Source organism: Pipistrellus kuhlii, unplaced genomic scaffold, assembly GCF_014108245.1.
Source record: "Pipistrellus kuhlii isolate mPipKuh1 unplaced genomic scaffold, mPipKuh1.p scaffold_m20_p_3, whole genome shotgun sequence".
Taxonomy (NCBI): Eukaryota; Metazoa; Chordata; class Mammalia; order Chiroptera; family Vespertilionidae; genus Pipistrellus; species Pipistrellus kuhlii.
Window position 1 is genome coordinate 23,972,449 of NW_023425529.1, and position 242,841 is coordinate 24,215,289.

Sequence of the window (242,841 nt, forward strand, 5' to 3'; positions counted from 1 at the left end):
ATTAATGGCAAAGCCAGATATAAAATTTAGTCAGACTCCTGACAGAATGCCAACCCCCACGCCCCTGCATCCAGTCGCCTACCCCTACATTATAACATATTTCTTTTCTTAATTCTCTATAGTTTGAATTTGGGTCTTTTACAGCAAAGACAGGGATGCAGATGCCTGGAGCCTTGCTGACTGGGGTAAGAGAAGAGGTGTTTAATTTGAACATCTCCGAGGGTTCAGATGTAAGTTCCTGGAAGACATTTGTGAACTATCTCCTCCCTTCTTATTTTCAAGACTTGAGAGAGGTGCCAACTCAGTCTAGACCCCCCAGCATAGCAGAGGGATCAGCCAGCGGCAGAATAACTAGGGCTGCTACATATTCCTTTCAATGACCCCATCCATAATTGAAGAGCTCTCCAAAAATCAATATTAAAAGACTAGATTGAGACAGGCCTTGAGTGGTTCAAAGAACAAGCTTGAAAACGAGTGGTATGGAAGATTTATTTCTATGACAAGGAAAGAGATGCCACTTCCCCTTAAATATCTACATCTCCATTTTCTAAGCTACCCGAAGCAGGGCAAATCTTTTCATCCTTATACCCAGAAGAATGTATGGCATGCAGTAGGGGTCCTATATATGATGGTTGAAAGAATGAATGAAATTATTCATAACTCTCTGATAAGTTTATTCTTTTTAAAAATATATTTTTTAAAATTGATTTTAGAGAAGAAGTGAGAGAAGGAGGGGGGAGGAGAGATGAGAGAGAGAGAGAGAAATTGATATGAGAGAGAAACATTGATCCTTGACTCGAGGTTTCAAACCTGAAAGCTAGGTATGTGTCCTGACTGAATGGAACCTGAAACCTTTCAGTGCATGTGACATACTCCACCAACTGAGTCACACTGAACCAGGGCTAGTCAGTTTATTCTTTAACAGGAAAAAGAGAGAGAGAGAGAGAGAGAGAGAGAGAGAGAGAGAGAGAGAGAGAGAGAGAGAGAGAGAGAGGGAAATCCCTAATAAATTGATTTCCACACATTATTGTTTTCCCTGTCATAGACTCTCAAGCTCCATCCCTTCTGTCTAGATTTCCACTAAGGTAATTGGATCCTCTACTTTGCCCATCCTGATATCTTTTCATGATATATAATACTCTACAATTGACTAAAGAAAGTGTGTATGATATTCTTTATTTTGTGAACAGATAACGAACAAAATATATAACGTAACACAACCTAATCAAAGTCACAACACTTTGTTGATAGATCTTAATAAACATTTATGTTTATGAATTAAGATGTTTCTTTATATATGCTTTTTTCTCTTATAAGTCTCTTTTTGTGGAAACTGGTTTGGCTCAGTCGTGGAGCATTGGTCTGTGGACTGAAGGGTCCCAGGTTCGATTCCGGTCAAGGGCATTTGCGTTGGTTGTGGGCACATCCCCGGTGGGGGGTGTGCAGGAGGCAGCTGGTCGATGTTTCTCTCTCATCGACGTTTCTAGCTCTCTATCTCTCTCCTTTCCTCTCTGTAAAAAGTCAATAAAATATATATATTTTTAAAGTCTCTTTTTCCACTATATAGAGTTCATGCTTTTTTCGTTCCTTTTAAAAGGGGGGGTGGGGGGAGCATTGATTTGCTATTTCCTTAGATGTCACCCAATTCTGTTTTCTTTTTCATATTTTAAGAAACTTTCTTTTGAGTTTTTCTTGTCCCCGTGTGTATTTATCTGTAATATTTGAACTGGAAGCTTTTTAGAACAAGGATTGCCCTCTATAGATGAATAGAGTGATGTTTATTTTTATGTCTATTTTTAGTACTTTTTAAGCCTCTTCTTTTTTTTTTCAAAGGAGCTGCAATTGTCATAATACACCTCAAAAAGGCAGATCAGGATACCAGAAACTGAAGAGTCTTGTAGGATGGACATATGAACAAAATGCAATAAAAAGCAGAGGTTAGATATGGTTTAGGTCTGAGTCAGTTATTGAAAAGGTGTGGGGCGATAAAAATGGGATGTGTTATTTGGAAAAAACTCTGTTGGGAGGCTGAGGCATGGGAAGAAAATGAAATTCAATAATTGCTCAAGTACTGACCCAAGGTTGAGAAGGATTCAGGGATGAGGAAGACATGTTCTCTAGCCGCCTACAGTGATGGAGACACACATATACACTTAACTGGAGGGTAAAGCAAACCAGGATAAGGTACTATGTTTATAGAAAAAGGAAATTTAGAAAAAAAATTTAAGAAAAATGCAATTTTACTCATTAAGGGTGAAAATTATCCAGAATGCCTGACATTCTCATCCATGAAGCTACTTTTATTAGTTCCTGGAAGCCACAAGGACTATCATTTCCCCAACCCAAAAGCATGCCTCATTGTGTATATAAAGTCCCTATGTATTTTGTTTACTGCTTTTCCTAAATTTTGGAAATATATCTAGAATTGTACTTAAGATTTTAGATTACCATATAAGCACTGCAAGTGCAGTTTCCTAAGTTACATGTTTTATTAAGTGAATCTCTATCACTTTTTGAAATATTCCTTGCACTAATGAGTCTTAAAAATTCAAAGATTCACAGCTAAAAGGAATTCCCATACAACATATGGTCGACTTAAAGACTTCTCAGCAACACACAGTCAAAAAGTTAAATATTGCTGAAACTGGTTTGGCTCAGTGGAGATATATATATATATATATATTTTTTTTTTTTTAAGTCAAATATTATAGCTGAACTAAGAGATAAAACATTTCTAAAGCCCTAACCAGTTTGGCTCAGTGGATAGAGCAGTCAGCCTATTGACTGAAGGGTTCCAGGTTTGATTCTGGTCAAGGATATATGCTCAATTTGTGGACTTGACCCCCAGTTGGAGACACGCAGGAGGCAGCCGATCAATGATTCCCTCTCATCATTGATGTTTCTATCTCCCTCTCCCTTTTTCTCTGAAATCAATAAAGATATATTTTTTTAAAAAAAGATTTGCTTTAGATTTTTTAAATTTGTAATTATAGCACAATATCAAGTCAATAGCTCTTGATTTTCTTGCTATGCTCTAGCTAGTGAACCCTGATGGTAATATGGGACATTTCCTGCTAGTTATTCATTGATTTAAGAAGAAGAAAAAAAAGAGTCTTTTTCTTTTCCACAAAGTGGGCAGGAGATAAGATGTCAAGAAGTAATCAGTAGTGAAATGAAAGAGGGGAATGCAAAGAAACCCAAAGAGAAAATATTAAAGTGACCTTATTTTTTTTCCCCCTCCCGGTATATGCAGATAGACAGGAAAATTGTAGCAGTAATTGCAGACTTCTTTTCACCAAAGACAGATGACCTTGGGGAATTAGAGTAGGAGAGAAAACGTCCTTAAAACTGCATTCTCATCCAGGCCCCGCCTGACTTGCTGGCTATAGCTTTGGCCAAGGTTATTTACCCTTTCTGGGCCTTAGTTTCCTTACATACTGAAAAAGATTATTGGCCTCTTTGAACTACGGGGAAGCTGCATGAGATAACGCTTTGGGGGCACCCAAAACTGGTGAGAAAAAAGGTGCTGTAAGAATACCAAGTTCAGGAGTACTATTATTATTGAATGGTGGATCGTGCTGGAATGAGTCATCTTGCTGCAAAGATGCATAACAATTCCAAGGGTGGCGGTGGACCAGACACAATAAGAAGAGGCAAGTATTCCTAAGTTAAGGGAGAAGATCTGATTTGCAGTGAAATCTGTCCTTCTCTGTTCAAAGAACATATAAGGGGTGGGGGTGGGGGAGCAGAGGGGGTAAACAAGATTTTAAAAATAAGTACTATAGCAGTGTGGTTGTACAAATAAGACTTTTGAAATACTGGAGCCTAAATACCAAATTCAGGCTTTGCCACTCACTACTACGACCTTGGGCAAGTTGCTGTTTCTATCCACCTCATTTTCCCCCCATTCAGAAAATGGGCATTATGATAGCATCTGTAGGGCTGATATGGGGATTTAAAACTTACACCCTTTCAAGGACTCTGCAGAATGAGCTTTTATTGTAATTTATGGGAGATAAGAAAAAGTGGAAATCCAGATTGACAAACAGTGAATCTTTTTTTTTTTTTTTTAATGTAAGAGAAAAAGCAAGTTTTTATTTTATAAGACATTCCATGATGGAAGGGGCCTGGGAAGGGGCACATCTGTTTTTTTTTCTCCAAGTCTGAATCCACTTACAGTTCACCGATCTGATCACTCATCCAACCTTGGATATAATCTGGCGCACAAAACACACACAACAGGAAAAGCCTCCCGAGTGCTTTCATGAAAACAGCTTTTCTATTTTCCAGACACACACACATACACGATAGGGGGGAAAAAATCTCTCTGGGAGCCAACGGGTCTTCTAAAACAAAGCCCCAGCGCCGGGCTTTTGTTGCTGGAACTGAGTGCCCTCCGGAGCGCGGGGACCGCGGGGCTCGCGCTCCCCTCCCCGCGCGCGCCGGGCCGGGCAGCCTGGGGCGCAGCCCCGGGGGCAGAGCGCGGTCCCGGCTGCTTCTCCCCATCGATCCCGGAACCTGCGCCCGGCGCGGGGGGCGGGGGCGCCCGGGGCGCGGGAGGGAGGGGGCTGGGCGCGCGCGCGGCGCCGCCCTCCGGCTCTGCCCCCGAGCGCGCGCGGCGGGGCGGCCGGGGCCGCGGGGATGCGGAGGGGCCGGACCCAGCGGCGGCGGCGGCGGCGGGGCGGGCGCCGCCCGAGGGGGTAGCGCGGGGGCGCGCCGGGCTGGGGCGCGCGCTCCGGCCGCGCTCGCTCCGCGCTCCCTCGCTCTCTCGCTCGCTCCCTCCTCCCGGAGAAGGCGGCGGCGGCGGCGGCGGCGGCGGCGGCTGGGGATCAGACATGGCGGCGGATCTGAACCTGGAGTGGGTCTGCTCCCTGCCCCGCTCCTGGACCTACGGGATCACCAGGGGCGGCCGCGTCTTCTTCATCAAGTAAAGAGCCGGGGGGCGGCGCGGGGGCCCGGCGGGCTGGCGGGGACGGGTGCGGGGTGTGGGGCGGAGGGCGAGCGGGGTCTGCGCCGCCCCGGTCCCCCCGGGGCTCCGCGCCCCCCGCTCACGCCCGGGCTCTGCCCCTCTCTCTGTCCCCCCGCAGCGAGGAGGCCAAGAGCACCACCTGGCTGCACCCCGTCACCGGCGAGGCCGTGGTCACCGGCCACCGGCGCCAGAGCACAGGTAACCCCGGCCGCCGGGCCCGAGCGGAGTTGGGCTCCGCCGGGAGGAGGAGGCGGCAGAGCCCGGCCGCCCGCCCGCCCGCCCCCCGGCAACCTGCCCCGCGCCGCGGCCCCGCATCCTCCCCGGTGTCCGGGCGCCCCTCTGCCCCGCAGCCTCTCCTCGCCACTTGGAGACGGCGCCCTCTCCCCATCCCAACCTGGACACCCCCAATCCACCAGCCCCCTCTCCCCGGAACCCGGAGGGGTTCCTCCTGCAGCCCCTCCTGAACCCCTCTACTCCCTTCCCAAACCCCAATAAACCTTTAGGAAGTCCTTTCCCGCGCCCCTCCCTGCAGCCCGGGACCCTGCCCTGGTCCGCGGGATCCTGTCTTCACACCCCCTCCTGCCTCCTGGAGAGCTGCCTCCTGCGGGCGGCCTTCTCTCCTCCTCCTCTTCTTCCTCCTCCTCCTCCTCTCCTCGGTGGGCTCTGTGGGTAGGTAGCTGGTGGAGAAGGCAGAGAGAGGAGTTTGGGGGTGCTGCGAGCTCCCTGGAAACGCCGGGCGCTTGGCTCGCCCTCCTGCCCCAGGAGGAGGCGTGTGCAGCCGCCGTCGCCGGCCGGCCCGATTCAAAGTCCCCGGCGGCCGCGCAGAAGCTGCCCCGGCCGCCAGGAGGCGGGCAAGGGGGTGCCCCCTGGGTGGGCGTTTGTGCCCCGGTTGGAGGGGGTCGGCGGGGAAGCAGATCTCTCTCCCCGATGCCTTTGGCGGCAGCTTGTTTGCACGCTCACTTGTGCGTGGAGCTGGAGCAGGGCTGGCTGCGGCTCCAGTGCCGGTCTGGCTTTCTTTTGTCATTCTTTGTTTACATTCGTGAAACTTGTTTGCCTTTGAAATGGAACATGTGTTCTCGTCACTGGCCTGCCTCTCAGGCTGGTGGTTTGGAGAGAGGCTGGAGAGCAGTTTGGGTCGGAGGGGAGGCCGGCTCCAGCAGTGTTTTAGGGAGCTGTCTTCTCTCTCTCTCTCTCTCTCTCTCTCTCTCTCTCTCTCTCTCTCTCTCTCTCAACTCTGGGGTTCTGTGACTCCCCAAGTGGCCAGGGTGTTATTGGACAAACCTGCCTTTTCTCTATTAAATCCGGAGTGCACCAAAAGTGACTAATGTCTTCTAAATTTGCAAAAAGGTGGAGGAGGAAAAGGGAAGGTTAGCGTCGCAAACATGAGATTACATTTTTAAAAAGGCATTTCTGACTAATCACACCGTCATGTTTAACTCCCCGGAGCAGTCTCCGACTTAAATATAACCTTTCGATGGTTTGCATAGATATTTCAACTTTGCTGCTGGCCCCTTTGCCCTATGGATAGTAACACATTTATTTCAGAAGACGATATAGTATTTGAAGTTATTTAACTTAATTGTCTTGTGGAATTGTTTTTCTTGCTTATTTTGGTTATGGGCATCCCATATTTACCCGCTTAGATTTGATAACTTTGACACCACGGGAAAATTTTATTCTCAGATAATTTCACATTCTTTTTTTTTTTTTTAATGATCTTTTTTGTTTCTGGCTTGGTTTTACTTTGCTTTGATTCTGGTTTTGTACACATGTCAGTGCTTTTTGTTTCCGAGAGAGACTGATTAAACCCAAGCTACTAGTCATTTATAAATAATATGCAATAAAGTCACCATGGTTCATCTGAATTACTTGGGACTTTAATTCTCTTAAAGTGAAGTCTATAGAAACACACATGTATAAGTATGTGAAGTCCCGATTTCTTTCCTCTAATTTTATGTTTAGGAAGTACTTTCTCATCAGTGACACTTCCTGGATGGGTTTATTAATATAGCCGAAAGGAATGGCCTTAAATAGACACAGAATACCTAAGAAGAAGCAGGTGTTACCTTTTATGGACAGGGCTTTTTTTTGGTTTGTGTTTTTTTGCCAGCTGCTCAGGGTTATTTCACCTAAGATTAGAAGATTTGGTTTTTGGGTGTCAACATAAGTCCCTTTCATTCTGATCTTTAAACTATATGATCGTATCAGGTAATCTCTAATAGAGTGAGAGATTATTAATATTGAGTTGCTTTTCTGATGGCTTTCGATTTGAATTGCCATTTCCCTAAAAATGATATTATATCTACTCTGTTTTATTACCAGCCTAACACATTTTTTTTTTGTTAGAAACCTACTTAAGAAATGCAAATAACTGTCCATGAAAACGAATGATTAAAATGGATTAAGACTTATTTTGCTATTCCATTGAAGTAATACTAATTGTGAAATGTATGTTTTTTTAGATTTGCCCACTGGCTGGGAAGAAGCATATACTTTTGAAGGTGCAAGATACTATATAAAGTGAGTTTTTCTTTCTATTATGGGGTTTTTTTCCCTTGGTAATTCGAATGTTGTGATTAATCTTCAGTTGAAGAGTTAGTGTATGTGTAGATAGGCTTATGATTCTTAAAAATTTTTTTGTATAATAGGGCCTTTCCCCCTTCATATGGTGGTGTAATTTTGAGAGAAAAGATGACACTCTTTGTTGCATGTTATTTGCCTGGGCATACATGGATTTGGCAATGACATCACGTATGCCCACAATTACGTTTCTGGTCTTTCTGATTACTGGGTGATAATAGTATTATAATATTTTGGTCTTTAGCATGTCATCTTCCCCCCCCCCCCCCCCCCTTTGAATGTGAATTTTGTTCCTGTGTTTTTTGTTCCATGCTGTTAAGAAGTAGCAGAAGTGATGGAAAGCTAGGTTACAGTTGGATGAGCAACATCAGGGCTGAAAGTGAAAACAAATAAACTGGTACTGAATATTTCACAAATGCCTGCCGAGCATTGTTTGTAACCTGCCTCGGTATTTAAATATATCTAAGTTTTTGTAAAATAGATCTAACTGTGTTACCGATGTCTGTGATTGAGTAAAAGGCTTTCGGTGGAGCATGCAGAGGAGGGATGACCAGCCAGTCTTGACCTTTGAACTAATTCTATGAACTATCGAACTAATTTCTATGCACCATTAACTTGGTAGTACTTAGACACAAATGCAATGCTTGAGGGCAAATACCGGTATGTAGGAAAAATTTTTATCTCCCAAGGGAAAATAAAGGTGGTTTCATATTTACTTCAAACTAGAAGCTCGAAGAGCATGCTTTTTTGTCATTTAAAATTTTTTGCTTAAAGCTAAGGAACTGAAGCTTGAAGGATAATATAAGATTTGCCTGAGATGTCAGTAGTTTACTCATAATAATAGATACCCAGCTAGAGTTACCTTTATTTCCTCGGTTCCTGTAAGGTATTTTTAATTTTTACCAAGTGACATTTTTTAAGAGGATGCCATACTAACATTAAATTACCATTGCTTGTATGGCTTTAACATTTTTTAGAATGATATTCATATAAAATGTCAAGGGATATTTATAGGTATTAGGAATGCTTGCTTTTGGACATAGAATAGAGAAAGCACAAATGTGGTACTACTGGATATTTTTCAATTACATTTTTTATTTGGAGATTGTGTGATACACTATTAGATGGCCTAAAAGCTAAAGTAAAAGGCTTTCGGTGGAGCATGCAGAGGAGGGATGACCAGCCAGTCATGTGCAGAGTCATGAAAGTATTTTTTTTCTAGTGCTTATTGTCTTAATTTAAGGTGAGTGTTTATTGGCATGAAAAGGGATGCTTCTTTTATTTATTTTTTTATGTAGTCTTAATGCTTCTGAAGATGTTCATTTATTTCTGTCCAATATCATTTTAACTAAGCTTCACTGACTTATAAAAATAGGAGTGACACAACAATCCTCAATGTTTTAATTTCTGAGATTGTGTACATTCTTAGATGAATGTTTATTTGAGAGTACACAATGTTATTCTGTATGTTTTACTTTAGAACTAAGCTGCTTAAGAGACTGAGTTTTCTCTTGTTTTACTAGCCATTGTGATTAGACCTACTTTGATGTTGACTTAAATAAGAATTTTCTTTTGAGTGTCATGCCTAAGTAAGTTTCTCAGGAAAATGAGGGACAGTTAAGTAAGCTGTAATTTTACTTTAATTCCGAGGACCTTTTAAGACTAGTCCTTTTTAATCATTTAGTATTAAGAGACATCTGATAATTGTGTCTAAAAGTAACAATAAATAATTTAGGTTATAAAAGCAATTTTTTCCAAAATTGAGCATTTATAGAAGCACATCACTCATTGAACTTATTTTATATACAATTTATGATTTGTTGAGTGGTACATAGGTTTTTCCTTCCTGGGTTATATCAGAAGACTAATTTCTTTTAAGTTTAGTTGTATTCCCAATGTAGACTGTAATTTCCTGGAAACTTTTTACTTGTGTTGTTTTGAGCAATTAGGGATGCGTTGCCATTTTAATATGATGGCACTACTTTTATCTTAAAAGCTTACAGTTTACAAAGCGCTTGCCACATATATTACCACGTCCGAATCGCATTTTAATCATGAAAGAAGGAGGAAGAATTACTATGTTCATGGTCACACCATGCAATAAAATAACAGAAACATGCCTTTGGAACTTAACAGCCTGCAAAGATAGCAAGATGAGAAACAGCAGGAACAGGAACTATATTTAGAATGTTCTGAGTAGAAGAAAGGATAGGAATCTGAAGTAGGGAAGTGATTAATGTCGGCGAATGTGATTTCTCTTTGTTGGTTCTTAGATGAAGAAAAGACATTGATCAGATTATAAGAAAAAGAGGTGATGCAGTAAGCAGAGTGGATTTTTGTTCACATGCGAAGAGGGAAGATGGGCCAAAAACAGGTCCATCAACCTCTTGCTTATTGCTAATCATGTGTTCCTGGGAGGCTCCCTTAGCGAGAAGGGAGATCTAGAGAACTTGAGGAACATTTAACTCTCAAATTCTTTCTCTCTGGAACATACCTTGGCTATTGCTCAAAAGGGCAGATTGCCAAAAAGCATTATCTTCGGATAATGGTTTGATATTGACCGTGGGATCAATGTGTGTGGTAAGGCACCCGAGCTGGGAAGAGTCAGAAGAGCTGGACAGTAGTCTTAAACCTCTCAATCACTTTGGAGTTGTCTTCACAACTGTCTTGTTTTTATTTTTAATTCCCCATTCACCCTCTCTTACCTCCCCCTACCCATCTGTCTTCACATCTTTATATAAGGCTGGCTGAAAAAGGCAACTTATGAATCCTATTCCACTTTGCCCGACTAGCATGGCTCAGTGGTTGAGCGTTGACCTATGAACCAGGAGGTCACGGTTTGATTCCCAGTCAGGGCGCATGCCATGGTTGCAGGCTCCATCCTCAGTGGGGGGGTGACTGGGGAGAGTGTCCAGGAGGCAGCCAATGGATGATTCTCATCATTGATGTTTCTCTCTTTCTCTCTCTCTTCCCCTCCCTTCCTCTCTGAAATCAATAAAAACATATTTTAAAAAGGAAAGAAAATAGTTTTTAAAAATAAATAAATTCTATCCCATTTTTAAAATTTTTTGGATTTTACACTATTTTGGGAATTTACAATAATCTACAAAATAATGGACTCCCAGTTACCAAGAAGAGGCGTTGTGGGAAACTGGGAAAGCTACTTAGCTTCCCTATCTTGCTTAACTATGTTAGCCTCTCTCTCTCACCTTTTACAGACAGCCACAGATAAGCACGAAGCCACAGTGGCAGGGCTGTGCGGGCTTGCTTTCGGTTGCTGCAGTTTGTACTTTGTACGCATCTTCCCTGCAGAGCTGCAGGAAGCAAGTTAATCATGTTCATGTCAACAAAGGGCCTGGTTAGAGTAGGGGTTGTACAGATATGCGTTGGATAAATTAGTTTATGTTTATATACACTTTTTGAATTGGTTTTTAATAAAAGTTTATAGTTGGGTAGCAGAATATGTTCTATAGAGAATGTATTTTACTCTAAATCCCTAAGGCCAAAAAATGTTGGTATTTGAAAATTAACTTATCACAAATGTAGGTATTTAATACTTTTCATTTTTTTCTGGGAAACCTTTTCCTGTGTACCTGAAGCCGGCCAACCTGTAGATTATCATATTACGTGTGTGTGTGTGTGTGTGTGTAAATACATGTACACGGAGTTTGATTTTGATTACTGAGTTTCTTTATTGCTTTTAAAACTTAATTCATGCTCTTTGTCTTTAGAAATAATTGTTAGTGAGCTTCATAATTTATAAAGTGTAGCTTAAAATAGTCAATGCCTTAGCCCATAAAGTACAGAAAATAATTTTACATGTTTAGAAATTATAAAGCTTTCTGCTTACTCCTTGAAAATAACACTTAATGATGCCGTAACGACAGGTCACGGTAACTTAAATGGATGTGTCATTGACTGTTCCTTTGTTGTTTCATAAGCTTTGAGATGGTTAACTTAAAGTGCCGGTGAGTCTTAAAACAATGTCCTCTGAATAGTGAGAAACTTTGTTCTGATTATTTAAAGGTCATTGTTTTATGTGGCAGGATGGGAGATGAAAAAAAAGTCATTGTAGGATAATAAAATAGTATGTAAATTTTGAGGTTATATTTTCTCATACTGCTTTTTCCTTGGCTTAGATTTTTTTTTTTTTTTCAGTTCTGAAAATTGAACTTCTTAGATATGCAAATAGAGCAGTGTTTGATTTTGACTAATGGAGTTTTATTTCAATATCTGCTATAGCTGCATCTAATGTGTACTGAGAACTTCAAACTAACCTTCAGTGAGGGGAATTTCTTACACGAAGTAGCCGTATAAGGTTGCAGGTGATTTAAAAAAATGTTATGGTTTTTTGTTTTGTTTTGTTTTTTTAGTGTTTCTTCATAGATTACTACAATCCAAAATGTGAATGAAGATGGGAACATAAAATAACTGCTGCAAGAATATTAGGATATATTACTGTGTATTTCATATTTAAAATGTTTGATATATCTTAGTACTGTAATATAATAATTGGATTTTGATTACTAAAGTAATAACTGTATGCCGCTCAGAACAATTAATTGACATTGCATTTCTTTTTTATGTTCATAACAGAGTTCAGACTATAATAAGTAATTCTTATGAGTGTAAAGCGCTTTATACTAATTCAGTAGGCACAACACAACTATGAACAACCTTCCAGGAGTTTGTAGTATAAAGACATGTATTAAAAAAGGGCGATGGTGTGGGAATGACAAATTTATATAATGCTGGGCATTTCAGCATAGCATTAAATTAATTTAAATCTTCACAGTAGCCTTTTGGGTTTTTTTTGTGTGTGTTTTTTTCAGATGATGAAACTGAAACTTAAAGAGGTTAAGGACCAATTGTAGGTCATACACCTTCACTGCTAGACACTAGCATTCGAATTAAGGGCTCTGGGCTAAAACTCTTCTGCACCTAAAAAAATCTGCTGGGGCTGGGCAGCATGAGCAGGTTCTTTTATCCCTCCATAAGGAGATTGCTTGGAACTAGAAGCATTCTTTCATAGAAACAAATGCAGTGGTAGGTAATTGGCTGAGCCTACAAATAAAAGCTTATTTAACCTTCCAGAAACCTGTTGACTAGTCTTATATATTGGCAGGGTCTTAGAATTTGGTCATATCTTTTCATGCACTCAGGAGTGCCTAGTAAATATCACGCGCTATTCTAGGAACTTAGAAATTAAAAGGGGAACACACTCTAAGGACCCTGCCTTCCTGAAGCCTGCATTCTAGTAAGAGGAAAACATTAAAACAAAAAATAGTGGGGGGGAATGTGATTTTTAAAATGGCAGCTTCATAAAGGGAAAGAAGAGTGTTCTGTGACAAATTAGGAAAGTTTATCATTAACAGTGGTGTTTCAATGATAAAATGCACTTAAGAGTTTCAAGGTTGGGACACCAGGACTCGCAACCACAGTGAATTTTATTGCGGAATCCCTTTGTCCATCTTTTTAGTCCCAGGACCACTGCTCAAGACCAGGCCTGCTGGTGTCCTCTCCTTGGAATAAAAAGCTTAATGCCCAGAATCTTCAGTCTTCCTCTGAGCAGGCCATGCCCATGGTGACGTGAGGATGCTGGCTCCTACTCTGCGAAGGAGTTAATGGGAAACGAACAAGAGGAGTCGCCACAACTTGAGTGGTGGCATTTTGAGAACCCTCTCTGAATTTCTCCAATGGTTTCCCCCGTGATCTGGATGTTTTTTTCTTATTTGCAAAGCTGGCGTATGTTTAATGAAGGGGGAGACATGAAGAGTAGAAAAAGATAGAATTGGTTAGAAGAGTCAGAGTTGGAAGCCCTGGATGTAAACATCCTTGTCTACCCACCTCTGCCTTGTGAAAGTCATAGAGTTCTTTAGCATTTGTTGACAAATGCCCTTCTTTCATTTTTTTTCCTTTCTCTGACAGATATGCATAAGTTGGGGTTGATGGTGAAAAGGTGTGTGTGTGTGTGTGTGTGTGTGTGTGTGTGGTGTGTGTGGAAATTGGAGTAATAGTGTGAAAAAATGATACTAGTTGTCTGTCAGATGGGCTGGGCTGTCCTAGAAAGGCATGGAGGAAGGAGGCAGGGGTTGCTAGGCCTGGGAATTCACACGGGTTGATCTAAAGGAATGGTAGGATAAACTCATAGGGGTGGGATATATATACAATGTATGTGATGAGTAGTGATAACTACCCTGCTGGTAAATGATGGAGCTGTATTGTGTCTGGTCTTCAAATGTCAGGCTGAACTATTTATTTCCTAGGCAAGCCATGGCAGATGTCTTTTGGTGTAGTATTCATAATGTAGAGTGGAGGTTTTAAGAGAGATTTTTTTTGTAAAAATATATTTTATTCATTTTTTACAGAGAGGAAGGGGAAGGGATAGAGAGTTAGAAACATCGATGAGAGAGAAACATCGATCAGCTGCCTCCTGCACACCCCTTACTGGGGATGTGCCCGCAACCAAGGTACATGCCCTTGACTGGAATCAAACCTGGGACCTTTCAGTCTGCAGGCTGGCGCTCTAACCACTGAGCCAAACCGGTTAGGGCTTAAGAGAGATTTTAATGTAGGCAGTGTGGATTAGAAAGGGACAAGCCTGGAATCAAGGAGACCAATTCTGGCTTCGTTGCTGTAATCCAGGAGACAGATGCTTAAACCAAGTAGCAGTGGGAACAGAAAGGAAGGAGACCATTGATCAAAGATATTAAAAGGGAGTTGACAGGCCTTAGAAATCTTGCTGAGCTAGGAGGCTGACAGAGAAAGGAGAGGTCAAAAGCCACTGTGAGCCTTTGTGTCTGAGTGGCTACAGAAATGATTTGTGTAGGGAGGTGGTGGGGGGCGGGGACACTCTAGGTGGAGGTGTTAATGATGCTTTGATTTTTGAGCTGTTGGGCATAGCACTTTAGGTGGCTAAAATCTGGCCTTTCCAAAGGACTCCCAACATTATTTCCCATCCCTCTCTTATGAACAAGAAACACAACCTCCAGCCCACACAAAAAATCCTCTCTCAGCTACCCAATTGACTGTGTATATACAGAACCAAGTTGGAAATACCATATTCATCCAATCCATTATTTATTTAACAAATACTGAGTATTTACTATGCACGCAGTGGTTTAGGCTTGGTCAGTGAAACAAACATAGACCATACTCTTAAGGAGTTAAATTAGTGGGAGAGTCAATAATAAAATAACCACAAGTATATCATTGTAGACTGTGATAAGCACTATGAAATACACATCATGGTTTGACCAGATAATATGAGAGGACTTGACTCGAGGGGGTTATTGGAAGAGGCCTTTCTCACAAACAGAGAGATGAGCCTGCCTCTGAGAGTTCCGCTGGAGTGGATGAGAGCAGCGAAGTCCCCATGGAGTGGGTCAGGACAGAGCAGTAAGAAAGTCACCTGAAAGATGAGATTGGACCATAACCTGAGTGACAGTATCACCATATCTAAAGAAAGACTTGGGATGGGATTGGCGTGATGTGGGCATTTAGGATAAGGAGTAAAACTGCAGCAGAAGTCGTTGACGTTCCTGTCTACTACGGAAGAGAGAGCAAAGCCAACTGACTTTGGTTATTCAGTCCCAGTGGCAAGATTTTCCAGTCAGTCATTCACTGGTGCTTTCTTCCTTTCATTACTCTTCACCACGTTTTGAACTCAGAATTATATGCCTTGGCAATTAGGATCCATCACTAACCAAAACAGAGCAAAAAGCTCCCCCATGATGAACAAGAGCAGACCCGGAGACAAGGAAGCATAGGCCAGACTGTCGGACCTCAGAGGGAAGGGAGGGGAGAGGAGGAATAAGGGGGAGAGATCAACCAAAGGACTTGTGTGCATGCATATGAGCCTAACCAGAGGTCACGGACAACAGAGAGGCGGGCATGCGTGGGGAGGGGTTTGGGATGGGAATGGGGGGATGAGGACAAATATGTGATACCATAATCAATAAAGAAAAAAAAAATTAAAAAAGAAAAAGAAAAAGCTCTCCCCTTTTGGGGAGTGGGGTGGTAAGGGAGCAAATGTCAGCGTAAACAGATAAGTAAATTGTATAGTATGTAAGAATATACAAATGATATAAGGGGGGAAAAAACTGGGGTAAGAGCAGGAGAGGAGTGATGCGCAAGGAGTATGGGAGAAAAGGGAGGTGAAACGGGAGAACTAGTGCGTGGACTGGAGGGGGGGGGTGGCCCTCATTGGTTGATGTGGTCGGCTGTTGCTCAGGGAGATGAGCCTTTGCAGGTGTGAGCAGAGGAGATCCACCTTCACCCTTTGAAAGGGTCGTTGACGAGATTTTGGGGAGACTAATGCAGCCCCTCCAGAACCAGTTCTGTGCCCCCTCAGATTCTCTCCCTACGCTTCCTAGTTCTTAACAGGATTACGGCTAAATATTTAATATGTAATTGCTATGTTTTGTTTAAGGTGCCATGATGATCAGTTAGCATTGCGTTGATAACAGCTTTCCAGGAGAAAAGGGAGACATGGCCATATTATATAAAATAACCCCTCCATCCTTATTTCAGAAACAGTATATTTTAGAATCAAGTCAACACTTAGCTTAATACCTGTTTGCACACACACTCCGTGTGCTGGGTAAGCTTCATGAAAAGCAATCTTTTTTTTTTTTTTTTTTTTTTAAAAGCAATCTTGTTCGTTGCCATATTTTTAGTCCCTTAGCCCAAGCCCTTCTCCTAGTAGTTCCTCAATAAATATTTCTTGATTGAATGAATTTTGATGGTGACAGTCAACTTAATTTCATGCTATTCAGAAACTTTACAGTTTGGCTCTTTGTGAAATTTAAGTATTTTCCACGTGGCATTTATCCAATCCAATAGGGAGTGAGTACACCAGCTGCTGATCAAGTTTGGTTTGTGGGATTCTCCTCCGAGAGGCAGAGGATCTGCCCAGCGGCCTGATCGTAGGACCAGAGGCCTGACAGAGCCGGGTCGTGCAGAGACCCCTGAGGCCTGCGTGCAGACAGCCGAGAGCCACACCTTGCCTTTGATCATGCCCTTCCCAGGTAGAAACTTTCACAGTTTAGGCCGCTGTGGATTCCAGAGAACAGGGCAGATGCTGAAGTCTATACCGTCATGGATAGCATTGGTAAAGCGAATGCGGACCAAATCTGAAAATACTAGTTTGTGGGTCCTTACAGAAACCTGGGAGAAACAGAAAACAGTCCTCATGGTGTACAGACGTAGAAGTTTAATGAACCACGCGGGAACTCCTTGGCTGCCTGGGAGTGAGCTCTGTGCCTTAGGGAATTATCCTCTGAGGTGGCCAGTCACCATGGAAGCACCTGAGAGAAGCCCTCCGGGTCTCACACTGCTCTCTAAGGAAGCGTTTGCCTCCTCACCTATAAGGGGGAGTCGTTGAAAATGTGCGGGATGTACGTTGCCGTGCTTTCAGTCCAGGTTTAGGCCTGGACCTGTGAGAAGGAAGAGGAAGTGTTGAACTCTGAGCAAGAAAACAAGAGAAACCAGTCCTAGACTGGCTGTCATGGGCAAGGAAGACTGAGGAAGCCAGGGGGCGGGGCTTCACTGTGCTCAACACTCCACCCTGCTGTGGTGGGTGAGGGATTCCCTCTGGTTCTTCGAAAATCCCTGGCCACTTCAGGGAATAACTCCCAAACCGTGTCAGTGCTGCAGCCATCTGCTACCAAAACATGCCCACTGCCTATCTCCCATTGACGTTCTGCATGGATTTCGTTTTCCCCTCCTTTTCCAAATGACTTAGATTCATTACACATGTTATTTTGGATAGGCATGGATTTAAAAATAAAAAAAGGGGAGAATTTACCTCTGAGATGAAAATTAGTTTTAGTCTTTTGAATAAATACTGAATCAATTCCAACAGGGTTTGCTGAACTTGGTTGAAGGTGCATATAATACCCACTTGGTTGAATATGATAAAGCTGTTCAACCTAAAATTTAAAGCTCAGTAAAATAGGACAGTAATGGCAGAATCCTGAAAAGAAATATGGCACTCCTTGCCCAGTTCTTACAGGACAAAGCAGCGCTCGGGGGAAAGTAGCATGTTATATACTTAGTGTCAGTTGTTTCTTCTGTTGAAAATCCACCCGTTGCACTACATTTACTTTTAAAAGTTGTTCCATCACAGAATAGCTCTGGCATTTAGAAAATTTAGTAAAGAAGCATCAGAGGATTCCATTTTAAACAATAAATCTATCAGGCAAATAATATGTCTCTTTAGTGGGTGTGCTTTTTCCCCAACCTGTTTTATAATGTGTGGTTTTTTTTTCTGATTATAGAAGTAATACATTTTTTATTATAGAACATTTGGAAAATACTGAAGAGTATAAAGAAGAAGAAAAAACAAAACAAAAACCACCCACTTTTGTTATGCACAGAAAATTTATATTAATTTTTCTGTATATATGCATAATCATGTTTTAAAAGATTTGGGTCTTATCACTAATCCTGCATGAAATGCTATTTTAATAAAATTTACATTATTGGTCTGGCCATTGGGGCTCAGTTGGTGTTGGAGCATTGTCCAGTGCACTGGAAGGTCGCCAGTTTGATTCTCGATCAGGGCACATGCCCGGATTGCCAGTTCAGTCCCCCGTTGGGGTGCATACAAGGAGGCAACCAGTTGATGTTTCTCTCTCACATCCACGTTTCTCTCTCTGTATCTCCCTTTCTCTCCTTTTCCCTTCCTCTCTCTAAAATAAAAAATATAGTTAAATGTACTTTATGTGTTCCCATGTCATTATATATTTATTCGATAGATTTCACATGTGTTTTTTTTTCTTTTTATTGAATTTCAGAGAGAGAAGATGGGAGAGGGAGAGAGAAATAGAAATGTCAACGAGAGAGAAACATCAACATCGATCTGCTGCCTACTGCACAGCCCCTGCTGGGGGCCTGGGGACTGAGCCCAAAAACTGGGCATGTGTCCTGACCAGGAATCCGGCCAGTGCCCTCCTACTGCATGCGTTCGCACTCAGCCACTGAAACACACTGGTTGGGCTATTCAGTAGATTTTTTAAAAAACTGTGATGCTCTGTTTTACGAATACATAATACTTTAATCATTCCTCTATTTTTAGATGGCTGTGTTTCCAATTTTTTGCTTGTGAGGAAAATTCTTATATAACATTCTTATGTGCATGTCTGTTTCCTGGACTTGGAATTATTGGAAAAAGATATGAGCTTTTTAAAAGGTTCATCACTTAACATTTTGCCAAATTGCTCTCTAGAAGATTGGTACAGATTTATATTCTCTCCTACAGTATGTGAGCGTTTATGAAAGTGCCACCATTTCTTCATACCTGCAATAAATTCCCTTGATTGGACTGATGAAATTGAAAGGTAACTGATGGAGAATCCGTGTGGATTGTTATTAGTGATTCAGTTGGTTTGGAACAGCGATTAGTCTGCCCCCAAAACTTAGTGGCTTAGCCGAAACGGGTTTGGCTCAGTGGATAGAGCATCGGCCTGCGGACTGAAAGGTCCCACGTTTGATTCCGGTCAACGGCATGTACCTTGGTTGTGGGCACATCCCCAGTAGGGGGTGTGCAAGAGGCAGCTGATCGATGATTCTCTCTCATCGATGTTTCTAACTCTCTATCCCTCTCTCTTCCTCTCTAAAAAATCAATAAAATATATTAAAAACAAACAAACAAAAAATTTAAATTGCGTACCTTTCTGTAGGTGAGTGGGCACAGCTATGCTGTTCTGTTATGTGTGGTATCACTGAGCTTATTCATTTAGAAGTCTTTAACTGGAACTGGGCTGTGGCTAGAATATCCATGGTCTCTCCTTGTGGCCTCTAAGCGCCTAGTGGTCTGTTTAGAGTTTTTTATAACATGGCAGCTGGCTTCTATGGGAACATCACTGCTAGGGCTTATAAAATCTCTGCCTGCATCTGGCTTGCTTATGTCCTATAAGCCAAAGCAGGTCTCATGACCAAGGCCAAAATGAAAGGTGGGAGAGGACACAAGGCTATAGGAGTGGTTTGTTGCAGACCATTGATGTCATGGGCTACCAGAGATGGTAACTGAGTTTCAGTTAGCATCACAACTCTAATCGATCCGCAGTAGCAGTATGGACCACTGATTTCAGGAGATTTGGAGACCCACTTCTGCATCAGTGAGAAAGCATATTGTGAAAAGCTAGTGATGTTTGCAAGGGCTTAGGTGGGGATGTGGATGGTTTTATCATCCTTAATTTAATATCCATGAGTTTATATCATAAAGCCTTTCACTAAAAAATAAAAGCAATTCATGAGCTTGCATGTAAGCCCAAATAGTTTAGAAACATTTGAATACGGGTCTTAAGCTTTTGTTCATCCTGGTACCACCTTGGCAGCTAATATAATTGGTAGTATAAGGTATCAGCAATCAGTATCCTCTCCTGGGTTGGTTTGCAAAATACCATTATATTATTACCAGAACTGCTGCTTCCCATTTCTGAGTGAAAAAGATATAGCGGGATTCACAGATTAGGTTAAGTGCCTTTAGCAGTGACCATGAGAGTACAGCCCAGGATCGTGTGTGTGGATGGAAAGTTGGGTGAATGGATAGATGGCTAGAGTCACATATGTATTGATATGCATACGTGAATGTGTGATTTGTAACTCCTTGACTGAGTTGTCGCTTGACATTTGGGTTGATTCGTGTGATTTAACTAGTAATTATCCATGACAATTTAAGGTCAGACACTATAGTCCTCTGTATTCTAAGGAAGATGTATTGGGAAATGTTTTTATTGCTCCTGGAACAGCTATGCTCCCCACCCCTCATACTCTGTACCCCAGGAGGTTATACATATCAAGTTTGGTTCATCTTCTAATCCTCCATTTTGCATTTGCATACACACACACACACTGCAGTTCTCAGCACAGCTGCTAAAGAAACTCTTAAGTTGAAAACAAGCAGTATTATTGGTAGGAGAAATGAAACCCTGGGATGGGGTTATAAATCCTTTCTGCAAGTAATACTTCCTGCCTGGCGTGCTATTAAAGCCTCATTCCAGAAGACACCTAAATTAAAACGTTTCACAATTTTTGGCTTCAATTCCTGAAAATCATTAAAGGAGCAGTGTAATTGATTATCCAGGGTGAATAGGTATGATTGATTAATCTTGCTCTATAACCCAACCATCCAAAAAAATGCAGTGGCTTAAGCAAGAACTGTATTAGTGTGTACACTTCCCTGGGGTGGCTGGGCAGCTCCTCTAGTTTCTGTTGGGTTGACTGTTGGCGTGGGATCAGTTGTGGGTCAGGCGGGAGTCTTTGCTCATCTTGGCTGGTCTGGAATGGCCTTCTCTGAACATGGCTCTCTTTACATGATCTTGCGTCCTCCAGTAGGCTCGCTCCTGTGGTGAAAGCAGGTGTCATTTATACTGGAAAAGTGAGGGAGCAGAAGTGCTCTGTGTCCCTTGAGGCATGGGCAGTGGAGCTTATTTACTAGACAGACATAGAACTCATTTATTATGAGTAAAAATAATAGACATAGAACTCATTTATTATGAGTTCTATGTCTATTATTTTTACTGTTTGCTTTTTTTTTCCAGATTACTTTATCCTTTTTCAATTAAAAAATGACATTTTCCTAATGTAAACTATTAAAATATCAAACATTAATGATATATATATATAAATGCTAAAGAACAATGATTTAATTACTTTATGTAGTGTTATATATCAAATACTAAATCTAGTCTAAAACCCAAGGATCAGGATTTTCAAATTACCATTTTCCAGTTTTTGTTTCTAAGGTCTTTTTAACTCGGTATAAACAAAATAGATATTGTAAATGTAAATATTTAATTACTTCCTTTTGCTCGTAGTCACTTTGAAAGTTTAAACTATGTGGTGAACCAGAGCAAAATTTCATAATCTTTAAACCACAAAGTTGCCTGGTAGGCAACAAAATAGGAATGACAACAGTGGAAGATTTACAAATTCCCGGAACCACCTGGAAATAATTTTACTCTATGCTCATAAGAAGGAACACTGTAACATGAAGAATAATTAATAATAATTACTTTCTTGCCTCTAACTCTGTAGTGGTCATACTTGTTCCATTGAAAGGTGCAAGGCAGGTTAAGATAATCTGTGCGCTTTAACCTGTACAATACAGGTGAGTTTATTTTATGCAATTAGCAATTTTCTAATCTCTGTGGGTGAAATATTTTACTACCACGTTTATCTGATTTAAGACAGTTTAAAACCTTTTTTTGAGTTTTGTTTCATTGTGGATTCTTTAGGGGAGGGTCAACTTAATACATGCCGAATGAATATAATACAGCAGAGATAAAGGAACACAAGACGAAGAACCACTACACATGAAACTCAATGTTAGCTCTCCAGTGTGCTCAGACTTTTGAAGGTCCCTTTTGCCCCTCCTTCCCATCCCTCTGCCTCCCCTAAAAGGAAACATTTGACAACCACCAGATGTGATCGCTGGCTAGGGTCTAGGGATCCCAGGCGTGCACGAATGTCGTGCACCGGGCCTTTAGTGTTCACGTAATATAAAACGGGAAGCAATGTCCACCAATGGGAAATGGTTATACAATAGTATAAACATACAAAAAAAATTTAAAATAAACTACATCAATTGAGGGTGAATCTCACAAATTACACACTCAACACAATAAGCAAATCAACTAATTTCCCTTTTGTAGTGTAAAAAAAAGGCAGGGGAAATTAAACCAGGGATTGTATATGGATTCAGGCACATGTAAAATTTTAAAAAGACCATAGGGATGTTAGAAACACAAAATAAAGGATGGTGTTTTCTTTTCTTTTTTTTTTCTTTTTTTTTTAAAATATATTTTATTGATTTTTTACAGAGAAGAAGGGAGAGGGAGAGAGAGTTAGAAACGTCGATGAGAGAGAAACATCGACCAGCTGCCTCTTGCACACCCCCTACCAGGGATGTGCTTGCAACCAATGTACATGCCCTTGACTGAATCGAACCTGGGACCTTTCAGTCCGAAGACCGACGCTCTACCACTGAGCCAAACCAGTTTCGGCTGATGGTGTTTTCTTACTGTGGCTTTTACTTTGAATTTCCCAGACTAATGAAATTAAGCATCTTTTATTAAGTCCATTGTGTGTTCATGTTCTTCCTCTGTGAAATGCCTGTTTATATCTTTGGTTCACTTCTCTTGGTGTCTTTTTTTTTCTTGTGATTTTTGTTTGTTTAGTATAGATAATAATCTTTTGTAAATTCACGTTTGTAGTTTGCCTTCTCTTCCTCTCAGTGATCCTTTGATGAATATAACTCTTAATGTTAACATAATTCCTTATCTTCTGTAAGTTATGACAAAGTGTTTTTCCCCCTTTCCGGTCCATTTATTTATTTATTTATTTATTTATTTTCATTATATTTGTTTATGTTGTACGTATTTCTTTTCTTTTCTTTTTTTTTTAATATACTTTATTGATTTTTTTTTTTTTTTACAGAGAGGAAGGGAGAGGGATAGATATAGTTAGAAACATCGTTGAGCCGAAACCAGTTTGGCTCAGCGGTAGAGTGTCGGTCTGCGGACTGAAAGGTCCCGGGTTTGATTACTGTCAAGGGCATGTACATTGGTTGCAGGCACATCCCCGGTGGGGGGGGTGCAAGAGGCAGCTGGTCGATGTTTCTCTCTCATCGACATTTCTAGCTATCTCTCTCCCTTCCTCTCTGTAAAAAATCAATAAAATATATTTTAAAAAAGAAACATTGATGACAGAGAATCATCGACCAGCTGCCTCCTGCACATCCCCTACTGGGGATGTGCCCACAACCAAGGTACATGCCCTTGACTGGAATCAAACCTGGGACCTTTCAGTCCACAGACCGACGCTCTGTCCACTGAGCCAAACCGGTTTCGGCCAGCTAGGTACTTCTTTAAGTTGCTTATCAGAAAGCTCATTGTCACCTATTTGGAAGACAAGCTCTATGTAAAACAGCTTAGGTGTGTTTTTATAATACCAGCTGTTTTCCCTGGCAAGAAGGAAATCCAGACAATTCTGAACCTGTTTCGATCATGAGATTAAGTAAAATGCTTTTATTAGGTGCTCATGAATAATGAACGCAACTCTATCTAGTAAGAGGACTCTGCCAGGAATGAAAGAAAACAAGACTCTTTCCTACGACGTCCCTCAACCTGATTTTTCTTCAGATCTCCCGTTTCCGTGTTTCTCTGATAGTCTTTAGTCAGACAATCCACCTGATCTGGTGTGGTTTGGGGGCCTGTTGATTTTTTTTTTTTCTCACCCAAGATTATGTTTTATTGATTTGGGTGGGGAGGGACATTGATCATTTGCCTTGCACGTGCCCCCTGACCAGGGATCGAACCCGCAACCTAGGTATGTGCCCTGACTGAGAATTGAACACGCATCCTTTGGTGTATGGGAAGGTGCTGCAACCAACCCAGCTACCCGGCCTATGGAGGGACTGTTGATTTTAAAATTATCCTCGGAATCACCATTATCAGGACTGTAAATGTGATCTACCTAGACTCAAACTGGAATAGAATATGTAAAAGACAATAACAATTTAATCGTGTGAATTGTAGTCTCAGGCATAAAGTACTATTAATCTTTATCTAAAGTGTGTTACTGCTCTGCACTCGTCATTGCAAAGGCCTTCACTTAGGTGGTAAGATTCTATTATAGATAGAATATAGAATTTCTCATAATCAAACACATGGAGAAGAATAGTGATGTTTTCTGGCTTCTGTGGGACTAAGCATAACACTTTACTGACCCAAATACAGATGCTTCTGGACTTATGATGGGGTAACACCCCAATGAACCCATCCTAAACTGAAAATGCATTTAATAAACCTAACCTGTCAAATGTCACAGCTTAGCCTGGCCTTCCTTAAATGTGCTCAGAACACATACATAGGTGTACAGTTGGGCCAACTCATCTAACACAAAGCCTAGTTTATAATAAAATATTGAATGTCTCATGTAATTATTATGTGTATCATTTTTGCACCATCATAAGTTAAAAAAATCGTAATTCAAACCATTTTAAGTTGGGGACCATTGATGTACTAATGCCCTCTGAAATAATTCACATAGCTCTCTGGAAAAAACTCACCTCAATGAAAATGTTTATATTCAGAGACATTCCTGATAAGTGGAATGAACGGTCCTTTTCTCAGTAATAGTTTTTATAGGTAGATCCACATATACAGAGAAGGTAATTTTTTAAAATATATTTTATTGAATTTTTACAGAGAGGAAGAGAGAGGGATAGAGAGTTAGAAACATCGATGAGAGAGAATCACTGATCAGCTGCCTCTTGCACACCCCCTACTGGGGATGTGCCCGCAACCAAGGTACATGCCCTTGACCGGAATCGAACCTGGGACCTTTCACTCCCCAGGCTGATGCTCTATCCACTGAGCCAAACCGATTTCGGCCAGAGAAGCTAATTTTTATGATTTGCTACATAATATTTCTGTTAGGTTTTTTAAAAGAATTATTTGTATTAGAAAATAATTTCCATTTTATAGTCTTGCTTTTTGAGGTTTCCTATGTCAGTTATTATCTTTCAAAGTTGGTATTGCAGGGACCTCCCTTGGAGTATGCTCTTTAATTGGCAGAGGGGTCAAAAAGACTGAGTAGGAGCATTTCCTTGCTTTGTTTAGGGCACAGAACCTCACCAGTTACTATTACAACTTCTGGGAAACAGAAGAGGAAATAATTAGAGATTTTTATAGAGTCCTGTGGAAAGTTTGCTTTTTACTCTAGAAAGTTGGTTGAATGAAGCTTCTCAGTTAATAAAGCATGTATTATTGTTAAAATGACACACGGCCCCGAATTGTTATGGTTTAGTTTTGTTAAGAAAGCACACAGAAACTCAGTGTGCTACTTAGAGTAAATGTTTATGGGATCCATAATAATAACACTGCTGTTCGGCCTTTACTGTGATCGGCTTATTCTGCTTGTCACTTCCAAGTCTGTTTTCTTTTGCTCTAGCTTTATTGAAATACACTGGACACCAGCCAAGACTTTTTCTTAAAACATCTTCCCAGTTTCATTATAGCTGTCCCATTATGTGTTTGGTACGAACTCTGGTTAGGAGCTATTCCTATTTCTGCAGAACATGAAAAAGTATTAAAAAGCATGCATTTATTTACATATTTTGGTCCCTAATATGTGTTAAATATTGACTGCCTGCTAGGAAGCTTAGTAATGGATTAGACAGACCTGGCTCTTACCCTTGTATATGTCATAATCCAAACACAAAAGCCCCATGTATTGATTTTTAACTTTAAAATTTTCAAATAAATTTATATTTTAATTGAATGGGGAAAAAATGAAATTAGATGAATACTGGGTTACATAATCTTCCAGGCACTGGGCTGCAAAGATGAAATAGAGAAGGTCTACACACTTAGTACTCCTCAGCTTCATAACTGATTTTGATAGTCATTGTTTAGTAATGTAGAAATGTTTATCCTATACCTACTACCTACTATTTGCTAGGAACCTATGGTGCTAGACGTTAGGGATAAAAAATTGCATGCTAGGAATGTGTGGGTTTTTTTGTTTGTTTATGTTCTGGTTTTTTTTTTTTTTTTTTTTACATTTTAAGATTTTGATAAAACAATTGAGTTAGAGACTATATTGATTTTATTTGCTGATCTAAGTTCTTGTCTTCTTTTTATGTAATACCTGCCATTTATGGAACGCTTAACTATGCTCCAGGCACTCTGCTGAGCGTTTTATATGCATTAAAGTCATGTGCTGCATATGCCATGCAGACCTACCCACTAGTTATTGAGCACTCAATGTACCTATCACTATGTAAGCATTTCATCTCCTTAAAATTGAGGAGCCTAAGCCTCAGAGAACTGGCAGAGCTGGGAATCAGACTTGGAGTGGGTTGGCAGTCAGGGGTCTGTACCCTGCTGCAAAACATCTTTTAGCAATTGCGCTTTATGGTAATATTTTCATCAGCAATATAAATAACAGGTGATCTGATTATTTAAAATTCCCCCCCCCCTTTTTTTAAGCAACGAGTTTTGAATAATACTCACATATGGAGTTTATTAATCATTTTATGTAACCTGTGTTATCTCTATTATGATCAGCTTTAAAAAAAAAAAATTTCCAGCCCTAGCCGGTTTGATTCCGGTCAAGGGCACATACCTGTGTTATGGGATTGATCCCCAGTAAGGGGGCATGTGCGAGGCAGCCTGTCAGTGATTCTCTCTCATCTTTGATGATTCTATCTCTCCCTCTCCCTTCCTCTCTGAAACCAGTAAAGGTATATTTAAAGAAAAGTGTAAAAAAAAAAAAAAAATTCCGCACATTTCAATGGATACAGCTATTGCCATAAATCTAGGATCAAGTTTATAATGAAATTAGAAAAAATTAATTCTATAAAATTAGGTTGAAAATCAGTGTATTTTCTTATAATCTCAAGTGGCCTGTGTAAAGGTAGTCATCTTAGGCTGATGGCATTAAAAATTGACAGCTTTGAGAAATCTCTATTTTATAGTAAATTTTTTAATGTTTCCTTCTTGATGTCTTTTGGGTCCGGGCTTCCATTGACATCACAGTTCACATTTTAAAGGAAGAAAAAAAAATACCTTGGTCAGATGGCTCTGTTGATTGGAGCATCATCTTGAACACCAAAAGGTTGTGGTGTTCATTTCCATCCATGGCGCATTCCTAGGTTGCAGGTTTGGTCCCCAGTCTGCACATGCGGGAGGCAACCAATCAACGTGTGTCTCTCTCCCTACCTTACTAGAATTAATAAAATAAATGGAGAAATGGGGTGGGAGGAGGCAGCGGGGACTAATGTCTAAAGTAGCTATAAAGAACACATTCACCTTCTAAGGTATTGCTTCACCTCCATTTGAACATATCTCTGCCTCCCTAATCTCTTTGGCTACAGTAAAAATCTTGCTGTAGTTTTTGAAATGTAAAGAACAGGGCTTTTTGCAATTATGACTGACCTCAGCCTATATCAGCTTGCTTTATTATTGACTTAATTGTCTTACAGCTGGGGGGAAAAAAAAAAAAAAGCCTGATTTTAATATGCCTGGCCTTATATTTATACTATAGGCCCGATGCACTAAGATTCATGCAAGATTAGGCCTTCCTTCCCCTGGCTGCCGGCACCACCTTCGCCCCGGCCGGAGCCACCTTCAGCCTCGAGCCTTGCTGCGCCAATTTGCATATTTCCTTTTTATTGGCTGTGGGCACCACCATATTTGTTGCAGTTATGGGTCAATTTGCATATTCCATCTTTATTAGATAGGACTAGAGACCCAGTGCACAACATTCGTGCACGGGGGGGGGGGGGGGGGAGGAGAGTCCTTCAGCTTGGCCCTGGCGATCATTGCATGTCATAATGACCAGCCATTTCGCTGTTCGGTCAATTTGCATATTAGGGTGTTAGGGAGCGGCTATCGAGTTAAGCCTCAGACTGACCTGTTGGCAAAGCCACAAACAAGTCCCAGTTTTAGAGGGCACAGCCCTCTTAGCATAAGTAAGCTTGACCTTATGAAGTTCCCTAGATCCTTCCTTGGGTAGCTAATGGCTGTGGGAAGCACAGCAAGGCTGGCAAAACAAGCGAAACTCACAAGAACAGTGTAACTATGTTGACTACTACCCTGTTTTTCTCCAACCAACTATAAAATAAACCCTCAGCCGAAACCAGTTTGGCTCAGTGGTAGAGCGTCCGTCTGCGGACTGAGAGGTCCCAGGTTCGATTCCGGTCAGGGGCATGTACGTTGGTTGCTGGCACATCTCTCTCATCGACGTTTCTAGCTCTCTATCTCTCTCCCTTCCTCTCTGTAAAAAAATCAATAAAATATATTTTAAAATAAATAAATAATAAATAAACCCTCAGCTTGCTGGCTGGATCTCTCTCTCTGAGGCCTCACAGGGGATTCAACTTACTCTCTTTCTTTTCTTCAATCTTTCACTGCCCTTTCCCCAGGCTCACCGAACCCTTGGCTGTGCTGGCCCAGCACATTAGGGTGTTATTGTGTAGGCTTTTCAGTCATTTATAAGTGATCAAGCATTTCTTTCCTCCTCTCTGCTTCTACATGGCATTCAATTAGAATTAACTCCTGAATAATTCAACTGATGCTGTACAATCTAGAATATAGACCAGACAGCAAATTCACTGGGTCTAACATTCCCAGTGTGTTCTAGGGTGCCTCTGTCTGTCCCTGGGCACCAACGGAGCTTCTCAGCCTCCGTCATGAAAAGTGTGTGTTTCTGTTTAGCAATACAAATTAAAATACAGCTGGGAATGACGTGGTTAGCCCCATCTCACAGACATTCGCCTCCCTCTGTTCATTTCCTCCTGTTTGTATTCCTAGAAGCAAACAGCTGCACATTCAACTTTATTCTTGATCCTTTACTTAAAATCTGGATCTCAGAATAAGCAAACTGAGCCTTTAGGCTTGGGGGGGGGGGAGCCTTATTTATTTTTAATTTTTTATGTTGTCAGTTGCGACAATAATATATCCATAATAATAAGTTGTTTTTTTGAAATAGTTGCACACAATGTCACCATCGTCCATTTTCATATAGTTGCAGCCATAATCCACATTCCTTTTTTAGCAATCTGCTTTTCTCACTGAACTGTGGCCGGAACACTTTCTTACACATCTACATAGTCGTAATTTTAACCTCTGCGTACTAGGTGGGGCAAAAACAGGCTTACAGTTGTGCGTACAGGAAACATGGAGTTTATTCTTGTATTGTTATTGTTAAGCATTGTATTATTTTCCAAACAACTGTAAACTTACTTTTGCCCCACCCCTCAGTATTCTACTATTAAGCATTTCATTTAAAACTCCGTACAGTTTACTTTGTGCCAAAATAGCATCACTTACAGTACTAAATAGCATTACTTTTACACAGGTGTTTTTCTCCCTGCACGTTGTACTGATTAAATTTTCTTTTAAAGCCATTTATGCCGTGCATATCAGAATATGTCAACATTTTTTAGTTAAAAGGAAGTCAGGTAAAAGTAAACTTTTAATTTGAACCACGCGGAGCAGTTATGCCTTCATCATAAAGATAGGCCAGGAGTGTGTCAGTGGCCTTAGTGAGTTTATCTTTTATGTATACCCAGGATTGCATGTCCGTACTTAGCAATTTGCGTATAATTGGCAATTGTAGGCTGTTTATTACAGCGTGATGATGTGGCTCCCTCAGGTGACAGTCTGTCTGATGGAATTAAGGATATCTTATGGTAGAGCCCAGTCAGCTTCTGTGGTTTGTTAGTGATAGTCCTAACTCTCATTTTACTTAACATCCTGGTATGTGTCTATCATCATGGACTTACTTTATTTTCATTCTGTTAAACCTTTTTTTTTTTTTTTTTTTTTTAGTATATGTTACGTAAGTAACTTTTTTATAATGTCATGTTTTCTTTCTCCTAAATGTATGTATTGTAACTCATAGACATAAAATTCTAGTATTTAGTTTTTTTTAAAGTAAAGTGTGTGTTTTTGGACACTGATCATCACCTCCTCCCCATACCTGTATCATCATCATCATTACATACCTTATAGCCTGATTGGATAGGCCTGGATCATAAATTACTCCTTCCTTTTAAACCAAAGGGTTTTTTTTTGTTTTGTTTTGTTTTTTTAAGTTTTTTTTTTAAATATATTTTATTTTATTTTATACAGAGAGGAAGAGAGAGGGATAGAGAGTTAGAAACATCGATGAGAGAGAATCATCGATCAACTGCCTCTTGCACAACCCCTACTGGGGATGTGCCCGCAACCAAGGTACATGCCCTTGACCGGAATCGAACCCGGGACCCTTCAGTCCCCAAGCCAACGCTCTATCCACTGAGCCAAACCGGTCTCGGCTAAACCAAATGGTTTTTAACTACGGCATTTATATAGCAGCCAAACTGGTCATAACAATTTTTAAGTGAAAAACTTTCTTTTTACTGTAAATGAAATGTGTACTCCTATTGGAAAGTCTAGAAAATTACTAAAAAAAAATTACTTATATTCCCATCACCCATTTATATAAACTGTTGGCAGATAGTCTTTGTTTCCTTCCTATATATTTACACATATAAGAAGATTGAGATCATAGTATACACATTCATAATTTGATTCACTTAATGATTTGGAACATTTTTCTATTAGACTTTGACATCTTTCTAGTAATTACTAGGAAATCAGTGCACGCTGATGATAAACTCAGGCAATCTAAAGGGCTATGAGAAGACTGAGAGTCCTAATCCACTGCTCCAGACCATTTCTTTCCCGACCACTGGCGACAGTTTCTTATTCTATAACTAAATGCCCGGTGCATGGATTCGTGCACTGGTGGGGTCCCTCGACCTCGCCTGCGCCCTCTCGTAATCTGGGACCCCTCAGGGGATGTGGGAGAGCCGGTTTTGGCCCGATCTCCGCAGACCAAGCCAAGGGACCCCACCCGTGCACGAATATGTGCACTGGGCCTCTAGTATATGTATAAAATCTTTGCTTAATCTCTTCCTGTTCTCCCCCTCCTCCATTTCCTCCGAGATTCATCAGTCTGTTCCATGTTTCCATACCTATCCATTGAGCGTCTGCCCCCTAATGGTCAGTGTGCGTCATAGCTACTGGTTAATGGTCAAACTGTCACTTAGGCATACACACACACACACACACACACACACACACACACACACACATAGACACACACATAGACTAGAGGCCCATTGCACGAATTCGTGTACAGGTGGGGTCCCTCGGGGTGGCCTGCGGGAATTGGGCTGAAACCTGCAGTCCAATGCCACCTGCCGCTTCTGCTGCTCTTGCTCATCCCAGCCCCACCAATTCCCAGGAGCCAGGAGGGAACCGTACTGTCCGCCACCACCCACAGGAGCTGGGAGGGAGGCTGGAGGGAACTTCTGCTGCTGCCTGTGCGGCGGGGGGTGGGGTGTGTGTGTGTGAATGGGGTGGCCTAGAGGTACTCCATGCGCACACAGACTCAGTCATTACTGTGACACCGTAACAGACAATTTGCATATTACCTCTTTATACACACACACACACACACACACACACACACACACACATATATATTAACGTTTAGTATATTATAATACCTAAGAAAGAGTGTGGAAAAACAAGTATTTTGATGGAATTTTTTCCTTTTAGTCTTTCACTTACCCCCATTTTTTTAAAGGAAGAAAAAAATTTCCGCACTCTTGCGCCTCTCTCTCACTCACATGCTCTCTCACTGTTTGAGTGAATCATTGTTTGCACTGGAGAAATTTCAGTAAATGTCATGGAACTTTCATTTGGATTGACTTTGGTCTTGTCTTTCCTAAGCCCGAAATGTTGTTACCTCATTTGTAAGAGAATCCTTTATGTCTGAAGAGGTGACAGGTTTAATAGCTGTGTATTCAAACACACAATGAAAACCCCTCCCTCACTCCCTGATGCCGATGTGCACCCAAGATTGAGAACTATTTTTAAACTCTCGGATTTAATACATAGGATCTTGTTCAAAGAAAAAGTCAACCCCTTTTATAGATTTAAAAATGGAACCTTTACTTTTCTAAAGTGTGTTGGCCATCCTTGTTTTTCCAGGATTAGCAGGTATCGAAATACTATGTTGAGAATGTGCCAGTGAAACAATTTCTGAGAGCAAAAACTTCTGGCATTGAAAGGAGAGGATTTACTATAACATATGTGCTTTTGGAAATTAACCAAGATTGAGTATGTGGGTGCCAGCTACAAAACTGAAAATGTTCTTTCCTTCAGGGCAAAGGAAAGAAATATAATCCTGATATTCAAATTAGATACCCCTTTCAAAAAACAAAGTGAGTAGGTTTTCCTGGGCTCATAAGGTAGTCTTTTGTTCCCATAATTTAGATTTGCACAAACTCATTTGAGTAAATGAGGAGGGGGGTGGGACAACTACCCAAGAAAACATTATTCATCCAATGTAAATCAGCTATTTTAACTTCTGAAAAGCAATTTTTACTTCTGAAAAGCAATTTTATTTGATGCAATCATTTGGGGGAAATGCAAGAAGTTTACGTCAGGTTTATTGTTTTAGCAATTGCCTTATATTTACATCAAAATACAAGCTTATTTTAATATATAATGGAATTAGTGTAATTTGCCTTCGTTTAAGTTTTTCCTTAATACATACAACTTATATTTAAAGTAATTTGAATGAGAGGAACAAATTGCTAGTCCAACTTTCATTCTGTTCCCCCTGGAAGTTTTTCAGCACTAATTGCCTTGATTCAGCAATTACTTATTGAGCTACTGTTATGTGCCAGGTGACTTTTTCTTCTTCTTCTTCTGCCAGCAGCTTGGTAGATTATTTTAAAAAGATGACCACTGATTCATTCCATTACTCTTTCATAAGAAATGGATTTCTTAATTTTGACTCCTCTTCCATATAAGAATATTATATTGAAACTTCTGGAGGAAATATTTTCTGTTGAGGCAAGTAGGCAAAGAAAATTGGTTATTTATAAAATGTAAAGAAACCAAAAATTATAAAGAAGCTTCTCTATGTGTGCTATCCAGTGCAGCCATTCAGATTTAGAATCTTATTACATTTCTTGTCAGATTGCTTTGTGAATTTAAAGTACAAAGCACTTAAATATTTCCTCTTGTAAGGACCTTACAAAAAATTTTTGATAGAAATTTTATTCCAAATTTTATATTCGCAAGGATGTGATGAAATAGTACATGAAATTATAGAGGGGGTGAAAATAAGATGGTATAATCAGGCAAGTAATAATTTAGGAAGTATAGAAGGGTCAACCTTCACAATTACTTTGGAAAAATATAGTAGACCTTTTAATTTTAGTGTTTACAGTCTTGATGTGCCATTTCATCCTAGTATTTTGAAGTAGCAGTAGCTGTTACATTTTTATTTGAACATTAACTATAAGAATAACAAAATGCTTTTAGAGCTATTTTTTTATGTATCTTTTAAAAGAATGACATTTTAAAAATAAATAAATAAAAGAATAACATTTTATTATATCATGAAAATACTATTTCTTGTTTTGATTTTTCTGGTGGAGAATGTGTTTTATGTATGAAAAAAGAAAAGAAGGAAAAGGAAAACTTTTTATTGAAAAAAGTTTTTTTTTTTAGAGAAATAGCATAGAAAAATACCCCATATTTGTGTGTTTCAAATTTTACCTTAAAGCATTGAATTTATATACCAAATTTAAGCTTGACTATGCTTTTTTGTATCCTAGTGTTTAATAACCTCAAGAGTAATCGACTAAAGTTTGTGTAAAATATCAAAGTAATTCCTGTTAATTTATTTTAAAATAGATTTACCATTATCTTAATGTTTTTGTCATTTCTTAAACTTTTACTGTTTTGTTTTTTGTTGCTGCATTTGTCATTTGTTTGGTACTTTGAGAATAATAAAAGCAGTTCTTGGGCCTTGGCCCGGGTTGCTCAGTCGGTTGGGTGTCATCCTGGGTACTGAAAGGCTGTTGCTGGTTCAGTTCCCGTCAGGGCACATGCCCAGGTTACAGGTTCTATCCCCCTCTCCCTTTCTCTTTCTACAAATCAATGAAAAAAAAATTTTTTTAAGTAGTTTTCAGCCATGAGTCATGTTAAGACTTTATGGAAACCATTTGTATAGAACTTGCAGTGCATTTTCCCTTAGAAACAATATTGTGTAGGTAAATCTGTCCTCAAACCAGCCAGCTTATGATCCATAGCACTGACAGTACTGGAAAACTTAAGTCCATTTGTGTAGGTATTTCTCTCTTCCCATGTCCAGTGCAGCTAGAGAGTTGGTCCAGTTCCTGAGTAGGGGCGGCTGGGGATTGAGAAAGAAAAGAAAGAGAGGAGACACGGAGATAGAAGGGAAAAGCTGGGACTAGGTGGGACCACAGTCCTCTTCTGGCGAAGAGATAGGGACATTGACCGAGACAGCTAATCCCGTGAGTTTATTTTATATCCAAAAGGCCAGGAAGTTTCACCAAAAGGACAAAACAAAAGGAGATTATTTGTGTTCTTGAGTAGGCCCTGAGCATTCCTGGTGCTAGGCTGGATTTAGATATTAAACCTCTTCCCCACACCCTGGGCTGAAATGAAGGTCAAGCTGACAACACCCTCACCCTTTTGGCAAGGCATGTTCCCAGGGCCTAGCCATTGGGTTCAGCTGACAATAATTAAGGAACGCCCATGTGCCTTCCCAGGGGACCCTGGTCACATTTGCAGTAATTTCTTTGGACAGATACCTCACTCTACTGTAATCTTACCTTCCCCCTCTCTTCTTAAGCAAGTGTGATGAAGTGCCTCTACTCTAGCTCTGAGCCTCTGAAGATCGCTCCTATGGCTTAGGGCAGGGCCTCCAGTGGAAGCTGGGGAGAAGAGCTATATGAGTATGAGGAACCCTGGGCTTCCTATTTGGACTCTTGAACTAGGTGCTTGGCTGTCTTCTGCTATCAGAAACCAACCAGCCCGTCTTCTTTTTTCACTGTTTTCTCCATTCTGTGCGTCTCTTCTTTCATTGGGAACACACGCTCACTTATTTCTTCTGCCTTCCAAAGTCGTGTCATAACCCACGTGGTGGTTTTCATGGGTGTGAATGTGAATCTCCCTCCCTCCCTTCCTCCCTCCCTTCTTTCCTCCCTCCCTTCCTCCCTTCCTCCCTTCCTCCCTTCCTTCCCTCCCTCCCTCCCTCCCTCCCTCCCTCCTTCCTTCCTTCCTTCCATCCATCTTCCATCTTCCTTCCAGTTGCTAGGAAGATGAGAAATAAAGCTCTTTCCAATGGTCTACCTTCCTTCCACAGCTCATTTTCTCCATCCCCTACCCCTCTCCCTATCCTGGATGTTTTCTCTTATTTTGGTAGACCATGTTCTAGCCATTGTATGGCCACACAGATTATGGGTCTTTGGGTATTAAAAAGCTGTAGTTTGTCTGCCATAGACATTTTAATCACTGATAGTGGTGTTGGGGTTTAGGAAACAAAGAGGACATTTCAAAGTTTAGGAGGGGAAATGGATTTAGAGGCAGTGGGTATAAATAATAATCATTGTGTCCATATTTGAGGAGAGGGGAAAAAAGGAATAGAGAATATAGAATTGGCCATACATTTCACTCTTCACATTTTCTGTTTTTGTGTTCATTGCATTTTGAAGCCAGGCAGGGTGGATGAGATGGATGAGGAGGAGGAAATCTCTTGAATTAGAGCACAAAGAGGGAAATTCTGCAGGATCTTAGCAGAAGTTTTTAACCTTTTAAGATTTATGTTACACGCACACATGTTTACAAAGCAGGTCAATTGTATTGAAATACAGATATGACAATTCTTAAGCAAATGATTGATATAGCAATATCTGCTTCTTTGTTAAGTAAAGTCTAGAAGTGAGTTTAATAACTATGCTAATTTTGAAGTGGTGATGAGTGTAAATAATATTTCAAGGTATCTGCAATGACTATAATACGATATAAAATATCTGAATTCTGTTGGTGATAAAAATCAAAGGTACTGCTAATATAACTGTGGCTTCTTATTTGAATTCATTCATAATTGAAGGAAATGCTAAATTTCAGTTGGAGAAAGTGAAGATGAAGGTCATTTTCTTTCCTACCTTAATAGATTTTTCTGAATTTCATTCCCTGATCTCTGTATAATCCCCCTGATTTCTTGGGGTACTATTTGTATGAAGAGAAGAAAGCAAATTAGAGGCTATTTTCATGTAAAAATTGTAGCTCCATCTCAGTGAAATAAACTATAACCGTAAATGTAGAGTGCAGGAAAGATTCTCATGTATTAAATTATTGAGAAATATTTAGGACTCCATCAGAAGGTGTTTCGCATATCAACAAACATCCCGTCAATCTGCTTTTCCGTATTTTATCTGATTTTAGATTTTTTATCTGATTCATGGGTAATGTTTAACTTGTGCCTTTTAGAAAAGATGTGGCAAATTAAAGCAAGATTCTCATGTATTAAATTATTGAGGAATATTTAAGACTCCATCAGAAGGTGTTTCGCATATCAACAAACATCCCACCAATCTGCTTATTATCTTACAAAATAAGATACAAGTAAAATCAGCTTTTAAGAAAACAAGCAAAGGGAGCCTGTATTCTATGCAGGACAGGCCATCTTTCCTTTTAATGAACTTCAGCGACTTTACAGAACAAAGATAACCAAATGAACAAACGAACACTAAATTGGTCTAGGACAAGTCATTTAATTCCCTGCCTCTCCGTCTCCTCATACACAAATTGATGGCACTTAGCTGTTCAGTCTACCTCAGATGCTTGTTGTCAGGACTAATGAGTGAGATAAATGAAAGCAAGTGCTTTGTAAACTACAAAGCACCTTACAAGTCCAATATAAGATGGCATCATCATTAGGCCTGGTGGTGGTGGAAAGGAACTCGCAGAAAGTCAGAGGGGCCAGCGCCACTAAACCCAGGACAGATTTCACAGTGGATGGGGTTCTAGCCTGGTTGAATGTCCTCATTTTATGCAGAAAAAAAATATATAACCCTCAAATTTACTTAGTACCTACTAAGTATCAAACAGTACTGGGCCTTTTCATGTGTTGTCTTCATTAATACTCCAGGTAATTGGGTAAAGGTATTACAAGCTCCTATCCCCTTTTTCATGACTGACAAAAAAATAAAAATAAAATAAAAATAGTAGCTTGACCAACATCTTAGCTAGTTGACCAGGAACCAACATTTGAAACCACTTTTATTTGATGTTTCTGTCACACTGTCTCAGAGGAAGTTGTATGCCTCCAGGTTCTCTCTGATGTTTATTGCTAATGAGTTTGTGTTTTCTGGAAAACTGTGGTTGACTTTTTGTTCATGTTTTCTATTCTAGTTTTGTGTGTGTGTGTGTGTGTGTGTGTGTGTGTGTGTGTCCATCTGTTCTTTTCTGTTTTCTTGGGGGAGGGGAGGATCTATTTTTTTAGATTGGTGCTGGTATAAGTAGCTACTTTTCTCTCTTAGGTGTGTATTTCACATTTTGTGGTGTTTTTTTTTTGTTTTTTTTTAAATTAATGCCAAAAAGAAAAAGCATTATAATTTGTAAACTTAATTGTATGTCTTGTATTTTATTAGCTGAGTAATTGGACCCACTTAGTCTTTAGGTGCAAAACTGTTGCTATAGTACCAAGAAGAAAATGTTGTATGTGTTATGAAATTGTACATTTTTTAAATAGCAATATGCAATAAAGAGATAATTTTTTTTTAAATTAACTCTGTTGTTTGGGGCCATTATGAATATCTAATTTACAACTCTCACCTGGGTCCTCAGTAATACTCAGTGACCCTATAGGGACCATTTAGTTCCCTGCTCACCTCTGCAGAGGTTATCCAACCCCTGTCCTTCTCTCTCTAGTGAAAAGGGAGGCCACCTTATAACTTTCTTTTTTTGCCATCCAAATTGAGATAATTTTATCCCATCTTTACTTCCATCCTCATTTTTAAAGGAGTGATCCATGTCTCCCTCCCCCCCTCAAAAAACAAAAGAAACTCTTCTTCCACTTCTGCTGTTGGTCCTGCAATCACCCCAGAGTCTTTTTAGGGTGTTGCTTAAATGGTTGCCCTTTTTACCTTGTTTCATGTCTTCAAATCAGAAAACTTCATCATGTTTCCCTCGTATCTGAAAAGACTTCTCTTTTTTTTTTTTTTAATATATTTTATTGATTTTTTACAGAGAGGAGGAGAGAGGGATAGAGAGCTAGAAACATCGATGAGAGAGAAACATCGACCAGCTGCCTCTTGCACATCCCCTACCAGGGATGTGCCAGCAACCAAGGTACATGCCCTTGACCGGAATCAAACCTGGGACCTTTCAGTCCGCAGACCGACGCTCTGCCACTGAGCCAAACCGGTTTCGGCTGAAAAGACTTCTCTTAACTTGCTCTCATTCTTGATGCCTCTTCCCCCTTTCTCTGCAAATTATTTTCCAATAGATTCATGAGTTTCTTTTTAACGTGGCTGTTACCCTTCTTCCTTGATATCATTTTCCACTCTGTAAAATCCCCTAGTGTGCCAGGCTCAGCATCGCTCTCACTGGAATTTTTTTGTGCGTCTTTGAGTAGGTCTCGGGCTGCTGAAAATGCTTATCTTCCACCTTAAATACCACTCATTTCCTTCACATGTCTTCTTGTGTCAGCCTCTCTCCCGGAGTGACCTCGTCCTCTCACTATAATATTGTTAGCCACAGTTGATACTTCCTAAATTTTTATCTCTAAAATCTTCTCTCCTCAGCTACAAACCCATTTTTTCTGTTTCTACCTGCAGGTATCACAGACACTATAAACTAAAGGTTTCCAAAGTAAACACGTTCTCCCCTTTCCCCCTCTCACCCCATTTTTCCTCTACTTTTCTCTTCAAAAGCAAGAAACCAATTGCCCCCCAAACAAAACAAAAAGAGCCTGGTTCTGTCCTCTGGACGAGAAGACCCACTCAGGTTGTGCAGAATACCTTGAAGGAACTAGTTTTCCACTTGCTGAGATCTCTTCTCTTGAATGGGGTGAAGATGATGGATGTGTTGCGGGTAGCCTTCTGGAAAGTACCATGTGAGGTTTGGGTTTCTTGCTTAGTATTCTGTCAGCAGCTTTGTAAGGAACATGCACTATATCACGCTCTTCAGGGCAAGCTTCCACACATACACCTTCATGCCTGCTTCGTGCTGATGTCCAGCCAACATTTTTGTTTCCATTATAAACCTAAGATATAAATGCCTTCCTTCTTGATAGTTTCATCCAAGTTTCCTTTCGGTTCATACAGTAAATCTGGGATTAAAAAAAAATATATATTTATCTTGGGATAGGAACTTTTTATGTCAGCATCCTAGACATCGTTTTTACAGATCTTTGGACAACGTTTCGTTCACCCACATTCTTAATCAGTTTTAAATTGGCAGAGATAAAAATCTTTGACACTCAGAAACGAAGGTCTGAAGTGTGAGTAGAGAAAACGAGTTCAAACTGGAAACCAGTAATACCTGCTCGGCCTGTGCTTTTAACTGCGACTGGGCAGATTCTCCACAGGATCCACCTTGGGGAACCTCCTACTCCATGCGGTTTGTAATGTCTTTTATCTCCTAAAACTTCTGTATATTTTGGTCAGACGATTCAAACACAGAAACCACTTAAGGGGGTGTGGTGACTTCCTAGTTGTGCCGTGAGCAGGTTGAAGAGGGCTCACAAAAAGGGAAAATCATTGGTACCGTCCCAAGTACCATTATTTAATAACTTTTGGTTTTCATTTGCGCTGTATACAGAAATGTGGAAGATGTAATAGCTTTTCACTTCAGTGGCCAAGATTTATGGAAGGCCAACTCCAGAGGCACTGGGATAGGCTCCTTAGAGAATGCAGATGGAATAAAAGGCCCGTTCCCGCATGCATGTGCTGGACAAGTTTCCAGATTAGGAAACTGGATTTAATTGAGAAACGATTTTATCCTGAGCGAGTGGTTAACCAGGATGATCTGGTTTAAATCCAAACCTGTCTGTCCATTGCTCACCAAAGTACCAGCAGTGATGGGCCCTGGGTCCCCAAGGCTTACTTCCTGGCTTTTGCATTGTCCCTCCTACCACTTCAGTACTTCCTGTCAAAGAGGAATAGAATATTAGCAGTTGTGGATAATGTCCCTATTGTAATTACTTTCACATTGTACACGAATGGCCTATTGGAACATAAAAATATGATCCAGAAATTATGCATCTTGATTCCAACATTTTGCTTTATATTGAAACCAACTAGATTAATATTGAGCCTGAACAAAAGGACTCCTCTTCAAGTATTGAGAGGAAGCCAATTAGTGGGCCCTGTGTATCTAAGTCAGAATTAAGAATTCCCTTCCACGCTTTCCAGAAATAATATTCTGAAGTGGTGGTTTCCAGCATTTTTAACTACTAAATAGTTAATGCAAGGATTTTTCAATTGGTCGATTTGATTTTGGAAGCTGTTGTAAGATGTGGAACTAACGCTCTGTAAGACCTGTTTACTATTTAAAACATAGTTTTTATTAAGATAATCTAATCTTTTTTGAAAGTCTACCCATGATTAAGATAAATATTTAAAAACTATTGTACTCAGATAACAAAGCTACTTTTAGGACAAGATACTCTGGGATTATGAAGACAGACTTTGGAATCAGAAATACCCTGGGTCTGTATTCCAGTTTTATCCTTATTGAATACTAGAGGCCTGGTGCAGGGATTTCTGCACCAGTGGGGTCTCTCAGCCTGGCCTGCACCCTCAGGGGATGTCGGCCTGCTGGTTTCGGAGGGACCCCACCCGTGCAGGAATCCATGCCGCTAGTATGCATATAAGATCTTTGGTTAATCTCTTCCCCCTTAGATTCAATCCTTCTGTTCCGTGTTCCCAACCCTGTGCTTTGAGCATCTGCCCCCTAGTGGTCAGTGTGTGTCATATAGGTAGATGTCATTCAGCAAATCATTTAACCTCTCTGAATTTCAGTTTTCTCATCTGAAAAATGGGGACACATCTGATTTATAGAATGGTTAGTTGTAAGGGCTACATAACAACTTGTGTTGTACAAATTAAGTACTCAATAAGCAATAGTTTTTGGGAGGGGGCGTTCCTTTCTATTGAATTAAAGTAAAATGTGTACACTTTTTTATAGACGTTATCATGAAGGTATGAAAAAATTGGTCTCTTAAATACTTAAGCTCTTTCATGTGTTTTATGACATGGTGGAGTTTTAGAATTCTAATTAAAGGGAGCAAGAAATGCAAACGGTACTTACTCGATAGAAACATATAAGGCATTCTGTCTTCCAGGTCTTTGTACTTTCACAAACATTAGTTCCAACATTTTGCTTTATATTGAAACCAACTAAATTAATATATATTTTTTAAAATATATTTTTATTGATTTTTTACAGAGAGAAAGAGAGAGGGATAGAGAGTTAGAAACATGGATGAGAGAGAGTTATCGATCAGCTGCCTCTTGCACACTCCCTACTGGGGATGTGCCCTCAACCACTGTACATGCCCTTGCCTGGAATCGAACCCGGGACCTTTCAGTCCGCAGGCCAACGCTCTATCCACTGAGCCAAACCGGTCCCGGCCTAAATTAATATTGAGCCTGGACAAAAGGACTCCTCTTCAAGTATTGTGCCAGTGAAATTGGTATTATTATTCAGGATGTTTTACAGAAGGAAACTGAGGCAAAAAGAGACCAGCGATTGCCCAAGGTCACCCAGGTAGCAAGTGGTGGGATTGGGATCTGGCTCTAAAGTTCTTATTCTTTTCTTTTTTCCCCCCTATATATTTTTACTGATTTCAGAGAGAGGAAAGGAGATAGAGAAGCATCCATGATAAGAGAGAATTGTTTCTCAGCTGCCTCCTGCTTGCCCAAAATGGGGGTCAAGCCCACAACCAGGGCCAGAGCACATGCCCTGACCAGGACTCGAACCATGACCTCCTCCTGGTCGAAGCTCACCCTGAACCACACTGGCTGGGCTAAAATCCTTATTCTTAATGCTACTGTGCAGCCTCTTCCTGTGTGCTCTTTCCTCTCCCCCCCCTCCCCCGCCCGCCCCCTATAAATTGTGGGTGGGCTTAAAAAAACAAAAATAGTAGCAGTTCTTTTCTGATGTCAAAACATAAAAGGAAAAAAATACTGAATTAGAGCAGGGTTGAAGAATTGTATAACCTAAATTTAACACTTGGCTTAATTTTATCTAGCCTATTCCAGGTATTATTGATCTCATTGAAGCAATGCAGTTACGCAAACACATCAAGGTACTAAATGTCTTGTACCTAATGTTTTATACCTAAATGGCGAAAGATAACAGTGCTGCCTCATTACCTCTTCTGCTTTTGCCTCTCTTTCATAGGAGTGTCTGGCCACCTTTTCCTGGTAGGAGCTTTGTGTCTGTCTCAGCGTGCACACATTGGTATTGATTGTTACCCCTGAATCGTCTGCCGCTGACTTACCTTAGCTGCCTTACCTTAGCTGCCTATGGCTGTGGTCCAGGGACTCCCCTCCCTGGCACCTATGCAGAGGTTGTCCGCAGTCCGGGGCAAGTTCCAGGTTATGACTTGCTGGCCTTCTCATTTGACTAAATACCAAGTTTTCATGTTTGTAGCTATTTTGTTTAGGTAATGATAAACTGAACTTAAAAAAAAAAAAACACAAAAAAAACCCACCCATATGTTTCACCTTTTTTTTTTTCTTTTGAAGGGAGCGGTGACCATGGAAACATACATGTAGTTTTTTTTAATTATTTGGACCGTTTGACCTTTGATGTGTCACTTTTTGTGACTCCTCTGTTACGCGGTCAACATAACATTTTGTTTAACAAGTTCATTATATAAGTTGTTGGCTTTTAAACTTCTTTTTCTATAATCTTTTCACCACCAGAAAATAAGAAGTGACTAGAGAGAAGTTGTTAGCCTATATTTATTGAGACAAATACTCCCTGCTGCCTGTGAATTCAGCAGACTGATACTATTCACTCACCAAAGCCCCACCTCTCCCACCTCATCGCTTACCCAATTGTTATATCTGTTTACGAGATCTTTTCCCTTTTACAACCTATACTTTGCGTACAGATCAGTGATGAAAGCCATCTCCAGGGTAACCTTGAAGCAGTCATCTGATTTCAGATTCTTCTGGAAACCAACAGGCGCTGAAAAGAGTGTTTGTCTATCTGAAGGGGTGAACTGAATGTAGCTACTTACTCGTAACATGGACAACGTGGGGGCAGATGCACTCATTTATTTGATTTAAGAAGCTAGGCAAAGAGTAGTCTTGATTTTGGCGTTGACTACTCTTTGCATAGCTTAGGACTCTGCAAGTCTTTTGAGAGTTGTTGCCATGCCCTCCCCCCACCCCATCCCACACTCCACACACACACACACACACAATTTTTTTTTTTTTTTTAACATGGCTATGGGCAGATTCAGTCTTGATGCTGAGATAAATTTTTTTTGCAATTCTTACCTATGCTGATAGCTTTTAGGTTTTGAAATCCTATCTGTTCCCTACTACTGGTTTGGCCTGTTACTTACTTCACCTCATTTCTTCCATTCATAATATGCATTCGATCAACCAAAAGATGTTTATTCAGCCTCTGCATTGCACGAGATGGGTTCGTCACTGGGGTGATGGTGCTGAGCAGACACAGATGTCCTGGTGGAGTCTTCGTGTCAGTGAGGGAGACAGTCACTAACCCAGGTTATGATTGTGAAAAGCCTCGTGAAGGAGCGGCTCACAGTGTCCTAAGTCCCATTCTGACTGAATTGAGATCCAGGTCCACAGGATATATGGGAAGTACTTGGGCAAAGAAGGAAAGGCAGTTTATTGTCAGCACAGGAAATAGTTGGCCAACAGGCCTATGGGAGGAGGCATGATGGGTTGCAGAACTCAAGGGAGAGTGTGTCTGGAGAGAGTAGACAGAGAAGTCTGGGGCAGGCTGAGGCGGAGAATTAGGCTGGTGTCATACCAAGCAGGACCATGCAGGCCACAGTAAAGAATTTTGCGTTTATCCTCGAAGCAAAAGGGGGGCAAGATCACACTTTTCTAATGTACATTATGATTGTTTTCATGTCAGTGAATATGGACCTCATTCAATTTTTTTTAATGGCAATAGATTATTTCATTGAACAGATGGAATATAATTTAATGTACTGATGTTGGTGGGTTTTCGGTTTTTGCTATTACAATACTGAAGTGAATATCCTCGATAAGAAAATTGTTTTTGTAGGGTAAGTTATTAGGAGTGAAATTTTATGGTAAAAAGGGTGTTAGCCCATTTTTAAGGTTTTTATACACATTCCTATATTGGTCTCCATATTAGTTGCTCTCAACATCCGTTTTTATTCATTATGTTTAGTTTGTTTCTTATCACTATCAAGTATGTTTTTAATTTGTATTTTGACTATCATGTATTTATTCCCAGAGAAGTTTTTTGTTGTTGTAGTAAAATCTCGGTCTTTTCCCTTTTTTGATCTCTGCTTTTGGTGTCATACCTGGATTTACCCTTAGATTATAAATATAACTATAGCTATATTTCCTTCCATATGATTATGTCTTTGTTCTTCATATTTACATTTCTACTTCATCTGGAAATTATTTTGCATACAGAATCTTACTTTTCGCCAAGTTGTTGGTTAGTTGTCCCAGCAGCATTCGTTGTTGCTGCTTTTAATACATGGCAATATGTGAACATGTCTAAAACTATTACAAAGTATTTTAAAATATCTTTATAATTCAGTGATTAGGATGGTGTAAGGTTAAAAGTATCCATCCTCTGGGCCACTTGAAGCAGAGAGCCGCATGGCGATAAACAAAAGGTTTACCATGTCATAGAGAAGGTGAGGTCCTTTTTATTGGCTCTGAGGGCATGGTATGCTTTGAGATTTGGACAATCCTCTCTACTTCTAGCTGGTCCCCAATTATATAGGCTTACATCTAATTTATCTGAGCTTCTATTTGGCTGCTAGTCCCTGTACCCTGTGCCATCTCACACTGAGTCAGGGGGGAGGTGAGTATACCTGCCAGGCCGAGTGCTGATTGAAGCTCAAATAGGTTCTTTTTTTTTTTTTTTTTTTTTTAACTTCTGGGGTTTTTTTTTGTTTTGTTTTTTGTTTTGTTTTGTTTTTTGTTTTGTTTTTTTTTAATATATTTTATTGATTTTGTACAGAGAGGAAGGGAGAGAGATAGAGAGTTAGAAACATCGATGAGAGAGAGTCATCGATCAGCTGCCTCTTGCACACCCCCTACTGGGGATCTGCCCGCAACCAAGGTACATGCCCTTGACCGGAATCGAACACGGGACCTTTCAGTCCCCAAGCCGACGCTCTATCCATTGAGCCAAACCGGTCTCGGCTCAAATAGGTTCTTTTTAGTGGAAATCAAGATCATGATAACTCTAGGGACTTTTTAAAAAAAATAGCACTTTATTTCATTTTAATTTCTTTAAGTTACCATGAAAAATAACCAAAGTCCTTGAGTGTCACTATGCATGTTATTAACACCATTTTCTCCATCAATTTACTCAACGTGCCTCGAGCAGGTCTGTCTAGGTGCAACAGTTCTAAGGTCTCCAAAAGAAGAAAGCGGGAACCTTTCTTGCTTGCTTGCTGTGCTGTCCATTGGAACCACCCATCTAGCTTCCTAGGCTCACAGTCATAATAACATTCTATATATAATAAAAGCCTAACATGCAAATTGCACCCTCGACCACTCATTGTGATGTGCGCTGACCACCGGGGGGGGGGCGGCATGGAACATGCCAGGCAATGGCAATGTGGCACTGGCAGCGGGTGGCAGTGGAAGTGCTGCCGGCCCAAATGGGCCCCCTACGGGCCTCGACAAGAGTGGGACCACGGCAAGATGGTGGAGCAGGTGAGCTGGTTGCACCAGGCCAAGGCAAGTGCAAGTGGAACCTGATCGCCCCTCCAACAGTGACCAGCAGTGGCAGTGGGGGGTGGGGCCCCGCCCGGCTCCCAGGCGCTGAGGGAGCCGGGTTGGGCCCGATCACCCTACAGACATTGACTGGCAGCAGCAAGGGGCAGGGCCAACTCCCTGCACTCGATCACCCCACAGACTCAGGAGCCCAATGACTCAGGCAGAGGAGAGTGCGCGGGGCCCAGAGGCCACCTGGGACCTGCCCTTCCATGCCAGACTCTGGGCCTAGGAACCACACCCAGGCACAAATTTTGTGCACCGGGCCTCTAGTAATAAATACTTGTTTAGGTTTCTTGGGCTGCAACGTCAAGTTATTTGTTATAACTGGTTATTGAAAGGGTTCTTGGAAAGCCTGCAGTGTTAAAGGAATTGCTGCACCGCTGAACTTTAGGTAGGGCAGGAATCTGGGGTGCTGAACCTCCTCTGGAGTGCTTTCATTAAGGTGACACAGCTCTGACCATCTCAGATCCCCAAGAGAGAATCTCATTGCTGGATGGATGGGAGGATAGAGCCATGCGCAGGAGATTGAGTCCTATTCATTTGCGGGTATTGGACTGTTTTTGCCACACTGCAAAAGCAATTTCAGGTTTCGTCCTTGACAGTACAGACACATAGCTTTTGGGGCTCCCCTGAGTGTCGGGAGAATGGTGAGTTGGTGAGCATCCCCAACTAATGTCTACTACATGTTGCTTGGATCTCCTCAATTCCATGAACCTTGCTTTCCTCATACTCTTTTCCCATTTTGCTACACCCCCTACCCCAAAAAACCCCGACCCCGGACCAGCTTTCTGTGCAAAAAAATGAAATCCTGCTGGGGACAGTGACACACCTGTTGAGATGGCCCTTTTCTGCCTGCCATTGGAGAGCTGGAGATTTCCCCAGTCATCGTCCCACTGTACGCAGCCGTGGTTGTGTGCCTTCTTTCTGCCCGTTGGTAATTCTGTACGTACTTCACTGCCAGGCAGTGTAACCATTCCGGTCGAACAGTATGGAATACAGTTAATTAGTGGAGAGACTACTGCTTCATAAAAGCTCACCCTCGTTGAAAGCTTCTATTTGTTTTTCCCTGCCTCCAGCCAGCCCTGAAGGAGTTCTTGATTAGTTTGAATCATAGAGTTCAGTCCATTAAAGCCATATCTTTGGACCAGAGATACTGCTTTGGATTGTCTCCGGGGTATAAACTTTCTCAGATAAATGGAAGGAACCATCTTTTGGCTGCTGGTTGGCTTCATTTCTTTTGAAGTATTGTCCTTGGCTGACATAATGGTTTTTGAGATTTACTTTTCACTTGAAATTCTGTATTTGGATTCTATTGTTGGGACAAACTATATATATTATGTATTTTCTGTTTTGTGTGCAAATTGGCTGTTCTAATACAAAATAGACTTCAGAGTTTCTGCAGCCAAAGTGAGTTATGCCACGTTTATGCCGTGGATGAAACAAATCAGTTGTGGCAAGTGCATTTGTGGAAACCACAAGACTCTGAATTGAAGGCAGTTTATTGCCGTGATTCACAAAGAAGTAGCCTATCTAGCAATTTCTTTTGGGAGGGAGAAATAAGAAGTTGATAGCAATATCTTGGCCTTTGTTTGATTACATTGTAAATTTACCTAAAATTCCACATCTTCCCTTGCATGCCCCCCTTCCCCATCCACACACTTGCACGCACACATGCACACATTCTCATTTTCATAACGCTTTATTAGAAGCAACCACATCAATAAGAAAGCACTTCGCGCGACGGGCAGAGTGTGATAGCAGTGGGTAAATACCGAATTTTGAGACTGTGTTCTATTCAGGAACGCAGCTAAAGGTGAATGGATGAGGGAGATCCAGTGAGTCAGGATCTGCTGGAGGCAACTTGATGACGTGGAAAGAGTTAGCTTTGCAATCAGCCAGACTTGGCTTCGAATCCCAGGCCTGATTCTAGCCAAGCAGCCTCTTCGAGTCTCTTGTTTCTTTCTCCGTAAAGTGAGATTAACAGCTGCCACATAAGATTAAAGTATCACTTTCAAGTTCCTGGCCCATCCTAGTAAGTAGATAGATAAATAACAAAATATAATAGTTAACTATTTTGAAAAGCTTTATCAAAAGTAAGACAAATCGCTTGATTTAATTGCTTTATCTGATTGCTTGATCGTAGTCCTAGAAAGCTTGTGAAATCTCTCCCTCCTCCCATCCCCCCCCCCCTTTTTTTTTAACCCTTAAAGAAAAACTGAGTTATCAGTAACGGGTTTAATAGCTTTGCTAATGTTGTATAGCATTTTGGACCCGGGTGACTGACTTGGTTGTATCGTTGGGCCTTAGTAAAGGTTTCTTCGTTGCTATTTCTTTTCTTCTTCTTTTTTTTTTTTTAATATATTTTATTGATTTTTTACAGAGAGGGAGAGAGAGGGACAGAGAGTTAGAAACATCGATGAATCACCGATCAGCTGCCTCTTGCACACCCCCTACTGGGGATGTGTCCGCAACCAAGGTACATGCCCTTGACCGGAATCTAGCCCGGGACCTTTCAGTCCGTAGGCCGACGCTCTATCCACTGAGCCAAACCGGTTTCGGCCGTTGCTATTTCTTAAAAAAGAAAGAAAGTGATGGCTGTAAACCAAAGCCGCCTCAGATGAATGAAGTCAGTGTCGCTTGCCTAGTTGCCTTCCAGTGATACTACCTGGAAGGGAATCAGAGCCTCTCTCTGTCCAGTGCTGGCCTCACTCAGCCGCTCACAGGGATTTAGATGGCCGTGCTAATTGGCTGCCTCTGTCTACAGTGGTGGATTTCAGTTTCCCTTTGCCTTCCGAAGGCACTTGGATTGAAAGATGTGTCTGTAGTTTAGGGTTAAGATAAACAACTGCATGAAATGCACACATTGAATCTAAGATGAATCCAATCTTGTAAACATTAAAAGGTGAAAAAAATATATAAACCCAGGAAATGCGTGATCTGAAGAACACATTAGTAGATCTTCTGTGGCCTTGGATGTGTTGGTACAATGGAGGTCGTCTGCATCCTACTGAACCATCATGGCTCCCTGTCAGGAGTCCCGGTGAAACCAGGTCAAGGTTTAATTGGGCCTCAGTCTGGTAGACAGAGCTTGGACTGAACATCTTTCTGGGCCATTACTGATAACTCGCAGCTCTTTTTCTTCTACTTAGTGTAACTTTTTCTGCTCTTTTTAAAAATTTAAAAAAATATATATTTTTTTAGAGCAGCTTTGGGCTCACAGCCAAACCAAGAGGAAGGTGCAGAGATTTTTCCACACACTGGTATCTCTCACCTGTACACATCCACAGCCTCCCCTGCCATCATCTTCCCCCATCACAGTCCACCTTTTTGTAATCTTTCATTCCTCCCTCAGTAAGAAATGAATGTTAAGCTCTATATGTAGGGGAAAAGCAACATGTAAAAGAAATTAACAGTTTATCGGTATTTACGATGCATTGTGAACAATGTGTGTCCTGTCTGATCTAGAGCTGCCTCAGCAACCTCTAGCCCTGAGTGAACCATTTCAGGAAGAAGTCTGCGTATAAAGAAACCCTGCATTAAAATACCAAGCAAGATCAGGTGCAGACCTGCTCCCGGTGTGGCGAATTCCCTCTCTTGTCTGTTTCCATTTATTGGTGAAATTCAAGTGTATGGCCATAACCATAGATCAAAAAAATCTATGGTTGGCTTATCTGGAGTGTTTCTCCCCCGCCCCCCCCCCCAAAAAAAAAAAATAAATAAATAAATAAAAGATAAGCCCTGTACTAAACCTACACTTGGGTACTGAAGTTTCTGCGAGTATTTTGTTTCTAAATTGGAATTGAAAACATAGGCATGAGGTAAAAACTTTTAATTGTATGTGGGAGACTTGTGAGGCAGCAATTCAGAAAACTCAGTGACGACAGCATTTTTATGTTTGTCATTGGCTTTAGCTTAATTAAATAGTAGGAATCTCAGTTCAGAAATGGCATAGTTGCACTCTGTTCTGTGAAGGTTTGTTCTTAGCCTCTGAGGTGGAAAATAGGAGGCTGGATAGCCTGTCTGACTTATTGTAGGTGGCATGGTATGTATTTACAGAGGTTAATTTTATTTTTTTTTCAATTTGCATATTACTCTTTTATTATCTAGGATATCCTTAACACATGGACACAGACAATAGTGGGGTGAAGGCTGGGGGACAGGAGTGGGGAAGAGGGCATGACAAGGGAGGGGTGAATACTTTAAACAATAAAGTTTTATAATACTTTAAACTAGGGGTGTCGAACTCAATCAGAGAAGGGGCCAAAATCTAAAATCCAGCCTAAATCGCGGGCCGAATGGTTTACTGAACAGTCATAAACTGTCATTGTGATGGAAACGCAGCGGAGTGCAGTGATGACAGCGCGGTGTGGGCCACATTGCAAGGCTTGGCGGGACGGATTTGGCCCGCGGGCCTTGTGTTTGACACATGTGCTTTAAACAATAAAGATAGATTTTTTTTTTTTGATTTTTTTTTTTTTTTTTTTTTTTTTTTAATTCAGGTAGGGTTGTTTCTGAGGCTGGCTTGGAGGTTAGTTCTGACCCAGGAGGACTCCTTAGAGGTTAATTTTAAACCTGGCTTAAACATACCAAATAGATAATTTAATGGCTTTCTGTGTGTTTCAAGTTTTGATTTTTCAGTTGTATATATGTATTTACAGAGCATCCTCCATCTCCCCCACACCCCTGCCCCATAAACAGACGTAAAGAGGAAAATGGCATCTATGGCTGTCATAAGGTTTTGTTTTAGGGCATTTAAACCTATGTATCAGTAACTTCCTGTACAAAATGAGATTGAGCCGGGACCGGTTTGGCTCAATGGATAGAGCGTCGGCTTGGGGACTGAAAGGTCCTGGGTTCGATTCCGGTCAAGGGCATGTACCTTGGTTGCGGGCAGATCCCCAGTAGGGGGTGTGCAAGAGGCAGCTGATCGATGACTCTCTCTCATCCATGTTTCTAACTCTCTATCTCTCTCCCTTCCTCTCTGTACAAAATCAATAAAATATATAAAAAGAAAAAAAAGACAAAATGAGATTGAAAATCTGACTGCAATGATTTTATAAATAATTTATCATCCTTCATTTCTGGAGTTTACATGTTATTTTTATACTGGCTGTCTTTTCTTATATACTGGGAAGGTAGCTGAATTACTTGGGAGGATGACTGTGTCACAGCCCATATGCTTTGTAAAACCACAGTTGGAAAATCCTCATTTATAATTACAGTCTGACACTATTGCTGATTTCTGATGTCTTGTGGTATTTGGCTAATAAGATAATTGCAAGAAGTTCATAAAATCTTAATCAGCTGAACATGCTTCTGCAGCTGGAGATGTAAAATGAGAACAGTAGCTAGAATAGAGATAGATTTCCTAACCTTTTCCTTTTCCTCTACTCCAGAGAGAAACCCCCAACAGCCTGGCTTGGCTGAGGGCGGGCGGGGGGGGTTCGGAGAGACAGCTTTATTTATAGCTTGAGGACTGTGGCATCAAGTTATGCTTAAAAAGACTGAGATTATTAAGAAGAAATCGATGGAAGGGATGAGCACTTAAAGCCTGTCACAAGACTTTGATAAATGGTTTTGGAAACATGGAGGTCAGCTCCTTCACCAGCCTCTGGAAAGAGTTTAGTGCTTCCTTTCCTCTAAGGATTTAGAGACACCGAGTATTACCCCTGAGCTCCAACAGCATTCGTAAGAATAGCTGCTGTAAGTACGGATTCACCCTGCTAAGAAAGCTTGGTAAGCTGTTCCAAAATTTATGTGGATTTATTTATATTTACATTCTTATTTATATATAGCCAGGACTATTTTTAAAGAGAAGAACAAAGGAGGAAGACTCATACTATCTGACACTAAGACTCGAGATTAAGCCACAGTAATCAAGGCAGTGTGGCATCAAAGGCACACACACACACACACACACACACACACACACACGGCAACAATGGATTGAAATAATTGATTTTTTTCTATTTTCTTTTTTTTTTACAAAGGAGCAAAGGTACTGCATTGGAGAAAGGTTAGTCTTTTTAACAAGTGGTGCTGGGACAATTGTATGTTCACTTGTGAGAGAGAGAGAGAGAGAGAGAGAGAGAGAGAGAGAGAGAGAGAGAGAGAGAGAGAGAACTTTGACCCACTTTATACTTTATATTTCCATGTGAGAAATTTACGGAGAATTTTTGTGAGTTTTATGAGCCAAATACAACATATGCCGAAGAGCACGATCTCAAATGCTCCCGAGAATAACAGTTTTGCAACTCCTTTTATACATTGGAAATTAAGGAGACATGGCACATGGAGGTGGAGAAAGCAAGGTGGTGCTGGATTCCAGAACAGTGAACCAGGGTGTGTGCCCTCTTGAGGGTTAATTACCCCTTCCAGGGGCATTGCTTCTGGACTTTCAAAGTGTGTTAACCTAAATGCACAAAACAGTGGGCGGGGCTAGCTTAAGGCAAATACTGTAAACCTTTTACTAAAAAGTCATGTGCCTGGGTTGTGACTACCCACCGTAACCTGCCCAGTTAGGAATTTGTCTTCGGATCACCTTCTGAGGGTATACTTTCACTAGAACCCCTCCCCTGCTTTGTCCACAACATAAAAATCAAAATAGATCATAGACCTAAGTTTTTAAAATATGTTCTTATTTATTTTTAGATAGAGAGGGAGAGGGAGAGGGAGGAGAAGGAGAGGGAGAGGGAGAGAGAGTAAGGGAGACAGAGAGAGTAAGGGAGACAGAGAGAAATATCAGTGAGAGAGAATCATCAATTAACTGCCTCCTGCAAACTCCCTACTAGGGATCAAGCCAGCAACCCTGCCATGTGCCCTGACTGGGAATTGAACCAGTGACCAGTGATCTCTTTGTGCATGGGACAGCGCTCAGTCCACTGAGCCACACCAGCTGGGCAATAGACCTAAATTTAAAAGCATAAGGAAACATAGTTGACAGTGTTTGTGATCTTGGGTTAGGTGAAGAATTTTTTTTTTTAAATATATATTTTATTGATTTTTTACAGAGAGGAAGAGAGAGGGATAGAGAGTTAGAAACATCGATCAGCTGCCTCTTGCACACCCCCTACTGGGGATGTGCCTGCAACAGAGATGATATCAAAAGCATAATCCACAAAAAGGAAAAAATTGAACTTTAACAAATTTAAAACCTTTTGCTCTATACAAGACTGTTAACGGAAAGAAAAGACACGTAGCTGACTGGAAGAAAATATTTGCAGATCATATGCCTGACAAAGGAATTGTATCCAAATAACATAAAGAACTCTTCAGACTCAACAATAGGATGACAGACTATCCAGTGGTCAAAGAGTTGAAAACACTTTTCAAGTAAAAATACATTATACAGATTACAAATAGAGACATGGAGAGAGGCTCAGCGGCATCAGCAGTCTTTCAGGAAAACGGAAATTACAACCACAGTTAGGTGCCACCTCATACCTATTGGAAGGACTCAGAGCAGTGAACGTAATCATTCCCTTTATTAAGTGCTTACTGTGTGCCAGGGGCAGTTCTCGGCGCTTGACATACATGAACTCATTTGATCTTAGTAGCACAGCTGTAAAGAATACCACCACCGTCATCCAGGTCTTCAGATGACGGATCTGAGGCATAAATAAGTTGGCCGCGGTCAAACAACTAGCAAACGGCAGAGCCAGGAAAATAATACAGAATTACACAAGCGCTGTATTACCTCACCATGGTCAGGGGGCCAGGTACTACTGGGATAAATTAGTGGTGGTGATCGTGCCCCTTGTGGACAGGGGTACGTGTTGCACCTGGACATTAGAATGGGGTGGGGGGGTGGGGGTGTTAAGAAAACAGCTCCTGCTTTTCCTTTCTTGTATACAGTCCTACGCATTGTGGCCATCTGTTTGTAGAAAAATACGGTTTTAATTTCTTTCAGTTGCCAGTTTTTAACCTCTGCCCATCAGAGTAGCGAGGAAAGGAGTGCTCAGGGAAGAGGAGGATGGAGATGCCAGTTCTGGCTGTTTGTGGCCCCCCCCCCCACACACACACACACACACTCTAGGTCACATGTGTCAAACACAAGGCCCACGGGCCAAATCCGTCCCGCCAGGCCTTGCAATGTGGCCCGCACCGCGCTGTCATCACTGCACTCCGCTGCGTTTCCATCACAATGACAGTTTATGACTGTTCAGTAAACCATTTGGCCCGCGATTTAGGCTGGATTTTAGATTTTGGCCCCTTCTCTGATTGAGTTCGACACCCCTACTCTAGGTGATGGCACGGTGCTAGTGCTTTCTTTCCTAACAATTCCTCAAAGACGCACAAATCACTCATCATTCGAGGCCGTCCCTGTCCCACTAACTCCTTTGGTTCCCTGGAAACGGGAGATAGAGAACAGCCTGGGAGATGGCCTCCAGTGTTGTGACTGATTTATAGTTTCATCTCTGATCATTAAAGAAGGCACTGAATATGTTTCATTTTTGTTGTTGTTGTTGTTGTTGTTTCTAATACCCGAGAATAGGATATTTTCATTTATTTATTTATTTATTTATTTATTTATTTATTTATTTATTTTACAGAGAGGAAGGGAGAGGGGTAGAGAATTAGAAACATTGATGAGAGAGAAACTTCAATCAGTTGCCTCCTGCACACCTCCCACCGGGGGATGTGCCCGCAGCCGAGGTACACGCCCTTGGCCGGAATTGAACCCGGGACCTTTGAGTCTGCAGGACAACGCTCTGTCCGCCGAGCCAAACTGGTTAGTGCCAGTTTATATTTTTTATTGATTTCAGAGAGGGAGAGAGAAAGAGAGATAGAAACATCAATGATGAGAGAGAATCATTGACCAGCTGCCTCCTGCACACCCCATACTGAGCAAGCAACCTGGGCATGTGCCTTGACCTCCTGGTTCATAGATGGGCGCTTGACCATGCCAGCCGGGCTTCCATTCATTTTTAGATACAGGGGGAACGGGGGGAGAGAGAAAGAGCCATATGAGAGAGACACATGGATTGCTTGTCTCTGAGGTACATTTCCTTGGCCAGAATTGAACCCCAGACCCTCAGTCTGTGGGCTGATGCTCTGTCCACTGAGCCAAACTGGCCAGGTCTCACTGGGATCCAGTTCATGATAATCATACTGAAAGGTGAGGAGGTACCTACCACTCTGTACCCACAGCCTTCAAAAATCAAGTAATTAGGTGGAGTGTTGGAAATGTGCATTTTTCACCTTTCAGTTCTCATAAACTGAAAGCTACTGTTGCTAAGCAATGATTTTTCCACCTACATGAAATTTGTGTTTGAGGCATTTTTTTTTTTCTTTTTCTTAAATGCAGTTTTTAAAAACTGTAAAACGAATAAGCGTAGGCATCGTGGCCTTGGAATACTTCAAATGAGAGAACATTTTTAATGTTTCCATGAGTGGAAGCATGAAAATTCAATCACAGATCTCGGTTGATTTCAAGGGTGGGAGCATGCAAACCCAAATACAAGTCTAATTTGATTTGTGTATGCAGCCCTTTTAAACCACGAGATGAAAAATTAAAATAACGCGAACGTCGCTGTCATTCCAGCAGCAAGCAGCTTTTAATAGCAGTGGGCTCTTAAGCAGGTTTATTTTTCATTTCTGCTGAACCACTCCGACAGTGATTACCAGAAAATCACGTGGAATGCTTTGAATATATTCAGTATGTGTGTGTGCTTTCCTAAGTCCTAACAGCAAGTGTCTGAGAACTTAAAAGGATGAGTTAGTTTTATTTTTTACATCAATCATTCTTATTTTTTTTTTATACCTTATTCTTTTTTTCTTTTTCTTTTTTACTTTAAAATGATTGAGTTCTATCCTACTATAGGTGTTTCATGATCCTAAGAAAAATGTTGGAACCTCTTAGACTCGTGGGATTTATGCTTGGGAACAGCGAGCGGTAGGGACCATTCTGCCCAGCTTTTTCATTTTATTGATTGAGGAGCTAAGGTAGCACCTCTGGTTATTCAGCTTCCTGTGGCAGAGCTGAGACCGGAACTGCTGGGCCCTGGCCTCTGGGCCTTTCCCTTGCTGAGTGATGCTGTGTCCTTGCCGGTTTCTTCCACACCAGAGCGCCCGGTGGATGCATTTATATACATCCTCACAGTAGATTCCTGCATGTAAAAGCACATCTACACGCGGTCATCTCTGCTGGACTTGGACAGGAGTATAACTAGAGGCATTTCAAACAACGCAAGGAAACTACAGTCCGTTTTCAGAATTACTTTTGTCATGAGGGAAATTTTATCACGACTTTGAATATGTAGCATTTTAAAAACATTTGATTTCCAATAAGAAAAGAAGGAGCACGCTGGTAGAAAATGAGGATAAAAGATGGGAATGGTGAGAGTCAGCCCACACTAAGAGAAAGTAGCCACTTTTAAAAATGCTGGCTGGAACATGACACCTTCTTTACTAATCAGATTGGCAAGGATTTAAGTGTGGTAATACCTCGAATTAGTGAAGACAGAGGGAGGTAGTCACTCTTTCACTACTGGCAGGACTAGACACTGGTGAAGACGGTCAGATACAAAATGGTCAGACGTTTCTTTTGACTCGTCAATTTTCTAAAACTACGACTTTGTCCTACAAATATAATAGTACTAGTAGTCCTGTGCACGAATCCCTGCACCAGTAGCTTGCTGCTACCCTCCTGTAGTTCTCCGCCCGCTGCCCGCTGCTCTGCCCTCCTGTAGCTCCCTCTGCCCCCCCCCATAGCCTGCTGCCCTGCCCCCTTCTGTAGCTCTCCACCTGTAGCTCGCTGCCCCACCCTCCTGCTGATCCGTGATCCGGTTGTTAGGTGGTTGGTTGTTACTCTTCATGCCTTAATGACCATTTGCATATTACATCTTTATTATATAGGATTAATAGAAAGTTGAACTTTCACGTAGTTTATAATAATGTAACAGGGTGGTTATTGAAGTTTTGTTTTTTATACACATACAAAAAAAATAGCAATAACTGATCATTGCTCAAGTATCTTAGTAATGAGCTAGTTATGTAAATTATAGAATAGTGAAAAATAGTAGAATTGCGTATGTTGAAGTCCAAGGCTCGTTAGAGGGGGGAAGAAAACCAATTAGTTTATATACTAATAGAGGCATACATGTTTATCCTTTGTATATTTAAAATTTTGGTAGGATATAAATTATAAATGTTAATAATGACTTTGGGTTTCATTGGGTTTTAATGAGGATTATTGAGGATGGAGCAGTAGAGACTTTAAATCTAAAACAGTAAGGTGTATTCATTGCTGAAGTGGTTTTAATTTCATTTCTCTTGAAAAAGCATATTTAGTTCCAAAATTCAATTAATGGGGATGCAGCCAGCAGTTTAAAAACCAGTAGGATTCTACCTCACTCCTACCCTACATCCCAGTTTTAATTTAGGGAGGTAGCCATCTAAGGAGTACATATATCAAAAGCTATAGAGGTAATTATATTCTTTATTTCTGGGTCTAGATGCTAAAGAAATAAAATTTAAAATCTTCAAAATGGTAGAAAATGAATATAATATAAATATCTAGCAATTGATTCCTATCGACTGAACCGTGAGGTAACAGAGTAGAATATTATGGAGCCTTGAAAGATATCTGACACCGATGCAAAAAAGATACAGGAATTTGCCCAGCCCGTGTGGCTTGTTGGTTGAGCATCAACATATACACCAAAGAAGTCACTGGTTCGATCCCTGTGTTGCTGGTTCGATCCCCAGTAGGGGGTGTGCAGGAGGCAGCTGATTGAAGTATTATCAATGTTTCTATCTCTCCCTTCTTCCTTCTCTAAAATCAATTTAAGTTTGTTTTTGTTTTTAAAAGATATAGGGATTGATGTTAAGTAAACAGAAATGCATACATGCAAAAAAAAAATAGGATCTGTGGTTGCAATAATGATTTTTTTTAAAATGTGTTTGAATATCAGACATGCATGGTAGAAAACAGTTTTCTTCTATGTTACCTTTAGTCCTCACAAAAACCTGATAAGGAAGATAATGCTGCCTCTATTCAACAAAGAAGGAGAGGAGGGGCGGAGGCAGTTAACGGTTGTCCTGCAGAAGAGCTTGGTTTTGAAACCCCAGTGCTAGCCCTCAGGGGAACTGCAGTGCACCCCATCAGGAAGAAGTTGTGCATCCTTTTGGCAGTGATGCTCACATAACCGGGGCACCGGGAGTGGACCTGGAGCCCAGTTAACTCTGGGATGCCAAGCGGTGGCTCCCTCCTCATCCCATTCCAGCTTACAGTTGAGAATAATCAAACCTGTGCTGATGGATCTCCATTTATATACTCTTTTTTTTTTTTTTTTTTAAATGTGGGTAAAGTGAAAGACACTTCACTTTTTTTTATTATTATATTTTATTGATATTTTACAGAGATGAAGAGAGAGGGATAGAGAGCCAGAAACATTGATGAGAGAGAATCATCGATCAGCTGCCTCTTGCACACTCCCCACTGGGGACGTGCCCGCAACCACGGTACATGCCCTTGACCGGAATCGAACCCGGGACCTTTCAGTCCGCGCGGGCCGACGCTCCATCCACTGAGCCAAATCGGTTTCGGCCATTTATATACTCTTAACCACTTTCACTCACACACCCACTTGCAATTCTAAGGATAATTAAATAATAAATTACTGAAAAACACTTGATGTGTTGTTGCAGCCGCTTTAATTTTCTGTGAGTTAGCCGAAGCTAACGATCGATCGGTGGCTATCTGACAGATTGGGGGGTGCTGTGAGACAACGCCAGAGGGGTAGGCCCTTTCCTTGAGAGTGAGCGGATCCCTCAATCTGGCAGCTGCGCCTGGGTTAGTGCCGTCATCGCTTCCACAGCCCTGTGTGCCCGCCCGGCCAGGTGTCAGGAGCCTCTGAGCAACCCCGCCCCACCCTGCCCGATCTCGGGCCTGAAAACTGCCCCCCACCCCCCACCCCCACCCCAAGCAGGCTCCTTGGCCCATGAGCCCCGTGTGCTGCCGAGTGTCAGCATCTCCTCTGTGTAGCATGACATGCAGAAAGGGGAGGAAGCACTGCTCTCAAACTGTGCGTTTACAGACGTGTCACAGAGATTGGTTCGCTTCCCGCCCAGGCATTGCATTTTGTTCAGAACTCATTCTTCCCCGGGCGGGTGCCAGGGAGAGCCTAACCGGCAGGCTGGTTAGTTGAAGCCGTGAGCGTACACTCAGGGATCGTTCTGGGCCAGCACACCCAGTTTGTAGAGAAGCAAACAGGGCCCGGGGAGGCAGGCTGTGACAGGGGGCTTACCTGAGGCGGGCGGGACGTGCCAGGAAGTGCGTGGCCACGTTTTCCGGGTGGGTAGTTCATTTCACTCTTAATTTTCACGATTGAGGTTATGGAGTCCCCGTGAGGACATCCGTTGTAACGGGGTCGCACAGAGGCAGCGCTGTTGGCGACTAGTAGCTTTTGGAGCCTCCTCCCCTGGGTTGGGAGGGGTTTCTGGTGGGTGCAGGTTTATCCTGGGCAGGAAGTGGTAGAACTCGGCCTCCGCCCTTCCCTCTGCATCATCACCTTCATGGTTTCCCCATCTCCACGGAGGAGGTGTGGGCCAAAATGTGGTGATGTCTGTTATTTGCTTTCTCTTAAAAAGGCAAAAGAACGTTTAAAAAGATGCAGAATTTAACTTACAGTGAGAAGTGATCTATGCTAGTCTGATTAGTTGAAATGTAGAAATCCATGTGTATCTTACCTGGGTTCTTCTTCTCGGGAATAGAAACCAGAGACTTAGAAGAAAGAAGGTAAAATCTTGTTTAGGTGTCATTTTAATTGCAGACACACACACACACACACACACACACACGATTCTTGAGACTCTGGTGATTACATTTTAAAGAAAGACCTTTAATTTCTTGGCACGGAAATCAGTTTTTTGGGGTACAGGTTGGTGTGTGTTGTGGGGTTTTTTTATTTTTAATGTGAGATTAACTGTTGTATGCAACTATTGAATGATTTCTATTTCTTCCCTCCCCCTTACCCCCCCATTCATTACTTCTAAAGGCCTCCTGCATTTTTGCTAAGGCTTGTGTTTTACATTATTATTAATATTAAAATAGCAAAAACAATTGTGATACAATGTGATTGTAATTTGGTAAATTTATATGTAAGGCTGAAGACTGGAGGGGAACCTGAAAAATAATTGGAATTGCAAAAGAATGACATGTTAATTAAATATAGAATTTAGGACATAATATAGGTTTCCCCCTGGTGTAGAATAGAGAAATGGGCTTGTTGCAGTGGAAATAGTAATACTGTATTCTTTTGTTTATAACACATAGCGGTGTAATTTTTTTATGAAAGAGAAACGGGAAAAAATGAATAGAATAAATAAATAGAGATAGAATGTCACTTGATAGATTTATATGAAAATATTGCATTTACTGAAGCAAAACTCTTTCAGAGCCTTCCTCTTACATAATTAATACTGGATTTTACATTTTGCATCAGAGTGCAGTGTGCTAGTGACTTTTTTTATTTTTTAAGAGTATGGAGCCAAAATCAGTTTGGCTCAGTGGATAAGAGTGTTGGTCTGCGGGCTGAAGGGTCCCAGGTTTGATCCCAGTCAAGGGCATGTACCTTGGTTGCAGGCACATCCCCAGTTGGGGTTGTGCAGGAGGCAGCTGGTCGATGTTTCTCTCTCATCGATGTTTCTAGCTCTTTATCCCTCTTCCTCTCTGTAAAAAAAATCAATAAAAATATATATATATATATATATATATATATATATGTGTGTGTGTGTGTGTGTGTGTGTGTGTGTATATATATATATATATATATATTTTTTTTTTTTTTTTTTTTTTTTTTAAGAGTATGGAAGTGCCAGCTGGTAGTTAGCAAATCTCCCAACTGTGAGCTTTGAGATTTATTATGTGTGTCTGCTGTTTAAAGGGCTGACCAGCTGGATATAGACTTTAAATCACCGGTGGGATTTACATTTTTACTCTGAAGGACTTGGTCACTGGACTGTCATCGGGGGGGGGGGGGGGGGGGCGTTTTCATTCTCAGCGACGTGTCGCAGGTGCCGCCGAAAGCTGCTTCCTCAGTCCGAGGGGAGCCTTTCCTGTGGAGGAGGCACACGGACCCCGAACCCCACACCGAAAACAATAACCTACAGGGGGCCCTGTTGTGTGGGCTAATCCAGAAAGCGAATGTTAAATTGGCAACAAGCAGGTAGGGAGCGATTTGGACAGACAGCGGGGACTCGGCACCCAGAGGTCATCAGTGTCCTGTTTGGAGGTGGAGGGCGGTGGCTAGGGCGGTGGTCATCACCCTTGCACCATGCAGAGGTCAGATAGGCAAAGCCACGTCTGAATGTTACGTAGCTCGTGACCTCAGGTCAACTCGCTATCTCTGTTTAAGTCTCAGCCCCCTCCGGCTGAAGTAGGGTTAATAATACGTACCTCCGTGGTATGTGGAGTGACTGAATGTTTAGCACAGTGTATTAGTTTCTGGTTGCTACCGTAAATTTTACCATACATTTTGTGCCTTAAAATAACACACACTTTGCCTGGCTGGCGTGGCTCAGTGGTTGAGCTTTGAGCTATGAACCAGGAGGTCACGGTTCGATTTTCGGTCAGGGCACATGCACAGGTTGCAAGCTCAATCCCCAGTGTGGGGCCTGCAGGAGGCAGCCAATCGATGATTCTTTCTCATCATTGATGTTTCTATCTCTCTCTCCCTCTCCTTTCCTCTTTGAAATCAATAATATATATATATATATATATATATATATATATATATATATATATATATATTTATTATTTTTTTTTTTTTTTATTTTTTTTAAACACAGCAACACAGATTTCCTACCTTCCAGTCCTGTAGGTCAGAAGTCTGACCCAGGGCTCCCTGGCTAAAGTCAAGTGTTGGCTGGGCCATGTTCCTTTCCTGAGTCTAGGGGACAATCTTTTTTTTTTTTGCCCTTCTCCATCTTCAAGGTCAGCAGTTTTGCATCTCTCAACCCCCTTCTTCCATAGCCACACCTTGACCTAGCTCTTCTGCTTCCCTCTTCTGCCCCAAAACCTCGTACAGTCTCTCCATCTTATCTCCCCACCTTAGTCCCTTTTGCCTGTAAGGTAGAAAGATAACCACAGATTCCAGAATTAGGATATGGACTTATTATTGGGTAGGTGGGTAGGTATGCTGCCTATTTCCCATAGTGCCATATTACCTGTCGAATAGCTCACATTTGAGTGGTTTCTAATATGATTAGAATCATTTTCATTATTACTGTTAATGGTGGATTGCTCATCCCTAACATTTCAATGGAAACATTAATGCCACAATGCTACTGAAAATCGTACTTCCATTCTACTGGGCCTGTTTTGGCAGAGCTGTCAGTCTGTTAATAATGTAAGCCATTTACCAGCATTTAATTTTAAGCAGCATGTATTTTTTTTTTTTTTTTAGAAATACTCAGGAAGACAAATATGAACTGTTAGATTATATCTGGTTGGGGAGATTGTGTATTATATAAATTGCTTTATACCTTATGGTTTCAGTAGTTATTTTTAAACAGCAAATTATAAAAAGGCAACAAAAATTTCCTACTGTTGGAGTGCTACTTTTTTTTTTTTTTTTAATCTTCGTATTTATTTATATGCCATCTAAAGTCCTGAAAATTTGTCTTGAACAGGATTCAGTGTGTGCGCCTAAAATGTTAAGTTTTTGTTTGGCCAGAGGAGGGCACTTTTTCTTCACATTTCTGGAGTTTGGGCTGTGGAGCAGATTTGTTTTTCCCCACCCAAGCTGTTCCTTACTTTCTGTTATTATTGCCAGTGAGAGAAATAGTTCTGACATTTTTAATATTTTGGTTGTGTTGTATTCTTATAGGTTGATCTTTCCCCAGAAGGGAAAAGCTTCAGTTTCTTACAAAAATATACAAAACTTTAAAACGAATGATAAAATTCCTGTGCAACGAGGTACTTTTAAGAAAACAAATGTGGCCCTAGCTGGTTTGGCTCAGTGGATAGAACGACAGCCTGCGGACTCAAGGGTCCCAGGTTCGAGTCCAGTCAAGGGAACATGCCTGGGTTGCGGGCTTGATCCCCATTAGGGGATGTGCAGGAGGCAGCCAATCAATGACTCTCTCTCATCATTGATGTTTCTCTTTCCCTTCCCCTTCCTCTCTGAAACCAGTAAAGATATATTTTTAAAAAAAGAAGGAAACAAATGGATATAATTCCTTCTTTTGCTTACAATTAATAATAGAAGCCGAAACCGGTTTGGCTCAGTGGTAGAGCGTCGGTCTGTGGACTGAAAGGTCCCGGGTTCGATTCCGGTCAAGGGCATGTCTCTTGGTTGCGGGCACATCTCCGGTGGGGGGTGTGCAAGAGGCGGTCTATGTTTCTCTCTCATCAACGTTTCTAGCTCTCTATCCCCCTCTCTTCCTCTCTGTAAAAAATCAATAAAATATATTTTAAAAAAATAGAAGTTGAAATTTAGTTTTAACCTAATGTAAGTTTTCCCAGTTTGTGGCATGATGAAGGGGCATTGACTACATTCTTCTTCCCTCCTCATTAGATTTCTCATCCCTTAAACCCAATCACTATCACTTTGTGGCGCTTTCAAAATCATTCAGAAGCAATGGAGAAGAAATCAAATATTAGACATATTTTTTTCTTCTAACAGACATACACACACACACACACACAAAACAAAAAAAATAAGGACCATAATCCAACACCTTTAAGTGAAATAGCAGAAGTGTGGCATGTTTATTTTTAGTGATGATGGCTGTCAAGGACTAGATTGAATAGGATGAGGTTTCTAAGATGATGGGTAATGATATCAGAAACGATACAGACTGTGAATATTTGGTGTTATGTGAACAATGTAATGAGAAAAGCAAAGAGAATAACGTTGAGGTTTATTGTAATGGGTCTACTTAATAAATTTTAACAACCTAGAATCTAATTCTAAATTGTTTTGTTGGGTGTTTCTTAAAGAAGAGTTTAATTTTAGATTTTCTTTACATGATTAAAAAAAAAAAAAAAAAAAAAACTGGATTGAGCCCTGCCGGGTTTGGCTCATGGGTTAGAGTATTGGCCTGCGGACAGGAGGGCCCGTACCTTGGTTGCAGGCTCTGTCCCTAGCCCCAGTCGGGCCCGCATACTGGAGGCAACCCATAGATGTGTTTCTCTCCACCCACTCCCTCTCCATCCCTTCCACTCTCTCTTTGAAGAATAAAATTAAAAAGGTGGAAAATGAGCAAGGATGTATTCAGAGAGCAAGTTGGCTTAAAATGGAACCACGTTATAGGAATGGTAAGAAGGAATGAAGTATTTTAAAAATATATTTTATTGATTTTTGTACAGAGAGGAAGGGAGAGAGATAGAGTTAGAAACATCGATTAGAAAGTCATCAATCAGCTGCCTCTTGCACACCCTCTACTGGGGATATGCCCGCAACCAGGTACATGCCCTTGACCGGAATCAAACCCGGGACCTTTCAGTCCCCAAGCCAACGCTCTATCCATTGAGCCAAACCGGTTTCGGCAGGAATGAAGTATTTTAAACAGGTGTAAAACAAACAAGATGAGTACGAATCATAATACTTGCCTGGAGTAGGTTAGAGAGAGCTGCTCTTTGGCGGCTCTGGAAGAGGTGTCAGCTGAGCACAGCCAGCGAACCTTGTGTCCTTTATCCGTGCCAGAGAGCAGTGCCGTCACTGCCCTCATAGCCCCTCTGTGAGCACCAGCTATGCACCAGGCGCCTGTCAGCAGCCTTGTGAGACAGGTGCGGCCGTCCCCATTTTAAAGAGGAGGAGATTTAGGCGCAGAGACATGAGTTCCTGTGTTCAGCAAGCACGGGCTTTGGGCGAAAAGGGTTAGGTTCCCAGTCCACTCTGTCTGTCTGCAGGGGCCATCTGCTGGCATGTCAAGGAATAGCAGCTTTGTTAAGGCCCCAACAGCAAGCAAGCACTAGTTAGTTCTATTGAGGGACTGTTGTTATTGAGAAAGTAGTGATTTTTATTTTTTACTTTCTGTTCCCTGAGTTTGTATTGCATGGATTTCGGTGGCAGTCTTGTTGCCTAGACCTTACCAAGACTCGAGTCTGTCTGAGGAGTAAACCCAGCAGATGTTTTTTTGTTTGTTGTCTTTTTGCTGGCAGTCCTTTTTTTTTTTTTTTTTTTTTTTTAAGCAAATAGTAAATATTTTAAACTCGGAAAATTGCAGAACTCTAATAGGAATTAAATGTTTGTCTCTCGTTCATTAAGTCTTCACTGGGAGCCTTCTGTGTGTCAGCCACTCCGCGTGGCATCTTGGATACAGATGTAAAGCACAGCTGTGCCCTCGCTGTTGCATTTCAAGTCCAGTGTGAGGGCTCGGGAAGGAAACTGGTCATGGCACTGAAATGGGATCAAGGCTTGGACCTTGGCAGAGTGCTGGGAGGGCGCGCACGCACACACACACACACACACACACACACACACCCCGGCCTGGGGAGGCGGGGAGAGAAGGTTTCACGGAAGAGACGTCACCTCTGAGCTGATTCCAGAAGCACGGTAATCAATGATGGTTTCCCAGATGGAGGACTGGGCGCAAGGAGGAGGCAGTTGTTAAAGAAAAGATGTTTATTTGTAACATTCTGGGCGTGGCTCCTAAGTTTTGGGGTATATATTTTTGGCTTTTACAAATGGAGCAGGGTGGAATTTTTTAAGGATTTTTTTTTGGGGGGGAAAGGGGATTTGCCTGGAGATAAATATTTAAGAATCATTTGGGTACAAGTGCTAGTTTAAGATAGAAAATGAGGGGAGGGGACTAGGGAATGCCTAACCAAGTTAGAGAGGTAGACCCTGACTAGTGCATTTCTTGGAAGCCAACGTCAGAAAACAGTGTTTCAAAAAGAGATGATTGCCGAAACCGGTTTGGCTCAGTGGATAGAGTGTCGGCCTGCAGACTGAAAGGTTCCAGGTTCAATTCCGGTCAAGGGCATGTACCTTGGTTGCGGGCACATCCCCAGTGGGGGGTGTGCAAGAGGCAGCTGATCAATGATTCTCTCTCATCAATGTTTTTAACCCTCTATCTCTCTTTCTTCCTCTCTGTAAAAAAAAATCAACAAAATATATTTTTTAAAAAGAAGAGATGATTATGTGGAGATGCAGTGCTTATGAGTTGAGGAGTCAGGCACTGGATTTGATTAGGATGTATCATTACTTACATAGGAGCAACGTTAGATTTCAGGTAGCGTTTTAGAATTGTACCTGTTCTCTAAACCTGTTTACACTTACCTCTGGAGGGGGCATTCAGGGACCTCGGAAATGATGGGCACGCTTAGATGTCATCCACTTATTCCCTGCCCGTCATCCTCTCTAAAGTCCGGGCTGTGTTTTCCTTGTAAAGTAACTCCTTCCTCACTCTCAGGCCCGTCACCAGGGAGCTTGTTGCAGACCTGACCCTGGTAATTGTTCAGGAGAGTGTGCGTGTACATGATGTAAGCGGGGCCAGTGGGACCTCACGCTGGGACTTCGTAGGCCTCACAGGAAGGGAATCTCTCTTCGTTGAATGGGGAGCTGGAAAGGTAGAAGTACTAGAGCTGTTTATCTCTGAGACTGAAAAGGAGGAGAAAGAAGGGACGGAGGGATGCAAGGGAGGGGCTGGGACTGGCAGATACACATTTTTACCACATGAATTGGAGTCTCAGAATCTAGCCCTTCCTGAATTTACTCCTGGACTTTTCAGTTATTTGAGCCAATAAATTCTCATCTTTTGCTTATGCCATTTTGAAATGGATTTTAGTCGTTTGAGGCTATAAGAGTCTCATTTCCCTGGATAATGCCCTATGCACTTATATATTTAAAGGTATGCAAATGACCCAGGGGTTCACAGATCTGTAGGGACCCACTGAACTGAATTATAAATGCCTCTGCTTTATTTCTTCATTATCATTAACAGGATACAAATCTAGATCCAGTGTTGTTATCATTAACAATTAATTGTCATCCTTGAACAATTTGATCTTTGGTACAGACATAGGCATAACATCTTGTTATTTATTGTAGTTAAAGAAATGAGATGTTTTTGTTGGTGCCTTTTAGATTAATCGAGAGTTAACCCTTTAGACTACGGCCATACCACCCTGAACACGCCCGATCTCGTCTGATCTCGGAAGCTAAGCAGGGTCTAAGCAGGGTCGGGCCTGGTTAGTACTTGGATGGGAGAGTTAACCCTTTATCTCCAGTTTCTTTCAGCAAGTATATCCTCTTTGAAATCCATTTTATTTATTATCTATCACTATTGGCTTATAAGCATTCTTGCTAACCACAAATCTTAGGTCTAGGAATAGGACCATAAACTATGAAAGCAATATAATTTGCCAAAGGCCCCATAAAATGTGACGTTGTCCCTGACTTGAGCCGAAGTTAAGTAATTTGAAGAAGAAGGAAAATGCTTTTGATAAATTTGTCATTAGGAGTAAGCTTCCATAATCCTGGATATTTTAAAATATAATTTAGTAGGGGCTGTTTGCCAGAAGGTATCATTAAAATTAGTAGGGCCATCGGGAAGTGTGATAGTAGATTTCAGAGGGCATTGTGACCTGCCGTCAATTAACAGGTTTGAGTCAGTGAGATTGGTCACTGCAACCGATGTAATTCCAGCAGGTGCACAATAAAGCTTCCTTTTGGGTTAATATAGAGCAAAAATGGTGAATTATAATCACATATTGATAAAAGAATAATGTCATTTCATTTCTAAAGAGGTCGAAAAAAAGGATTGAGTAAAAAAAAAAAATAGATTGAAGTCCAGTCCCAGTCCACTCTCCCTATGGTCTGTCATATGTTGCCTGAAATTGTCCCCATTTGCTAATTAATAACGAAGTCTCTGTGCTTTTCTGCTTTATTCTCTTCTGGAATACCATTTATGTATTAGTATCCATTCCTTGAAGTGTTGTATTATAACTGAACTAACACCCAAGAAACTTGTTTTTTAACGAACATTCTTCCTTTCTCCCTGCTTCCATTTGTACAGAATTTTTATTTTATTCCTACTCCGTACACGTTTTAGGCTCTAGGTGCTAGAGGTCAAAGAATAATATGCCTTGCTTGCCCTCTGGTGGTTGAAAGAGACATTGCAAGAAAACAATTCTGAAGATGTGTGCTAAGACTCTTACCAGCCTTGGCATCATCTTTCTTTTATTCCTGCCGCATTAATAGGTCCTTAGCTTAAGCCTCAGCCTCAGCCTCAGCCTTCTAACTGGAATTTTTTTTAACTTTTTATTAAATTATTATCTCTGTACATATACCATTGCCCCCCTCCCACATGCCCTCCCTCCCCAGAGTTTTGTGTCCATTGGTTGTACTTATATGCAAGTATACAAGTCCTTCAGTTGATCTCTTATCTCCCCCAGATCTCCCTACCCTCCCCGCTGTAATTTGACAGTCTTCTTGTTGCTTTACTGCCTCTATACCTATCTTTTTGGTTAATCAGTTTATAATGTTATTTATCATCCATAAATGAGTGAGGTCATGTGGTGATTCTCTTTCATTGACTGGCTTATTTCAAAAGCTTGCTTCTAGTAGGCCTGGATATTAAACATTTACTGTTCTCAGCGTCTCTGTGAGTCAGGAATGGTGATAGTGACTCAGCCGGGTGGTTCCGGCTCTGTCTCTTAGGAGATTGCAGTCCAGATCTTGTCAGGGCTGCAGTCACCCGAGGACGAGAAGATCTGCTGCCGGTTCTTGAGGTCCCGGTACTTGTCCTCACTCAGTGTGAGTGGATCAAGAGAAAACAAGACGGGTGCCACAGTGTTTTCAGTGACTTAGCCTTAGAAGTCAAGCTTCTGTCCTTCGTACAGTATCCTGTTGGGTATAAAAATTGGATCTATCTGAAACCGGTTCGGCTCAGTGGATAGAGCGTCAGCCTGCGGACTAAAAGGTGTCCAGGTTCGATTCCGGTCAAGAGCACATATCTTGGTTGCGGGCACATCCCCAGTGGGGCGTGTGCAAGAGGCAGCTGATCGATGACTTTCTCTCATCGTTGTTTCTAACTCTCTGTCCCTCTCTCTTCCTCTCTGTAAAGAAATCAATAAAAAATATATTTTAAAAAAATTGGATCTATTTAGTGTGCAAGGGGGCGGCCTAACCAGCTTCGGGGTACCAAGAGGTGAGAATCATTGGGGGCCACTTTGTATGTCGCCTACCACACATTGTCACCCTCAGTTTGTAAGCACCTGTCAATGAATTTGGGCCCATTTGAAGACACAAGTAATATTTCCAATGGAAGTATTTTAGAGTGAAATAGGGGATTGAAGCATTAGACCAGCTCATCTTCACGTTAATTTCCATTCTTCATTCCCCTGGGAGAATGTCAATAAGTTCTCACTGTTCCCCAAGCGGACATTTTTTAATGCAGCACTTAGGGAAGTAGGGAAAGAACGGTAATAGAAGTAAGTTTTATGAGAACATTCTTTTATGAAAGTGAGAATGGAACATATTAATTTTTTTAAATGTGACCCATTACGGCCTATGTTCCTGTGCCACTCAGTGGTGAGAAGTACATCTGCTCAGTAGATGATGGCTGACCAAGCTTCACAGAGATGGCTGCTTGTTTTTCAGAGATTTTTTGTCAGATTACTTACATATTTTTCCTGGAGCAATGAGCACCATTTTTGGTCTGCATCCTCTCAGAATGCTGCTAGTCTCATCAAGGTCACGATGAAAAATGGAAATAATACAGTTGTTTTGGTGGTGGCCCGGGGAGTGTGCCACATCATGCATGTTCAGGGTTAAACATTGCTATGTTTTTAAGAACATACGAGAGGCCTGTTCAGAGAGGTGCACAGATTCGTGGATCGGTGGGGCCCCTCAGCCTGGCCTGCACCCTCTAGCAATCCAGGACCCCACGGGGGATGTCGGATAGGCAGTTTTGGCCCTATGCAGAGGAGAGAGCCCGATCCTACGTGTTGAGCATCTTTCCCCGAGCAGTCAGTGTACGTCATAGCGACTGGTCGTTTGGTCAGTCAGTAGCTTAGGCTTCTTTTTATTTTTTTTATTTTTTTACAGAGAGGAAGAGAGAGGGATAGAGAGTTAGAAACATCAATGAGAAAGAACCATCGATCAGCTGATCAACTGCCTCTTGCACACCCTCTACTGGGGATGTGCTTGCAACCAAGGTATTGTACATGCCCTGACCGGAATCGAACCCAGTCAGTCCGCAGGCCGACGCTCTATCCACTGAGGCAAACCGGTTTCGGCAGTCGCTTAGGCTTTTAGAATAGAGCTGAGAGGGAAATGTCTAGACCAGACTTTGAAGTAAATTTACAAAGGAGACTTAAAGTTGTCACTCCTGTCTCCTCCTCTTCTCCCCCCCCACCCCCCCCCCTCCCGCCAAGTATTTTCCTCCTCTATTTTCCATTCTATTTTCTACACATTTTTCCTAAAATAAGGTCTGTTTTCAGGTTGGTATATTCACTTTGAAAATATAACAGTGATGCTTTCAGTATTTTGAATGTATGAGGAAGGAAAAATATTAGAGGATATAAGCAATTTAAAAGATTAAAATTATATCGACCTGTTTTTCATACGATGGTTTCAATACCATTTTAGAAACAGATTGTATTAGAAATGATTTTCCTGGCTCTGCATTTTTATTGATGCTTCTGGTAATGGCCAACCTAGAGCAAACGTTCCCATGGAGTAGCTATAATATAACAGCTTGTTTATCTAAAGTCCTGTTTTTGCAAATTTGACTTACAAAATTAATATATTAATGAGTTTGTAATCCCCAACGGCAACAGGATAGATTTGTAATACATTATACAGTACGCTGAGGTTATTTCCTTTGGGACATACTTTGTTCAGAGTGTATTCTTTTTTTTTATTTTTTTTTATGAGTTTAATGTAATTTTGTATTTTAACTTGTGATTTTTTTTTTTTAAATTTTACTTTTCCATTACAGTTTGCATTCAGTATTATTTCAGGTGTACTTCATCATGGCCAGAGAATCATTTGTACTTTACAAATAGCGGTGATTTACATGTATAAGTTATGTATATACCTAGTGAGAATTTAAGTGAAATAAATGTAAGAGAAAGTGCTTTCTCGGAGCGAATACTTACTGGGCTTCTATTTTATACCAGGGCCTCTCTGGTGGCTTCTGGGCTCACAGGGATGAACCACACAGGCACTGTCCCTGGATTTTTAAGCTGCAAAAGTGGGCACGAGAGCCATCACTGTACAGTTAAGTAGGTGGAGACCAGAACGATGAGTAAGGGGTGTGAGTTTGCGAGGGAAGAGCCTTCTAGGCTGCAGAGGTGGAATGGTCTGGAAGCAGCCCGGGTGCCTGGAATGAGTGACAGGGGGTGGGGAGTCTCCGCAGCTGACTGTAGCTGGAGACAGGGCAGGGGCCACAGGCTGCAGGGCCCTGTAGCCCAGTGAAGGTCTTGGCCTTTTATCTCAGGTGCCGTGGGAGAGACTGGTGAAGGTTTTAAACGGAGGAATTGCATTTTCTGTATTCCTCTGGCTGCCGGGTGAAGAATTAAATTTAGAGCAGGAGAATAGTGAGGACGCTCTTGCATTTCTCCCGGTGCGCACAGGCGGTGGGTGAATGGAGGGCAGGTCAGCAGAGGTGGAGGAAAGTCGACTCGTCGGAGAGCGGTTTGGGGGTCGAGTGTGCAGGGTCTGTTGGGTCTCCCGGGAGGAACAGTCTCCAGCTCTGTGATGTGTGATGTGTGTTGCTGGGCGGAAGTCCCGTGTTCGAAACGAGGAAAACGGTTGGTTCTTTGGGGAAGTGGGGTGTGGTGGGGCCTGGGAAAGGAGTTGTGGGCTGCAGGGTGGAGACCAGGAGGTTGGTTTTGGGGAAGTTGTGGGAAGACAACCAGAAATTTCAGGTGGGCAGGTGCGTATACTAGTCTGGAACTTAGGAGTGGGCCAGAGAGAGGAATTAGGCAATGTTCACATATTTGTACGACTTGGGCCAATAAACAGGCTGTAGTGCATATTTTTAATTCTTGTTTGGACCAGTGATAGGATGAGGAATGACCTAACTGTGCTAAAATTGTATTGACAGGAAAAATAACCGCTTTTTAAATAATTAACAAAAGTCCGGATTGTTGCTTAGATAAAAGGCTTTTGGGAAGAGCCAAAATTTTCCTTTCATGGGAGCGTTTTTGTGATTTAATGTCCCCTCCCTCCCCACACTCCCTTGATCTCACTCTGAGGGAATTTGGTTCCTGGCCTTTCTGTGCGATTCCGAAGACATCAGTCCAGTTTCCTATTAAGTGTTGAGATCTGGTCACAACAAGTTGATCCCCCCATTTCCGCCTTGTGGCATGTTTTTTAGAATTTACTCTTGTTCCTAGTCTCGTTTTTTCCTCAGCCTTTCGTGAGCTTCGCCGTGCCCTTTTGATAGAAAACCATCAGGGCACACGAGAACCATCATCACCCTGACCTTTCCTTCATTCTCTCACTTCAGAGGAACCTTGAAATCCTCCCTCCTCTCCTGACACAGTTTTAGGAGACGTTTCACTGTATTTTCAGGGGTTGACATTCTGGCTTCAAGCTAGGAAAGCTTCCTTAGGAAAGATGCCTTTCCCTTGAAGCATTACAAGTTAAGTAAATGGATTCTAGTTGACTAGATGAATATTCCTCTCTTTTTAAATTCCCACCCAGAATACTTTTTTCCTTAATATTCATTCATTCATTTATTGACTGAACGCAAAGGCTGTGCCAGACACTACAGAAGAGAGAGCTGGGAAATACTGCCTGCACTCCAGATCCTTCCATCGGTGCCCCTTGTCATAAAAGCAGGGAGCGTTATTACTGCTTGTAAGTAATAAGAATATGAAAGTCTAGGTGGAGGATATCATTGTTGCTGGGGCATGATGGAGTCAAAATTCACAACCTTATGAGCCCTCGCTGGATTGGCTCAGTGGATAGAGCATGGGCCTGTGGATCGAAGGGTCCCAGGTTCAGTTCCAATCAGGGGCACATGCCCAGGTTGCAGGTTCGATCCCCAGTAAGGGCAGAGGCAGCTGTGCAAGAGGCAGCGATTATTGGTTCTCTTTCATCATTGATGTTTCTACCACTCTTTCCCTCTCCATTCCTCTCTGAAATCAATAGGAATAAAATAAAAGTTTTAAAAAAGCAACCTTATGATATATAACCACCAGCTGCCAACGTAATGTCTTAATTATTTCTAGCATGTTGGAGAAACGAAGGCGATTCATGTAGTCAGACATGTCCATTGAGCTGACATTTCAGGCTCCCTGTATGGTCTTCCTCTTCTCGCTTGCCCTGCTCTTGGGAGACTACCACTAAGCGTGTTTTAAGAGGGGTGTCCCCAAGGAGAAGGGACTTCCCTGTCCTCAACCCTTGAGATGGACAGGACTGAGATGAGGGGAAAAAGCAGCGGGGCCAGAGCCAGCTTCCTCAGAGGTTTAAAAACATCGGTGTGAAAACAAAAGGAGCAGTGGAGGCAGAGAGACGTCGGACACGGAGAACGAGGTGTGTGAGAATTGGGAGATGACGGCAACGCCTTGGTTTTCCAGGTTATTCATGCATTTGGTATTCAGTGTCACTGGTTTTAAACTTCTTGACCATGATCCATGATAAGAAATGCATATTGGTAGGAGCCCTTGTTCACAAACAAATACATTGCTTTATATAAAAAATATATAAATAAGTGAAAAGTACTTTCCCTTTCCTATAGAATAATGTACCTTCTCTTCTGTTTATGTGAAAGTGCAGGTAGAAAGCTTCCCATGGACGGGTTTAAAAATACTGCCCTGTGCAGCTGTGAGGGCTGATGGGCAAAAACGGAAGCCAAGTGAGGACTGCTCTTTCCCATGTAACTGTGCTTGTGGATAACGTGCCCGTGTGTAGACATCGGACTGTCTTGATAGCCTGGCGCGGACCTTTCCTCGGAGCGCATACCGAGTTCATGTTGAGTGCCGTTGAACAAATAGCAAAGCAGTCGTCGCTGCCGCGCAGCCGAATTAGTTGTTGCCGATGTCAGCCTAGTCCCTGAAGCCTTCTTGCTGCAGGTCAAGAGGTGCTTGTTTACCCACGCCAGCTGCCACTGACCAAAATATTTACTTATACAGCATGAGCTAATGTGAAACCTCATCAGGTGAGGGGCATGCACTGTGGCCTCAAATCACCCCGAAATCCCATACAATAAAAGCGTCATATGCAAATCAACTGAACAGCTGAACAGCAAGAGGGACCCCTACCATCTGGGACCACACTGTGGCACCCACTGGTACCAGCCAAGGCGGGTGTGATGCAATTGGTTGGGGCTGGCCATCGCACCATGATCACCGAGCAGAGGGAGGCTCAGGGTGCCTGTGGCTAGAGGGAAGCAGGTGCTGACAGCCAGGATGGGGAAAGCCTACTCTTGCACGAATTTCATGCATCGGGCCTCTCGTTTAGTATATAATTCCTCAGCATTCCCAGTTCCCGTGGGGCAGGATTTCTCGAGCTGTGTGGTTGGACATTTCTGGCTGAGGGTGCCTAAGAGGCTGTAGTTGGGCAGTGGCTGGGGCCTCAGTGTCTGAAAGCTTAAAAGCTGGAGCATCCCATGGCTGGCAAGATGGGGCTGGCCAGCCGGTTTCTCTCCACCTGGGGCTCGCCACGGGGTTACCGGTATGTGACCCTCTTGACATGGCAGCCGGCTTTGTCCAGAGTGAGCCGTCCAAGAGACCAAGACAAGCTGCAATGGAGGGGATTCTACCAGAGGGTGCATGCCAGGAGGAGAGGATCCTTGGGGGCTGGCGCACAGGCCGGCTGCCATACCTTAAAGGGATATGTATCTTTATTAATCATCTTTATGAATAATTGCCTTGAATTTTTAATAAAGGAAAAGTAAGCATCTAAGTACTTGATTTATTTTTCAATTTTATAAAGCACTTCATTGCAGCATTCTGATAGTCCTACTTTCCACAGGAAATTTGGGGAGAATTCAAATGCATACAAATAATTTTAGGAAATGGGGTTCATGAGGAAGTGCTCAGTGACTAAGCAAGTTCTGTTTGGTTAGTTAAGTGCAGAATTATGAAAAATGACTTGAAGACCCTAAATAAATTTAATAACAAAGTGATCAGAGACACGTGTTACCAAATCTTTAAAGGATCTATATAGAGATAATGGATTAGGACTTGGCAATGGTGGCCTGCAGAACTACATAATTCAAACTGCTGCCTGTTTTTGTAAATAAAGTTTGATTGAAACATAGCCAAGCTCATTGACTTAAGTATTGTCTACGACTGCTCTCTCATTACAAAACGAGGCAATAGTTGTGACCAAGACTAATCCACAAAGCCAAAATATTTACTGTCCTTTGTAGAATAAGTTTGTTGAATCCTACTTTAGATTTTAGACTTTTGAATAAAAGAAACATTTTTGAAGTGATGAGATGCATAAATCCAAGCACAGTAGCAAATAAGTGAACTTTTAAAAATAAAAGAAGGTGCAGTGTTAATAGGGTTGTTTTTTGTTTGTGTTTTTTTTTTCAGAAGGCTTAATAATTAGAAGAGGAATAAGATTCACAATAATAATGCTTCATTAGGCAAGACTTTGTTTATTAAGATATTTCATGAGCTTTGAATAGGGCCCAGTGGGAACACGTGAAGCCAGCATTTGAATAGCAAATGTGAACATTATGTTGACTGAATTGGGTTATTTTGGAAAAGCAATATAAAACTTTTAATCAGTTTCTTAACTCTAAATTGGAAAGTAGGAATTTTATTATTTACTACTTTGAAATCTGTTCTGGTCTATGGTTAGCGTTTATTTTATTATATATATATTTTCTTACTTGAAAATGTAGTCTTGAGGTTATGCCCCTAAGTTAATAACCTTTATTTACCCACTTTGTGCAGAATGCTTTGAAGTGATACAGGTTATCTACCAGCCCTTTGACATGCTGCAGACAAATTGAAATGTGAAATTTCTGAATAAGAAGCATAAGGTTTAGTGCTCAGTGTCGAATGAGTAAGGACAAAGATGAAATATATTTCTAATAGTGCCATCAGCTTATATTCTCCTACTAGATTGGTTTGGTGATTGTTAAAATCTACTTTGTAAGCTAATAAAAGAGAATAAAGAATGCTTTAAGATTGTGGTATAAAGAGGAAATGATTTAGCAGTGACATTATTTCAGCATTTCAATTCAAGAAAATAACACTAGCTACCCTTTATTGGGCAGTTACACTGTTCTAGGCACTGTGCTAGGCACGTTTCAAAAGCATCTCATTTAGTGTTCACAGTAACTGCAATGGGTAAGAAATAGGGTTACCCTCACTCAGCACGTGAATAAACTGAACCTTAGCGAGTTTAAACTTGCCCGAAGGTGGTAGCAGGGATAGGACTTGGATCTGGGGAAATCTCACGCCGTCTCTCTCCAAAAGCCTGTTTTGTTCTGGCTCCCGTCTTCCTTTCCATGTTCTTTAACCTTCTTCTCACCCTTCTTCCTCTCCCCCCCCCCCCTTTTTTTTATTGTTAGTTATTTAACTAACACGCTTTTCACCAAAAAAAAAGTATAAAGTTAAAAAAAAAATAAAAGTAGCTTTCATCCATACTGTTACTATTTACTGTTTTCCTCCCTACTCCTTCACTCAAGATAATACACGTACACCGAAAATCTCTTCCACGACACACGGTTCTGCCTTATTATTTTTACAGCCGCGTTCCAGGATTCATAGGACAGATACACTTTAATTTGTGCAGTCATTCCTATCGATTATTCTCCTGATTTTTGGCATCTTGTTTTCTTTCCTCAGTGCTGTTTGTATAACTTTGCCTAATGAGCATCTGGCGTTTGCCTTGCCTACACTAATGGAAATGACCGAAGTATATCTATCAATCTAGATAATTTTTAAAAGCAATAGTTAACATTCTTTCCATGACCTGGAGTGGTATTTTATTGAGTCTGACTTTTTTGAATAGGGTTTTGTTTCTGTATCACGTGGTCTTGTGAACCTTTCTTAAATTCCTTGTCTCCTTTGCTCAGTTATCGGTACTAGAGGCTCAGTGCACTCGGGGGGGGGGGGGGGGGGGTCCCCTCAGCCTGGCCTGCGCCCTCTCGCAGTCTGGGACCCCTCACTCCTTACCACTTACCTGTAGCCATGGCCCCGGCTTCTGGCTGAGCGGTGCTCCTCCTGGTGGTCAGACTGTCATAGCGACCGGTTGTTCTCCCCTTTGGTCCATTTGCATATTAGGGTTTTATTATATAGGATTTTATCTGTAGCAGAGTAGAAAACACAGACTCCTAATCCATTCCCTTCTTTTCGTAGTAGTGAAATCCTGGTCGCCTTTCCTCAGTAAAACCCCCTGTCAGCGTTCTCGTGCAAATGAAAGAGCAGTCATCTATCCACTGGACCTGGAATGACTCTCAACAACTGATAGTTGGTACTGTTTTGCTGCTAAAACACTGGTTTATGAGTTTTTCGCTTTCTCTCTCTCTCTCTCTCTCTCTCTCTCTCTCTCTCTCTGCATTGTTCTTTTTCTTTCTTTTTTTATGTTTTTTTGAGAAATGGCTTAGAGTTGTGATTTTGGGGTGTGTTTAATCGTTGAGTGAGAAAATAAGCAAAATGGACTATTTTGGATTCCAGAGTTGATTGACGATGTTGGCACGATTAAAACATTCAAACCCTTGCCTGTTGGGTGCGATAGAGCAAGAATTTAGCTCAGTCCTGAGAGCCAAGCTGTGCTGCCAGCTGGACCGCCTTCCTCGCCCTTCGGTGGAGAGGGCTGTCCTCTCTGCCGAGGCCACCCTGCATGTCCAGCCTTAGAGGAACCTCTGTGTTCCCGTCTGACTCCGCCTTCCGCCTGGTCTTCATCTGCTTCTGGGTTCCCCACTGCTTTTCTGGCCACGCCTTTGCCTCCCTCTTTTCTTCTGCTTCAGCCATATTGGTCTTGCTGTTCCTCAGATATGCCGGCCATGCCTACTTCGGAAGATCTCACTTATTCCTGCCTCAGTCCTTTGCACTGACCTTCCCCTCAGCCGGCTCTTCACACACATCTCACTTTCTGAGTGAGGCTGACCATGACCCTCGTTTAGCTCCATCATTCCTTTTTTCCCTGGCATGTACCCTTTTATCATCCTGTCCAGTTTACTTATTTATTATGTTTACTTTTGTTTTCTCTGATGGGGTGTAAGCACAGGATCTGCCCTTCACACCAAGCCCATAGCAAAGGGCCTGGTGCATCGTAGGCATTGCTGGTTAATGAAGCCTGCGTCGTGTATTCTCTTTTAGCCAAACACATGAGGGCACAGGATCTGCCCTTCACACCAAGCCCATAGCAAAGGGCCTGGTGCATCGTAGGCATTGCTGGTTAATGAAGCCTGCGTCGTGTATTCTCTTTTAGGTCACCTCATATACTACCAAGGTTCTTTGCACAGCCTATGTCAGTCACCCACAAATCTGTATCCCCAGCCCAGACCCTTTTCCACTTCTCTCCTCACTGATCTCATCAGTGTCTACTGGACACAATCAGACAGGAAACCTTGTAGCCATCCTTCATTTTTTCTCTCTCCTTTACTCATCCTCCATACCCAACTTCCAGGCTGTTGGGGCCCTGTTGACGTTCCCTCCTCCTTCCAAATATAGCCCAGATCTATCCACTTCTCTCTCTTTGCCTCCCATTTTTACCATTATCTCAGCCAAACAATTGCAGTCCCTTTCTCTCCCTGTTTCCCTGCTCCTTGACCCTCTGCACCTCCGTTCTCCACACTTTGGACAGAGGCATCTTCTTAAAAATGTGGACATAGAAATCACACCCCATCACTCAGAATAAAATCCAAAGTCCCTCTCTGGCTTATAAAAACCCGAGCACTAGTGGAACTGCCACTTCTCAGGCCTCATCTCTCAACTGTTTCCTCCTCAGCCCATCATGCTCTGGTCGCCCCCCGTCTTCCCTTCAGGGATGCCAGCCCTAGAGCCTTCACTCTTCCCGCCCACTCTCTCTGGACTCCCTTTCCCCCTTTCCTTCATTGTTTGAGCCAGTGCTTACATGTTGTCTCCTCAGCAGTTTTCTTGACCATCCCTTCTCGCAGGCACTTAGCCTGTCTTAGTTCTTGGCATAACCTTTCCCCTCTAACTTATATAGTCTTATTAATTGCTTTTCTCTCCCCCCATGAAGATGTAAGCTCCTCAGGCACATAGACCTTTCCAACACTCTCACTAGCGCTAGTGAGTAGAAAAGTGTCTGTCACAGAGGTGATGCTCAGTAACTATTTGTGGAATGAATGAGTTGAAAGAACAAAGGGTACACGTTGTGGTTTTGTGGTTTGTTTGTTTTTTTAAGTTATAGATTTCTGTAATACTTAATATGAAATTTTTTTTTAAAAATGTATTTTATTGATATTTTACAGAGAGGAAGGGAGAGAGAGAGCTAGAAACATCGACCAGCTGCCTCTTGCACACCCCCTACTGGGGATGTGCCCGCAACCAAGGTACATGCCCTTGACCGGAATCGAACCCGGGACCCTTCAGTCCGCAGACTGACGCTCTACCACTGAGCCAAACCGGTTTTGGCCTTACTATGAAATTTTAAGTAACCCATTAAGAATATCCTTAGGCAGGCTCGGCCAGTATGGTTCAGTCATTGAGCATTGACCATGAACCAGGAGATCACAATTCAATTCCCAGTCAGGGCATATGCATGGGTTACAGGCTTGATCCCCAGTAGGGGGCATTCAGGAGGCTGATCAATGTTTCCCTCTCATCCTTAATGTTTCTCTCTCTCTCTCTCTCTCCCTCTCCCTTCCTCTCTCTGAAATCAAGAGATATATATCTATATATTTTTCTAACATTATCTCCTTAGGCAGAATGGAAAGAAATTGACTATTCTGGTTTTGGGGACGAGGCATTAAGAAATTCTTATTGTTCCCCCTTAATAGAAAGCAGAAAATAGTCCTGCCTCGCTTTTATTTCTACTTTTCATTTGCACTGTACAGAATACAATGCTTTCAAAAATATTTTCCTCATAATATCTTTATTTAGAAGCAAAACTGTTGTGTGTGTGCCTTTGTTTTTCTAGTAAAGTGCAAGAGATAATCTTATATTCTAAGCATTGACAGTTTGAATGGCAAAATAATATATAATTAGGACTATTCATTATCTTGCCACGTGCTAAGTAGATACTAAGGGGTTTATCACTGCAGTAAAAATCACTGGGATATTTAAGTTTATTCTATAAAAATCTGTTGTAAAATTAAAATTTTTTTCCCTGTCAGATAGTAACAAATTATTATGCAGAATTTGTTTATTCCTTTGCCCAAGATTTTTGCAAATAATATGCCCACATTTTGTCTTCCGGCTATTTCCTTTTCATTGTATATTTCCCAGGGCTTACTTTCTTGCAATATATTTGGGGGGGGATCCTAATTTTGTTAGTGATTAAATCGAATGGTTTTTTTTTTTAAATCAAAGTGCTTCTAATTTTTTCCTTTTTAAAAAAATGCCTTCTAAAGGTCTCTGAGTGGGAAAGCAGTAAACAAGTAGGGACCCTTTACCAATGAGACTCAGTGTTTCATGGCCGATGGTTGCTGTGTTGTACTGAGGTTTGTCATTGGTTTGTCCCAAAAAAGGAAATGGGGACAGTGGTGGTCGTGGCTGTTTCCCTTTATTTTTCATCTTCGAGATCCTCTTGGTTGGGGGCCTGAGTGGAAGTTGGAATTGATTATAAGTGGGCACGGCTGAATTTTTCAAGGTGTTGGAAATGGTCTAAAATGGGATGTGGTAATAGCTGCACAACCTGTATATTTGTTGAAAAGCATTGAATTGTGCACTTATCGTGTGTGGGTCCTATGACTGTTAATTTAACGTCAATATAGTAAACAAAAAACTGGATTTACACCCTTCGCCTTGGGTCCCTTACCAGTTCTTCCTTTCACGATTATTCTCCGCCTCCTTTCTCAGTGAGTTTTGCCTCCTTCCCAAGCTTACTGCCCTTTAGATCATAGATTTTGGAATCCAAAATCTAGAGCCAGTTCCAACACTGATTATCTCTGTGACACTTGGTGAGCCTCTACGCTTCCGTCTCCAAATGGTCTCCAAATGTGTCAAATAGGCAGAATAGTAACAGGATCTGCTGCCCAGGGATGTTATGACTGTTCAATGAAGCCCCATATCTGAAACCTTCCATCAATGTTAGCTATTTTCATTGCCGTTTGAGGCTGTATGCGAGTTGGGTGTGAGCAATGAGCACAGACACCAGACCTCGCAGTGTGGAAGCCTTGCACACCTCCGCCGCTTCCCAGCTGTGGGACCGTGGGTAAGACTTCCAACAGAGCTCTTTGGCTGTATGGGAAATTTTAAATAAAGTTACCACACAAGGTTGTTGCAGGGGTAAATGCTATCGTTCATAGAAAGTTTTTAGCACAGTGCCTAACAGTGAGCGCCACCGTTAGTGATTATTGTCAGGACCTTCTTTAGGACTCAGTCCCGCCGAGGCCTTTTGTAAGCGGGTTTTTGACCCCCGGATACTGTTAGAACCGTTTTCACCAGGGTTGTGGCAGCCAGGAGGTAAATGCCTTTTTCATTCTGCCCTTGACCGTGGGGCCACGTCCTTGAAGTTTCTTCCCTGAGTTTCCTTCCTTAATATTACTCCTGGTGGTGATGCCCACACTCTCATCTCCCTTCTCAGGTCGTCTGGGTCTGTTCTCTCCCACAGGAGCGGGCATCCTCCATCGCTTCCTCTGCTGCTCCTCTTCTTGTTGGCCCTGATTTATTTTTTTATTTTTTTATTATTCCCAATGTGTATTTTCTTTGACCTGCCGTGGATATTACCAGGCGACTGTCAGCTGCCTCGAGTCCACCTGTCTGACGCTGAGCAGTCTCCTTTCCCGTCCCCGCTCCTTGTGCTGAACTCAACGCTCCCCCTGCCTTTCACACCTGTGTTTTCTGGCCTGGTCAGTGACCTCACTGCACCCAGGTCATAGAAATAGGTTATATCTTAGTTCATTGATGTGTTTTCACATGTCCATTCATTCTTATCCGAGCAGCATTTGGGAACTGTTTTATCAGGTTTTGTCGGTAGAAAAGGGGGTAAGTAAGCAAGTAAATTAAAGAATGAGCGATGCGAGATAAAGGTATTTTTAAAGCAGGACCTCTAATTAAGATCAAAAGGATACAGGTAATTAATGAGACAACCTCAATTTTAAATGAGAATGCTCTATTTGAGTGTGTGAGAGGGGGGATTCCGGTTAGAGAGCATTCAGTGATACGGGATTGGAAAAGGGACTTCTGGTGCCAGTGTGCTGGCACGAATGCCTCTTTTGTATCTGCCTTTCCAAAGTGGATGCCTTCGTCCTGCTGTCTGGCCATGACCCTCTTCACCATATGACCCGCTTACTACCCCGGGTGTAACATGCCTCCTGCCATCTGCTTCCAAATGCCATCCCAGATTACTCAGCTTCCCTTCCCAGGCGCGACAGCCTCCACTTCCCAGCACTCACACCGCCCGGGCCCCAAGTTCTCCGGTGCCCACACCAGCTCCCAGGTCCCCTGCTGCCCTCCCCCTCAGCCTCCCGCCGGCTGCTTCCTCTTCCTTCCCTCCCCTTTCTGGTCCAGAATCCTCAGCCTGTAGGCATTTCAGAGAGCCCACCCCCTCACACACTGTCCTGGATTCCCCCTTCTCTCCTCCCCCCCCCCCCCCCCCCCCCCCCCCGTCAGAATGTGCTCTCGCCAAAACCGGTTTGGCTCAGCGGTAGAGCGGACTGAAAGGTCCTGGGTTCGATTCCGGTCAAGGGCATGTACCTTGGTTGCGGGCACATCCCCAGTAGGGGGTGTGCAAGAGGCAGCTGGTCGATGACTCTCATCGATGTTTCTAGCTCTCTTATCTCTCTCCCTTCTTCTCTGTACGAAATCAATAAAATATATATATTTAAAAAGTCAATAAAAATAAAAAATGTGCTCTCACTTCCCTCTGTACTCGGCAGCATAGAGGCACCATCTTTTGCCATGATATTCTTGTGTTAGTTACATGGGCACTTACCTCTGAGCTCTTTTAAGAGATAATCCTCCTTGATTTTCTTTCTTTATTTTTAGTTTTACTTGTTTTTTTTATTGTCTGAAGTTTTGCATGTATCCCTTTTCTCTGATTGACACAATCCCCCCACACACACACTTCCCATCTCCAAGGACAAGCCCCCAGCGCCCCGGTGTCCGTGTCCATTGGTTTTGCTAATCTGCACACACACGTCTTTTGGCTGATCTCTAATCGCCTCTCCTCCTCTGCCATTTGTTTCTGGATCTAAATCCTCCTTGTTTTTCTTCCTCCTCTTGCACCATCTCATCTATAACAAGTTCTCCATACATGTTTATAGGTCAGAAAGTAGACTCGTTTGTTTTCCAGTGAAAAACCTTTCTCATTCAGAGATTTAGAGCTTTTCTCGAGTACCCTGGTAACAGACTCTTTCTACAGAATCCTCGCCCTCACACATACAGTACACAAAACATGGTGCCTATTTGCACTTCATGGGACATTTATAGCTTTTGGTACTTGGTTTTTATTGTGTGCTCCCTCTTTCCTGGGCTTTTTTCTTTTCTTTTCTTTTTTCTTTTCTTTTCTTTAGAGTAGGGGTGTTGAACTCAATCAGAGAAGGGGCCAAAATCTAAAATCCAGCCTAAATCGCGGGCCGAATGGTTTACTGAACAGTCATAAACTGTCATTGTGATGGAAACGCAGCGGAGTGCAGTGATGACAGCGCGGTGCGGGCCACATTGCAAGGCCTGGCGGGACGGATTTGGCCCGTTGGCCTTGTGTTTGACACATGTGCTTTAGAGCTAGAATGCTTATACCACATACAGAATCCACAGAACTTGCAGTTAGGCCTACCTAATACTCATCAATAAGAATGAGTTACATGGGTAGAATGTTAAAGAAAACAAACGTGTTGATAATTTTCTTTGAACTTAACTTTCTTTTTTCCTAGAAAGGTGTTGGAATTAAATATGGTTCTATAAATGGTTCTCTGTGGTTTTTGAAAAAAAATTCTTTAACATTTTCTTTTTTACAACCTGTAAACTTTTTAATGATCTTGTTTCATCATCTACGAGGGGCTTGACTTAGCTGCTGCTATGGGATTTGTCTCTTCTATGCCTTCTTGCTTTCCCAGGCCTTCCACGTTAGTTTGAGGCTGGGGAGGAAGGGGTAGACAAGGCTACTGTTCATAAAATGAGACATTTGTGTGGGGCGTGGACAGGCAGTTTACAGCGGGGAAGTGATAGAAGTAGCCAGGAAGGGCTGTTAGAGAGAAAAACCTTGCCTTAGTAGAATGTGGGCCGGTTTAAAGACACGTCAGCCCCACTCCTGCAGTGGTTTGCTGTCTCAGGCTTGGTGTGTTGAGTGTATGAACACTTCCTGCTTTTGATTGTCTGCTCCAGGTGAAAATGGGAAGTGGATTTGTAAGAGTTGTCTGGTGGTTTTGGTGGGGCTCTGTCTGCTGTGTTAGATTTTTAAATCGGAAACATTGAAATGCTCACAGAGCGGAGAATAAGCTTGTTGACCATATCTCCAGTGTTGGCAGCAACTTACCAGAAAAATTAGTTATTTGATCACTTAAACATACACATGTAAACTGTTTGGTTGAGACACACACACACACACACACACACACACACACACACGGGGGTGGGGGGGAGAGAGAGGGAGAGAGGTGTATATGTGGTGTTGTAAAAATTGTTTTGCAAAATGCAAAAAAAAAAACACAACTTTTTATTTATTCCTGTTAATAGCTTTAGCCACATTTGGGTGAGGTTGGTTGTTATATAAGCATCTAATTTCCTATTGCTATAGTTTAAAGATAGCAAATGTTTACTGATATTTACTAACATTTTTTACTAACCATTTCTACTAAATGTTTACTGATATTTACTAGTATTTCCCAAGGAGAAATTAAAGTACTGCTATTGAAATAGATAGTTTACAGAATGTTTTATTTGCTGAATAGGCAGGAGGACAGGACAAGGGGTTACAAATGAAATACGAGTGGCTTATAGTCTGCTTTATCTCTCAGTGGTCAGGTTTACTTTTGGGGATCACATCTTGGCTATCCTGAAGTTTCCTGTTCGTGCCAGCACTTTTTTGGAATACTTGTGTTGACACAGTGAGATATTGGAACCTAAGGATCTATTTTAATAAAAGTGTAGGACCAATCGTTTCCAGTCACATCAAGTTAAAAGAACCACAGAAGTCAGGAAGTTAAAAAACAAATCTGTTATCCCTTGGGGGCTCTGTGTGGTTACGGACCTTCTATTGCATTTGCAGCTCCCTGGGTGTGTCTGGGAAGTAGGCCATCTCGTGCCGAGACGCAGTACCAGGTCCTTTAAATTAGGTACTGAGCATGCTCATACTTCGGGAGTACTTGTGGAGACTGCAGTGTGGTTCCGTTTTATTTTGGGGAGAGAGCAGAAGAGAGGCAGCAGCGTGCCCTCTTGTCATCATTCTGTGAGAGGGCGTGTAATCTGTCTCGGAAACCAGAAGCCGAAGGTGAAAAGAAGAAAGCAGGTCTTAGCAGAAGGCTGTTGGGTGAGTTGATGAGCTGTTTTGTTCTACTTTTACCATCCTTAGCAAGGCTGTGTGTGTCTTTCCTTGGATCTGCCGCTTGTTTTATGCTGAGTTGAAGCTTTATGTAGCCAGTAAGTTGGCTGAGACGAGGAGAAAATTGTCTCTGCAGCCCAGCTCTTTCTTTTGAAATATTTTCAGTGCATTTGTACATTTCTGAAGTGACAAGTTCATAAATTGCTATGCCTGCCGCCTCCTTCGTGTTCCTCACAAATTTCATTTACTCACAGCTGCTGAATAATGCTGGCAGAATTGCGTGCTGAGGGAGCTCAGGATTTGTCGGTTTGGACAGTTTAACATTTTTGTTCTTGTGTTTTAATGAAATTATAATGTTTGCTTTTGCATTTCTTTACTCAATCTAAAAAGTGGCAGTGGTTTTAAGTCCCACTCAGTTATAGGAGCAAGAATTCTTTAAAGAAAGTGAGAAGGGTATACTTGTAGTAATAGCTATATATTATTCAAACGGTAGCTCAAAAATACATTGGTTTTGTAATATAATTGGTCATTTAAAATACTCTAAAATAAAATGAGATTGACAGCGTATTTGTAAAATGTTACAATTATTCAGCATTCGTATTTATACTTTGTTCTATCTTTAGAGATTGAATTAGCTTCAGAAGTGTTTAGAGCTCAATAATAGTTTTGCTGTTTTGGGCTTTTACTCCCCTTGAGCTCATATTGTGGTGATTACTGGGGAGATAATTTTATTTAAATGTCTTGTGATTATTTTCATTATCCAAAATGTTCCTGTTCTTCCATGAAGTTGAAGTGAGGGGAGATCTTGTGTATTTTCCTCCATGTTGTATTCCCATAGTATCAAGTGATACTTAAAATCTACATATCACCGTAATGGACATGATTTTTTAAATATATTTCTAATACACAAACTTGGCAACCGAACCTTCGGGGTATTCTTTTGGAAATTAAAATTGCATACTCTGCTTGAGGTAAATCCTTGTGTTTTTGGAGATTTGAAGGAAGCAAAAATTATCATATTTATTTCCTTGGGGGGCAATAGTATTTGAAACAGGAAGTCGGGTAGGGAATTTGAGGTATAGGCGGTGCTTTAAAGAGTTCTAGAAAAATCATGTAAAGGAGTGGGAGGAATAGGAAGAGAATACTAAAAGCTTGGTGCCTTCAAATGCCAGGCAATTATGTGGTGCTTTCCTGAAATATCTTCATTTTGTGAACTTCCCCCTCTGTGCCATTTCCTAGGATTGGCACATGAGAAGGAAGTGGGTGCACACTCAGCTTGTATATCCATGAAAAGTGAGGGTTAACAGTTAGAGATGAGAACTAGGTGATAATACTCAAGAAATCTGTTCCCACTTCTAAATACTGACTCAACTCGTGTGACCTTGGGCAGCATGCACACTCAGTATACTGCCATTTTTTAATGTATTATTTTTCCATGGCAATAGGTTTATTTAAGGTTTCTAAAGTAATAAGATTATTTCTTAGACTGTTGCAAAGATTTATGAGGTGCCATAAGTTATTCACAGATAGCTGCTGGGTGGGGAGGGGGAGAGATATAAATATTGCTTTTACAGAATCTTATCAACTGATTTCTTATTTTTAATTAAAAATTTTAAATGTGTAAATCCTCTGTGGTCTTTAAAACTAATTTAGCAGAAATACATATTTCATGTATAGTATGTAATTAAAGTATGACAGATTTTTTTTTAATTACCCCAATCTCCCCCCCCCCCATATTTATTGTAAACTGTGGGTAATAATGACATTTTCATGGAATAGGAAGCTGTATAGCTTAAAGTCTCCCTGATATCTTAACAATTGGAGCTTTTAAGGGCAAAAATCATGAGTAAGGGATCAGGGTCATGAGCTCTGTTGATTGGTCAATTCCTATGCAAGCTTTAGCAATCTTATTTATTCAGCTTCTGGCGGCATTCTTTTCGGGTCTATGTGACTATGGCGAGGTGGTCTCTTGTTAAAAGGCTGCATTCTTCTGTTATCTTAAGCAGAGTATACCTTCTGAAACTTGCTTTACAGGCATGCCCTCATGTAAACCCTTATTACATAACATTCCAGTTGGACCTATGACTTTATTATTTTTTAATATAATAAATCTTTATTCATATTATTAACGGTGTTCCTCTTTCCCCCCCTCCCATAGCTCCCCTCCACCTGATTCCCCACCCCACCCTATGTCCTTACCCCCTGCCACTGTCTTCATCCATAGGTGTAAGATTTTTGTCCAATCTCTTCCCGCACCCCTCAGACTACCTTCCTCCTGAGAATTGTCAGTCCACTCCCTTTCTATGTCCCTGATTCTATTATATTCACCAGTCCATTCTGTTCTTCAGATTTTTTATTCACTTGATTTTTAGATTCACTTGTTGGTAGGTATGTATTTGATGTCTTTTTGTTGTTCATAGTTTTTACCTTTACCTTTTTCTTCTTCTTCCTCTTCTTAAAGAATACCCTTCAGCATTTCATATAATCCTGGTTTGGTGGTGATGAACTCTTTTAGCTTTTTCTTTTCTGTGAAGCTCTTTATCTGACCTTCAATTCTGAATGATAGCTTTGCTGGGTAGAGTAATCTTGGTTGTAGGTTCTTGCTGTTCATCACTTTGAATATTTCTTGCCACTCCCTTCTGGCCTGCATAGTTTCTGTTGAGAAATCAGCTGACAGTCATATGGGTACTCCCTTGTAGGTAACTAACTGTTTTTCAAATTCGTTCCAGTACACTTCCTGTGAAACTAGCTTTTTTTTTTTTTTTTTTACAAATTCAAGGTCAGTTAGCTAACTCTAAAAACAAACAAACAAAAAACTACTTAATTTTAATATGAGACCTTAGGGGTATAAATGGTTTAACATAGATATCTCAAAAGTATATGCAAGGTTTCCCCCTTATTCATGGGGAATATGTTCCATGGATGCTGGAAACCATGGATAGTACGAAATCTCATTTTAACTATCTTACCCATACACACCTATGATTAACTTATAAATTTGGCAACAATAACTAGTAATAAAATAGAACAGTTTCTACAACATACTTTAATAACAGTTACGTGAATGTAGTCTTTTCTCTCAAAATATCTTATTTACTATTCTCACACCTTTTCACTGAGAGGAGGCACTTCGCTGCCTCTTTCTGACATATGCCAGCCTCGGTGCTCTTGTGCTTTGGGTCATTGTTAGGTAACAATAAGGGTTACTTGAACACAAGCACTGTGATACCTGGGCGGGCAATTCTGATAGCTTGTCTGTTATCCAGCACACATCTTTGGGTTATTTTCCCCCAGTTCAGATGAACGATGATGGAATTCCACTCCCCACCCGTCTGACAGAAAGTATATTTTGAATATAAGCAAAATGTTTTCTTAAGGCTATACTTTTTCCCCCCTTAAGATTAAATCTCTGAAATTACACTTTAAATCAATGAGAAACTATGATTTGTCTACTAGAAGTGATTTGATAAGTATTTCAGAAACACATCTTTCCTTTGAGGACAAGTTGCTTATGGCAAGAAAGGGAGAGAATTGTAGCAGAGCCAGGATTTAAACCCAGATCTGTGTAATTCCTAAATTCTTATTCTCAAATCCGAAGAACTCTGCGTGTTGTTAATATTTTATTCGCTGTGCTAGATTCTGGTTAGCCTTAGACAGCTTTTAATCCAGCCAGTAAGAGGGGAACATGGCCTAAAAAGAGGTGATTTCTGTTAAGTAATTAAATATACAGGGGAACATGTACCTAATGCATACCCAGTGCCTAAACCTCCAAAGAAGGGTGGCGTGCCTCTGGGGCATGCTGAGGACAAGGAGAGAAGTGTGCAGAGTGAGGGGGCACCGAAGGGAAGCAGTAGGAGCCAAGCGTGTGGGCGGCTGCCCGGAGCAGATGATGTCTGCGTTGTGTTTGGGAGGATGACTAAGAATTCGCTAAGCAGGGGTGGGTGAACAGTGAGACCTAAGGCTTAAAGATCTCTTCAAGGAACAGTTGCTGAAGTGCTGCTCGAGTATCAGGTGTGAGGTGCTTGGGGACAGGGGGCTTAGGCAGATAATGAAGGCAGATCAGAGTAGCAATGGGTGCTGACTCCTCACCCCATTTGGATTATATTTGAGATGAGGAATTTGGGGTATAAACAGGTTTAACTGGGAGTAAATAGGTTTGGGTGTTTTGAATCTTAAATATGGATAGGATATTCCTTTTGTTGAGACAGCAGAAATTAGATCTTTAGGTTCCTGCAGAGCAAGAAAAAAATATTAGGGCCAGATGCAGGTTAGAATGTATAGGTGTGATTAAAACACCAGTATCATTGTTGAATAATAACAGGAGTTGCTGAATGAGGAGTGAATTAAATTAAAGATAGTGGGTGTAAAGATCATCGAAGATAGAACCTAAAAGGAAACCCAGTGTCTAGGTGATGGGCAGAGGAAACCTACAAGAAATGGTTAGCATCAGAACACCAGAGTGAGATTAGGAAAACCCAGAGAGAGGAGCATAACTGTCCATACACATCAGTCCTGTGAGATGAGGACTGAGACGCATCCTTTGACTTCTGTCCATTGGGAAGACATCAGTGACCCTGACTGGGGAGTGTGGAGAATAGAATTTCACAGTGAGTGTAGGAGTGATTGGGGGTGTGAGGGAATGGAGTACCACCAACCAGTGGGTGCTAGTCTTTGGACAAAGAAATGAATTGACAAGATGCATCCAAGAAGGGGAAGAACTGAAAAATTTTTTCAACTGGTAAGTAGAAGCTCAGTACAGCGGAGATTGCAAGAAAGGAAGAACCAATTGTTAGAACAAGATCCCAGGGAAACTGGGAAGACAGATCAGAGAATGGAGGGCAGGCATCTTAACTTCTAAAGACTTGAAGGAAGAAATAAGAATGGGCTTAACTTCTGTTAAGATTTGAGCTGTAGGGCAACAAAAGTTTCCTTTGGGGCACTGAAGAATTGGGTAGGTTAAAACGTTTTAGAATAGCTGCCAAAGGGAGAATGAAAGCAAATTTTTTTAAAAATATATTTTATTGATTTTGTACAGAGAGGAAGGGAGAGAGATAGCGAGTTAGAAACATCAATGAAAGAGAGTCATCGATCAGCTGCCTCTTGCACACCCCCTACTGGGGATATGCCCGCAACGAAGGTACATGCCCTTGACCGGAATCGTACCCGGGACCCTTCAGTCCCCAAGCCAACGCTCTATCCACTGAGCCAAACCGGTTTCGGCTGAAAGCAAATTTAAAAGTTGCCTGGCAAGTGGTATGAAGAACTCATCTGAAACTGAAAACCAGGAATTGTTTATGACATCAATCTCCGGGGGTAGATGCTGGCTTTCATACTACTTCTTCTTCTTTTCTCTTTTGTCTTCCAGAATTTATTTGCTTTCTAGAAACTATTTCTTCTCTTGCAATACTTGGAATCCTTGTCAGTTTAAGCTTGTTTAGGTTAGTCAGAAATTTTTTGTGTGAAATATAAAACTATGTTATGAATCATAGATAATACAGAAGCTATAACAGAATCCAGATATTGAGTAACTTTATTGTTTATTGCTCTCTCACATGCAGAGTTGGCTGGGGTAATAGGGACTCTGATATCTCAACAACTGAAATTTTAGCCACATGTGTGGGTTGCTCCTAAGGAGTAAAGAAAACTTCAAATTACATTTAAAAATTTTTAAAGCATTCTTGTATTTGAAACCATATATCCATATTCTTCTGGGGGCGGGGGGGAGAATGTCGTAAATCATATAAAGGACTAATTCTAATCCCTGAGACCCACTCTAAAATTATTTAGCAATTTTAAAGAACTCAAATTATCTAACAAATTGAAAGAACTCTGTTCTGACCAAATTTATTTGAAGAGCCAAGTTCATCTAGTAGATCTCATTTTAGCCTACAGTGTTGGGTTGGGTTTCTGTCTTAAATTTGTATCTCCGGAGATAAAATGAAATTTTAAGTTAGTCCCCATCTTTTATGTAAGTAAGATATACTCGAAAGGTTGTATAATACTGAGTTTAGTATGAAATTAGATTTATTTATACTGCTTTTTTATAGAAATCTCAGCAAAAGGTAAAACAAAATGATCTACTACTCTAAGCCAGTATATATTTTTTAAATCCTCACCTGAGGATATTTTTTCCATTGATATTTTTTTCTTTTTAGAGAGACTGGCATGGAGGGGGGGGGCGGGGGGATGGACATGGATGTGAGAGAGAGACACATCTATTGGTAGCCTCCTGCTCGCACCTCGACAGTGCGGGGATCAAACCTGCGACCAAGGCACGAGCCCTTAGCCAGGAATCAAACCCGTGGCCCTTTGATCCACAGGCTGACACTCTAACCACTGAGCAGAATTGGCCAGAGCCAGTAGTCTATTTTTTTTTTTAATATATATTTTATTGATTTTTTTACAGAGAGGAAGGGAGAGGGATAGAGAGTTAGAAACATCAATGAGAAAGAACATCGATCAGATGCCTCTTGTACACCCCCTTCTGGGGATGTGCCCGCAACCAAGGTACATGCCCTTGACCGGAATCGAACCTGGGACCTTTCAGTCCACAGGCCGACGCTCTACCATTGAGCCAAACCGGTTTCAGCAGTAGTCTATTTTTTATTGTAGCCCAACCTATCTCAAAAAAGAGATGGGCCCTCACTGGTTTGGCTCAGTGGATAGAGCATCGATTGGCCTGCAGACTAAAGGGTCCCGGGTTCTATTCTGGTCAAGGGCACATGCCTAGATTTCCAACTCAATCCCCAATTCGGGGTGTGCGGGAGGCAGCCGATCAGTATCCTCATCATTGATGTTTCTCTCTCTCTCTCCCTCTACCTTTCTGTCTGAAATCAGTAAAAATACATTAAGAGAGAGAGAGAGAGAGAGAGAGAGAGAGAGAGAGAGAGAGAGAGAGAGAGAGGGAGAGGGAGAGAGAGATGGGATCTGGGTGAGTTTTCCAATCACTTGTACAATAAATACTCTATCGTGTGCTCCATAAACATTTACTCTATAACAAGCCCTGTTCTAAAACGCTGGAGAGATGATGGTAAACGAGAGAATAAGGCATTTGGAATGCAGTTACTCCTGGCAAGGGAAAGAAAGCTTGACGGACGTGGTAGATTGCCCCGAGTTGCAGAGTATGGAAAGGCTCCCCGAGTACAGGATGAACTACTAGCACATGATACGTAAGGAGGCTGGCGTAGGCACGTTAGTGCTCAGGCGTTTCAGTGTGCTGGTTGGTGCTGTTGCTGTCATACCTATTGCAAAAAAATGGTGGGACCTAAGATCAGCATCTTGGAGAAATGCCTGTGCTTAAGGGACATGAGTAACGGTGCAGCTCATGAGGAAAGTCAGAAAATTAATGCAGAGAGCCGGGGTCTGAACTCAGGAGCGTTCCGTGCTGTGGAAGCCAAGGATGTAAAGATTTCCCGTTGTCAAAAGCTGGGTAGACAATGGAAGGGATGAGAAAGAAGCAGACCATGGATGCAGCAATTACGAGACTATCGATTGCCCTTCAGGGAAGCAGTTTTAGTGGCATGAGTGGTGCAGGCTTCTGGAAAGGTTTGGCAGGTGTAGAAAGGTGCAAGAACTGAGTGCTTTTTACATTGGAAATAAAAAGTTGGGAATACCAGTGATTTAAAAAAATAATAATAACCAAATATTTATTCTATTTGTCAAGAATACTACGGGATAAGGATTTGAATATTATACCCCAAAACATGTTTTATTCTCATTTGGGAAAGGAACCTTAATTTTTAAAATTAAATACATGTGTCATATAACATTGTGGAAGTTTAAGGTGTACTTACATAATTGGTTTTGGTAGTTATGAAAGGGAGGAGTCATTTAAAAATGGGGACAGTAGAAACACTTTTATTTCTGGTTGGGTGGGTCAAACACACTGTAAAATAGCAGTAAGTACATACACTTGCTAAAGGTTTTTCTTCTGAAGATAACTCATACAAGGAGAAAGTGAGAAAAGCTCTTTAGCTGATTTTTTTTATCCTCGGTTGAATGCTTCTTTCACATCGACTCCTTGAAGGCAGTTATAATTCCTATTGAAAACAGAGAAATTAATTCCCTTTAAATTGTTATTAGCCACATCTCCAAATGAAATGGCCAATGCCACTTGAGAAAGCGTCTCAATTAACTAGCTTGCAATCTGTATCATTAAGCTTGACTGAGGTATGAAAATGAACACGATATTTGCCAAAGCCCTGATAGTCTGGGGCAGCTGTGTCCTTTACATGGCCCATATTTTAAATAGGACAACCCTAAAGCCAGAATGTGGTCAGAATTTATAATGAGCATGTTAGAAGCTCTGTGGTACACTGTTTCTATGTATGTACCTTAATTTCTTTCATCATTTCTCCATAAGTTCGTGGCATTTGGGTTGTTCAGTTTTATGTGCTGCTTTTCAAGGGAGAAAAAGCCAAAGACTCAAGGAGTTTGCTATTGGTTCCACTTTTGTTGAGTTGGGTGGTGTCAATTTATTCTCTATTTAAAGTTTTGTAAATTTGAACACACACACACACACACACACACACACACACAAAAAAAAAAAAAAAAAAAAAAAAAAAAAAAAAAAAAAAACAACTATACTGCCCTCATTAAAAATACCTTTACTCAACAGTAAGAAAACAAACAACCCAATTAAAATGATGAGCAAGCCCTAGCTGATTTTGCTCAGCGGATAGAGCATGGGCCTATGGACTGAAGGGTCCCAGGTTCGATTCCGGTCAAGGGCACATGCCCAGATTGTGGGCTCAATCCCCAGGGTGGGGTGTGCAGGAGGCAGCTGATCAATGCTTCTCTCTCATCATTGGTGTTTCTATCTCTCCCTCTTCCTTCCTTTCTGAAATCAATAAAAATATTTTTAAAAAATAAAATGATGAGCAAAAGATTTAGTCAGATACCTCACCGAAGAAAATATACCGATGGCTGATAAGCATGTTAAAGGATGCTCAGTGTACTTATCATTGGAAACTACAAATTAACAATGAAATACCGTTACACACACTGGAATGGCTAAATCCAAACAACTGACCATGCTGTTTGCTGGCAATATTGTGGAGCAACGAGAACCCACACCCATTGCTGGTGGGAAGACAAAGTTGGTAGATCACTTGGCAGCCTCTTACAAAGCTAAGCAGAGTTTTACCGTACCATCCTGCAGTCAGGATCCCTGGTATGTACCTGAATGAGTTGACAACTTATATCCACACAGAAACCTGCCCATGAATGTCTTCAGCAGCTTCATTCACAATGGCCAGAACTAGAAGCAGCCCAGATGCTGTCCTTTTCTAGGCGGCTGGATAAACAATCTGTGGCACATACATAAAAGGACTATTGCTCAGCAGGAGAAAAAAAATGGCCAGGCCACAAAAAAATACAGGTGGGTTTTAAATGCACGTTGCTAAATGAAAGAAGCCAGTCTAAAAAGTCCACCTTGTGTAGGATTCCCATAAACATCTGGAATAGCAAAAACGATAGAGATAGTAAAAGGCTCAGGGTTTGGGGGGAAGGGAAGAAGGGTTGAACAGTGAAGCACAGGGGACGTTAGGGTGTTGAAACTGTATTTGTGGTTACATGACACTACATGTTTGTCAAAATCCAGTGAACTCTACAGCAAAAAGAGTGAAACCCCGATGCAAATTTTTAAAAAGTCATTTAGGGCCCATCCAGTGTGGCTCAGTGGTTGAGCATCAGCCCATGAACCAAGAGGTCACTGGTTCAGTTCCCAGTCAGAGCACATGCTTGGGTATTAGGCGCTTGATCCCCAGTAGGGGGCGTGCAGAGATGGTATTTCTCTCTCATGGATGTCTATCTCTCTATCCCTCTCTCTTTCTGAAAAATCAATAAAAATATTTTTTAAAATAAAGTAAAAAATCATTTAAGAAATCGAGGAATCTTGGGATGGAGTTCAGACTGTGACAAAGGACTCTCCTACAGATCTATGGTACAGCCTTTCATGAAGACATGGGCAGCATGGTGCTGACCCAAGTAACTTTGGAAATGCGCTAAATTCAGCCTAAAGGCATTGTGCACCAACACTTGAGTAAAAAGCAGGAAACCTCTGAGAAATTGTCACCGCCAAGAAGAGTCCTAGCCTAATTTTGATTCCTGAGTCTGAAATGTTGCTGAGGGCCTTCACCCCACAGCCATCGGTAAGCGTGTGCTTGCCTTTTCTCCTCTGGGGTTTTACTCTAAGCTATTGACATGCTATGCCTCTGACACATGAGAGTGCACAGGTAATACAAATGATACCACCACTGCCACCTAGTGTACAGTGATCGTAAAATGCGACGCGATGTGAGAAGCCTCCCCATTTCAGAGCTGTTCATTGTTGTTTAAAAGTTGCTTCTGAGAAGAAATGAAACTGGATACACTCCAAGCCTGTTGTTCTGATTGGGAGGTGGTACTACTTTTGTACACCAACAACTCATCTGAGACTCAGTCTGCAGCCATAATAGTTTATTAAATCGAAGATTTAACTTGGCATATTTCAAAGCATGTCACTGGTTGTATGGAATGATTCCTGGGTATGTTGGAAGTTGAGATAAGCCCATTTGGGCCTTCACCTTTGTGACCCCTATTTTCCTTCCACACAGCCCTGCTACCAGTTAGCATGAAAGCAAGTCCAAGACTGAATTCTGCCACACACACACACACACACACACACACACACACACACACAGCTGTTAGTAAGTGGGTACAGAAACAGTCCTTTAACCTATTTCTGTAAGAATAGAAAAGTCCCTCCCTGCTTTGTGTCTTTTTTAAGCCATCCTAGTAAGCACCTTATATGAAATATTCTGACAGGGAGATCAGCTAGCGTAATAGGTTCAGGCAGCAGAATCCTCACTGAGAAGAACAAAGAACCAAACGAAATTCTATTCCAAGCCTCTATTCCAAAGGTGTGTTTGGCTGCTGGGGTAGCCGAATTTTGGTTTCCTATTTATGCAAGGGCCTTCTAGCCATCCACAGACTTCGAATTCCCCTCATCCTACCTAACAAAAGAGTAATACGCAAATTAACCATCAGTCTGCTCAAGCCACACCCACCAGCCAATCAGAGCGAGTATGCAAATTAACCCCACCAGGATGGCTGCGGCCACAGAGAGCAGGAGGGAGGCTTGGGTTTCCCCAGCAATGGAGGAAGCCATGCTTTCCACACGCCCTGGCCAGCCTAGGCCTCCACTCAAGGATACAAAGTTTCAATTATAGAAGATAAATCCCAAGAAAAATGGCGGCAGCGGAGGAGCTGGAGAGAACAGGCTAAGGTTGCCCCTGGCAACGGAGGAAGCAAAGCTTTCCCCACCTGCCCTGGCTGGCCTAGGCCTCCACTTAAGGATACAAAGTTTCAATTGTAGAAGGTAAACAAATCCCAGATACCAGGGTCTCCATTTGGGTTGCCAGGGGGTGTGGCTGGCCTGCAAACTACCAGGGGCCCCTCGTTCAGGCCACCCCACAACCCAAGGGGAACCCCCACCCTGATCCAGGACACCCTTCAGGGCAAACCAGCTGTTCTCTCTCCCACCCCCCACCCCCCATGCACCAGGCCTCTATCTTATCTCATAAAAGAGTAATATGCAGATTGACCATCATTCCAACACACAAGATGGCTGCCCCCATGTGGACACAAGATGGCCAGCAGGGGAAGGCAGTTGAGGGCAATCAACCCTGCAGGGGAGGGCAGTTAGGGGTGGCCAGGCTGGCAAAGGAGGGAAGTTGGGGGCAATCAGGCTGGCAGGGGAGCCGTTAGGCATCAATCAGGCTGGCATGGGAATGGTTAGGGGATGATCAGGCTGGCAGGCAGAAGTGGTTAGAGGAAATCAGGAAGGCAGGCAGGCAAGCAGTTGGGAGCCAGCAGTCCTGGATTGTGAGAGGGATCCCAGATTGGAGAGGGTGCAGGCTGGGCTGAGGGACACCACCCCCACACACACACACCCCATACACTAATTTTGTGAACCGTGCCTCTAGTTTCAACATAAAACAACATTTCCAACGTCCTTGAAGCTAATGAGCCTCTGATACAGTTGAGTGATACTCACAGTGCTCGTGTGATGGTCTTAGTTGCCCTGAACGGGGATAGATGATAAGGTATTTAATATATTAACCAACTAACTCACTCCACTCTTTATAGTGAGGATTTTAACGTTACTGACAGTATAACAAGGTAGTATATGAATAAAATTTTCTCATTTTAATGTTTATTATAAGTTCGAAAAATATAGCTAGTAGATAAAAACTGCGATCTTATAAGGAATTTGTTGCAGATAAACTTAAATGCTATTCAGTTTTAGAGAGTTTTATATAATTTTCCTAAATAAATGATGTGGAATTACAGGCAGTTTTATCTCAGTGACTGTTTCCACTTAAAGCATTTTCGGGAATTATCAGCCAGTGTTCTAATATAGTAAAATTAACATGGTTATACTTCAAAAGTATGTGACTTCAAATACATGTGTACGTTTTAAAAGAATTGGTGTCATTAACTAATGAAATATCTATGCTTCATATTTTATGAATGTACTAGAGGCCCGATGCATGAAATTCATGCAAGGGTAGGCCTTCAAGCCCTGGCTGCCTCGTGGCCCCGCCCCCCCCCCCCCCCCCCCACACACACACACACACACCCACCTTGGCCTGGAGCTGCCTGCTTATGCCGCCACACACCCCTGGTTTCCAGTTCTTCGTGCTCCCCCCCACTCACTCTCACCCCCCAGATCGATCAGCACCACCCCCACTCATTGATTGCCCCACTGGCTGGTAGCCCAAGCCTCCCTCTGCAGGGTGATTGTGGGGCGATGGCAGTTCCCCCAACCAATAGCATCGCACCCACCTTGGCTGGCCCCGTGCCAGTGCATGGTTGTCTGGGAGGTCATTCTGTTCAGTCCTTGGGTTGATTTGCATATTGTGCTTTTATTGTTATAGGTTAGAACCTGTTATCTCTCTTTTAGCCACAGTGTTATAGCAGTTTTAGAACAATAAGTGACAGACACCCATGAAAAAGGTTTTTGCATTCCCTTTAAAAAAAAAAAAATTATTTCAGAGAGGAAGGTCTGAGGGAGAGAGAGAGAAACATCATCAATGAGAGAGAATCATCAACGGGCTGCCTGTTGTATGCCCCCTACTTGGGATTGAGCATGTGCCCTAACTGGAAATCGAACCGTGACCTCCTGGTTCATAGGTCAACACTCAACTGCTGAACCATGCCCACTGGGCTTCTTTCCCTTTACTCCAGACTTTGAAGTCCTTGCAGTACCTGGCTGCTGCCTGTACTGCTGATTCCAGTATGTTCCCCTAAAGATGAGGCTCTCAATATCTTCGTACTCAGGGGGCCCAGAACTGCTTGCATCTGCTCCATCTTTGCAGCGACAGGATGCTGCTGCCCGAGCCCCAGCCAGCTCTCATACCTCAGGGGAGAATGTGTACCTCCTTTCATTACTTTGCTCGGGGCAGAAATTCTGGGATATTGCAAGAACTGGGTTATCACATCTAAAACATTTTATTGATTTTTTTCAAAGAAAGGAAGGGAGAGGAATAGAGAGCTAGAAACATCGATGAGAGCTGCCTCCTGCACATCCTCCGCTGGGGATGTGCCTGCAACCAAGGCACATGCCTTTGACCGGAATCGAACCCAGGACCCTTCAGTCTGCAGGCCGACACTCTATCCACTGAGCCAAACCAGGAAGGGCTAAAGCATATATTCTTACTTGTATTTCAGTTATGTACTTGTTTACCCACAACTGGTTTGATTTTTTTTTTTTCCTTTCACAGGATCTAGCAATGCTCCTATTAGAGAAGGAGCAATATCCCCAGTAAATCTTCGTTGAATGAATTAAAAAACCTATTAATAATAGTCAAGGAAATTAAATCCCAACCTGGGTTTGTTTATTTTTCTTTTTAACACTAAGCAGCAATATGTATAACATTTCCAGTAAATTTCTAAAATATTTCTATTTAGCCGAAACCGGTTGGCTCAGTGGTAGAGCGTCTGTCTGCGGACTGAAAGGTCCTGGGTTCGATTCCGGTCAAGGGCAAGTACATTGGTTGCGAGCATATCCCCTGTAGGGGGTGTGCAAGAGGCAGCTGGTCGATATTTCTCTCTCATCGACGTTTCTAGTTCTCTATCTCTCTCCTTCCTCTCTGTAAAAAAAATCAATAAAATATATTAAAAAGTAAATTAAATTATTAAAATATTTGTATTTAAAAGAAGGAAAAACTTGTGGGCCAAGGAATTTATACAAAAGGGACATAAAAACACTCAAAGAAATTATGCCTCCATTGCCAGAGAATGTGAGTGTAAAAAAGTGGCAAGTTAGCCGAAACCGGTTTGGCTCAGTGGATAGAGCGTCGGCCTGCAGTCTGCAGACTGAAAGGTCCCGGGTTCAATTCCGGTCAAGGGCATGTACCTTGGTTGCGGGCACAGCCCCAGTAGGAGGTGTGCAAGAGGCAGCTGATCAATGATTCTCTCTCATCGACGTTTCTAACTTTTTATCCCTCTCTTTCTCTCTGTAAAAAATCAATAAAATATATATATTTTTTTAAAAAGTGGCAAGTTAAAACCTGTTTTTCGGTTTTAAGGGAGAATTCCCATACCTCCATAAAACTTGGTGTTGGCAAGCAAATGGTCCTGGTTGTAGTTGTTGCCACGAGACCTGCCGATTACTAGTATGTCACGTAACTGGTAATGTTGTATTTTTTATTCTATTCCTACATCAAAAACAGACCATGTATCTTTGAGGCAGATGGTATAAATGTAGAATCAACTTAGTACCTAAATAATAAAATTTTTATTGGTAAATCACTCTGTAGAAAATCAGCTAGATTCTACAGTTTCAACTATCATTAAAAAAGGTGTATTCAGCCAAAACGGGTTTGGCTCAGTGGATAGAGCATCAGCCTGCGGACTGAAAGGTCCCAGGTTCGATTCCGGTCAAGGCCATGTACCTTGGTTGTGGGCACATCCCCAGTGAGGGGGGTGTGCAGGAAGCAGCTGATCGATGTTTCTAACTTTCTATCCCTTTCTCTTACTCTCTGTAAAAAATAAAATAAAATAAATCAATAAAAAATATATATATTTTAAATGTGTCTTCATCCAGACTGAAATTGGGATGTAGGCAAGGAAATTAGAGCTGAAATTCTATTTATTTCTTACACAACTTGGTTGTCAATTATTTACTCATCAACGTGTCTTTGAGTCTGGATTTCTTTATTGTGCTGGAGTTTAAGATTATCTTTCACAAAACACACGCACAGTTGATCCTTGAACAATATGGTTTTAACTTCTCAGGCCCACTTATACACAGTTTCCCCCCCACAATAAATATGTGCAATACTGTCAATGTGTTTTTTCTTCCTTATGATTTTCTTAATATTTTCTTTTTTGCTAGCTTACTTTATTGTAAAAATACAATATGTTAATACACAAGACACACAAAATGAGTTGATCCGCTGTTTATGTTATCAGGAAGGCTTCCAGTCAACAAGAGGAGAAAATACAATTAGAGAGCAGAGCCTACTAACAATTCACCACTAGTAATACATTTTCCCCTGTCAGGTGAAATTATCTTGAAGTACCGAGAGAGTTCAAATGTTTAAAGAAGATGTAAATATAACCAGACATTATCCCTAGCGCACGGAAGTGGAGATTTCATATGATCATCGGGAAATGGAAGGAAGATGATCCATTTTAATGTCCTCATCATTGTCTTTTAGATTGTATCTCTCCCTTTGGCTTGTATTTCATTGTGTAAAGAACTTATTAGAGTTAGTCCATTCTCCATGAGAATATTACTTTTTATTTATTGTGCAAAAGTTTGTATACATCCCTGCTGGCAGGTGGGATTAAGTATGTTTGACAGCAGTTTAGTTGGTCACACCAGTTATTCCTGATGTGTAGCCCTGGAAGCCACTGAGTGACAGAGGTTGGGGAAATGTCTCAGGAGGTAGCATTTGTGCTGGACCCTCTACTGTGTAAATTGGTGATATCCACAAGTAGGAAGTCCTGGCAACCCATCTCTCCTCTCTCTCTCTCTCTCTCTCTCTCTCTCTCTCTTACACACACACACACACACACAAAGGAAGGACTTAAAAAGAATTGGAAAATAAATAAAATGAAGAATATAAAATGGCTAAGTCAAGGCCTTAGTAAACTGGCCCTCGAGGACCACCTTTGCTCATTGATGACCTGAGAACTGTATAGTTTTCATTAGGAGGTTCTGAATCCTATTAGGAAGCAAGCGGGGTTTTTTTGTTTGTTTGTTTGTTTTTGTTTGGTTTTTTTTAGTAGCTACCACACCTGGGGGAGAAGATACTAAAGATGTGAAGGGCTTTTCATTTTAAGTGGTCCCTTCCTAAGCAGATGTTTATGGATTAATTTGATGCTTAAATCATTCAACTCTTCCAATTACTTTTTCCTAGAGTTTGCTGCGTTGTGGAATTTTAGCTCTCCTTTGGATATCAGGGATGAATAAATATAATGAAGATAAATATAATGAATCAATATAATGAAGACACATCATTGGGTAGTAGGTTGAGTCATTTGGACTACAGCCTGTTACGCAAAGCGGACACTGGGGAACCAGGTCACCTGAGTCAAGGTCAAGGGCGACCTTGTCAAGTGACGTCAAGAGTAAGAACCGAAAAAGTATAGCTGTCACAACTGGTCCTCAGTCCTAGTCACAGACCTATCGGAGGGACTCATTGAAACACTATTTTTTTTTTTTAAAGAGATTTCTCCTTTTATTTTTTTATTTTTATTATTTTTATATTTTTTTATTGATTTTGTTCAGAGAGGAAGGGGGAGAGAGAGAGAGTTATAGAAACATCGATGAGAGTCATCGATCAGCTGCCTCTTGCACACCCCCTACTGGGGATATACCCACAACCAAGGTACATGCCCTTGACCGGAATCGAACCTGGGACCCTTCAGTCCCCAAGCCGACGCTCTATCCATTGAGCCAAACCAGTCTCGGCTGAAACGCTATTTTTGGCGACAACTTTGGAGGCCCTTCCTGGACTGCTTTTCCTGTGGCTTTTTAGTGAAGTGCAGTTCCTGCCTTTTAGCGTGGGGATACCTGAAAAGAGAATAATGGTTCATTGAGATTTAGGGTCACTGCTCATGTAAAGACGTTTATTAGCTCTGACGAAGGTGGGGCATCCATCCGTGTCTGCCTCAGCTTCATTTCCTAAAATGTGATCTGGGCAGAGTTGAGAAAGCTAAACTATGCAGCGCTGGCATTCGGGGAAACCAGGGGAGAATTTTATAAGGCACTTGTGAGACTAGCCCTGTTGGTATGCTTTTTTTTTTTCCCTTAAATTAATCATTTCTCTGCTAATTGGGCACCTTTTATAGGTGTACATTTCAGATTGCATCATAAATCTGTACTTGTACCGCTACTGCTGTCTCTCACTGAAATCTCTTGAAACAGTCAGGTCAGCTGTCATTTACTTTGCTAATAAGCATTTTCCAGATTTCCCCCAGGCATTTTGCCTCTTCCTCTTCTGTGCTTCGCAAATCGGGTTATGTTATAATGATCTGTTTACAGCTCTCTCTTACCTAATAAACTGTCAGTTCCAGGCCGTTATGGCCTTCAGAGGAGGGACCTGATCCGATTCCCTCTTTTCAAGCTCATTGCCTGACCCGCTCTGTGTTCCCTGTGGGAGTCACGTGATCCGGGGGGTGAGTGAGGAAGGGGCCTGCCTCCTAGATCCTAGAGAAATCGTACAGGGTGCTGGTAACTTCATAAACCAGACACTTGGGCAACTTGTTAGTCCTCAGTATCTCTGGTAATCTCTTACAGTCTCTTGACAGATCTCCTGCTTCATTATTATTGTTTATCTCCTGATAAATGCAGAGCCACCTTATCACTGTGTGATTCCACAAACATACTATGCTGCAATTATATTACAGAAATGTCTGCTTTTCCATGGGATAATTACACAGCCTGTGAAACAGTGAATACGCCCAAACCAGATCTGCAAGAATAATAACTCTTCTGGTGGTAAAAGCAGTTGAAGACTATTGGGGTATTACATAACAGAGGTCACATTGATTGGGGGGTATGGATAATAAGCTTCATACATTTTAACCATCATATGTTCTTTTTTGTAGGTTGTTAGGTTATTTGAAAGGGGCACTGTCCTGTGCTTTTATTTATTTATTTATTATTTTTTTTAAATATATTTTATTGATTTTTTACAGAGAGGAAGCGAGAGAGATAGAGAGCCAGAAATGTCGATGAGAGAGAAACATAGACCAGCTGCCTCCTGCACACACCCCCTACCGGGGATATGCCCGCAACCAATGTACATGCCCCTGACCGGAATCGAACCTGGGACCGTTCAGTCCGCAGACCGACGCTCTACCACTGAGCCAAACCGGTTTTGGCTGTCCTGTGCTTTTAGAACTGTGGAAAAAGTTGTTTTATTGACTTCTTTTGATGTTCTCTAGAATGGGTTTTGTTTTTTTAGTGAGAGATGTTTAAACTGAACATGGTTGAGACTAGCCAAACCCTCACTTTAGGGAAAGATCATGAATCACCACTTCTCTAAAACATATGCAAACCCTTCTGATTACATAGCAAACCATGTTGGCTTTTCCTGTCTATATTTCAAACTACATGATGAAACAATTTTGTGTGTGTGTGTGTGTGTGTTTTTCAGCTTGGGAATGCTATTTTAAATCTTTGTTATAGCAGTATCATTTAACACTGGTTAAATTAGTTGCCTGGCAGATTTAGTTGTGAGACAACTCATTTTGAGGTATCTGAACATTTTTACATTATTAGCATCCTAATCATTTTGGATGAAGGGCATTAAATGCAAGAAGAAATGTACCGTAGTTGGCTATTAAATATGAGTTCACATTTAATTAAACACATATGGTGGGCACTGTCCCAATTGCTTACATGGTTTTTCCTCATATAATTCTCACCAAAATCCCACGAGGATTAAGTTACCTTTACTTCTTGTATAAGGAGAGTGAGTCATGGAGAGACTAAGCAACTTGCCTGTGGTGCGGGGACTATTGAGAAGAGCTGGGCTTGAACTTGGGTCCTCAGACTAGAAGCTTTGTCCGTGTGACCATGAACCTGGGCTGCCTCCTGTGAGAACAGACATGTGAAGAAGGACTTAACCTCCCTTGCAGTGAAGACGCATAGACAAAATTATAATTGTGTGAATCATTTTCGATTAGACTTGCAAAGAAGAAAAATAATGACCAATACCCAGTATGAGGGGAAATGAGAATCGAATCTATGGAGATACACATATATAACTTGTTACCTCTGTTTGGAGGACAAAGCCTTTAAATGTGGAAAACACACTCATGCTTTGACCTGTCAACCCCGCTTCTAAGAATTATCTTTCACAGCTAAACACACAAAGCACAGGTATGTCTGGACAGTTATATACATGGAATATTGTTCATATTAACAAAAAAATTTAAATGTGTGGTGGTAAACAGGTTTAGATAGTTGTGATTGGCAGTGATCATAAAAGGAAAAGTTAGGTCCTAGTGGGTTTGGCTCAGTGGATAGAGTGTCAGCCTGTGGACTGAAGGGTTCTGGGTTCGATTCTGGTCAAGGGCACGTACCTCGGTTGCAGGCTTGATTCCCTGCCCCAGTTAGGGTGACTGCAGGAGGCAACCAATCCATGTGTCTCTCCCCCTTCCACTCTCTAAAAATCAATGGGAAAATATCCTCAGGTGAGGATTAACAATAAAAAAGAGAATAAAAGGAAAAGTTAGGAACATAATTACTGACATGAAAAACTGTTCATGACATATTGTTGAATGAAAAAAAGTAGGCTGCAAAACAGCATGTATAGTTTGATTTTCCTATGTCGAATAAATATATGTTTATATATACAGACTCTAGTCTAAAAGGATGTGCACCAATGCTAGCAGCTGTTCTTTTTACTGCTAGACAGTGTGCCTTAGTGCAGTGTTTTTCAACCTTTTTTGGGCAAAGGCACACTTGTTTCATGAAAAAAATCACGAGGCACACCACCATTAGAAAATGTTTAAAAATTTAACTCTGTGCCTATATTGACTATATATAAAGTAATTCTCTTGAATAGGAATCAAATAAACACAAAGAAAGTATTTTATAATTACTTTATTATGAAATATTAAGTAAACAAAATAGTTAAAAATTATAAAATTCTTGTCTTGTCTGCACCTACGGCACACCAGGCAACATCAGTGTGCCGCGGAACAGCGGTTGAAAAACGCTGCCTTAGTGATCAAAGATATGGGCAATGGAGACTCTCTACCTGGGTTCGAATCTTGCTGGTGAATTACTTACTAGCGCTGTGACCATGGACACGTTCCCTAACTATTCTGTGCCCCAGTTTCTTCAATAAAAACAAAGATAATTGCAGAACTTGTGTCTTTCGTAACGTGTTTCACATAATCAGTGATGATTAAACCTGAGTAACTTACCATTTCTGGGTGGTGGGACTCCAGACTCTTGGCTTTCTTTATACCTTTTATTGGTAGAATTTTTTAAATAAGTATCAATTTTGGAAACAACAACAAACTATTTTTAAAGGAGTCCTTCATATTGGCAAGTTTACCGTTTTCATAGGAAATACATATTTTTCCGAGCTAACGTTAAAGTTTCTCACTGAGTGTTTTCTTCAAGAGCTGTCTGCAGACCTGCATGCTGATAGTTCATCTGCGCTACATGCCAGCTGCAAGGGGACCGAAGTCACACTTTCCTGTTAGGGCTGGAAAGCAGGCATAATCACATCCACTTCTTCCTGGGGAAGCTGCCTTAATTTGCGGTGGCTGCGGTGACATGTGAGGCTGTGACGTCAGCCTGTGTCAGCCCCGCAGAGTGGCAGGCCTGCCTGACAGCCACAGTGCGTCTCCCGGGCGCTCAGTCCCCACGGTGCTCATTTGGGAGCAGCTCAGAGACAAAGGAGTTGGGTCTCTCTTTCTCGTTCCGGTCCCCTTTCTGCCTGTCGTTGAATGTCTGTTTACGAATGTGAGTCTGATGAAGGCTGGTGAGCAGTTCCTGTTACTTTTACGTAAAAATAGCTCGTGGCTAAAGGAGCAGTAGCCCTCTTTTTTCCCTCAGCTAATGATCCTGTGGCAAGTGATCTTTGCGGCCCCGGTGCCAGGCACAGTGCCTCGTGCAAAGGGTTTGCATTTTATAAATGTTTCTGTAACCAAAGTATTATATTGATGTAGAAGTGGGATATGTGATTTAAATTTTCAAACGACTCGGGCATTTTTCAGATCTAATCTTCTTAGTCTCCCCTTACCTTTAAACTACACACATGTATGGTCGTTGCAAATTGCTTTAACGCCCAAACGTTCTCGTTTAAAATTTTTAATTTATCCTGTTTCTTTTTTAACTTATTCAGAGGAGAGACTTGATTTTTTTTTTTATAAAGAGATCTTGATGTGAATGATTCTCAAGTTCCTGTAGAGATGCTAATAATATCAGTATATCATGATTTTGTTTAAAAGTGTATTAGCATCAGTCTATACTAATGAACAGTTTGTTGAAGCTGCTGATATTTATTTAATTCTTTAATTATTTGGGCTATTTCAGTAAGGTGAGTCAAAATAGGAATCCTCACTAACCTAAAATTTAAGAGCAATATAATGACAGGAGATTATTACAGATGGTATTTTGGCATTTAAAGAGATTAAGAAAAGGTATTACTATAGATTGTAAAGGCTGGGTAACAGTCCTTTAAAGATTTATTTCTTAACATTATTTAGTCGTGTCTCTTTGAATTGCACTATTGTACATTTTATTTAGTTGCCTTTGAAAGCATTCGTTTAACAAGTAGGTTATTAAGATTTTTTTTATGTCTCTTTATTACCTTTTTTCTTTATTTTGAGTGGATGAATGATACTATTTTAATTTCATACTATTTATGTGGTACAAACTGAAGCTTTTAAAGTTTTTTTGCATTTTGCCATTTTAGATTCAGTAGCAGCCTTGTGATTTCAAGGTCCTTTAGAGGAAATTTCAAACAAAGTTTTCTCTTAAAGAACAGGCACTTGTGCTTTTTAAGTCTAGTTGAGGAAAAAACAATAGGAAATTCTTAATAAACATGTTAAATGTTTTCAGATCAGTCTTCTGAAGCACATAAAGAAAAAGACTTGTTATACACATTTTGTATATGGATATGATGGTTAAGTGTTGAAAGAAAGTTATTTAAATCAGCATTTTATATGTGAATTTTCCAAAAATAGCACATTTGAGGAATTTAGCAGTAACTGCCTCCTATTACGATTCTTAGTACATTATACTATTTCTATATTTAGAAGCGTAAGAAATAGAGAAGTAGGGTTTCAAGTACATTTTATTTGATTCGACGGCCTTAATTCGAGATCCACATTTTTTCCCTTAGGTTGCAGAATTTTCAGCTCCCAGCTGAAAAGTGTGCCCGAAGCTAGAATATTTAAGTATATGGAGAACTCATGAATATTTTTATCCCCTTTAAAAATTTATCCTGAATCCACTTAGACTATTTTGTCATGGTTTTAAAATAGCTTATATTTTAAACTTAGTAAGTTATATAGTAATGATGAGTTGGAATATATCACTGTACATTTTAGACAAGGATGTTTTTGAGGCATTATGGCATCAGAGGTCACGGGCCTAAATACCAGGAAAGTTCAAGTGAGGAGAAGCCACTTAAACTTTTCTGTACGGACAGGAAATTAAATCTGGCAAAAAACAACAAAACACACAAAACAAGGGGATGAGCTGAGCTGCAGGGGGAAGAACCGGAAATTGACATAAAGGTTTGACTCGGGTCTAAAGCCGTGGAGGATAAAGTGCTTGTCTGTTTTCTGATGAATTAAGTATGCTTTAAGGAACCCTTTCCACCAACACGGAAGCCGGATGAGAGAGTATAATTGTGCTATTTATTCTCTAAGTATGGAGTTTAGGTTAATAAATTCAGATGAAGTAGTGTTTTTTAAGCTGCATATAGTCTTGAACTATATTTTTGTTTCCTAGTGGTGGACAGTACAAAACCTTGTGTATATTAGCTGCTTAGTAAATATTTGAGCAAAAATAAATGAATGGATGAAGCAAATAAAATGATTGAGGAGAATATCTTGCTCTCGGTATTACAAGGATTCATCTTGACTGATGGTAAAAACCTCTTACTTACCTAACCAAGTAATAGCAGGCCACGGTCTTGTACTCGGTCAGAAGGAAATGTGTCTCTGGGGTGCACCACAGCCTTCACAGCGCACTGCCGTGGACAGTGGATTTCACTGCTAGCTCTGCTTTGGATTTCACTGCTGTCCTTGCTGAAGAAAGTGGGTCTGGCCCTGCTATTCTGGGTCAGAGCTCTCTGCCTCCCGCCTGCTTTTTCTGTACGTGAGGAATTTCTCAGTGCGTGGGGATAATTATTTGCTGACAAAACTGGGCCTCAATTAAGTGTCGTGTGCGTCACACAAGTACATTAGTGTGAGGACCTTTTCAGAGTTTATATATATATATATAATTTTGAAATTGAAATGACAGGAGTGGAGCAAATGCATTGATTGATTCAAAACTTACATTACAAACTTTATATACATGAACCTATTGTTAACTCAAAGCCTAGATTTTCAGCCCCATTTCTGGGCCCCTTCCCATCAATCTGTGCTCTCATTCTAGCCACCTCTGGCTGTGCTGATTCTGAGGCTCAGTTCAAGTGGCAGCCACTTCTGTGACATTTTCCCGTTCTAACCAACATCAATCTCTAATTAGGCTCCTCTTTGCATTTTTCTTTATTACTCTTTTTGTTTGTTTATAATGGTATTAAGGCTGTTACACCAATGTCTGTCTCAAATGAATGAACAAAAATACTTAAGTTACACTGTTTTGAAAGAAAGTCTAGCTTTTTTTTAATAAAATATTTTTGTTTCATAGAGGTATCATTTTTTTTTTAGCGGTATCACTTGACTTATTAGTAACCATCTTTTTGTTCCTGAAGTGATTGTTTAGAATCTAAACTTTAGATACAGCTCATGCAGTATCAAAATAAATTCTATTAAATGAAGCATAGTGAAATTAAATGTTTACTGTTGTTTTTTTCTATTTGTATTGAGTTGTTTAACTCTATCAGTTTGATTCTAGGAAAGAATGCCTCATCTACAATAAAATAATTGGTTCTTTTTTAAATTGTATGGTTATATGTATAGGTCTAGTAATAATTAATGTCGTTTTCTAATACTTTTTAAAATCAAATTTATTTAAACAATACAACAAAATTTAATCAACAATATAGTTGCCGTTGTTTTCTACTACTTGTGCCCAACGCTCAGGAAGCATTTTAATCCCTCTGTTGTAAAATTCTTGTGATTTTTGATGCAAAAAATTCGGTCAATGCATTTTTGAGGCATTCTTCATTATTAAATTTTTTCCCAAGAAGAAAGTTTTGCAAAGAACGAAACAAATGGTAATCGGAAGGGGCAATATCAGGAGAATATGCAGGTTGAGGGAGAACTTCCCATTCCAACTGGCGCAGTTTTTCAGCAGTGATTCTTGCAGTATGCGGTCGTGCGTTATCGTGGTGAAGAATTACGCCCTTCCGATTAATCAGCGCGGGTTCTTTTTCTCTTAAAGCTTGGGCTAACCTTTCCAATTGGGCACTATACACTGCACTTGTAATGGTTTGGTTAGATGGTAAAAGTTCATAATGAAGAATTCCTTTAAAATTCCACCAAACACACAACATCACTTTTTTCGCATGCAAGTCAGGTTTTGGCGTGGGCTGCGGAGCCTCATTTTTGTCCAACCATTGAGGCCACCTTTTCAAATTAACATACAGCACCCACTCTTCATCTCCGGTAACAATTTGCTCTAAAAACGGCAAACGGTTTTGACGAGAGAGGAGCGAACTGCAAATTGTGACTCTTTGATTACGGTTGTTGTCGGTCAACTCATGAGGAACCCATTTTCCAAACTTTTGGACTTTGCCAAGTGCACACAATTGATTGGAAATTGTTTTCTGTGAACAATTTAAAGTTGTCGCAAGCTCTTGTTGGGTACTTTGAGGATTTTGCACCAAAAGAGCTTGAAGAGCTTCTTGATCAAAATTGGACACATGGCCTCGACCACTCTTGTCCTCTAACGAAAAATTTCCCTCGCGAAATTTCTCAAACCAACGCTGGCATTTTCTGGCGCTAACTGCATCTTGACCAAGAGCACTACAGATGTTTTTTGCAGCCTCACTTGCTTTTCTTCCTAATTGGAACTCGTAAAGCATGCAGTGCCGAATATGCTCTTCATCCGCCATCATCTTAGCCCTAGTTTTGCAACAAAAACCAAAGCAAACACAAACTTTTTCAAGCAAAACTTGTTAATTGCACTTCACACGTTCTGTAGATACCACGTGTTTGAAGGTTATGTCAATACAAGTCAACGCCAAGCAAGATTTTAAACGAATGTTTAAAAACGACATTAATTATTACTAGACCTGATATGTACGTAGGTTAGAATTAGGTTAGCATTCAAGTAATAGATGGCACATGAAAGATATGATACTTAAATTTAACTTTTTCTAATTTGTTTGCTTCCTTCCATGTCATACATGTTATAATAAACCGTTTCTACTTAGCATTCATTGAGGAATATAAGTAGATAGATGATTTAGTCCTAAAATTTCATTAATTCAGATATTTGTCACATTATTACTTTCAAATGCCAAGAAGAAGATGTCTACTGCTGACATATTTCTGAGTTGGGGTTCTGCTTAGTTGTATTTTAAAACCCCAGTAGGCTTTTGCAATTAATATTTTTATGCAGGTGACTATAAATTTTCAAAAAGCATTCTTTTAAACCACTAAAATATACCTTGTCATCATTTTCATTGTTCTGTGGCTTCCAACGTGCTTTTTGTATAGATCATTCAATGGTAAACTTTAACCTTAGATCAAACAATCAGGCTTCTCATTCATTAAATTATAGCTTTATGTAAACCATTGTGTTTTACATTAAAAATAGGTCAGAGAGCCAACCACGATTTAAAGCAACAAAGTGACATAATTTTACTTATTTTTAAAGAAATCTTACTCTGCTAGCACATTCAAGTTTAGCTGATACTTGGTAGGGACTTTAAGAGACTTGAGAACAGCCCTGGCCAGTTTGGCTCAGTGGATAGAGCGTCAGCCTGCAGACTCAAGGGTCCCAGGTTCGATTCCAGTCAAGGGCACATACCTTGGTTGCAGGCACATCCCCAGTGGGGAGTGTGCAGGAGGCAGCTGATCGATGTTTCTCTCTCGTAGATGTTTTAACTCTCTATCCCTCTCCCTTCTTCTCTGTTTAAAAAAAAAAAAAAATCAATAAAATAATATTTTTTTTTTTTAAAAAGAGTCTTGGGGAGGGACATAAGTGCCAGAACTAAAGCAATGATGGTTTAGTTGTCTATTCTCATGGGGTGATTTCTGGTTGGCAACCAAAAATATCACCTAATTCTTGAATTGTTGGTAGAAAACAAAATTACTTTTGTGGTTGTGTATATTCTAAGAACCATTGGAAAACACAAATATTTACATTACGATTCATATCAGTAGCAAAATTATAGTGATGAAGTATTAAGGAAAATAACTTTAGGGTTGGGGGTCACCATTTGAGGAACTGTATTAAAGGGTCGCGGCATTAGGGAGGTTGAGACTCACTGCCTCAGAGGGTCTGTATGAGGGTTGATTGTCAAGTTTCAAGTACCGAGTGTGACACAACTGAGGGGGTGAGCAGCACCGAGTGTGATGCCCACGTGGTCGTTATTAAGGTGGTGGTTTTAGAATGGAATGCTGGGAGGAGGGCTCCCTCAGTGAGGTGCTCCCGTCTGAGGTGATCCGTTTTCTAAACGATGAGAGGAGAGAGGGGAGAAGATAACGGGTTAAGACCTTAAGGGGAATTTGTAGATGGTGGATAAATGAATCACTGGGGTTTGGGCAGAATATCTGGAAGCAGTTAAATCTAAGTTAAAGGCAAGTGTCACTTAGAACTAAATGTGGGGAAAGGACATATACACTTTTCATGTTTTGAAAGAAAAAAAAAATTACAATCTTGTAGATTTCTAACGTGGTGGTTACTTCTTCACATTTCCAAGGCCCAAGAATTCAGTTTCTCCAAAAAAGGCAGGGCGCTCTTAGTGTTTTTCTTCTGTTCGTAAAACATTGTCTTTAATTGTTGGCACAATTTTTCATGCTATTATATTATATTTTCAGTTAAAAAATAACTTGCAAGAATGGTCATTGTGGTAGTCAGATTCCAGCATAACATTTTTTTTCTCCTTTTTATTAAAAATGAAAATAGTTATCTGTATAAAACATTAATGAATTTTACATTTAACAGTATATTAAGAATTACTTGGTCCAACGGTGTGGCTCGGTGGTTGAGTGTCGTCCTGTGAACCAGGAGGTCACGGTTCAATTCCTGGTCAGGGCGCATGCCCGGGTTTTGGGCTCTGTCCCCAGTGTGGGGCATGCAGGAGGCAGCTGATCAATGATTCTGATCATTTGTGCTTCTATTTCTCTCTTTCTCCTCTCTCTTCCTTTCTAAAAATCCATAAAAACATTTTTTAAAAGTAACTTTGACTACCATAAAGCCAGTTGATTTAATAAATGAGATAACTGATTTAATACCTAAGTCACTGCTACAAATGTGGCTTTTTGTGTTTTGTTTGTTTGTTTGTTTACCTAATTTGAGACTGAGTCTCAAAGTGATAAGGCTTTATGATTTCATCTGATAGAAGCTATTCTACTTTAAAACAAGCTGGAGCGGATCACTGACTGAGAGTATAATAAAACCAAGTCTAAACTGAGAATGTACAATACTCTTTTTGGTTTGAATATAAGGGTACTGAAACCAAGAGTCGTAATTACACATGTGAACTGTTGGCTCTGTAATTTTCTACCTAAAATTGAGAAATACAATAGCTCCCATAGTGTCCACTTCTCTTTTGCCTTGTTCCAACCTGACAACACTGTGGATGTGGCTGCTTTTATGGGCTGGGTCCTTGCAGAAGTCCAAGTCATGATACTGGCTCCATTCCCAGGGTTGCCAGAAGAATTGCCAAACCACTATGATATCCTATTTTTCTTATACTAAATTAAGTCCTCCCTCTTTCTCAGGAGGAATACATGATTCAGAGCAAAGCATGCAAACGGTTTGCATCTGAGTTTAATAAGAGGCAACCACAATTTCTTCTGTGGGACAGACAGGGTTCTAAAATACGTATTTTTTATGCATAGTGGATAAATGTTCAACCTCATTGCTATGGTTGCACATAGAAAACACTACCTAATAAAGCTTGCTTTATCTAACGTACCACTCAGAAGAGCTATATTGACTCCTGTTGACAATACATTAATAGAAATCTCAATGTTTATTTCTTAAATTAGAAAAAAGAATGAATTTTGTAGTCAAACAATAACTGAGGTACCCCTAAAATAAAGGTGTTTTTAACACACGCACACACACACGCAAATACAAGCACTCTCACAGGAGAGAATTACAAAGAAGTTGCCAGGGCATAGTTTATTGATTGGCCAAAACATTTTCTGAGAGTGGAAATAAAACATCAAGAGTTTTGACTTTCTGTAAAAATCGCCCTCTTTGCCTTTCCAAAGCTTCTCAAAGGAAAAAGTTTATAAAACCATTTTTTTCCTTTTATCAGTAGAATGGCAAAATCTAGTTTTGAGTATTCTAGTGTAAGTGTTTCCTTGGAACAGATGTGAGTTTCCCTCTCTGAGAAAAACGAAGTGTTTCTTTGCAATGAGCCTGTCCCTTCCCAGCTTTCTCTTGCTGCCGTAATAGAAACTTACTTTATTCACTCTCCTCGAGGAGGGCAGCAGGCAAAGTTGAGACTCTTGATCGATGTAAGTTCTCTTACCGATGATTTGATTAGGCCTAGGCATACATCTGGCTAGTGACATTCTGGGAAAAGATGGCCAAGAGATTGGGAGAGACTTTTTTGAAACGTGTATATAAAGAGAAACATTTCATTTTGCCCTCGGACCTTGTGGTCTACCCATGATGTTTGCAGCCAGTTTGCCACGGCTGTGAGAGTGGCTCGCTAAATAAGAGAGGCCACTCAGTGCTACTATATTACATGCTTATAAATAACCATGTCTCCTTGAAGTCATAATGTTGTTATTTTTAAAATCAGGCATAGCTCCTTTCTATACTTGTTTCAAAGAATATGATATGTACTAATCAGTGTAACATTGCCCTCATTTTTTATTTTTAAATCTAGTACTCAGTACCATACTTATTTTTTTGTTTGTTTTTAAATATATTTTATTGTGTGTTTTTTTAACAGAGAGGAAGGGAGAGGGAGAGGTAGAAACATCGATAAGAGAGAAACATCTATTCAGCTGCCTCCTACACACTCCCCATTGCGGGGGTGCCCGCATCCAAGGTGCATGCCCTTGACTGGAATCGAACATGAGACCCCTCAGTCTGCAGGCTGACGCTCTATCCACTGGGTCAAACTGGTTTAGGGCCATACTTATTTTTGCAAAAATTATATAAATCTTAATGTTTTAAAGAACTTTTTATAGGATATATTACCTATATGACTTAAGTTTCTTGCACTGAATACACGTTGCATAGTTTTGGCCTATTAATGGAGAGCAGGAGTTTTTCAACCACATGTGGTTAAGTCAGCCCATTGTTAATTGTGTTGAATACTTTTATTTTTCCTTAAAGTAGTTTGAAAACACTTAAGAATGAAATAATTACTTAAGTATCACTGACTTTTATCATTTTACTAGAAATTTAAAACACCATATATTATTGAGCAAGTGCTTTTTCCTCTCTCCTCATTTTATTGGGGTTTGTATTTGAAATGTGGTATGCATTTGATGCGCCTATTGGGGGCGGGGTCTTTCCGTTCTATAGATGTTGTTGTCACTCTCCTCTCTAAGCCTTCTGCTGAGGGAAGGCTGGGTGTGGACTGAACAATAACAGAAGGTTGTCTCACTCCAGTGACCCTAGAAGGGACACAAATACTGGCCTCCCTTAGCCTCAGAGCACTGCCATGCAATCTATTTGTTATATAAAAGCACCTGCTATTAGAATTGCCGTAACTTGCTGTTTCCATAAATAGGTTATAGGAACTCTGTAGTTGATCAGCTTTCCCTTTATTAAAAAAAAAAATACATTTTATTGATTTTTTTATAGAGAGGAAGGGAGAGGGATAGAGAGAGTAGAAACATCGATGAGAGAGAAACATCGACCAGCTGCCTCCTGCACACCCCACACTGGGGATGTGCCCGCAACCAATGTACATGCCCTTGACCGACAGTTCGCAGACCGACGCTCTGTCCACTGAGCCAAACCGGTTTCGGCAGCTTTCCCTTTGTATGTAAGCTACCAGAAAGCTCAGAACTGCTTGAAAGTAGCACAGCTTAGCCTCGCTTTTCTCCGGTACAGTCACGTACATGATTTATTGTTTGAGTCACACACACATACACAATTTGAAAAGCCATTGGGTAGACTAATGAACTTCTCTCGCTGGCAAATATGTCCTTTTTAATTTGTTGTGTATGTAACTTGATGGAAATATATACACCATATATACACCAGAAATATATATACGCAACTGACTTACCTTAAGATCCTTTCAAATCAAATTATTGAATGAAATAGTTACATGAGGCTTTAAATATGCAGGTCTGTCCTTTGATCTCCTAGTTATAGTAAATGATTAAATGTCTTGGAGTAAATAGTGAAGAGGGCATAATGCCGAAGAGCAAGCAGTGTGTGTTGCTGTTTGTCAATTTCTTAATTACAAAAAGTATTTTATTGATTTTTTACAGAGAGGAAGGGAGAGAGACAGAGAGCTAGAAATGTCGATGAGAGAGAAACATCGACCAGCTGCCTCTTGCACACCCCCTACTGGGGATGTGCCCGTAACCAAAGTACATGCCCTTGACTGGAATCGAACCCGGGACCTTTCAGTACTCAGACTGACGCTCTACCACTGAGCCAAACCGGTTTTGGCATGTTGTTTGTCAATTTCTTGATGTCTTTGCTAAAACTGGCATTGATTTCATCCTTTTTTCTGGGCCTTTGATACAGCATGATCCTCAGATGGAGCTAGTGAATGTGACCTATTTCCTTCAGACCTTAACTCCCTGGAAGAGCTGAGTTCATTTTTTTTTAAGTGTCGTCAGTATTTAAGAACCTGCTCACATACTGCCTTTGCTAGCATAAAAACATGATCTTCCTCTGGAGCTTTTATATGGGAACTAGAGGCCCAGTGCACAAATTCGTGGACGGGTGGGGTCCCTCGGCATGGCCTGCGGGGATTGGGCCAAAGCCGGCAGTCCATCCCCGCCTGCTGCTCCCGCTCATCCCGGCCCTGCTGCGCCTTCCCAGCTGTACTTCATGTCAAAAACGTCCCTGTTCAGCCAAAACCGGTTTGGCTCAGTGGATAGAGCGTTGGCCTGCAGACTGAAAGGTCCCAGGTTCGATTCTGGTCAAGGACATGTACCTTGGTTGCAGGCACATCCCCAGCAGGAGGTGTGCAAGAGGCAGCTGATTGATGATTCTCTCTCATCGATGTTTCTAACTCTCTATCCCTCTCTCTTCCTCTCTGTAAAAAAAATCAATAAAATATATATATTTTTAAAAAGGCCCTGTTCATTGTAAGGTGGTTAGCAGCTCCCTGGCTTCTTTCTACCCATTACTCCAGGAGTAACTTCCCAGTTGTGACATAACTATTGCCAGATATTTCCAAGTGTCTCCTGAGAGAGGAAATCGCTCCTTGTTGGCAACTGTGGATCTAAACCTGTGTGTGAAAATTTCACAGACAGACAGCTATCTGGAAGGCAGAATAAGTGAACACCTAGGGTTATACTTAGAGAAGTTTGGACTTCTTGCCGTGCCACAGTGAGTTCAGAGACAAGATGGGAACTGGTTTGCTCTGTGACCGCATGTTTTGTACCAAGCTGAGTTTCATACCTTCTTTGTAAGTGCACATTCCTCTGGAAACACCAACTTATGTAAAACCGTATCTCCCAGTGTTTCCTTTTCATTTATGAAGCGTAAAAATCCCTGGCAAGGATTTTAACTCGGACACCTTGTCTAGCAAAGCCTCAAATGCATTTTCTAATAGCATGGAGAGGTGTGTTACTTCTTAACATCGTAGCACAGTCAGTTTTGCTATAACACAACACACATGTTCTTAAAAATCACCCCACTGTGCAAAATTGGGCTGTGAAAAGCATGAGGCTTCTGTTAAAAATGGGTTTCAGAGCATCCCACTCAGAAAAGTTCATGAGTCACACATACAGATAAACACAGGAACCTAATAAAAGTGGTTGCACCATTTCACACACATTAAACAGATAGGAAAAAAAAGAAAAAAAGAAAAACACTGCAAATACACTTTGCCTTGAAAAAGAACTGCAGTTTGCTTGTGAAAATGGACATTGCAAGGGCTTCCGCGTGTGAGTTATTGGGAAGTGCTGGAAGTAGGGATGTATGGAATTAGAAAGTTGTATCACGTGAGGGTGAGTGTGCTTCATAAAACAGGCGGTGACCTCCAGTCGCTGGCCCACGGTTGAAGTTGGTGCGGATGTGAGATGTGTGTGCACCGTGTGGCTGGAATTCTGTTGGGTGCAGTTTTCTGCATTCTCCTGGAGTTTCCCACAGACAGGTTCACGCATAAGCAAATATGGAATTTATATGATGCTCAGATTGTTCCCTAATAGATGAATCACACTGGAACACACTGCTGCACAAGTATTACAGTGAAACCGATGGTACTCCTGATCTGAATGTTGAGGCCCTTCAAAAAAAACCAACAGCAGCCAAACTTGTGACTGCAAAAAAAGATGGCAAGTGTAGGCTGATGAAAACGTGTGCTTTGTATATAACAGAGGGGACAAACTTTGGTTGAACTGAGGAGGGAAGGCGGGGAATCATTCATTCATTGTCTTCCCTGCCAGCCCTCGTGGTCCTGGGCAGTCAGGCACTCCTCCTTTGTGGCAGGGTCAGAGGTCATGACTGGTACTTAACAGTGGGCCAGCCAACTCTTGTTGCTATACATATTAGAGGGATAGCGCAGTGGTGGGCAAACTCATTAGTCAACGGTGCGGCAGACGGCGCAGTTTGCCAACCATTGAGTTAGCGTGCCTACCACTGAGTTAGCGTATTAGGTGTTAAAAAAGAATTTTTTACATTAACAAGTGCCTTTGTGGAGGGGTGTGAGTTCCCCCAGAAAAACTTAGATTTTATTTATTGTACATTGATTCTTTCAAATTGGCTGTCAGTATTGAACTCATTTTTAGTTTCTGTAATGGTTTAGAAATGGTGTTTATCCTTTGATATTGTACGTAAAATGAAACATGTTATAGAAGTAAAGTGTAAATGCCATTATAATAAGAAGGAGTGGTTTTTAAATTTAAAAATAGCTTCATTAAATTTTTAAATCTCTAAAAATGTATATAAAATACATTTGCTTAAGAGCAATGAGAATGGACAGTCCTGTCAGGAAGTGGGAAATTACCACATCTTTATAGTTAGGACTGGATTTGATCTTTTGTGGGGATTTTTTGTTGTTGTTGTTTTGTTTTTAGTTTTTATTGGTTTGTTTTTGTTTTTTTTAATTGATTTTTTACAGAGAGGAAGGGAGAGAGATAGAGAGCTAGAAACATCGATGAGAGAGTCATCCATCAGCTGCCTCTTGCACACCCCCTACCAGGAATGTGCCCACACCAAGGTACATGGTCTTGACCGGATTCAAACCCAGGACCTTTTCAGTCCGCAGACTGACGCTCTATCCACTGAGCCAAACCGGTTTCTGCTTTATTTGATCTTTTGATATGTCATATATTTTATTGATTTTAATTAATTTTGATAAAATGGTTAAAAAATATTACTCTGGTTTTTCTGTTTAATAAGTATGTTGTTTTACAGGAGATGACAATTTTTTTTTATTCTAATTGCCTATAAAATCTTATTCTGATTTTGAATTTTATAGAAACCTCTAGTAATCTTGACTATAACTTAAAATATATCATTGTACAGATTTTTGGGATTTAACATTTTAGAAAATGCACTTAATTTGTGTGTGTGTGTGTGTGTGTGTTATTTAGTAACCAAGAGCCAGATTTTAAGAATATTGTATAAGTCGGAACAAATGAGTAAACATTTAAGAAAACTTGTTAGTTTGCTGTGTGTTAGCAATTAGGTAAATATATTAGGAAAGACTTTCATTTATTAAAAACAATAAAAGATCTCTGAGTGTTCTTAGAGATTTTATTGAATTATGTTAATTTAATACAAGAACATTAAGTAGTAGAAGAAGAATGTAAAAATATTCAGGTTTGATGTTGGTTTTAGTCACTGGTCTTTTACCTAAGGTGGAATATTGAAATTTTTTTATTTAGTTTTATTTTAAGATGAGATGATAAAAATGTCAATTTTATTGAAATAGTGCCCACTTTTAGGGAAGAGACTGTTTGGGCTCCATTTTAATCATTCCTTTAATTAAATTTCTTCATTGTCCTACACCTTGTCTAACGGTTACTTAAATCTATTTAGTGTTTAGGAAGTCATTGTAGTCTCTTAGCCCAATAATTACTGCAGAGCCATATTGTTATCATTTAGAGCCTCTAGAATATTAGGATTAGAGTCTGCTGTATCCCTGCCAGGTGAAATGACATAGCATGGGGAAATGATGGGAGATGTAGGGGGGTGTTTATTTTCTCTGTGCAGTATTGGTTTTTATAAAAAGAATTTTTGTGTTTCTGTTCTATTACTGAGCCAACTCTAGCTCTTTAATGCCCGTTTCCAAGGAGACGCTTTAAGGAAAAAATAGCTATTCTCCATTTTTCCATTATTAGATAATCTAATCCCTGTCACAGGTTATGTTTCCCTCTTCTTCCCACAGTGTTTCATACTGTTTAAATATCAGAATTTACATGCCTTGACACATTCATGGTGGTCATCACATTTGAGTATTTCAGTATTTTCCAGTTATCTCCAGAGGCTATACTTCCTGTTATTCTGTCACCATTGTATTGCTTATTACATAAATTTATTTCCACTATGGTACTGTTTTTAAATTAATAGGTAAGAGACACTTGCTTATGTTTTTATGTAATAAAAATACCACCCGAATAAATATCTAAAACCCACTAAATCTTAACATTTATTGAGTATGTTTGTATAAAGACAAACCACCACAAAAAAAAAAAAAAACTGATATAGTAATAGAAGCTCATTATAGTCTACCAATCATTCTACTGTGACAACAGTCAAATGTATAATTTTTTTAAAAACTGTAACTCTGTACTTTTTCTTCTATATGGTATTAGTTTTATTTAATGGCTAGAATTTCAAGTACAGAGCTACCAGTAAAATATTAATGGCAGTTAGGATTTGGAAAAGGAACTTAAGAGTCTAAAGTTTGCCAGAAAGTTTGTGGCTTGTGGTTGTAGAGTTCCCAAAACTCAGCGCACATGTAATAATCTTCGAAGATTTAAAAGCAGTATATGATATAACATTTTGAAATTCTTCCTCGTAATGAAAGTAAATCTTCTAAGTTAAAGCATACCAATGTTAGGTTGTTTTATGGATAAAACCCAATGGAAAAAAATGTTAATTTTAACATGATGATATGTGTTCTATGTCAATGTATACTGCATATTACTTTGGGCATATAATATCTTTGGCTTAGCTAGATAAATAGTTGAGGATATTTTCTACTCTCATTTCAAGAAAACAGTACAATACCTAATCTTATCACTCAACCTTGAAAGAATAGTATTTCTATGCAAAGGTCTTACTCCCCCCCAAAAATAGTAATTCTTTTATTCACTTGATCTTAACCAAAAGGGTGAGAAGTGAGAAATTCAAAGAAAACTTTTTTCAGCACACATAACAAGTAGATTTTTTCTTTGTTTCTGTTTTTGCATTTTATTTTCTCCTGCAGATTCCACTTTTTTATAGCATATTTTCCTCAAATATCACAAAAAGCAATCCCATTACATTATTTATATAGCGATTCTTTTGTAAAACAAAAACATCGTAGGTTACTGCTCTTCAAATGGTATTATACTATTTGTTAATGTGCTAGTGCCCCTATAGTAGTACTGTTTAATTTCCCTCCACATGTGAATTTTAGCATTAAGTGCTTAAATTGAGATACAAAGTAATGGAGGTGAGTAGATATTACTACTCACTTTTGTGGCCTACCTATCAAATGTAAAGTGCATTGATCGTGGAAACAAATCAACTTTATTTATAAAATAGTGGGAAGAAAGAATTGAGGTTAGACTAGAGAGTTGAGCTTATCTGTATTGTAAAACTGTAAGTGGCATTTACATGTGCACACACAGTGAGTAGTAAAAAGCTATATTTCAACAGCTATGGGTTTGAATTTCATCTTCTTTTATTCACTAACTTCAATGTTTTACTATAGAAGTGGCTATTTTGCTGTAAGAATATTAGAAAAATGTTTGTAATGATGAAAGTACATACTTACATTTTCTCTGTTTCTCTTTTCCCTCAGCCACAATGAAAGGAAAGTGACCTGTAAACACCCAGTCACAGGACAGCCATCACAGGACAATTGTATTTTTGTGGTGAATGAACAGTAAGTACAGATTTTCGTGTAATGCCTCTGTTCAAAATTGCGATTGCTGTTACCCATATTCTACTTAATGCAGTGCAATTCAACAGTTTTCTTATCTGGATATGTGCAGTCAAGTATAATAACAGAACGACATCTGTTTATTTTGTGTGGTATAGAAATATTACCCAAAAAATGTTTTTATTATAAGGAATATAATTTCAAAAGATATGTATCCAGTAGTTCAAAAAGAGATATTTCAAAAGCCCAGGGTGTTAGGTCAGAGCCTATAAACTTGGTCAGACTATGAAACTAGTTTGACCTCAGTTTCCTCATCATTAAATCAGAGATAGTGGTAATTACCATTTCTCAGGATCTTTATAAGCATCGAGTGAAATATGTATGGAAATACCTTATACTAGAATTCTGTTCACAAATATTAGTTATTGATATCGCTGTTATTGTTTTCAGTATTAAATAGCTAATCTTGTAGCTAAATTTTTACATTTCCAAGAAGAATATCTATTAATGCTTATTAAAATAAACCTATTTATTTACGTTGTGATTAGGAAACACGTATTAAAGTAATTGTAAACATTAATTCCTGACTGTAGAGCTTATTATACTCCACCTACTATACACCTTTTTTGAGAAAGTAGGACTCCAGCATTGTTAACTCTAGATAAGCTTTATTGTAAAGCGGTTTAAATACTCTGAAAGTTCTAGCATTCTGACATATATTTTCAGGACTGTCCCAACTATGACATCCGAAGATAAGAAGGAACGCTCTATAAGTTTGACCAACGAAGCTTCTAACTATAACATGACTTCCGATTACACAGTACACCCAATGAGCCCTGTCGGCAGAGTAAGTTATTTTTGCTTACTGTTAATTATTGATAGCTGGTGTAATTGATAGTCAGTGTCTTGCTATGGCTCAGTAGATTTTATATTTATAGAATAATTATTTCATTTTTATTATTACACGAACCTAATTACATTCGCAGTAATTGACATAAGCAATGGCCTGGAATATAAAGTAATAAGATTATGTGTTAATAATGCAATGACTTACATTTTCAAAAATTATTACAGAGTTCAGATTTCAAATAATTTTACAAATGTAATGGGATGCTTGTGTGAAAGAATAGCAATTTAATATAAGGACCTAGAAATTCCTATTAAGTACACCTGGAATGAACCATCTTAATCTCTTTAAAAATAAATGTAAATAATTATATAATTTGTAGTTCTTATATAATATAAAATGCTACTAGGATAACTGAATATTAGAATGCTTTATTAATAATTTTAATTTAAATCTAGAAAAATTGTAGGTGGATTAGGGCCCACTAAGTCATTGTCTAGAAAGAAAGTGGGATCGATGCCTCATACTTTACAACAAAAATTTTCCCTGTAGATCAGGTATTGAAATGTTAATGAAAACAATGAAAGGTTTGTTTGGTTTGGTTGGTTGGTTGTTTGTAAGAAAAAAAGAAAAAAAAAGAAAGAAAGGTCCTGGTCAGTGTGGCTCAGTTGGTTGGGTGTCATCCCATGTACCAAACGGTTGCTGGTTTAATTCCCAGTCCCAGCACATGCCCAGGTTTTGAGTTCAATCCCCAATAGAGGGTGTGCAGGAGGCAGATAATCAATGATTAACTCTCACATTGATGTTTCTCTCTACCTCCTTCTCTCTTCCCCTCTCTCAAAAAAATCTATAAAAAATATTAAAGAAAGAAAAGGAAAAGAAGAAACTCAGAATGTGAATGGGCTTTCTAAAAATGATATAAAACTCAGAACTTAAATTGAGAGTTTCAAACATATAAAATTATCATGCATGCATATATCTGCAATCCGTGTAACAAAGAATAATTCCTTTATAATTAAAGCGGTGCTGTGAATCAATAAGGAAAAGGCTTAAAACCCAGTTTTTAAATAGGCAAATATGTAAAATCACTTTTTACATATTTATAATCACATAGAAGGGGGAAAAATAGCTTTTTTCTAAAAGTATGTGAAAAAGGATATCAGATCCTTCATAATATGAAAAAATGCCAGTGGCAACCAGAAAAGGACACGTTTTTTTCACTTATTTGATTTACACAGTTAAAAGTTTTATAGCACAGACAAGAGTGTAAATAGCCATTTTCTTTACATAGTGAGCTCCAAGAAATAGTAGATATTATATATTAAATCATTTGAAGGGGGAGGGGGTGTAGGAAGATATTCCATGGCTATGAAAATAATTATTCGAGGTAAATAAACACAAAGATGCACACACAGTGATTCTTTGGCTGCTCGTATCCAGAGCTGAGAAGGAAGTAGACTGGTGTATATTTTTTGTACCATTTGAGTCTTAGATTATATTTAAACATTAAAAGTAAATTAAAATTTATTTTTTAAAAGAAAACACATGCTTTAGGTAAAACAAAAAATATTAATAAAATAAACTAGCTTTAAGATTTAAGTTGGAAATTAAGAGATCACTTGAAATTACTTACTTTCATACAGAAATTAAAATTCAGCTTCTTTGTTTTTATGTTCATTGGTTTCTACTGCCACTTAAGCCAAAATAAATCATTATGCTAAACATAGCAGTATCTTAAAAGTTTGTATATCCTTATGTGTACTTCTAAGAATATAGTAAATACCATCTGTCTGCTAGCATTCAAGTTCAGATTTGTCCATGACATTAAGCCCTGTTTTGACTTGATGTGTGATTTGTTTGCTTATGTTTTATATCTGAATATTTCTCTTGTGACCTGCTGCTAATTTTTTGTAGTTGAAACACTATTCAATACAGATATAATGCATAAAGTTCTGTCTTTTGGCTTATTCGTCAAGATTTGTTAATAATTTTTATTCAGGGTTCATTCAACTTATGTAACAGGTAGGACAAAATACTGCCATCCCCAGTGCCTTTTTAGAAATTGTATGTCCATCTTTTAAAGAAGAGATTATAAAACCTGTGATCCTTTTGTAATATCCTGGGGGAAGAAGTCTTTGTGCGGAATTATTACACTTGGAAGAACTAAGCCAGCAAAAGCAGAATTGCAATAATTCATCTGAAAAGATTTAACTCCTGCAAGTTTCAGAGGAATCTGAAAAAGAGATTAACATTGTGAGGATGAAAAATAAGCTGAAATATCTAATCATTAATGCCACCTGTGCTTTCTTCTATTTAGACCTCACGGGCTTCGAAAAAAGTTCATAATTTTGGAAAGAGATCAAATTCAATCAAAAGGAACCCTAATGCACCGGTGGTCAGACGAGGTTGGCTTTATAAGCAGGTATTTATTTTTCCCTATTTGATGTGGGAAAAGGACAGAATAGAGGGGTCTTTTCTGTTGAATGTCCATGAGACAGTTCTGTAAAATGGAGAAGGGCCTGGAGGAGCCACCCACATTCTTTCACTTCTGTTAACACTGAGGATGTTAGGGGAACAAATGAGGCCAGAAAGGGTAGTTAGAGCAGGGACCGTGTGTTTGTCATAGGTAGGTCTAGATTTGAAGTTAAATATATGCTGTATGAAATAGGAATAACATGCCAAAATTTGGCAAGCAGAAATATTTTTTAAACTGAGAAGAAAAAACAAACAAACATCTAGAGATATTGTTCATTTTTCTGTTCATATAAAAATCATTAGAGAAATATATAATTATAAACTTAATTTATAGGGAATTTAAGACTTTTCTGATTTTCTTCCAGATTTTTGCTTCTATGCTTTCTAAATGCTGTTTTGTTTTGCTTTGTTTTTCTCTCTTCTTTTACTTTCCTTGTTTTATAATTGAAACATGGTTAACACCCTGATAAGTTGGGCTATATATTGTTCTATTGTCTGGGAAATTTGATGACTAATGTTTTTGGAACTTGGTCATATGTATTGGAATTATAGGATGCCTGTACATTGGGCTTCATGGCATCTATTTTGACTGCATATAGGCTGCTGGGTTTTTTTTTTTAATTTAATTTCTGGTTTGCAACTAGGTTTCAGCTAAATGACCACCAGCTACCTGAGATGATGCATTTGGCATTTAAGACCTTTGTCTGGTTTTGTTCTGTCTCTGATCCTACATGTATACAGGTGATACAGAACAAATTAAATAGTTCATTGGCCGTGTATAATTTGTTCTGTCAAATAGTGCTAATTGCTTTCAGATGACCTAATCATTATATTCTTAAAATTAATAATGAATTTGATATGAAGTATTCATTAAATGTTGCTCCCTCTGAAAGATGGTTGGCAGCTAAACTAATGTATTAGAAGAGGACCATCTTAAAAATCCAAAGAATCCCCAAATTAGTGTTGCCAATTCCTTACTCCTTTGATTGGGTATGTAACTTTGGTTCAAGTTTTCATTTTTATTTAAAGATCATTTACTGCCAAAACCGGTTTGGCTCAGTGGATAGAGCGTCGGCCTGCGGACTGAAAGGTCCCCTGTTCGATTCCGGTCAAGGGCATATACGTTGGTTGCTGGCACATCCCCAGTAGGAGGTGTGCAGGAGGCAGCTGACCGATAATTCTCTCTCCTCGATGTTTCTGACTTTCTCTCCCTCTCTCTTTCCTCTCTGTAAAAAATCAATAAAATATATATTTTTTTTTAAATAGTTTTGGAAAAAAACTGGCCTCTTTTCCCCTTTCCATCTTTTTCATATCCAGGTTTTCATATTTTCTTGCAATCTTGCTTTATTCTAAATGGGACACGTGGGAAGATATATTTCATTAAAATTGTAATTTTGTTTGAGCTTGGTATTTTTATGAACTAAATTATTTAGAAAGAGCTGCCAAATAGGCACTCTTTTCTGCCGAATGAGCAAAATGCAAACCGTATACGTAAGAAGAAAACTGTGTTTGTGAAATGTATTTATATGCTGAGGTTTCTTTAGCACAGTCATTTTAAATTGCCTGACATACTTTCCTATTGTTGACGATTAACATATTTATTAAATCCGGTTTACCAGAATGCGCGCACTGCTTCATGGTTCCATGATCCTTAGGCTCGCAGACATGTTTCTAGAAGAGTGAATTTCACATTGTTTAAAAAATGTGAAACCAAAACCGATTGCTTCAACAGTATTCCTTTTACATGACTGTATTTCTCTTCAGAGACCAAGTGTACTTTGGAATATATTTATATGATGCAAGTCCCTAGAAAATTACCCCAGATTTTTTTTTTTGATTTTTTTTTTTTAACAGAGAGGAAGGAAGAGAGACAGTTAGAAACATCAATGAGAGAGAAACATCGATCAGCTGCCTCCTGCACACCCCCCTACTGGGGATGTGCCCACAACCAAGGTACATGCCCTTGACTAGAATCGAACCTGGGACCCTTCAGTCCGCAGGCCGACGCTCTATCCCCTGAGCCAAATCGGTTTCGGCTCTACCCCAAATTTTTATTACTCTTTCCTTAGCCATACCAAACCTTGTCTTTAAAGCTCATTGTAAATAAGTGCATCAGAAATGGATTTTAATTTCCTGAAATGAAAACAAGTTCTTTTGTTATGCTGATTGAATGCAGGACAGCACTGGCATGAAGCTGTGGAAGAAACGCTGGTTTGTGCTCTCTGACCTCTGTCTCTTCTATTATAGAGGTGAGTTTACCGCTGTCTTAGTGTGTCTTTTCATAATTGCAATAGAATATGTCTTAAGTATAGGATGGTTTTATGTGTGGCTGTTTTTTTTTTAAGAGAAAAACATTACAGTTCTATCTGTTATTTTATGTCAACAAACAGTATCAAGAAAACCTCTTTTTCACTGACATATTAATACTAGTAATTGAGATAGAACAGAAGATGATATACTAGTTTTTCAGAGTAGTCTGAATTTTGGTCCCGTTTCTGTAATCTAATGGTGGGAATCTGATTTGTTTTGTGAAAAAAGCGTATGAATCTCCACTGTATCACGTTATCCTTTAACACGGTGCCTCATGGGTAAAAATCATTTGTTTGATGAGATTCTGTTTGCACGTCAGCTTTATCCGATCCGCTTTGGGTCCACCAAACACCCAGTTCTCCCAAGCAAATGATTTTTAGAATATCAAAGATGACTAGGGTGTACTGGCAAATTAAAAAATCACATACAGATGTATTCATTCTGATCCCTTCCTGCCCCTCCTTTTTCAAACAAACAGTGACAACTCCCTGAAAGGTGGAGAAAGTTGTAGGATACATACCAGGCTATCAGTGTTGCTGGAGAGGAAATAAAAGGCATTAGCCTAGGTGTGGAGCAGCAGTCTTCAGTAACCCTGTCTGGATATCATAATCTCCTTTTTTCTTTGTTTTCTGTTATTAGTACAGTTTTAAGTAAAGGACTAGCAGAGTGTGAAGTCAGAGCCTCTGTGCATATGCTATATGGATCTGTTAGGTACTGCAGAGCTGGTACCTAACCAGGAAAGGCGGACACGAGCTGTGCTCGTGATATAAGTCTGTTTCTGCTATAATATAAAATTATGAATCTGAGCAATCACTTTTTCTCGACATTAAAGTTGGGTTAGAGACAGTCACAAAAGCCGATATCGGTTTGGCTCAGTGGATAGAGCGTCGGTCCGCCAACTGAAGGGTCCCAGGTTTGATTCCAGTCAAGAGCATGTACATTGGTTGCGGGCACATCCCCAGTATGGGGTGTGCAAGAGGCAGCTGGTGGATGTTTCTCTCTCATCAATATTTCTTACTCTTTATCCCTCTCTCTTCCTCTCTGTGAAAAATCAATAAAATATATTTTTTTTAAAAAGAAGAAAGAAAAGAAATAGTCACAAAAGAATTAAATTGTCAAGATCTCCTTAATAATTTATATCTATTCTAGATAAATATATGACAAGATTTTGGGGCCAATCAGCAGTTTTTAAAGTTATTTTGTGATTGTACCCCCCAAAAATAGTGGCAAAATTCTGTAGTTATCTATCATACAATAATAAAACATATTTACCTTCAAATTTTGAAATTTTCAGACTTATATTCATCTTCTCCCTCCCACTCCACTGCAAACTGTGGTTGAAAAGTGCTGCTGTGTCAGAATTAACTAAACCTATAAATTTTCATTCTGTCATAGAGATGTTGGTCAGGCTGTAATTTTGGTGTTATCTTCAGTTCTGTGCCAAGTATACTCTACAATTTTCAGGGAAGTCAGGAGTGTAACTCAGGCTTCAATCCTAAGCTTACAGTTTGTACTTTCCTTTTCAGCTTATTTATAAACTGTTTCAAGCTTTAAATGAGAACAAGAAAATGCTTGTTACTATTTCTCATGTAAAAATTTCTAAATGTTAAATTGCAACAAAAAAACAACACTGAATTCCTTGTAATTTGCTATTATTATTGTCCATGGAAATGTGCTCATCATCACTTATTAAAATAAAAAAACTTTTTACTTAATTTGAGAAAAATAAAGGTAAGTTCAGAAGCTATGTTGAGGGTGAGATTCCATATGCATTTTGCAAGCAATGTATTAATTAATTTTAGTGCAGTCCTTTTGACAGGAATGTAAAGGGGGACAAAAAGGATAGAAATGACCTTTAACTCATTTCTGTTCTTCAGATGGTTAGAAAGAAGTTTATGATATCACATACTTTTACTATTTTTATCAACAAAAAATGTCAGGTCTTACATAAAAGCTATCAGATTTTAATGAGATCATCAGAACAGTTTGCAGTGGTTTTTGTTGTTGTTTGAGAGTTTAAGCACATAACATAGGTGATCTATTTCATCTCTTCCCCACAATCATTTGATAAGATGGGACATCTTGCACTCATTTATACAAAAGGGAACTAAGGGACAGCAACGCCAATTTGGTGGCCTGGGGTCTCACAACTAGTAAGTGTCAGAGGCAGAATTGTCACCCAAGCACTTCTCTTAATCACCAGTTTTTAGCCCAACCCAGATCTCTCCTGTATGCTGAATGCATTGGCCTCATTCATTTTTCCATATCTCTCAAAGCATCTGGTATTCTAACACGTGGAGTGTGCTGTCAGAATTTTTTGACAGATCAAGCAGTTTGTGTTTTACAGATAGGGAAAATAAGACAGAAAGAAAATGGAAGAGAACAAGTGATTTGTTATTTTTTTTTGCAATAGGTTGGCAACAAATACCAGATGGAAGCCCAGGTTCCCACTACGCTTTGCAATACAGCAGGCAGATGGTGAACCTGCTCTGATAAATCACTTAGATTGCTCTGTCCTATAGCCAGCCTATTGACAAAACTTACCGTGGAACTCAGTTCATTCACCACATGTTTATTGAGCAGCACCTACTTCATTTCAGGTGCTGTCAAAACACCCTTGAGAGAGCACTCATGAAGTTTACTTACTAGAGAGGTCTGAGAGATAGTAAATAAACTCAGAGAAGTAAAAAAAAAAAAAAGACCAGGATTATTTAAATGGGTATTTTAAATGTCACTTGAATCTAAAAGGTAAAAAAAAAAAAAAAAAAAAAAAAAAGATACAAAGTCATCAACTATCAAGAATGACAATTTAAAAGAATGAGTGACATTCTGATTTTTAAATCCAATTTTATATATGCTGAATGCATTGGCCTCATTCATTTTTCCATATCTCTCAAAGCATCTGGTATTCTGTGGTTCCTGTCCCAGCTAGCGTTCCCCAGGAAGCAAACTCTATGATGGAGATGAATGGCTTGTTGGGGAGTGTCTGAGGGGCAGCTCCCTGTGGCAGGGAAGGGAAGGAGGTAGGATGGGGCAGGGGGAGAAATTGCACAGCCGGACAATCTTAAAAAGGCTCAGCTGAGCCCCACAGAGAGTTTGTTCACCTATAAACACTGTTCACCACCGGCCCTTTGCTTGTATATCCCGCCCTCTGGGTTTGGGTTTGACAGAGAACCAAACAGAAGAATGCCCTGATTGGGAACGTTTGAAGAATCTAGTGGCTGCTTTGGCCGGTGTGGCTCAGTTGGTTGGGTGTTGTCCCACAAAGTTCCGGTCCTGGTCAGGGCACATGCCCTGGTTGTGGGCTTGAGGGCTTGAAGCAGGGAGAGGTTACTGGCATGCCTATGTGTGTGTGTGTCTCTCTCTCCTTCCCTCTAAAAAATCAATTAAAAATCTTTTAAAAAATAATAAAGGCTTTATATGCAGTTTTTAACTTTATATAATAATAGCAATATTTATTGAACACTTGATATGTACAGAATACATTGTTATGTTCTTTATGTCTATTAACTGACTTATCCCTCACAACAATTCTTTTTTTTTTTTTTAATATATTTTATTGATTTTGTACAGAGTGGAAGGGAGAGAGATAGAGAGTTAGAAACATCGATGAGAGAGAGTCATCGATTAGCTGCCTCCTGCACACCCCCCAATGGGGATATGCCTGCAACCAAGGTACATGCCCTTGACCGGAATCGAACCCGGGACCCTTCTGTCCCCAAGCCAACGCTCTATCCGTCGAGCCAAACCGGTCTTAGCTCACAACAATTCTTTGAGGTAGTAAGTCCTGTTTTCCTCACATTGCTGGTTGATGAAACAGATACTGAGACCTGCCTGAGACCTCACAGCTGCTTAGTGTCCTGCCGGGGAACAATCCATGACCATACAGGGAAGTGGCTCCGTGCTGTGTTCCCTCCGCACGTTCTGAAATAACTTTAGGAAAGTCAGTTTTTTTCCACAAAGAAGAATGTATTATTTGATAATGACTTTTTTACTAAAGATGTCTTTATGAGCGGATTCTGGTTTGTTTTATATAAACATAAAATTGGATTTAAAAATCAGAATGTCACTCATTCTTTTAAATTGTCATTCTTGATAATTGATGACTTTGTATCTTTTTTTTTTTTTACCTTTTAGACTAAATCTGCAGTTTTGTTTTTTCTTTATATTTGTGAATTACACATGAATAAGCACAGTATAGTAAAACCAAGTTTTTGTTCCATGTTTTAAGACAAGCTATAGAAATAATATCTATCTAATGCAGCTTTTTATTTTAGAAGTTCACCATTCTAGAAATGAGGACAAAAATACCTTGTTAAGTTTATGATAGTAAAAAATGGCAAGCTAAATTTTAAAAATTTCTGGGTTTTTTTTCACTGATGAGTTCATCAGCTAATGCATAGCTTTATTAACTTGTCTTATGAGTCTCTAACAACAAACTATGTATTTCAGCTTTTATAAACATCTCTGCCCCCAAACAAAGTTAATATGAATCCATACTAGGCAAAGATAAGTGTTTTTTTTTCCTAAGTTTATTTTATATGCTTACCTTATAAGCCTGTAATTTATTCCCACAACATTATTGTATATTAGAATGACTGATAAAAGCAAACCATCAAGATTATATGATCTGAAAAGCATAGGATTTTTATGGTATAGTTTAAAATATATACTTCCAGGTATGTTCAATTACTCAAAAATGTTTGATCATCTACTTACTACTCAGGGAGTTTACATTCTAATAAGATGAGAAAGATGATAGATGATAGATAGATAGATAGATACCTATAGTATGTCAGAGCTATTGAGGATGGAGGGTAATAAAGTTCCAGAAAGAAGTGATGGCTCTGGGAAGCATTTAAAATGGATAAAGGAACGCCTTATTGGTGAGTCATTTGAGCCAAGCCTGAAAGTTGTGAGCAGGAGAGCCATGCATTTGTCTGGGCTCAAAATTGTTGGGCATTTTTAATCCTCATAGGAATGTGGGTAGATTAATTATATAAAGTCCTATAATTTATTACATGCCAATATATTTCCAATAAATCACATGTCAGAGGATTTTGTAAAATTCCATGTATATGCTAAACAAATGTATGCTTTCATTTCTGATTGACATTTTTCTGGTGTGTGTGGAACCAATTTTGATTTGCTTAGGATAGGGAAATTTGTTGAAAGTAAAGAAGAATATACTTTGACTATTTAATATTTTCCCTAAATATCTTATAAAGTACCAGACTAAACAGTACATGAATACAGTTCATTTATATGTTTTAAAAAAAAAAAAAAAACCTTTTGATTTGGTCAAAATAAGTTTTGAGAAAATTAATTCTTCATGAGAACATTTAAAATTCTAATCAGATATTCAATTATTTCTTAGATGAGAAAGAAGAGGGTATCTTGGGAAGCATATTGTTGCCTAGCTTTCAGATAGCTATGCTTACCTCCGAGGATCACATCAATCGCAAATATGCTTTTAAGGTAAGGAAATATTCAGGCTTTTTAATTCTTAGTTTGAATCTTGCATTGATTGAAAAAATAGATTATTACAAAAAGATATTTCAGTCAGTCATTTTTATATTTAAATATGTTAATAGTCCTGTGATTGAAGAGGAGAATATCCTTCAGTTAGAAAGTCATATATTTAGGCTTTATGTTTATACTTTCAAATGATTCTAGATAAAGCAAATATGTAAAAATGCTAATAATTGGTAGATACATAGCTATAGGTGTTCTGGTGATAATTTTACCATTTTTTTTTAATGTTACTAAATGCTTGAATTTTTCATAATAAATTTTGGGGAATCCTCTCTAATAAAGAGGGAATAGGTTAATTGGCCCTCATGCCTCTCAGAAGTACCTGATATTCACAATGTACTTAAGACTAAAAAAAAAAATCTTCCCACAGCTAAGAAGGAGGGAATATACTAATTGACTGTCACGCCCTCCGAGATGGCAGTGCCCACAGCCAAGAAGGAGGGAATATGCGAATTGACTGCCACGCCCTCAAAGCTGGTTGTGCCCAGTCCCCTCAGCCTCCCAGCCACTCAGGGCAGGCCCAAGGTGCAGGCAAGCCTCGGATGGTGGATGCCCAGTCACCTAGAGCCGCCTGAGGCACAGATAACCAGGGCCAGCGAGGTGCTGCCTTCCCTGATCGCTGAGTCACCTCCTGCCCCTGAGGGCTCCCGGAGGGGGCAGGCCAGACTGAGGGACCTCCCCCAAACAGTGCATGAATTTTCATGCACCAGGCCTCTAATAGTACTATAAGAGACACCAACTATGTACATTTATGATCTTATAGAATATTTGCAAATGTTTTTTCTTTTTTTTTTTAATCTTAAGTACATTGTGAACATCAGGTACTTTTGAGAAAACATTTAAGTTGAGACATAAAATGTATTATTAAATCTAGCAGACCTGAGTATCACCCCCTTTCTTGTTAAAAAGTATACATTTAAAACTGAGTGGCACTGACAATGTTATTTGACCACGGGTTTAGATTTTTGTGTGTGTGCGCGTGTGTGTATTTGTTCGGTGTTTTTTTTTGTGTTTGTTTTGTTAGCTCATTAATTTGGCCAAGGTTTGTTGAATTTGTACTATTCCTAGGATACTTTGTTCGGTTCTTAGGCTCTTAAAAGCAACACTAGAACGTTAAGATAGCAATAAAAGTGGCTGCTAATTGTATTCTCTCTGTAATTATTTGATTTAATTTAAATGTTATCAGTAACGATGATAGTAATTTCTGTTTCAAATCCTCTCTTCTGTGATGTTTCCTCTGAATGTATGAGCTGCTTTTACCTCTCAGTCCGTTGACACTGCTGCTGCTGCTGCTCATCACCATGGTAAGTAGGATCTCACAGACAGCTGTTAGACAGTGCGGGGGGCCTCAGGGCCGACAGGGAACTCTGCCATCGTCCAGTAAACATTTCTGTTTCGCAGGTGGCAAGCCTGTCTTGAGTCAGGGCTGCAACTGGGTCTTCTTAGCACCAGCCAGTCTTCCTTCCATTGATCAAAATATGGGCAGTGATCTTTATTTCTCCAAAATTCCACTCAGACCAGTTACACTTTCTGGTGGTTTTAATTATTTTAGCGACATAAAGCATTTGAGCTATTTCTTTTGTGTGTGTGTGTGTGTGTGTGTGTTTGTTTGTTTGTTCGTTTGTTTAGAAAGAGAGGAAGGGAGATAGAAACATTAATCAGCTGCTCCTGCATGCCCCTTATCGGGGACCACGCTAGCTACCCGGACATATGCCCTGACTAGAAATTGAATTTGTGACCTCTTAGTTCATAGGTAGATGCTCAACCACTGAGCCACACCAGCCAAGCTCTTTTGAGTTATTTCTATAGATCTTTTTTTTAATTTGCATATTAAACTTTTATTGTATCTATAGGTCTTTTTATGTCTTTTACATAGTTAAGTGAGATTTGTTGGTTATATAGTTATTTTGATTAGTGTGTCTATTGAATTTATTTATATTCTGATCCCTTCTGGAGAAAGTGTTGAAGAAGCTAACTGATATTGACAGTTAGGATATTGAAATAAAGTTTGTAGTTCCAGACTTATTTCTCTTGTCTTTTATATTTTGCAGACTACATACTAAGTACTCTTTTCTTTGCCTCATTCTGTTCTGTCATAGCCTTTATTTATTGTTCCTTGTTGCTCATTGTCTAATAAGGAACTGCCATGGGCATCTTCAAATGGAAATGAAGAGTGCTTCCCCCACAGAATCCCCACCATGGCCTGCTTTTGTTTTGCTTTATTTGTTTGTTTTACTTGGATGCCGCTGCTGATGTTGTCCATCTTTGCCAGATCAGCCCCTGGGTTAAGCTGAGCTCAGTGCTCACAACTTGGGTAGCAGTCTCATCTGTACCTTCTTCATTCTGTTTTCCTGTTTCTCTGGAATAGAGGCACATTGAACAAGAAAATTAAACACATCTTACCACTTACATAGGCCTCCTTCCTCAAACCCAAAACACTTATATTTCAACCCTGAAACTTGAGAATAAAAGTTAAAGGGACATACCATTTGGGATTATTGATACATCTGTTATGTTTGTATATAGGTATCTATAAAGATGAGGGTAATGCTTTAAGAGTAGCACCTTTTGAGGACTAAAGGAATGTCTAACAAGGGGAAATACTAAGATATGTACGTATTTATTACTTTTGTTGCTGGTTTCTCTGGGACAATTTTTTTAATGTATTTTTACTGATTTTAGAGAGGAAGGAAGAGAGAGATAGAAATATCAATGATGAGAGAGAATCATTGATCAGCTGCCTCCTGAAAGCCCCCACTGAGGACCAAGTCCGTAACCCAGGCAAGTGTCATGACTGGGAATCAAACCATGACCTCCTGGTTTATAGGTCAATGCTCAGCCACTGAGTCACACTAACCTGGCATGGTACATTCTTGCATAAAGCATGAATTATAGTAAATGGAAATTGCTGGGGACTTTTACATGGGAACGACACAATTAAGTGCTTCATTTTTTGCCTCCTTTCTTCCCGTTCTTTTTTTTTTTTTTTTTTTAAGAAAAATTGTAAAGTTAAAAGGAAAAATTAATATTTATACAGTTTCAAGGTTGAATTATATTTTTCTTAAATCATTTATTTCTATATCTGAAGATATAACAAGTCTGCTCTTTTGAAATTTCATGGTAGTGATCTATATACAAAACCACTTAATTTTTTTTTTTTCTTTTACAGATCCCATAATCCTATTTAAAGCAATTGTGTCATTTTCAATCAGGCAGCCCATCCAAACATGCGGACCTATTATTTCTGCACTGATACAGGAAAGGAGATGGAATTATGGATGAAAGCCATGTTAGATGCTGCCCTGGTACAGACAGAACCTGTGAAAAGGTAAAGGCTTGTAGGAAAAATAAGGGTGATTTCCACTAACATTTTATTCCATGCCTTGTAAGTATGTCATTATCATAGTACATATCATTTTTGTTTAGTAGTCATGGTATGAAATCGTTTCTCAGAAACCAAGGATTCATTCATGTTTTGTATAAAATTAACACACCTTACTAAGTTAGTTTTGAGATACCACCTGCATTTTTATTCCACCTTTCCTCCTCATTCATTTTCACCTATCAGTGTACTGAGGTGAATCCAGAATTCTAACATTCAAACTGAATGTTCTTTCTTCTTACAGAATTACCTTTAATTTCCGGTAAGTACATTTTTAATTGTTATCTTAAAACTCTACAAGATAGGTGTTTTTTTTTAAGGTCCTAAATCTTAGAAGAGAATTTATATTCATGAAGTTAATTTTATTACATTTTAAAAATTATGTTGTGTGTTGTTGTTTTGTTTTTGTTTGTTTGTTTGTTTTTTAATATATTTTATTGATTTTGTACAGAGAGGAAGGGAGAGAGATAGAGAGTTAGAAACATTGATGAGAGAGAGTCATCGATCAGCTGCCTCTTGCACATCCCCTACTGGGGATATGCCCGCAACCAAGGTACATGTCCCCGACCGGAATCGAACCCGGGACCTGTCAGTCCCCAAGCCGACACTCCATCCATTGAGCCAAACCGGTTTCGATGTTGTGTGTTTTTAAAGTTTGATAAATTGAAATAAAATTTTGTTTTGAGTTTTGGTGGGGAATGTGTGTGTGTGTGTGTGTGTGTGTGTGTGTGTGTGTGTGTGTAGTGTGTGTGTGTTTCAGCATTGCTTGGTTAATTGATTGTTTTATGATGAATGTCTCCAGAAAATAATACATCAAGCATATAGATTATTTCTAAATATATCTCCTTTTTGCTGAAATCTACATCATTTCTTTTGAAACCTTAGCACTTAGATTCATTGATAATATGAATATGTACTATTAAAATTAATGTTATTTTTTCCCTGTTTAAACATGGGTCATTTTAATATTAAACTAAATTAAGAACTAGTGAGAGGAAATCTGTTTCTAAAGCTGAATATTGTGCTTTAAAAATATTTTTTATATTCCTATAGTTTAAAAGAAAAATGTATGATAAAGTTAAAATATTTTTTTCCCAGTCAGCGATAATTGAGCAGGTCTTAAAAGGAAAATGCTAACTTGTGCTTCTGGGTATTTTCTCTTCTCAGGAAAAAAGAGGATTGTTTTTAGTCTTTTTTAGTGTTCAGATAAAGTCTTATGACTTTGGCTAAAAGACTTAAGTTGATGCTATGTGTTTGTTTGTTAAAATTCCAAGTTCAAAGCAACTTAAGTAATCACTAGTAATTGAGCCATGAGAAAAATAAGGAGCATAAAAAAAAAAAAAGAAGGCCCGTGATTGAACTCAGGACAGTTAGTTTTAAGAAAAACCACCTCAACTATATGCTTATTCTGGATTGATACCTAATAAAAGGAATTCCATTTGTTAAAATGATTTGAATGAACATAATAGTGAAGTAGTTAGCACTGGTTGCTGGAGAAAACAATGTAGATGAAAATAATTAATGGAAAATCTTAAAATAATTTTAACTTCAAAGTCAATTTGTTAGGGAATTATTTAGAATACAGAAATCAATATATTAATTAAAATATTTTGATTTCCAGATAATTTCAGTATTATATAATCTCAGAACTTTTAACCTTTTTTTCCTGATACTTTCCACTCTAAAAACTAATAACTACTCATAATTTAGGGTAATAAAGATGACAGTCAATATTTTGGTTTGACTTCTGGTAACCTTCTACGTGCCCGTAACAATTTTTAGCCTGTTGTGTGGTTAGCCAGGAATTATTGAACACCACTTAGGTGTCAGTCACTGTTGCCATGTAGAAATTATTTTTTATTTTACTTCTAGCTGTTATATTTTTATCTGCCCTGTTAATATTGATTAAAACTGAAAGTACCTAATTACTGTCATATTTCATTTCGATACTATTGGGGGATTCTCTTTGCTTGGTTTTAGGGCAGTGGGCTCTCTTGCCTATGGCCAGAATACTTAGAAGTATTTATTAAAGCTTATCACCTAAGTGATAAAAACATTTCGTTTTTAACTAGATAGTTCATTGCTTCTGAATTCCTCAAGTGTTTAAGCTGTGAACTTTAACATAGTCCCCTAGTGTGCAGATCATTGATGGAATAAAGCAATCTAAGCATAACATACATTCTCTGAATAATTTCCATCTCCGTGGCCTATTATTTTCATTTTCTGTATTTGCACAGATCTTCTACATTAACTTAAATGACTCTTTTTTTTAATATATATTTTATTGATTTTTTACAGAGAGAAAGGGAGAGAGATAGAGAGCTAGAAACCTCGATGAGAGAGAAACCGACCAGCTGCCTCTTGCACACCCCCCACTGGGGATGTGCCCGCAACCAATGTACATGCCCTTGACCGTAATCGAACCCGGGACCTTTCAGTCCCCAGACCGACGCTCTACCTCTGAGCCAAACCGGCTTTGGCTTAAATGACTCTTTTTAATGTTAGAGCCCAAGCTTTGCATTAGTTGTATTATCCTAGGGTACATTTCCGAATCAGTTTTATTTCAGTTAGAGAAAATCCAGCATGTGTAATTTTTTTTTTTTTTTACATTACATTTTCTTAAATGATACATTTTTTGGGGGGGAGTGGAATAAGATAAAAGGCAATGCAGGTCTAGTTTAAAATATAGCTTTAGATAGACTAGAAGTAACTAAGTTTAAAAAAGTCTTTCCAGATATTTGATATCCATAATAAAAATCCTTCCCTCCCCACCTCCAAATTTAGGATGAGTGTGCCTTTGTGGAAGTCTTCTGACTATTGTCTTTCAAGAGGGAAGGCACTCCGCATAGCATATCAGTAATTTTTCTCAGTATCTATATTGCTTCCAATCTAGATGCTAGATGTTTTATCTAACCAGAATAAATGGGTAGTCCAGAACTTCAAGAAAAATAGTCCTGCCGAAACCAATTTGGCTCAGTGGATAGAGCGTCGGTCTGCAGACTCAAGGGTCCCAGGTTCGATTCCGGTCAAGGGCATGTACATTGGTGGTGGGCACATATCCAGTGGGATGTGTGCAGGAGGCAGCTGGTCGATGTGTGTCTCTCATCGATGTTTCTAGCTCTCTATCCCTCTCCTTTCCTCTCTGTGAAAAATCAATAAAATATAAAAAATAAAAATAAAGGAAAATAGTCCCATTTCACTTTTGCCTCATTGATCATATTCCAAGCTACCTATCAACAGCTGTGTATTATGGATTATTGTCTGCACGTCACTGAAACTGGCAGCAGTGCCACGCTTAGGACTCAATAGCATTTTTACGTAGTGAAGTGTGGCCAGTTCCTGACAGGCTCCCAGCATGGCTTGATCTTGGCCGTTTCATGCAGGTTCAGACGCTCAGTTTGGCCTTGTCAGAGCCTGGAAGTGATCCGTCTCAGGGCAGCTGATGCTCATCAGAAAGACCTAGAGATAGCAGCTGGGATGCTGAGCAGTAAAACTGTCCGGTGGTCCAGACACACACACAGTTCAGCGGCACATCCTTCTGGTGAAAGATGGACATGGGATGCCAGACTCTAATCCAAAATGGCTTGATGGGATGGGGTGATAATGGTAATAAATGTGGCAGCCACTGATGTACCCCTCTGGCCCTCACATCCTTCAGTTATCCCCATTTACCAAAAAGGAGATGGAGGCACAGCAGTTTTCTGCACCTTGCCCAAAGACAGAAACAGCTAGAAGGAGATAGAGCTGGAAGCTGAATATGCGTAGTCTGGCTCCAAGGGCAATTAACCGAAACTCGGATGCTCTTGAACACGAACAGAGTTGGTTAGTCATGTGGTTCAGATCTCTGATAGCACCAGACTGTAATTTCCTGGTGTCATCATTTCCACAAACCAGACTCATGTTTGTCTCATGATGAATTAGCCCTCCTGGCTGGAAACTATGCTGTTTATTTCAAATGGCTAGATGCTGCAGTTCTTCAAATGCGGCTTTTGTGGTTTCACTGCGAAAGGGCAATCTTATTTTGCTTTATTTCCAGATTTCTAATGGTGGGTACACTCACCACTTTTTACTTTCTGTGTGTTTTGTTTCATACAGGGGATCTGTACTAGCTTGTCCTTAGTGACCCTGGTAGGGGCTTTTGTTTTTGTTTTGTTTTATTTATTTATTTATTTATTTATTGTAAAAGGTAATTTTACATCTTTCCTAGATTGAATCGCAGAAATAATATGTCCATTGTTTCATCTGACTCACTATGATTTTCTTCTCTGATTTCAGAGTGGACAAGATCACATCTGAAAACGTACCAGCGAAAGAAATCAATAACTTTCCCAACCATCGAATGCTGATTAAACCGGAGGTCCAGAATAACCAGAAAAACAAGGAAATCAGCAAAAGTGAAGAAAAGAAGGCGTTAGAAGCTGAAAAATATGGATTTCAGAAGGATGGTCAAGATAGACCACTAACAAAAATCAATAGTGTCAAGTTGAATTCTCTGCCATCTGAATATGATGGGTCAACAGGCCCGGCTCAGACCGGACACTACAGGCCAGTCAATATGAATAGTTCAGAGAACAAAACAGTCAATGTTAGCCTGGCGGATCTCAGAGGGGGCAGTCACCCAAACTCGGGGCCCTTCCACCCGGAGGCTGACCGCATCATACAAAGAACCAACTCAATGCAGCAGCTGGAGCAGTGGATTAAAATCCAGAAGGGGAGGGGTCAGGAAGAAGAAGCCAGGGGGTGAGTGTCTTGTTGTTGCGTGTTATGAGCCTACGTTTCTTTCATGCTGTATTGGGGGAGATTGGCTTCTGAGATGCCAGTTAAAGGTGTTACTTGTGATTTAGGTGTTATAGTTTTGTTACTATATCTTTTTTTTTTTTTTTTAATAATCAAATGGGTGTGTTTTTCTCTGTCTCCTATTGTTGTCACCCAACTTTACTAGTAATGACCAGGAGTTATTCTCCCGTGGCCCAGGAGAAGGCTTAGGTTGTGAGTAGAGATCATGTTTGTTTGGGATAACCCTCTCTTCCCCCATCTCCCTCCTCTGACTGACTTCTGTTGGTAACGTTTGCAGAGATCTCCTGTGGCAAGTAACGGAAATAATGGCTTATGCTCTCTAGTTCTCTATCTCCTTCCCTGACTTTTTTTTTTTTTTTTAATATATTTTATTGATTTTTTTTATTTTTTATTTTTTTACAGAGAGGAAGGGAGAGAGATAAAAGAGTTAGAAACATCAATGAGAGAGAAACATCGATCAGCTGCCTCCTGCACACCCCCTACTGGGGATGTGCCCTCAACCAAGGTACATGCCCTTGACCGGAATCAAACCTGGGACCTTTCAGTCCGCAGGCTGTTGCTCTATCCACTGAGCTAAACCAGTTTCAGCTTCCCTGACTTTCTTAACTCACAATACACATGACTAAGTATTATATTTATTCATCTAAGCATTTATCGTTCATGCACACACATGTTCTTTCATACGTTTATTGATCAGTACTATGTGCTAATCATGGGACCAGAAGATAAAACAATGAAAAGGTACAGTCCAGATTTCTCCCAGAGGTTCTTACCTAGGAGGGGAGAAAGCTAAATAAACGAGTGCAGTATCTAGTGACAGATATTATGGAGGAAGAACAGGATGCTATAAGAACGTGCTTCAGAGACTGCCAGTGCAGTCTAGAGGTTCCCACAAAAATCTTTCTGGAGGAGCAGGATAGAGTCGACATACAAATATGTGCTCCTGTTGGTTTAGATATGCAGAAATACAGATTAGATAGAGAGCAGGAAAAGGAATCCAAAGACATTCAGTATAGCTTAAGTACACAACTGCTACAATGCTGGATGAGAAACGAGGCTGGAGAGATAAGCAGGAATATATGTATTCAGATTTGTGTTCTGGAAAGACCATCCTGGCTACAGAATCTGGAGAATAAATTGGAGGAAGTCCAAAAGCTCTTGGGGTAACTGAAATGAGGAAGGGGCAGGGGGGAGTGGAATGTGACGTGTTCAAGATACATTTGACTTGTCTAGTGGAGTGCTCGAATGTGCTTGATTGCAAACTGGTCTCGCTCAAGTCCGGTGTGAGTGACTGAGCAAATCAAGAAAGAATCCCTGCTCTGGGGCCTGGTCATCAGAGTTGCCTGGTGCCTTTTACTGTGCGGGAAAGATTTGGGAAGAGAGGAGGTCATGAATGATGGTGCAGGGTAAGTTAAAGGGTGAAGGGGAAGGAGTAAGGGACTGTCTGCAAAGGAGTCAAAAATGAAGGCCAGAGGAAATGGAGGAAAAGCAGGTACCTGTGGGAAGAGAAAAAGTGCTCTGTCGTTCATCAGGAATTTAATGATGCACAATTCACGAAGTTCTCTAAGGTATCGGCATATGTACATAAAAATTAACTTCAGAGTTATTGTAACTTACCTCTCAGTAACAGAAAACCAGAAAACAAAGGCATTGATTGATGTTTTTGATTAAGTGAAGATTAACTTATCTTAATAGTAAAACTCCTAAGATATAGGAAGGTGCCTCCAGTTTGCTCAACATCCGCAGTTGTTTGTCTTCTGTCCAGCAGCACAGCTCACACGCCTGGGTGCGCTGGCTCCATCTTTGGTTCGCTCCCCCAAGGTGCAGACACATTCTCCGGGGATATGTGGTTCACTTCTGTATTCTTCCTCCCTACCCTCAGGGGGGCTCCCTTTTCTAACGTCCCCAGGGGAGAATTGCCAGAATATTTGCTATTTCCCAAAAGTAAAATTTGATTAGACCGAAGAGGAGCCAGAGGTGGTTCTGGGAAGAAAAGAAAGAAAGGATGTTTGGAAATACGTATTGAGGTAGTAATCATTTTCAGGCAACAACACTAAAAACGCCAGCCAGAAGAATTGCAGAATGTGCACCCAGCAAGTCAAATCTCACTTCTTTGTGCAATCACTTTTCTACACGTAAAATCATACTTTCTTACGGTTGAAAGTTAAAAAAATAATAATAATAATAAAAAAAAGTTCAACAGATAGCTGGGAGTTGGTTTTAAAATGGTGGAGCATGGCAGTTGGTTCCCAGGCACTGTTAGGCCCCTTGATGGGTATAATTCACATCCATACAAACTTTCTGCGGCTTTTTCCTTCCGAAGGCAGCTTCTGCAGGCTGCTGGCCCGAGGTTACTTTGAGCTAAGGTTTTTCTGCCTTGCTCTTCCAGCCTTGGCTTCACTGGCTCGCGTCCACTATGGACCACTGAGATATATCATCTCCATTATTATGTAAACCTCTTACTGGGAGAAAAAAAAAAATAGTTGCGATGTTTTGTAATGAAATAACTTAATTTTTATTGGTGGGTAGAAGCCTAATGGCATTCCACAGTAATCGTTTATTTCGTAAAACTTTTAAGAAAGGCTTGCTTTTCTTCTTCACGTTCTGAGTAGGCCCCGGCGTCTGTGAGCAGAGCCTCCAGCCTTTGTGAGTGGGGGGCACTGCCGAGGGGCACCAGGCCTCGGGCCATTGTTCTGCTTGGCGGGATCCTGGGGCCTGGTCTTTCAGGCTCTTGACAGGCAGCCGCTGGTGAATGGAGCACTAAACCTGACGGAGGAGCCCCGGGGTTCCTTCTTTTAAGCTTTCACTTAAAAGTAAATCACATTTTTCCTTCATCGGAATTTATTTGAGGAAGACAGAAGGAAACTGTCATGTTTTTTTTTGTTTGTTTGTTTGTTTGTTTTTTTTGAAAAACGGGTCTCAAAATGCTGGCCAGGCTATGGGATAAAAAATAAACTTACTTGGTCAATAACCTAATTTTATTAAAAAAAAAAAAAAATCCCCAAAAGTGGTCCCAGAGCTGGCAGAGGAGGCTTTAAAACTTTGTGGTCATTCATTAGTCCAGCTGAGTAGGAAAGCAGCCTGTGTTGGTAACCATGTGATGGGCTTACAGATCAAGTTCCGTACACACCGCTATCGCAGGGTGCAGCTCACGTGTGAGGAGCGCGTCAGAGCACGGCCGGGTGTCTGCTGTGGTTACATTTTCCGAACTGGAAGCTACACGTTAGTTCACAGGCAGTTTTGAGTGTGTTTTGGATGGGCAATGGATGCCCCTTCTTTATATGATTGTAAATGACCTTTTCACATACATATGGTATTTCCAAACTCGATATAAAGTTAGTACCATTTATATTTTCAGTGTCTGCTTCTGTGATGTAGTTTAGTGCCCCATCTAGAGCCTTTTGCATGTCAAGGCCACTCGAGTATCTCTTGAGTATGTGGAAGAGCAAGTAAACGAAGGCATGCCGGGTAAATTACTTTGGTACTAGAGCAGAATGCCTCAAATAGCATCAGATTCCCTGACTGGCAAGCATCTTCTAAGTAAGAAAGCCAGATCCCTCACATTTTCAGTTGACCAGATTTTGTTCCCAGTTTTATGTCAGAAATGTTGGGTTTTAAGTATTTTGTCTTTAGGTTTTTAGCTTCAGCGTTAAGTGATTTTTATTTTTCAAATTAAGAAAAGTAACCAGGGGAAATTATTTCTTTAAAACACAAGGGTACTGACGTGCCTTTTCCATGATCATGCCTTCTGTAGGAAAGGGTACAATAGAGGAGCCACATAGACCTGCAATTAATTATTCAGTTCCTGTCTTCATGTTTTTTGGGCACAACTCAAAGACCTCGGTATTCCATCCATATACAGAAATCCTACTTAACTGTCTAGTGATATGTATGAGAATGAGATTCTGGGAGTTTGTTTCATATACAAAAACAAATAAGATGTGAGACAAATACGAAATTAGATATTGAATATTCTTTGTTATAAAAGAAGTATAAATAGCCTTTCTTCTTTAAACCACATTGTGCAGAACTGATGGTCTTTTATGTAAGTGCCATAGATGCTGTTTATGTAATGTACTAAATCCATCAAATTAAATTTCATGAAAAGATTAAAATGTGTTCGTTCATTAATAATGTATGCCTTGTATAATAATCACTAAGTTGATCTTTAAAAAAAAAAAAAAAGTCCTCAGATGTATTGTACTTACCAGAAGAGGAAAAAAAAAATGCAGAATCTGGAAAGCAACTCTCCCCTTCATTTTTTATCTTTCAATTCTTTCGTTTTAGAGTAACTTCGTACCAAACGTTACCGAGGAATATGCCCAGCCACCGAGCCCAGGTCGTGGCCCGCTTCCCTGAAGGGTATAGAACGCTCCCGCGCAACAGCAAGACCAGGCCCGAGAGCCTCTGCAGCGTCACCCCGTCCCCGCAGGACAAGACGGTGGGGCCCGGCGCCGAGGAGAAGCGGAGGTCCATGAGGGACGACACCATGTGGCAGCTGTACGAGTGGCAGCAGCGCCAGTTCCACAACAAGCAGAGCACCCTCCCCCGGCACGGGACCCTGCCCAGCCCCAAGACCATGGTGAACATCTCGGACCAGACCATGCGCTCGATCCCCACGTCACCGTCCCACGGGTCAATAGCCGCTTACCAGGGGTACTCTCCCCAGCGGACCTACAGGTCAGAGGTGACCTCCCCGATTCAGAGAGGAGACGTGACGATAGACCGCAGGCACAGGGCCCACCACCCGAAGGTAAAGTGTCTGCTGATCTTGTGTCAGCCGCTGCTCTATGCGTGCTGTGGTGTGTGGGTTTTTTTTTTTCTAGTACACTCACTAGTCTCTCGTTTATTTATTCATTTACTTATTTTTATATTTTTTTTTTGGTGTGCGTTTATTTTTATTTTTGAAGTAATTTTAAACTCACAGGACAGCTGCAATGAATGTGCAGACAGAAATATAGGGAGAAACAGGCAAGGTAGCTCCTTTTTTGTTGTTGTTGTTTTTAAAATTAAGGAAGAATATTCTGCAGTGTCAAAACCTCATGTCAAACCTCTCAGGAGTACAGGAACAGTTCTGGAGCGAATGCATTATGCATTCTTCTGCTTGGTGGCGTCTCTCATCCGCTTCCCACGTACGTTCAGACCACATGCATTTCTATTGGCTCTTCACTCACATGCAGATTCTACACCTGCCAACCTTGTCTCCTGACCACCAGCTGAGTACATGGCATATTGCAATATCTCCTTACATACTAATTTAATATGAGAATAATGACGCTTACTAGTGTAGACTTCTAAAGAATTGCGATTAAGAGATCATGTTTTAATTCGTATCTTAAGTCAGTTAAAGCATTGCTTAGCAGATTATTAGAAGTGACTTTGGGATGTTTTTATCGATCAGCTAGCTTCTCGTAATGCTAAAGAGTTGTTTCGATCAGACAGCCTGTTCTCTGATGGCTGTTATTTTCTTTTTAATTATAAAGAATTTCTTGCTTTATACCACTTTAAGATACACTTGTTCTTATCCTTGTGATGGACTGAATCTTTCCGATACAGCATTGTCTAAAGCCTTTGCTTGCTTTTTCCATACATAAGAGTTAGCTAGAAGTTGACAAGTCATCCAGAAGTTTCTGATTGGTGGAAGTGAGCCTTGCCCAGGAAAGGGTCACTTTGAACTTCACTGTCACTAAGTTGTAGTGTCTGTCACTTTGTACATCCAAAGGCAAATCGTATGTGATAAAGATAGTAACCACGTTCTAGAGAAATCTGATCGAATACAACTTATTAATGTGTGCTTGAAAAGTGTTCTCATATTTATTAGAATTTTTTGTATTCCCAGCCAAAATTTATCACGTTTGTTTGTTTTTGTTTTTTAATCTTCACCCAAGGCTATTTTTCCATTGGTTTTTTAGAGAGATTGTAAGATAGAGGGAAAGACAGAGAGAGACATCGATTGGTTGCCTCCTTAGAAGGGGCCTACAACTGAGGTACATGCCCTTGACCGGAATCAAACCCAGAACCCACAGGCGTATGCTCTATCCACCGAACCAAACCAGATAGGCCTATCATCTGTTTTAACAATAAATAGCAAATGAATATGTGCTCTTTATTCCGTTCCCAGTTAATTCCTCCTCCCCAGTAAACTTCCCCAACATTGCCAGTTCTCCCCACCCGACAACAGTCTGGTCTTTGATGTGATCAGTGGTTCTCGAAGTATGGCCCATAGACCACTGGGAGGGAGGTGGGGGTTTCCCTGAGGATCCCCATGATTCTCTCAGTAAGTAAGTTCAAAACTATTTTTATTATAATAAGGCATTTTCCATTGTGCTACCATTTTCAAAGAGTGCCAGAGCAGTGGTGGGTAGAAGTACTGATTGATACCTTAGTCTAAATTGAGGGGCTCCAAACTCTGCTAGAGGTCCTTGTATGCTTCGCGGCCTTATACTTGCGATAAAAATAATAAAGGAGCAGTTTCTCTTAAGATTCCCTTTGAGCCCTGGCTGATGTGGCCCAGTTGGTTGAGTGTTGGTTCCATGTTCCAAAAGGTTGCAAGTTAGATTCCCAATCGGGGCATGTGTCCAGGTTTGGGCCATGTACCTCAGTAGGGGGCATGCAGTAGGCATCTGATTGATGTTTTTCTCTGTCTCTCTACCTCTCCCTTTCTCTCTCTCTCATTTCAAAAAAAGAATCCCTTGTTAAAACAGTAAAGGACAGTTTTATCATTTCAATATTCTGTGTGATGAAATAGGAAATATACTTCCAGCATTTCTATTGCATACCAGAGTACTAATGGTTGTCTCCCAGAAAAAACACTTGCATGATTGTTTGAGTTGCAAGCTGAACTAGCTGCTTTTTTTTTTTTCCATGAAACACCATTTTTACTTGAAAGAATGAATGACAAAGTATAGTTTTAATATTGAAACGAATGACAGACTTAGTATTTGACAGACCCTCAAAGTGAAATGTTAGCCCGTCACTTCATGGAAAGCAGCTGACAGTATCTGTCACTGGTGACAACGTTTGAGCTTGCAAGCAAAAATTAGAATTTTGGAAATCTCGTATCTGCTTCTGTGAGCTTGCTAGTTTTCCCGTGCTTTAAGATCAGTGGTGGTACTAACAAATGGGAATTACTAGTGCTGTATGCTGAGATCAAGTTTATCAATCTGCATAACTCACCAAATCAATATTTTCCACGTGACTAATGTTTGATCCTACAAATTCATGAATGGATAGGAGAGTCATTTAAGCTGCAAATAAACTAATGGATGTTACTGAAACAGTGCGAAAGCTTATTGATACAGTTTTAGATACCACTTTGCAACTAATCTTTAAGAAAATATCACTTCTCACCAAAACAGGTTTGGCTCAATGGATAGAGCGTTGGCCTGGGGACTGAAAGGTCCCGGGTTCGATTCCGGTCAAGGGCATGTACCTTGGTTGCGGGCACATCCCCAGTAGGGGGTGTGCAAGAGGCAGCTGATCAAAGACTCTCTCTCATTGATGTTTCTAACTCTTATCTCTCTACTCTCTCTCATTGATGTTTCTAATTCTTATCTCTCTCCCTTCCTCTCTGTACAAAAATCAATAAAATATATTTTTTTTTAAAAAGAAAATATCACTTCTCAAAATTTAGTGTAATTTCAGAGATACTTAAAATTATCCAAAAGAGCTATTTTAAAAATATATATTTTATTGATTTCTTTACAAAGAGGAGGGGAGAGAGAGAGAGAGCTAGAAACATCAATGAGAGAGAAACATCGACCAGCTGCCTCTTGCACACCCCCTACTGGGGATGTGCCCAAAACCAACGTACATGCCCCTCACTGGAATCGAACCTGGGACCTTTCAGTCCTCAGACTGACGCTCTACTACTGAGCCAAACCAGTTTCGGCCAAAAAAGCTATTGAAGTTCTCCTTCCTTTTCAATATCTATGTACTATATATTGTAGGTGGGATTTTCTTTGTGTACTTCCACTAAAAAGATTATCACAATAGATTGAATACAGCAGCAAATATGAAAATCTAGCCAGACATTAGGGAGATTTTCAGAACTGTAAAACAGTATCCCCCTTGTCAGTAAATTTTCTTTTTAAGGATATAAAGGGCTCCTGAGATCAATAAGTTGAAGAACCACTGAGCGATAGAGAATTACCCTGTCGGCATCTATATTTTAGTCAAGAAATTTTAGTATCTATTTTGGGGGGGGGGTTGTTGTTGTTTTGGGTTTTTTTTGTTTTGTTTGTTTTTAATTAATTTATTTATTTTTCTTTATTTTATTTGTTTTTCTATCACCATTTACCCCCTGTCCACAAACCTCCAATATCCTTTTCCACCTCCACCAGTATCTATCTTCTCTCATAAGCACTACAGCAATTTTTAAATGGTGTTCTACACTGTAAATTTAAGATTTCTCATCTCTCACATTGACCACAGAAATATGTATGTTGTGCCTTTGTTTTCCTAGCATGTCTATGTGCCTGACAGGAGGTCAATGCCAGCTGGCCTGACTCTACAGTCTGTCAGTCCCCAGAGCCTGCAAGGCAAAACAGTGAGTATGATATCTCTGTTTACCATATCGTGTTTTATGTATGTGCTGACATGATAGCACATATCTGACATAGCTTGTAAGTTTGAATTTTCAAACCGGTGCCTCCCAAAGAAAAGCCCTGCATGTTTTTGTGGAAGACAATGCTCATCAGAAGAATTTGGAGTCGTGTAGCCATTTCAGAGTCCGGCTGGACAGCTCTCCCTACAATGTCTGACTGCCTCCATCTAAGATCATATTTTGACTTTTTATTGTAGAACCTGAGTGGGTTTCTCTACCGCGTTGGGTGTTGATCCCCTCATCCTTAAGACGGAAGTTGGAATAGGTCATTAGTGGAACCAATTCAGCAAGCAGCCATGTGTAGTCAAAACTACAAGCCTCATAAGAAGTTTCTCCTGTGGATTTTTAGATAGATTAACTACTTTGGAGCAGAATAAAAACTAATTTGCATATTTATGAAGAGAAAGAGAGACTATAAAAATACTTAATCATTATCATTTTATTATCAGTGTTATGTTCAAGGTGAGAAGGAGCTATATTATCAGGACACTATTATTCAAGTTAAAGAGAAAAGATGACTTTTCATCATTTTATTTAATGGCATTCTTTTATCAGGAGAACTATGCTTTAGTGTCTCTCAGTAGGTAGTTTCGCTTTCTGTGGAGATGTGATTTGAAGACCTATATGCTGTAGTTGTTCCTTATTTAAAATTCTCTTCCTGCAGTAATCAGAACAAATTCATCGTAGATGGATTTTACAAACATTCTTTTATCTTTTACACACTTAGATATAAGGAAGATTCCCTGGCTTTAAATTACTTGCGATTTATTCATTCAAGGTTAAAATATTGCTTGACTAAAATTAAAAACTTTTAGATGTTGGAATTTTAAAATATTAAATTGTAAATCTAACGAACAGACATTAGACATGAGGTAATGCTAAATGTCATATTATAAAATATTCTCTTCTGCCTTGCTCCCTCTAGTGGGTATTTAGGATAAAAATTATTTAGCATCTACTTTTGAGGGAGTCAGATGTGCCTCTTTTTTATTTTGATTCAAAATTCAAATATCTTGTAAACTTAATTGGAATATTTCATCCTTCTGTGGGAATATCTCTTTATCTTTTTAACTCCATAAACAACATACCAGAGTTTGAAGATTTATCTTGGTATGTCTGCCAAATAGCACTCTGGTATTTGTTTCTCTTACTCCACCCTACCCTCTCCCTGGTCAGGCCCCAGGGGCTTGGTCATAAGACAGAGACTACCCACAGTCATGAGGTCACAAGCTGCGGTTAGCATCAGTTTAAAAGCAACTATTCTTTTTGTTACGAAATTTCTTCTTCAAGTCATACACACATTCTTAGACTATTACTGTAAAAGACTTTTGTCTCATCTCTAAACTCAGTTTTTATCTAAAGAAGCCAGTAGCAACAGGTTTATTTACTTTTGACGTTTTTCTCACCTCAAGGCCCAAGTTTCTAATGTCATTTTAAATAATAATTTAAGATTATTTCTGTCCCTAAAAATAAAATGGTATGGGGGTAAAAAAAGAGCAACAGCAAATGAACAACAGAAGGAAGCTGGTATAAAGCTGTGCTGTGGGCAAAACCAATCCGCTCTCAGGGAAGCTTTTGGCCTGGAAGTTTGAAAGCACCCTGTAGCCCTGAGGTGAGGAGGGCCTCCCTCTGGCCTGGCTGCAGTTTTTAATCGGAGCAAAGCTCAAGAGAAACGCCCACTGCTGTTTTATGGCTCATAACACTGCCAGCGTTCATACTTTACTGTATTTCTAACAAAGAAAAACTTACCAGATTGGCCTGGTGGGGAATCTTATCTACCTTCGATTTTTCTCCCTCTTGGGGGTGATAGGAACCAGTTGGAAACCACAGTGATTCTCTGCTTTCCCCAGAAGGTAGAAGGAGGTTGCTGAACTGATGAAAACTTTCTATGAATATTCAAATTTTTTTTTTTTCTTAAAAAGTCAAAACTGTTTTTTTATGCTATGAAGGTACTACCAGTGGCATTTAAAAACATAACTGGAAAGCAATGAACAGATCCCAGGTACTAAGTTTAATGATGGAAAGGTATCATCCAAGTGTTACGTGAATTTTAATTCTTTCTATTTACCTTCTATTTTGTAAAATAGAGCGTTGGACATGCCAGTATTATTCTGTTGGTGTAAAAGTCTTAGGTGTCATTTTAAAACATCTTATTGAACTAGTTTTAATAATCTTTTGATACCTCTAATATGCAATTTTTGTCATGCTTTTTAGCAGTATGCTTTTTTTTATGCTTAACATTTAAATTTCTCTCATGACTTCTGAGAAAATTGCCTTAATATACTGCCTTTTTGTCCTTCTTTTAAAGTAACACTGTTCCTTCTATTTCTCTAGATGTCTATGCATTTATGTAGGACCTATCATCATAGTGCTTAGGCGCTATGTTTGATGTCAGCCATGAGAGGAAACTTGCCAAGAAATCTTGGTTTAATGTCTTGTCCCTTAAGACAACCATTAATCTGTTTTCCACTGTTTGGATTCTTAAATTGTACTCCTTCAGCCAGAGGAGCTTACGCTGCTGCTCATAAAGCTGAGACGGCAGCAAGCGGAACTGAGTAGTATCCGGGAGCACACGTTAGCACAGCTCATGCAGCTAAAGCTCGAGGCCCACAGCCCGAAGGTCAGCTATGAACAGCGTTGTCTGTGTCGTCTGCCATTGTCACCTATTAATCAGTCTGATCGGGGTCATTGGTGGTGAGCATGAGCCCATACCGTCATCGCAAGGACAGCAATGTTAGGATCGCCTATTGACCCTTTGAGAACTCATGTGTTTGCATATCCTCTTAAAATACCGGGAGGATGCATTGCTCCTTAGCCTTCCATCCACCCTCTTCCCTGCCAACTTTTGGTTGTGAGCAGTGACATTCAAACAGACTTCAAAATAGTGTTGTCACCTAACCAAATCCTGTAACTTCCGCCTCTGGTAAGACGGATATTGAAAAGTCCTATAATTTCCCATCAAGCAATAAGTTGAAAATTGATTATAGTTCTAATACTACTATATTGATTATAGTTCTAATACTACTTATTAAATATCAGAGATTACTTTTAAGATATTTCTTTTGTTCTTAATTAAAAAAGAATGGACACATGCAAACATTTCTCAAAGGGTTTAATAGCCTCTAATTATATGAGAAAGATCCAAAGAAGCATTACTATGCTGCAGAAAAGAATTAACCTGGAAAGCTTCTACCATTGCGTCTGCTGAAGCCATGTGAAGGATTTTTCTGCTTAACATTTCGGCTTGTATGCATGTCTACTTAATTTCGTAGAAAACTAAGTATAATCTTATAATAATTTCATATGTCATCTGTATAGGGGAGCATGTGTATCAAAGTTACCGTGATATTGTGATATTATAGGTTGTGGTAAACTACCTGCTTTTTCTTATTTCAAAATTGACCTTTTCATGAATTCTGCCCCTTCTTTCTCTACTCCTTTGTTTCTTGATTGATGCCTACTAGAATGAAATTCTTTCGCATCATCTTCAAAGGAACACCATATATTTGGATCATCAGGTGGGATTTGTGGAACTTTCTTAACATATAATGCCTAAGAGAACTCTAAATGTAGTGCGATTTTTCAGGCCAATTAGATATCTCTGTCGTTTTGAGTTAAGAGCATGACTTTTACAAGTGCCGGGATGAGACATCCGTAGCTGGGTAAATTCAGGAATACCATAACAACAGGTAGAAAGGCAGTTGTAGAGGAAAGGAGCAGGGACGCAGATGCTGGGTCACCTGAAAGTGAGATCCTGGATTCTCTAGACTTCTTTATCATCCCAAGAAACCTCCTCCTCATCAAAGCTTATCTCAGTGTGGCCTTGACCATAAAGAGAGGGGCCTCGCGCTGGGCCTGCTCTGGTGGGAGGGGAGGAGGGCAGGTGCAATGCAATCTGTTCCCCCAGGGGGAGCTTACGGACAGGTGAAGTGGGGCCTGAAGATAATTTTTGAATGTGCGTCCTACTCCCTTATTTGTCATCTCCTCCCAGGGCTGGGTCTTTGCTAAGCCACAGAGTCCGTTTCACTCCGTGGTGGCAATGAGTGGGACTGGTTAAGGTGAAGATTCAAAAGTGAGAGGGGCAGGCAGCTCGCGAGCCAGGACTGGCACTTCCACGTTCCAGTTTTTATGAAATTCTCTATTAATATTTGATTTTGATTGGATGAGAATTTAATGTTCTTAAACAGCATCTCTTCAGTAAATCCATTTTGAGCTTGTTTTTAAAATATTCATGCTTGAATATTTTACCATGAAAGAAGTTACTGTGGAAAAGATGATGTTTATCTTTGCCTGTTTGAAACAAAATAATGTAATGCTTTTTAAGTTATTTTTCTAATTTAAAGGGGGATTTTACATTAGGATAACCCTTTAAAAAGGTGTTTGTTAAGTCATTCTTCCTTTAATTAAAAAAAATACATATATTGGTAAACGTAAAATTTATTTTTCCGCAAAACGTTTTCTTCCTGATTTTGCCAATGAGAATGCTTTAGAAATCAGCATTCGTGAGTCCAAATTCAGATTTTCCCTCCAGGACTGGTGCTACTGAAATTTCACCAGTGTATGTGGTATACTTTGAAAGCACCCTAAAAGAAAAGTCTCCCCTCAAAATTCCACACTGCCAAAACACTACTACAATACATGGGAAATAATGGTCTTAAAACTCCTTTGTCTAAAAAAGGTAGAGATAGCGCAGAAAAACAGTGGAATGTTACAAAAATTAGGCTTAAAATACAATGATATAAATTTGAATTGAAGTTATCGCAATTCCCTAGAAGTAAACCTAGTGGTTTGCTGTAATTTATTATTCACCCCAATAATCAAAACTGGAATTGCAGAGGCATAGAACTCGAGAAAATCTTAGGGAAGGACAGATCAATATATCGAAAATTCGACTCTTTGCTGAGATGCTCCTCCTCAGCTCTCGTTCCCCGGACGAAGGAACCTTCCCTTTACCTGGGTGACCCAGACCACAGTGGCGGTTTCCTCTCTGAGCATGCTCTGCTGAGCCTTCCCATGGCACCCGGCTAGTGGTCCTACAGGAGGCTTCTACAATGTCAACTTTTTATTGAGCCTCTCTCGTCTCTCAACATGGCAGCAGAGGTTTTCCAGTAATCCACCTTTTTCTTGTATTAGATCCTAAAATAAAGTTGTATTATTCCAACCCTTAAGTAATACGATCATGTAAAGCATTACAGAACCTGTCCTGGCCAGTGTGTCCCAGTTGGTTCAGCATCTCCTCATGCACCAAAAAAGGTCCCTGGTTCAGTTCCCAGTCAGGATACATACCCTGGCTGCAGGTTCAATCCCTGGTCAGTCTCCCGTATACAGGAGACAACCGATGGATGTTTACTAGTATCTCTCCCTCCCAGTCTCTGAAATCAACAAAAAACATATTAAAAATAATTACAGAATTTGACTGCTTGAATTGTTTTGAATTGAGACTATGTCCGAAGGGAAAAAATATTGGGCCAATTTTAGAAAATCGAACAATTTATAAAAACACGATGGGAGCTTCGCTCAGAAACTCAGATACCGGTATTCTTAAATGCTTATGTCCTTACGGTTTCCTAAAGAAAATCCTTCTTTAAATCAAAACTTATTATGGTTTCAAATAACTGCTGCTTTCGCATCTTATTTTTTACTATCCTATATTTCATATCAGTAGTAAGCTTACTAAGTTTTATAAAAATAATTATTAATAATTTTGAAATTTAATAATAAATTTTAATTCAGCTCAAACATTTCCAGCTTTTAATCTTGTTACTGCCGGTAACCTACTTTAAATTACCAGGTCTGTTAATTTTATAGGCATTAGTGTTTGCCTGGGTCTATAAATTAATTCATCAGTTTTATATAAGTACAAATTGGGAAATAGATTTTAAAATCTTAAAGAGAAAGGAAAAGGCTCTGGTCCCATTTTATGCTATTTATCATACCAAATGAACATGTACTAATTGATACACATTTTCAACCCTTGTTCTGCTTGCTCTAATAAATCATCAGAATAGCCTAAGGCCAACAAAATGCACCTTCCTCCTGCCCCTTGTCACACTCCACCATCATCAAAGAAGAATTTTAATTGATTTAAGTTCTTTCAATTCCTGTCATTATTCACGAAAATAAAACCAAGGGGTGGTCTCTGAGTTGCTTCACAAGTAAATTCATTTCTTATATTTCTGGAATACTTGCAATAATAATTAAAAATACCTATTGGAATTCTGAGGACTAACATATTACACAGTCAATCCAAAAATCTTGACTTCTGATATCTGTAAGTTGAGCAATATAATTTGGTTTCTAATTATCGTTATGAGGACAAGTTATGTACAAAAGTGCTTTTATTTTTTATTTTTTTAATATATTTTATTGATTTTACACAGAGAGGAATTGAGAGGGACAGAGAGTTAGAAACATCAATGAGAGAGAACCATCGACCAGCTGCCTCTTGCACACCCCCCACTGGGGATGTGCCCGCAACCAAGGTACATGGCCTTGACCGGAATCGAACCCAGGACCTCTCAGTCCCCAGGCCGATGCTCTATCCACTGAGCCAAACCGGTCCCGGCCAGAAGTGCTTTTAAAAATAACAAAAGCTTTGGTAGAATTTCTCCCTGCGTTTTTTGTTGTTGTTGTTTTCATTTTGAAGTATACTATTCTAGTTTGTTTTTACAGCTCAGTAGACTATTCAGAGTCTACATTTATTAAGACTAGTGTAGGTTGCCTAACCAGTTTGGCTCAGTGAATTGAGCGTCAGCCTGTGGACTGAAAGGTCTCATGTTCAATTCCGGTCAAAGGCATGTACCTTGGTTGTAGGCACATAACCAGGAAGAGATGTGCAGAAGGCAACTGATCGCATGTTTCTCTCCCATCGATGTTTCTCTCTCCTTCCCTTCCTCTCTGTAAAAAAAAAATCAACAAAATATATTTTTAAAAAAGACTAATGTAGGTTTATTTGTTATTTTTGTGAATTTCCAGAAAATATAGTTCCATAGTATTACCTGGGAATATACAATAATGCTAACTGTGTACTTTATATACCTCATCCAGGTCCTATTTCTTAAATGAATAAGTACATAATATATCAGTAGCTTACTTTTCTTCTCATTCAGCTTACTTATCACCGAATAGGAGGCGAACTTTTGGTTACAATTTAAATGAAACTTGCAAGCGTCATCCTAAAATATACCTATAAAACTGATTTCACATTTATTAGTTTTTCCTCATTTATTTCTCTTTCTAGCAGAATACAGAAAGGGTGGCAGGCGCTATCAGTAAAATTTTGCAGTGGGTCTGTACTTCCCAGGAAGTGGGAAATAAGTTCAAGGTTATCCGCCCTTATAATGGAGTAGCCTCTGGAAGAGAATGTCGTAGTGCCTTGAGAGTGAGGGAGAAGAGAATATCATGCTACACTTTCTTCTCAGAACAGGGCAGATTGAGCATGATTTTTGTGACTGTATGGCCCTGCTGAACGATCATTTGATGGTTAGGAGTTCCTGATGTTTCTGTGGAGTTAAACATAATTCATCTATAATAATAAAAGAGTAATATGCTAATTAGACCAGTCATCCTTCCAAATGAAGCCAGAACTAGAGGGAAGCCCGAGTCCCGGGTGCCAGAGGGAAGCCGGTGCTGGCGGCAGGGGGAAGGCAGGCCCACTCTTACACAGATTTTGTGCACCGGGCCTCTAGCTGAGGTAATGGTTTCCAGAGCACCTTATTGTAGTCAGCCATCTGGTGTTCAGCTGTAAGATATAGGAAGGGCATACTGGTTGTTCGGGTTCCTGTACCCGTACTGGGAGTTAAATTATTTTCTAATAGTAACCCTGTTGGTTAAATTCCCAGTCCAGGCCATAAAATGCTGTGTTTAGTATATACCTAACAACTCTACTTACTATGTGTGTCATGTACCCTAACTAGTGTCTAGTTCTTGGCTCCGGTAGAACTGGGTGGACTGAGCAAGGAAGTGAAGCTAGGGTTTTAGAATCTAGACCAGGAGCTGAAGAGGAGCTAAGCATGCTGCCCCCTTGTGGGTGAACTGAGTATATAGCAACCCACGCCTATACTTCAAAATGGGGGGTTGGGGGGGGGGAGATACTAGCAGAGCTTTTGTTATTTTTAAAAGCACTTCTCTACATAACTTGTCCTAATAATGATGATCATTAGAAACCAAGACAGGATGAAGACGTGGAGCAAAAGCTGGGACTTTCTTTCTTTTTTTAATATATTTTATTGATTTTTAACAGAGAGAAAGGGAGAGAGATAGAGAGCTAGAAACGTCGATGAGAGAGAAACGTCGACCAGCTGCCTCTTGCACACACCCTAACGGGGATGTGCCCACAACCAAAGTACATGCCCTTAACCGGAATCAAACCTGGGACCCTTCAGTCCACAGACCGACGCTCTACCACTGAGCCAAACCGGCTTCGGCAGGCTGGGACTTTCTGAGCAGTCATGAAGGGAGGATTAGTAGGAATGAGGAAATTAGAACACATCCGATCCCTTCATCAGCTTTCCTCTTATTTTAGCTCCTTCCATTTGTTTCTTTCTCCGGCACTTGCTTTCTTTTTCTGATTTCCCCTTATTAGTGATTGAAGAACAGTTATGGGGGAATTTAGGTGATGTTCCCTTTTCCTTCTTCCTGAAACCTTCCCATCAGTTTCCGCATTAGGCAGCGATAATGGGAAATGAGATGCTAAGAGATACACAGTGTGGGAGAGACAGGATCAAGAAACTTGGAGCAGTGTTTCACAAGACTTTTGTAAGCATGCTGCCCCCTTGTGGGTGAACTGAGTATATAGCAACCCACGCCTTTACTATTACATATATTACACCTCTTCAGCAGCCAGTCACTCTCTCTGAGAATGCCAGCTGCAGCTCATCGAGTTTGACTTCTGCAGTTTAACAAAGCTGAGCTTTACTTGCACTGGTCCCGCAGCAGGTATTTTTTTCATCTTTCAAATATAAGAATGTAGTGACATTGAGTGTACTGTCACAAACTGCCCTTAAAACTGTGACTTCACCCCTCTCCCTTTAAGACTCAGTATGGTTAATTGCATCAAAAACACCTGCATGAGAATGGGAACGAAAGGGACATGCCTCAGTTGGCCACACTTACGTTGGGGATTGCCCGTGCCCAATGTATTCAGAAGTTATTTTTTGCCAAGACCGCTTTGGCTCAGTGGATAGAGCGTCGGTCTGAGGACTGAAAGGTCCCAGGTTCAATTCCGGTCAAGGTCATGTACCTTGGTTGCGGGCACATCCCCGGTAGGGGGTGTGTAAGAGGCAGCTGATTGATGATTCTCTCTCATCGATGTTTCTGACTCTCTTCCTCTCTGTGAAAAATCAATAAAATATATATATATTTTTTTTTTAAGTTCTTTTTTGAGGAAAGAATATGCCTCTGCTATCATCATTTAATGAACTTCATTTGCCTCTATGCAGCTGGACTATCTCCCCCCAGCTAGAACGTACCTAAGTCATTTCTGAAGATAGCATCAACTGGTATATTCTCCTAGCCCTAAAAATAAAAGGCCACAGTAAGAGGAAACAAGCATTTCTTTGAGATGAAAAAGAATTGCAATCTGGGGGCATAGATTCAGGCAGACACCAAATCCTGTCTTGATTATGGGGTAAAGGCAAGCAGTTTTATGAGAAATGAAAGGAAATCATTACGTGAATAGAAGGAAGGAATTTCTGTTGGTGCTAATAAGTTATTCTTTAGCTATTCATAGTGGTGCAACTTCTAAAGAACGTACTGTACTGAATTTTCAGTCCTCTAGTCAGGGTGTCTGCCTGGCTGTTAGCTTTACACACAGTTGTTTGGGAGACAATGTTGGTTTGGCCCAGATCAAAGGTTATTTTGCCCAGTTCACACATTCCAAAGGCTCAAGGAGCAAGAGGTGTGCAAGGCCTTCCTCTGGAAGGACAGCTCCAACTCCACTGGGGATGACTCAGTTTGCATCTGTTTTCTCAATTCTCTCACACCACGTGGCTAAAGGACCTTATCCTTAAATTCTCCCGGAGGAGCTGGAGGTTTCCCATGACGACCCAGGTTGCCATCGTGGACAAAAAGAAGCATACAGCTTCAGCATTCCTATGGCGTTCCCTGTTACATGAACATGTTTAAGGTTCACAAGAGTCAGTAGCTAAATCCTTCTGTCTCGTTTTATCAGCACATTTTTTTAAAGTACTATCAAGTACTTGTGGGGAGGATAAAATCAGTTTTGCTTAATACTTCTAAAACATCTTGGAGAGTAAGCTAAAGTTTTGAATTTGCAAAAGTTTCATATTATTCAGATTTTGTTTTTGTTTTTAATACATTTTTATTTATTTCAGAGAGGAAGGGAGATGGAGAGAAAGATATCATTGATTGATTGCCTCCTGCACACCCCCAACTGGGGAACGAGCCCGCAACGCCAGGCATGTGCCTTCACCGAAATCTTCAGTCCACAGGCTGGCACTCTATCCACTAAACCAAAACAGCTCAGGCTCATATTATTCAGATCTTATGATACGATTTTCTAGTAAACATTAATACTTCATGAACTGTATACTAAAACTACTAGTGGCTTTTGAGAGAAATCTAACATTCTGTCATTGGTTGCTGAGGACATTCCTTATCAGTACGCTTTCTAAAAATCCTTTCAAGAAACTAGAGTGAGAAAACTCTATGGAAGGGAACTCCGGCCACTTTTAAACAAGCCATACCAAGGAAAATGCAGAAAAGGCACAGTTAGCTGGGTGTGTGTAATTGGTGCTGAAACCCTTCGAGGTAAAAATCCCAGAGAACTTTTTTGCATTTTGTTCTTTGTGTTCCTGAAAGACAGCTTCCCTTCGAGGGAAGAAATGCTAACAAGATGATTGAAAAGATCCTTGATGGCTTTCATTGTTCATGTCAACTCAGCAACTTCATTCTACCGAGAGCTATTAGACAAGATCCCATTTTCTCTAATATTTCAAGGGGTCCTGGAGCTTCTATTTTTAAGGATGATTGAGAGCTCCACGCAGTAATGTTTCTAGGCGATGTAGAAGAGGCATTTGGAAAAAGCAAACCAAGGAAACTAGAAAACGGGACATGTGTTCTTTAACGCTTGCTCACCCAAAGTAGTTAGATGGTACAGAATATCTGTATTTTCTTTTCTTTTTTTAATATATTTTATTGATTTTTTACAGAGAGGAAGGGAGAGAGATAGAGAGCTAGAAACGTCGATGAGAGAGAAACATCGACCAGCTGCCTCTTGCACACCCCCTACTGGGGTTGTGCCTGCAACCAACGTACATGCCCCTGACCGGAATCGAAGCTGGGACCTTTCAGTCCGCAGACCGACGCTCTACCACTGAGCCAAACCGGTTTCGGCAGAATATCTGTATTTTCTTATGCCTGGCTGTTAAGAACGATACTGTCTCTCTTTCCCTCGCATCCCATTCCTCCTCTTTTTTTTCTTTTCCTGCCACTTTCCTCTGATTATGTGCTCTTAAAAGTAGTGGGGAGAAGAAGGGGTGACACCCAGAAAATTCTGAGGCTGAACGTGACATCACAGCGGCAGAACTTTTAAGAAGACGGTGGGTAGAATAGAATTTGGAATGCGGAGTAACAGTGTATGTGTGTCAGTACTCTGACCTCTTGGCCTCGCCATTGCTTACACCGTATCACCATGGTTCCCTTGCTTCTAGCCAGTAATTCATCTCTCCCTTTCTCTTGGTGTTCTCTAAAGGCTCATCCACCCAGTCATTTTACCAATTGTCACCTTGTTGTTTTCCATTCTAGCCCCTGGGTGTCTCCCAAAAAGCAGAGCCTGTGATGTGGGCTTTTGCTTTTTTTTTTTTTTTTTTTTTTTTTTTTTTTTTTTGATTTTTTTACAGAGAGGAAGAGAGAGGGATAGAGAGTTAGAAACATCGATGAGAGAGAATCATTGACCAGCTGCCTCTTGCACACCTCCTACTGGGGATGTGCCCGCCAACCCAATGTACATGCCCTTGACCAGAATCGAACCCGGGACCTTTCAGTCCGCAGGCCGACACTCTATCCACTGAGCCAAACCGGTTTTGGCATGGGCTTATTTTTTAGAAAGTTTCCTTTGGGGAGTGGTACAACAGGAGTGAAGAGAGTAAGCAAGGAAGGAAGGGAGGTATTATCGACTGCAGTAGGCAGTTAGAGCTCCATCTGGCTGGTTCTTGTGGACAGATGCATAGTAGCACTGCAGAATCGCCCACCTGAGCAACCGAAGAGGGAAGCATTTGTGCCGGCTTTCACCCTTCACTGACCCAGGGTTCCCCCTAAAGACCAGCTTGCCAGCACATTGGCGTTACGCATGCATGAGCACCCGAGGGTCCCCGGGCGCAAAAGGTGCCTCAGACAAGCTCTCCCTCTCTGCAGTCTCAGTTCTATGTTTCTGGTTGCTCATGGAGATCTCCATTTGGCAGTTCTGCCCTCAGTGCACCCCCAACAATGAGTCACCACACACGGGCAGAGCAAAAACCACCTGCCACATGTCTTTTGTCTAAGTCGGGGAAATTTCACAAGCTTTCTGTTTCCCGCAAAATAAGGTTTCTTTTCGGTTTGTCATTCAGACCTTCATTCCACCACTACCACCCCCCAACCTGGGAAGCACCTTCTCCCCTGTAAGCCCTTCTCTCCAGCCCGCGGCTCTTTGTTCCTCAAGCATTTCCAAAGCACGCCCTTTCTCTGAACTGCGCACCTGTCCGGTATCTGTGCGCCCCGATAGCTTGACTGTCATTCTACAGTTGTCAAAGCACTTGTGTGTACAGTATCCCACTGGCTCCTCATCCGCAGCCTCGTGTGGCTTTTAACCCCGTTCGGTTTTAATGACCTTACTCCCAGTCAGTCTGTTCTAATAACTTGCCTAACATCACAGAGCGAGCGAGGAGGAATACTTTGTATTAGTGAATTTTACTTTTTTTTTTTTTTTTAAGTATTTATTTATTTGGTTTTTTGGTGTGTATTTTTTTTAATCCTCACCTGAGGATCAAATTCACCATTGATTTTTAAAGAGAGTGAGGGAGAGACAGAGAGAAACACTGATGTGAAAGAAACACATCGGTTGCCTCCTGCATGCACCCTGACCAGCCTGTAACCGAGGTACATGCCCTTGACCCATATCGAACCCGGTACCCTTTGGTCCACAGGCCGACACTCTGTCCACTGAGCCAAACTGGCGAGGGCATGAATTTTATTTTTATTTTTTTCCCCATCAGTTTTGTCTTTTTTAAAGTTAATGGAGTTGTTCTTTAACTTAGAGTAGTTCTGTTTCAGGCTGCTGATCTTTGTTACCTGAGGACTATCAGCTCCTCGTTAAAACAGAATTTCCCCACCCCTCCTAAAATGCGTTAACAGTTAAATTTTGTGTTTTTATTATATATATTTTTTAGAAAGTTATTAAGCAAAGATTTATGGAGCTTAGTGTAGGGCAGCATGCTAGTGCTTACAAAGTAAGAATTCATAAATGGTTTTTATAGCCCAAGAAGGAAATAAAGTTGAGCCTAAATGCCAAAAACACTTGTAGGGTTAACTTAAGGTCTGATTATGTCTTTAATTACATACATAAGCCGAAAAGTCTTTGAATTAATGGCAGGAATCTTGCTACTCAGTACCAATTGTAACTCAGTAAAGTACAATTGTATTAATAAAACCCAGATCCTGCTGAAACCGGTTTGGCTCAATGGATAGAGCGTCGGCTTGGGAACTGAGGGGTCCGGGTTCAATTCCGGTCAGGGGCATGTACCTTGGTTGCGGGCATATCCCCGGTGGGGGGTGTGCAGGAGGCAGCTGATTGATGGCTCTCTCTCATCGATGTTTCTAACTCTCTGTCTCTCTCCCTTACTCTCTGTACAAAATCAATAAAATATATTTTTTTAAAAAATAAAATAAAATAAAAAAAATAAAACCCAGATCCTTACATCTAGAAGATATTTCAGTTTTGATTTAAAGCTCAGATATATTTTAAAGTAGATAACCATGGCCAGAACAGATATCTTTTTTTGCTAACAGAGATATTTCCACTTTGTTATCTTCTGTCCCTTTAAAATTGTATTGTTAAAACACTTGCAAAGGCCCAGCCAGTGTGACTGAGTGATTGAGCATCGACCTATGAACCAGGAGGTCATGATTCAATTTATCCTAGGGGCACATGGCAGGGTTGTGGGCTAGGGGGACATGCAGGAGGCAGCCGATCAATGATTCTCTCTTATTGTTGACTAGAGGCCCTATGCACAAAATTCGTGCAAGGGGCTCAGCCCTCACAGCCCCAGCTCTATCCGGAAGGTCATTAGGCTGTTCTAATTAGCATATTACACTTTTTTTATAGATGTTTCTATCTCTCCCTTTTTCTCTGAAATCTATAAAATACATATATATATATATATATATATCTCACTGGAGATCAGTTATATGTTAATGATATATAAAGACATTAGCTTAAACCTTCAGCATTTTTCAAAATATAACACAGGTATATAACTCAAAATGGTAGCCTTTAAAATTATGTTCTGCTGGGTTCAGGGTAGTTCTCAGTAAGTGGGTTTTATCTATATTCTGAAGCCAGTTTGGAAATGTCTTTGTTTTTTGTGGTGTTTTTTTTAAGGGAATGTCAGATGTGTTTGACTCCTATGTTAGTTTCCCAACTTGTTCCTTTCTGGTTCTTTCGACTATATAGCAATTGTAATATTCTTCTCACGTGGTCCGTTTATTCTAATTGCTTTAAAATTTTCAAATAGGCCTCCGTACTTTTCCCCACCAGTCATAAAGAGACTTATTTACATTCTTCTATTGAAAAAGTCACTTCACATTTCCCTGCTTCCTGTTAAACAGTGAGTAGTCTCAATAGGTAGTCAGCCAGCCTTCAGTCTCAGGTTCTGGGACGCTCAGATGTGCCCAGTGAGAGTGGAAGGCATTTCCATTGTCATTGTCCAAATGGCCTGTGTTAAAGGCCCTTGCATTCCTCAGGGTCTCACCCTGGGCATGTCAAATTCTTTGGCTTTTTAGTTTTGCCTCACATCTGAAGAGCTGATTATCTACACAGGAGGACATTCTTAAGAAATGGATTCTTCAGTGATTAGGCTATCAGTGGTTTTTTTGCTATTCTTAAAACAGATTCCCAACAGAAAAATTCTTTTCCTAAGATGTCATTAGAACACAGGGAAAGGCCATTTTTCATTTAAATGGAAAAATCACAGAAATTGGCCTTCTCATTGGTTATCAAGGAAGGACAAAAGCTCGCTTTAAAAAAAAAAAAAAAAGATGAAGAAGAAGCTGTCAGCACAGATTCAGACTCAAGGAAACTCAGTTATAAGATAGAACTTGAATGGTTTTCATCTCCTGGGAATGAGATCCAGATCAAGGGGGAAGTTATACTTATTTTACTGGTCTGGAATTTCTAGACCTGCTGTCTAATATGTTAAACACTAGCCATTTGTGGCTATTTAAATTTACATTCAAATTAGTTAATGTTTTTGGAATAGTAGTAGTAAAAGTCATTTCCTCAGATGCTCTAGACACATTTTGAAGGCGAAAGAGCCGCATGTACTGATGTGGCTCTGTGTTGGACCACACCGATGCAGACATTTCTGTCATCACAGGACATTCTGTTGGACAATGCTATTTTTAGGTGATTTATTATATGAACTTTTAAACTAGTAATTAAGCTACTTCTTAACTACTTCTTATCCTTAAAGGAAGATTGGAGGATTAGTCTTTTCTAATGCTAAGTTATATGAATGAACATGTTGGCTCTGCTCACTGCTCTTCTCCTTCCTACCCTTCCCCCTAAAAATATTCAGGCACATTTATCTCATGGGTTACATTATCCTATTCCTTTTGCGTTTGTAGCTGCTCTAATTTCTGTAGCGATAAGAGACTTTGAAACCAATAGTTAGAAGTTGCTAGAATAATAGAACTGGCAAATAGAAACTGGATTCCTGACTAACATCCCAGGTCCCCTTTGATTCTGCTGAGTCCAGTAACACTATTAATAAGAAGGTTCGGTTTATTTTTTTAAAGGGCTTAAGTCTCTTGATGCTATATTTTATACAATGACAACAGAATATTTTACGCTAGAAGCAATACTTGTGTTCAGATAATTTGTTGGAAATTTTTCATCTTTTGATAGTTGTGCAGGGATCCTGACCACCATTTTGTACTGACCCGTTAAAACTTTGAAAAACTCCTTACCGGTGACAGTTGAATTAGACCTCAATTACTTGCCTTAATGCCAGGATGGGACCTTGGTTCTCAAGCCTGGTTACCTGTCAGGACCTCCAGGGGCTCTTCAGAAAAACAAAAACCAAGTGTCCAACACTCCAGGCTCTCTGCCCCCGACCCCCTCCAGTCAGGATTGCCAGTGCTCACCCAGCCCTGCATATGTTTTTAAATCTCCAATTCTTTTTTTTTTTTCCCAGTCGGGTTGAGAACTGAGGATAATAATTGCCAGGAACACCAAAGAAAGAAGAAGTCTAGCTTTTCTCAAACACCATCTTAGTGCTTTCTCACCTTTTCAATGGATGACACACAGAGTGGCGATATTTGTACAGCCTTGGGAGACTCTGGAGGAGGTCCTGTCGGGAACAGGTCTGGCCCACTGAGGACTCGCTGTGACCCATTCCCAGCCCACAGGGTCAGCTGGGAAGTTCTGCTTCCGATCCTAGCAAGTGTGACCTCGTTACATATAATCCTGTTGAAAAGGTTTTGTGGTGGTGAGTTTTTAAATCAGGATATTTCTTATAGTGACAAAGAATGCTTTATATTCATATTGCTCAGGGTATCTCAAAGCTGAGGAAGACGCTAGAAACAAGTATCAGCTTTTCTAGGTAGTTTTTCTAAACGCTTGAACTTACAGTTTCAAGTAAAAATAGGTGTTTTTATGGTAAGCAGAAATGCATTGGCCTAACTAGGTGTATTTTTTTTTTAATGTTTTCACTTACACGTTTTTTTTGTTTAATTGCTAAAGTTAATTATGAAAATAATGGAATGTCTGAATCATACATTCTCGTTTTTATTATTATAAAATAATAGGCCTTTTATAATTTAGCAATTAACTGAAACCTGAGCCTGTATTACCTGTTAACTTCAAAGAAGGAATTAAAGCAGGAAGCAGAGCATTTAATTCAATCCCAAGTAAATTATTAAACATCCTCCATGTACTAATTAGTCTTTCTCTTGCTCTCATTCCTCAAAGCATGTCGGCCGTTAACACCATTATCATAATGCTGTCTAGGATTCTTGTATTTAAGCCAGGAGAGATTTGTTAGATATTCCCATTTCCAAGAACTTGAAGACGAAATCCCAAAGAGCTCATGGAACATTCTGTATTTTATTTTTTAGGTTAGACTTTACTAGTGTAACTCAAAAACTATTATGAAGTTAATGTGGCAAACACCAGATAAAATGTGCGGTTTCAGTGTAAGTTACAGAAACAAGACAGTTTCTAAGTATTAAAATATGGGGTATTTCAGAGATAATTGTGTGAAAGGAACCACTGGCCTATGCCTAGTATGTATTTGGAGACAAAGCAGATCTGCTATTTCCAGTTCAGTAAGTCTGCAAAGAGTGAAGGTTCCAGTCAGATCATTGAAATTGTCTAATAGGGGCCAAACTTGCTTCGTATGGGATTCTGATTATTGTGTTGAGTTGAATTCAGCTGTTGCATGTCAGGTACGAGGAGAGAGGTCCTTTATGTGGTGACAGACCATTGTTACAGCCCACTACCCAGTCCTCCTGAGAGTCACGAACTAGGTGGGTGTGGTGCCCACGGGAAGTCTGAGATGGTCCCACTGCTTCTGCCTTTCTGCATGTTGTCTTACCCCATCTCTTCACCTTGGGTAAAATGGGCCCCCAAGGAGTATACGAGCTGAGGAATGCCCACTGTTATAAAATTGCATTTGGCTTACTTGAACACCTTCAGAATTTTGCCCAAAGGAATCTTTAGACTAGCCCGCCACCTTGATGTTTTAATGACATTCTCTACATTAAAAATTCTCAAGACTTAGGTTAGAATTATCTGGGAATCAGGACGACTGTCTTCTTTTTAAGGTCCTTCAGTGATCCTGGTGTAGGTTACAAACCACTGGTCTATACACACTTGAACTTCGGTTTCTGAAGTAGCCAGTAATAAAAAGGAATAAAATGTAGTATTATAAGATAGTCCCATGTATTATATTTGCAAATGCATTGGGTAGTTTACTGTTTAATTTGTTAACAGTTCTTCCAATACACTTCAGATGTGGCTGTAGATTCATAAGTCAAAATAAAGGCTGGGCCGAAACCGGTTTGGCTCAGTGGATAGAGCGTCAGTCTGCTGACTGAAGGGTCCCAGGTTCAATTCTGGTCGGGGGCATGTACATTGGTTTCGGGCACATCCTCGGTTGGGGGTGTGCAGGAAGCAGCTGATCGATGTTTCTCTCTCATCGATGTTTCTAACTTCTCTAACCCTCTCCCTTCCTCTCTGTAAAATATCAATAAAATATATTTTAAAAAATAAATAAAAAACAAAGGCTGGGAGAACTGTTCTGTAGATCGAGACCTCCAGGATTGAACATATGAACACACGGTGCTCACATTTTTCCTTACCTCTTTATGCCACCAAGGGGTATTTGCTAGAGGATAATAATTCCATAGCATATTTTATGTTTATGTATTTTTATTCTTGACTCTCTGATACATTTTTCAGTTATTACTAGAAAAGCAGAATCTACTCAGCAGAGAAAATTTGGGAAATGTAAAGAACTACAGAAAAAGAAAAAAATAATAATCCACATTCCCACAGTTCAAAATAATTGCTGCAAACATTTTCATTCCTTCGTTGTACTAAATTGTCAGCTTTCAGGAGAGGCCTTCTGACTCAAAAATTCTAGGATCTGATGTGTATGTTTGAAATTTTTCGCAATGAAAAAGTCTATTCTAGAAGCAACTCTGATACACTCTGCAGTTGGTATATTTTAAGCATTACTTTTGCTTTTAGTTTTTCTGTTCCTAAGCCAGTTGATTCCTTCTTAGTGACTTAATATTTCATGATTTTTGACATGTAAATTAAACAGGCATTTCCATATCACACACCATGGCTTCCCTTATATACATGCATGTTTACCCTCTCAAAGTAAATATGCATGTTTATACCTAGTTGGTTTGGCTCAGTGGATAGAATATTGGCACACAGCCTGAAAGGTCCCAGGTTCAATTTCTGTCAAGGGCACAAATCTTGGTTGCAGTCTCGATCCCATCCCTGGTTGGGGCACGTGCAGGAGGCAACCAATCGATGTGTCTCTCTCACATCCATGTGTGTGTGTGTGTGTGTGTGTGTGTGTGTGTGTGTGTGTGTGTCTCCCCCTCCCTTCCACTCTCTACAAATCAATTAAGCCCTAGCTGGTTTGGTTCAGTGGATAGAGCATCAGCCTACAGACTGAAGAGTCCCAGGTTCGATTCATGCTCAGGTTGTGGGCTTGACCTCCGTTAGAGGGTATGCAGGATGCAGCCGATCAATGATTCTCTCTCATTGATGTTTCTATCTCTCTCTCCTCCTTTCCTCTCTGAAATCAATAAAAATATATATTTGAAAAATAAATTAAAAAAAAAAAAATAAAGGGAAAAATATCCTTGAGTGAGGATTAAACCAAAATAAGTTTTCACTAAATAAATCATACCTCATTATGGAAACCATATTGCCCCTGACCTTTTTAAATACATTTTTAAGTAAATTCCTCAGTCTTGGAGTATGAACACAGTCATTGATTGTGCCATATTGGAGTTTCGCTTAAAGGAGCGAGCCCAGGGGCCAGAGCTGGCCATTGGACACTGTGGCCCGTGTGTAGTACCAGATATCCAAGACTCAGTGAAAAATCTCAGTTTGGGACCCTGAGTATCTGTTACATCTGTATGTGATCTTCATTACTCCTAAAACTTTCATTCCCCTGACCTTCACTCTCCCTTCTCCCACCTCCAAACCCCCCTCCCTCAGTAATCCGTGAGTCACGGACTCTTGTCTAATCTCCATGGCATGGTGTTGGAAAATAAGGAGTATAGATGAGATTGCTTTGAAAATTCAAATTACATCATCCCAAAAATGAATAGGGACTTAAGCTATTGGTAATATTATATCTATAGTTTTCTATTTATAAGTTACTTTCCAACACTAAATACAACCTGTACTGCATTGTTTCCTGCGTGCATGCGATGTCACCTACGAATGCTGTTGGATAATATTGGAAGGGGGAAAAGAAGTTTGAGGTTAAGTGATGTGGAGATTTGAGTTCCACCGATATGTAGAAGTTCTAGTTGGACTAACATGTAGATGTGTACATTTAAAAATAAATTATTTGGCTTGAAAACAACTTTTAAAAAGTAGCTTAAACCAGTCACAGGAAGTTTCTAATTTGACAACCAAAACATTTTATTGACATAAAACATTGGAAACTAGGCTGAAAATAAACTTGTCTAGATACACAGTTTTTAAGATTGATATTTTTTTTTGCTTCTTTTATGTGTTTATTAATCTTAAAATTAGTAAACTTTTGTTGTAGATTAGCTAAATCGGTAAAAATAACGTTGGTTAACCATGATAGAAATGCTTATTTTTTATAATATAGAGGATTAAAACTATTTAAGTGTCACAAATTGCAATTATAAACAGACTTATCTGCTTACAAACGGTGTAAACTCTGTTGGCCTTTAATTCTATATACACTATAATGATTCTCTCTTTTTTAAAATACATTTTTATTGATTTCAGAGAGGGAGAGATAGAAACATCAATGATGAGAAAGAATCATTGATTGACTGCCTCCTGCACGCCCCTTACTGAGGATTGAGCCCAAAAGCTGAGCATGTGCCCTTGGCTGGAATCAAACCCTGAACCCTTTAGTCCACAGGCCAGACCAGCTAGACCATGATTGTCTTTTGAATGCTTTCACTCTTGAGTCCAGAGCCTGCTCAAACAAATGTTTTTCTAGAGGCAGTAATTAAGTACAACATCGCTGGAAATGTAAGGCACGGCTTCAGCCTTTTCAGAGCTAGGGAGACACATTGAATCTTTGCTAAGTACATTTTAGTTTGCACATCCTTGAAATAATCCTGCATACGGTGTTACACTGTGAGAAAATTCTAAATAGAGTATATATAAATGTCAGTCTAAATTAACTCTAATAAAATGTGTGCTTGTCTAAGTGACAGGATATCTTATGACATTAAAATTTTAATATTTTAGAGAACTAAATTTTCTGATTAATCTTATAAAGAACTGAATATCATTTTAAGCTCTTTTACTGATTAATCAAATGAGGCTGTGTTTCTCCTTTTAAGTTCATTGGTTATCACCCTCTAGTTTATCCTTGGAATCATGATGCTTTATCACCTTTTCTATACTTAGGATTGTTTATTAATTGACTATACTGATTATATTTATGAATCAAAGCCTAGTTGCAGCAATATTGTCTTTAGTAAGCTTTTTTTGGTGTCACCTTGAATGTATGCTATAAAAATATTAAATATTTCAAAATGGTTTATATAAGCGAGATCTATACAACTGTGAGGTGAAATGTAAACAACTGCACTATTAGGAAGATATTAAAGTAGAGGCTATATTTACAGTGTCGTCTTTCAAATCTAGCTATGCTGTAAACTGATGTTTGCTGTATGCTCCTCCTGATTTGAAATAGATGAAAGAAAATGAACCTATTATCACCATGGTTCACACAATGATTGAGAACTCGGCGCTAAGACCCCAACTGTACCAGCAAGTAAGGTCTTGGACAGTGAATGATACTGCTTTATCATCTGCAAAATCCCTCAGTGACAGTTTTGGTTTATCCTCAGAGTTACTCATAACATTAGTGTTTTTCTTATTCCATTTTTTTTGTTTCTGTCTACTTGGAAAAATGCAATTCATCCATGCTTTTCAAGATGCTGCAGTATTCTTAGCATGGCTTCGCTGAACATTTTGCTGTTGAATATTGAGTGTGCCATTTTCCTGAAGTTTTTGTGCAGAGTATTTGATTGATATGTACTTGGAGGTCTGCAGTACAATTGCAAATTTTTTACTAATATTGCCATTAATATTGATTAACTGTAAAAACATTATAACTGATTTTTAGGAAAAACTTTTAATTTTTTTCTTTTTTCCTTTTAAGGGCCACCCCTCTTCCCCTCAATGTTTTAGGAATAGGTGATATTTGTATGGAAGTCCTTTATATCTAGCTTTCTCTACTGTGGTCCGGTAAAACCTACAGATGGCCATTTCTTAACATACTGGGAGTATCTTCTCCCTGTATTCTTATCATCCTTATGCAGTTATCAAGATAGTCCTGTCTTTCCTCATTCTTTTCCCCTAACTCGGAATATATATATATATATATATATATATATATGTAGTTGGCTGGCTTTCATGTAGGACCTTGGTAATCTGCAGATCTGCAAAAGAAGTCATGTTATACATTCTTATCCACTTTTGTTTATTTATTTTTTATTTCATGGTCTCAATGTTCTTAGCTGTGTGTTCTGCAACATCAGCTTCTTCCACCTCAACACTCAAATTACTGTGGCCTATGACCTGTTAGTTACTTAAATCGTAGAGAAGAAGAAAATTAACTAACATGAAAAATGAATATATGTTTTGACTAAAATGTGTAAAACATCTGCTGCTGTTTTTTAAAGTGCCTTGAGGTCACTCTGGTTTGCCTTAGTCACCTTGCTGTCACAGCATCGTGGCCTTGCAGCTGTGAAATTGAAACAGCTGGGGGGAGGGTGACTCACTTCCAAGCAGATTTCAAAACATTTAAAGTATATTTTGTGATTGAGCATAGTTTTGCATTTGCAATAAAGAGAGAAAGTATTAAATATTTAAAGTTAAACAGCTTTACTTTTCAACAGAAAATGGAGCCTTTCCATTCTGAAAGTCACCAGATTAGTGAACCTACACAACACTCCCTTCCAAAGTAACACCCTGAGAACCTCAGCACATGTTCTGGGATTGATACCTTTCTGTGTCAAAGCTATTTGTTTATTGTTTTGTATGATGCTAAATTGATCTGAGATCAAAGCCATTTTGGTTGTATTAGGTTAATAAAAGTGCTAACCTGGGTGTTCCTGTTTGGTTAGGTTTGGTTTGGTTTTTCTTTTTTATATTGATTACTAATCAGCGTTCATGATGCAGACATCATTGCTGATTGAAATTATTTAGTCATGTGCTCACTTCGGCAGCACATATACTAAAATTGAAATTATTCAGTCACACTAAGAGGGGTTTTTTTTTCATGTGGAGATATTAATTTTTTTCTCTCCAGGTTTCCTTTGTCATGTTATTATCCAAAGTAAACCTTTATCATATTTTACATTGAACACTGTTATGCTTTTTCTGACATTGCATTACAATACTGTATTAATGGCTCCTGAGTTCAGCTGAAAATATAGTGACAATATCATATTGTATGACCTGTTACTCTAAATCACCCTGTTGAAGTTTTCATTCAGGAGGATCTTCATGCTGGCATTTTCTTAGAAGAAGAAATTACCTAGACAGTAATTATCTTAAAATTAATCAAATAAGTAGGACCGAAAACTGAATCAAAAGAAATAAGCATCAAGTTTTAAAAATTCCTCTTATTTGTTCTACCATCTTTCATAATTACATTGTTGTAACCAGGGTTTTTATAATATAATTAATCAGTGAAATTAATCACCTGATAAATAATCGTTTTAAAAGATACAAAAGATACAGACTAATAGCAAATACTTACAGCCCTGTGAGCATTTTTGAATCTGCATAGGGTGTAATGTCTAATATTATTAAATATTTCTTCAAAAATTATTTTTGGGGTTTGTGTGTACATATATATGTCACATATATAACAAGGGATACTGTAGAAAGTTGAATTTTAATGGACAAAACTAATTTTATTTTGCTTAATGCCAAGCCCCCCCCCTTTTTTTTTTAATTTTTTTAAGATTATTAGATACCTTATGAAAAAGTTCTGGCTTCCTAAGTGAGATGCAGTACATATCCTACACATTCAGTCAGGTTGGCACAGAACACTTCTCTAATTGAAGCTGGGGCAGTGCTCAGGCTCACCTAATTCCTACCTGGCCACTTTTACTTGTTTTCCTAATGTTGCTGAAGTACCGCAAGCCCAGGACGTTTGGCGGACTTTTTTTTTTTTTTTTTTTTTTTTTTTCTAAAGATGACTTTGAAAAATGGTAAAAAATATTGCCATGAAACATTAATTTATGCAAATTGTATTTAATCTGAATATTAATGAAATTACATTTTTTTAGTAGTAGGGTTTTCATATTGAGGACTAAGTAAAAAACTAATTCTAGATGGGAATTGTTTTTTGAATAAATTATATCCATCTTTTCTTAAGCACAGCTTCAGTGGTTATCAATAATGACAAATAGGTCTTGGTTAAAAATTAATTATTTAAAGGATAATCTTGTTTTCTTCTACTCTTCTTCTGACAGGTAAAAGCACTGGATAGTGGAAGTTTGCTTATTTTAAAAGTTTTTCTAAATAATGAATGTTTAACAATGATATCTAATAAGGAATATCTTTATTGAATTATTTCATAAAAGGTTTAAATAAGTTTTTCTGTTATACTTTTTAGGTACAACAAAAATTTAATTTGTGTAAATAATATATTCAGATATCTATAAGGATACGTCATTCTAAAATTATAACTATGCAGTACATGTTTTTCTTTTTTATACTATGCTAACTGTTAGGAAAATGAAAATGCAATAATATTCCATAGATAAAAATGTCATACCAACGTCCAAAATACTTATTACAGGTTACTAAGTTTTCATTTAAAATTACTAATCTTTTTGCTGTTGACCCTGGCATATAGGATACAATTCCTATTTCAGTCTTAATGTGATACTGTCTACCAGTTATGTTCAAATTACACACTCTATTGTTTAGTAAAGCTGTTCTGCATTTAACTTTAAATATTAAATAAGCAAGGTATGTTTGGACAGTTAGTAGCTAAAAGCTTTATATCTTTCAATTCTTAATAAATGAAAAAATTATTTTTTCATATTACTTATATTTTTTGTCATCAATCTAAGCATTTTTAAACTTATTTCTCATTGATAGGAGTATACATCCCTTTCTTGGGTTTAGAAGCTTTAATTTGGAATGACAATTGACACTACACTCCTGAGGACATATTCAGTGATCTTTATTTCAAAATAGTGCACAAGTATTGACTTTGGACACTAAATTCATTTTTCATGTGATGTTCATTTCTATGAAATTTTTGTGGTTTACAATCACTGTGCATACCTTAAATAGTCACGGGTTCATTTGCATGAGGTACGTGAAACTCGTGTCTTGAAATGAAACATGGAAATCCAGGATTATTATTGTATGTTTGGAATGCTGGCATTTACCCTGATTCCCACATTTCCAGATCCATTCAAAATTATCTGCTATTTAAATTATGCCTCCTCCTAAAGATGTAACTGTTGAGCAGTTTTTTAAAGAAAGGGCATATATACTTATAATTTATGTATTCGTATATATTTATATGTGTACATATGATATTTAATTTTCTAATCTAGAATGTAGTTGGGAATACATTACTCCCATCCCCACTTTGAGAAAAAATGTGCCATTTAGTAAACATGCAATGAGCCCCAATTAAATTTTTCTACTGTGTGTTTTTACTGCCTAGCAGTCAATATAAACTCTTAAAGCGAGAGAGAGTGAAATACTGCCTGCAGAGACTGTGATGTGATCTGTCTATAACTGATGGGGGTGGCTATTGAAATCTTGGTAAGCACAACCAGAAATGAGCATTTGTTTGACCAAAAGATATTTGGAAGAAGCTGAAGAAACCATGTTTAAATACACTGAATAATTATTATTTACAATATAGTAAAACAAATGTCAGTGAACATATATTTTTTTTATGAAATTTGACTATCATAGTTTATAATATAGGCTTTCAGTTTCATAAGGTTTTGAATGATTTTTTTTTCCTCTTGTCAATTAAACCCATACTTTCCTCCATTATCTTTTAGTTCTTAAGACAGAAGAGCAAGATAAGTCTATATTGTGTATGTGTGTTTATATATTATGTATCTGTATACAATATGTTATAAGCTTTGTTGGTAAAATTGTACTAAGATGTGTTGACATTTGAGTGTACACATACACAGTTGTGTGATTATGTGTATACTGTGAATGACAGTTTTGACGTTGAAATATGCCTGGCTCAAATTATTTGATCCAATATAGTTGCCACAATTGTACTTGTCAACTTTCATTAAAATGTGTGTCTTACAAATGGAAAATGTAAGGTGCTGTATAATTTTGTGTGACCAGCTTATTATTTTGTTTGATAAGCTGAAGTTAACACCATTTTTTATGTATCTTGCATATTGTATCACTGAAATATCTTTCTATTTTTGTAATGATCTCTGTTTGAATTAAACTTCTGAAAGTATAAGAATCATTAAAACCCCATTTTTATTATTGTTATATAAACCTAAAATATTAACTATAGCCTAAATAAGTATATTTTTGAATATTAGTGTTAAAGTTGCTATATGACATTTTTCCTTATAGCTGTCACAAGATGAATGCAGAGGCACCTTATACAAATACAGGCCTGACGAAGTAGATATTGATGTAAGTATTCCTTTGCTGTGTATTGTCAGTGCTGTCATATTCTCTGCCAAAACATTGTAAATAAAGCATGACAAAAAATCCCTCTTCCTTTTCTGCCCTCCAAAATGACATCAAATGAATTAGCATTTTCTTCTTTTGCACTTAGATTGAGTCTATTCTCCTGCAAATCTTCACCCCCGTAGTTAGCAGTCAAGTAAATGTATTAAGAATCACGTAAGAGCAAGTACAAGACTATTTCATTAAAAATTATGTAGGACTGAGGACAAAGTAAAATTGTCTAAATGTTTTGGAGAAAGTATACACTCTACAAATTCTATCACTCCTTCCTGTTTTATTAAATTTCATATTTTTTTAAAATCATATTTCAGATTGATAGCTTGCCATGCATTCTTACTTATTTATGTCCCATTATTCCCTCATTTCCCCTGGCTTTATTCATTGCGTTGTTCCTTTTTCTCATTTCAGTTTACAGTAGTTCCCCCTTACCTGGTTTTGCTTTGTGCAGTTTCACTGACCTGCAGTCAGCCCAGATCCAAAATAGTAAATGAAATATTCCAGAAATAAACAACTCACAAATTTTAAAGTTCATTTCATTCTGAGTATCATGAGGGTGATTGATTCATCCCTCTGTCCATCATCTCCTCCCTGCTGCATACACTCCCCACCTACTCATTCATCACATACCCATCTCCATTATCAGATCGAATGTCAGGGTATTGCAATGCTTGTGTTCAAGTAACCCTTATTTTATTGAATGACCACCTCAAAGCTTGAGAGTAGAGATGGTGGCAATTCAGATATATCAAAGTGAAGCTGTAAAAAAGTGTATGTGTGTACAGGAAAAAACAGGCAGCAACCAATTGATGTGTCTCTCTCGCACACTGATGTTTCTCCCTTCCCTTCCACTCTCTCTAAAAATCAATGGAAGATATCCTTGGATGAGGATTAACAAAAAAATAAAAAATAAAGATTGACACAATTAGGTATTCCATAGCTTTTTTGAGTGTGTTTTCTTGTTAGAATCACCTCCAGTTACAGGAGTGATAGCTAACCTACCTCCAGTTACAGGATGGGGAAATTGCTAACAAAAGGTATCTTCTCTTACAACGTAGGCCAAGTTAAGCCGTCTCTGTGAACAAGATAAAGTGGTACATGCTCTGGAAGAGAAACTCCAGCAACTCCACAAGGAGAAAGTAGGACAATTATGTTTATTATCTGCAATTGGTGTTACTTTATATGGTTATTATTGGGACACTGTAATAACTGAAGTAAAAAGGAATTAATTCCATGGTGCAGAACATTAAATGTAATTATTTTTATTACAATAGTACACGCTTGAGCAAGCTTTGCTCTCCGCCAGCCAAGAGATAGAAATGAATGCCGATAACCCAGCAGCCATCCAGTCGGTGGTGCTGCAGAGGGATGATTTACAAAACGGGCTGCTCAGCACATGTCGAGAGCTTTCGCGAGCCACTGCCGTAAGTAGCAGATTCCGTTCTCCTCTTAAGACTCCCTGCTCCAGCTGGTTTGGCTCAGTGGATAGAACGTCGACCTGTGGACCAGATGGTCCCAGGTTCAATTCTGGTCAAGGGCATATGCCGGGGATTGCAGGCATGATCCCCAGTGGGGGACGTGCAGGAGGCAGCCAGTCAGTGATTCTCATCATTGATGTTTCTATCCCTTCCTCTCTGAAATCAATAAAAATAAAAATACATTTAAAAGATTCCCTGAAATATTAGGCAGTTTTTCCTTTATCTATTTCTTTTTTTTTCTTTTTTTAATATATTCTTATTGATTTTTTTTACAGAGAGGAAGGGAGAGAGAGAGAGAGCTAGAAATGTCGATGAGAGAGGAACACCGACCAGCTGCCTCTTGCACACCCCCCACCGGGGATGTGCCCACAACCAACATACATGCCCCTGACCGGAATCGAACCTGGGACCCTTCAGTCCGCAGACCGACGCTCAACCACTGAGCCAAACTGGTTTCGACTCCTTTATCTATTTCTGTTTGATTGGACTATCTTTAGAATTTCTTTATTAGAACTAGAAATTAATTTGTTAATGATATAAAAAATGAAGGTTGGTCTTCATTTCTCTAATTAGTAGAAGGCATCTTATTTATTGTGAAATAGTTGTTTTTATAGGAGATAAATACTTCTGTTTGTATATTACACAAATGAAAAATGTTTAAATATGTTTAGATTTATTATAGTAAGGAAATTTTATTTTTTTTTTAACTTTAAGGGGGTTGGGATAATTTTGAGAAGGTGGTAATTAGGTTCCCTCAACCAACCATTTCAGTAAAAGGCACCTGTGCAATGCTTCTAAGAGCCTGTCAACATTACTGTTTCATGGCTGCAGTGCAATCTCAGTTTAGATGATAGGTTTCAGTAAGAAATATAATTAGCCGAACCTTTTAACCCACAGTCTTGTCGCTCTATAAAGAGTCTCTTGGGATTACTAAATCTAAAAGTCTTATGTGCAGTTTATAAATTAAAGTGTTTTATGAGTCTGCACAGGCTGCTTTAGATCCTGTGTGCAGTCATCCCTAGGTGTGGGGAGAGCACCTGCCCATGCAGCCCTTTGAAAGAGAAATCCTCGCAAAAGCCACCTGTTAAAGCTGCTAACACATCCTTGTCTGTAGCTCCCAGGGACTCCTTAGGGAGCAGCTACCTTTTAAGAAGGTCCACAGCTTAACTAAGAAAGGTCTTTTCACGCTGGCAGGATTCCAGAATCTCAGCATGGCTTCGATTCTGAACACTAAAATAGTGTTCCAAACATGAGCTATTTCTGCCCTAGCCCTGTGGTCGGCAAACTGCGGCTCTCAAGCCGCATGTGGCTCTTTGGCCCCTTGAGTGTGGCTCTTCCACAAAATATCATGGCCTGGGTGAGTCTACGTTGAAGAAGTGGCGTTAGAAGAAGTTTAAGTTTTAAAAATTTGGCTCTCTGGGTGGGGGCATACGTGGGGAGAGGTTTGGGGTGAGATTGGGGGGATGAGGACAATTATGTGATACCATAATCAATTTTTTTAAAAAGGAAAAGAAAAAAACAACTTTGGCTCTCAAAAGAAATTTCAATTGTTGTACTGTTGATATTTGGCTGTTGACTAATGAGTTTGCTGACCACTGCCCTATGCAGTTTGGCTCAGTTGGCCCACGACTGAAGGGTCCCAGGTTGGATCCTGTTTAAGGACACGTACCTTGGTTGCAGGCTCATGTGGAAGGTAACCAATCAATGAGTCGCTCTTCACATCAGTATTTCTCTCTGTCTCTCCTCCCTTCCACTCTCTCTAAAAATCAATGGAAAAAATACCTTCGGGTGAGGATTTAAAAACAAAACAAAAAGCCAAAAACCGGTTTGGCTCAGTGGATAGAGCGTCGGTCTGCGGACTGAAAGGTCCCAGGTTCAATTCCAGTCAAGGGCACATACGTTGGTTGTGGGCACATCCCCAATGGGGAGTGTGCAGGAGGCAACTGATCCATGTGTCTCTCTTCTAGTGTAGTCATAAAGAAAATGAGTACACCTGAAATGTCCACAAGATGGTAACCAGTTAATGATGGGCTGGATTTGGATAGGAAGAAAGGGGAAGTGAAAGATGGTCCATACAGGACAAAATGCCTCAAATCACAGCGCAGAAATGAGTATGTGGGAGACATGTCTAGAGAAACTAGAAGTGGAACCGGCTGACTAGAATTCAGGGATCGGAATGTGAGATTAGAAAGGGAAATGGGGCCAAGATGTCAGTGCCAAACTCATGGAAGCTTCAGTATTCCTGTGATGACCTGAGGCAAAGCAAAATTTTGTTGGAAGCTATTTCATGATTGATATCTGTTTTAGGGAATTCTGGTGATGGGCACTTAAATCTCATTAGGAGGCTTAGAATTTGCTCCATCCCAAGGTTAACTCCAGCACTGATAGAAGTTTATTTAAAATGTTTTAATAGAAATTAATCATGTTTTAGTATCCCGCTTTTTGATTTTTTGTTTGTTTGTTTGTTTTTTAAATATATTTTATTGATTTTGTACAGAGAGGAAGGGAGAGAGATAGAGAGTTAGAAACATCGATGAGAGTCATCGATCAGCTGTCTCTTGCACACCCCCTACTGGGGATCCGCCCGCAACCAAGGTACATGCCCCTGACTGGAATCAAACCCGGAACCCTTCAGTCCCCCAGCCGACGCTCTATCCATTGAGCCAAACCGGTCCTGGCCCGCTTTCTGGTTTTATCCCATATAATCACTTTTCTGTGTTGTTTCTTTCCCCTTGCCTTCGGCATTATTCAATTGATCATTATAAACCCTCAGTGTGTTCTTCTAAAACATGACTTCTGCATAGAATACAAACTGTTAATTTGTGCCTTTATGTAAAGTTAATGCGTATTAGCAGCTGAAGGCTACAAATGATGCATAGCATCACACTGGGCATAGGGTGGTCACTCAGTGGATGTTGATTAGATTTAAATTACATTTAACATTTATGCCAGCAGAATCTCAAAGGGCATTCTCTGATTCCCTCACAATTGATTCAAGGCATTGGTTCAAATCTAACTTCTGAGGTATAAAAGATAGAACATCAGAGGCATAACATTAAGGCATCCAATGATCAAGCCCGGGTTTCAGAGAACATCTCCTCTCTGGTTGGCTACGTAGGTACATAAAACCAGGATTAGCACAAGGTAAACATGTGAAGCAGCATTCCCTTTATGTTTTCTTTAATTCTTAAAGCTGTACCTCCTCTTCATAAGCCCCACCCAGCACAGCCACATGTTTTTAGGCACGTGGTGTTCTCACCTCTACTTTATCTAAACTCTATTAGTGAGCAAGATTATTAAAGCAGTCTGATATACCTCGGTATTTTTCAGTGTATAAACTGTCTTGGTTTGGATTCTCCTCTGAAAGCAGACCCTGAGATGAGGAACTGGGTTCAGAAAGTTTGGGGGGAGGTGGTTGCAGGAACAGAGGCACTGAGTGTGGAGAGGGAGAGGGGAAAGCACTGCTGAGTCGGTTACCGCTGTGAGCAGCGGGACTTCTGTCCCACTGAGGATTCTGAGAAAATGCGCAGAATGCTCTCAAAGGGTTTCCCAGTGAGAGGCTTGCCAAGGTGACGAAACTATTAGGGAACAAGGTCAGACCAGAGTCAGCATCTCTAAGTCAAACACTTCATTCTGGGGCTTCTGTACTTCCTGCTCCACCTCACAAGACAGTCACATGTACTTTATGGAACTTGTATTGTACTGTGTGTAATGCTTCAAACAATTTTTAAAAAAAAAGAATTCTGCAAACCATGCTGGTGGCAAGAGTGGGTAGGGAGAGGTCAATGGGGGAAAGGGAAACATATACAACACTTTCAACAATAAAGACTTTAAATAAAAAAAGGAAAAAAAAGAAATCAAATTTATATTTTCTTATGAAAAAATCTAAAATTGGGATTTCAGACATCAGAAGCAAGTTATAAAGGCCCCCAGTCATCCTATTGGAGGGCTTACGTATTGATCCACTGTAAGACTATCAGTATATGAAACAGTAATAATAATCGTGAATATTTCTCCAGCACTTATGAGCTGCCGAGTTCGTTATGAACTTGACGTGGGTACTATTATTCCTATGTTGAAAGTGGAAAACTGAGATACGGAGATTGCAATTATAAGTAGCATGTGTAGACTTCCATTAAAACCTATTTGTGTTCTAAACTGGCTGGGAGACAGGAGGGCCGTGAGTAAATGGAGAATTTAGAATACAGTGGACAAAGCAGGTCTAAGATTGTAAGCTTAAAGGGGCATGGAAGCAGGGAGGGACTTACACAGAGGTGAAGTGTCACAGACTGCTTTGAAGGATTGTAAGACGGGTCTTAAATACCCTGGTTACTTCCTGATTACTCAGCCACATCCCCGAGAAAGAGACAGCCCGGTGTGACAGCCCCCTGGTGCGCTGCAGTGGAAAGTACCCAGCAATACTTAAGGGGTATTTTTACCAAAAAATCAAGTCTGAATCTCAACAGTCTCCATATCTCACTACGAATTTATAGGAAACAGAAGAGCACACTAAGCAGTATCACAGGGATTCAGTTAGCAAAGCCTAGAGTAGGAGAACCTTTACAGAAAAAAAAAAAACCTTTTTCTTCAACAAATATGTAGCAAGGGAGTGGGGGGAAGAGGGTGTTACAATTTTTTTAAGTGTTTTTTTTTTAAATATATTTTTTATTGATTTCAGAGAGATAGAAGCATCTGTTATGAGAGGGAATCATTGATCAGCTGCCTCCTGCGCGCCTGCCCCTTATTGGCGATTGGGCCCGCAACCACGTTCAATTCCTGCTCAAGGGCATGTGCCCAGGTTGCAGGCCCCATCCCAGTCCAGACTGTGTCTCTTTCACATCAGTTACTCTCTTTCTCCAGCCTCCCTCTCTTCCACTCTCTAAAAGTCAATGGAAAAATTATCCTCAGATCAGGATTAACCAAAAAAACTTACTTGTTGGCTAGGTTGGGATTTTCTATTCTTTTGCCATTCCTGAAACGACCCCACACATGCACACATATTTAACTGTGTCAACATAGTCTCCAAAAATTACACTAGTAAATGCACAGATATGCCTGCTATCCAAATCAAGGCACTGAATTTTATTGCCTTCTCCCAAAAACATCACTTAAACTGTTAACTATATATTAGCTTTGCCTGTTTTTGTATCTTAATAAAATATGATCATATCACATATACTCTTTAACTTTGTGACGTTCATCCATGTGGTTGTAGATTGCAAGAGTTCATCCATTCTCTTAACTGTATGATATGAAACTGTACACATTTTTATTTCAAGCACTGTTTTAAGGTAATTGCCTACTTGAAAGTCATTAAAACCCTTTTAATTGCCTTGATGCACTTATATATTATCTTCTTGAGAGAAAAAAATAGTAAAGACATATTTAAAGATTTTAACATTGTGCTTGCATAATCCGTTAAATTCTTTAATGACACACCCAGCCAGGTGTTGGAAGGAAACCTTATGCCAGTGCCACCCTTTTCTTGGGATCACCTGCTGACTGGTGTTTTATGTTTGAGGAGCTGAGAGATAATGGCAGAAATGGGAGGCCCAACAGGATTATGGGACTCGGGCCAAACGATACAGTGCAAGGCGGGAATTTCCAGGTTATGAAAACTGAAAGTATATTATGTTTCCTTGCTCTTAACCCACCGTAGTTTCCGGCGTATAAGACGACTTTTGAAACAAAAAAAAGTCAACCGAAAATCGGGGGTCGTCTTATACACCGAGTATATCCCGAAAAACCTCTCGATATGCTGCTAAACGGATTTTGTGAAGAGACCTTCCATTTATCGTATCAATGTATGGTATATTACGGTATGTTCGGAAAATGTCATTCGTTAAAAATTTACCGTATTTTTCGGACCATAAGACGCACTTTTTTCCCCCCAGAAGTGGGGGGGGAAAGTCCCTGCGTCTTATGGTCCAAATATAGCCTACACATATACTTTAAAAAAAAAAGTTTTTTTACTTGCCCGGCTCTGTGTGGTCTCTGTGTGCTTGCCCGGCTCTAAAATGGTTCTAAATGCTGCTGTTTACTTTACAGGGTTGATTACATGTGTTTATGACTGTGATGTTGGGTTTTAATGCACATAAAATATTTTAGGACACTATTTGTTTCAGAATCTTTTTTTCTTCATTTCCCTTCTCTAAAAACTGGTGCGTCTTATGGTCCAGTGCGTCTTATGATCCGAAAAATACGGTAATTAGAAAAAGAACTGGTGTTGCCTCGGAAGTGGGGGGTAGTCTTATACAGCGAATATAGGCCTAAACCTATGTTTTAACTGTAAAATTAGGGGGTCGTCTTATACGCCGGAAAATACGGTATTGGAAAAGTAATCTCTAGCTCTCAGTCTCTCCTCTTGTTTCTATAAGAAAGATGAGGATTCCCACCATTCTAAAATGTTCTTATAGCCAAAACCGGTTTGGCTCAGTGGATAGAGTATCGGCCTGCAGACTGAAAAATCCATTCCGGTCAAGGGAATGTATCTTGTTTGCGGGCACATCTCCAGTAGGGGTTGTGCAAGAGGCAGCTGATCCATGGTTCTCTCTCATAGATGTTTCTAACTATCCCTCTCTCTTCCTCTCTGTAAAAAAATAAAATGTTCTTATATTTAGATGCTTCTACAGCGCCTTTGGGGGCCCTCTTTCTCCTCCTGGGCCCACCTCCTCCTCTCCTCCTCCTCCCTCTGTGCCCCTTCCCCCAAACTCTGGCTTTTCTGTGGGGTGTTAGGTGTTAGTTTGGCAGTACCATCTTCTCTTAATCACTGGGCTGCCATCAGATCCGTTACCCTCATTTTACCCTCCCTGAAGCCTTTAAAAGCCCTCTACCTAAATTTGCCTCTTTTTTTTTTTTTTTTTTTTTTTTTTTTTTTTTGAACATGGCTAGAAGCTATTTTTATTAAAGGGGATAATATCCTTGTTTATTCCGATAAAAAGAGTGTTGCTGAAGCCAAGTAAGGAGGCTAGTGTTTATACCATCAAGATCATATGAAAATCTTCAGTCCTTTATTACTTTGCTTTTTAAAAATTTAATTCGTTGTGAAATCTGCTTAATAGGCTCCTCAGGCTACCTATTTAAAACCTGTTAAGGAGTCAGACCAGCATGGCTCAGTGGTTGAGCATTGACTTGTGAACCAGGAGGTCTCGGTTCAGTTCCTGGTCAGGGCACATGCCCAGATTTCAGGCTCAATCCCCACTAAGGAGCATGCAGGTTTCATCATTGATGTTAAAATCTCTCTCCCTTTCCTTTCCTCTCTGAAACACACGCACACGCACACACACACCCGTAAACCTGTTAAGGAGAATCTTAAACTCAAAAAGCAATGATTCCAAATGACCAGATTCTAAAACTTAATTTTTTTAAAGTATGTACCTTGAAAAGAGGTCCTCTAGGAACTTGAGATATTGCTGTTTGTTTGTTTGTTTGTTTGTTTGTTTGTTTGTTTAATAAGATTATTTTAAGTACCCTCTTAAAATATTTTAAATACTTTCTTCTACAATCAGTACCCTCTTTCCTGTCCCCAGACTATTGCTATTGTTAAACTGACCTTTCCTAGGGAAGTTTCATCAAAGCAGCTCAGGGCAAGAAAGTCCTGGTCATGAGAGGTTCTTAGACAAGAGTCATTAATTCATTTTACAACAGCATTCAGTAAGCATTTGTTGGTTATGTTACATGTGCCAGCACCACACAGATAACTGGTGATCAAATAGTAATCGAATACTGTCCCTGCACCCTACCAGTGTGGATCAGTTAATTGAGTGTCGTTCCATGAAACCAGTATGGGGCAAGCAGGATACAGCCCATTGGTGTTTCTTGTTGATATTTCTATTGCTCTATCCCTCTCCTTTCCTTTTTCTGAAATTAATAAAATATAGTCCCTGCCCTATTTTAGTTTATCAAGTTGTTGACCTCATACCACCACTCTCTGAATGTCTGAAGGGTAACTGCAACCCATAGAAGCAGAATATAATCATGATGTAATTTGAGCGCTTGTAGAATCGTTCTATATTCAATAGAGTTAGACCAAGTATGAAAACTTTCTCTATGATTTTAGAGTTTGGGGGTGATGGTTTTTCCAAAGGAGTAAAGTAGAGGTGAGTAATGTCTGTATTGAGTCTATGACTTGTGTAGTTAGCTGAATTAAGTTTATAGGTTACTGTAAATTTATTCTTAAGTAATTAAATTCATATCAGTCTTCTGTGTTATTGAAAACCTAACATGGTAAAATACAGCGTATTTAGTGTTTTTATTCATGGGAGAATTTTAATCAAGGCATACAAGGAACTGTTTTAAACAATAAAGGGGGGGTGGGGATTGGTAAGGTATGTACACATAGAATACCTTAATTAAAAAAATGAGGGGGAAAAAACAATAAAGGAAAATTAGTTACAAAGGTGTTTTGTTTTCTGCCCAATATAAACTACATGATAATTGCAGTGATAACATTAGAATAATGAAAGCCCTTTTGCTTTCAGGAACTGGAGCGAGCATGGAGAGAATATGATAAGTTAGAATACGATGTAACTATTACCAGGAACCAGATGCAAGAGCAGCTAGATCGCCTTGGTGAAGTTCAGGTATAAAAGTGTCATTTTTTTACGTTGTTTTATCTTCATAGATTCATGTATGCCCATTACTGTTTTTACAGTATTGGCCACCTAAGATGTGAGTTTGAGTATTTTCAATGATAGGGATCTTACTATCTCACAAGATTTCCCATCTCTCTCTGTTTAAAGTTATGTATTCCATCAGGTGCATAGTATAGTGTTCTCTGTTCCTAGCTAACTTCATGGCACTGAGGTAGGTGTTGAATTACAAAAATTTATCAAATAATGGATATTTTAGCTTTTTTAAAAAAAAAATAAAGTTTATTCTGACTTATTCTAATTCGTTCTATATCAAATGCCTCTTTTAACAAACTATATTTAGCCTGTTATCTTCGCAACGCCCACCAGCCAATTGGGAGTGAGTATGCAAATTAACCCAACAAATATGGAAGGATAGTTTGCATTCACAGGTGCTGAGTGGCCAAGACGGGATGGGATGCTTGTGTCGTTGCCATGGTGACAACACAGGCATTCCGCACCACCCCAGCCATTCCGGGCCTCTGGGCAGTGTGGGAAGGTGGAAAGGTTGCTCTGGGGCTGAGCAAAGAGGCGACTCCAGCCAGAGCGAAGGCAGTGCTGGCAGCCAGGGGAAGGAAGGCCCATTCTTGCACGAATCTTTGTGCACCGGGCCTCTCGTAGTAATAATAAAGAGCTAGAAGGCACACTCTGTGATTAGTAGCATGGCACATGTGACCTTAGACCAGTTGCATTACAGTTCTGCACCTCGGTTTCCACACTATAAAATAAAAATAATACTAGTACCTACTTCTATTGGCTTATAACGATTAAATGCGTTGATGTTTTTGGAGTACTTAGAACAGCATCAGACACATAAAGCATATTGTAAAAGTGTTTATTAAATAACTAAGCACTGAAGGCAACATTGACAAACTCAAAAGGTAACATACTGGAAAGAACTGTCTTAACTCCTAGACTTCAATAAGAGTTACTGTCTAGATCTGCAAAGATTTTTTTTTTTTTTTTTGAGAAACAGTACATTAGCAAAATTAGTAAAACATGAGTAGTTTTAATTCATAAAAAAGTAAAATTCAGACCGCTAACAAGTGTGTATATATTATTCAAAGTCAGTGGTAACCAGAAAATGCAAAATAGATTTTAAAATGAGATTTTCACTGTATACCTTTCAGATAGGAAAAAAATACAGATATATATAATTTTTTAATTGTTGCATAAGTAATATAGATTCTATATAGAGCATCTATAGTATCAAATATTTGTAGCTGCTGTTCCCTCCCTGTGCTCATAGCAGTATTCACATCTCTGGGCTGCCATCGCCTTGGGCCCCGTGTCAGGACTTCCTTTGCTTTGGTGCTTTCAGCCTGCGGCTTGGAGAGCTGGATCACAAAGGTCATGCAGTACATCTGGAGGCAGCGTTAGCACACAGTCCTTATGTTTCTAGACTTGGGACACTTATTTCTATTCAGTGTCTATTTTTTTCAGTAATGTTCCATTCCTACGATATTTATTGTTATCTTAAGTATCTAGCAGTAAGATTCATAGAGTTCAATTACAGTTCTTAGCCTGAGGACATGAAATGGGGTATTAGAAGTAAGACAGTGGATGTAACTTAGAATGAAAATGGCAGTGATAAGTTTAGATCCCAAAATTGAGAATTCGTTCTGCAAACACATTTAACTCCATCAGTCAAAAACTCCTTTTGATTGTTTGGCATGTCTGCATGTTTTAGGACTTCAGAAATTAATATACTTTCCATTGCTTCTCCCCAAAAAAAGTGTTGTTGTTTTTTTAAATTTGGGTTTTGAGACTTTCTATTTTGTTCTATTTTTCGGTTTTCCATTTTTAGTCCCTTCTAACCAGTATTCTTTTCTGGAGTCATAAATAACACAAGACAAAGCTTACTGAGGAGATGTGAAATAATACGCTTATAGCTGAAAAATTATATTTTTTCTGCTTTATCTTTTTTTTAAAAATCAATCTTTATTGTTCATATTGTTACAAAGGTTCCTCATTTCTTCCCCCCTCCACCAGGTTCCCACCCCACCCTCCGCCCCCTCCCCATCCCCCATTGTCTTCATCCATAGGTGCACAGTTTATGTTCAGTCTCTTCCTCCCTCCCTTTCCCCGATAGTAAATCCCTTTTCAGATAGTAAATCTGTTATTTAGCATTTTCTCATATCAATAATACCACCACATGCCCAATGATACATTTCACACAAAAGACATTTCCAAATAGGTCAACCAGCCTCATCCAGGCCCCACCCAAGGCACTCACAGATCATCACCCCAGCGCTATACTAACTCAACACATCCAGATCTAAGCCTTCATCACTTGATTCAGCAGACCCTCAAGTTCCCACAAAAGTTTCCAGCCATGTCTGAGAGGCAGCCGTGGGGAAGGGGCAGGCGAAGAGCGAGCTGTTCCGGTCCTGGCAGTTCCGGGCCTGGCCTCTGTTGCTCTAGTTCGTTCCACAACCAGCTGCTCCGGGTCTGGTCACCGCCGCTCCCAACCTAGTTGCTCTGGACCTGGCTGCCGCTGCTCCGGGCCTGGCCGCACCCGACCCGGCTGCTTTGGGCCCGGCTGCCCCGGGCCCGGCCGCTCCAAGTCTGGCCGCTCCCAGCCTGGATGCTCCGGGCTTGGCTACTGCTGTTCTGGACCTGGCTGCTCCCAACCTGGCTGCTCTGGGCCCAGCTTCTTCGGGCCCGGCCACTCCGGGTCTGGGTGTTCTTGGACTGGCCACCCTGGGCTTGGCTGTCTCCGCCTCAGGCCTGGCTGCTACTGCCCCAGGTCTGGCTGCTCCAGTGCTGGCTGTTGTTGCTCTGGTTCTGGCTGCTGCTGCTCTGGGGCCTGGCCGTTGCTGCTCCGGGCCCGGTTGCCATTGCCTTGTGCCTGGGCACTCTAGGCCTGGCCGCCGCTGTTCCAACATTCTGTCCATTTTTTTTTTCTTTTTTTTTTAAACGCATTTATGTTGCAATGTTGGCTGGTGAGTTGAGTTCTGACTTAGTCTTTGAATTTTCAAGATCTTCTTTGTATTCTTTCTTAAGTAATTTTACTATCTTTTGCTCTCACTTGATGTCTTCACATTGAGAACTTTGGTTTCTTCCTCCTTGTCCTGGGAGCTCAGCAGGTTGCCCTGTGGCACCCCTTTGTTCTCCGCGGGCTCCCGCGCTGTTCCAGCCTGTTGCCGGGGTCGGAGCCGCCTAGGAAGCAGCCCCCGGCCTTGGCTCCGTTGCCCGCGCTCAGAGGTCGATGGCTCAGGGGCACCCCCCCCCTGGGGGCCCCGGCGCCCTGCTCCCTGCCGGCGCCCGGCTCCCTGCCGGCGCCCGGCTGGCTGGTGTCCGGCAGGGGCTCCTGCTCCCTGTCGCATTCCTCCAGTCTGGAGCTTTTTTTTTTCTCCTTCCCGCTAGGGGAGTCCAGGATCAGAGTCAACAGACTGTCCTCTGCGTGCAGTGCGCGCGACTCTGGGGGCTCCGCTTGTCGCCACTCCCCTGGGATTCCGCCTCACAGCCCTGTCTCCCCCTGCCCGAGCCTGGGTCCCCAGGGTCTGGTCCAGGACTGGGGTTCAGAGCAGTCCGGACTGAGGCACAGTGCCGCTGGAGGCTTTGTTTCTTCACTAGGGTAATCCAGCATCAGAATCAACATTCAGTCCTCTGCGCACAATGTGCGCACGACTCCGGGGTCCCTGCTTTTCGCTGCTCGCTTGGGATTCCGCCTCACAGCCCTGTCTCCCCCTGCCGGAGCCTGGGTCCCCAGGGTCTGGCTCATAACTGGGGGTCAGCACTGCCGATTCGGGGGTTTAGCCCAGGCTGGGGGTTTTATTTCCTTCCTGCTAGGGAACGCCAGGCAGCACCCAGCCCTCTCCTCCTCTCGGCTGCGACCTCTCCGCGTGCGGACGTGCGTGCGGGCGCGCAGCATGTCTCCGTACCTTAGGCTTTTTCAGCTCCTCTGATTTTCCTTCTGGTTTTCTCTTTCCTTCTTGTTGTAGAATTTTCAGTCAGTCGACTACCTGTAGCTCTGGGCGATGTCCACTCTACATTTTAGTTGTATTCCATTGAAATTGTTGTGTGCTGCTGCGGTTAGGTGTCTACCCGAGCAGCCATCTTGGATCCTCCCTCTTAAAAATATATCTATTTTTTCTGCTTTATCTTTTATCAGTGCCACTAAAAATCTTCTTTTAAAACATATAAATAGCAGAATATATAACTTTAATGATTTTTTTTTTTTTTTCTGTATGCGGTCTGTTTTCGCTGATAGACCGAATCAGCAGGAATTCAGCGTGCACAGATTCAGAAAGAACTTTGGAGAATTCAGGATGTCATGGAAGGCCTGAGTAAGCACAAACAGCAAAGAGGCACTGCGGAAACAGGTACGTTTGCGTTTTGCATTGTGTTGTGCAGTAATTGGCCATAGTATTGTATCTAAATGGGATGACACAGAAAATTGGGTTACTTTTGTTATTTTAATAGGTTTTTCAACACTCTTCTTGGTAACGTTGAGTCAGTACACAAGTGCATAAAGTAAAAAAGCAAAAGTTCTGCCCACCTCACCCACTCAAAAATAAATCATCGTGTTATGTGCACTGTAATTATAGGCACGCAAACAGTGTTTTGGTTGTGTGAGGTTTTTCCCCCCCACAACAGAAGATGGGATCATATTATCCCTGTTATCAACCATTTGCTCTTTGGTTCTTAACTGCAATATAATAATTGCTGTGTACAAATTCATTGTGTGCCCCTAGCTGGTGTGGCTCAGTTGATTGAGCTTAGTCCCCCGCACCAAAAGATTGCTTGTTCGATTCCTGGTCAGGGCACATGCCTGGGGTGCAGGCTCTGTCCCCAGTAGGGGTCATGCAAGAGGCAGCCAATCAATATTTCTCTCTCTCTCCTTTCCTTTTTCTCAAAAAAAAAGAAAAGAAAGAAAAACATAGCTTAAAGAAAAAAGCACCCTGGTACCTCAGTGTTTGAACTGTCAGCCAACACACCGAAGGGTTGCAGGTTCAATTTCCAGTCAAGGGTATGGCATGTTCACTCTCCGCCACTATCTCACATCGATGTCTCTCCCGCCCCCTTCTCCCTCTACTCCTCTTTCCTTCTTTCTCTCCATCTCCCTCTTCCCTCCTCTATCCTTTTCCCTCCCACTCTCTCTGAAAATGCAATGGGGTAAAATTAACTTCAGGTGAGCATCAACAAAAACAAATTTTCAAACCATATCCATTTCTGTGATGATGAACATGTTTTTAGGTTTTGAAGTTTTTGTTGTTATTTTCCTTGGTCATAAGCCATGCTGTCATGAATAGTGTGTGTGTGTGTGTGTGTGTGTGTGTGTGTGTGTATATGGTAGTACTTTGGATTTCAAGAAGTGGGAAATGACACATTTTCCATTTTGCTAGGCCCGGCCAGATTACCTTCCTAAAAGATATCAAAATGTACTTATACCAGTAAATGTTTGAGAAAACTCACTTACCTATTTAAGTTGTTTTAGTTTATGTTTTTTAATGTAGTTAGTTTCAAATTCTGAAAATATTAAAAAGAGAGATTAGAAACTGAATGTTTAATCTATGGATATAAAGAGCCAGGGTCCCTAACCACCAAGGCTCAACCAACACGGGAAGTCAAGCACTGACTGCCTAGGGGGCTGTGGATCAGGCCCAGAGGGAGGCCTGCAGAGAGAGGGGCAGGTTCTGAGCTGGCAGCTGTTGATCAGCTGTTGCCTCTCCCTTTCTCTCCTGGCTTTATTGGCAACCGAGCCTCTGTTTCTCTCGGGGCCTTCTCAGGGGCTGCTGATCGGCCCCGCCGCTTTGATCAGGCCCAGAGATAGGCCTAGAGACACTAATTGGCATAGAAACTGACCAATCAGAATTTAATCTGGGTGAACTGCGAAGGCAGAACCTAAGGTGGGGACTGAGGAAGGGTTTTAAGGGCAACAGCTGTTTGATGTAAGGTTTAAGAAAGCGGTTCAATATTTTCATGACTGGTTTGGTAGTATAGTGCATAGGCTGGCTATAGTCCAGATATAGGGATTATGTGTTTTTGTCTGCTAAGATCATCTCCTGCTGAAAAAGGCTTCCCCCCCCCCCCCAATTAAGCAATTCTATCCTATATATAATCAGTCTATACTATTAAAAGGGTAGTGTGCTAATTAGACTGGGTCAACCAATCATCTTCTGTATGTCCGACTTTCTTCCAAACAAAGCCAATGGTGGTAGGGGTCGAGGCAGTTAGGGGTGATCAGGCTGACAGGGAGGGAATTTGGGGGTGAGATCAGGCCAGCAGGAAAGAGCACTTGGGGGCAAGATTAGGCTGGCAGGGGAGGGCAGTTAGGGGCAATCAGGTGGGCATGCAGGTGAGCAGTTAGAAACCAGCGGTCCCAGATTGCAAGAGGGATGTCCAACCACTGGTTTAGGCCATAGGGATTGGGCCTAAACCAGAGATTGGACATCCCCCAAGGAGTCCCCAATTGGAGAGGGTGCAGACTGGATTATGGGGGACCATGCACAAAATTTGTGCACAAGGGCCCTAGTTTAAAATAAATGAAATTATTTCCTTTTTCTATAGATTTAAAAAGATATGTTTAGTATAAGTTATTTTTTATGCTTTTTTTAATAGGTATAGCAGTATCAAAGCCTTTCACAACAGTTAAGTACAAAAATGAGGTACGTTCGAATTATTTGTCTAACTATGTTATTTTAAATGTTTAAAACATGAATTAGAATTGTCTATTCATAAACTCATAACAAACGTATTTTTTAAATACATTCTAGTTATTGTTTTAATCTTAAAATTTCACTGGTTCAGTGATTTGGTACTTCTAACAAATGTGATTTTTCTTCCCTTAATGCAAAAAATTTAATCACTATTTTTCATCTCTATATTAGAACTTTAACATTGTCATGCTTTTTATAATAAAAGTAATTTGAATTTTTATCATTGCTATACTTGATAACATTTGTAGGATGATTGATAGAGAAGTTGGCTGTGTATCGTGCATACTATAAAGAAATTGCAACTACAAAGAGATACTGTCAACCGAATTGAAAGCATCTATGGTCTTACATTATGTATGAAAGCCAATCAAAAAGAAATGTTTGTTTTTCTTCCATTGAAAATGGCACAAAACATAGGCAACAAGATTTTCAAATTAATTTTTTTCTCTTCTGTTTTTAAAATGCAATGCAATCATTTCATGTATCTGTTTTAGACGTTGAATTACCAAAAAAGATACAATCCTATTTAAAACTATATTGACTTATCATAAGTATTTTCGGTGTTACTTTTCAATATGAGACTTTTGGCTTGGCAGTGTCCCTTTAACTATCTTAAAGCTAATTTAAGTTAACTTACCATTGCAAAGAATTTAGATCTACTTAACTCAGTATGCTTATCTAAATAAGGTGACTGTTCTACAATCTTTAGGAAGAGGAAGTAGCCCCACCTCGTCCTCCACTTCCTCGGTCCTATGACTTTACAGAGCAGCCTCCCATAATCCCCCCTCTGCCCAGTGATAGCAGCTCCTTGCTCTGTTATAGCAGGGGCCCAGTCCATCTGCCTGAAGACAAGAAGACTCAAGGTCAAGGATATACAAGAAATGGATCTCACTGTGTAAGTGGCTGCAGTAGCCACAGAATAATCAGTTTTATATGCCCTCTCATTTTTTTGAAAGTGAATTTATTTTACACTCAAACTTTTTTTTATAACACCGCTTTCAGCCAGGGCTGTTTTTGTTTATAACGTTATCCTTTTGTTTTGTTTTTCTGTTTTGGTTATATCATTCTCACTTTTTAATGTTTTCACAACTGTAATCATCCTTCATAATTTCATATTTTTCATAAATATTTTTATAGAATGGTTGCTTTGCATATGGTCAGATGAGTTGTATTTTAAACCTATCATGTCAGGATGTCGTGGACAAATGGAATCTTTTTAGGTCAGAAAGAAAGGGATTGCTGGGAATGATAAAAGGGTTGGGACGCACGCGGGCAGTTCAGTCTAGAAAAACTGTTAAGGTTGTGGACATTGCCAAGCAGAGACATCACCCATGGAAACTGGAAATGGAGGTTTGGGTTAAACAAATGTAAAATGCAATAAACAAGGAAAAGTGAACAAGGAAAAAGGCAATCGAACTAATTGAGTTAATATGATATAATTATTTTCAGGCCTCAGTTGTATTATGATAAAAATGTTCTAAAAATGACTCTATTCCCAAGAGGAATATTACTAACTTTTAAAACCAAAACATTTACCTGTTAAAAATACTTCAAATTGTTTTTCTTCTATCTTAGTTGTAGCATATATTAATTATTGTGTTATACCCAAGATAGGTAACTGAGGCTTTTAATTTTTAGAGTTTGATTTGAGTCTTTATTGGTAAACATTTTACAAGAAACTTGCACCAATTTTTTGTTTAATTGCATATCTTCCTTTCAAGGGTCCAGATTATAGACTCTACAAGAGTGAACCAGAGTTAACAACTGTGGCAGAAGTTGATGAATCTAATGGAGAAGAAAAATCAGAACCTGTTTCAGAAATGGAAGCTTCAGTTAAAGGTCAGAACTTGGGATGTGTTTTCAGACATTTTAGCAATAAATTCCATTTTCATGTTGAGCTAGTACATGAACAGTCCACAATCCCTTATCTGAAAACTTTGGAATCTGACAAGTTTTTTAATTCAGAAGGTTCATATATTTAAAAATGACATGACCCATAAACCATATATGATGTCACCTCAGCTAGGCATGAGGCAGCACCTTCTTTTAAACACATTGATATTTCTGGAATGTTCATCCTAAGTGGGATAAATCAGTTCCTGTGAGGTTTTACTGAGAAATAAGTTTATGACACACTTGTAAAAGGCTTTTCTTTTTGTGTTATTTTTTTATTTTTGGTTTTCTATTTAAAAATTATACATAATAAGAACAGACCTAGAGATAAGGAGCTATGGGTCAGACTGTTGGACCTCAAAGGGAGGGTGGGGATAAAAGGGAGAGATCACCCAAAGGACTTATGTGCATTCATATGAGCCTAACCAGTGGTCAAGGACAATAGGGGGGCGGGGGCATGAGTGGGGGATGGGTGGGGGATTGGAATGAGGAGTTGAGGACAAATATGTGATACCTTAATCAATAAAGAAATTTAGCCGAAGCCGGCTTGGCCCAGACCGGTAGCACATTGGTCTGCGGACTGAAAGGTCCCAGGTTCAATTCCTGTTGGAGGCACGTACGTTGGTTGCGGGCACATCCCCAGTGGGGGGTGTGCAGGAGGCAGCTGGTTGATGTTTCTCTCTCATCGAGGTTTCTGGCTCTCTATCTCTCTCCCTTCCTTTCTGTAAAAAATCAATAAAATATAAATGAAAGAAAGAAAGAAAGAAAAAAAGAAAGAAAGAAAGGAGAAAGAAAGAAAGAAAGAAAGAAAGAAAGAAAGAAAGAAAGAAAGAAAGAAAGAAAGAAAGAAATTTTAAAAGTAATAAAATAATAAGTGGTGATGAGAAAACTGGAAAAAAATTATACATAAAAGATTAAGGGCTGAAACAAATTTTTATAAAGTTTCTATAAAATGAATAAATTCCATGAAATAATACCATTATTCTTTTTGATGCTGATCGTTCTTCAGTATTGTAAAGAAAGAGGGTAGCAGGAAGGGGGCTATTCAGGATTAAAAATGTTGAAAATGCCAGATATAATGCAATGTTTGAACCTTGATTGGATTATGGTTTGAAGGAAAATTCTGTAAAGAGATTCTTGGGATAATTATGGAAATATAAATATATTCTAGATAGTATCTAATAGTAAGTAATATTATGATATTGTGGTAATGTATGAGAATGTGTTATGTGAATATTGAATCACTTAGAAGAATATTTGTAAGTTATTCTCATTTAAAACTAGTTACTTTTCTTCAAAATTTAAAATTTCTGCCCATCAGTCAAAACCGGTTTGGCTCAGTGGTAGAGTGTCGGTCTGCAGACTGAAAGGTCCCAGGTTCGATTCCAGTCAAGGGCATGTACCTTGGTTGCGGGCACATCCCCAGTAGGGGGTGTGCAAGAGGCAGCTGATCGATGATTCTCTTTCATCGATGTTTCTAACTCTCTATCCCTCTCTCTTCCTCTCTGTGAAAAATCAATAAAATATATTTTTTTTAAAAAGAAAAGAAAAGAAAGAGACCAACTGGAAATTAAGGACATATAGGTAAATCACTTAAACCTTCCCAGCTACTTTCTGTCATCTGAGAGATGTGAGAGGATTACATTAAGGTACTAAAAATGTGAATGTTTCCTGAAGAAGCAGAGAAGCAGCAGAGGGCTAATGCAGACTGACTCCAGCCATGCTGCTGCTGAGCTCTGTGGACTTGAGGAAGCAAATAACCCGTAAGAATCTATGATCGATTAGGGGTACTGAAGTTTTTAAATATTTTTTATTGATTGATGAGAGAGAGAGAGAGAGAGAACCATTAATTTATTGCTCCACTTATTTATGCATTCATTGGTTTATTTTTGTATGGGCCCTCACCAGGGGATTGAACCCACAACCTTATGGTATCAAGACACTCTAACAAACTGAGCTACCCAGCCAGAGGATTTTTAATATCATCTTTTAATTTGTAGGACGTTATTTCTAAATCTAACCCTAAATTTATCTGGTAATATCATTGGCTAGCTTATGAGCTAGAATCTTATCTAATAAAAGAATAATATGCAAATTGATCATACCTCTGCTACACCCACCAGCCAATCAGATTGAGTATGCAAATTAACCCCAACCAAGATGGCTGCAGCCACAGAGAGCTGGAGGGAGGCTTGGGTTTCCCAGGCAATGGAAGAAGCCAAGCTTTCCGCCTGCCTTAGCTGGCCTAAGCCTCCACTCAAGGCTACAAAGTTTCAATTATAGAAGGTAAACAAATCCAAACAGAAATGGCTGCAGCCATGGAACAAGCAGGAGGCTTGGCTCCCCTCCAGGCTACAAAGTTTCAATTGTAGAAGACACATAAATCCCACATACCAGGCCCTCCACTTGGGTCACCGGGGGGTGTCGCCAGCCTGCAAACCACCACAGGCCCCTCACCCAGGTTGCCCATGCCCCAAGGGACACCCTTCAGGGCAAACCAGCTGGCCCCCACCCGTGCACCAAGCCTGTATCTATCTAATAAAAGAGTAATGTGCAGATTTACCATCACTCCAACACAAGATTGCTGCTTCCATGTGGTCAAAGATCCTGCCCCCCTGTGGACACAAGATGGCCAACAGGGGAGGGCAGTTGGGAGGGACCAGGCCTGCAAAGGAGGGCAGTTGGAGGTGATCAGCCCTGTAGGGGAGGGCAGTTAGGGTGACTAGCTCGCAGAGGAGGGAAGTTGGGGGCAAACAGGCTGGCAAGGGAGCAGTTAGACATCAATCAGGCTGGCATGGGAATAGTTAGGGGATGAGCAGGCTGACAGGCAGAAGTGGTTGGGGCAATCAGGAAGGCAGGCAGGCGAGCAGTTGGGAGCCAGCAGTCTTGGATTGTGAAAGGGTCCCAGATTGGAGAGGGTGCCGGCTGGGCTGAGGGACACCACCACCCCATCCTCCCCGCCCCCCCCCCTCCCCCCCGCCACGAATTTCATGCACTAGGCCTCTAGTAGGTAATAGAAGGCTAGTACATTTTCCCTGGCTCTTTCCAAACAATAAATTTGTATTATGATTTTAAAAGCCTCAGAAATCAAGGATGTAAAAAAAAAAACAAAAACAAAAAGCCATGTTATGTGAGAGATGACTCCTATTTTAATTTTTAGGTTCCCACTTTCCTGTTGGAGTGGTGTCTCCAAGAACAAAGTCACCAACACCCGAATCCTCGACAATAGCCTCATATGTGACCTTAAGGAAAACGAAGAAGATGGTGGATTCAAGAACGGTATTTAGCTAGAAATTAATTTCTAGAAGGAGTCTGACACTTCTAAGAATTTCCTTGGGGGGAGTGATAGACGTGTCCTGTGGTCACCCAGCGAATGGGTTTCCAAGCTAGCCTGAGTTTGCAGGGCCTCTCACCTGGGGTGGATTTGGAGTTTGCCAGTCCTCTGGCTACTCTGCGAAGTGTGAGTTGGGATTGGGAAATAAATCCTGTGTTTCACACTTCCATCTGAGATCATTGAATTCAAACTGGCTCCAAACCAGGCTGGTAGTTTTAGAAATTTGAGCTGCAAAAGAACTTTTACTTTGCAAAGTCTCTACTTACTTGGTGTGAGATAATTTTAAGCTATAAGAACAGACTGAATGGTATGACAAAGAAAAAGGTCTATGGTTATCTTTGAAAGATATTAAAGTATAGCTACCCAGTATATGACAAAAAAAATATGACAAATTATATATAAGAACTATCTTTTCAATTAATACAAAATTGTAAAGATCTATAGGAATAATTAATGTAGAATAAAATAATAGCTATGTGTCAATATTAACAGTAATCATGATTCTATAATACTATTATTTGTTCATAGAGAGAGAAATATCCTTACTATTTTTTTTTAATATACTTTATTGATTTTTTACAGAGAGGAAGAGAGAGGGATAGAGAGTCAGAAACATCGATGAGAGAGAATCATCAATCAGCTGCCTCCTGCACCACCACACCCCTCCCTCCCCCACACTGGGGACGTGCCCACAACCAAGGCACATGCCCTTGACCGGAATTGAACCCGGGACCTTTCAGTCCGCAAGCTGACGCTCTATCCACTGAGCCAAACCAGTTTCGGCTACCCTTACTATTTTCTTTTCTCTTTCTCCTCTCTTTTCATCATAGACTGTGCATCACCAATTATCTATTAAGGTTAAAATAACTTGCCTTTCTGGTGTTATATAAGTGACATTCAAAACCTTCACTTTTGATTTTGAGGAGAAAAGAAATGCATTTTGTTTCAACATACTTTTCCAAAGTCACTATAATTATGTATTCATATGTTTATTCTTTAATTTAAAGGAAAGACCAAGGAGTGCAGTGGAGCAGCTGTGTTTGGCGGAAACTACTCGACCTAGGATGACTGTGGAAGAACAAATGGAAAGAATAAGGAGGCATCAACAAGCATGCTTAAGGGAAAAGAAGAAAGCATTAAACGTTATTGGTGCTTTAGATCAGTCACCCTTACAGAGTCCTTCAAACTTAAGGGATAATCCATTCAGGGTTATTACCCAGGTATATCAGTTCCTTTTAATCATTGTGTGAAAATCTAGTATCACTTGAATCTTAGAATCATAGTTACATGTTTCCTGGGTTTTCACGTGTCTGCTGTATGGATATTTATTTTCATTATTTAACTGGTATAATAATAAGCTAGGACAGCTTAGTATAGTGGAAATTGCCCTGTGTTCAAAAACCAAAGCTTGTGTGCTTTTGCACCAGCAGTGGACTTAATCTCCTCTGCTATAACTCAGGTAATGATCCGATGTGTCCCCTCTCCCCCACAGAGATACCAAGAAGATAAAAGTGCTTTCAGCAAATGTAAAATGCCATGCAGGTTACCAAGAGAGTCCCCAATTCCCCTCCCAATAAAATGTGTATGACTCTGTGGCCTAATTTCACATGACCTAAATTAGAGCCGGAGAGAGCTTCTAAATTAAAGCTCTGCTGTTCATCGCATTTCAACTTCAGTCTCGTAAACTGACAACCTTTCATTCCTTATTCTTTGTTTGTTTGTTACCCTGTTTAATAAAGCAGAGCGTAGTAGCTTCAGTTTGATCTATCCCCGATAGTAGACATGGATCAGCTGAAAGTGCTTCCCTGTCTTCGTAGAAATTTCCTTTTCATCTAACCAAGAGCAGGCATCACTGCTGGAGAGTCAGCTGATTAGCAGTTGAATAACTGCAGTCTACAAATTACAAAATGGTTGATTTTAAAAATAAGAGAAATGAGGTTTGGCTCAGTGGATAGAGTGTCGGCCTGTGGACTCAAGGGTCCCAGGTTCGATTCCGGTCAAGGGCATGTACCTTGGTTGTGGACACATACCCGGTGGGGAGTGTGCCAGATCGATGTTTCTATTTCTAGCTCACTATCCTTCTCCCTTCCTCTCTGTAAAGAATCAATAAAATATATTTTTTTAAAATAAAATTAAGAGAAATGAGGATGAAGAAGTGTGTGGAATACTGCCTTTTGTTAGTATGCTATATATTAATACCTAAATAGTTAATATGTAAGTGATGTATATAAGTATAGTGATATATATTAAACAGATCTTGTTCCTGTTGATTTTCATATTGAGTGAAGATCTATTGAAATAGCTTTCTTTGGAAATCAGCAGGTGCCATCTCAATGGCTGCATAGTGTGACCCTAAGACTGCTCTGTGTCTTTTGGACAGACTCGAAGGAAGGATGATAACAGTAAGGACCCGGACACTGTCATTAGAGAAAATGACGTAAAGCCAAACCACGAAACTCCTGCAGAGGAAATTGTTCGACTAAAAGAAGCTGAACCTCAAAACACAGATTTCAGCGAAGAGGTACAGAGCTTATTTTTGGACAGATAATTCTAAAGGGTCGGGGTAGGTTTTTGAAGATGAGATCAGTTGTATTAAGGATGCAAGTATTGTTTCATTCTGCCACAAAAGGCAATGAAAAGATCTAAGTAAAATGATCAGTTTTATATAATTTGATTAATTTAAAACTTCAAAGCATGGCCAATCAAGGCTGGACTAAATTGCTGCAGGCCCAATTAAATTTGGACTTGTGTATCCCAAAACAACTAAAGCAATGTGCTTCGTCCCTTTGGGCAAATGACTTTTCATGTTAGTAATAAAGAATGTTGAGGCAGCCAAAACCAGTTTGGCTCAGCGGTAGAGCATCGGTCTGCGGACTGAAACGTCCCAGGTTCGATTCCTGTCAAGGGCATGTACATTGGTTGCGGGCACATCCCTGGTAGGGGGTGTGCAAGAGGCAGCTGGTTGATGTTTCTCTCTCATTGACATTTCTAGCTCTCTATCTCTCTCCTTTCCTCTCTGTAAGAAAAATCAATAAAATGTATTAAAAAAGAATGTTGAGGCATTTTAGATCTTGCTCCTTGGCATGTCAGTTTGATGCAAATAAACTCTTATAAAAAATGTTTTTAATGTTAATATTTTTAAGATAACCTGAACCTACATTTGTATTTCAGTAAGTATTTGACAGTATATAATTTTTTAAAACTTTTATTTGGTAATTATTTTAGATTTACTACTAAATATAGATATGGTATGAATGCCTTAAAAAAGAAAACTTTCTTCTCTATTCTGTAGTTTAAAAAAACAGAAAATGTTTTATACGAAACACTTCTCAAGCCTGAACCAAATGGCGTAAATTCTGAGGAAGTGACGGATAAAGGAAGAAACAAAGAAAACATGCCAGAAGATGTTTCATGCAGGTAATAATTAAGGGAAACAAACAAATCATTCATATAACTGCTTAAAAATGGTAAACTTCAGAGTCAAAAAGTCTTGTATTCCGGTCCCAGCAAGCTATATACCTACTTACGGTGCAGTTTTCTCTCTTAGAAGAATGGGGCTAATAAGGTATCTGTTTCACAAATGTGTTGTAAGGGTTAAAAAAGAAAATACAGCCGAAACCAGTTTGGCTCATTGGGTAGAGCATTGGCCTTCGGACTGAAAGGTCCCAAGTTCGATTCCGGTCAAGGGCATGTACCTTGGTAGCGGGCACATCCCCAGTAGGGGGTGTGCAAGAGGCAGCTGATCAATGTATCTCTCTCATCGATGTTTCTAACTCTCTATCCCTCTCCCCTCCTCACTGTAAAAAATCAATAAAATATATTTTAAAAAGAAAGAAAAGAAAATACATGTTTAGCACTTAACACTGTGCTTAGCACCTAAGAAGTAGTTAATGCCTTTTTAAATTTATTTATTTTTAAATATATTTTTACTGATTTCAGAGAGGAAGGAAGAGGGAGAGAGAGATAGACATATCAATAATGATGAGAGAGAACCACCTATTGGCTGTCTCCTGCAAGTTCCCCACTGGGGACCAAGCCCACGACTGAAATCAAACCTGGGACCCTTCAGTTTGCAGGCCGACACTCTATCCACTGAGCAAAACCAGCCAGGATAATACCTTTTTTTTTTTTTAGAAGAGCAAGCAGTGAAATAAGGAAGGGCATAGAAGCCACAGGAGAGCCCAGATTGGGCTGCTTTGGCTCACTGGGAAGTGGGAGAAAGGGGAGCCTTAGAGACAGGTTCAGGGGGTGAGCCCAGGATACACTAATGCTGCCCATTGACTTAAACTTCTGGTTTAAGTCTCCTGAGGTCCCTTAAAGATTGAGGGATAGTGCCTGTGGGGAAGGAATAGGGGGAATAAAATGGCATGGGTATGCTCTCTGCAGGGGGAGCGCCTTGATACCTTTTCTTTAGATGCCAACAGGCACATAAGCTATAGCCAAGTAATGATAGACATTGCCTTTGTAATGACAGACATAGATCAAAAGAAGTCTAAGTTGTTTGATAAGTAAGTGTTTCAACAATTATGGTGCTTTGCTATTTATTTTTTTTAGCTGTGTTTGTTAGCTAGCATCTTTAAGTGCATATGCTCAGTGTCATCCTCCATTTAAAAAGTTACCAGTGTTAGAAAAGAGAAATGCTATGAATTAGTGTTATTAGCAATGCCTTATATTTCAAATTCAATTCTGCTATTCACTGAAGACATTGAACAAAATATTTGGCAAAAGCTGATAAGAAAAACATCTCTGCTGATTTTTTGTTAATAGGCATAGATGGAAACACACCCAGTATAATGAGTATACATACAATAGACAACAGTATGGGGACAGCCAGAGGGAAAGGGAGGGGGGGAGGTGGAAGAGGCAAAGGGGGTAAGTGGGGATGGAAAGAGACTTGACTTTGGGCAATGGGCACATGGTGCAGGTGCAGGTATTTCATTGAGTTGTGCACTTGAAACCTAATAATGGTATCCAATATTACCCCCAATAAACCCAGTTTTTAAAAATCTATGAGTTCAGCCTGGCTGGTGTTGCTCGGTTGTTGAGTATTGACCCATACACCAAGAGGTCACCAGTTTGATTCCCAGTCAGTTCGCATGCCCTTGTGTGGGCTTGATCCCCAGTAGGGGGTGTGCAGGAGGCAGCCAATCGATGATTCTATCTCATTGATGTTTCTTTCTCTCCCTCTCCTTTCCTTTCCAAAAATCAACTAAAAAAAAAAACAAAAACAAAAAACAAACACATTTTAATAAATTAGAAGAAAAATTAATTGCATTCTGTAATAAATTTTAAAACATCTATTTTCATTAGCCCTCAAGATGAGACACAGATCACAAATCATAAGTCAGAAGGCCATCCTGAAGAAAATGCAGAGGACAATATTGAGGAGCAGGAAGAAAGTGTTGAATCTTATCAACTAACTCCTGAGGCTTCTAAAGAGAACCAAACAACAACAGGTAGATATTACACATTTCATGGTTTTCTCGCCAACGCTTCCTCGGACCTCTGCACCTGTTTCCCATGTAAAGGTTTTAGCAAGAGAGACGCTTAAGTACCCTGACTACGGATCCATCAACCTTTGCCTCCCACAAGCACCTTCAGGAAGGATGCCGCTGAGAAAGGAGGAAAGGGTGACCCCTGCCTAACCAGCTAGGTACCCTCAGAGGCTGTCCTCAATTGGGATCATTTTTTTATTTTGGTTTTGCTTTTAATCTTAACACATACCATAAATTCTTTTCTAATAAGAAGATTCTTCAAAACCTGGAAAATTTATCTGTTAGGGTCTCTTAGAGGAGGTTTTCAGAGTGTTCACAAACCTGCCACTGCAGAAACTGGACGACTGAATGTCTAAGTTGGTAAAATGGATGTTTGGCCTCTACTGCAGTAATGGGTTATTACCCACATCTGGGCTTTTTGATGAGAAGAAGACTGTAATCCATAGCTAAAGATTAAAGATTTCTGTGCTATTCTTCGTTCACATTTTTTAAGCTCTTCACATCTTTTTTCTCTCTTTTCTTCATTTAAGACTTTTGGGGGGGTAAGGGGGATCATACCACTAATATATATTATTGGCTCAAAAAACTATTCCTAGTAATCCTCCCCCTCCCCCACCACCCTTCTGATCACTTTGCAGAAGGGTAGGTACAATGAAATTCAGTTATTCGGAATTGTCCTTAGATAAAGCATTTTTTTTTTTTGCATTTGATATGCATGTAACATGCAAATTTATCTCATCATGATCCTTTGTAACTAATAGTAACTGCTCTCTCTTCCTTTGTCTCACCATCACTTACAAAGTGCTGTACCCTGGAATTCTCACTTATGCTTTCATTGTCAGTGACAATTTTAGTTATTGTTGTGGTCCGTCTGGGTCAAAGTGGTGTTGTGACTATTAAAACCACAATGTTTAAACTGTGGTTTATACCGCATGGAACTAGAAAGGCTTTTAAAAGTAATTCACTGCTAGACACCTGGAAATTGACTTCAAAGCAAAAAAATGAAAAAAGTCCTTATAATACTATAATAAAGGGTAATAGGCAAATTGTTCCCTCCACCAGGATATGGACTGGAGGCCCCTCCCCACCAGCCTGGCCCAATCGCCCTGCCAGCCGGTGGACCTCACCCGTGCACGAATTCGTGCACCAAGCACCAAATTTAAAAAAAAAAAAAAATCCCATTTTTATGAGATACAATTGACATAACACTATGTAAGTTTAAGATCTGCATGGAAGAAAAAGTTTAAACCGTGTTCCAGAGACATTTCATGCCGAATACTCCTTCCCAGATTAGAAAGTAACAAACCAAATGCAGCTAGCTATTCCTTCCTTCTCAAAACATGTTCTCCGCAGCATTAGATTTCCTTCCCCGGGTGTCTTAAAGATGTTTCTCTTCTCGTGTTTTCTTGGTGTTTCAGTGAAAAGCCTGCCCTCGTCTCCGGAGTCCTCCGCGTCCCCGGGCCCGCCCGCCCAGCCGCAGCTCCCGGAGGGGTCGCATTTCATGTGTGTGTAGCCTCGGACCAAGTACGTGGTTTCCCTTCGCGCTTTCCCCTTGGCCCTCCTCCTGACCGGCGGGAATTGTATTCATTTGCTGGTTTAGGGGATAAAAACGGAGATTAAGCGCGGGCCAGGCCTGGGGATGGTTGGCAGAGCAAGTCTTGGAACCACAAGCAGTACTCACGTTTCCACCGCTGGCCCTTCCAGGGATTGGCCGTCTTCCAGCGTCTCCCAGCATTTTCCCTGTCTCTTATTTCATCTGTGGAAACAGCAAAACCTGGCGGGGTCGGCCTACACCAGCACAGGCCTCCCTGTGTTTTGCAGCTGTGTTCCCATGGAGTGTTCCTTTCCATAGCCGGATCGCAGAAGTCTGTTGAAGTCATTACATGTCGAGGGAGTAATGTTTCTTAAGTTAGTTTGACTTATCTACCGCATTGGGAGTTTGTTCATTATTTCAAAGGACAAAGAAATGTTTATGGGATAGTCTAATAGATGGAATATTAAAATCTTTAAGATACATCAGAAATGATTTCTAAATTTAAGGGAAAAAATGTTTTTAATATATTTTATTTTTTTACAGAGAGGAAGAGAGAGGGATAGAGAGTTAGAAACATTGATGAGATACATCGATCAGCTGCCTCCTGCACACCCCCCACTGGGAATGTGCCCACAACCAAGGTACATGCCCTTGACCGGAATCAAACCTGGGACCTTTCAGTCTGCAGGCCGATGCTCTAGCCACTGAGCCAAACTGGTGTGGGGGGGAGGGGGGGGGGAATTTTAAGACAGGGAAGTAGTTACTCAAAAAGCCATGGGCAGGGAGAGAGAGAAAGCCTTCCTCGGAGTAATGTTCCTTCAACCACAGTTTCAGAACTAAGACTAAAACCTTAAATTACTTAAACAGCACTAAATGCTACCTGCTCTTCTGTGCAAGTAGATATACGCTTATTAACTTTTCGGAAGATCAGTGAGATACGGAAGGAGCATACTATGCCCTTTTATGCATTTTTTCCCCTCCACATATTTACCAGATGTAGTAATTTTTGTGCCGTCGGGTGGCCGCCAGTTTCTGTCACACAGTTATAAGCAGCGAAAACACCGTGAGACCTGAGCATCGTTACGTTGCCTGGTTTCCAGATTCTCAGAGTAAACGGGTGCGGGCACTAACCCGGCCATGTTTGTTCCGTGAGCGTCTTTTCTGGAGCCCACTCACTCCGTTCACACCTGTCGGCAGCAGCTCTGATCTGCGACCTTCCTCTCAGCCAGAGGGGTTTGTGTTGAACCGTCTTGTCCCGTTTGTAACTTTTGTTTGAGATTGTGTCTATCTGGAGCCCTATCGGTACAGGATTGACATCTTTTTCTGGAGTCACAAACCATCGATCGGTTACAGTCTGACCTGTGCCTTTGCCTCTGTCGCTCGTGAATTTAAACTTTTGATATGTTGGGAAGGGACAGCTCTCCCCAGTGACAGAATAACATCCAGCAGAGGAATAGTAAACATCACACCCCTCTGATTTCCCCTGCCTGAAGGTGTGGTCGGGGGGCCTCCGTCCGTCTCAGTGGAGAAATGTGCATTAGAAGCCGTGCTCCTTGTCTTTCGGTGCGATAAACGGGGTCCAGCTCCTTGTACGCGGGCCGTTCTGGTACTAACAAGTGTTCAGTAAAAACTCGAGCACATTTCCAGGCTCCTTAAGTTGTTGTTATTGGGTTCTGTTTTGTTTTACTTCCGTTTCCAGAGCCATTAGCATTACGCACTCGAATGAGGTACAGTGGTTGCCTGATGTTTTCCAGTCCGGTGGCACGCAGCCACCGCGAACAAGTGACGCTCAACTGTGGTTATTTTATTGTACATCTTTGTGTTGTGCCTGTGTCATCTTTCCAGGCTAGTCGTTCTGACAGAACGTAGGAAAGTTTTACACACGGCACTGCTATGCAGGCAGCTCATTGGATCAGTACATGTGGAGTTATGCAAATATTGGCTCATTTTTTGCTGATCGTTTGGATTCTGAATTGCTCTTTTAATTGCCTTATGTTTCTTTGCTTTGTGAATTGAGCTTTTGGACGTGAGGAGAGAGTGTCCTTTAATTGTATTAGGTTTTTTGGGTTTTCAAGGCCATGCTTCTATTGTTACGGAATGTCAGCCTTCATTGCTTTAGGACAGTGTTTCCCAAACTTTTGACATGTGTGTACCCCTTCTCTGATTTTCGTAACGCTGGGTACCCCTCGTACTCAGGAGAACGTAGAATGAGGCGCAGCTAAGCACGGTGCAGTGCATATCCCCACCAAACTCCGGTGCAACCCGTACCCCCAGCAAACTTCCCGTACCCCTGGGGGTACATGTACCACACTTTGGGAAACACTGCTTTAGGAAATGGCCATTCGTTAACTTGCAGGTGTCAAAGTAAATTTCCCTCTCTTTGTTTTTCAGCTACATTGACTTGTGCGGAAGCTATTCAGACCCAAGGACCCAGGCCTTCGGCGATGTGAGAAGATATTGTACAGTATATTTTAAATCTATGAAATTCATAGTTCTGATGCTTTTGGCCACAGAGCATCGTTTTATCACTTCTGGAAAATGTTTATTCCAAAACAGCTTTAATGGCCCATACGTGCACTCCGTAATCTCAAGGTTATTCTTCTGACACCAGCTTGCTGCTATGATTTCAGAGCACATAAGTCAAGGTGCTTTTTCCTGTGTGGTCCACCGCCAGCGCTCACTTAGTTGCTGATTTCCAGGTTTGGGTGTTTCTAAAGTCTCGGTGGAGCTAGAGTTCCTTTTTCTTTTCAGTACATCATTTTGGTTCTTTCCGATGAAGCTCATTTTGTTTCGTGTTTTCCTTCCATTTTGGCTACTGCAAGGCTTTGTTTCTCACTTGATTTGTAAAAATTTTATATATATATATATATATTTAAAATGTGCCATTTTATTATTGCTAAGTGAAGTATGTCTCGTTTCCTGCTATGATTATTTCTCATTCAGATTGCAATGTCAGCAGTTACTGCCACACTCTTGTCAGCTTAAACACAAATGTTATTGCTTACTGTTTCTTGAAAAAAACAATTAAAAAATGTGGGTATTTTGAAGTACTGGGCTTATACTTCGTTGGAATCGATGTGTACAGCAATAAGCAGGTTTTCAAATCCAGTACTTAGTTTGTGTACAAATGTAATTATGTTCATTGTGTATATATTATACAATGAGCACATGTAATGTATTAAAGGCTACTTACTATTGTTTAAATGCAAATGTTCATATCTCATTTCTTTTTTTATCATGTTAAATAAATGTTGATGTTCTTAAATCACTTGTGTTAGAATTTTTGCTTTTTCCATCTGAAATTGCAAACCTGAGGACCAAGAGACTTCTAGAAGCAGGGCGGGGGGAGGTAATGTTCATCTTATCATTATAGAGAACATCAAATAGGACCTTTTTCGTCATGGAGCCCAGCCTCCCCTGTCAGGTTGAGGAACTTGAGGCCCAAATCGCTAAATTGCTTTGGCCACAGTTACATTTCATACCTTTCATTTAGTGACAGGATTTGGGCCAGAATACAGTTTTTCTGACTTGTCCTCTAAGGCCATCAGCTCAACACCACTGGGAAAATTTAGTTTTCTGAGGTTTCCCCACCTCGTGCTGTGGAAACCAGCTCCAAGCAGCTGTATCTCCCTCTGCTCTGTGGTTTGGACTTGGGGGGGCTGTGGGGGGGTAGGGAAGGGGGCAGTACGGAGCGGAGGGTCATTCTGTTTCATCCTAAGTGGGACCCTCAGAGATCGTTTTCTCTTACAATTCATTCTTTGCAGATGTTCACGCTCTTCAGAATCAATTACGCTTCCTTCCCTCCGTAACCTTTTGTTCATGCTCTATATTGTTCCCAGAGTGTGAGGAAATCTGATGCTTTTGGATTCCTGTATAAAATGGCTGAAACTAAATTGGCAGCGGTCAGTCTTCCTTTTTTTTTTTTCTCCATGCTATATTAAAGAGGATTTAGATTTTATTCAAAACGCAGATGTATAAAATTCATCTGCTCCAAACGAAATCACTCAAAAAGAAATGCAAATAGATACACTCTATACTGTAGGAGGTCAATGAAAAGAGAGGTTAAATGGGAGGATAGCATTTGGCTCTCTGCGTCCATTTTAACATGTTTACACAAAGATGACACGCACAGGCCTTCTCAAGGGAAACCGTCAACAAATCATTTTTTTCCCTCTAGCTGTGATATGGTCATTGTCAGAGATCTTTTGTCAGTGTGTCAGGGAGAGTTTCTCCTTGGTTTTCGTTTGGGACCTTTTGTGGGGCTTTTTATGTTGGATTGTGTGTGTTTTGCTTTGGTCTCATTAAGCACAACTTTTTTTTTTTAACTATTTCACGAAGGAAACATATTCTATTCTGGGGTACCTGGAAGCCTCCGGAGTTAGGAGAAAGCAGCATAAAGGAACTGTGACTCTTGTCAACATTTTAGAAAGCCAGGTGCTAACTATGTCTTTGCAAACAGTAAGTCAGCACAGGCTTGTTAAGAACACATCACTGGCTTTGTTTGGCTCAGTGGGTAGAGCATCGGCCTGCGGACTCAAGGGTTCCAGGTTCAATTCCAGTCAAGGGCATGTACCTTGGTTGCTGGCACATCCTCAGTGAAGGGTGTTCAGGAAGCAGCTGATTGATGTTTCTCACTGATGTTTCTTTTTTTGGTTTTTTTTTTTGGATAGAGAGTTAGAAACATCAATGAGCCTAAACCAGTTTGGCTTAGTGGATAGAGCGTCATTCTGCAGACTGAAAGGTCCCAGGTTCGATTCTGATCAAGGGCATGTACATTGGTTGCGGGCACATCCCCAGTAGGGGGTGTGCAAGAGGCAGTTGGTCAATGTTTCTCATCTATGTTTCTAACTCTCTATCCCTCTCCTTTCCTCTCTGTAAAAAATTAATAAAATATAATTTTTTTAAAAAGAAACATCAATGAGAGAAACATCGATCAGCTGCCTCCTGCACACCTCCTACTGGGGATATGCCCACAACCAAGGCACATGCCCTTGACCGGAATCAAACCTGGGACCCTTGAGTCCACAGGCCAACACTCCATCACTGAGCCAAACCAGTCAGGGCTCTCATTGATGTTTTTAACTCTCCCTCCCTTCTCTATAAAAAAAAAAATCAATAAAATATATATATATATTTTTAAACCACATTATTGGGCCTCACCCCTAGCATTTCTGAGTTAGCCAGTCTGGAGCGTGGTCCAAAACTGGGAGTTCTAATTCTAACAAGTTCACAGGTAATACTCATGCTGATGCTCTGGGCACACTCTTTTGAGAATCACTCTGTATTGTATGTTGAGTTTTCTTTTATTCATGTGTAGTGGAATAAAATTGGGGTAAGTTCAGGAGCTTTTACTTATTTACAAATATGCACAGAGTATAGAAGAACTAAGAAAGATAATGGAACAACTGTGGCCCAAAGGGATGAGGCGAGAAGGAACTGGAGAACCTTATTTTATTTTCCAGAGGCAAAGCCAGCCCTGGTGTAGGCAGCCCCGCAGGGACTGAGCCAGGAGAATATGACAGCACTGGCTTAAGGCTCCCGTTTCTTGCTCAGACTCCCATTGGCTGCATTCGGTGGGATGCAGAGGTCACAGGAGTTGTGTTGGGGGTGACTGGGAACCCTTGGGGGTTTCCAAGACCTTTTCAGGAGAGCCTTGAAGTCAAAATGATTTTCATAACAACACTATGATGTTATTTGCCTTTTTCACTTTCATTCTCAATAGTGAAGCGTGGTGTTTCCCAAAGGCTCTCTGACCTGAGAGATTTCACCAGATTGAAGTGGAGAAGCAGAGATGCAAATCTAGTTGTCTTTGTTAATTCAGACAGCAACGAGATTAACAAAGATGGAAAGCAATGTTTTTTATTCAGAAGTGTGCTGTTCATTCTAATATGTAGTGGTTTTATTGCTGTTATTTTAGATGAACGAGTAAATATTTTAACACCTCTCAGCTTTAATTTCTACTACAGTAAAGACCAATAGATGTAACCCACAAAACACGCTACTTAGAGTCGATCATTGTTAAACATGTGAGAATCCTGAGACCGGAGATTTGAGAAATCCCATGTAGTTCTTACTGGTCAGCCTCCTGTGGCAGAGCACAGCTGAAAAATAGCATATCCAGATCTAGAAGATATCAGCCCATCTTCCCAGTAAAATGCTGCTTGCTCTTTTTTTTTTTTTTTAATAAGGCTCACTTTTGTTGTTGTTGTTAATCCTCACCCAAGGAAATTTTTCCATTGGTTTTTATAGAGAAAGTGGAAGATAGAGGAAAAGACGGAGAGAAACATCCGTATGAGAGAAACACATTGATTGGTTGTTTCCTGTGGGAGCCCTGACCAGGCCCCCAGCAGGGGAGGAGCCTGCAACCAAGGTACATGCCCTAGACTGGAACCAAATTCGACCCTTTGATCCGCCAGCTGACGCTCTATCCACTGAGCCAAACCGACTAGAGCAGTGGTGGGCAAACACAGTCAACAGAGCCAAATATTAACAGTACAACGATTGAAATTTTTTTTGAGAGCCAAATTTTTTAAACTTGAACTTCTTCTAACCCCACTTTTTCAAAATAGACTCGCCCAGCCCATGGTATTTTGTGGAAGAGCCACACTCAAGAGGCCAAAGAGCTGCATTTGGTTCGTGAGCCAGTTTGCTGACCATGGGGGTAGGGCAAAAAAGCTCACTTTAAAAAAAAAAAAAAAAGTATTGCCGAAACCTGTTTGGCTCAGTGGATAGAGCATCGGCCTGCGGACCCAGGTTCAATTCCAGTCAAGGGCATGTACCTTGGTTGCGGGCTTAGCCCCAGTGGGTGGTGTGCAGAGGGCGGCTGATCAATGGTTCTCTCTCATCGGTGTTTCTGAGTCTCTCTTCCTCTCTGTAAAAAAAAATCAATAAAATATATATATATATATTTTTTTTTTTAAGTGGGTAAATGGAGATATATTATTCTATGTCAAAATGGAGAAGGACCCATGAAGAATAATTACATCATTATCTATTCAAATTGTATTATTTGAAATATGTGATTTATATGGAGACATTTGTGCTGTTTATAAGAAATTTCTATTCTCTGCCTATTAGCTGTCTGGTTCTGCCCAACATAGGAAAACGACTCACTCCTTTGTATTTGAAGGAACAGCTAGAGCTGCCTAAAAACTTATTGAGAATTTACCTAATTAGCAGATGCTCCAAGATTTGCAGTTTTGTTTTTTTGTTTGGTTATTATTATTATTTATTATTATTATTTTTTTTTTTTAGAAATAACATCTCAATTACATTCCTGCCAAGAGTGGTGGGTTGTGAGGCATCTGGAAACTGCCAAAGAGCAAGCCTGAGACAGACCTCGTGCTTGTCATACTCCTACTGAAAAGTGACAGGCAGGTGATGGAGTTGCTCTCTTTCTTTCTTTTTTTTTTTTTTTAATCCTCACCTGACGATATGTTTTTGTTTTAATATATTTTTATTGATTTCAGAGAAAAAGGGAGAGGGAGAGAGAGATAGAAGCATCAATGATGAGAGAGAATCATTGATTTGCTGCCTCCTCCATGCTCCCTACTGGGGATCAAGCCCACAACCGAACCTGGGACCCTTCAGTCCGCATCAGTTGCTTCCTGTGCAGGTGCCCTGACCTGGAACTGAACATTCCACCTGTTGGTGTACGAACAATTCTCCAACCAGCTGAACACCTGGCCAGGGCTGACATTGCTGGCATTTTAAACAAACAGGCCCCTAGCCTAGCCATGTCCCCCAAAACTGCCCATAAGCAAAGATGAGGGAAGCAATTCCTTCTAGAAAGGCCTCTGGTCTAACTTGAGTTTTACAAAGATATACAAGCTTTCAATAAACATTTGTCCCGACCCGCGGGACAACAACGGGGGCACGCAGGAACCACCTAAGAGAATGAGTCAAACAAGGAACGCGAAAGAATGGAGGCAAGACAAGGTTCTGATCAAGCCTCAGTTTTATTCTCTGAAATGGCTGTATTTATACAGCAGAGACAAAGGGGGGCAGGGCCGCCTATGCAGGGGGGTCTTTGGTATGGCAACACAGGATTGACTAATTGCCAGAGGCGGTGTGACATTTCAAGGTGCAACATTCCAAGGCTGGGCTATCTAGGGGGGGAGGATCAGGAAGGGGAAGAGGCAGGAAGACAGGAGATGCTAAGCCCCAGGTTAATCTTATCTTCTGGCCAAGCCCTCAGGGCACCACACAACCTCTGCTAGAAGGAACTTAATTCTATTTCCTTAAGACTGAGTTGCTGGCCTCAACTCTGCAGGCTCCCAACAAACATTGAAACAGGTGCTCATTATTAGTGGCTTTCAAAGATATACAAAACAGTAAAATCATTTTTTAACCCATCATTTTGGAAATGATGCCAAAAAAAAAAGTATGATACTGCAATATGGTATTGTGCATTTCAAAATTTCTCAAGAAGTGAACTTACATAATGTATGTCAGATCAGTAAAAGCTGGGAAAAAATTAAGGGTAGATCTCACGTTAACTGTTCTTTACATACACACACACACACACACACACCAAAAAATACCCACAGAGGAACGCAAGGGCACTCCAGGAGTGTTAGATATCTATTACCTTGATTGTGATGGTATCATGCGTGTTTGCATATGTCTGAACTCATCAAATTGTGCACATTATATGTGTGCCATCCTTCATATGTCAATTATACCTCAATAAAGCTGTGTTGGTTTTTTGGTGTTTTTTTTTAAGAAAGAGTGATAGAGCCCTGACTGGGTAGCTCAGTTGGTTAGAGCATCATCCCAATACCCCAAGGTTGTGGGTTCAATCCCCAGTCAGGGCACGGAAGAATCCACCAATGAATACATAAATAAGTGGAACAACAAATCAATGTATCTCTCCCTTCCTCTCTCTAAAATCAATAAATTAAAAATGTATTTAAATAAATAAGTGAGTGATAGAGTTATTAGGGTGTAGAGAAAGGAATATATTGATATGAGGTTGGTGGGAGTGGCAACTGATAAGATCTTTCAAAAGCCTTAAGAATGCATCCTCTTTGGCAATTCTTCTATGACTTTATCTTAAAGGAATAACTTAGTGAATTTTTTGTACTTTGCTTTGTTAGTGGTTCAGATAAGAGGTCTACTTGTCTCCCGCCATGAGAAGGGAGGGAGCCCAGGGTCGACTGGAGACTCGCTAAGAGAAGTTCTCTTCCTGCTCTGTGTCAGCGGTGACCTCCATGTTTTGGGCAGTGCCGCCTGCGGAGAGCGGGAAGCCTGGCAGGCATCGTCCGCTGCTTCCATCTGTCTCACTGGCCAGAACCAAGTGACAGGGCCCTCGGACCTGCAAGGGTGTCTGGGAAAGCAAGTGTGTATCTTTCCAGCTTTTAGCATAAAGGAGGGCAGTGAGAAGGGAGTTGACGCGGGTGTTGAGTGAGCCACGCTGCAAAAAATACCCCACAACCCGTATGTCCACCGGGAGGGAGTTGATGAACTAAATCAGACACTTTCCATGGTATGCAGGCGCTCACTGTGGCGCGGTTCGTCTCCCTCACTGTGTACTCAGTGAAAAGGGTAGGTTACAAAATAATGTGTTCCACAGGATTCCACGTTGCTAAAAATACATGTGCATACTGTACATTCGCAGAAAACCCTGATACCCGTGATAACGTTAATCAAATCCACTCAGTGAAGCCTCCCGCCCTTCCCCTCTGTGCCCCCACGCCCCCCGCCGCTGTGACCTCCAGATCTTAGCCATACATCTCTCCAGATTGATTCAAAGCCAAGAATAAGGAGAAAACCCTAAATAAGTCATTTTGGAAAACAAAGCCATTGGCAGTCTGTTCCATTTCACTTGTCTTCCTAAGAGAACAAACTCCAGCATTTCCTAGATTGGCTGACAGAACTCAGTGGGGGAAGCCAGGTGAGAATTGTTGCAGGAATGGACTCGGCTCAGAGTCCGGAGAACCTGATGCTGCAGGAAGACGGGCCAGAGCGAAGGCCTGGGTGAGTGTGCGAATAGACGCTGTTTGGGAATTGCTCTGGGAGAACTGATACTGGGACTGGGTCCGCTCCGAGGCAATCTCGGGAACCGCAGCATTAAACACAGGCTCTCCTCCGAGGGTCAATGATTTCCTTTGTTTGGCTGCTGATGGGATGGTTCATAAGTAACTTCCGACATTGCAATAGACCAGCGTTTTTCAACCGCTGTTCCGCGGCACACTATGTTGCCTGGTGTGCCGTAGGTGCAGACAAGACAAGAATTTTATAATTTTTCACTATTTTGTTTACTTAATATTTCATAATAAAGTAATTATAAAATACTTTCTTTGTGTTTATTTGATTCCTATTCAAGAGAATTACTTTATATATAGTCAATATACGCACAGAGTTAAATTTTTTAACATTTTCTAATGGTGGTGTGCCTCGTGATTTTTTTCATGAAACAAGTGTGCCTTTGCCAAAAAAAAGGTTGAAAAACACTGCAATAGACCATTTGCAGAGTTACTTTTTTTTCCCCCCCAATAAAGACTAGCCCTATGTTTAAAAAAAAAATAATAGCATAATCTCTCCTGTCCAAAAATCTGTACCTTGCAAGAGGCTTTTGTCAAAATGTTCTGGAACACTCAAACTGTTCCCCGAAAGCGGATCTGGCCCTGAGCAGGTCTGCCCGTGGCTGGCCAGCAGTGTTTGGGATCTTGACTTCATGCAGGAAAAATTTCACAGCACAAGTCCAGGTGAATTTTGGAGGATGTTTATGAAAGCTGGGGACCGTGAAACAAGGAAGGGCCTGGGATAACAGGCGAGGGACTAGGTGGGGAGATGAGTCAGGGCTGGGCTGCTTTGGCTCACTAAGAAGTCAGAGAAAAGGGGATTTGGGGGACAGGTTTAGGGGATTTGCCCAGGACAGACTACTGCTACCCATTGATGCTGGGTAGTGCAAGCCTCATGGGGTCCCTTACAGCTTAGGAGATACAGGCCTGTGAGAAGGAGAGAAGAGGAGGGGAAGGTGCAGGCGGGTTCTGGGAGGGAGAATGCAGGCTGGGCCTTCCTTTTGAGGGGGTTTAAAGGCTGGGCATTTAGGGTGGGTCTTAGGGAGGATCTCTATAGACTATTCATCAGCTATTGTTTTTTTAAATATATTTTATTGATTTTTTACAGAGAGATAGAGAGAAGCTAGAAACATCAGTGAGAGAGAGACATCGACCAGCTGCCTCCTGCACACCCCCTGCTGGGGATGTGCCCACAATCAAGGTACATGCCCTTGACTGGAATAGAACCTGTGACCTTTCAGTCTGCAGACCGATGCTCTATCCGCTAAGCCAAACCAGTTTCAGCCTATTCATCAGCTTTATGTTGATGTGCCAAGGTGAGATTTATTCCCTTAGCTTCATCTTGGATTCCTGTTATCTATCTCCCTAAGTAGGGTGATTTAAGCTATTTACCCTCTGGTTGGAGAAGAGAAGTGTAAACCATTTACTCTTTAAAAAAAAAAAAAAAGCCGAAAGGTCCCAAATTCAATTCCGGTCAAGGGCATGTATTTTGGTTGTGAGCACATCCCCGGTAGGGGGTGTGCAAGAGGCAACTGGTCGATGTTTCTCTCTAATCAACATTTCTAGCTCTATCTCTCTCCCTTCCTCTCTGTAAAAAAGTCAATAAAATATATTAAGAGAGAGAGAGAGAGAGAGAGAGAGAGAGAGAGAGAGAAACATCTACCGGCTGCCTCCTACACATTCCCTGCTGCGGACTGAGCCTGAAACCAGGGCATGGGTATCAAACTGGGGACCTCTTGGTTCATGGGTTGACGCTCAACCACTGAGCCACGGTGGCTGTGCAGCCATTTACGCTTAAGTGCCCTTGGTTTAGGGAAAATAGGAATACGATTTAACTTCCATTTAACTATCTGTCTCAGTCCCCCTAGTCCGCTTATCCTGGCTGATAAGCCTGTCTCAGAAGGAGGCCTGTGATTGTTTTCAAAGTGACAGTCATCGATTCTCATGAGGTTCCTTCCGATGAATCCAAAGGAGAATCGGCACATGCACTTTGTGGGAAGAATGTATGAGCTGGGGTCCCTTTACCGCCTTTTACAAAAGTAAAAGTAATCCGAGAGAAAAAAAGAAGCAACAATAAAGATATAAACATGAGGCCACCGTCAGTTTCCTCAGTGATTAGAGCATCGGCCCACAGACTGAAGGGTCCTGGCTCTGATCACGGTCAAGGGCACGTGCCTTAGTTGCAGGCTCAATCCCAGGCCCCACTGGGGACACATGTGGGAGGCATCAAATCAATGTGTCTCTCTCACATCGATGTCTCTCTCCGTCTCCGCCTCCCTCCCTTCCATTCTCTCTAAAAACCAATGAGAAAAATACCCTTGGGTGAAGATAACAACAACAAAAAAGATATAAACAGGAGGATTGGGAGCAGAAATGAGCAAGGATAGAGGGTAGTTGAGGTTGAGGATAAGAGGATAATGAAGGACAAGGACACTCAAGTTTTTTGTTCACTTAGCAGATTTATAAAATAGTGAAACCCAAAGAAGATTCAGTTTAAAATCAAATTAGGAAATGTTCCTGACTATTCGCATGTCCTAAACTATCTGCATTTCCTAGCCTTAACTGATCGATAGAATCATTTGGGGCTTGTTTTGTTTTAATGCAAATTCCTGAACCCCATTATCTCAAATTTCTCATTCACTAAGTCTGAAATGTATCCAAGGAAGCTGCATTTTTTAACCATTTAATTTTTTAGATGAACTATTAGTAGGCTATATAGTTCACATAAAATAAAATATACTCATTTTATTTTTTAATATGTTTTTTTTTTTTTATTTCAGAAGAAGGGAGAGGGAGAGAGATAGAAACATCAATGATAAGAAAGAACCATTAATTGGCCGCCTTCTGCACACCCCCTACTGGGGACCGAGCCCTCAACCCAGGCATGTGCCCTTGACCAGCATTAAACCTGGGACCCTTCAGTCCATAGGCTGATGCTCTATCCACTCAACCAAACCAGCCAGGGCTAAACCATACTCATTTTAAATGTACAGTTAGGTTTAGGGTGTTTTGTTTTTTGTTTTTTGTTGGCTTTTTTTTTTTTTAAATATATTTTATTGATTTTGTACAGAGAGGAAGGGAGAGAGATAGAGAGTTAGAAACATCGATGAGAGAGAGTCATTGATCAGTTGCCTCTTGCACACCCCCTACTGGGGATGTGCCCGCAACCAAGGTACATGCCCTTGACCGGAATCGAACCCGGGTCCCTTCAGTCCCCAAGCCGATGCTCTATCCATTGAGCTAAACCGGTCCCGGCTGTTTTTTGTTGGCTTTTTGTGTTGATTTTTTTTTTTTTTTTTGCAAAAAAAAAAAAATATATATATATATATATATATATATATATATATATATATATATGCCTATGTAACCTCTACCACAATTAAGATATAAACCATTCCCTTCTAATGAGGACTCCTGCCCCTGAGTGACCTCCAAATCTAAGCCATAAGATTCTCTAGATCAGTGGTCGGGAAACTGTGGCTCTCGAGCCACATGCGGCTCTTTGGTCCCTTGAGTGTGGCTCTTCCACAAAATACCAGGTGCAGGTGCGGAAGTACAGTGTGATTGAAACTTCGTGGCCCATGCGCAGAAGTCAGTTTTTGGCTCTCAAAAGAAATTTCCATCGTTGTACTGTTGCTATTTGGCCCTGTTGACTAATGAGTTGGCCGACCACTGCTCTAGATTGATGCAAAACTAAGTCTGAAGAGAAAACCATAAACCCCAAAATGATATCAATTACAGAGAGAAGAGCACTGAACGCTCCACTCTGCATGGCTCTAGGAGGAGCAATTATGAGCAAAAATAGACTCGGCCTTCACACACTTCCAGTTGGGGACTAACATCAACTCAATCAGGTGCTCATTTGTCCCAGTAAGTGCTCTGCAGGAAAGATCACTCTGTCATGAAAGCACAGTAGAGACGCTATCTGGCCTAGCAGGCCTGGTGGTGGTGGGGAGGACTTTCTCAAGGAAGTAGGTGTGAGCCAAGCTCTGAAGAACGAGTTGAGGTTAATGAATAGAAGGGAAAGAAGCAAGGAGCATAAGACGAGGCTTTGGCGGAGGGAGGAGCCTGACACCCAGCCGGGCCAGACTGTAGTGTTCAGTCTCGGAGCAATGGAAAAACTGCAGAGGTATTTAAAGCAGGAGATTGGCACGATCAGATTTGCCTTTTCAATCGAAAACTTGTCATTTTTGTATGCTCTCACAATGAGAGGATTCCGCTGCCCTGATCATTCTAAAGCAACGTGTTTGGGCATGAAAACTTCACACTAATATAAGCTTAGAGAAGAGGTGGGGCTGGGTGGAAAGGAAGCATTAACACACTCAAGGAGCCAAGACCGGTTTGGCTCAGTGAATAGAGTGTCAGCTGGCGGACTGAGGGGTCCCAGGTTCGATTCCGGTCAAGGGCATGTACATTTGTTGCGGGCACATCGCAGGTGAGGGGTATGCAGGAGGCAGCTGGTCGATGTTTCTCTCTCATCGATGTTTCTAGCTCTCTATCCCTTTCCCATCCTCTCTGTGAAAAATCAATAAAATATATTTAAAAAATAAAACACTCAAGAAGCCCAGCCAGTGAGGCTGGGTGATCCACCTATGGGCCAGGAGGCCACGGTTCCATTCCTGGTCAGGGCACATGCTCGATCCCCAGTAGGGGGTGTGAAGGAGGCAGCTGATCAGTGATTCTCATCATCGTTTCTATCTTTTTCTCCCTATGCCTTCCTCTCTGAAATCAATAAAAATATTTTAAACATGTAAGGAAATACACAAACACGCACACATGATTGTTGTGAAAGAAAGATATATGAGGAAATGATAAATACCAAAATCAGAATAGTAGTTGCCGCTATGTGTAATACTCATTACAGATAGAATGAGATGAGGATAATATGATTGGAGAGAGTTAGAAGAGAGACACAACCACATGTCTTTGTATTTTTTAATATATTTGTTGGGACCTGACAATGTGGTTCAGTGGTTGGGTATTGACCCATGAACCAGGAGGTCACAGTTGGATGCAGGCTCAATCCCCAGGAGGGAGTGTGCAGAAGGCAGCCAGTGGATGATATTTCTTTTTCTTTTTTCTTTTCTTTTTTTTATATATGATTTTTTAATGGTCAACAAAAACACACCAAAGAGCAAAGTTTAAAGTCATCATTATATTATCAGACAATACATTGTTTTATGTTAATTATTAGAAGCCTTCTTTATTGTTGAAAAGCTAAAGTTGGAGAAGTTTAGAAAATTGCTCAAGATCACAGAGTTAGGATTCAAAACCGGGTCTGTCTTAAAGAGAAAGCATGAAGACGAAGATTTCATGTACAATTTACTTTGCTTTTGGCCTGAAGTCTCCTAACCCTCTGTCTTTGCTGAACACTCCAGCCAACCCCCCACCCCACCCCCACCCCCACAATGGGGAGAGATTGTCCTGGATGAGAGTGACCCAAGATAATTCAGAGTCTGCAATAAACCATTCAGTCTCATGCAGCTTTATCTTTGGGCAGGATATTCCCTTTTTTATTTTTTTTTAAATCAATCTTTATTGTTCATATTATTACAAAGGTTCCTCATTTCTCCCCCCCTCCACCAGGTTCCCACCCCACCCTCCGCCCCCTCCCCATCCCCCATTGTCCTCATCCATAGGTGCACAGTTTATGTTCAGTCTCTTCCTCCCTCCCTTTCCCGATAGTAAATCCCTTTTCAGATAGTAAATCTGTTACTTAGCATTTTCTCATATCAATAATACCTCCACATGCCCAATGATACACTTCACACAAAAGACATTTCCAAATAGGTCAACCAGCCTCATCCAGGCCCCACCCAAGGCACTCACAGGTCAACACCCCAGAGCTATACTAACTCAACACATCCAGATCTAAGCCTTCATCACTTGATTCAACAGACCCTCAAGTTCCCGCAAAAGTTTCCAGCCATGTCTGAGAGGCAGCCGTGGGCCAGGGGCAGGCGAGGAGCGAGCTGTTCCGGGCCTGGCTACTCCTGGCCTGGCCTCTGTTGCTCTAGTTCGTTCCACAACCAGCTGCTCCGGGTCTGGTCACTGCCGCTTCCGACATAGTTGCTCTGGACTTGGCTGTTGCTGCTCCAGGCCTGGCCACACCTGACCCGGCTGCTCTGGGCCCAGTTGCTCCGGGCCTGGCCGCTCCCAGCCTGGCAGCCACTGCTCCGGGCCTGGCCGCTCCAGTGGATGATATTTCTCTTGCATTGATGTTTCTATCACTGTATCCCTCTCCCTTCCTTCCTTCTGAAATCAGTAAAAAACATATTTTTTAAAATACATATATGCCTTTTCTGATCATTTTATTCTCTAAAACTCTCTTGATTACATCTACTTAGTTTCATCCTCATTGCCAGAGTTATTTCCCACCTCAGTTACTACACCAGCCTTCAAACTGAAGGCAGACCTACCTCTTACTTTCAATCTATTTTCTTTGTCATGTCACTGTCTTATTTTGTAACCCCTATTAATGAGGGCCCTATTAATCGCAGACAAAAGATAAGGCGCGTTGGCATGGCTCTTACCTAATTGAAACAAATCATTATAAACTGCTTGCTGCTCGGTTAAGTCATATAAAATTACCTCTTCTGTACATCAGTAACAATCAATCAGCAACTTACCGTGGTTCAGTGAACTCGAGCCAAAAACTGCTCTCTACATACTAACTAGATGTATACAGATCAGTATTAGCTAACTTCAATTCTCTCAACAAATTGGTAAAGGAGGTACAATTGCTTTCATCATTTTACGGAGGAGAAAAACAGGTACCTGTATTGTACAGAGAAGCGAAGGACTTGCCAAGATTTTGCAAGTGACTTGTGGAGCCAGGATTAAAAAGCCTGGCCTAGCGGGCGTGGCGCAGTGGTTGAGCATTGACCCGGGAACTAAGAGATCTGGATTTGATTCGGGCACATTCCTGGGCTGTGGGCTCCATCCCCAAGGGGGCATGCAGGGGCCAGCGAATCCATGTTTCTCTTTCATAGATGTTTCCCTCTATCCCTCTCCCTTCCTCTCTCTAAAAATAATAAACACATATATATTTTTAAAAAGATATAGTTGCCCTAGCTGGTTTGGCTCAGTGGATGGAGCGTTGGCCTGGGGACTGAAGGGCCCCAGGTTCAATTCCAGTCAAGGCACATGCTCAGGTTGCAGGCTTGATCCCCAGTAGGGGGCGTGCAGGAGGCAGCCAAGCAATGATTCTCTTTCATCATTGATGCTTCTAGCTCTCCCTCTCACTTCTTCTTGGAAATCAACAAAAATATTTTTTTAAAAAAAGATATACATAAATAAATACATAAATAAATAAATAGTAGGCAGGCCAGGCCAGTGTCCCTGTCAATGTGGCTCAATGGTTGAGTATTCGCCCATGAACCAGGAGGTCATGGTTTGATTCTTGGTCAGAGAAATGCCTGGTTTCAGGCTTAATCCTTCTCTCTTCCTTTCTTAAAAAAAAAAACCCAAAAACTATTAAGAACAAACAAGCAAACAAAAAGAAACAAAAACATTATGCTAAGTGAAAAAAGCCAGGCATAAAAGGCCAAATATTCTATGATTTCTTTAATATAAAATATGTACAATAGGCAAGTTCATAGAGAAAGAGAGCAACCCAGCCAGAGTGACTCAATGGTTGCACCAGGAGGTTGTGGTTCAATTCCTGGACATGGCAAATTGCCCAGGTTTCAGGTCCAACTTCCCAGAATGGGGTGTGCAGGAGGCAGCCAATCAATGATTCCCTCTCATCATTGATGTTTCTATCTCTCTCTCTCCCTTTCTCTCTGAAATTAACAAAATATATTTAAGAAAAGAAAGCAGAATAGTAGTTGCCAGGGGCTGGGAAATGGAAATGAGAAATGACTGTGAGGTTTCCATTTGGGTTGATGAATAATTTTGTAACTAGATAGTGGTGGTATTGGCACACTAGATAGTTGTGAATGTACTTACTGCCACAAAAATGCACACTTTGAAAGGGGTTAAAATTGTACATTTTATGTTACATGTGTTTTACCATAATTAGAAAAAAATGATACCAAGTCTCTGTACTTAATTACAACAATCCTCTGACTACCTGTCACTTCAGGTTTTACTGCTTGCTCATGCTTCCTGGAGTGTGGAGATCCAAGTTAACAAGAAAGCTATGCTTGCTTGGGACACTCCCTACCTGCATACAAGCACTCACTCACACACCATCTTGCCCTTTAAGAAATTCTTACTGAAAGAAAGAAAGAAAGAAAGAAAGAAAGAAAGAAAGAAAGAAAGAAAGAAAGAAAGAAAGAAAGAAAGAAAGAAAGAAAGAAAGAAATTCTTACTTAGCTGAAACCGGTTTGGCTCAGTGGATAGAGCGTCAGCCTGCGGACTGAAAGGTCCCGGGTTCGATTCTGGTCAAGGGCTAAGTGAAAAAAGGCTTGGTTGCGGGTACATCCCCAGTGGGGGTGTGCAAGAGGCAGCTGATGCACATGCATCAAACCCGGGACCTTCCAGTCCACAGTCCAACACTCTACCCATTGAGCCAAACCAGCTAGGCAAGATGACTTTCTTGACTGCATCATCCCTTTTTTTTTTTTTTTTTTTTTTTTTTTTTTAATATATTTTATTGATTTTTTACAGAGAGGAAGGGAGAGAGATAGAGAGCCAGAAATGTCGATGAGAGAAACATCATCGACCAGCTGCCTCCTGCACACCCCCCACTGGGGATGCGCCCACAACTAATGTACATGCCCTTGACCGGAATCGAACCTGGGACCCTTCAGTCCGCAGACCAACGCTCCACCAGTGAGCCAAACCGGTTTCAGCTGCATCATCCCTCTTGGCATGAAACACCCTCCTTTGTGTCCTTCCCAGCCTTAGCGTCTCCCCTATCGTGGCTCACAGTAACCTTGTGAATTCAGCAACTGTATGCATCACTCTTGTAGCCCCACCGCCTAGCATTGTGCTTCGCACACAGTGACTCTTTACTGAAGGAGTAAGTACGCAATAAATGTGTTTTTTTTAGTAATCGAATTTGATTATCTCTCTCAGCCCCAAGGCTACAGGAATGTGGGGTCACAGATAGGGAAAAAGAACAACAGGAAATGCCTTAACTTTCTAAAAGTCTGACCCTAGATTTAAGAGAACAGCACGTTGGAGTGGGAAGGTGAGACCCACCAAGCTCCTGCCGCTCCAGGTGGAGCATTGCTCCCGGCGCCATCAAGATAATCTGGTTTTTTCCTATCTTCATAACAAGGCCGACTGGGAAGTAAGTACTGAGCCTCCTTCAGGGTGTGCCTGGATGTCTCTTTAGCCTGGGGGTGGAAGCTGTGATGAGCCATCCTGTGATTAGGTCACATTTATATGGAAAAGAGAGATTATCTAGCTGGGCCTCATCTTCCTAATGAGCCTTTTAAAATCCTGGGGCCTTCTCTGCTGAGGAGCCCGTCGATTGGAGAGACCTCCTGTTTGAAGGACTCAGGGCCACGCTATTGGTGGTTTGGAGATAGAGAGGACACGTCAGAAGGACTGTAAGTGGCCTGTAGGAGCAGAGAGCCGCCCAGGGCCGGGCCGACTGCCAGCAAGGAACGGCTGCCCTCATTCCCACAGCGAGGAGGACCTGAACTCTGCCAGCTGCGTGAGTGAGCTTGAAGGAGAATCTTCCTCGGAGCCTCTAGCGGAGAGCCCAGCCTTGAGTCTGGCCTTGGGAGACCTGAAGCAGAGGACTCAGGGAGCCCACGGGACGTCTCACCTACAGAGCTGTGAGTTCATACCTGGGGGTCATTTGAAGCCAGTAGATCACTAATACCAGGAATAGAATTCTAAATATAAGACTCAAACTTTAGTATTTAAGTTTTGGGGGAGGACTTGGTCAATCAGTTACCTATTAAAAAAAATAATAATTCTTTATTGTTGAAACTATTACATTTGTCTCCTTTTCCCTCAGCATTGACATTGAATTCACTATAAAACTTTGCAAAAGGGAACCCTTTATCCCCCTCAACTCTAAAAAGGGGGATGGGAGGGAGAGAGAGAGAGAGAGAGAGAGAAAGAGAGAGAGAGAGAGAGAGAGGTGAAGAGAGAGAGAGAGAGAGAGAGAGAGAGAGAGAGAGAGAGAGAGAGAGAGAGAGAGAGAGAGAGAGAGAGAGAGAGAGAGAAAATGAATGCTTCCAAGTTAAATGATTCTATTCTACTAGAAAACTAGTAAGACCCTTTGCCCCCGAGGCAGGATGCCTGTTTACTACTCCGCTGCTCTCTGGCAGCCCTGTTCAATTTCTCATAATCAATATATTCTTCCATTTCCTCTTGCCTTCCAAGTGAGTCTTTCCCCCTATGCTTTCTGAGCCCTGAATTCACCAGAGGACACTCCTGAGGAATTCTACAGCGCGTGAGACACATTTCAGCACCTGACAGCTAACCTTAGTGGGTCAGCTGGTCCTTATTGCATAGGGCCTTTTAATTAAGAGAGTAACCAAATTCCAAATTCTGAGCTATTGATGTGATATTAATCATAGAGTTTTCTGTTGTTGCTGCTGGAATTACAGTGGGAGCTCACGACCCAGCACTTGCGTCTGTCTTTATATTCCAGCAACGGTGCTTAGCTGTCCAAAAAAGAGCTCAACTTGGGGTTGTGAATACCCAATGTAATACGCAGATGACATATTATAGAATCATACACCTGGGAGCTACATAACTTTATTAACCAATGTCACCCCAATAAATTTAATAAAAAAAGAAAACAGTGAATTCAAATGACGACCCGACTCTGTTTACAGCAGTGGTGACACTGACATTATACATATGTCTTAAATGATGTGACTGAATCCGTTCCAATAGTCTCCTTTTGTTGGCAGCAGCAGGAACATCCCCGGGTGGTAGATGGTGGGGTCGGACTGGACTTGCGTACCGCAACCTCAGTACTCGGGTTCTGGCTAGGAAAACATTCAGAGCCAAGACTCAAACTATAAGAGAACATTTATTTGGAAAACCACAGAGGTAGAAGAAATAATTTGTAGAAGAAATGGGCTTAGGAAACAAGTTATAAAGGTAAAGGAAGGGCCCTGGGAGCTTAGAGGTGAGGAAGGTAAAGATGACAGCAGTGGGGGGGGGGGGTTGGGGGGTGAGGCAGATGGCGGACTCAGGGGAAGGCCAGCAGAGAGAACAAACTGGGTCCTCTGTCCTAAGGGTTTTAGGGATAGAGATTTTAGGTGAGGTCCCTGGAGAAGATCTCAATAGAATCTTCAGCAGCTTTCCAGGTATGTGCTTTCAGGGTTGGGGTCTCCACTGATTGATTGGTGGGGGCCAGAGCAGGGGGTCCTTAGTCAATGCAGCAGGTTCTCAGGTGAGCCATGGGTTGCTGGTCTGGTTTTACTGCTTCTCTGGGCCTGGAGCTGAAATACAACTGAGGCCCAGATGTTATCTCTAAGGAGGAAAGGTCTAGGCATTCAAACCCACAGGACCAAAGATATGCTAGGGGAGGAAAGGTTACCTTGGGGAGAAGGTCCTATCCTACAATTGTCTGTTGCTAGGCACCCTGGGCTTTCCACCCTGGTGATCTTCTCTATCTGACCCTTGTCCTTGCTCTACTCCTGCCTGATAACTGCCTACCACCCTTTGAGAACCCACCATGTCTCCAGCAATGTGCTCTGTGTTGTATAGGGTATGGAAGACACAGTTCCAGCACGAGATACTCTGCTAGTACTGCTGCAGCACGGGGGACACCGACAGCTTCTTTCCTTTCTATACCGCCCTCTCCAGTGGTACAGGCATGGTCCCTCCCTTTCTCCCTTCCCACCAGAGACCAGCTCTTCAGCAGGGAGCGTGGCGGGACTCAGACAATAGTAGTCCCCGCTTACAGTTTACTCAACCACCTGCCTGCCCTCAGACAGGCTATCCCCCCTCTCCTCCGACAAGCTTCTCCCAGAGTGTGCTCATGTGATTATAAAGGAAGCGAGGAAAGTGACCCAGGTCTGTACCTGGCTCTAAGGATCCTCTCAACATGGTAGTTCTCTCTTCCTCCTTCCCATCCGACTTAGGCTGTGAAAGAGGGAATGTGTGTTCAGGAAGTGTGACTCCAAATTCAAACATTTAGTGGACTAAATGGTACTGAATGCCTTTTTTTGCAGAAACAGTTTGTGGGTTGTTTAATGATTGTGTAGGCTCGATGGAACTGCATTTTCTGTCAGGACAGAGACCATGTGATTTCCCTAGAGTAGGGGTGTCGAACTCAATCAGAGGAGGGGCCAAAATCTAAAATCCAGCCTAAATCGCGGGCCGAATGGTTTACTGAACAGTCATAAACTGTCATTGTGATGGAAATGCAGCGGAGTGCAGTGATGACAGCGTGGTGCGGGCCACATTGCAAGGCCTGGTGGGACGGATTTGGCCCGCGGGCCTTGTGTTTGACACATGTGCCCTAGAGAGAGGGCCATGAAAAGATGATTTCTCTACCAAATTCTTACTTTTCCCTCTGGAGATCACACCCCACCAAAAACATCCTGCCTTTGCTAGCTGTTTCTGCTGCCTGCTAAACCTTGCTTACAAAAAATGCTAAACAAGTTACATGTTAATGAATCCCAGTCTTGGTGGATGGGAAGGTGAGAATAGCATGGGTTATAACGTGGCTTTGAAACTCTGGTTGTATAGCAGTTTAATCAATCAATCAATCAATTAATCAATCAGTCAGTCAATCTCTGGATGTTTGTGGTTCCCAATGGTCAACTGCTATTCTAACAAGGAAATAGTCTCATTAATGTGGAGACAGATTTGGAAATTAGGGGAAAAGCTCGAGAATTTTTTCTACCCTTACTATCTAACTTATGTGAAATACAGTAATGGGATTTAAATGAAGAATCTATGCCAACTCAGTTTTTTGAATTCTGGTGCCAATGAGGCCAGGAGCTTGCCCCAAGGGGCCCAGGAGATTCAAACAGGTACATTTCCTCCCATCATCAACACCTCTAATTCTGCTCTGCCTTCTCCAACATGAATGTTGTAAATTCCCAATGGCTTTTAAGGAGGCAGTGTAGACAGAGCCTTTTCAACACTACTGAGCAAAGTGTGTCTGTGTATTTTTTATTTATTTTTTGTCTGTGTATTTTTTAATGTATCAGTAGCATCATCTTTTATTCAGGGGGTTGCTCTTTCTTAAAAAATAAACTTGAGAAACTTAAATTACCGTATTTTTCTGACCATAAGACGCACTTTTTTCCCCCCCAGAAGTGTGGGGAAAAAGTCCCTGCGTCTTATGGTCCAAATATAGCCTACACATATACTTTAAAAAAAAAGTGTTTTTACTTGCCCGGCTCTGTGTGGTCTCTGTGTGCTTGCCCGGCTCTAAAATGGTTCTAAATGCTGCTGTTTACTTTACAGGGTTGATTACATGTGTTTATGACTGTGATGTTGGGTTTTAATGCACATAAAATATTTTAGGACACTATTTGTTTCAGAATCTTTTTTTCTTCATTTCCCTTCTCTAAAAACTGGTGCGTCTTATGGTCCGGAGCGTCTTATGGTCCAAAAAATACGGTAAGTGGATAATGTTGAAGTTCATGTTCAAAGGCAACATGCCTCTTGACAAAGGAGACTTGGGACACGTAAGAGTCTCACACTTTAGACCCTGATTTCCTTCTAGGTCGCAGGTCTCTCTTCCCTTGCCAACCTCATACATAATCCAGTGACATCCGCTTTTGGCGAAAGCTTGATTGATTTCTTCTCTTTCAAAAGCAATCACAAGAACGAAGCAATTCAACTTAACAACACACAGTAGAAAGAAAACAGCTCTGTTTGTGTTTTAGTCCTACCTCAGGAAGATCATGTGGCTTTTGCATAATTTTAAAGAATTTTATGACATTAGTTATATGGTGGGTTTGTTTGTGTTTTTTTTTTGGTTTTTTTTTGGTAAACTGTTAATTGAATCAATCTGTCCAAACAGCTCACAATTTATGAAGTTAAAGTGTTCTTAAGTAATTGAATAAGAGGATTCTTAGTAAGATATTAAAGGGCATTTCAAGTGAATAAGAACAGCATTGTAGACAAAACTTATGAGTTGGGCTCATCTTACAACCTGTCATATTCCTTTCTAACTGATATATTGTAGAACAATAAATTATCACTCATTTTAATCAGCAAAGATTAATGTACTTCCCAAAATGTACCTTTAAATTTTTAATTAACTTCCTCATTTAGATGTTCTTCGACCTGTACTCAGTAACTAGTTCTTCCCTGTCTTTATTCATCTGCCTATGTTATACGTGTTATAAGAATATAGAGAATACTTGTTGTATACTAAGTGGAGCAAAAGTCTACATTTTATTTCTGAGTCTAATTTTACTCAAAGTTTTAGAAGTTTGAATTTGGGGTTTTCCTACACGGGAAACCCCTAAGTAGTTCTTAACTCTGAGCCACTTCACATCACTTTACCAATAAATATAATCCATCTATTTAGGTAGAAAGTTAAAAAAATATTAAGAGGTATTTTGGACACTCTAGTGGGTGTGTAGTGGTGCTGGAGAGGATGTAGAGCAACAGAAACTTGATTCATTGCTGGTGGGAATGCAGAGTGGTACAGCCACTTTGGAAGACGTTTGGCTGCTTCTTATAAAACTAAACATACTTTTCCCATATGATCCAGCAGTTATGCTTCTTGGTATTTACCCCAATGAAGTGGACATTCATGTCCACATAAAAACTGCACATGAATGTTTATAGCTGCTTTATTCAGAATTGTCAAAACTTGGAAGCTCCTTGTTCAGTGTGGCTCAGATGTTTGAAGCATTGTCCCTTATACTAAAAGGTGGCAAGTTCTATTCCTGATCAGGGCACATACCCAGGTTGCGGGTCCAATTGATATTTCCCTCCCCTCTCCTTTTCCTTCCCCTCCACTCCCCTCCCCTCCCCACCCTTTTCCTCCCTTTCATTTCCCTCCCTTAACTTCTTTTTGACTCAGTTTATATACATTTATAAAATAAATACAGTAATATATAGAGAGTGGGCAAAATTAGGTTTATAGTTATAGTATAAATAAATAATACAATAATTAATAAATACTAATACCAGAATAAACTCCATATTTACCATACTCACAAATGTAAATTTACTTTTGCCAACCCTTGTAAACTACCTCTCAGGATTGTTGTACAGAACTAGAGTATGTAAAACACTTACTGTAGTGGCTGACTGACAGCTGTGCTAAGTAAATATTAGCTGTTGTTAGTAGTAATAGTTGTTCAGCAAACAGTAGTTCTACTTGCATAAAAAATATTAAGTTTTATTTACCAGTTCAAAATTGCATGTCAATTCAGAAAGAAAATGTAAGCCATTCTGAAGGAGACTCCAGATAGAAGATACAGCTCATAAAAAAAACAAAACAAACAACAACAAAGAAACATTTGTTTTCAGTTGTCCTATCCAATAGGACTAACCATTCGGAAGTTCAAAAAAATGCAGTAAAGAAAAATCTGGGTCACAATTACAAGATAGCCTCTAAAATGCCTAGAAATAAACTTAACAAGAAATAGAAAATATCGCTGAAGGAAGTAAAAGAAGGCTTAAACAAGTGGGGAGACATACCCTACTCCTTAATTGAAATACACCAGTTTGTGCCATGAAATCAGTCTATGAATTCCATGCAAGTCCTCATTATTTCTCATAAGGATTCTTTACGTATATTCACATGCTGACTCTAAAATTCATTTGGTGGAATAAATGACAGTGATAGAAAAGCAATTTTAGACAAGGAAGCCGGGTAAGGAAGGTTTGCCCTGTTAGATATTGAAACAGTCTTGTACTACAGTTATTAAAACTATAAAGGGATTGGTGTTGGGTATAACAAAAATACAGCCACAAAGCACAGCATCCAGGAAGAGGGAGCCTTTGAAACGGACAAAGAACGGGTACAGCCCAGCTGCTGTGGTTCAGTGTTTGAGCATTGACCTATGAACTAGGAGATCATGATTCAACCCCAGTGTGGAGCGTGCAAGAAGCAGCCGATCAGTGATTCTCATCATGTTTCTATCATTCTCTCCCTCTCTTTTCCTCTCTGAAATCAAATATATATATATATATTTGATTTCATATATATATATATATATATATATATATATATATATATATATATATGAAAGGGTGGGCAGTGTCTCCTATTATATAATATTGAAGGATAGTTATTTCTCACATCCTTTCATAGTTTCATAGCTCGTTTCTTTTTAGTTCTAAATAATATTCCATTGTCTGGATGTACCAGTTTATTTAACCATTCAACTACTGAAAAACATCTTGGTTGTTTCCAAGTTTGTACAATTATTAATAAAGTTGCTATGAATAATATTGAAGGGAAAAATGTCTCTTTCTCACACTGTTCCCTAAATAAATTCCAGATGGATTAATGATCAAAAAGTTAAAATCTTAGAGAACAGGAAATATAAATTACTCATGAGAAAAGAAATCTCTTAAACAGATAACATTTTTTGAGCCTATCAGATTGGCAAAGATCCAAACATTTGATAAAACACTCTTGTGAGTTTGTGGGAAACACACAGAAACTCTCTTATTTTACTGAGAAGAGTACAAATTGATACAACCTCTGTAGAGACAATTTGGTGGCACCTATAGGAAATGACAAAGGCACATTTATATTAAATATATACATGTACACATGTGAAATGGCAGACATTGTAACAATATGGTTTGCAATAACTGCAAAAGATTAGGAAAAAATGCTTAAATTTAAATGTCCATTGTCAAGAAACTGGGAATATAAATAATGGCACATCCATAGTGTCAATGTCAGAATCCAAACCTGTAGAGAACTTTTATGAGTTTACTTGAGCTAAACTGACAATACATTCTGGAGAGAAAGATCTCAAACACTTCAGATAATGACAGTTTTGCAGCTGATGTTATGCAGTTGAAATTAAGGAGGGGATGTAAGGAAGATTGCATGAAGGTGGGAGAAAAGAAGGCAGGGATTAGGTTACTGAGTGACTAAAATTATTTGCTCTTTGAGGGCAGTTATGTCTAAAAAGGAGAAAGAAGCCCTAATTGGTTTGACTCAGTGGATAGAGTGTTGGCCTGCTGGCTGAAAGGTCCCGGGTTCAATTCCGGTCAAGGACATGTACCCTGGTTGTGGGCACATCCCCTGGAGGAGGTGTGCAAGAGGCAGCTGATCGATGTTTCCCATTGATGTTTCTAACTCTCTATCCCTCTCCCTCTACTCTAAAAACTCAACATACATATATATATATATATATATATATATATATATATATATATATATATGTATGTATGTATTAAAATTATTTAATTGATTTTTTTACAGAGAGGAAGGGAGAGGGATAGAGAGTTAGAAACATCAATGAAAGAGAAACATCCATCAGCTGCCTCTTGCACACCCCTCTCCGGGGGTGTGCCCACAACCCAGGTACATGCTCTTGACCGGAATTGAACCCGGGACCTTTCAGTCTGTAGGCTGACGCTCTATCCACTGAGCCAAACCGGTTTTGGCAAAACTCAATATATTAAAAAAAAAAAAAAAAAAAAAAAAAAAAAAAAAAAAAGCTGGGACCGGTTTGGCTCAATGGATAGAGCGTCGGCTTGGGGACTGAAGGGCCCCGGGTTCGATTCTGGTCAAGGGCATGTACCTTGGTTGCGGGCATATCCCCAGTGGGGGGTGTGCAAGAGGCAGCTGATCGATGACTCTCTCATCGATGTTTCTAACTATCTCTCTCCCTTCCTCTCTGTATAAAATCAGTAAAATATATTAAAAAAAAAAAAAAAGGAGAAAGAAGTCTGAAGGAGTGATTCACACATTACAAGAAGGGAACTGAAAAGAGGCATTTCAAAGGTGTGTTAACCTAGATGCACAGAAACAATGGACAAGGCTTGCTTAAGGCGAAGATAAACCTTTGACTAAAATGTTATAGGCCTGGCCTGTGACTACCCACCATGACCTGTGCAGTTAGGAATGTATGATTTATTACAGCACTCCCTTTTCATCACAATAGCATAGGCCTACCAAGTGGATTGGCAAAAACTTAAAATGATGATATAGAAATAGCTCCAAGATATATATCCTATTTTTTGTTGTTGTTAAATTTTAATAGACTATTTTTTAGAGCAGTCTTAGGTTCAGAGCAGAATTGGGTGGAAAATACAGAGTTTATATATACCCCCTTTCCCTGCACATGCACAGCACTGCCCACTATTCAGCACTGCGGTGGTACATTTGTTTCTCAAGGAACCCATATTGAAAACCTGTGGTTTATGTTATGCTTCGCTGTTGGTGTTGTACATTCTGTGGATTTGGACAAGTATACAATGACATGTATTCACCCTTATAGTATCATACCCTATAGTGTCACTGCCTTAAAATCTTCTGTGCTCTGTCTATTCCTCCCTCCTCCCCTCTTCTAACCCCCTGGGAACCACTGATGTTTTTAGAATGTCCCATAGTTAGAATCAGACAGTATATGGCCTTTCCAGATTTGCTTCTTTCCCGTACTGATATGCACTTAATTTTCCTTTATTAAAGTCTTTTCATGATTGTATAGCTCATTTCCTTTGATACTAAATAATATTCCATTGTCTGGATAAAACACAGTCTATCTACCCACCTACCTATTGAATGACATCTTGGTTGTTTCAGCCTATGTAGATTTTTGTGTAGATATAAATTTTCTACACATTTGGGTAAATACTAAGGCGCACGATACTGTATATATCATTTGGTAAGAGTATGTTTAATTTTGTCTTCCAAAGTGTCTGTACCATTTTGCACTCCCACCAGCAATGGATGAGAGTTCCTGTTGCTCCATATTTTTGCGTTTGGTGTTGTCAGTGTTTTGATTTTAGTCATCCTAATAGTGGTATACAGTGGTATCTCATTGTTGTTTTAATTTATAATTTCCTAATGGTATGTGATGATAAGCATCTTTTCTTATGCATACTTGCCATCTGTATAACCTGTCTGGTAAGACGTCTATTCAAGCCTTTCATGTGGAATTTAATCAGATTGTTCATTTTCTTAATGTGAGGGTATTCCCCCCCTGACATCAAGTATGTGGTATCTTTTCCAACACCAATCAATTCTCCAGTTCTCTGGCACCAACTGAGTGGCCCAACAGATCGGTTGACTTCCGGCACTATCCACCTGGAGCCAGTCTCAGATCCCACAAGGGAAAAGGCTCAGACTCAGAATTCTGCCTTCACTTCAGATGCCGACTGCTAATGAGATGCCCACCTACTTGCACTTTTGCTGGAACAACTACATCTTAGGGGTTCCCATGAACCCCTCTCAGGTTCATTCATTTGCTAGAATGGCTCACAGAACTCAAGAGAACTCACAGACTTATGTCTTTTGCAAATATTTTCTCCCAGTCTGTGGCTTGTCTTTTCTTTTGTCAGTGTTTTTCACTGAGCAGACTTTTTTATTTTTTAAGTGAAGAATAGCATTTCTGTTTTTTTTTTTTTTTTTTTTTTTTTTTTTTTTTTTTTCATGGATTGTGCCTCTGGTTATATGTCTAAAAAGACACTATCATATCCAAGGTCACTAGGTTTTCTCCTGTGTCATCTCGGAATTTGATACTTGTGCATTTTACATTTAGGTCTATGATCCAGATGAGTTAATTTTGTGAAGGGTCTGTGTCTGTATTCTTCTTCTTCTTCTTCTTCTTCTTTTTTTTTTTTTTTTTTAAATGTGGATAGTCAGTTGTTCCAGTCTTTGCTCCTTTGTCAAATTATATATATTTAGTTTAAAAATGTAAGTCACAGCCCTGGCCAGGTGGTTCAGTTGGTTAGAGCATTGTGAAGATACGTACACAGTTGTTGGTTTGATCCTTGGCCAGGGCACATACAAGAAGCAACCAAGGAATGCATTAATAAGTGGAAGAACAAATTGTTTTGTTTTTTTTTTCTGTCGCTTCCTCTCTCCCGCCCTCCCTTCCTTTCTCTCCCCAAAACCAATTAATAAAAAAATTTTTTAAAGTAAGACAAATAGATATTTTGCTATGTTACTATTTGTATAAAAATAAAGATTGGTATTTAGAGAATATAGACATATAGTTATTTTAAGTATCCATCAAATGTCTGCTAAAGAACGAAATTCCATGAGTAAATCTGAAGATCTAATTGGCTTTATGAAGTGATTCATGAGTCGAGCAGACTTCCATTTAGCAACTAGAAAGAAGGGCACTCTGAGGAGTCTTAAGATTTTCATCATGTGGAGGTAAGAAACATCCAAACCTGTAGAGAATTCTTATGAGTTTATTTGAGCCAAACTAACAACAATTGGGGAAGCAAAATTTCAATGGATTGAGAAAATGCTCCAGAGAATGGCAGTTTACTGGTAGGTTAGGGAGGTGGGAGAAAGCAAAGCAGGTAAATCTCTGAGCTTGGATAAAAAGTAAAATGGAGAGATAAATGCTTCTTTTTACATTGGTGGGTATAAGATAATTAACATTTATAGCACTGAGATGGTATTTGGCAACAAGATAAGATCTTGTGGGAGATTATGCTGGGAGGAGCTGGGAAAAAGGGGATTACTCTGACATTCCAGAGGCATGTTATCTAGATACAAAAAGACCATAGGTAGGCTCAGATGAGGTAAAAATTGACCTTTGTCAGGGAAGATACCGACCTAAGACGCGACTACCCATCATGACTCACTTTTAGAAATTTTTATGTTCAGACCATCCTATGTGGTTACTTTTTCGGCTCTGAGTTTCAAGGGCCCGCCATGCAGGTCTCCCCTGAGCTTGTCTCCCCTTTTTTTTCATTCACAATAGGCAACAAGAGGGTGGAATAAGAAGTTAGAAGGGTGGGTATTTCAGACAAGGACACCTTCCCTTAGACAGTGGGAAGTCTTATCAGGAGGATTATTACTCCACAGTGTTGACCAGAAAATTCCAACCTGGTTAGTTTAAAAATTCCAGTCCTGGGTGAGCCCAAAACTGAAATTATGCCTCATTAACTTTTGGTTTGGTGACTTGGGTTAGGCAAATTGACTCCACTTTGACCTTTTGTTTCTTTTTCTGCATGTCTCCAAAAAAAAAAAGAAGGTAAACTTTTTTTTCAGCAAAGACATAAAAAAAACAAAAGACAACAACAACAAAAACCCACAACAAAATAAAAACAAACTTAAGATATTAGTTTCTTTGGAACTTGGTCAGTGTGGTTCAGTGATTAGTGTCAACCTATGAACGGTTCCATTCCTGCTTAGGGCCCAGCCCCAAGTTGTAGGCTCGATTCCCAATAGGGAGTGTACAGGAAGCAGCCAATCAATGATTCTCTCTCATCAGTGATGTTTTTATCTCTCTCTATCTCTGTCCCTTTCTCTCTGAAATCAATAAAAATATACAAAATATATGTTATTTGCTTTGGAAAGGAAAACTGGGCAGCTGAGGGGTAGGGGTAAAAAGCCTTTTCCATGTACCCTTCCTTGGTTTGGAATAATGTCAATAAATTACCTATACTGTCAAAAGACAAAAAGTAAAATAACTTAGTCATGAGTTTGATGTTCTTTACATGAGCCAGGATCATCTACGAATTGGGGAAATGCAGTGTCCTGTACACAGCTGGCACTCTCCCAGGGATGTTGGGCAAGAGCGAGTGTTAGCGTTTTATGGAATGTCAGGAAAGGCAACAGGGGAAATGAAGCGTGATGATTGGCTAGCTGGACAGGATTTCCTTGTAAGGCCAGCAGGTCCTATTTTCTAGAAAGACAAGCTGGCTAAAGCTGATTTGGAGGATTGTGATTGGTGTATGCTTTTTGACAGGTGTTTCCCTAAGTGCCCACTGACTCAGGTTTAGACATGGGCCAGGCTTCTGGGGTGGTCTCCATTTTGTGGGTTCTAGTATACAAATTAACTTAATACAAAACAACAACAACACCCAGGAAATATAAAATATGCAAAAATTTTAAACTTTTATGTGTTTCTGTTGTAGGAGATATATTTTATGTATGTAGAAGCAGATAGATAGATAGGTAGATAGATAGATAGATAGATAGATAGATAGATAGATATTCTTTCTATCTGGAATAGAGAATAAGAGTTTGGCATAGGATGAGGAGAAAATAGGCAAGGGAATAGAATCCAACTTGACTATAAAAGAATCCAACTTGACTATAAAAGCTAGCAGTTTCTATAATTCTCAATTAGCTTATTCAATTTTGCAATACAAAAGCAAAAAATAAAATAAATCCATTATCATTTAATCAACCTGCATTGTTGCTTCTCTGGCAGGTGATTGCAAAATCATATTAGTTCAATTATAAAACTTTGCATTGTATCAGGCACAGCTATTCCCCTTGGGTTCTAATTAAACAAGGTAGAATCAACTTTCTGCCTACAGCATTTGTGCTTTAAAAAAAAAAAAAAAAAATCCCATTGCGTTATTCCATATACCCTTGGAAAAATTTAAAAAGAGAGAATAAACATTTTCTCTGAAAGGGTTAAATTCAGAAGGAAAAAAAAAAAAAATTAAGCCCACTGGAAAATGGCTTAGGGATAAGGAAGGATAAGGAAGGAAAACTATGAAATCATTTTGAATGGATTTGTTCAGCAGGGGAAGAGCTAGCTCATTTTCCACGTGGGCTGCCAAGTTCGGGGGAGGGGGTGAGATGGGGGAAATGATTTTACTCTTACTTTCTTACCTCACATACTTGCTTAAACTGCAGTCTTATGGAAATGAAAATCCCATTTGGAGATCAGATTCTTCAGATGGCTTTAATTTATGTACCATTTGACCAAGTCAATCAGACCAGACTTAGTAAATGGCTCTTTTCATTAGAATGTTGTAAGCTGAGCTTAGGAATCTTTATAGTAAGTTAAAGAGAGTCCGTTTAGCACGTGCTGCCTTTAATTGAAGCTTTCTATCTAGTTATGTGTGGGCTGTATTAACATTTTCTACTGTGCAATAGTTCCATCGCCTCTTTAACAGCAAACTTTCTGAATCATCATCAGATTTTGCCTTCTAAAATCTAGAGTTTCCATCAGATTCATTGGTACCTAAATATGCTCAAGGGAACTGATTTCTGTCCTGTAGCTTGTTTGTGTGGTTTGTCAGAAGTGTGTCAGAATGGAGCAGGCCAGGGCAAGGTATCTGTACCACTGGAACCGCTCTTCTCGGGAATCAGGCTCTGTCTCACTCTAGGATAAGGCCGAGTGTCCTACCTTCACTGCTAAGCTTCCTTTTTCTTACTGTTTGAGAATATACACAAATTAAGTTACTGTACCTTGCAGGGCTGAAGCCTGTCGGATTTAAGAGACAGCGTGCACACCCACGAGTAAATGTGCACCTGGGATTAACTCCCTCCCAGGGAAGGTGGAGGAAAGCACACCTCCCGCTGCCTCATTATGTCCGAGGTTAGGAAATCCGCAGAGGCTCAGACCTCCTGGCCAGCCCCATGGTGTGGGTGTGTTGACCCAGGGAGTCAGAGGGGCCTTGGTTCAGCAACCTCGGTACTTGAATTCTGTCTAAGAAAGAATTCAGAGTCAAGGCTCAAACTATAAGAGAAAGTTTATTTAGTAAGTCACAGACGAAGGAAGGGAAGGGAAGGGAAGGGAAGGGAAGGGGGAAGGGAAGGGGGAAGGGAAGGGGGACGGGAAGGGGGAAAAGGGGGAAGGGGGAAAAAGGGGGAAGGGGGAAAAAGGGGGAAGGGGGAAAAGGGGGAAGGGGGAAAAGGGGGAAGGGGGAAAAGGGGGAAGGGGGAAAAGGGGGAAGGGAAGGGGGAAGGGAAGGGAAGGGAAGGGAAAAGGTGGGGCAGGGGAAGAAATAAAAATATAAAATATATTTTAAATAAATAAAATGAAATAAAATAAAATAAAATAAAATAAAATAAAATAAAATAAAATAAAATAGAATAGAAAGTCACGGCCCTAACCTGTTTGGCTCAGTGGATAGAGCATCGGCCTGCGGACTGAAGGGTCCCGTGTTGGATTCCTGTCAAGGGCATATGCCTTGGTTACCGGCACATCCCTAGTAGGTATGCAGGAGGCAGCTGATAGATGTTTCTCTGTCATCAATGTTTCTAACTCTCTATCCTTCTCCCTTTCTCTCTGTAAAAAAAAACAATAAAATTAACACCAAAGTCGGTTTGGCTCAGTGGATAGAGTGTCGGCCTGCAGACAGAAGGATCCTGGGTTGGATTCCAGTCAAGGGCATGTGCCTTGATTACGGGCACATCCTGACTAGGAGGCGGCTGATTTATGTTTCTCTCTCATCGATGTTTCTGGCTCTCTGTCCTTCTCTCTTCCTCTCTGTAGAAAATCAATAAAATATATATATATTTAAAAATCAATAAAATATATTTTAAAAAAAAGAAAGAAGTCACAGAGGTAGAAGTGAGCTGTAGAAGAAATGGGCCCAGGAAACAAGTTTTATGGAGGCAAAAGCAGGACCTGGAGCTTAGGAGAAAGAGCGAGGCCAGGAAAATGGCCTAGGGGGAGGGGTAGGGAAGGACCAGCATGCTCCATAGAGAGAGCTGCACTGGGACCTCTCCAGGGTGTGTTTCTGGAGGTCTCAGGGGGAGAATCTCAGTGGAATATTCCGCAGTTTTCCAGGTGTGTGCTTTCAGGGCCATGGCCTCCTCTCATTAGCTGGCACCAGGCAGGAGGGTCATTAAGTCAGTGCAGCTGGTCCTGGTGTCAGCCTTGGCGTCTCTGGTCTGGTTTTGCTGCATTTCTGAGCCCGGGGCTGAAACACAACTGATGTCATTGTCATGGGAGCTTGATGCTTAAGGGCTATTCTCTGGCCCCTTGTCCTTCCCCCTCTAAGGGAGTTCTAACCTGCATAATTAGCTACATGCCAGGGAAGGAAAGGTCAGGGGAGAGTCTGAACCACAAGGCCAGTGATAGGAAAGGTCAGCGATCTAAAGGGCAGGATCAGAGATGTGCTAGCGGAGGAGACATCATCCTGGGAGACGAGGATCTTGTTTTCCCAGGCTTGTCTGTTGCTGGGCGCCAGGGGCCTTCCACCCTGGTGACTTCTACCTGGCCCTTTTTTTAAATATATATATATATTTTATTGATTTTTTTACAGAGAGGAAGAGAGAGGGATAGAGAGTTAGAAACATGGAAGAGAGAATCATCGATCAGCTGCCTCCAGCACACCCCCTACTGGGGTTGTGCCTGCAACCAATGTACATGCCCTTGACCTGAATTGAACCTGGGACTTTTCAGTCTGCAGACCGACGCTCCATCCACTGAGCCAAACCGGTTTTGGCTCTACGTGGCCCTTCGTCCTTGCTCTGCTCACGTCTGTCTTAACTGCCTACCACAGATGGAATAGATTTAAATATTTGAGGCAGAACCTGCATCATGTCCGGTTGCTCACAGGTATGTTCTCTAGCTGAGAGAGCCAATGAGAACTCCCCCACTCTCTCCCTAGCCTCCTGGTACTCCTAGGAATTGCTTCTCTCTTTCTAAGCTTTATCCCTTTCTCCAACCAAAAAGAGATTTCTGAAAAATTTTAAGAATATATTTTATTGACTTTTTACAGAGAGGAAGGGAGAGGGATAGAGAGTTACAAACATCGATGAGAGAGAAACATCAATCAGCTGCCTCCTGCACACCCCCTACTGGAAATGGTGCCCGCAACCAAGGTACATGCCCTTGACTGGAATGGAACTTGGGACTTTTCAGTCCACTGGCCGATGCTAAACCGTTTTTTGCTGAAATTTTTGACCCTACAAATCCTAGTCCCTTGTAGGTGTTCAGAAAATATTTATGGAGTAAATACAAAATATGACAACGTTATGGCCATATGGGACATGTTTGCCTGTCTTTGGAAATTATCTGAACTGTTTCTGCCTACAGAGATGTTAATAGCTAAGACTTCTAAAAGGCTGCTCATTGAGGTGAGTTTGAAGAGACCTGTCATTGTTATGCCAATACGCATAGGTGGCTGTTTTTGAGGCAGAGGGGGGAAAGGTTAACATGCTTTTCAAGTGCTAAAGGACATAATTTGTTACTTAAACTAAAGTTAACTTCCATATCAATGATGGAGGAGCTGCTGAAACCGGTTTGGCTCAGTGGTAGAGCGTCGACAGGGTCCTGGGTTCAATTCCGGTCAAGGGCATGTACCTTGGTTGCGGGGCGCATGGGGGGGGGGGTGTGCAGGAGGCAGCTGATGAGTGTTTCTTTCTCATTGATGTTTCTAGCTCTCTGTCCCTCTCCCTTTCTCTCTGTAAAAAAATCAATAAAATATTTAAAAAAATAAAAAATAAATCAACCAATGGAATCAACCAGTGAATGCATAAATAAGTGGAACAACAAAAATCTCCATTTTCTATTGCTCTCTCTCCCTCTCTCCCTCTCTCCCTTCTTCTCTCTCTCAAATCAATAAATAAGAATAAAATAGCTGAAACAGGTTTGGCTCAGTGGATAGAGCGTTGGCCTGCAGACTGAAAGGTCCCTGGTTCGATTCCAGTCAAGGGCACATATCTTGGTTGCAGGCACATCCCCCGTGGGGGGTGTGCAGGAGGCAGCTGATCAATGTTTCTCTCTCATCAATGTTTCTAACTCTCTGTCCCTCTCTCTTCCTCTCTGTAAAAAATTAATTAATTTTATATATATATATATAAAGAATAAAATATATACAGCCCAGCCAGTGAGGCTCAATGGTTTAGCTTTGGAGGTCACAGTTCGATTCCCGGTCATGGCACATGCTCAGGTTGTGGGCTCTATCCCTAGTGTGGGGCATGCAGGAAGAAGCCAATCAGTGATTCTCATCATTGTTGTTTCTCTATCTCTCTCCCTCTCCCTTTCCCTTACTCTCTGAAATTAATACAAATATTTTAAAAATATATTTTATTGATTTTTTTTTTTTTTTTACAGAGAAGAAGGGAGAGAGAGCTAGAAACATCAATGAGAGAAAAAACATCGATCAGCTGCCTCCTGCACACCCTCTACTGGGATGTGCCTGCAACCAAAGTATATGCCCTTGGCTGGAATTGAACCTGGGACCCTTCAGTCCGCAGGCTGAAGCTCTATCCACTGAGCCAAACCGGTCAGGACAATACAAATATTTTTAACTAAAATATAACAACATAAAAATGTACAGCTCATTTTGAGAATTAATGTTAATTTGAGAGTTCACAATATTAGAGATTGGTCAAGGAAGAGGATATAGCTCACCATCAGCGTGGGAACCCCCTGGCCAGGCAGTGTGCCCTGACTGATGGACCCCATCTTAAA

General features: G+C 40.5%; 1 protein-coding gene and 1 long non-coding RNA gene across 34 annotated transcripts; both read left to right on the forward strand.

Moving 5' to 3' along the window:
- The first annotated feature begins 4,695 nt into the window (after window positions 1-4,695).
- On the forward strand, window positions 4,696-208,502 carry PLEKHA5 (pleckstrin homology domain containing A5). Of its 33 annotated transcripts, XM_036459053.2 has the most exons (32): window positions 4,702-4,927; window positions 5,088-5,167; window positions 7,432-7,489; window positions 121,909-121,992; window positions 122,716-122,836; window positions 125,154-125,258; window positions 127,488-127,560; window positions 132,999-133,099; window positions 136,369-136,484; window positions 136,783-136,800; window positions 140,814-141,278; window positions 145,623-146,088; window positions 149,800-149,883; window positions 152,441-152,560; window positions 153,405-153,458; window positions 171,600-171,680; window positions 175,960-175,995; window positions 176,507-176,569; window positions 177,682-177,762; window positions 177,898-178,047; window positions 186,582-186,683; window positions 190,948-191,059; window positions 193,299-193,345; window positions 194,106-194,291; window positions 195,118-195,235; window positions 198,450-198,568; window positions 199,631-199,843; window positions 201,004-201,144; window positions 201,916-202,040; window positions 203,934-204,079; window positions 205,537-205,642; window positions 208,044-208,502. In XM_036459053.2, the coding sequence occupies exons 1-31, from the start codon at window positions 4,836-4,838 to the stop codon at window positions 205,629-205,631; spliced, it is 3,852 nt and encodes a 1,283-aa protein (XP_036314946.1). In that variant the 5' UTR covers window positions 4,702-4,835; the 3' UTR covers window positions 205,632-205,642; window positions 208,044-208,502. The 33 variants fall into 33 exon arrangements, 31 of the variants coding, with proteins under 31 accessions (XP_036314969.1, XP_036314971.1, XP_045443767.1 ...); XM_036459055.2 differs by lacking the exon at window positions 175,960-175,995; XM_036459058.2 differs by lacking the exon at window positions 152,441-152,560.
- LOC123653159 lies at window positions 44,837-45,452 on the forward strand. The gene is made up of 2 exons (XR_006742799.1): window positions 44,837-45,050; window positions 45,360-45,452. It is a non-coding gene; the product is annotated as an uncharacterized LOC123653159 (long non-coding RNA).
- Window positions 208,503-242,841: the final 34,339 nt, after the last annotated feature.

Coding starts and splice junctions, on each gene's coding strand:
- PLEKHA5 (XM_036459053.2), top strand. CDS start 4,836: ATGGCGGCGGATCTGAACCTGGAGTGGGTCTGCTCCCTGCCCCGCTCC. Junction 125,259..127,487: donor GAGGTTGGCTTTATAAGCAG/GTATTTATTTTT, acceptor GATTGAATGCAG/GACAGCACTGGCATGAAGCT. Junction 195,236..198,449: donor AATGGAAGCTTCAGTTAAAG/GTCAGAACTTGG, acceptor TTTAATTTTTAG/GTTCCCACTTTCCTGTTGGA.